This window comes from Diuraphis noxia, unplaced genomic scaffold (assembly GCF_037042655.1).
Source record: "Diuraphis noxia isolate RWA-SAM2 unplaced genomic scaffold, SU_Dnox_SAM2 contig0001, whole genome shotgun sequence".
In the NCBI taxonomy this organism is placed as follows: Eukaryota; Metazoa; Arthropoda; class Insecta; order Hemiptera; family Aphididae; genus Diuraphis; species Diuraphis noxia.
Window position 1 is genome coordinate 34,265,013 of NW_028301711.1, and position 288,358 is coordinate 34,553,370.

The following is a 288,358-nucleotide window of genomic DNA, read 5'->3' on the forward strand; positions in this document are numbered from 1 at the left end:
CCACACCAAATACTCGTATTTATACTAAATTTGTACTGGGAACCTTTTATACAAATGGCATGCGGATTTTCCTCAGACCACAAATGTAAGTTGTGTTGGTTAAAATCCCATTTTTTGTAAATACAGCCTCGTCAGTAGATATCAATAATTGTTTGCGAAAAAATCAATCTTGCAGGATAGTCACGTGGTAATACGGTAAGTAATTAGAGGCTCTGGTTTTAAACAGTTTTTCAAACTGGAAAAATGCGTTGGAAACTTTTCAATTACATTCAAATAATTTAAACCATAAAGAATCTGGTTGAAAATGAATATGAAATTATAAAAATATTATTTAAATTAAGAACATGATATTTTTTTTTAAATTTCGGTAGGTAACTACATTATCACATTATAACTACAGTATATACATTATCTTATAATATTTCTACATTATTACATTAATTATTATAATTCATTATACTTTAGTATACAAGTTAAATAAATATATATATAAAAAATGTCATGTTCATAATTTAAATAATATTTTTATAATTTTTTTTTTATGTATATATTTATTTAACTTGTTTACTGAAGTATAATGAATTATAATTATTAATGTAGAAATATAAGATAATGTACGCAGTTACCTACCGAAATTTTTAAAAAAATGTCATGTTCTTAATTTAAATCATATTTTTATATTTTTATAATTTCATATTTTTATTGCATAATATAAAATTTATACTCTAACCCCCCCGAAATATTTTTCTGGCTACGGCCTTGTCAATCATAATAACTATTTTTAGCTTTGTGTAGGTAAAACAACGTTTAAGATTGGTACCTACCTAGTAAGTAATTACTAATTAGTAAAAACTCATTCCTAATTTCTTATTCACCTTTACTAAGGTTTTTAACCAGTAGCAACCCTCTATAACAAATAAAAATACATTGTGACTTAGTATTATCTATTATTTTCCTATTACTTCTATGAATAGTACTCAAATTTGCAATAAAATAATGATGGGTAACTTATGAAGTCTATAATAATTAGACATAATAATGTAGCTTTCTTATGGTATTTTTTTTTTTTTTTTTTTTTAAATCGGTTAATATTATACTTACAGATATTAGGTTATACCTATCCAGGATAAACAATTTTTCTTCTTTATCAATTAGTTACATAATACTATAATATATACTCTTATACAAACATCAAAAATATTAGTTTTTCGTAAGCTAATTTAGAAAAATGAAAATATTAATAAAAAATAATATTTTGACATTGTCGTAAGATAGGTACTTATATATTATATTTTTTTCAAATGAAATAAATATATAGGTAGTATAGTACAATATTATCACAACCATAAAGTATAGTCATAAACTCAATTATTTATAGACAAAAATATGACTTGAGTACGGTTGAAAAATTATTCTGTTCACTTATCGAATCGCATGTAACATCAAATACTGTCAACTTCATGTCGTAGGTATACCTATACCTCTACAAACCTCAATAATATTACGTATTAGAGATTCATATATCACGTAAGCTGAGCGACATGTCAATACGCCAATCATTTATGTCATAATGATTTGAATGCACGATAATGCGCATGATAATTTTAATGTCCACCACTTGTCGAGTTTCCCCTGACTTTGGCGACAGTTATCACAGATTGCGGTGGCCGTGAGCATGAAACGTCCGTGTCGTACATTTTGCGGACAGAACTTTCGGATGTTGAATTTTCAAGCTGTTGCATAACATCGTGTACACTGTACAGATATTGTACAATACAATAAATATGATAAAATATATTATCATAAATTAAAATAATGCACCTAGATGCATTACATCCATATAGGTATACAGTGTATTCAAAAAGTTTAGAGATGGTAGTTTTTCTTTCTCATTGTATGAAAAGTTTCTGAATTGTTTTGATTTATATATAATAATACAGGCAGGTACTACTAAACAAAATAGAATTGATTTTGTCCAAAAATTGTTATTGCAATAAAATTTGTTTTTCTTGAAATATATTTTTTACTTTTGACCTACTCAAGTACTAATTTCGTCCAATTTTTCAATATAAATCACAGCTAAAGTTGATAATCTAGGCATAATCATTGTCCAAAATATATTATTGAAATTTTAATAGACTAAAGATGTAATTACACAACGAATTTATTTGAATTAATATTCTTTTAAACGTAAAATGTCTCAGATAATGGTCAAATTACCTATTATTACAGAAAATAGCTATAATCAGTAGTTGCGTATAATGTAATGGAAAAATGTCATAGTATTATACGATAACAATTAAATTAATCCTTTATGCAACAAAAATTTTCATTAATTGTGTATCTATATTTTAAAACTGTACTAGGTATACTATATTAGTGTTCGTCAAAAATTAATTAATAATGTCTAAAATTAATTTTAAAATGAGTAATACTAATTATTGTACTAATACCTAACTTTATAATTACCTAACGTTATAAATTAGAATAAAATAATAATATGTTGTACAAATGTAGAATAAAGGTCATTAATGTGTTCTGCTATTGTGTTTTTAGTGATAACCAATAATGTATTATATCGCAGTATCTGCTGGGAAAGAGGTCATGCTAGAGGGAGGCCAGGGTTTCAGAAACTTTTATTTTTAAATAACCTAGTAAAGTGCAAACAACCATTTATTACACTATTATTGTTTGTAAGGAAAAATGGATTGAAAATGTTATTGACATAATAATATTTATTTATTTCTTACGTGTTATTTAGATACGGATACGCCATTTTGTGAATTAGGTAGGTACCTACCTATTATTTTTTAAACACATCTACTGAAACTCAGATACCATTTTAGTTTATTAAACGTTGTTTAAAATACCCACTTTTAAGGAGTACACAGAGGCATGCTCAAGAATTTTCTATGGTGAGTGGAGGGATTGGCCACACATTTTCAAGGAGGGATTTTGATGAGAATTATATCATACAATATGTAACTATATTATGTATCATAGTTTTTTATACGTCGATGTTTTAGGAAAATCCCAACCCCAAGAACCCCGTTCTCAATAATTATGTACACAATTTATTATTACTAAAATATCTACTCTTTAATATAAAATATAATTCGATCTTTGAATGATTATTAAACACAATTAAGTGATAATCAATAACAATATAATGAAAGGGAAATAGCATTAAGTGTATATACCTAGTCAATTGTATAGGATTAACGCACGATGACCTGATTTATTATTTTATACTCTTTTATTTTCCTCATCCACCCTGATAAATATTTAATATTACGCCATTGATTATATACATCTGTCTATTATTTAAAGATGTAATTTTCATTCGCAGATTGTTGAAGTACCTAAATGTTAAAAATAATTTACTTATGTAATTTACTATTCTGTCTTAAGTTCTTTATTGCTATTTTAAACTATTTTTTCTTAAATTTTCCACTATTTTGTGTAATACGAGAATAAAGCTAGCATCAGGTGGTAGAATGGTAATAGTGGCTGGTTGTGAGTGTGCTGCAGAGATCTTATAGATATGTGGAAATGGAATTTAAAACTGATTCGACGAACTGTCATAAATGAATGAAGGAACTTGGTTGTGGTCCTTTAAAAATAGTGTCACAGCTAATGTACATAATAGTACGAGTATGTGTTAATTGATAAAAATTGAATAGGTATAATAACTATAGGTATGAATAGATGTATACATAGAGAAGTATATACTATACATTATCTAGACTCTAGGCTATGTGTATCTAAGTAAGTTTAAGTGTCCGGGGTCGTTGAGATCATGTAGTGGTTTCCTTCTCTATGTATCGGCATGCGTTTGTAAAAAAATATTCTACGAAGTGCTGCTTGTTATTTTATATTCAATATGTATAATATTTAATTATCATGTTGGTACTTTTTAAATCTTCTTACCTTGTTCACGAGTTCTATGTAATACTATGATATTGTTGTAATTACAGAAACTTCTTGATGGGGTCAGATTCGAATCTCGTTAATAATCGATATTTTTATTCAAACTCGATTTTTCAACGTATAATACTATTATGTTATCGATCAATCTCACGTGAGTCAAAAAATGTATGATAGGAAATTATTTCTGGTTGTATACTTATTAGGTACTTACTTATGTTTTATTGATAGGTACTTAAGAAGGTACTCAAATTATTTGTTATCTTTCGATGACTTTGAAATTAGTTGAATACTGATTAAAGTGATTGAATGCAAGAATATACTTGTTACTTAGATGACAATTCGCGGGCTGAGAATGAAAAGGTTCTATGTCAGAATATCAAATTGTTCAGCAGAGCGATTTTTAACTTTGATACCCAATATCTTTTTTGCTGTTCATTTTATGAATAACACTATAATTTTAATAAATAAATTAATACATTTACTGTCAGATACATTGTGATTATTAAGTATTGGACATCCGTACATTTTATAAAAACCAAAAAACTGGGAAAAAAGTGTATAAGAAGAAAAAAGTTCTCTGTACATAACCACAGATTATATAAAACCAGATGGTGCACTTCTTCGATTTACTAATAACACAAACCTACCTCAAATCAGTAGGACCACATAAGAGAAATTAATTAATGTACAACAACTTTTACCATATTTTTTAATTATTGTATCAAATAATATTTAATAAATATTATTATGTGTACTTTGAGCGTCAATGACTCAATGCTAATGGAATTCCAAAAATCATCTAAAATGTTGTGTAGCTTTAATTCAATATATGGATTAGTCTGTTGTAATCTTAGGGCTTATGTTTATCAATCCTACTTGTATTTTTTTAAACTTTTACAGATAATCATGTTAAGCACACAAATACTTCTCCTACATTTTTTGAGAAGTGTTTTTTAAATATTTAAAATACTTTTTTGTCCATATAATTTCTTTATACTAAATTTGTTTTCTCTTTTTCGATATTATTATTTACACTTTAAGAAATAGTGACTCTGTTACACAATTTAAAAATATTTTACCGTGTTACACCACAAAGACAAGAAGGAAATACATTATTTTGCAAATAAAAACAAATTTTGGTCTGTGAGAGGAGTGTTAGCTCATTTATTATAATGTTTTTCACAAATTCAATACTAAAAATATAAATAAATAAAAAAATTATAGGTAGAGAAAATTAAAATCAGATTCCGTAAGAAGCCCGATATTTATTTTTTAAATTTTACGTCCAAATATAATTCGAAAAGCTAACAAAACGGGCATGGTTTAACATGAAATATCATACAAAGTTTTACAGATCAAAAACCGGGCATCTTACAGAACCATATATAAAAAATATTTTCTTTATTATTAAATAAACGTAAAATAAGGGTAATGTATATTAGTAAATTTATATTGAAGCATAATTATTAGAATAACAGTAAATTGTGATGTTTGTTGGTTCTAAAAAGAACCGTTTAATAAAATTAAAGCGAATAGTCTTAAAAAGGACTAATTAAAAGTTCAATGATAAGTCCTGATAAGAACTGTTTTATATAATCTACGTTAAGTCCTGAAAAGAACTATTTAAATTTTAAAGTAATCGACACTAAGTCCTAAAAAGAACTATTTAAAGTAATCGACACTAAGTCCTGAAAAGAACTATTTAAAGTAATCGACACTAAGTCCTGAAAAGAACTATTTAATATATTTGATGTCAATAAAAAAGGACAGCTACTAGAAAACTGTAGTTTGTAGGCAGCTACTTGTAGCTCCAGAACAAGTCCACAGTCCAACACATTGGTGGCAGCTACTTGAAAGTTGTAGCCTGTGGGCAGCTACCTGTACCAGTGTTTTGCTGTAGCCCTTTGTTAGCCTGTCAGAAGTTACTATGTGTCAGAAATTATGTAAAAATATTGAAGTTATGCTGGTTATGACTTATGACTTAATTTATTCAATGAATAATTATAAATGTTGTAAAGTAGCTAGTTTTCTTTTTTTTAATGATTTTTCTGAAAATAAATCCTTATTTAGAAATTTAATTGTTGAAAAAATTCTGAATCTAACAAACAAATTTAGAAGATAATCTTTATCAAAACTTTCACATGGGTGATTATAAATTATGCTAAACAAACTTAATTTTAATTTTTTACCTACTTCAATTTCTGGAGCAAGTATTGGAAAACGATGAATAAAAACAGATTCTAAGTTATGTTTATAGTTATAAAAATCAGTATGAGGCATCATTAAATTACCATAAGTTGAATTTTCTTTATTCGTATATGCTTTAAAATGAAAAAACAAAAATGATTGATCTATGTCTTGTTGAAATTTAGCATAATTTATACAAACATCACAACTATGTTTTTCAATACACTTTTTCATTAAATAGCCACAAACAGTTAATTAATTTTGATCTGGTAAACTTAAATCCCTATAATCTACAGATCCAATGGGAAGTGGCGTTTTAAATTTAAAAGGAGATTTTTCAGGAAACATTATATTTTGAAATTCTTTATTGGAGGGATCTGGAATTTCAGATAATATATCATCAAAATCTTGAATACAGTTTGAATTTTCAGAATGTTGAAAATAATTTAAACAAAATATTTTTTTAAAAGCATAATAAAATTGGACTGGAGTGGGATTCATATTATTACCATTTTGGTTGCGAATTGTGCCAAAAAGGTTTTCAATTCTATCTTGGTTTATTCTATTAGTATAAAGAACATAGTTGTGACTAGGATTTTCGCCTTTTAATATTGTCTACAGTAACTTTAAACCAGCAATGGAAACTAACCAGCCTTTAATAAATTTCATTCGACTAGTTACATCTTGGTTATTTTTATCAAAAACTTTTAAGTTTGTAAAGAATTGTTCCATGAATAATAAATGTGAATTTTGAGATTGAGTATTTTTGAATGGTCTGTTAAAATCCTTTAAATTAGGTCTTTTGTATGAATTAAAAATATCAAATAATTTATCCAAATCTTTAAAAAAATTAATGGTTTGTTTTGAAGAAACTGGTAATTTATTTAATGCTAAATAGGTTTCCATGCCTGCTGAAACAGTTGCACTAAAAGTTTGAGCAGCTAAGAAAACCCTCATCTTTTGAAATGCATTCGGATATAAATGTGGATATGTTAATTTTGGAGCTAAACGTAAATTACAAATACTATCTTCATCATAAAAAGACACAAGATATTTTTTTTCTATTAAATCTTCATTTAATTTAAATTTATGTTGGAAAAACATATTCCTTGTAGCTTTCAGAAGATGAGGTGGATCAAAAATGTAAACTATTTTTTTATTATTAACTTCAAAATATGGTCGAGATGGAGAAACATGAAAATTATTACTAAAACCTACAAAATTTGAACCCATATCTGTTATAAAAGCTTTGATATCTAAAGAAGTACTTTGAATTTTCACTATTGTTGAAATTATAATATCTTGTAAGTCATAACCAGTACATGAACTAGACACTAAAAAATATGCAATTGGTTGCTTCCAATTTACATTTATACCACTAAGCATTAACACAAGTGCATACTTTGCAGGTTCATAAGTTTTACGATTATTAGTTAAATTAAATCCCATTATTTCATCTTTTTTAATTAAATAATATAAGTTAGTTTTTAAAGACATTTCATCTGCACAAAGTATGCATTGTAATGCTTCAGGGGTATAATTTCTAATTTTAAAATTAATAAAATTGAATAAAACATCATTTAGACCTGGTAGAATTTCAAATTTTGAAGTTGTACGTTTAAGTGTGCTGATTGTTGGCAGAGAATGTGTTGATTTAATGAAATTATAAACTTTTGGACCCAAAAAATAAATAGTTAATACAAATTGTTTCATTTCATGTTCATATCTGTAACCCCCTTTTTTTCTTTCTTTCTGCATTAAAAGTGATTTAATAATTAAAATTAAATTTGGAGGTAAAAATTTTTCACAGTGATTTAAAAGAGATTCTACAGAGTCTAAATGATTTAATAGATAGAGCCTGTTCTCTAATTTCTTTATATGGTCCTTGGCTAGCCGTAGCTGTTTCCTCAACTCCAATTTTCTAGGAGTTGAATTTGTAAGCTGCAATGGGGTTTGAGTGGATGAAGTTGAACTGCTGACAGACAAACTTGACGATGAACGATCAGGGCTTGAACAAGCTATACCAATATATTATAAAATTAATTCAAATATTCTTACCGTTCTGAGTCCTTTGGCAACGTAAAATAACTCAGCACATTTGAATGTACCGAATTTTTGTTAGTGCAGTATTTGACACCATATTTTCGGTATGCAATTTTTTTTTAACTCTTCATAGTTTAAATGAAAAACCACACAAAAAATTGGTGCAAAAATAAATTATGAAGATTAAATAAAAACTAAAAAGGTTTAATGAATAAAAAATATCACACTCAGCGTATCGCGTGCGTTCAGCAATGGCCAATGAGCAGAAAAACAATAACAGTAATTGGGTACGAACTACCATACAACGGCTGAACAACGTTAAAAAGCTCAGTGATGCGTAGTTAAGAAGCAATAATTCCTTATAAAGCCTTATTTTCCCTATCCGTGGTGACACTGATTTGAGGTAGGTTTTGATTTTTCGAATTTTTGAGAATTACATGGCCCGAATAGGGAGTGCACCATCTGGTTTTATATAATCTGTGGTTCTATCAAGCTACAGCTATAATCATGATTCTGTAATTTTTCATGATATAGAACCTTTTCATTTTCTATATCTCACTAAGTACTAATTGTAAAAACATCATTTTTGAATCAAAAGATGCACAATTGAAAACTAAACTATTAAATTCAAAAAAACGATTTTTGAAAAAAGTGGACATAGAATCTTTTCATTCTCAGCCCGCGAATTATTTAATGACACATTTAATATAATGGTTCCTTAAAATACGATTATGGAATCAATGTTATTGTACCGATTGTCCCATAAACTACCATAATAGGTATTAGTCATTAGAAATAAGATTTAATCTATATATAAATGTTTTTGAAACTATGACGAAATTAGTTATGGCACCGATTGAACACTAATGCACTTAATAATTATTTTAGCACGATAGTGGTTTTATTATAATAGATGTAGTTTATAAATTATCTATAAATGTTAAAATATAAATTGTTATTTAATTGACTTACCTAAATTAGATAATTAATTATAATGTGTACTACTGTACTACTTATATGTATAATAACTATAAGGTAAGTATTAATTGGTAAAAATATGAATTTTATTGTTCTAGTGTATGCTTACATTCTAAGACTTAATTACATAATATGTACATAGGCGTAATTTAGTGTAAATTCATGGGAGGCGAGGCAGTCGGTGATTAAATTAAAAATTTTAATTTAAGTAGGTTTTATTATAGTTATTAGTTAGTTATAGACAATATTCAAATATTAAAGCAAAAAGTATAAAAATACAAAAATCAAAAACTTACAGGGTATATACTATCAAAAAAAGTGTACATAAAACAGTAATAAATTTAATTTTAACTTATGACAGAGAGAGGGATAAAAAAACAATATTGCCCATCAGTTAAATATCAGAAGAAGTTGTCATACCCACATAGCCCGCAGATTACACCTAAGTATAATTATATTAAATAGATCGAATACAAATAAGATTAGAGTGTAATATAGGGTCTAATAACTTTGGGGGCTGTAACCATATAACCTGGTGTTCGATTGGCCCAATAGATATAAGACCTGTAAGTGCTTGGAAAGTACTTATTTGAATGACAAAAATAAATTGTGATGTTGACACTGGCATGGACAATGTGTCTTGATATTTTACTATAGGATACTACCCAGTTTTTTTCGTTTAACCATCATGTATGATTATGGCAATAGCATTCCTTTATCTACTCTCCTACTATAGGTGAGTATATTTATCGCAGTAGTAAGATACCTAAGCTCATAATTTTACATGTCTTTTGTGCAAACTGATTTTTATTTTAAGAGTACGATACAGTATAGAGTATAGACGTATATTGTATATATATATGGTATAGTATATTATTATAATTAAAGTATATAGCAGTAGTTCTCGACCATAGAGTCGAATAATTTTGAATGGTTCACCAAAAATTAGTTATTCAAGATGTAACTAATATAAGAAATACCAGTAAAAAAAAAAAAACTGCAGATTAGCTAGTAGATTTTTTTAAATTATGCTTATGGAAAAAAATTTTGATGGCAGGAGTGGGTAGATAGCCCCCAATTGAACATTATTTTCAAAAAGGTTATGTGACGAATTGGGTAAAAACATGTTCGGTCACCAACAGATGAATGTTGAGAACCACTGGTATATAATATATATATATTATTATTTAAAACGTGACTGAGGTGTGTATTTAATGATTTTATGGATACCTATGTATAATATTATATAATATAAATATATATATATATATTGCGTCATTCTAAAACCATATGATCTCACACATATTCTTTATATTTTTATTTAAATATTAGAAATGTTTTATACTTCAAATTATTAAGAATAGGAAAGCAATAAATTGCACTAATGCTAAATGAGTATTATGAGTAAAGAGTAAGTTATAAGAATAACATACTAATCAACTGGATAACTATTAAATACAATTTTTAGAAATAAATAAAATAAAATACAATTGTTATAATTTTTTGTCTCCCAGAAATTACACGTAAAGTCGGTATCATAAAACGTAGTAAGTTATCAACTTATAAGAGGTTATAAAGTATAATATACATGTTTAATAATAACCTAATAATATTGAATTAATTTCCATTAACCTACAAAAGCTTTGTCACGGGAATATTTCTGCTGTAAACAACATTATGCATTGTAGTGTTATATTAAAATTATATACCTAACAATATATATAAATTATTGTGGCAAGTGCTTACTTATCTATAAATAGTAATTAGATGTTTGAAACAAGTATTTAATTATATTGTGCACAATGCAATAAAATTGACTACCACTTATAATCAACCGATTGGAAAATACGTGTAAATAAAAAATATATAACGTATATAACCTACTTATAACGTAGATTCCTACAAAAAATTTAATATTTAAGCCGGTACATGTAATTGTCTCTATAAATTGTGTACATAATACAATGTAAAATATTATACAGGGTACTTAATTATACAATATACATACATATAATTTTTATATTTAAAGGTAAATTACCAACTCTGCGAGTGATTATAATAGCAAAGATTTTCTTTAATATTTTCTTAAGTAACCGTTAAAAATGTCTTGCATACCTACCAAATATTATTCGTATATATTAAATACGAACAAAATTAATGTTAAACGAGTATCGGAAAGAAAATAAGGAATAGCAATAATTTTTGACATCAGTAAAACGTGTTACCTACCGCAAATATTTTATGACCTACACTGTACGCATATAATAATATAATATATGTAGGTATATAAAAATCAGATAAGTTGTATATTTATATATGTATAGTATATGCGCATATTATGTACCATATAATATAATATTTACTTCACGTACGCGATAACGCTGTGTGTTATACGCAGAATTCTGTTAAATTTTTATAGTTTATAGGTAAGCATCACTTGCACTTTAAAAAAAATAAAATAAAACCAATGTTTACAGAACAACGATTGTATTTTATATAATATACTCTCTACTAATGAACATTTCTGAATAGCGGAAATCTCCAAATAGGAGATAAAACAGGTTACTGACCCCGGCACCACCAAGTAAAAATTCTGGTGAAAAAATGGTTTCAAAAATTAGTAACCAATTCGTAACCACAAATTTGGAATTTGTAACTTAAGTATATCCGCCTAAAATCCATTTTCTATTTTCGGGTGCCATTGTCAGTTGACTCCAGCACCCGAAACTCGGAAAAAACGTCCTACAGTGTTCAAAATGGTTTCATAAATTAGTAACCAATTCGTAATAATTTGTAACCACAAATTTGGAATTTGTAACTTAAGTTTATTCGTCCAAAGCTAATTTTAATTTCTGCACCACCAAAAATAAAAACATTAATTGTCTATTAAAAGGTGACTATTTTAATTTTTAAAGTAAATACCCAAAATCCATTTTATATTAGGTACATATTATATAATTTGTCATCCTAACTTATACTAACTAATTCAAATAGAAGTATCGCTTTTGGTATCACCATTAAGTTCTGCCACCTATGAAAGTAGTTTTTTTAGAATGCCCCAGATTAAAAATTTCTTATGGTCATTTTTTAAATTTTACAACAAATAACTACTAATATATCAAGATTAAATATTGAAATTGATACAACAAATAGTTTAAAAAGTTAACAAATTTTGAATAAGTATAACTTGCATTCAAGAAAAATCTTGTGAAAATGATTTTATCCATTTATTTTGTTAATTATTATATTGGTTATATTGGACTAATTATAGTGGTTATTGCATTAACAATATTAAAATAAAATACATAAACATGCATTTAAAATTATTGTAATTTTAAGTATAATGTGAAGACTAAGGATTATAGGGTGTGTGGGTGGTGGAGGGAACACCCAAGGCCCAAGAATCTAGAGCTCTTCACATTTTGTATACTCCTAAAAATATTGGTACTATGATAAGTTTTATACGTAAATATTAATGCATAGAAAAACATTTTGTATTGGACATATTTAATATAAAAATCATTATTTTAACTAAACTCATTTAAGTCAATATAATATTATGTCTTTAATTTTTATTTGATACAAAAAAATTAATATTTTTTATAATATAAATTTAGGTTATGTATACCTAAAATTTAAATATGTATAAGTAATAATCATGTAATGTCAAATAGTTAAGGACGTTATGATAAATGTTCTATAAGGAAAACAAAAATGTAATTATTCATAAATTATACTTCTTTTTAATGAATCAATTAAATGTAACAATCAATAAGAATAATTAAAATATATAGCTTGAAAATAATTTAAGTGTAAGTATAATTAATTCAATGTTAACTTCACATCGCTGGCTTACATTTAAAACTTTTTCTTTACAGTCATAACTGCCATCTGTCATTAGACCTATATGCATACGTAGTATAGTGACCAGTTTGTTAAACCTATGGTTTCCTCTTGTTGGTGAACTGAATGCAACAATCCCTCTAACCTTGTATTCTTTTTTGTTAATTACGATTTTTTTTGTAACATTTTCGAGATGCATTTTGAAAGGTGTCACATAATTTTGATTGATTGTATCTAGTGGTGCACTTTCAATATCTTTACTTGTATCAGCGTACAACCCTGCAATCATATATCAATAAGTATATTTTTTATAATTAATTATTATAATATTAAAGGGTATTATAATATTTTACCTGCTGACATGGAGTTAAGTTCAATAATTAAATAATCTCCTAGTGTTATAACTGCATTTTTCTTAGTCTCACAAGATTCACAAATCTCATCTGAATTAATTATATTTTCTATTTCATTTTGTACATCAATTTTTTCACCATACACGTTTATTGATATTACAGTTGATAACAAAACTGTTTTTTTCATATATTTTTCACGAAGTTCATTAGTACAATTTATATGACGTGTTATGGATGGCAATTCTTTAAAAAGTTTATTTGTTATACTGGATGCTGTATCTGTCACATCTATAAGTTGTATACCTTCAACTAAAAGTGTGCTTTTAAAATGTGGATATATTAATTCAACTCTTTTATTATACATTTTTTTCCTGTTGGATTTAACATATCTAATATAAATTCAATTAATTTATTTTTATCAACATTGCGGAATAAAAATGTTTTGAAATCTTTACTATCAGATGTTGAGCATGCCAAAACAGTCATCAAAGAATCAATGGCACAAGTATTACTCAACACAAATTTATTATTGACTCCAGATATTTCTTTAATTTTTATGGTTCAATTTTTAAATAAATTTCCGTTTTTAAGAAAATAAACTGAAGCTGATGATCCTTTTTCATTCAAATTCAATTCATCAAATCCTGGCTGTTTAGAAAGATATGAAGAAACAGATCGTGATATTTTAGATTTTTTGGTTATAATTATGTTTTTCCCCCCATTTTTCTGTTGCATTATTTTCAACAGCAATATCTGCACAAATCAGTCAAAGTCTTTCTTCTCCACATCCTTCTTCTGTGTCGGGGGCTGGAACTGAACAGCCAAATAAATGAACATTTGTTTGACATATTTTGCATTTGTGAAGACCAGTAGGAAAGTCACCATTAATACATGCCAAACATGAGTTAGACTGCTATTAATTTACTGTCCCTTTCACAATTTACAAGATGCCCTATGTTATCTCCATGATCTATTCTTATTTCGTCATCTACACTATTTTCGTGGTCTTCTTCTACTTCGTGATTAACGTATTCTTCAAGTTCTATATCATTCTCGTAATCTTCATTAATTATCATCACATTTCTCTCTATCGTCAATATTTTGTGTTGAACCTTACAAAAGTAGGTGGTCGCCTCTGTAATATTGAATTATTTTTTCTAAAAAAGTATCTATTCTTAATGGTAGTACATCGTTATGGAAGACTCGGTGTTTTTAATTATTAAAGTTACTCTCAATTCGGCTACTAGATGCTGTTTCACTTCCATATCCAAATAATGGCCTCGTTATTCCTGACCAACATGGAAATAATTTCATTGCATTTATTATGTGAGGTACTATTTCTAACTCGTATTGGACGTTATCTTCTATACCTATAATAAACAAAACCAAAATTTAAATAAGATTTTCAGAAACATATGGCAATCATAACATTTACCTTTTATTCCTAATTCTACTTTTAACTGACATTCGTTTGTAATTGACTTGGTCCATTCTTTGAATGATGAATTACTAATAGACATTGATTCAATGTTATCTAATTCATCATAATTTTGAGGTAAAATATTTTCCTCTTGATTTATTTCAATCAGTGGATCTACAAAATCAATGACATTAGCAGTTATGCGATTCTTGAGGTATATTTTTGATTCTGCACATAGTGTTCGCTCGCCGTGTTCATCTAGCCCATCATTTTCACTAAATGCTATCGTAAAAATTGCTTCCAAGATAGTTTTAGCTTCAGTTAAGTTAGTGCATAGTACTAAAAGTCCTATTGTTCGTATATATAACTGTTTAGTTCGTATAAACTTCGTGTTTTTTATACATGGCCATTGTGCTACGAGGTGTATGAAATGGTTAACATCATTCCGTATATAACAAAATGGAATTTCTGTACAGTTTTGTCCTTGTGTAAGTTTCATACAAACATCTAAATACATCTCAAAAGAAGTAAACTGCGTTAAACTTTGAACCAGAGTCGACATTAGAGCTAGAGATTGATCACATATTACCACTTTAGGAGACTGAACACCACACAAAGCCACCGTTGAATCCACACTCTGATAGAAATATTATCATGCTCTTCAGATAACATTCATAAAACAGTCAATGTTTGTTCGTTAACTTTCATTACACCATCGTATAAAAATATTGATCCACTATAATATGTATTATTTTATCGTTTTAATTTTCTAACACAGTCACCAGTTGCATCGAAACACATGGTTGGTGTATCAATCTTAGAATACGATTCTTTATACACTTTAAGTTGAATATGACTCCAAAAATGAACAAAAAACTTATTAATACCAATGTTACGAATAGCAGAACCATATCCTCCATTTTCTTTCATTATACACAAGGCTAACACTGGATCTGCATGTAGCCTTTGAGTTGCGATCGCTCTACTTTCGGCTTTTTGTAAACTATTTAAATTAGGCACTTGTGCTGGAATTAAATCACCTAGAATCTCTAAATTTCTAAAAGAAATTAAAATTAAAATTTTATTAGCATTTGAATTTCAAATATTGACAAAAATTCGTCAATACCATGAATATTTGCAAATTATTTTGTAGTTCAAAATTCATAATATTGTTTGTATTTATATCCAAGGTTATAAAATTCAACACTAAGTTTTCAATAAGTTTTGCTTCAAATAGCTATACAGAAAATTTGAAGCGTCATTATAGGAAAAATGTTTTGAGCGTTTGAGTTTTAAATTTTTATGAAATCGCGTAATGATAACGATATATCCTCAAATCAGGTATACCTATGTATACCTCCAAATCAAGGCTGGCCTCAAACCTTCAAGAACATTTATCGGAGTTACTCGTTCAACACAGTTCTTCACTTTCAGCTACCATCAAGTTCATCACAGAGGCAGAACTTCAAAATAAAATATGAAAATTGTAAATAATATAGTTGTCAATAATGTAAATATGTAATCTCAACCCAATGAAATTAAAATTTTGTAACCCAATGGCCAATGTCACCGAGAGTATATTTCGTTTAATAAAAAAAAAAAAAATGTATTAATAAAGATCACGAAAATTCGCAAATTATTTTAAGCTAGAAATTCATAAAAAATTTTCTTTTTAAATCTAAGATTTGAAAATTTTTAATAATCTATAATATTATGTCTTAGAGTCTAGGACCTAGACAGATAAACCGTTTCCGTTCAGAATCGTTTTTCGTATACAATGATACCTATCATTGCATTCAAATTTCACCTACCCTAGTCAGAGGTCCACCCCACCCCCTAATGTACAGCAGAGCGATACCGATTTCCCCGCTTTTTTTTCTCGATTTTTTTGAAAATTGTTGGAAAATGTTTACTTTTGACCTCTATAATGCACCAAGGATATTCACTTTGCCATCGGAAACCACCCCCAAAGTTTGAAATTGAAGCATTATTTCGACTAGTTATGCTGTACTCAGACACAAAAAAATAAAACACGCATCATTGTAAAATCAATATATTCATCACTTCGTTCAGAATCTAAAAAGCGGGTAGGTGGGTACCACTCTGCTGTATATTAGGTGCCGTGTGGATCACTATTATATATTATAGGAGTGTTAAATTCGAATCCAATGAATTGAACAAAGATGATTTGTCAGCCTAGGATATAATTTCACCTATATGAAGCTGGCACTACAAAGTTAGCACAACTACCTAAAACCATTCCAACAAACTCTACCCGGACTTGTTGGAATTTGTTGGAAACTATAAAAAAAGTTATTATTCGATTTCAAAGTTTGTAGTGCCAACTACATGTCCAGCACTATATATAAATAAACACTTTAAAACTCTTACAACAATACTCATATAACGTTGTTGGACATTGTTGGATTATTGTTGGACAAAGACTAACTAAATTTTCTGAATTAATACGATGTTAAGTAATTTAATTTCTTTTATAACAAAAATGATATAGATACCTACTTATCATGATTTTTTTTTCAATTCATTAGGAACTTTGAATTAAATTTCCAAGTAATTAATTTAACTTAGTCCAAACAATTTTACCGAAATATATATAAAAAAAAAAAAAATGAATATTTCAAATCGTTTGAAGATAAATCGTTATCGTTGTACGATTTCGTAAAAATTTAAAATTTAGACGCTCATAAGTTATGAGTCATGACATTTTTTCCTATAATGATGGTCGAGTTTTCTTTATAGTTTATTGAAAAAAAAATTTAATGACATTTTTGTGTAGAATTTTTGAAGCTTAGATATAAAATATAATTACTAAAAAACTTATGATTTTTTTTTACTACAAAATTACTTTTTACTTTCGCGATTTTGACATATTTCATAAAAATTAGAACTTTGAACGATTAAAAAAAAAAAAATCATATCCAATGATTTTTGTTTTTTTTTTTTACCAGGATAAAAACAATTTAAAAGAAACATCGTATTAAATTTTTCAAGTTTTTTTGGGCATCCAAAATTGTTTTATCGACATCTAAACATTTGGTGAAAAATTCAAGTATTTACACTATTTATAGTGATTTGTTTTTAAGTTACTATAATAACCAAGGATATTCAATTTGTCATCGGAAACCACCTCTGAAGTTTTAAATTGAAGCATTATTTCGACAAGTTACAAGTACACAGACACAAAAATAAACACACATCATTGTAAAATAATATATTTATCACTTCTTCAGAATCTAAAGTATTAATATTAATAAAAATAATTAATTACATTTTCCATTATCAGATTTAACTAACCTTTATAAAATATTTCCCGTTCATCTAAAATGAATGTAACCAGATTTTTAAATAAAATCTCATATATCTATCTGATAAAATAAAACTATATTTATTATTTAATATAAATAACACCTTCTTTAGAAGAATAATTTCAAAAGGAAAGCTATTACACAGCAGAGCTAGTTGCATACAAGGAGTTATTTATTATTTGATACTCACATTATTTTAGTATAAAAAAGTGGATTTATGATTTTAAAAATTCTTAATAAAATAAATATGAGTTGCATAATTGTAGATAAAAATAAAAATATACTTGCACTACAATAATCAAGACATTATATAAATACTCATCTATCTTGCCAACTGGCTACATGTAATCTTTACCTGAAATACAATATTATAATATATAATATACATATTAATATATTATACATATTATATAGGAAATATATAAGTATATAAATATATAAATATATATATATTATACATATAAATATATATATATATATAAATATATAAATATATAAATAAGTAGCTACTATATTTTATGCTATTCAATTAAGACATTATCCATAAATTTTAAAAAACTTGAAAAATAAAATATAAACTTACCTTATACTATAAAATATGTACTTTATTTTCGCAATCCAATAATAAAAATACCTGTTTTGTATAAATATAAGCAAGCTTAAAATATAGGTATTATAACTATGTGTGAGAATGTTTGATATATTGTAAACACTAATATTATAGGTACTTACTATTAATCAATTTATTGAATTCCTCACTAAATAGTTTGCTTTTAAATTTAATAGTTAATTAACTTAAGTGAAAATAATAAAGTATAAATTTAAATTACTTACCTCGACCATCACTTGTAATATATCATTTTTATGCAATAATATTATACTATCTAAAAATTTTGAATCGACATTTGAGATTCTTCCAACCATTTTAATGAATAATATGGTATCAGCAACAAATGTCTTTGAATGATGATATTCGTAATGGTAAGGCACATGTAAAATGTACAATAGTCATGCAAGTGTGTGTGTATCAAAAAAATCAAACATGAACACGGGAAAATCCCAAAAATAAACAATACATTTAGCTCCCCGCGCGTCTCCGCCAAGTATGTCGATTTAATATTTATTTATAGTTATCGCCATGAAAGAAATTATAACAGTTTTTGATAAATAGCAATAATAAAGTAGACAGAATTAAGAGTACGTAACAGTGGTATTTGTTGTCTCCGTCTTACCAGTGCGTAATATAGCAAATTTACGCTCAGCAGAACACTTGTATAATATAATATACAGTACATTAAAAATGCTCATAACTCACTTAAAATTGAATTATCGTAAAAAACCAACGTACAAACACAGATAATGTTCTTACCATTAAGTTTAATAATAGGTCGATTCACTGTAATTTTTAAACTAAAGGAGCTACAAGTGTTCTGCTGAGCGTAAATTTGGTATATTACGCACTGGTAAGACGGAGACAAAAATTCCACTGTTAATTACCTACTCTTAATACAAGTAAAATAAAATTTTGGTACTTTTAGAAAATATTAGAACGTATAAAGGATGTCAGTGCAATGTAAATACCTTGTAATAGTCAATTATGTTTATACGTATCTTAGATTCTTAACGGAGTGATAAATGTAATGATTTTACAATGATGTGTGTTTTTTTTTTTTTGAGTCCGTGTACAGCATAACTAATCGAAATAATGCTTTTATATTTATAGACCACTGAAATTTTCGAATTTTATGAGAATTTTGTTATGAAGTGTGGGTAAAAAAATTTTGGATGACAAAAAATACTTGAAAATTTAATACAAGGTTCCTTATAAGTTGTTAAAAAAATTATGAGCGAAAAAAAATTAAAAATCGTTTGTTACGATTTTTTTTTTATAAGCGTTTATAGTTCAAATTTTTACGAAATCTGTCAAAAACGTGAAAATTTGCAAGTAATTTCGAAGTTGAAAAATCATAAAATTTTTTGTGTCTATAACTAAGGATTAAAAATACAACGCTAATTTTTCAATAAGTTTTCCTTCAAGTAGGTAGCTATAGAGAAAACTCGAAGCATCATCGTTATAGGAAAAATTTTATGTATGAATTTTAAATTTTTACGAAATAGCGTAACGATACGATTTATCCTCAAACCAGGTATATTATACGTATATCTATGATAATATAAGGTATTATGAATTATGATAACTACATGCAATGTTTTTGGAAAAATTGATTAACCATGCCTTATGCAAAATGCGTCCTAATTGAAAAATAAAATATTTGTTTCAAAATAGAATATATGACAATATTTAAATATAATATATCCTAGACTGACAATTAATCATCTCCGTTCAGAATCGTTTTTCGTATACAATGATACCTTTCATTCAAATTTAACCTTCCCTAGTCAGAGGTTTACCCCACCCCCTAATTTACAGCAGAGCGATATCCACTTACCCGCTTTTTTTTTATTTTAATAGTCGAATATTCTGTATCGTTTTTATAATGGGTGATTTTACACTTAGATTTTCTAAAAACCGATTCTCAGTAAATGCGTTTAGCCTATGTTGCGCGTGGGTTTGAGAGAGTAAAAAAATATTGCGCTGACATTCTCTTAAATATTAAAACTATATAGTTAAAAACCTAATTTATTGCAATGTGTGAAGTTAATCTTGGGCGGATATTATACTTGTGGTTACGAATTATTTATTGTGTTTTTATATACTTTATTATAAATCAATAATAAAATAATAAAATTATGTATTTATTTATATGGTACAAATTATTTTAAGTAATGAAAGTATTTACTTTAAAAATTAAAATAGTCACCTTTTAATAGACAATTAATGTTTTTATTTTTGGGGGTGCAGAAGTTAAAATTAGTTTTGGATGAATAAACTTAAGTTACAAATTATTACGAATTGGTTACTAATTTTTTAAACCATTAGTTACCTCTTTTTTATGGTTTTGTTTTAAATCAGGCATTAAAAGGGTGAGATCAGCGGCGTAGCCAGGATTTTTTTTCAGGGGGGGCTGATCAATTTTTTACACAGTGGCGCATTAAATACCTATTAGCACGGCCGAAGCTATAGGAAACTAACAAAATAAAGATGACAATTTAAAATTAGTAAAATACAATTTAAGACTTTTTGAGTGAATATTGTAGACCATTGAAATATTTTTTAAATTTTATTAACATTTCGGGGGGGGGGTGGAGCTGCAGCCCCCTCAGCTCTCCCCCTGGCTTCGCCACTGGGTGAGATTCATGATTACATCACGTAATCAGATAATGTCTCTATAGCTTCCCTTCACATGGTAGTCCACAACACGTGACAGCCGACATAAGTTACCCAATCACTAAAATGCATATCATTATAAAGTCCATAATATCATAGATCCCCAGGCACTTTCTGAATAATTTCATTTCATTCGATGTAACTATAAAAGTGAATAGATTAGTAGTTATAACACTTTTGTAAAATACTACACTGTACTGAATTCATATTATATTTTATAACTTATATAAATTCACATAAATATGATGTCAGAGGCCTGAGTGCAGCGCACTAGTGACTAGCTCCTCATGAAATTTTTGAGGGGATATAATATAATGTTTCATTTCATATCATCCCCTAAAATATTAGTGTTCACACCCTAAATTTTCACAACCCTTGCAATATAATATAAATTAGTCACTTTTATAGTGTATAATATATTACTCGATGTTGCAATCATAAACTGAAACGGGTTTAACTACCTATACAATATACTTATAACTTGTTATAATTGCGATACAGACAATAGAGAATTTAGTAGATGGAGAGGATAATATTTTTATACTATGTTGGTAAAGCGATTTAAAGATTGAATAATTTGTAATTATTAGCAATAAACTAACGGAAAAACTGTGATTTTAAAAAGTGGAGATTTGTAGAAATGTTTTCAATTTCATATGACATAAAAAATATAATGAAAACAGTTCCCATTAAACCGATATATAGTCTTGTGTACAATTTGTATTTCAAAGTGGGGCCAGTCAAATTTTAAAGCAGTCCAGTGAAAGTACCTAAAAATCTTTAAAAGTTAATCATTATATCTATAACTGTTATGATGGAAAATTGCATTATTCAAATCTGATAAAAACAAAACAATTTATTAGTATATTATACTAACACAACTAATGCATTGCTTTAAATGTTCTGTTTATGTATAATATCACATTAATATCAGTTATCATGGAAAAGAAATACTGTTGTTATATATAATATATATAATATATTTTTAGTATGATAATAATTTGAAAAGTTAAATTAACAACATTATATTAATCATGCGGGAATCAATTTGGATGTTGAATAATTTGAATTGGGAATCAACTCGTAGTCTTCCCCCAAAATAACCTTTGATGTTAAACATCGTATAATTATTTTTTCTATAATTCACACAAGTACTTATATACTCACAAATATACTAACAAAGTTCTGGTTTTCGATCCAAAATTGCTCAAATGTATTAATATTTCTTATAATTATTATAAAATACCATTTTAACGATAAGCAACTCAATTAAAAGATTTGTATACAATATATATATGTATACTTTAGAAATTTTAATATTAAGTATTATAAAATATTATAATATCATTAATATTTATTACCTATCTATTACATGCTTAAAACTACGTCTTCTCGTATAATAATATATTTTACAATTTACAAATAAATATAATTTAAGAGTTTTAAGTTTAAAAAGAAATATTTATGGTAAAAATAAAATTTAAAAACCTAGCTATTTAAAGTTAAAATGTTAAAATAATAAATTGAAAATACAAAACGAGTTTGACAAGGGTATAGTAGAAACACGGTAGCACTAATGTAAACCTATACTCTACACGAGAATATGATGTCCTATAAAACCGTCTAATGTAGAATTTCACTGGCGGAAAGCCATTGTTATAATATATAATAATATGTATTTACGTAATAAATATAATACGTACATTTTAGTTATGCCAGTTAAATGTGCATATCGTTGTAATGGAAACTGCAGCTTCTAAATTATTATGTTAATTCATTCGCTTAACTCAATTTACTATACATAATACAACTGCAAGAATTGTCACTATATATACGTCTGTAGGTACCTGCTCTGCAAAGTAGGTAACGAATAAAATTTCGTTAGATAAGTAAAATATGTGAAAAAAAATTAGCACAATCTATTAAAAGTGAAACGTTCGTATATGTACTAAGTCGTTATTTATTCTTTTGAATTTGAATAAAGTCAGTAGATTATGTAGGTAGTAAAAATTGCAATTTAACTAAGGCGTCTAGACTTTAGTCTATATAATATATATTATGTGTACATACTGTACATGCACATTTCACATTAGGGAATATATTATTTATATAAGCGCATAAACACCAGTTGAATTAATCGCAAATGTTTCAATATACTGTTTACACAAGAACGACCGTAAACCCTATTTTAACCACAATTTTTACTTTGGTTCAACATACTAGAATGCAACAAGTAGAATCTATCAAACCATATTATACTATTATGTTACCTACATGATATTTCACACGTACTACATATTATAAAAATTATAAAATACTTAACATGAATTGTTGTCTTTTAAATGATAATCATACGGTTCCCCACCATTATATTGTATTTTAGATACAATTTAACCATATAAGTATAAAGGTAAATTAATTATATTGTATTTAAATTTATCAGTTTATTACATGCATTTATGTAAATGAAAACAAAAAAGTATTAGAATCATGTGTTTTTAACATTGTTTAAGTAACAATAAATACAAATTATTAATTTTTTAGTACCTACAAAAATATATAAATTATGTTTTTAAATATTATAGGTAGTTCAGATTAAAACAATATTATTTATTAAAAGTAGTAATATAACATTTTAATAACGTTACATGCACAAAATAAAAATCACCTTACACTTACGTTATAAATGTATTTTTGAATCAATTTGACGATAGAAAATGTCTTAATTTTATTTCAGAATTAATTCAAAAAAGGAAATAATTATTGTAGGACATATTTCAAGTTGTATAAGTCTGAACTGAACATAATAATATTCTTATATTATTATAGAGTACAAAAATATATTTTGATTTATAATTTCTTAATGTAACCCACCCCACAATTTGTATTATGCCACTGATTAGAGCTAATGGTGTCATTGTCTTATTATTAACTGGTTCATAATATGGACACGAACTATGAGTAGCCAGTTGATATATTTAATAACACACAATAAATAAACTTTCATAATTCATAGGGGAAAAGGCTGGAAATATAATCTGTTATTAAATAATGATATGCCTTGTATGTTTATTGTTCAATCAGAATAGTAAAGAACAATATATAAAACATTATTCAGTATGTCATCGTGATTCAGTCTATGTAAGTTTTATTTGTTTTTCAAAATGACTCGTTATTTTATTTTTTAGATTCTGAGTAAAGCGATAAACATATTGATTTAACAATGACGTATGTATTATTATTTTGTTTTATGTCTGCATACACGATACTCAATAAATAGTAATAAAATGCACTGATCTTTCAACTAGAGGGATGGTATCTGTAAACTAAATTTAGTTTTTACTTCTGAGAATTAAAAATTAAAAACTCCCACAACATTTCTTAATGATCGGGGATGAAAAATCTGGACAAGTTAGTAGCGCTCTACTATACAGTAAGTTAGCGGGTAGATGAGTCACTGTATTGGATGTGTTGAATTAAAATTAAATGATATATAACAGGGGCGTCATTTGGGGTATTGCAGGGTATGCTAATGCATACTTAAAATTTATCAAGATACATTTTGGGCTGACAATAACTTTTCTGCGCCGGACAAAGATTATCCTTTTTTTAGTATGATTGATCTTAATCATCGGCATCTATTATCTATGGTCATAAACTGTAGTAAGTATATAGTAGGTTAGTTATATTATGTTGAGTTTCAAACCTATTTATAGCAACGTAGAACAAATAAATGACTGCGGCTAATCACTATGCCATAATGACATTAACAAAATTAAACCGTTGAATAATACATTATTAATACTTTTATGTAATACTATACTAATATAAAATAATTCGATAATAATATAGTCGTGAGTGTACTTATATTTTAAATCATTAGATTTATAGAGGATAAAATTGACGAGCGTTGTGAAAAATTTTTTTTTGTTATAACTTTAGTCTATATTATATTGGCCAGCTGAAAGATTTATTGGCCTATCTTCTAACATATATTTCAAAAAGTTGAAGTTACGCCCTTGATATATAATTATTGTACGCGAAAAACATTTCTAAGCGTCAGTCTTGATGTGTAGTGAAATTACTATGTACGTTTTACGATATTATTGGGATAAAGTTAATTTATTTTACTATCAGTCATTGAAGGTTTACTGTAAGTTAAATGAATTTTTGCACAAACAATTTCATCTAAAAATGTCATTGTATGCATAAAATATAATCATATAGGTAATTTAAAGTTTCGAGAACCCACGAATAATATTCTGGAGCTATAACAAAATAACTACAATTATAATTCTTCGTTTAAATACTTAATTTCCTTCAAATTTGAAATTAAAAAATCTAAAGACAACTTAGGAAAATTGTATTAAATTTTCTAGGTTTTGCTAGTGTCCAACATTTTTTAATTGAAAATTATTTATGTGTTCATTGTTATTGTTTTCAGTGCCGCCGAAGTCAGTTTTTAGAGGTATTGCAAAGCACACCTGCAAAGCAAGACCCACCCACCTAATACATTAGGTTGAGCGACTGCCCCTCATTTTTTTTTCCACCCATCTATATCTATAATTTTAATAACTAAGACTAAGAGTTATAAGTACATTTAAAGATTGCCAGCAGGGCCGTGTTAAGGGGGATAGTAAAGTATATAAACCAGTAGCATAGTGGGCCGAAGCTCCCCCCTCCCCGGAAATTACTCAATTGTTAGCGTTTAGGTTTATGGTTAATCCTAATTCATAAATTATGAATAACATTATGAATCATAATGTTAGCTATGATGATAAATAAAATAATTTATAACTTTCATAAATTAAAATAATTTTAGCCAGTGTGTTTCGTAGGCTTATTACACCCACCCACCCATAATAGGTATTGCTACTGCCAGGGCTTGGAACCGAAATTAAAAATACCGGTATTTTAACCGGAACCCATTGAAAATATTGGAACCGGAACCTTACCGGAACCCTTTTTCGATTTTCCTAGGAACCTAAACCGGAACCGGAACCGATATTAATCGGAAGAGAATTTTTCGGTTTTTTTCGGTTCTAGTTTTATTTAATTATTTAATATATTTAGGCAGGTAATACAATATATTAAATAATAGTTGATTCTTAAAATTTGGTTGTAATTTATACGGGTACCTAATTATAATTGTACATTTCTATAATCTAACAGTTCCAGGAAATAATAAAATATGAGCATTTACCAAAATAAATATATAAATATTGTTTTTTGCCCGTTGGTTTTTAAAGTATGTAGTTATGATTATTTCCATATATTTTATAACTTATAAATAGTTTTGTATACAATTTCTTGTAATGTAAGTTGATGAATGATGTCTAAAAATATAAAATGATTATTAAAACGATCAAAATACACACCCGTATACATTTTTATCAGATTGTGACAAGGACTAATAATTAATATTATATAATGGTATACATATTAAATATAATTTCTGAAAAGTTTCTTATAATAATAAAATAGGACTGATGGGCGGATAACCAATAATTTTTAATATCGCAATATGCAATGTTCGTTTATTCTTATTATAAGCTATCGATTAAAGTGCACAATTGAATATTTGAATTTTGAACACTATCGAATTACCCTATTTTTAAAATTTGTTTTGGATGTTTTTAAAACAAAATAGTAAACTTACTAAGTCCTTTAAGTTTTAACCCAATAAGCCTACTATAATTTGATTTTATCATTTTCGATAATTATAGGTAAATGCGTAGGCACAATTTCAACTTTTGACTTGGGGGGCTGAATATATTAAAGGCAAGCTGACCATTGCAATATAGCATTTTATAATTGCATGTCATAGGATTTTTTTGGTGGGGGGCTGCGGCCCCCTCCCCCTAGTTTGCGCCTATGGGTATATGAATAAAGTTTATACTTGGTTTTTTTTACTTTTTGAAAAAAAAAAATTAACCTCTAAATACCGGTATTAACCGGTACCAGAACCGAAACCTTAATTCTGTAATTTTAAGGACCGGAACCGAAACCGGTACCAAATTTTTATTTTTTTGAAGAACCGAATTGGAACCGAAACCGAAAAAATCATAAAGGTTCCAAGCCCTGGCTACTGCAATACCTCTGGACATAGGGATAGGCGCCACTGATTGTTTTAGAGTTAGTTTTAATTTATAACCAAAACGTAATAACAGAAACACACTAAAACGCATGATTGTAATATAAATAGGTACATTCTTCACTCCACTCAGAACCTAAAGTAGAGGAAAATAGAAATTTATACGCTAATTCAGTTTTCACCTAAATCGTTGGTTTTGTTTTGCTGTAACTCAAAAAAATTGAAAACGTGTATTACTGCAATTCAAAAAATAAGTAAAACGTTTAATATTCTTAAAAAAATTTAATGATATTTCTAAGTTAATAGAGTCGTGAAAAGCTAAAAGTGATTTAATAGTTAGAAATTTGTAAGATTATTTTTTATATCTAAAATTTGAAAACATACTTCATAGGTTTACCAACTTATAATAAAAAAAAAGGCATCAGCGCCGAGCTTTGGGTAGGGGTAGTAGGCTGCAGCTTTGAGCCACAACATAATATTAGGGGCTTTCATTTATAACTGTAATATAGTCATATACATTTTATTTATACCAATTAACATAACTTAAATACATTAGATTATAGTATAATTTTAAAAATAAACTGTAAATGAGAAAAAAAATTAAATTTATAATTTAGGTTAAGTGGCCTCGCCAAAAACTTAGCAACGGGTACCAAAATTGTACTCGTAATATTGTTCTGCTGGGCATAAAAGTTTAGTAAATTTTAACTTTTTATATTTAATTTTCATTAACTTCATTCTTAAATTTTATAATTTTTATTGATATAAACTATTAATACATAACGAGTTTCTTACGTTAGTTTATAAATAATTAAATAATAAATATAACACAATTATTATTGGCGATGCATTTAATTTTAATTAATTTATATAAAATCACTGGCTATATACATAAATAAAAACAAATAAATAAAAATTACTCAATCTATAATATTGTATGTTTCCATGTAACTTTTAATTTCACTAAATTCAAAAAAAAACTATAACTATTAACTTTAAACTGTTTACAAAGTTTTGTAGTGACTTAGCTCAAATTAATAGAAAATAAACATTAACTTGTCCAGGCTTGCTGAAAAATTGCATTAATTTGTAAATAAAAAAGTTAATGAAAAGTACTCGTATATTATACAATATTATTATTGTGATATTCGTAATAAAAAAACATGCAAGTAGTTTTCTCTTATTCGAGCATTTGTGTAATAATATCAGTGTAATCAGTAATATCTGATAATTTCGTTATATTCAGTAATTTACTTTGACATATCTTATAATGAACTATCTTGAACAGCGATAAATGCCGGTTTTCTGTTTGTCAACGAGTTATCTATTGACGACTATATAGCCTGCATGGTTCACACCTATAGTTACAAATTGGAATTGGTAGTAAGTGTTCATCGTTGAATTCGAGAATTCACTGATCATGTTTGTAATAATTATTATAATAACGAAGAATCAAGATTTCCACCAATAATGTGGTCAGAATTTAATGCATCGACAATGTGAACCACAAATTCCTGTGAATCATCCAATTCTTTTTTTAATTCTATGTTTTACACAGCACACCCAGATAGTTCATAGAAATTTTAAAAAAAACATACAAATTGATACTTATATTAAAATAAGAAGTGTAGAAGTAATGAAAAAAAGAAACTGCATTTACTAAAACCAAAATATATTGCTAACCATATGGATAAAAAAATCCAGAAATAATTAATCGATACGATTTTGTAAAATTAATATCATATTTTTACCAATACAAGAATGATTTTTCAAAAAACATTTTTTTATTTTTATTTATATTCTATAATTATTTAAACATTTTTAATATTCTTCCACTTACACCTAATATGTGGCTTTATTTTTATTGTATAATATGTATTTTTGTACTTGGTTGTTAACACATTTTTAATATTATAACCAACACAAAAGTAATTTATTTTTTATAAAATTCTAATAATTTATATTTTAATGGAAAAAAAACTGTAAAAAACATTTTTAACCACACCTGTAGTCTAAATAGATCACAGCTAGATAGTCCTAAGTCTGTTAAAATAGGAAAGTAAATGTTAGTATAGTGTAAAATTTACCAAAAAATATTCAAGAGCTAGTGTTGTACCTAAAATAATTAAGGACCCAACTAGAGCAGTAACTATAAAAATCCAAGACCAAACTAGTGTAGTACCCATAAAAACCAGGACTCAACTAGTATATTACCTATAAAAATTCGGGACTCAACTAGTGTAATACATAAAATAATTCGGGACCTAACTAAAAAAGCAAATTTAAATTCGGGATCCAACTCGGATGCAGCTGGTGTGTTGGGTCCCAAATTACCTTATCTCGATAATTTGGGTCCCTGAAAAAAAGTACTAGGTTAACTGAATATATGACGTGAAGTAGGCCCGAAAGCTTGATTTGAACGCCTCTTTGGTAGAATTTCTAATTGAGCACCGTAAGGTTTTATCTTGCCTAGTTGGTGGTTGTTGGTTTTACCCCCTAAAAAGTTGCCTGTCCAGAGAAAGATGTCGCCTGTGGCCGGGATTTGAACTAACGGCGGTGCGTGTTAGAACCAACGCAGTAGTCCGTTAGGCCATTCCTTTCATCATATTATTATAATATATTATACTGCGTAATATTATGTTCTAAATAAATACATGGTATAAAATATAATGTTTTCGGTATATCTATACTATTATATAAAATTGTAAAGGTTTTTCTTAGACCACGCTAACCGAGAAAACTACTGAACCGATTTGGCTGAATTTTTTTTTGGCTGAAGCCCGACACTCTGCTGAAAGTTTTAGAACCACTTTTGTCAATAAAAAAAAAGTATAAAGTTCATAAAAAATCAAAAACAGAATCACAGTAGTGGCGCCCTCTTTCGGCCAAAAAATATACTAAATATTTTTAGTTGTTATGATTCTATAGGTTGCAAATCCAAAGAGGATGAGTTGTTCTTATATAAAATGGAAACATATGGTAAACTTATTGTATGACATATAGTTACTATTGGTTACTAATTCATAGAAACCGAATACTATGTTTGTTTTTTTTCATATTACTATTATTATAGATGTGCCATAAATCTTTTTGTTAAATAGTTTGTGCTTAGTTTGATAAAATATACTTATTTTTACTTATCATGCCGAGAGCGTCAAAAGCACGCATTGGAAGAAGAACTGCCAATGCAACTCGAATGCATAACAGAATTCAACAAGATATCACACCAGTACGTTCTCAAACACTTGCACAGGAGCAACGTAGCGCTTTGAGTATGAAATCAGCGTTTAATTATCAATCCAAGATTGATTATTTAAATATTAAAGCGCTTCAAATAGAACCAATGACTATATTATGTCCTAAGTGCCATGCAAAAAAATGGAAAGATGAAACCCATGGACTTTGCTGCGCTGACGGTAAAGTTGTTTTACACCAATTTGAGGATCTTCCAGACTTAATTAAAAGTTTAATTGATAATTCTCACCCTCTATCAAAACATTTCCTTGATAATTCTAGACGGTATAATACTCTGTTTCAAATGACATCGTTTAGAGGAAATGAAATAGCTGAAGGGAACTTCATGCCCACTTTTAAAATTCAGGGTCAAGTGCATCATTTAATAGGTAGTTTATTACCCGAAATTGGAAATAATGCTACATTTTTACAAATATATTTTATGTCAGAGTCGGATCGAATATATTATATATTATATCTTAACCGTTATCTATTTACATGTATAACAATATACTGCTAGCATAATCACAGGAAACGAATTTAGCACACAGTTTGAGACATATGAGAGGTAGGATTTTTATCGGGCTACGAAGTGCACGGGATCAGTTAGTATTGTATAAATAAAAAATTGTATAAGTGGTATTAATTAAAATATATGTGTTTATAATGATATTATGTTCTTGATAAAAACTTAAATGATAAGGATTTTACATACTTAAATCGGAGTATCGTATTAATGTTTTATTTTTTCATATGTTTTTTATACGACATACGTAATGTGTATTCACCCGTATATACGTATATTTCATATTAATCAAAGTTACGCAGTTGAAATCCGTCATAAATCAATCAATCAGTGCGAATGTTTATAATTTGAATATGTATTGCTGAATTTGAAATAAGTAAACTGTTATACACTGATAAATTTCCTTAAGCGAAAAATAAAAATGCAATAATAAAAATGTCTAACATTTTAAACTGAATAGGTACATGATAACTACTTACATATTATTTATTTAATTTTTATTTAAATCATTATAATAATAATATAGGGAAACCCGGGGCAAAACGAGACACTTAGTGTTTAACGAGCTGTAGTGTGTTGAATTTTTCAGAAAAATTCTAAACGTATTTACCATTTATAAGTCAATGTTCCTTATTTTTTAAAATTGGTCACTTTAAAATATTTAAAAATATTGAATTAAAAAGAACAAATTTAAAAATAAAAACCCGAATTCGCCTTATCTTGCTATACCACGGGGTAAAATGAGACAGATAAATGCACTGAATCAAGGGCATTTTTTAAGTATATTTTCTGTGTCCAAATGGACACCCAGTAATGAAATAATTCACCCACTGAGTGTCCTGACATCCTGTATCTAACGATTGTTAGTTAGTAATATTATTAATTATTTATTTCAGATTTAATTTTTTTAAACTTAATTACCGGAAAATAAAAATAGTTTTATTGCAAGGCAACACTGGTCACTTTAGGTGATTATCAGATTTTTCGGAGAACTTCCGTTCCGATTTGAAGTAATTTCATCTGTTCTGTGAAACTATTATCGATCTAATCTGTTTTAATTGCCATTATTTATTATCACATTATAAAGTTTAAAATTTGAATTACGTAGTGTAAAGAGTAAACACGTCGTAATTTTAATACTAATACTAATACATTTTGAAATTTAACGATGGATAAAAGAAAAAAGAATTTACTGTTTTATTTCAACAAATGAAAATGAAAGTAGCAGTAATGAGGTAAATTTTTCTTCTTAACTTGTTATGTTTTATGATCAGTATAAAGTATAGAGTAATTCATATTAAGGTGAATACTTCACAATTTATTTATTGCATAATATACTTACTGTAAAAAAGTAAAATACATTTTGAAGTAGGTAGGTACCAACTGAAATATTTTGACATACCTACCTATCTATTTATTTATTGAAAAAAACAAAATGTAAAACATTATTTACGTTATGCCCAATAATTACCTCAATATATTACCTTAAAAATTGTAATAATTGATGTGTATCTAGGTAATATAAAATAATATATTTTAATTAATATTTATTATATGTTTATATTATATAATTATTTTATAATTTGTTGTTTTTTTTTTTTAATTAATAAATGTTAGCAAATTTTTTTTTTAAGTGGACACCTAGTAAAATATCCTTAAAAATGCCCTGGCACTGATGCATATATAAGGGGCAAAATAGGACATAACCTTACCCGCATGGCATTTATTATTATGCTCTAGATAGACTAATTATGTTCAATCATAACAAAACTATTAAATATTTAATCAATCTAATATATAAAAATCTCGTGTCACAATGTTTGTTACCAAACTCCTCCGAAACGGCTGGACCAATTTTCATGAAATTTGTCGTGTATATTAAGTAGGTCTTAGAGAGTTATGTAAACTATTTTTCACACCCCTATTTTTATTTTAAAGGGTGGCTCATACAGGGATTTTTTTTAACCTACGACATTTTTTTTTTTTTTTATAGTGTTGCCGTTGGTTACCAAACATATTAAATTATTATTATTATTTTTATTTTTATGTTTTATATTTAATCGCTGTTTCATATATTATTTAATAAAAGGTCACACTTACCGATCAGCTGCCGTTGTCGCCGCTGTCGTCTGACGTATTTTCATAGATATAAACATAAATTAATTAATTTAGTTTAATATAAACTTGTATCGATTGTATCGATTTGTGTATTTTGTACAATGCCAGTAAGACGCAAGGGGTCTGATTTGGCCCGTCGAACGACCAAAAGTACAAGCATGCGAGATAGAAGAGCACAAAGAAGAGACGTACAAATCCAACTTAACAATGAAAATGCACGTGTGAACATGGTGCGATTGCGTGAGGCACAAGCTGAACAAAGCTGAACAATAAGACGATTAGAAGCGTGTCAATTCATAGCTATATAGTTGACACACGCAGAGCAAATGACCAACAACGCCAACAAGTACATAAAGCATTTACATCCAATTCATTCCTTCGTCTAGCATTCGAGTATGGGCCCGATATTGAATATTACGCTCATTAGAAAGTAGAGATAGGTGCTATGAACAAGGAATGTCCGCATTGTAATGCGCTGAAGTTCAAAAATGAGCCAGCCGGTATGTGTTGCGCGTCAGGAAAAGTGCAACTACCGGAAATGGAAATTGAAACACCACCTAAACCATTGAACGGTTTACTTATCGGTACGGTTCCAGATTCTAACCTGTTCCTGAAGTCAATTTGAACATTCAATTTATGTTTCTAAATGACATCGTTCGGAGCAACAGAAGTCAGAAATAGTTAAAAATAATGCTGCAAATGGTCAACAATTTAATTCAATATTCAAAATCAAAGGCCAAGTTTATCATAGAGTGGGCTCATTGCTACCAATGCCAAACGAACCACATAGATTTTTACAAATTTACTTTATGGGCGGCGAGGACTCCGAAAGCGCACTTGCCAATCGCGTGGATGCACGTTGTAGTTACAACCTTAATTCACCTTTTGCCAGACGATACGTCGGTGATCTGGACGCTTTATTGAATGAGCACAATGAATTGTTGAAATTATTCAAATCAAACATGCACAAATTACAAAGTGACAATCACGCAATTGTCATCAATTGTCAAAAGACGGATATTGCATAAATATATAATTAATATTTGGTGTTTTGTTATTTTTATGGGCCGTCATCTTTCACAGTGCTCCATTCATCTCTCAGTCATATACCAGTATACGACATTCCCATACACTTACAATAAAAAAAATAAAAAAATAAAAAAACACACATCATTGTAAAATCAATACATTCATCACTTCGTTCAGAATCTAAAATAGTTTAAAATGAATATAATTTATAAAAATATACTTGTTTTATGTTATCAATAAAGAACTTTGTAATTTACTCATTCATGCAGACTATGTTCTATCCCTAATCCCGAGGGTTATTAATTATTATTAGTGACATTATATGAATATTAATTTGACATTCTCAATAGTTTTACTATACGCTATGATCTCCAAAACCACTAATAAACTACAAATAAAAAAAAAAATTATTTTCTCATAGGTACATAATAACTATTAAATAATAACACTATACACGGCCTACTAAAATGCCAAAAAACAAACTAATACGCGGGCAACGCCGTGTCGGGACAGCTAGATTTAATAAAAATACGTAACTAAACTACAGAAATATAATATGAATATATTATATTTTAAAATAGTATTCGTTAAGAATTAATAAATTATCCTTACCTTTAAAAGGTGATTTGAACTTTTAACAATATTACTCAATTTTTTATGAAAATCGATAAGGACTGATATTATGTTGTAATAACGCAAAAATAAAAGAAAAGAAATTAAAATAAATGAAAATGAAATTCTAGAATGAGTAATAATTTGACTAAAATAATTAAGTTAATATAACTATTATATAACTAAGGCTCCTGCCAATAGTTATATATTACTAGATATAAATATTAAAATTGCGCTATTACCTTCCTCCTAATCGTCGGAGGGTTCTCGAGGTCGTGATTCGAGAACGATCAAGTACACCGTAGTAATAAAATGTTAATTATTAAATTATAAAAATTTAATAAATACAATATAATATATGAAATTATATAAATATATGAATATAGATGCGCATGCACCTTACCTTATTCGCAGCTGTCTTTGATATGCAGTTGACGTAATAAAATAAATAAAGGTTTTTTATTAAACACTCAGATTAAAGAAAAACAACACTGTTAAATTTCGATTTTAAAAAAGAAACGGTCCAGCTGTCGCTCGCAATGTCTGGTGTTGAAAAGTTTTTAGGTGCTCCTGCACTCTTGAGGTTGTTTTAGTTTTTGGGTGGTGCTCATGCACTCGAGAGTGGTGCTCATGCACTGTTGAGTGGTGCTCATGCACTGATGGAAGGAGACGACGTGGTCCAGCCAGCCAGGGTTGTAGGTGGCTCCCCCAAAGGCCTCTGCGTTTCCAAAGACTTAGCATTGTCTTTGGCAACAGAGATCCTCATTGGACCATCCCCTGCTCTGGTGGCACACGAAATAGCTCACACGTGTTGTGCCAGATAGTCACAACTACGTATAAGTTCCCATGTGATTAAATAATACAAATCGTTCCTTTCATCAGTGGACAATGGTGTTTTTTTTGTTGGATTTTAACTGTTATCTGCGTGCGACAACTTGACTGTTATTTATTTTATTGAGTATTTAAACAACATACAATCATGATGTGTGAGCATATCATTACAATGTCATATCAAATAGTTATCATAAAATTATTATCTTTATTCCATCTAATGTTTTTCCATAAGATATTCGAAATAGGTTGTTTCAAAAAAAATGATTATAAATAATTGTGGAGGAATAACGATGTCCCATCTTACCTAGTATTATACTCATCTTGCTCTGGGTACCCCATCATTATTATTTTACACATTTTATAAAGATATTCTGTATCATGTAGAAAGAGTTAAAATAAATAAATAATTAATAATAATGGTCAAATATACAATGAATACATAATATCAAATTTGGAAAAAATAGTTTTATAAGAATTTCTAGTAAAACTAGTTTATGAGAATTCGAGATCGTTTATGGTGTTTTTACATAAAAAAACTTAATTCTTTCATTAAATTTGAAAATTGGGGAAAGTTCTAAAATTGGATATTGAGTAACTGTTTAAATATCAAATAGACAAGGATATAAATAGAGTCAAATAATTTAACTTATATATTATCATCTTACCTATTGGTTACGCAGCATTATGTTACTTTCACAAAATATAATAAAAACCTAGTCACATATTTTGTTATATTCACCATAATAATCTATATTGTTGCCCACTTCTCACTATTAAGAGTCCTGGATAAGTACTGATAAATATTGGATTGCAGATTGTTCAAACCAGTTCTTTTATATATATATATCGTAAAATAACAAATTTAAAGCCAATAAAATATAAATAAGTAGAAGAAAGAGTTATAAAAATTGTAGTATTCAAATAATAAAGTAGGTACCTACAGTCGATCATTACTCTTTTAGCTATAAATTGTATTATTTATTTCAAATATAAATAATATGTAATTTTAACGACTCATTATTGAGATAAATAATATTACTGATATAAAAAGCGTATAATATATAATAATACAATATAAATAATACATTATATTATATTATTAAATAGGTATAATATTATATATCTCTGATGATATTTGAATAAGAAGAAAAAAATCTGTTAATGTGTTCCATACAACATGTTAAATTTCCTCCACATTGCTATTATTTTTATTCATATTATGTATGGTTAGTTTTTATTCCATAAATTATTTATCTAACTCTACACTAATTTGTTTTATGAAATTATAAATAAACTTAAAGTAGGCACCTACCTACAAATATACAGAAAATTTCCATTCTTATAGGTGACACATGTGCCTATAACCAATTACCTAGGTACTTATAATAATTTTCTAGCGTAATAATTTCGTTGTTGTGTAAAAACTGAAATACTATTACTCATATTTTGAATGATTTTATACTATATTTTGATAGTATTGTGATCAAGAAGAAAAAAAATACAGATAGATGTATAATCCTGATTATAAACCACATGTTGGTATTGTGTTGAATATAAAAACAACTTAACTCGTGACATAATAACACTATAACAGCCACGAGTATGTATAGATACTAGGTACATAGTCGCACATACTGCATGTATAGGTCACATTATACTCTCGTATATTGGTAAAATGTCAAACTTATCTACTCTTTTTAAACATTGTGTAGCGATGAATGTATTGGTTTTACAGTTATATGTTTTATTTTTTATTTATAGGAATGTAAAAATACTTTAATCTTAAACTTTGAGGTTTGTTAAGGGTAGAAATTTGGATTTAGTTAATAATTTGGGGGACCAAAAGTAAAACAAATCCAAGTGTTTTTCAAAATGATCTAGAAATATAAAAAAAAAAAAAATTAAGGATAAGCCGGTTTTGTAAAAAATATTTTTGAAAAATGGAATATATCTTTTTGTCGTATCTAATAATTCAAATAAGTAAATTATTATTTTAGCATTTTCTGGATATAATTGATTAATCGATTGAATGACGATCAAACATTTTTATTCTCAGCGAAATAGCTTGAAAAATAAAAATAAATTCCTTATAAGTTGAAATTATACCAATTTAAAAATATTGAAAGTTCAAACACGACTCCAAGCGTATACAGTTGAAATTTTTACATAATTTGTTAAAATAACCAAAAGATGAAATTGTTTTTGTAATGAAACTAAAAGTTTGATTCATGTAATTCATTGGTATAACATTTTTTTCTTATAATTTATACTCTGATGAATTTACAATAAAAAGATTTTATCGGGAATTCACTTATAAAGGGTGAGAATCTAACGACATATAACTCATGGTTGATTATCCTAGACTTTATCTTAATGTTTACTCTGACGGCGGTTTCACGGAAATGAGTATTGACGAGTTTGGCTCTGACGGAGGCTCGTAACACAACAGCAAGATATGGCGATGAAGACTCGGCTCAGACGACGGCTTTACTGCGATGCGAAAGGAGACTAGGAGAGACAACTACGTATCAGTGTGTATTCATGTCAACATTGGCTTTTCAACACTGTGGCACGTAGTTGTATAGTCTGCAGAGTATCCGTGTGTAATGTCGTTTTAAGACCGTTTGACTTGTAATAGAACCGCACACAACGGGGTCAAATGGTTTCTGTAGTTCTGTACTGCTGATCCTCGGTGGTATTTATGCTATTATACACATTGCGGATATGTGCATTTTTATGAAGTTGACTTTTTTGGCTAATTTCCATGGTTTGAAGGATAGACGTCGGCTGTTGGTGGTAGTAGATAAATGACGTCTTCGTGATCGTGAATATATAATGGTTTACACACCCAACTTAAGGGTTTTACGGGAAAAATCAATTTACTAGCGGGCGGCGCACGGTCTCAATGTTCGTTCGCACTGCTGCGCCATCTATGTTGCGTCTTGCCATTGGCGTTCGGCCGATGTTGTATGAGATGCATGCACGACGTGTGTGTGTGTGTGTAACCGGTTAATGCAGTAACGGGGCATCTAAATGGGCCACAATTTTCTGTCCCGTAACATTTTTTAGTTAAAATTGTATTTAATTTCTAATTTTAATAGCTAAGACTTGAAAATGTAATGCAAGATTTCTCATAAGTGGTTCTTATATAATAATATTATATTCCCATAGCATCCAATAAATAATGTAATATGTAGAAAATGGGAGGGGAGATTATCATTTGAATACCTCCACAATGTTTGTATTTCCAAAACTCACTACACACCTCAAGTATAATAAAAAAATTGAAAGTATGATCTAGAATTTAAGAATTCTAAAAATCAGATATTGATTATCCAAATTAATAAAAAAAAGTGGGGTGCACATGATTGGTGAATCACCTAATATAAAATATTCAACTTATTTTTCAAAAATTGGTTCATTCTATGGTATTATTGTCAGAAAACTTAATTAGTTATAAGCTCTATGTCTCCGGCACCCCCACTTTGGAATTTCGAAACAAAATATTAACTACAGTTTATTACCTATATTATACTTTTATGATCGACTATATTAAACTAATATTTATTACTTCTGAGTCAAAATCAAATATTATTTGTTAGAAAATGTAGGTATGTATTTGTTTTCAACTTGAAACATTCTATGATTTATGCGGTTTGACGTGGCTCGACATTTACTTAACAACTGAACAAGACATAAAAGTGGTTTAATAATAATGCTATTATAACATTATATGTTAAGATATTATTTGTGATTGTTTCATGTATAGCATGTTTAATTCCACATAATTACCTATATAAATTTAGAAACTATATTTTCCTAAACTGATATTTAATGGAATTGTACAAAGGAAGTACCCATAGCACAAAAAAATGTCAGAAATCATAACACCTGATAGGAATAGCATCAATTAAGACATCGTCCCACAAAAATGGGGGTCGATATTAATTAAGGGGACTAGAAGTAATAATTTTCTGTCATTGTCTGACACACGTAAAGCATGGAAATCAAGACGTATTTTAATTCCAACGAACAGATTAATCTAACGAAGTGGTTAGAATTCAAAAAATAGATTTGAATAATTTGTGGTCAAGTTTTTAAAAGATGCAGGGAATAAAATCAAATATGCAGGAAAATTAAACTCAAGTAGAAATACAAGTCGAAAAATTTTAGTCAGTTTCACAGTTATTATTATTTCTATAAATCAATCAGTAAGAATAAAAACACGTCTAAATTCCTATGCTCCAAGTATATTAGAGAAAGAAAGAAAATCATCGCTTTCAATTTCCTAAATATGATTGGTATATTTTAGAGATAATGTTATACAACACAATATTTTTAGACTGATAATAAATAGGAATCAAAAATATTATATATATATATTACTGAAAAACGATCTGGTGTAATATTGTCTTGATTAATACCCATCCACTAAAATAAGATTTTTTTAAATATCGACCAAGATTTTCACAGTCCTAAATAATATTATTCTAATTTATACTGTTCTTAACTGATAATATAGAACAGATATTCTGGAAAATTATTTTACAATTCTCGTAAGACTTTAAATATAATCAATTCCAATGAATTCTATTCCTGTGTGACTACTCATCATATGACTATAAGGCAGTACCCTTTCTAAATTGTAACATTTATCAGAAATATTGTTTCTCTTTAAATTACCCAAATAATTAATATTCTCCAAAAAAATACTGATTTTAGTTGTTTATTATTTTTATGGTTTATATGTGGCCCTCCCCGTGTTCTTAATATTAGTTTTATCCGTGAAATTGGCCATAATAAATGCGACAAAGTGATCTAAACATTTGGTAGGTACTGGTCAAACATTCGCAATGGGCACTCATGTTGTTAAGTAACTTTAAGTAATTCTTAAATTATTGTAGATATAATTCAGTTTAAGTCATGAGTATTTGATCATCTACTATAGTAACTTTGACGATTATTTATTATTGTTATTAACAGGTCATCAGTACGAAAATACATCGCATTATATGATTATTAATAATTATATTTTTTTAATTTATTCTATACGGCTGAATAATTGTAAATACTTCAATATATGTTGTATAATGTATTTCAGCATTGTTCAAAATGGCAAAGCCAACAAAGCAGAATGCTTTATGCCCAATTCCGGTTTTCTTTTGTATTTATATATCCTTTGATTCTCCAACAAATTTGTTCAATCGTTTTTGATTCATAAAAAGGATGCTTTATCGTATAATAGCCGTTTGATATAATATTTTACCCATATACTTAAGTAGGTACCTACTTTTAGTCGTTAAGATTACAAACTTCTACTATTATAGTTTCATAAATAAATAAATAAACGCATTCAAGGTTTTACTTAAAATGGTTATAAGATCGCAATAAATTAGTGTTTTATTTATTATATTTTTTTTTATCATCACAAACAATTGATTTTCAAACAAAATAATAAATCTGTAACCAACATATTATGTGATTAAGCATTATTGTACAATTTATTGACCATTATCTATCGACAACTTGCACTTAGGTACATTCGAGCAAACAATTTAAACTAAGCATAGCATTATGGTATATTATAAGATAAGGTTACAGATAAATCACGCATGGCGTCATCTCTACTCCATATTTCATGTAATACCTACGACCTATTGACCAACACGGGTGAAAGTTGTAATTTATGGTAGGTGCCTATAAAATGTATGAAATGGCGTACTCACTAGAATTTGTATTTTTCGAGGGATTAGCTCTAATAAAAAGCCGGTTGTGTAGGTATGATTTAATAAACGGCAAACGTACATATACGAAAGTATTATTACAATCGAATAGCATATATAATGCAGGACGAGACAGTATATTATCTGAGTGCAAGAATGACTTAAATTGTAGGTCAAGTTAAATGCTGTACGTGAAATATAAAATACGAACTATGTACCTATTGTACCTATATTTAATGTAAGTGCATGTACGTGCTACAATAATTTTGTTGTTTATCCCCGTACTGATCGCATAAAATATGGTAATAATATCAAGGTAAATAATGTAATTTCCCTCGAAGACTTATATATTTTATTGTGGTGATTTGGTGTATCAATAACACTAGGGACTTTAAGTTATATTGACCGGGATTTCGGTTGGGAAGAGTGTGGAAGCTTAGACAAATATAATTTGTATCCTTCTTGGAATACGCGGTTATTCATGCCATGGCATATTATATTATTTTTAAAAGTATAAATACAATATAGCACGATATTGAAGCAGTATTATTTACTGGTTAACTGACCAGTGACCCGCAGGATTCACGTTACAAAATAAATACAGTTATACAAACCTATAATAATATTCAAGTGGTATATTTAAAAACACACAATTCATCCCTTGTGTGAATTTAAAATTTTTTTTTTCTTAACACAAATCGAGTATACAATGTCGTCAAGTGGATAATTAAGAAACTAAAATAACTAACAATTTTTTTTATATATTTTGTTATATTTAAAAACAAATATAACAACAACTATTTTTAACACACACAATTTAGATTATAATATATATTTATAATAATATACTGCATTATTGATTCGTTTTATCATTATATTAAGATTTTAAATAATACACTTAAATCTATACATTATTGTGTAACAATGTTTTGTATTAAAAATGTAGGTATGTGATTATAATAATAGGTAGATAAACTTTTATGATATATTTTAACTAAATGACTCGTTATTGGAACATGAAAATATTGACTAAAAAAAGCTTAGTTATATTATATTTTAATCAATATAAGTTTTAAGTAATAATAATAATACCTACAAAATTATTATATTGTAATAATGCGAAGTCGAATAATATATGTCACTCAAAATGTCTAAACTAATTTAATATTAATAATAGTTACAAATTTACAATAATAGTATTGTAGGTAGTAATAAAAATCGTAAATCAAGAGGTTGAATGGAATGAAGAACCTTTGTATTATAATATTAATGTATAAGTACACACGAATTATTATTTTTCCAACAAATTGGTTTAAAACCCGTAATTTAATGTGATGTGATGCCAGCTCAGACATATATTTTATACTGCCGGGGGGGAAGGTAGCGAAATTTTAAACTAAGACTTTTTTACATATATATTTTAACATTTAATTTATATTGATTATGGCATAGAATTATATAAGCGTTTTGAAATTATCTTTTCTGTCTATGTACCTGACGCCTGTGTTAGGTACCTGTTTATGAAGTTAAAGTTTAAGATGTGACATAATTTTATCTTGTTTTATTTGTTCGATTTAGATGGTTTATCTATTCAACACTAGTTGTACACCAACAGTTTTACTTATAGGGTATCCTTAGAAATAGATCAACAGTAGTGTTAACAGCAAAAATTATACCGAAACAAATATATATGATTATAATAGTTAAAAACTTGGTCAAATTTTAGTAAATGTTAAAAATGGTATGAATACTTATTACCTAATATATCACTAAAAACTAATAACAAAGAAAAAATATTAAAGCTTAAAAAGCGTAAGTAGTTTTTTTCCATACAATTATTTGATTGAAAAAAAAATATATATAGGTAATAAAAATATAATAACATTGCAAAATATTCAGTTTAAACTTTAAATAATAACTAGGTATAACGAAATAATAATAAACATGACACATGATAAGCTAAATTCACATTGATTTACACTCCCCCTTGAGTTTCACCGGTCATGTTGACTGTTGTAATATAATAATAATATGCATAATATGATGGTATTTAATATCAATCTAAAGGTGGCAATAATATTATAATATTTTGATATTAAACGTAGGTGTGATATTATTTTGTAAGTCGCACGCGCTATTAAAGTACACGGAGTATAAAGTGGTTAGGTCCCACATAATTCAATTATTGTATGTAGGTGAACCAATATCTGGTATTTAAATGTCGTCCAGCGGTATTTAACAACCCAATTTAGAATGATAAAGAAAATAAGAGGGGCATTTTTGGTCGTATATTATAATAATATTACAATGCAGTCACGTCGGTAAATATGCGACGTGATAAAAAAAATCTATTATAATATATATTATAATTGGCAATAAAAGGTTGTACCTTTTTAAATCGTACATTTTGTATGTGTCGGAAATGACCAGAACGTGAACTTCGAAATCGCTGTTTGAATTATCGCACGTTATATGTTCGATTTTTTTTTCGTATGAACATATTTTAATTTAATTTTATACAATATTAGGTACAATACAACACACGTCCGATCGGATAAGTATTTTCGCACACTTATATTATATTTTAAACTACGTTATTATTGTTATTATTATATCATTATTATTATTAAATCTAACTCTATACGACGTGCCGGTAACAGTAGTGTGTATAATACAACAATATAAATGTTGTGAAGGGGGAGGGGTGGTTTAATAATGTATAGGTACAACAATTTTTAAGTTTCTGACCACGTAAGCTAACGATCACCGACGACGACGACGATAATAAATAAAAAATATAAATTAGTGACAATATTATTATTAACATCAACTTTTTTTTTTTACATACTATATTTTGAAAAATCGGACGATTGCGTCTACTTTTTTCACACATTCGCAATCACATAAAAATTATATACCCATCGCGTTTTATTACTACCGCCATGGAGATGATTATTATTATTATTATTGTTGTCGTAAACGATTATGTATCTTTATAAACAGGCCGGTGACGATGTTGTCGCAGAGTGGAGCTAAATAATGATATTATTTTAATGTCCAAGACTAAATACTCGTTTGGGCTAAGCATGGTGTCTGGTCTGTTCTCGGTCGTCGTGTGCTGGCGGGATCACGAGCGCAGGTCGGTTGTGTGCCGCGCGCTCCTGCTGCAGTCTCCCCGCGATATCCAGCGCCCGGCCAGGTTCTGTCCGACGGTGGTGGTGGTGGTTGTTCTGCAAGTTCACCGGTTCCGGTCGCAGTTCCTGGTTGAATATTGGCAACCGACAGTGTCTGGACCACTCGTTCTGAAACAAGATAGCAATATTGTGTTATTTCTACGATAAGGCGGTCTACAGTGCTTATAAATATTGTTATTATTATCATCATAACAATAAGTACTTTATTTAATTTATATTTTTAACAATTATCACCAACTTAATCGGTTGATTTTAATATTTTTGTTTTTAAACTTTTTATAGTTACCTAATTATTATCATTGTGTAGTTAAGTTGATTTTTTTCGTATGATGCGGAACCAGCATAATACAAATTCGTTAAATCTTTTTAGATCTTAGTAGGTATATGTAATAGGTAATATAATATCATAATAACTTAATGTTTGCAGAAAGTCAAATGTATTAGTTAATGTTAGTGTAAATCAAAATACTTAGTACTTAATAAATTAATGTAGTTTGGAAAAATTAACTTTTTTTTGACTGAGATAAGTTAATTGTGTTTTCCATTTTAAGTTTAAACTTGTCGAGTTAATTTTTTTCTTTATTAACTTATATTTTTTTTGTGGGAAGCAGTTAAATGGAAGCATTTAGGTTTCTGTAAGAAAAACAGCTAACCTATATGAAGAATTTTTTATATTGACTAAGTAATTGAATAATTTATTTTGTCAAAAGTTAATTCAAATTAATAAACAACAAAGAGAAAAAATAAATTACTAATAACAATATAATTAATACAATAAAACATTCTTGAAAATATAAGTCAGTGGATAAATTTTGATCAGAAATGGAACCGTTTTTCGTATCCAATGGTTTAAAATGATTTCCATTGTACCTATTTTAAATTTAACAAATTCATCATAGTGACCTACCGACTCAATCACTACTAAATTACAAGGAGCACTCAACATCTATAATTACTCAACAACAGAAAACGACTTGTCCGTTGTTTTTTTTTTTTAAAGAAATTGTTATAATAACCTCCTCCATAATATTATCATACATAGATCCGTACAGCAATAACATTGCAATAACAGACGATATTAATCAACCTCAGTACATGCCACATGGTGATTAATATAGGTACATAATAAATTCATATTCGAAGTGTCGATAAGTAGGTACATATATTTTTTTACAATTGAAGACCTTGGGGAACTTAAATCTACAATTTTTTTTAAAATTCTAAATTTTTTTTTTTGAATTTATGTTTTTTTTGTTTTCTGAATAAAAATAAAAAAAGGACATGACGTCTGGTTATTGCCCCAAGGTCTTCAATTATTTTTAATTTAATATTGGTATATTGAAAATCGTTCATGTAGTCATTATACATTCAAATTATACCAACACATCTATTTTTTGTTCAATTTATTGAGTACTATTTTTATAATTATTTTTCTGTAGAATACAATACGAGTATCGGAGTACCTACGTAGTATCGTGATTATATAGTGATCAATCTAAAGAGACTACAACGACGGGTGAGTCTACATAGATTGATTTGTAGGATTATTAATTGTGATTGTGTATAATAGGTACCTACGTGTTTTTTTTTTAATTCATGTTAGAGCCAAGGGGTTGGACTTATAATAATTATATGCATAATGTACACGCTTTAATATCTATATACTCGTAGAAATGCAGTATGATCACACATATTATATTTTAATAAATAATAGCAAAAAGTCGAGGTAGTCGGGAAATACGATCTAGCATTAATAAATAATAATAATCCGTCTAAAACGTAGCATATTTTGTTAACCTTTTTTTTACCATTTTAATTTTATAAATTGCATTTTGAATAATAAATTCGATTGTAAGTAATTAATTTTACTGGAACTATTCGTGGTGGATGAAATAAAAATAATAACCTTTACAAACAATGCAGTAAAATTAAAACTGATTTAGAATTAAAAATTGCTGTTTAAAATGTACCTACCTACTAAAAATAACTTTAATCTGTAAAAATATATCAATAACATCTTCCATCAGACATTAGGCTTTAGGCATTATCATATTATTATTATACCTATACAATATACACCTACGTTTAAAGAAATTAGCATGTAATGTTATTGTTTCGTTTTTATTAAATTCAGTTATGTTTTCAAACTTGTAGTAATAATATTGTTAATTAATTTATGTATGTATGCTTACGCACATTATGTATCCTACCTATCTATATAGTGTTGAGCAAAAGAAGAAATTGAAATGTCAACGTCGTAATTTACTTTAATTTACATTAAAAAAACATTGTATTGCAATTCATTGCAATATTATATGCATAAATATTACATAATAATATAGAACACTCCTATTTTTTTTTTTAAGTGTTGCTGACATACAAGGTCATCGAACTTATTGATATAATAAAAAATTTTAACATCATAAAGTTGTTAAGCGTAAATTAATTACAATATATACAGTAAATTACAAAGATGAATAAATAAATAATAAAATATGACATCATGATAATTAGTTAATCTAAGTGTATTTTTTTTTTTTTTTTATTGGTGTTGAGAAAGGGCATCATGAGGACGTCCGCGCTTGAGACGCCGGAGGGTAGGCTTATCGTTGAGTTTGAAATATTTTGCACTTTTGGTGTTGTTAAGTTGGCGAAAAAAATTTATTGAGAGATACTGTATGTAGGATTTAACCATCGGGATTCTAAGTCTGTATGAAGTGCTTCGTTTCTGACGAACCACGGCGCGTTGGATATTATGCGTAGAATCTTGGACTGGAAGACTTGAATTTTATTTATGTGAGTATTGGCACAGTTACCCCAGATGGAAGCAGCAATGAGTCGTAGAATTTGCTTATATAGAATCATGGAGCACTTCCAGCTAAAGGCGGTTTGACAGTTGATTAAGGGTAAAGAATTTTGAGTCGTTGGTAGCCTTGTTGGAGTTTCGAAGAAATGTGAGGGTTCCAAGTTAATTTTTTATCTAAGATAACACCTAGATATTTTATAATTGGAGACCAGGATATGTAGTCGCCATTAAGTACTAGAGAGGGAGGGGTATTGGGGCGATGAAGTGTAAATAATACTGCTGTACTTTTTGAGGGGTTTAAGATAATTTTCGATTTTTTTGCCCAGCATTTTATTTTGTTTAAGTGGCACTGTATATTATTAATGGCAATATGTACGTCACTGGAAGTTGAAAAGACAACACTGTCGTCAGCTTAAAGAGAAACTTCTGTGTTAGGTGTAGTGGGAAAGTCCACGAAATATAAATTAAAAAGCAGGGGAGAAATTTTGGGTCCTTGTGGAACACCGGCTGTTATTTTTTTTATTGAGGAACTGGTGTCATTTATGCGAACTGCAAATCAACGGTCAGAGAAGAAGGATTTAATTATATTAAAGATTGCAGGATGGGTATTTAAAGTTTTTAATTTGAACAGTAGGCCATCGTGTCAGACACGATCAAAAGCTTGCGCAATATCTAAAAAAACTGCACCAGTGTGAAGTTTTTCTTCAAAACCATTATTTATATGTTCAGTTAGGCGGAGGAGTTGTTGCGTAGCTGAGTGTTTCGGTTTAAAACCAAATTGATGATGTGGAATGGCTTCAGTTGCATCTAGATGTTTTGTTAACCTGGTGTACCTATATGATTTTATCAAATATTTAGGAGACTGAAGATAGTAGACTTTGGTCCGGTAACTGTTAGGGTTTGGGTTATCTTTTCCCGGTTTTTTTATCATCATAATTGAGGCTGTTTTCCAGTCAGTTGGAAAGTGGCCGATTCTTATTAATGAATTGAATAAAATAGACAGATATGTGGTTGCTTTATTTGGGATTTTTTTTTAATATAGCATTTGTGATGAGATCGTGTCCTGGAGAGATTAGGTTAGGTAATTGTTTGGTAATCTTTTTATTATTTCATTAACTTCGGTAGGAGTGGTGTAGGGAAGTATATTTTGTGGAAGAATATCTGGTTCAGCTAGTTTGTCGTACACCGCGGTTTCTGTTTCGGTATCTACAGCATTGTTCGGTGAGAAAGTATTTTCTAAGATTTTGGCGAAGAGTTCGCATTTTTCAGTATTTGAATTTAGGTAGACGTTATCCGATTTTAACTGAGGTATAACACCAGAGTTTGGTTTGATTAAACGTTTGGTAGCGAGCCATAAGTTTGAATCCGAAGGATGAATTTTTCTGAATTATTCAGTATTAGAAAATAAAAAATAAAAAACGTATTCTAAAAATGTAGAGCAAGTGTCTATGGATTATATTTAAAAGAAATTTTTAAAAAATTTGATTAGAACAAAAGTTATTTCATTTGTCAGAATGTCAGATCTCTTTGGGACACTCTGTATACAGTTATATGAAATTACAAAATATTGCTTAATGTTAATTCTCGTTTTATTGCGAAGTGTAGTGCGTCTAAGCATGTAGAAGACTTGTTTGCTCTAAAGCCAGAAGGTAACAAACAACTCATAGAATTTTTTGACTACACTTTTCCAATTACTTAGATGGCAGACACTTCCCCCCGGGAATGTGGGCTGATCGGTGATCGCACCACAAACTGCTGCGAATCTTTCCACGCAAAATTTAATGCTGAGTTCACGTCTGCTCATCCTAACATTTTCAATTTCATGGAAATTTTGAAACAGATACAGGCTGACACTAAAGTATAAAAACATAGACCAACGTCTTAAAAATACAGTACAAAACTATGAAACTATAAATATCAATACATATTTGAAGGGTATCGATCATAGTTTTAATGTCTAAAAATTTTTATTCTATATTAATTTTATAGTTATATTATATTATTTTATATTATTATGCCTTAACAATATTTGTATTTTATATTATTTTTTTGCAGGACGTTTTTTAGCCAGATATTTTTGGCACAGGTTCTTTTTGAACCGGTTCAATTGTCACCGGATATAGTTTAACGGGCCAAATGACGTGGAACCAACAGAAATATGCTCCTATTCTCCTTTAATAGATATACATATCGAAACGTGAACAACTATTGGAGCTCCCAATAGGTGTACCCAACTCTTATTATTCCGTCCTTCATCACGGTCACTGACCATCGGTCAGCACCCTACAATAATATTAACGTTAATCACCGCTGTCTATATTTCTAGAAACCACGCTGAACATGAGACGGAAACAATAATATTATTATTGTTCCTAAAGCTAAAATTTCAAGTACGTTATTAGGAAAATCCTGAATAAGGTATAATGTATTTTGATATTATAAAATATGTATGTCTTGATACATACAACAGAATGCGTATTTTTAAAACATTTAAGGTATCTAACTAGGTACATATATTTAGGTATCGTGTTTTTCGAATGTATTTGTATACTATTTTTACATGATACGAGCGAGTATAGGCTAATTCTTCAAAGTATGGTACATTATAGTAAATTATTATGCTGTGTACCCCGTATATCCCTATGAGAAAATTGTTAATTATTTATTGTCCATATATAGTTACTGGATGCAAATTCTATATTATGTAACTATAGTTTATTGCGTTGTACCTACCTATAAATAAAACCGGTAATTCTTTGCAGAGTAAACTTTCCTAACCTGTTTTAACATTAATTTAAGTTTCAGTTAATTGTAATTTAATTGTAGTATTAGTGAATAATTTTAAAATATCTTCACGGTTAATATAATATTTAATACTAAGAACCTAAAGAATATAATTCACTGAATCGATATTTATTTATAATACAGGACCGTAAGATGTATAAAAGCATTCTCATATCTGTAAGGATAAGGTTAAATATAATATATCTTTTTAACTTTTCGTTGTAAAATAAATTACTCTAGTTTGTATAACTTTCGAAGATTTATACAGTTTTAATCAGTACATACTTAATAAGTAACACTTATTTCAGGTATGTTATAAGCCCGCTAAAGTGAGCTTATTGTTCGCTCACAAAACAACCTCCACAGTGTTGTGTTTAAGAATTTTTTCATAGAGCGGGTTCAGCTAATTTTTCAAACACATTTCATCTGGGTTCACCACTCTCCCACATCCCCAAACTTCACACTGAAATAGAAACTCGATTTGTTATAATGGATCACAAACAAAAATAAAAAAAAACATATTGATATTAATATTAAATTATTTTATTTATATAAAAGAACATTTTTAATACAAAATCCTATCTTCTGGGACTTAATATGTGACAATTCATTGTTGATTTCATCAACATTTAGATACATGTACTTATGAATGGAAATCATAGATTGCTATTAATTGCTAGTACATTTAGACTCGTCTAAAAAATAATACAATTAAAAATTCAGTTATGCGGGGTCCAGAACCCATAGATCTCCGCACCTCATTAAATACAACACTGACACTCCATAGTTACGACTACAAAAATAAGCAAAAACCTAAAATGAATCAATACGTAATTTTATAATTTATAACATACGTAATCAGCTTCAGCGCTGCAGTATAATATCATTATAGGTACATTATATTATTATATATTATAATATTATTACTACTATACTCGCGCGTGTTTATTTTAATGGAGTTGTCTGTTCCGATACTCTCTCTCTCTCTCTCTCTCTCTCTCTCTCTCACACACATACACACAACACACACTCACAAAATAATGTAATAATATACACTCGTATCGTATAATAATTACTTTTTAATTTATTCAGACGATGACTAAGACTACGGTGACTTCGATGCGACGGCGAAGAACCGACGACCGCACGCGCAATAGACGGCACCATGGGAAATCTGTGGACCACCTCATTTTCACCACTCCGGTCTGGATCGACGGAAAGTCATCATTTAAATAATAATAATATAACACATACGTGAATCAGTTGACGAAGTATATTATATTAAAATGTGTGTGTGTGTTTCCAAGTTGATTGGATGGGTTTTGCACTCGTTTTCTAACACACTTGGACGCGTGTAGGTAATCGAACGATAGCGTATTAAATATTAAATGCACGTCATGTGTGTCTTATTGTGACGGTAAGTAGGTACACAATATAGAATATCAAATATTGTATTGCATTGTACGTATATATTATGTATACATAATACATTTAAAAATACAATAACAGTTTGTAATCATGCGCACCTGGTCTCGGTGGTAGAGTGCGAGAGTTAATGTAATACTATTATTATTATTATTATTATCATTATGTTATACACTGTATTATAGATACCTACGCGATGATAGACATCACAGTTATGATTAAAAGACTCGACTTTTTCTATGTGTATAATATACATCAGCTGTATTCCTAAGTACATAATGTTATGTATGTATAATAGGTACACACACCGATTTCTCTAAATACACTGAAATATATACGTGACCGCGCGCGCGTGTGTGTTCACGTATATTAAATCATCTTATAACAGCAATATATACTCGTAAAATATTATTATATTATAATATCATTATACGTAAGTACGTCTGTCGATTTATTACGCTACATCATATTGTTATCATATTGTTATTATAGTCATAATATAAATTATAATTACATAATATGTATAACATGTTTTTCAATTCCATGTAACACATACACACCACGGTCACCACGACGATATGCTATTTGTAAATTGCTTATGTTTTCGCATATTATAGGTACATCATATGTATACAAGTAGGATGCTTAATCAAGCATGCTCACCCCTTTTTTCTTTAATAATTCAGTTATACCTATAGGTATAAGCTCATATGTATCAACATAACTTACTATGTTAATAAAATAAAAGACAAATAATTCTTGTACTATAATTTATAAGTCTTAAATGGACAATAAGCCGTAATGTAAACAAAATTTGATGAGTTCTTTTCGATTTAATAAATATTAGATCCTATATTAACTACAAAGTACAAACCTCCAACTGTGTTAAATATATTCGTTAAGCTTACATATTATTCTTCTGGACATTTTACATTTAACAGAAGCCACCCTGGCCAAGTTGTATTTGTACTTAGTACTTACTATTTACCAATTTATAATTTTTATTCAGACTATAGGTAGTAGCTTATATTTTTATGTCATGAGCACCTTTTTTATATGGAGATTTCATCAGTTTGAGGAAGGACGTTTTTAAATGTTCCACCATGTAATACGTCATAGTAATAGAATTATTCAAAAAAGTCTAATGTATGTTCTAAGCTTTTTTTACTTTTTTTAAATTTATTTAATCATTTGATGAAAATTTCAATATTTTTTAGTCATAATTATAGTAATATTAGTTAAATTTATGATAATTTTATTATTGGCGTTAGTCATAGAAAATATTGAAATTTTCAACAAATGGTTAAAATCTTCAAGGTTTTAAAAAGTACTCAGATTATACGCTACACTTTTTTGAACAATTATATGTTTATGTATTACACGTGAAACATGTTCAAATGACCACATGAGCTGATTAAGGGGGAGGGGGCTATGGGTGCTCGGGAACCCCCTATCATCTAGCCACCAATAAAATAAATTTATACTATAAATTATATAATTGGTTATTTTTTAAAATAAAAATAAAAATAATATCGGTGCTTTTCGTTATCTCCGTCACATACGACAATAATAACTTACAATTGTTAATTGTTTTCGAAGTATTATATATATTTTTTTTATAATATAATATAATATATTATATTATATATTATACATACTCATTACCCGTATGTAACGACACGCGCAGACGGCAGAAAACACCGATAACAATAATTGTAATAATTATTATTATAAAAAAAAAGTTAGCACTAATAAATCAAATAGAAAATGGTAATATTTAAATAAATAGTAAGGTGTAACAATTTTTTTTTTTTTAGCACCCCCTGTTAAATTTTTCTGGATCCACGCCTGAGCTGATCGAATTTCCATAAAAAAGGTATTCACAACATACAAATACATATACTATATATTGTACTACATAGATCAGTTGAATAATTGTAACACATTAACGTTCTTTTAAAAAAATATTACCAAAGGTCAATTTCTTATAGGTACATATTGTTTTGTTTATAATTTTGAATAAGCCTACTACACATACATGTTTAATATATTTATAGCCTGCTATAAGTACACGAAGGTTTATAGTTTTTAATTTTGCAATACATTTCACTACCTAACTCATTTATAGTTTTTTTGTAGGCATTGAAAAAAAACTAAGTCTTTACTTCGTTTCCAACGGAATATTGTAATTCCTTCGTGCATTGGATATAAATGACTGGATCCATGAAGTGGTTATTTGGACGGTTGCAGAAGGAAACGCGCATTGAACTATATGATAACTGGAATGCTCACCCGCCATAAGACCAATGTAAACATAACCGAGATAGCCTGTTAGAAAAAGACAGCAGATAAGAATGGTGTTGCTATCTCTTTTTATCACACTATCAATACGACACTGTTTACCAATAAATAATAATAATATCGTTCGTTTAACGTTTTGTTCTTTGTTTTAAACTTTTGTGCATGTTCAATACATTTAAATTTGAATTGAGCTTGATTTATTTTATAATTAATAATTATTTTTATTGTATGCTTTTATTTCAACATTACTGCTTATTTATACTCTTATTTTTTTTTAAACTTATTTATCATAATCTAATATTGTAAATTTTTGGTGTATGGTTTTATTTTTATTATGCTTTAATGGTTGTATGAATGCTTTTAAATGTAATAAATCAATTATAATATTTTGCTATGGTTCCTTATACAATTGAATATTTTGCTAGTTTATTTATGTAAAATATTTTTATTAATATATAGTTTTATTGTCATTACAGGAAAAATATCTAGCTGAAGTCAACTCAACATAAGTTACCAAGTTAATAACTTACACATTATATAACTTCAAGGTTATGACTATAGTTAAAGTATCTACAATTTCTTATAGTATCTTTAAATAATTATTTATTTTAGGGAATTTTGGCCAAGATGTATAAAAAAAATCTATTGAAGATTCTAGTTTACCTACTGGATCTTTCCAGTAGTAATCGTAGCTAGATTATACATGTACAATTTTAAATTAAGTTAGGAAATAGTAAGAAAAATAATTGAGGTAAGTTGTAGGTACAGCTTCAGATAAGTAGTGTAAGTAACTTTTCTTTCAATTATGTATAATATTATAAATACTATGTTTTTATTTTAATAAAAATCAGATTTTCGTCATTTTATATGCTTATAGTTATGAATTAAAACCGTCTAACTTTAGATTTAAAACTTAATATTTTATTCCCAACATTTAACATACAATTCCCTAAAACTTCCTTTACATTTGTATGACAAATGGACACTAAGTCCACAAGAAAAGCATGCTTCTTTCAATACTTGTTATAGGTATTATAAATTATAATTATTTATATTCTATCAATGTAATCATAAATATTTTGTGGAAGTTAAAAAATAAAATATAAAGATACCAAATTTTAAGAACCAAACTAAAGTCTAAAAAAATATCGCGGACCGTGGTAAATTAATTTAAGATATTAGCGCAATGTGTAAGACAAAGATAGTAACACCATTAGTATGTCCCATCTCGTTCTAACATTCCGTTTCGGGCAACACTGCTTGGTGAGCATTCCAGGTATCATATAGTTCAATGGAAACGCGTTTTGGTTTATGATGTGAATAGCTCAACTATATTTTCTCGATAAACAGAGTATAATTTGAAACATTTATTTCCGGATCCCAAATAGTCCAAAATCAATTAGAATAATTAATGTAAAATTGATTGTAAAAATGATTGTAAAAATTACAACTTGTACATTACTCGTGTGTGTAATATATAGCAGTTGGATTTGTAAAACTATTTTATTGCAATCAGGGCTGAAAAAAAATGGACTGACTGATATAGCATTGTGCTCATACCAGCCACACGATATTATATTATATAGGTAGGCGTACCCTTTATAAAATAAGTACGTATATACTTACTTAAACAGTACCTACCTATATACGTCTAGAGTACACCGTGTACGATGTTTATACACATATCATATTCGAGTATAATAATATGATGGGATATATTAAATTATAAATTATACATACGATGTGTACGCATAGTAGGTTGCACGTACCGGCGATGGCGATGTCAATTACTTTGTCGACAATGTTCGAGTGCGAAAAAAATGGAAATGTACCGTACACACTTACCACTTATGATAAGACGTATCCGATGTGCGGTGGCATTTAGACACGGTTTTCCGGAGCAGCTATCGGAAGAGACGATAGAAATTGATGTGCGGTGTGTATCGAGTGACGTGATGCAGAACTGCATACGAGACTAATAAGAATCGAGTCGATAGCGCATTTTTATGTATAGATAGATTGGTGGACGTATCAAATTAATTTGTACAATAATGTGGGGTAAAGTGAGATAGATATATTATATATATAAGTACTATAAAAGCATAATATAATCGTGTATAAGGGCGATAGTAAAAAAAAATGATTTAATAGATGAGTAGGTATAGGTTAGGTGCAAAAGTTATGGTTATAAAAATCTTTAAATTATGAACTCAATGACACGAAATAGTACATTCAGTGTAGCATACTAGTTGCCTCCCAAAATACAGTCAATTCTGCTTTATTGGGACACATTGGTTGCATGTTATTTTGTCCCAATAAAGCGGTTGTCCCAATAATCCGAAATGAAAAAAAAAACATATAAATTTATTGAAAAACTGATTTTTTATGTTTTTTTATTACAAGTACAAAAAGAAAAACATAGTACATATTATGTATAACCTAAATATTTATACATATATATACACATATATATATATATTTTTTATTATTTTATCTTATTTAAAAAAATTAAGAATATTACTTTGTTTTTTACATTTTAATGTTTGTTGACGAATGTAGTCCGAACAAGTATCTAAAGCACTTATCGGGCTTTCTTCATTTCCTTGTTGAAGAAAAAATAATCTCAATGTTTCCAAAGATATGCATATGAATTACCTCCCAGCCTTATCGTAAATAAAAAGGTTAATAATATACAATTGTGGAATCCGATGATCGGGAAAATGCGTACGAATCTTTTCATTCTTAATTTAAAAAATATTTTGATTCTCCTCATTCAAACATATATAAATTTATAGAAGTTTTAAAAAATATGCAAACTGATACTACAATAATAATAAGAAGTGGTCTAGAAAAACAACGAGTACCCAGAAAAGTAGTAAGACAAATAAATAATAATGCTATTCATAGAAAATAAAATTAAACAATTAAACAATTAAACAATAATGATATTACAATTAAAGACTATGTTAATATATTAGCCAATAAATATAAATACAGAAAATTATATTATTATTTATTATATTTTTTTTTTTTATAAAATGAATGTATGTGATTGTTTATGACTTATGACTTATAATTTATATGTTTTATGTTTACGATAGAATTATATTTTTTATAGTTCAATTTTAATTTTTTTATAAATAGGTATGTGATTAATTATGACTTATAATTTATATTATTATGACATTATTATATTTTTATATAACCTGGCATATCTTTGTTGTGACAATATCGTTTTAGAAACCATTTACAATAATTAACTGTAGATGAAAAACTAACACAAAATTGCGTCCGGAACGCAATTCGTTCAAAAAGGTTCGTCTAACTGTTTTGGTACGCAATTCGTGTGTACCCATTATATGACAACATTTTGTGACTGTGCACCAATACCGGAACGGTTTTATTATTGTAGAACGATACTACACAACGTTACGAAATTTGCTACATCTTCAATAGATCTAACGAATCACTGTGATATTTTTGTTAAATTAATGATATTTTTCTGTCAATAAAGTAACCATATTTACCAAGATAATTTTAATAAAATTTAATTTGTTAATTGTTATAATATCATCATTCATGACATACGTTCTTATAGAAACTAATTTATTATCGTTATCATCGAACAACACAATAACATAATATATGGGAGAATATTCTAGGGGTGGCCACAAACTTTAATTTTGGGAGCCACAAATTGATGAAGCTTTTTGTAAGAGAGCCACATTGTTAATATACATATGTTTATAAAATTAAGCCACATAATTTTTAATTTTATTACATATAAAGGAATATTTATTTTTTACACTACACAGAGCATTATTGTTTATGTAGCTCGCGATGCGATCCTCGTTGTGGCCATTCCTAGTATATACTATTATATTCTTGTATTGTATGAGCCAATTGGATGTATTGATTTCCAAAACAAATAATTATTATATACTTTAAATATAATATTATGTACCTGATATTAAAAAACCTTGCTCAATATATCGTATACCAGATTATTATTATGATATTGGAGTGACATTAATTAATATTAGTTTACGACAACGTTTGTGTGTATGTTTTTAGTGGTTGTCATCATGTTTTAGGGCAGAATATATTTTACTCTAATCTTCAACGCTGTTCCTAGCTGAAAATCATTTTTATTATTCGAACATTATATTATTGTATGATTTATTACAACGTTTTCTAGTAATTTTTTTTTTAAATTATTATAGTTAAATTTAAGTTTGTTTGAAATTTAAATTTTATGCGTATACGATGTAAAGATTGTGTAATTATATTATTCAAGGTTGTATCAATCCCTTGACCACTATGACTATTCTTAGTTTGGAAAAATTAGCATAAATAAAATTTAAAAAAAATAGTTTCGCTTACCTAACTTAACCTCACGTTTATAAATTAAGTTAAAATTTAACATAATTTAAAATATTTTACATTTTGGTATAATAAAAAAATATATTTTTAATGATCAAATATTGTATTTTAAAACATCAGATACATCCCCCCTTCAAATGATAAAACCATTTGACCACCTCTGGCACTAGGGCACTATTAATAAATAAACACCAGCTATTCTAATAATTGCAATAATTAATATCAAATAAACGAAAATCAAAATATATTAATATAACAATGGTTTTGTAGGTTGATTGTATGGTAAATCCTTTTAAAGTTTGGTAGATAAATAGTTTAATAGGTTCTAACATATCAATAGTGTAAGTTAAATCAAAAATATTGTCATAATAAACTAGTTAGGTACATGCTATGATTATGCAAAAGTTGTTAAACTATTATAATGATTTTATTAATTTTTTATTAAATTTTTATTTTTATTATACAAAATATGTTAATTTAAATTCTACTTTAACAGTATTTATATGGTTTTATTTTATGTGTTCGTGGGTTGTAAAGTTTAGAGCAATAATAATTATTAATTTCATTGAATATTCTATTGCAAGTACGATATAATTTGCTTTTATATTTCTGTACATACTTGTGCGATACTATATATTATGATGTGTATTCTGTATATTAATTATACATTATTTAGAAAAAAAATTATTATATTTTAGTATTGCATTATCGAAATACAGTAGATATATTTTAGAAATTATATTATTATATCAGGTATTAAATTATAAATAATTTGAACTTGGTATTAATATTTTTATTTATACATGGGGAGACAAAAAAGGATGATCTCTCATATATTATATACTTGGTATACTTTTCTAGGTTAAATTATGATTTTTTTTTTTCAAAATGTTTCTATTTTAATTACAACTGAACATCTTTAGGTGATATAGATAATGACTTCCACCGTCCACCACTTTACGTCGGATGAAAATTATAATATGAATTGATATATGACATATTGTTACACCATTTTTGTGATTAAATACGACACACTGTTTTGCGTAAAATCGTTTGGTAATATCTGCACTATGTTACAACTTTATTTATTATTTATTTAATCATGATATAAACTTCGATTTTTGAAATTTTTTAGTAAAAATAAAAATTTGATCAATCCAAGTATTAAAATTAACGAATAACAGCCAGCACATATTTATTTTAAATCCAACTAACCAATTTACATCATGAAGTCGTTCGTGACGATTTTTATTGGTGCAAAAAAGTAATAATGAATGCATCGTTAAATAAACAATTTACCAATATTTTTTTTTTATTCTTGGTACATAATGAAGATTTTTAGTCTTAGAACTTTTTATCATACAGAGAAACATTTATACTACACTGGGATCAGTGTTGAGACTTATCTAGATAAATTTATCTAGATAAGTTATCTAGATAATTATTTAGTCATCTTTTATCTTATCTAGATAAATAGTTGAATTTTATCTAAATAATTATCTAAGATAAAAAAAATCAATCATCTAGATAAATTCATCTCTATACAAAAAAATATATAATACATTATAATACAAAATAAAAATCAAATAAAAAAATCAATCATCTAGACAAATTCATCTCTATACAAAAAAATATATAATACATTATTATACACATTTTTATTTTTATGATAACTATCCAATACTTTAAATTTGAATTGTCGAGTCATCTCAGTAAAAAAAAAAAAAAAATATGTTCATAATAATGTTAGTTATTATACAGGTATTATATTTTATTATTGATATTTTCGTTAGCGGCCCGGACACTAGCTGTGATTAAATATACCTACATTACATTATTACGAATCGTGTAAAATGTGTAGTTTTTTCTTGATTTTTATGCTTAATTTAAAAAACGTTTTTTTTTAGTTATACCTTAGTTATTTATAAATAATAATGTTTACTGTTAACATTAATTTACTCATATAGCCAATGTTTATATAATATTGAAGTACTAAGTAGTATCAAAGGTTTACTCTTAAAATGTTTTGGATTTCAATGTGTTAAAAAAATTAAATTTATCTTTCTTGTTATCTAGATAATAATGTATTCTTCTATCTTTATCTAGATAAATTTAAATTGTGTTATCTTTTATCTTTATCTAGATACATTTTTGTCCTGTTATCTTTATCTTTATCTAGATAAAAAAGTACTTATCTAATTCTAACACTGACTGGGATGTTTGATTTTTGTACGTTTATAATAGTCATCTACGAACTTTTTAAGGGTATTGGATAAAAAAATGTTTTGAATATTATTAAATTTAATCCACACACAATTATAATATATTTTTCAAATTAACAGTCGGCGAATTGCGGAGCATGTAAACATCAATATATTTATACACGACTTCAATAAATCAAAGCTTATAATCCTCCTTCGAACAACATAGTTTTAAAGTAAATATAATATAATCGCAAAAATGATGTTGAGTATCAACATAGAATTTGCAGCAAATTGGAAAGTTGTGTAATATTGGTAGTCATTTTGAATTACCTACCTATCAACTAAACATGTAAGGTTTTAAAATCAAAATACCAATACGTCAATATTACTAAACAAAAATAAAAATATTATAATTAAACTACTAACAAGGTTTATACCGAGTACATAATATATCAAATGAGTAACAATCCCTTTTTTCAACCCTAGCAATAATTATAGTATGTTTGAAATAAATCTGATGAAAAGCGATTAAAAAAAAATAATAAAGCTCTAAATCTACTACTTAAAAACATAACAATCGCTCTATATATATTATATGAAATAGCAATTTTTTTTTCAAATCTCGGCACTTGCAGTATGATGCTATAAAAACACAAGGTTTGGAAAATTTTACCCTGAATACACTTAGTATTACGAGCACAACGTTATATCGTTAAAATAAGATGGAGAGGGAAATATCGCATCAACACCGTATATATATTTTTTTTTTTAATAATCAACCGATACGTACCCGTGTGTTTAATACCTTTCATTAAAATGACAAAAGTTCCAGGCAATGGGCCGGATCGTAAAGCTGCGTTTTATTGCCGTCTGCATAGCTAGGGAATTTAATAACTATATCAGAGTCCGCCGGGCTGTAGCTCATTGCAGGGACCACCACCCTACCATCACACACCCCCACGCAAACTCTCCACCAACCACCGCAACTTGTCGTCCCACTCACCCGCCAGCCTTTAAAACGAATACTACATTGGTATAAATCATACATATATATGTATATATTATATACATAATATTATGGCATATATACCTTCGTCATGCATGTTAACTGTTAACTACTTTACGCAACAACATTTACGACAGAAAATATAACTACAAAAATTTTGTTTTCGATGTGTCTGCCTTTATATATATATATATATACCCTCGGTATACATTATACCAATGTATATAAATAGTGGGGTTGGAAAAATGTAAAGAAAATTATACGGCTCCGGACTTAATATAAAATATATTATACGTATATATATTATATTTATACTATTCCAGAAAAAACGCTATTTTCTAGATTGTATACGACTTGAGTTTAATTAAATAGGTGTTTGTTTTATTCCGGTCTACCTTGTCCGTAATGGATATTTTCTCGTTGTTATTAGGACAATATTTCCAGGACACGAACCGGACGGTTCGTCTGTGTTAATCCCAATAATATTACACCCCTCATTTTTATTTTATAAAATAACACATTTTCAGATTTCGTCGTCCGACGGGAACTAAAAAAAATGAAATACATTCACCCCATATCACTTCAATATAACAGCAGGGTAGGGTTTAATTGGTTGTATACCTGTAGGCAAATTAACTCGATTTTACGTGTAAGCATATACTAATAGAGGTGTAAATATGACATTTATCACGAATTTATTTTTATTTTTAATTAAAATCTTTAAGTTATAATTTTACATTTTTCTTCCTAATCCCAATTATTTTACATCGTGTTATTATTTTTTATTCCTAAATAAATTCATCTCTACTTAACTGATAAACACAAACGCACACAGTAAGTTATTGGTACTATTAACATTATATACTTTTTAAATTGTTCAGTATATTTTCCGTTGAATATACGACTTAATAAGTGGATCATTTTCGTGATAAAAATCATGAAGCAATGAACCAAAAGGTATAACCCTGTAACTAGTGGACTCTGGAATAACTTGTTTTAATAACATAGAATTGAGTTAACAAAACCCTGGCATACCTACATATAATAATACATAAAAACAAAAACAAACGCTTGTTAAGATTCCGAGTAAACAATTTCAATGAGTTACAAGATAACAACTATACTGCAAACAGTGACAACTCCATAAATTAGATATTTTTATAGCATTACATTATACACAAAAAAGTGATAAACAAATTAATATCATTGTTAATTTAAATATGTTTTTTAGTAGTAACAGTACTTATATAACATCGATAAGATTGCTAGTGTTTTTAGTTATTTGCAAATACCGTTAAAAATCAAAATTTTAACTGATTTTTGATATTTTTGATATTTTAGATTAAATAATTACTAATTTTAATTATTTTAGTTAAAGCGAAGGTATACAATGTATATTATTATTATACATTTATATATTTTCGTTTATGAAGTTAGCACCATTAGTGGTTTTCATTTTAATATAATAATAATTATACTGTATATTGATTACTTAATGTGCAGCTCGTATGATCACAAGGAAGCTGTAAAATTGTTTTTAAACTTAAAACGTTGTGTTTTTAGTTTTGATTCATTTTTTTTTTTTGAGTAATATAGAAAAATTAGAGATAATTGGCTTTATATTATTTTTTAATTAATCAATATTTTTATTGATATAAAATATAATGTTTGAAAAAAATATAAAAAATATAAAAATTTTTGATTCCAAATGATTACATGTATTATTATATAATCGTATTATTATATATCGTACTATATGGTTTCACCGTTGCTGCAGTAAATATGCGCATATAGTTTTAAAAGTGCATATATCTGCTCATTGTAGTTCTCGGAAATTAAATTCATTACCTATTACACCACATAACTACCTTTATAGATAACAATTGTTAAATGTACACGAAATATCTTACCTTAGGTGTGTACTATTTTTTAAATTGTCGGGGACAGGTATATCATAATAATATGGGTTTAGGTGTGGAAGTGTGGGACGAACTTCAACTCTTTGACTCTATGGGTGGGTACCTATATATACTGTATAATAATATATATGTTTAGAAATATATTAGCGTAAAGGATGATGCAATAATCACATTTTTAATATTCAAAACAAAGCATGTGCAATCAATACAAATCTGTGGTTGAGCTTGAGGTTACATTAATTATAATACTATAAGTGAAGTGTAGCTACATACTGAAACACATTTCCCGGAGTCGTATCCGAAATATATAGGTATATAATACGAAATATCAAAAGGTTTGTATTATTACCTGTCGACTGCAGATTGTTACATATTAAGTGTATTATTATTGTGATATCTAAGTGTATAGAGGTACCTATGTAGCGTTTATCGTCTACTAACTATAAAGGAACGTTTTGAATTCTATCCCATAAGAAACGTAGTTACAATAAAAAACAAGGAAATTCACTCGTTTTTTATTTCTTCACGGCTGCACTCAAGTATTTTTTTTACAGAAACAATGTACAACATCCACGGACGGAAGAGGATGTCATGGCATACCATTCATCCCCCTGCGAATGCCAATACTAATATTCTACATTGACCAAAATATAAATCACAACTTACAAAGAATTAAGAATCATTTGTCTATTTTGGTCATGTAACCCAACGCAGCGTATAACTAATGGCAATTTGTAATAGTATCATACATTGTATTATCATCTTATCCCTCGTAAAATGCCTCGTGTGACCACTTACTGTTGAAGTTACTCAATTCACTCTAATTAATGTACCAGTGCCATTTTCCGAAGCGCCCACCCAATTTTCCTAGCCCTGATTGGGTGATTTGGTGAATCATCTCTATGCTCACTCTTTTTTTTCAACAATTATGGAATTACTCTAAATCTCCTTATTGTAATTTTTAAATATGCTCAAAGACCATATTTTAAAATTGTTGAAAATAATTAAAATTGCTAGAATTTATAAGATCCTGAGTACTTTGCACTATAAGACCCTCATTCCTTTGTTACTCTTTGTTCTCCCCTCATAAAGTCAAATCAGTTCCACCACTGATGCAGATAGTGTAAATGTGAATCAAATATAAATGAATGAATACGTAAACGATGATAAGAACATTGAGAGTATTCAAGATACTATCTAGACACTATAATCTGAGGGACTATAAAAAAAAAATATAAAACAGTTGCAAAAACTGTAGGGATTTCGACCATCCATAGGAGTATATGTAGATAGAAACGTAATATCACTTAATTATAGTCATGTCGACAATATACGAATATTGTAGAGGGGGGGGGGCAATATTGGCAAATGTTAGATACCTAGTTAATGCACTAAACTAATCTTATCGACGTCACCTGATATTTTATTGGTAGGTAATAGTTATAAACAAAACTGCTGTTTACTTAAGAACAATACAGAATTTAATGGATTTATATAAATAAGTCTGTCTTACGAATTGAAAGAAAGATAATATATGAGACATATCAATAAAAAAAAAAAAAAAAAAAAAGGAAATGCGATAAATGGTTGAAGAGTAGCTTACGTACAATTATGTGTATCGTTCGTGTAATCTTTGAACTGACATTTAAAGAAGTCATAACTCATAATCCATATAAATCTATTGTTTGTTCTTTTTATCAATAATCGCAGAATAATTATTATCACTTTAAGCTTGAGCTGCGTAATATTTACTTAAACACAGTTTTATACAACAAACGTCCAATTTTTTCATCTGAATTTGAAAATAATATTTGTGTCACTGCATTAATTAGTAAGAATAACAATAGTAAAAATAATGATAAAACTGTAATTTTAAAACGAAATACCAAAAAAAACTGTATTTTAAAGATCAAATTGTACAAAATTCGTGAAAATCGAGTAAATTTTGAAATTATTTTGTAACGATGATTTCAGTTAATGTAATTAAAAATATTATTTGTAGGGAATGGAAACTTAGACATATAATATTATTATATATTATACATACAATGGAATTTTTAAATGCAATGTTTTTGAAAAGATTAATTATTTGACAGCATTACTAATAGTAAAATAAATAAATTAAAGAACAATAAAACATGTATTTATACTTTTTATATTATTCTGTCTTCACTTGAACGTTTACTATCATTTTTCGTATGCGATAGCTCATCATTTAGTACGATTTACACACGAAACCTACCGTACTGTCAGAGCGTTCAAATATTCTCCCCTCCACTTTTTTTTCTCGAATTCTATGTATTAAGTATTTACTTCACAGCACAAATAATATAACTATACACCTAAACCATAATACAATAATATATTTGTAAAACTTATTGATACGTACAACTCAATTTAAGACTTTCTAGTATTACATTTATTTATATGTAGCTATTATTTATTTTGTTGTAAGTTTTAATAACCTAATGGTTGATGCTGAACTAATAATAATAATAATAAAATCATATCTGAAAGTCAAAAACGTAAATATTGTTCCAAATTGTGATATTACGACTCACTGTAGGTCAGATTATAATATTAACGAGATCAACTTACCTCGATGAACGGTGGGAAGGTGACACTTGGAGTGGGGAAATGAGGCTGAGCGTGGTGCCACAGCGCAGTGGCGTTGGTCAGTGGCAACGGAAACGGGTAAATGGGTCGCGGGTGCCAGACGGCCGCGTGCGTTGGATGGTTCGGCCCACCACCGCATATCACGTTGGAAACGCTTCCATTTGTGGCCACCCGCCGTCCGCCACCACCGACAGACTCCAACGCGATTACCGTCGGCGTGATCGCCGGTTCACGGTAATCGGTCACGGACAGGCTGCTACCAGACCGGTTGAGGTTCAATGGTGGCTGCACGGGCTGGTGGTGCGACGGCGACAGCGGCGGCTGGTGGTGGTGGTGGTGTTGATGGTGATGTTGTCCGATGAGCGCCGACGTTGGTGGCCGGTTGACGGATTGCCGACCGTGATGCACCTGTTGCTGATGGGCGGTCACGACGACGACTGTCTTCGAATCAGTGGACGATGTTGCGGCGGAAATCGCTTCGCTTTTCTCCGTCATCATTTCCAAATATTTCAACTCCTCGTGTGCTGAAACACACGGCATGACACGGTGAAAACTAAACTACATGTGCGATATTATCTAATATTATATTATTACTCAGCCACACAGGTGGTTATTTCAATTTTATAGGCACCGATAGTATAGTTTGTATTATATATATATATATATGCGACGGTTATAGTGATGAACAACTACTGATGGTTAATGCACTAATTACAATATATCACAAAATGTATAAAATAAATGATGATGCTGTAATATGTCATACTCCTGGTACAGATCCACAGAACAAAACTTATTTTCGAAAATGGACTTCTTATAAACTGAAAAAAACGCACCGCAGATTATGTGGTGCAAATATCACACCTACACTTTTAATAACAGATAGCTTAAGGTTATTGAGTACTATAATTCATATAAGACAGAAAATCCTAAATCTCATAAACAACCAACGTATATTGAATGAACTGATACCATAAAAGGCCACAAATGGGTCGACGTTATGGGTGAACTCTCAAGGTCTCAACTAAATTTGAATAATAAAATGATATAAAAGGCAAATATAAGGCAAAAACTGTATGGTTTTGTACCTATAATATGTAATTTAAAAAAAATCAGCATTATTTAATATTATCTAAGAACTTAACTTATATTTTTATAAACAATACAATTTATATTAGTTTTAATCACGGACTAAGATATACAGGACTGGAAACGAAGGTTGATAACGGGTTCACCTTATTATTATGATTGTTCTTAGGACGAGGGAATTTCAGTTCTAATCAACACTAACGCTCAGCTCTTGGCCAGCGGCCGTTATCCAAATTATTGTTTATAGTATATTTAGTTTACATTGTTTACAATTCAATAATGTTGTGAATTTGTGCTGTTCTTTGAGTGTTATAGACGTAGGGGCCAGCTGGTGTTATCATGATAAAAAAAAATAGATATTTACAATAATTTTTAATAACCGTATATTATAATTTATTAGTGTTTTGTTAGTGACATAATATCATGGAAATAAGGCATACCCTATTATATAGGTAGCATTTATAAAATAACAAATAATATGCGGAACCTATTACAAGGTTTTATAATTATTTTTTTTCGTAACTTTTTTTTAAATTCTTTGTTTTTGAGATAAAGTAAACTGTTTCATTCTCATAGTGATGTGGGAAAATATTTGTCATTATTTCAGTTTTATGATCACTGCAAGGAAATGTCAGTAAATCACCATGTAAATCCATTCTTTTCGAATATTTGGATTTTTCGGTAAAGTAAATAATGAAAATTTTTAACTTTTCATTATGTGAAAGACAACTTATTACGCAACACCTTACCATAATTGTGTGTATTTTAAGATACACTTAGATTAAAATCAAAATTATAGTAAATAGTCATAAATATAAAGTTGTAAAATATCAAACATGGACTGTATCACACAATAATTATAATATGTTAGGACGTTGGGTATAAATGTATACATAATGACGTATAATAAAAATAATATATAATAAATGTTTATGTAATATTTTATGAAGCATAAAATAGGTGGGAAATTAAGGTCCTTAATTAGCATAGCGATTTATTAATTTTTTGTTTTGGATAGCGCCAGTGTTGACAAAAAATCGAAGCTCCCGTTGCCCGTACCCCGCTCATTGTATGCATTAAGGAGGATTCACCTCTCACACCCTCCAGCCTTATCGTTTCCAGTCCTGTATATTATCTTAGTCCGTGGTTTTAATTTAATAATAGAACTTTCCCATAACCGATAACACTGTTCGTTTACAAATAAACTCAAAATAACATCTCTACTAATTTAATTTAATAAATCTCCTTTAATCATTTAAAGCCCCTGAATAATTTAGAAATCAATAATATGTCGTTGTTGGATTTGTAGATAGGTTACATTCTCGTTATGAAAAATCACAAGTAGGCAGTTGCACTGAAAAAATAATTAAAACCAGAACATTCTATTTTTATATTATAATGTAAAGAAAATGTACATTGGTCTATATAAATAAACAACTTGATATTAGCTGTTAATAGTCTATTTAATTATCAATATCAACTTGGACGTAAATGCGCATTGTTTGATACAATATCTCTGCTATTAAACAATTTAATTCAATGTTTCATATTCATCTTAAAAATCAGGAAATAATCATCCTAGTTACGCCATTGTGTGTAGGTAGTATTATACTATTAGTTATCCCATATATTTTACAGATATTTTATACCTGTGGAATTTTACACAAATTGTGTCAAAAAAACAAAAAATAAAGTATTAACTAAGTATTAATTATTATTTATAATAATGTACAAACAATTTTTTTTTTTTAAAGAAACATGAACATAACACTTTTTAAGCATATAAAAATAATATTTAATTTTTATTGTCAATGTTGATACAAGATACATTTTCATACACTGTTCTCATAATATTATAATTAATATAAAACATCTAATTGGATATACATTCGGCCTATGTCATACGATTTAGTTCTAAAGGATAAATTGGTATGAGTACATTGTTATCATATTCGAAAAATAATTGAAATCAGGGATTAGTAAAGACATTGTGTCCAAGAATCAACTTTACATAGATTAAAAACTTAATAAATCAATCTTACCATCACTAAAGAGGTAATATTGTAAAAACGATATGGCCATTTTGAAAAAAACATAATTTTCTGTCTTCGACCCGAAACTCACGTATATATAATTTTATAATATTTATACGACTCATAGGCGTCCAGAGGCATGTCCCCCCTGGATTTTCAGACATTTTTTTATTTGAGAAAATGCGAAGAAAATTGCATTTCAAAATGTCTCCTCAAATTTATTCCCCCTCTCTCCACCACTTGAAAATTTTCTGGCTTCAGGTAAACACTTAAAATATAATCTGCCCAGGCCCAACTGTTTTATATCTAACCTATCCTTACCATATTCGTATTTAATCAAAAACATGTATCAGTAAGTACTAATTTACTTATCATAGCCACAAGAAAGTTTCTATATTATTATAATGATATTTACCAAGAATAATGATGATAAAAGTTCCCGAGTATGAGTATTTTAATGATTATATTGTTTTACCTAGTTAGAATGTTAGATTTTTGTGGGATAAGACAAGAAAGTTAAAATTGTACTTCATTATATTTACTTTATTTGTGACAAAATATAGTATCTGAATAAAACTTTACGGAGAAGTTTAAGTGATGTATAACATTAAAAGTACCTAATTACCATAAAATTGTCCAGGGAAATTATAGACTTGATATTTATTAGAAATATTATAATACCTTGTTACGAGAAGATTTAAAATGCTGATTTTAATTTATATTTCAAGTTTCAAGTGACAGCAGGAAAGTATGAGATTTATTATATCAATATAGGTACATGAAAACTAAAAATAATCTCACGATGCTTTACAATTTAGATGCCGTGGTTGTCGTCATATTTTTAAATGTGTGAGTGTGTGACACAGCCAAACGCAATTCCAAGATAATAGATATTATGATGTTGCTAGTTGAAGACTCCAGCTATATCTGTAACCACCTGAAATAATAATAACTGAATAGTATAAATTGGTAATATTCTACGACTCGTGAGTTTTTTCTACGTATCTATAAATAATAAATTATACAATGTAGTAGTGAAGTATAACATAATAATATTATTCAATTTTTACATAATTTCTTAATTCTAAACGGATTAAAAATCTTCGTGGGATTAATATATTTTCCATACTTTTTGGTATATAAAAAATATTTAATTAAAAACTAGACTAGTGACCATGACGTATCTACGACTAATACAATGTTAAATTCAAATAAATAACAAAACTTTACAAAATTATCTCTAAATATTTGCAATTAAAAATTAAAAATATAGGTAGTTGAATTTACTTAGCTGTATGGTTTACAGATATTATTATATTACCTCGTCATTTAGTAGATCACTGAAATTAGTGTGTAGGTACTATTTGAAATTAACAATACATTATTATATAAAAATAAGAGACTGGTGGACTTGACAATTTTCTACATAAATCAACCTCAAGAAAGGATGATTAAGGATGATAATATTTTGTTGCAGAAACTTTTTTGAATGAATCATAACTAAATTGGTTCCAAACCAATACAATGTTAAACATTTTAATTTATGATGATGTCAGCATAATATTTATTTTCTATCTCAGATCCACGTGCAACATCTATACAGATAAAATACATTAACCTAAGATCGTAATTTATGGTTTTTGAGTAATCTTAGAGTAAAATCACCTATTACGAAAAATTTAATATTAAAATTGAATAAAAAATAATATTTTTAAGGATATGACATATTGGTTTTATATTTTATTATAATTTAATTTTGTATTTGACTTTCAAAATAAAATAGATTCTGTGTAAATACAACCATAAAGAGAAGAAAACAAACAGTGCGTTGATATCCCCTTAATTATAAGATACAGAAAATAAAAAGCAAGCTTAACTATATACTAATACAATATCACGTATTGACATTATAATGTAACATACCTACCTAAATGTTTACTTGTAGGTCCGTCGGTATAATTTATACAGTTTATACAATTTTTTTTTTTTTACCATTTTTATGTAGCATTATTAATATAATAATAATTTTTTTGCACCTACAATAAAATTATTTTGTTTATACTTGTTGTGTTAGTTCCTTATACAAAATATTAATTATATATTTAATTTTTTTAAATTTTTGTATTGAAGAAGTAGACGTGAATAAAAAATATTAAAATTATTTCAATAAAAAATGTAATCACCAAAGTTAAAATCAAAAATCTACTAGACTACATTCTATACCATAAGCTCCAGCTATCATTTTACTGTATTTAATTAATAGTCAACACAACTTCAAGAAACAATGTAAGCATTTAAAATTTGAAATATTTAGATAATTTTATAAATCAACCACAAATAAAATTGCATAGATTATGACAAAATCAAATAGTGACATTACAACATGCGGCGGGCATTTTTAGTTCGTAAAATAGGAGTTCAAAGTTATTAATAGGTTTTCATAAGCTCGGATTGTACCTTTGAAATGCACAATGATCTATACAATGATCTATCGTTGGATTGAAGTGCAATAAGTCACTCGCTATCAGCGCATTTATTATTTCATAAATTATTATAATAAATCAGCTTTTGATTTTGTACATCGTGCTGTTTCATCATATTGATAATCGACCGTACACATCTTATATTTAATAACCGTTTATTATAGGCGCACGCTCGCAGACTCTTTTCATTGTAATACACGATTACCGTAAAAATCATTTATTTAAATTACACGGGTAAGTGAACGTTAAGTTGTACAAAAATCAAAATTAATTATTGGTTGGTAATCGCGTATTGTGTGATAATTATCATACCTACTTATAATATTTATATGTATATATGAAGGCTGACGTGCATAACAAAACCGACTAAACTCGAGTCTACAACACAATAATACGACTCTCTTCTTCATTTCTGCACGCATCTATCTATATGTAATAATAATGACCGATTATCGACCAATGGTGATTCTAGCATAGTTTGTAATTTGGTATCGTGTTATTATTAATATTATTTTTTTAAATTTTTTTTGTAACTAAGCGTAATATCGTAGGTATGCCGTTAACAATAATAATAGTTTTATTATTTTAACGAAACCTTACGCACACGCAAGCGTACATAATAATAATACAAATCAACCGGTCTTACGCGAACGATAAACAGAACAATATAATATCGAACGCACCAAGCTATTGATTTGAAATGTGCAATTATCCGCCGAAAACTTACGCGAAGCGTTATAAGATGTAACATAATAAATATGCGTTAATTTACTAACTAGGTATACGTTTTGGTTATAAAATAGCCAACAGGCTTAGGCATTCAATACATTATTATAATGTATTATTGAATATAAATAATAACATACTGTAGCAGATCGGCCGCCGCGGGGTTAGATTGTTACAATATATAATATGTATATATATATATATATATATATATATATGTATATCGTTAACTATAGCACTATAGCGCCGTTCATTCGTTTAATTGCCACTATAACGGCAAACTTCGAGAACCATATGCGGTATCAAAGAAATATACTTAACACACCCAAAGCGTCTATAATATCAATTATCATGTTTATATTGTATTTGAAACGCAAGTTTAGTGAATTAAATATATATATGTAATACCTATTATCACTTATCATTGTATACATACATATTATTATTATTACACGACGACGAGAGTCTGGCAAGCCTAAGTATTATAAAATAATTTATATAGACACATGTTTTTGAAACCGAATTATTTGTCTACATTACATTATAATAATAATAATGCACTATCTATCATTAAATGTTTTGTGTTTAAGTGAATAAATCCAATGGCTATTATTACTAGGTAGGCACTTTATTTTCCATAATTTGTCCATGGTATATAAAGATATTATAATGATATACGTAGTCACGTTGTTGGCACTCGCACTTAACACACAATACTGATGAATTACAATATAATTATGTACGATTTAGTGTATGCACCAGAAAATAATTTATTGAATTGTTTCGTACAGAGTGCCGACAGAGACGGTAAACGCGCCCACAGCAGCCTGTTTGTCCTCATCAATACAATATTTTTTCAAATAATTCAGTTTTGTTTATTGTCTGGTTTTTGCAAAGTTTTACCATTATTATTACGATGGCCAACATATGCCAATATTTTTTTTCGTCCACTTACACTAGCTGCAAATTACTAGGTATGCATTTCTTGTATTTGTAAGCCTCAGTTTTCTTCACATAAACGTCATAAACGATCGATTCCAATATAAAGTGTAGTCTCTATTTATGCATTACCTATCTAAGTTTAGCGACGTTATCATACAATAATGTTGTTTTTAATTTGAAAACTAATCGAATGTTTTTTCAATGAATACCTATATTATTAATTAAGAACTAAATTCATTCTAGTTTAAGTAGGTACAAATACAACATGAAACAAAAAAAATGGACATAAACTAAGGACTAAGGCTGGCGGCTGCAAATTGTATACGCTCTGAATTTCTTAAAAAAATCTAGATAAACAAAACGCATTTATGCAGAATCATTTTTTCTATGTTTTTAAGTTATCTTAGAGTAAAATCATCTACTACAAAAAAAGATAGAGAATAATATTTTTGAGATAATGACATATTGATATTATATTTCATCATTGTTATTTTATTGTAGGTATATTCGATCATCAAAATAAACAAAAATTATTGTAAATTGAAATTATGTTTAAATTGTTTTGAGACTATATTTAAACAAATCAATATATCATTCCCTCAAAAATATTATTTTCTTTCTTTTTTGTAATAATAAGTGATTTTACTCTAAACTAACTTAAAAACATAGAAAAAAAGCGGGTAAGTCGTGGATGTCGCTCTGCTGTACAGTAGGTTACTGTAATGGATGGGATTAAATTTGAATGCAATGATAGGTATCATTTCCGGTGTACATTTTTTTTGTGATAAAGATTGGAAAACTTGTAAGGAATCTTATATTACATTTTTAAATCTTAGTTTAAAAAAGAAATTTTTTTATGAATTTTTAAATAAATAATAAAAATAATTTGTGAATTTTTGTGATTTTTACGTATTTTGTCAAAATTCAAACTTTGAATGCTTATAAAAAAAATTGTAACTATGCATTTCTTTTATTTTTCAACTGCTATTGTAATAATATGTTAAGAGCCTTGTATTAAATTTTCAAGATTTTCTACCTAAAAAATAAATTTTTATCGATTTTAATTTTAAAAAAAACTAATAATGATTGAAAATTGCATATACCTATGAATAGATTTTTAAAAATTTCATGGTAGATAGAATATAGGTACTTATATAAACATTCAGTGAAAATTTCATGTATCAATGGACATTCGTTTTAAAGTTAAATCAAAAATCAAAATCGATTTTGTCGAAAACTGTACGTAAAATTTCCTGTTTTTCCGTTAATTTTTAGTTTGTTTATCCCGATTACTTAGAAAAATATTAAGAATTTTTTACTTTTGATCCCCCAAAGTATCAACTAGATTCACTTTTTGATTTAACAAGGTACTGAAGTTAGAAGTCGAAGGATTTTTACTGCCCCATAACGTAATGGTCGTAATGACAAACACAAAAAAAAAATTCATGGTTTTGACGAATTTTTGTCAATATTTGAATTCAAATGCTAATTAAAAAAAATTTTGCCTATGTATTCTTATAATTTTTTATTCACTATAAGAATAACTTATAAGGAACTTTGTATTAAATTTTCAAGTATATTGATAGGGCCAAAAAAATTTTATCGACACTTCAAAAAAATGTTTTCAGACAAATTGAAAATTTCAGTCGTCTATAAATATCTCAAAAAAAGTCAAAATATTTTGAAAATTAAATCATGTAAAGAAAATGCCAATATAAATAACTGATAAAATTTTCAAGTATCTACGACTTATACTTTTTGAATAATAACAAATATTTAAAATCGTTTCACTATAAATCGTTATCGTTATGCTATTTCGTAAAAATTCAAACGCACTTAAAATTTTTCCTATAATGATGCTTCGAGTTTTCTCTATAGCTACTTGAAGGAAAACTTATGGAAAACTTAGTGTTGTATTTTTAATCCTTAGTTATAAACGCAAAAAATGTTATGATTTTTCAACTTCAAAATTACTTGCAAATTTTCGCGTTGTCGACAGATTTCGTAAAAATTTGAACTATAAACACTTATAAAAAAAAATTGTGACTTACGATTTTTAATTTTTTTTAGCTACAATAAGAACAACTCATAAAGAACCTTGTATTAAAAGTTTTTTTGGTCGTCCAAATTTTTTTTACCGGCACTTCAAAAAAAAATTCTCAAAAATTGAAAATTTCAGTGGTCTATAAATAACTCAAAAAAAATTTGTGAAAATTTCAAGTATTTACATTTTACAGTGATTAGTTTTTGAATTACAACCATATAAAAAAATCGATTTTGTCGAAAACTGATTTTGCGTGAAAATTCCCGTTTTTCTGTCATTTTTTTTTGTTTTTCTCGATTTTTTTGAAAATTGTTGGAAAATGTTTTTTTTACCTGTATAATGCGCCAAGGATCTTCAATTTTACATCGGAAACCACCCCCAAAGTTTGAAATCGAAGCATTATTTCGACTAGTCAGGGCCGGCTCTAGTGATTGTTTATACGTAGGCAAAACTTAATTTTGCCGCCCCTGTATACTAATCGTGTTTCTTCCAAATAAATAGGAGACAAGTTTTTGTTTTTTTTTTTTAATTAGAACTAAAGTAAACCTTTTATAGTGTAAGATATACTACATAATAGTAGGTAGATTTATTAGATAAAAATATATACATTTAAAATATTTACAGTAAAATGTTTATTAATTTAACCTTAACATAAAAAATTTAATTTTCTTGCTTTTAAAGATGCAAAATCTTTGACAAGATCGTCAATGTCCAAGTCGTCAGCGATTTCATGTTCAATTGAAATTGTTGCTAGTCCTACCAAACGGTCTTGTGAAATTGTTGAACGCAAATAGTTTTTAATAATTTTTAATTTAGAAAAGCTTCTTTCTGCTGAAGCTGCAGTTACTGGTATAGTTAGCAAAATTCTCAATGCCACGTATACATTAGGAAATATTTCTACTAATTTATTTTTGCATATATATTGTAAAATCGCCTGTGGGTAACTCTCTTCCTTTTTTAAAGCTTAATAGCTTACACTGGAGTGAATGGGGAATGAGCGATAGCTATTCCTCAGTAATACGTTTAAATTATTTGCTTACAATATATTATTAAAAGGTTTCGGTTTGTACGTGTTAAAAGATAAAAGTTTATCACTGCATGTCTGTATCTGTCGCCAAACAATTCAACTGTACTAAAAATAGTCAAATAGGCATATGTAACACTAACTAACACTGCGTCACAATAATAATTGTCGTACATAATGAATGATATTTCATAATATGTGCGAAAGAACGATAATACAATGTTAAAAATAAATCTTAAAATAATAATATACATTTTAGTTTTTTTATACATATTTTAAATTGTTTTAATATTGATGTCAAAAAATGCCGCCTTTTAAAAAATAATGTTTTTAATGCCGCCGTAGGCTTGTGCCTACGTCGCCTACGCCTTAAGCCGCCCCTGCGACTAGTTATGCTGTACACAGACACAAAAAAAAAACACACACATCATTGTAAAATCAATACATTCATCACTTCGTTCAGAATCTAAAAAATTATTCTGCTTAAATGCGTTTTGCTATGTTAGTGTGGGCCAGAGAGAAAAACAAAAAATGCACAGACATCCTCTTAACACTAAACTAACATAATGTACTTTGCTATAAATAATAATGATAAATTAATTTTATCATAATAAGTACTGTAATTTATTATAAATAATAGGTAATTAACGGTGCAGTCATATACAACACAGCCAAAAACAAAATCCTTAACATACTGAACCCCATACACAATCAAGGTATCAGATTAGCCACTGGTGCCTTCCATACAAGCTCAACAGCAAGTATTATGTGCAATGCTGGAGAACTTCCTCTTGAATTTAGAGGATCAAAGATACACTAAAATTTGAAACTAAATTATCCAATAACAAAACTAAAGCCCCAATCAGGAGACTCCAGAATGCACGGAACAGTCCAAATACACCTCACACTACCGATGATATGTATAAAACTTTTATCAGACCTATTGAAGTTTAAACCACTCACGTTTAGCAAAATTATCTTTCCATCATCTCCCCCGTGGATGTGGAATTTCAAACCCAATACTCAACAACTTGAACTCAAAAAAAAAAAATTACCCCAACCTCAATTATTAGAAATAACTTTTCAGAAATTATTAAATAAAAATACTCTCACCACACAAAAATTTTTACAGATGCCTCAAAATCCTCCCATGGAATTCGATTCGCCTTCGTAGAAAATAAAAAAAAACTATATGTTCAAACCTCCAACTGAAACCAGCATTTTCTCTGCTGAAAGCCAAGCCATCCATAAAGCAATTCAACACGCAACGACTTTAGTTTCCAAAGAAATACTCATTATCAGCGATTCTCTTAGTGCACTTCTCGCTCTCGAAAACCCCTACCCCAAAAATGAAATTATACAAGCCTTTCAAGAAAAATTAACACACTCAAAAAATAAAAATTGATCTCGTATGGATTCCCTCACACTGGTATAACCGGCAACGAACTTGCTGATAAAGCAGCCTTTAAAGCAATAACATCTCCCAGCTCAATAATAATAAACAAAATAACATTCCAAGACGCACTTAAAAAAATCGACAACCTAACAAAAAACCATTGGCACGACTCGTGGGAGGCGACTCCAAGTACAAATAAACTTAAAGAAACCAAGCCATCGATTAACCCATGAAAAACTCCCTCACCTTCATCCAGGCACGAAGAAATAGTCATCACAAGGTCTCGGATTGGACACTCCCGTCTAACGCACTTATACCTTATTACCAAAGAAGACTGTCAGACCTGTGAACTATGCGACAAACAATAATTGACAATAAAACATATTAAACATATTACTCTTGAATGCCCCAAGTTCAACACCTCCAGAAAAATACTCGGAAATCCATCATCAATGAATCAACTGGGAGAAAAGAACTGAAAAAATATTTATACATTTTTCACAAATATAAGTCTATCAAAATTAATGTAATTAAAAAAAAAAAATAATTGTACATAACATATTTTACATCCCTCTTCATAGAAATGTCTCCCCATAAAATTATTAGCTTATAATTACTTTTAGGCTAATGACCTGTGATGTTGAAGCCTTTTATTCCAAAAAAAATCGGTAATAAGTAAAAATTTATCACCTACTTATATAATAATAATATGAGTTATATAAAAATCTTGTCCTGTTGAGCTTGTGCATAATGCATATTTATAATAAATTATAACGCTTGTAAATAACAATTCTTAAAAATATATATAAAACTTACTTAGGATGTCAACTTTGTTGTGCAAAAGACTAATGGCTTCATATAAATTTACAACTACAATATCGTATAGTTGTTGTGTGTTCTTCATAAAAAATCAGTCAACCAGATAACTTTCTATCAAGATGAGGAGCAGATAACACTAATGTATCAGACGTTGCTTTATTTTACATTTAAACTAAACAATTATCTACACAAGACTCGGACACTGTATAATATAGTGGCTGGACCATCACTATTCACTCATCAACGCTCTGATTAAACCGGTGGATCTAGAGACTTGAAATTTTATACAGAAGTTCCTTAAGCAATTTGGGGACGCACTAAGAAAAGATTTTTCAAAATTCTACCTCTAAGGAAGTAAAATGGAGGTTTTTGTTCTGAGTGATTCATCGTCGTCTAGCCGTAACCACTGAAGCTATAAGTATGTAATTATGTCAGTAAGTTCATTTTATAATGTCAAAACCCCTTAAAAGAGGATTTTTTCAAAATATGACCCCTACAGAAGTTGAAAGGGTTATATAATATAAAGAAGAAAAATTGTTTGATTGATCGGTTTAAGCTCTAGAACTATTTTACTGATTTTAAAATTGTTTACCATCAGAAAGCTATACAATCCAATGAATCTATCTATAGGCTATATATAATATTTCGATAAGTTGCCTTTAATTTTTTCATCGCAAATTTGAGAATTTTTTATAGAAATAATAATAATATTAAATTTATATTTGTGTATTATATGGCTGCTATTAGTCATACAATTTAGTATGGAAGAATAAGAAATATTAGAAATTTGTTATTAGGAACCAATTTTAAAAATTGTTTCACCTTTAAAAAGCTGACAATTCGATAAAATATTATGATTGAATATACTTTTACTCCAGTATTTTTTATGACAATGTTAAAAATCTTTTATGGAGATTAACATAGGTAAAATCCACGGGAATTTACCACGGAAAGTTTTGATTATTACTAGCCGTGTATTAACGATGAAATAACCAAAAATTTTGAATCATATAAAGTGCGTATTTTTAACGGGCAACGAAATACACGGAGATCAGATGGTTTTATATAAAAATAAAAATAATCTTTTAAATACATATGAACTGAAGGATAAGAGGACCGAATATGTATATTGTATATCAATCGTTTATTCGACCCCAATCTACGCAAATATATCTGTTGTGTTAGTTAATATATTAATATATATAAATATTATTTAAATATATAAATTAAATTAAATTTATTAATATCAATATTAAACATAAGTAAATCGTGGTTATTTGGTCTATAGTGTAAAGAAATTAAGGAGGGCACGGGGATTAGCTATTCATCGTATATTTCAACATAATTTATAGTAATCATTATCAAATTAGGTAGTTTTAGTTTTTTTAATTTTTAATTTATTTATTTCATACAAGATCAGATCGTTGTGATCTTGAAAAACATTGTCAAAATTATTTTAATATCATATATTTATATAAGAATGGACAATAAAACGAGCAAATAAAATCGTTCATGTTTCTCTAAACAATGAACAAAATTTCATATAATTCCTTCATATGAAAAAAAAAACTATGTTTCCGTTAAGTTCTTGAAATTAGAACAAGTTCCTTTGAACGCGTTCTTTCCAGGTGATTATAATAGAAATATTTGAATTTATAATATTTCATTTATATTTATAATATCACGTTAGGTACTACAAAAATAAAGTAATTAGATTAATTACGTTGAATTGATTTTTTTTTTTCAAAGAACACCTTATGTTAAAAATTAATGAAAGAAATATGTACATTTTAGATTCTGAGTGGAGCGATGAATGTATTGATTTTACCATAATGTGTGTGTGTTTTTTTTTTGTGTGTGTCTGTCATCACGTTATGGGGCAGTAAAAGTGCTTCGATTTTTGAATTCAGTACCTCGTTCGATCAGAAAGTGAATTTAGTTGGTACTTTGGGGGATAAAAATTCTTAATACTTTTCTAAATAATCAAGAAAAACAAACTAAAAATTAAGTGAAAAACGGGAAAGTTTACGTACACTAATTTTTCGACAAAATCGATTTTGGTTTTTGATGTAATTTTTAAAAAAATTACCTTAGAGATACATGATATTTTCACCAAATGTTTATATAAGTATATACTATCCACCACGCAATTTTCAAAATTTTCGACTTAAGTTTAACTATTCATATGCATTTGAAATTTTCGATCATAATTAGTTTTTTTTAAATTAATATCGATAAAAATGTATTTGTTAGGCAGAAAAGCTTGAAAATTTAATACAAGGCTCTTAACATATTGTTACAATAGTAGTTGCAAAATAAAAGGAATATATAGTCAAAATTTTTTTTTTAAGCAATCAAAGTTTGAGTTTTGACAACATATTATGTAAAAATCACGAAAATACAGAAATTATTTTAAGCTAGAAATTCATAAAAAATTTTCTTTTTATATCTAAGATTTGAAAATTTAATACCAGGCTCATAATATATTTTTACAATAAAAATTGAAAAATAAAAGAAATGCGTAGTCACAATTTTTTTTTACAAGCATTCAAAGTTTGAATTTTGACAACATATGTAAAAATCACGAAAATTCGCAAATTATTTCAAACTAGAAATTCATAAAAATTTTTCTTTTTAAATCTAAGATTTGAAAATTTTTAATAATCTATAATAATCCTAGACAGATAAACCGTCTTCGCTCAGAATCGTTTTTTGTATACAATGATATAATATCATTGGATTCAAATTTAATTCCATCCATTACAGTAACCCACTTGTAACCTACTGTACAGCAGAGCAACATACATGACTTACCCGCTTTTTTAAATTGTATTTCAGCAATTTTGTTAATGGATAATAGATATATAATGATGGTACCACTATTTTAGAATTGAAAATTATATAGACTTGATTAATAAAGCACAATGTTTTTTATAATATATTTGCATTATGGAATGCTATAACATATTATTGAAGCCATTTTGAAAATTTGAAGACTTTTAAAATATCCTGCTATGAACATTTTATAGTCAGTATAATATAATGTACTGTATTTTGCTTAAGGCTCTGTTAAACAGAACGCGTTATAACGCGCGTAAAAGCGGTAAATGGCTCGTCGGCGTGGTGCTTTCACGCGCGTGAATAACGCCGCGTTGTAACAAATTACAAAATCACGCGACGTGAAGATAACGCTTTCTGTTTGACAGAGCCTTTAGAATCCTTTTTTAACGCCTTTATGATTTGTCGTCACTCTTTTAAACATATTATTCTATGTCACTACTTCTGTACAACACTAACCAGTCTTCTGCGTGAGTAGAAAACTCTTGGGAGGAGTATTTATTTATACTTTTTATATGTCTATATATTATTTAATAGTTTTGAGGGGGGGGAGTCAAAGATAAACAATTCCAAGTAGTTTTTAAAACCATAGGAGTAAAAAGCAGTAATTTTTACACAAAGCCAGTATTCGAAAAATTGGGTAACAGTCCAATAAGCGACCTATCCACTGATTTACATTCCACAACACAAGTGTCATCAATAAGACAATAACTGTATTGTAATGAAAAGTATTTATTTTTTTAATTAAAATAAATTCACAATCATTTTTTATGAGCTCTGGAGTAAATTTTTAGACGAAATTTATCAACATCAAAAATATAATAAATTATTTTGTGTTAGAAATTCATAAAAACGTATTTAAGATATTAAAATTGAATGCACTATTCATCATAAATTTTCCTACGCTCAAAATACAAAAATAAAAATTTACAAGAAAGTTAAATAATTTTTTTTATGAATTTTTGAAGTCAACAATTTTACTTAAGAGGACGCTACACCCGCATGTGTTGTCTCCGTCTTACAAGTACGTAACATTGCAAAAACTGTTTCGCGCGGGAAAGAACCGAGAAGGCTACAGTCATAACTAAAAAACGAAATTCTCACCACAGATAAAAGGGAATTTCGACTGTGCAACGTTGTTTTTATTTTTTTGATATTAGAACTGAAAAAAAAGTTATTCGATTTTGAAAAATGCAAAAATTATGCATTTTGAAACAATAAGAACTTTTTTTCTATTTGTGATATCGAAAAATTGAAAACAACGTTGCACAGTAAATGTTCTCCTTATTATGTAGTGAAAATTTCGTTTCTTAGTTATAGCTGTAGCCTTCTCGGTTCTTTCCCGCGCGAAACAGTTTTTGCAATGTTACGCACTTGTAAGACGGAGACAATACATGCGGGTGTAGCGTCCTCTTAAGAGGACGCCATACATTTATAGTACAGTAATTAATCATTTAAGAGGACGCCACACCCGCATGTGTTGTCTCCGTCTTACAAACGTATAACATAGCAAAATCTGTTTAGCGCGGGACAACTTTACTCCCTTAGTACTTATAGATGAATTACCAAAATTCCACCACGCATAGGTAAGAACTTTATCTGTGTCATAGCGTCGTTATTTTTTTGATAACGTAAATATAATTAAAGTTATAAGCTTAAGAAAATACATTTATTTTTTATTTTTTCATTAAATTACTTAAAATTATTGGTTTGTGCTATCAAAAAAATAACGACGCTATGACACAGATAAATTTCTTACCTATGCGTTATGAAATTTTGAAAATTCGATTATAAATATTGAGGGAAATAAGTTGTCCCGCGCTAAACAGATTTTGCTATGTTATACGTTTTTAAGATGGAGACAACACATACGGGTGTGGCGTCCTCTTAATATTCACCTGATTCCTAATATTTTTTCTTTGAAAGTCACTTCTTTTTTTTTTTGTTTAATGTAATACAAGGTTTTTCATACGTTGTGATAATTGCAGTTGAAAAATATGAATGATACATAGGTACTTAAGTATTTTTTATATTAGTGATTTAAGGTCAAATTTCAACAAAATTCATCAAAATCTAGAAAATTTAAAATTTTTTAAACTTATTATAATATTCATAACTATATTTTTAATTATTTATATTTATTAGTTTTTAATCACTTATTTTGTATAAGATAAAATAATAATTTATAATACCGCGGTTTCTCAAAAGTAAATCATGCAAACTATCAAAAAATCTAAAATTGATATAATTATATTTTATATTTGTTAAGTTCAAATTTATACAATATACTAATGAATAAGAATTTAAAAATATATATTTGTAAACCTCAAAATGTTAAGTAAAAAGAGAGAACAATTTTATGAGAAATTTTAAAAGTTGCAAATGTGTTAGCAGCAAGCACTACATAAACCTACATATTCTGAACGGCAAGACTATATAGCCATCCAAAAATCCGTAGTTTCAACATGGTCGGTTAAAAAGGAAAGATATGATATATAGTGGTCTGACAACGTTAAGTGTTAATTCAAAAAATAGAATAGTTTACACATGTTCTCCATGGTATTGATGCCCGGAAACTAACATTCGACAAACTCAAAATTCCAAGTTGGAAATTGTGAAATATAATTGATGTAATACAAACTATAATTGATTCAAAATTATTCTCTCTGATAAAATACTTTAAAGTTGAATAGAAGGCTTTACAGAATTTGTTGATAGTGGATATTCAAAGAAAGTTGAGCGTAAATCCACAGTAAGTATTTATGAGCGTCTGAAGTTTATATTCGTCGAAATTACGAAAAATTATTCTGAGTTGGATATTCATACAAATAATTTCTATTACATCAAAGATTTTAAAATTAAATAAAAGATTTCTCATAAATTATTCTACCATAAACAAAAAAGTTTACCGAAAGGCTAATTAATTTTTAACAGCGAGTGGCTGAAATTTAAATTTTTTGACAAGAATATTCTGCTGAAAATAAACGTGGTATTTGTCGTATGATTTTGGACTGTACAGAAATATATACAGCAATACCAAGTAAAATGGAACTAGTAGCACTTGTGATAATGGAGCACAATCCACATCGAAGCTAATTAAAATAATTTTGTACCACAACAAATCCAAAAGCTACCAAACTCTCATTGGTGGCATAAAGAAATATCCGCATTGATGTACGATGCTTCAATTGATTATGTAAACGATTTTTATATATCTACTGGCAATTTAATTAAGGTACGTAAATATTGATATTAAAATGGCCAAATGAAGCATCAAGCCTTTGCTATGCAAGATGGTAAGTTTTTTTTTGACAAAATCGATGGAAAATTTCCTCTGTGACACTCATTCATCAAACTTTTTTTTCGGTATTATATGGAGATAATGAATGTATAATGTGTTTCAAATTAAGTAATTTATAGTACCGTGGAATTATTATGCCTACATTTTAAATTCAGGTCAGCTGTATCATGGAATTGGTTCACTGATAACAACTTTTCAGACGAGTAACCAACAATCTTATTTTTCACAAATATTTTTATTTGAAAATTTAGAACTAGAACGGTGGCTATCATTATCTCCTCACGCCAATGAAGAAATTTAATAATATGATTATAAGGGTTTTTATAATATATAATATTGAATCAATGCCATCAAATTCTATAGATTTCAGTGTGAGTACTGACTGTTAGTAGTAATTGAGTACCATCAGTACGTTATTTTAATGCACCAGAATCAAATCAAATTGCCTTCTAACAATTAAATAAAAGAGACTTTGCAATAAAAACAATAGACAATAGGTACCCTAAATTTCGTCAGTGATACATAATTATTGTGCATATAACACTATTAGTGCTACAAATTGATGCATTGTCGAGGAGATGAAAATTCTGTAAATATTTCCCGAATTTAACCTGCTACGAAGAATCATATTCCTCAAAAACTATTTCCAAAATGAATGTTCTCTCATAAGGTTGAATTAATAAGTAGAAATAATTAAAATAACATTCTACTGGATTCTAATTTGTTATTGATAGATATTTACAAGGTATTGAAGCAAAAACTGAAACTCAGTGTCTTCATTTTATGAGAGAATATTAAATCAAATTGAGAGCTAATAATTACATTGATCATCGATATTATATGCAATAAATAATAATACATATTAGCATATCATCATGTATAGAACATTATGGCAATTCGTAAACGTTTAGAAAATAACAAAAAAAATCCATTTGATCTGTAGATTTGAAACCTCGGGATCGAAAATTACTAAATTGGCCTCGACATGTTAGTTTGATTTTTAACTTCTAGAGAACCTAACAAACTCTGAAAATGATGTATGAAATACTATTAAATTCTTATCAAATATTTGATAAAATATTATTGCATGATAAATTCACTGCATAATGTGCTAGCGTCAACTTTGCGGATGTGGTTTTCTTCGATTCATTAGTGATAAGATCAGACTCATATTAAATCTATTTCGACTAAAAAAAAAAAGATCACATTGTTATCGATAACATTTCTAATAAAATAATAAAGACTTTCATATTATATATTTTTATTCGGCATCATTTTCACAAACTTTCTATGGTTAGGGAACCACAATTCTATACGTATACATTATAGATACTCACTTTTTAATAGGGTGGATATTAAATTTCTAAAATGAGGGCCCCACAGGTTTTCCAATTTTCCCCCATATCATAATCATAGTTTTCTATTCCCGTCACATTTATATATTAGAGTACGTGTATGATGAAAATTTTCTAGTAAACATAAACAGATAATATGACAACGATTGAATTTTAATTACGAGTATTCTTATTCACAGGAAAGAAAATGTAGAATATGAACGGATAGTATTAGAAAAGTCAAAAGATGTACAATCGAAATGGTTTTCAAGAACGTAACACTATAACACCGGTAATGATTTTCAATAAATTACCATTAGAAATATCTAAAACTAACTTAAGAACTATACATTTTCAAATAATTACATATTTTATGCGTTAGTGAGCTGTAAAAGTAACTAAAAAAAATAACCAATACGTCATCTCTGTGAAATTCAATTAATGCCTTTAATTCAAGTATTTAAATATATTCATTTTTTATAAATGTAAGAAGGTGATTCTTTTTAAGTCGAACACTGATTTTTTGTTGAAAACTAATGAACTTTTAAAATTTTTGAAAACATTGTTATTAGATAGATATTATATTTATCATTACATGATAATATTTTTTACTGATTTTTAAGTTTTATTTTTTATGGTGATATCATAAATTTTAAATTTTATATTATAATTTATATATTTTGAAGCAGAATATATTTTTATTTTTTTGAGAATTTTATATGAAGTTACTTACATACAAATTTAATTTATTGAACGAGTAGTTAATAAATTATGGTACATTTTAAAGTTTAGGTAAGTGGATTGAAGTAGCACAAAACTTCAAAAACGTTTTCCATTACTCAGCTAATTTAAATACTATAATTAACAAATAGTTCAAAATTTGATTTTTATAATTATTATATTTATATTCCTTGGAAAAGATTCTGTTGGAGAATGAAATTAAAATACATATAAACTAAAATAATATTGTCATTCAAAAATGTAATAATAGGTATATTTAAAATAATAATAATGATATTAATAGTTGAAATTTTGTTGTTTTAAGAAATTGTTTATTTATAAAAACTTCAATAATAATTTTTTTTTAAATAACTCCTTTAAACTTTTTAGTGAAATGAGAGTTTAATATTTAAACAATCATCCGGCTTATTAATATATACGATATGTCTATTTGATTGAGAACTAAATATACTTGATCCGTGATGCCCAGATTAGTGATGATATTCCAAATGAAATAAAATTGATAGATATACAGGGTGATTATTTTAAGTGGGTACACTAATTATCTCGAAAAGTATTTACTTTTTCAAAATATTTTTTTACATGGTTTCAAGTTGTTAAAAAACCAACGTTTTTATTAAAAAATTATATTTTTAAATATTTTTTATCCTTATCATTTTTTTAAGTTTTTACTTTTTTGAATGACAACATAGAGTTTTAATTTCATATTCCAAAGCAGAATATTTTTCTAAGTATTTTGATTCATAAAAATCGAATTTAGGGCTAGTAGTTTTTAAGTTATACCTAAGTATTTAAAGTTTAGATTGGCAGAGTGGAGTGGTACGGGGTTACCCCGCAAAATGTTTGTCCTCTACTCCGCTTGTCAACACTTTAAATACATATAACTCATAATCTACTCGTCCTAAATTCGATTTTTATGAATCAAAATACTTAGAAAAATATTCTGCTTTGGAATATGAAATTAAAACTCTATGTTATCATTCAAAAAAGTAAAAAACTTAAAAAATGATAAGGATAAAAAATATTTAAAAATATAATTTTTTAATAAAAACGTTGGTTTTTTAACAACTTGAAACCATATAAAAAATATTTTGAAAAAAGTAAATACTTTTCGAGATAATTAGTGTACCCACTTAAAAGAATCACTCTGTATATAATAATTTTATATTATATAAAAATATTATAAAAAAGAAATTTTTTTTTTTACTTTTGCGACAAGAGTTCTCTTAAACAAGAATTGGCTATGCTTAAAAGTGTAACTTTTTAATTCGTATCAGTAGGTAACATAATTGTGATAGGTAGGTAGTAACTATTAATTATTAGTAAATCTAGTGTACAAAATTGTATATTTATTTACTGATTAATTATTTATTGTTTGAATATTGAATATATTCACAAGATTTTTGTTCATTAATAGTTCTTAGTGTTATCAGTTTATAAATAACTACTTTTACTCGCCTTTATTTGCTAATACAGTAATACATTTCATGGACAATTTTCAAACAATTATATTTCATAACTATCACTGGAAGAGACAATATGTTTTTGAATAATTATATATCGAGCCTTATTAGGTAAAAGGGCGTAAGCGACAATTTTGGCGAAAATGAGATATTGGTATCAAAATTTTTCTAAAATTCAGACGCATCGATCTGTAAAATGGCTAAGCGACAATATAAACTTAAGCATGTCATTTTGCCATTTAAAGATTGGACGAAAGCGACATGTCGTTTAGGCAATAACTTAAAAATTGATCGTAAGTCACATTAGTTTCGAAAAAAATACGTAAGCGACTTTGTTGCATGAGGTAAGCGACAAAATAATAATTATTATTTAATCAGGCGTACGCGACAATTTAATTGGCGCTTAGAAATTCGTTCGTAACATCATGTTGGTTACGATTGTTTTCATAATATTATATTGTTTATCTATTATCTAATTATCTTCAATATTATTATTAATAATTACTTATAGAATTTATTTAAAACGGTGAAAAATCATTTGATGAGCTTATATTGTGTTACAACATTATTTAATTTACTTTTTACCCTGCTTTTTACCTACTTCTTATATTTTTACAACTGTAATTCGTATAATAAAAATGTTGTCACGATTCACATCAGGAACATCACGTTCTCGAATACGAAAAATGTTGTTTGCTGCGAACAATTTGAATACAATACCATTAAGTAAGATTTTGGAATAATCTTTAATTTAATTTTTGATTTCTAGTCATATTATTATGATTAAACTATTTGTCAAATACTTTTAGCTGATGATAGCATTTGTATTACTCATGATAATTCAAATGTACAGAATTTGAGTACACAAGACAATAATGAATGTACCTAATCAAAATTTGGATCACTCAAGATACTTTGGTATGTTCAACATGTTAACACAAAGTTAACTAACTATTCGCATTGATTTGTTTTATTATAATATATTATTATGATTTTATTGTTCTTAATAATATATTTATAAAGTAAATAACATTATATTATTACAGTTAGTACCTATTTTAAATGTTTCATTTACTATTTATTTTATACTGCACTTAATGCTAAAATGTCCATTACCAAATCCAATTATGTTAGTCTACTTTTATATTGTTAGTTATACACTCATTATTTTTTAATGTTTCCTATAATATCATGTTTTGCTTTTATTAATTAGATGAAAATGTACATATTATTGCTGCAGAGAATGATGCTGTCAATGATATTAACAGGAATATTAATAATAATATGTATCATCCTCTGGATAGAACAATACTTACTATAAGTGATCTTGAAAGCATGGATTTTCGCTACTTAGACTCATTTAGTGATACTGTTGAAATTCAGAATGATGGTGTTTCCAATGAAGGTAATAATTTATTTCACACTGCATTGATGGTGCCAGTATCAGGCACTGGCATTAATACTCATGAAATTGATCAGACTGAGTTAGACTATAATAGTATAATTAACAACTCAAATCTTCAAATGAATAATATGACTGTGAATGAAGCTTCTATAATATCTGAATCTCATGATGCCCCGTATGAACCAGATTAAATAGAATTGAATGAAAGTTTTAGTGATGACAATGTAGTTGGAAGAAGTGGCCGTAAAAAACCTAAAAAAAGGTACTACTAGAAAAGTTTTAAAAAACTACTTAATAAATGGAACAGGAAAAAGTGTAAAACCCAACCCATGTGCAAAACTGTGTCAAAATAAATGTTCAAAAAAATTTGATGAATCACAAAGAGAGGATATTTTTAAATTTTTTTGGGAATTAGATCATGAAGAAGAGATTATTTACTGTCATGTATGAAACAAGTACAAATAAAAAGAAAAAGGTCAATTGGTGAAAGTAGAAGATCAGTGACAAATGAATATTTTTTAAAACATAATTCTATTGAAGTTCAAGTATGCCAGCAGTTTCTTCTTAAGACATTAGATGTCCCTCAAAAACTTTTAAGATATACCCATTTGAATAAGTCACCTGTGAACACTGCTAAAAAAGATAGACGTGGTTATAATACTCCTCGAAATAAAACAAGTCCTGAACAGTAACAAATAGTGGATAAATTTATCAGGTGTTTACCAGCTGTTTCATCACACTATTGTCGCAATAAGTCAAACAAAAAATACCTACCAACTGAGTTTAGAAATATTGCAAATTTATACTTAATTTATAAAGATTATTGTACAAACAAAAATGAATTTCCTATTTCATCTTTAGTTTTTCGTCGTTTTTTTAAAACTAAATACTCTATTGGCTTCCATTTACCAAAGAAAGACAAATGTAAGATTTGAGAAAAAAAAAATGAAAATGTAAATAACAACGAAGAAGAGATTCAAAAATATAATTGTCATATCAATTTAAAAGAAAAGGCTACAGCTATGTTTTAGAGTGATCAGAAGAAAACTGAGTCAGACAAGAACTTTTTGTGCATCAGTTTTGATTTGGAAAAAGTTTTAAATACGCCTTATGGCAATAATATGAATTTTTATTACAGCCGTAAGTACTCTCAATATAATTTAACAGTGTATGAATCTGTTACAAAAAGAGTAGCATGTTATCTTTGAGGAGAAGTAGATGCTAACAGAGGTTGCAATGAAATAGCCACTTGTATGCATGATTACTTAATGGATATAGACAAAAAAAATCCATTAAAACTATTGCACTCTATTGTGATTCCTGCTGCGGTCAAAATAAGAACCATGTCATTATTGGAATGCTGAATCAATTCATTAATAAAGCAAAATAATATATTATTTCGTAATTTTATAATTTCGTATCGTTTTATTTAATCATTAGCATAAATATATTCATAACTTCAGAGATAGATATAGAGTGTGGACAAAAGATATGAGTTTTGGCGAGGAGAAAATATTGACATTATTAGATACAATATTAAACTTTATGTCTTTATCCTATTGGCTATTATTATAGGTTCTCGAAAAATATATTCAATCATTAAAAAAATGGTATAATAGATTTTTCATTTATTTTTTGCAAAGATTTTATTTTTAGATTCTGAGTGGAGCGAGAAATGTATTGATTTACAATGATGTTTATTTCTTTTTCTTTTTTATTCTGTAAACACTTTTTCTCCATCTAAACTTGCTCAAAAGTATCAAGTGTAGCATCTTTTCTGAAAGGTAATGTCCTTGAGCTGGTACTTTAAACATGTCATTTTTCGATTTTCGAAACGGCACTCGAAATAAAAGCGGTTAAAGGAGAAAAAACGTACGATTTCACAATTTCACGATTTTATAATATTAAATAATTACGGACGACATTTTCTACCAGTAATATTGCTTCAAATAAAAAATGACAAGATATCTTTTTTGTTGTATTTTGAATTTTGTTCCTTACAGTTTAAAGTTTGGAAAATTTTAGCCATTTTTGAGCTATTCAAAGACATTTTAATTTTGGGAGTTTTTTGTTGTAAATCAAAAATTTGAGCGACTTTTTTCCTTATACATCTAAGATTTGAAAATTTTTAATAATCTATACATCCTAGACAGATAAACCGCCTCCGCTCAGAATTGTTTTTCGTATACAATGATATAATATCATTGGATTCAAATTTAATTCCATCCGTTACAGTAACCCACTTGTAACCTATTGTATAGCAGAGCGACATCCACGACTTACCCGCTTTTTTTTTGATACCTTGATTTATTTACTAATTATATCGGATAATTTTAAACTGTTGGCTCGCTCACGCCTTTTAGCTGTACATTATTTCAAAGAGCGATTGATCCACAAAAGACCACTCAAATCCATTGATTTACTAATAAATAAATAAATATACATGAATAATTATAATTTACAAACACGTCACACCGCGTGATTTTAGCTGTATAATATTATTTCCGCAAATTGTACGAAGTTGTTAATGTAATGTACCTACGGATACGAGGGGAAAAGTAAAATCATGTATATTTTTAAAACCATTTTCATATGACTATGTTCATTAGCAATTCGTTCTGTCGATGGTTTTAAACAATAATCGACAAAATTACGTTAAATATTAATTTATTCGTTTTAAATTATTTCTACCTATAGCATTTAACAAAAAAACAACTTCAATACAAATATATGAATTTATTAAAGACTGAGGAAGTTTATATTATATTCTAAGATAAATGTTGGTTTCTCGTTATAATTTTAAACAGAACTAGATACTGGTTTGACAATAATCTGCAATTAATTAAAAACCATGTTCTAAAATATATTTAACTAGGTAGGCATCACAACAAAATTATATTATATTACATATTTAACGATTCGCTCGCTTATAACACAAAATTATGTATTGGTTCAAAATTAGATACTTAAATATACCAATATACATAAAATGCATTATAGAAATATTCTACTTAAGAATATTATGTTAAAAGTAAATATAATGTTGTCACTGAAAGAAGTAAAAATTAACATAATAAGTTTATAGCTAAAAGTTGATAATAGTATAAGAAATATGAAGTATGTTTAATGAGCAAAATATAATATTTATTTATGAAGCCAACAATAAACTCAAGGTGACGTCACGCATATACATACATTAAATCGTATGCAATACAATATGCACAAAAACACAACGCGGTGCAAATTCCTGAGCATACTTCTTATTTCTTATACCATGAAAGAAATTAGTAAAAATGAAAATAAGTCTATTTTAATAATATAATCAGTGCATAGAACACAATATATAAGTTTGGCAAGTTAGGTACTCAATAAATGCATCCTTACCTAACAGTGTGCTAATTACGATTAATATCATACAGTAAATTATTCTTGTTTTTACACTACAGCATATATCATGCGAAATAAAGATAAGTTAATTTATTGTTATATTATTGGTCCAATTATAAGTACTTACGTATTTGATGGTGACCTATGATTACAACATGCAGCTATTATAGGTAGGTAGTTGTATAAGAGGTCGCTTCATCGCTGGCTTCATATATTTTGATTTAGGTGAACATTCATTACTGATCTACAAATAATTATTACATTGTCCATAAAATTATTGTGTTAATCCTTATTCACTAAATTACTATATAATGGTTCAAATATTTCTCTACAGCTAAAGCTTATCAGAGATCGCTTATTTTTTGATAAACGTTAAATTTAGATTTTATGATTAAATTGATAGCGAATATAATAAGCATATATATGTTTTAGATTCAAAGTCTTCAAATATAATATTTTACTTACACTCTTCAAATAGAAACATAATAAAATATAATATTTATAAATATTTTGCTTTCGAATGATATCTTTTGTTGATATTAAATGTAATAGTTTGAAATCAGTGCTAAATAAAAAAAAAATTACTGATTTCAAAATCATTTGATATTTTTCAAATATACAATGCTATAGATATTAATAGGCGTCTACCCACCTGGCATCTACCTACATAAAGTAACCTATATATTATATAAATAATCATATTTTAGACTAGCTATTTTATAAAAAAATAATAATTGAGAATCATTGTATATTGATGAAACATTAATAACATATTATATCATAATAGTGCCAATACGCAAATCTGATAAGCGTATCGATTTTTATGCAATACATATTTTATTTGTGTTTAATATTTTGCAAAATTATTAAAAATCTATTTTGAAGGATTTTTCTTCATTTTATAGATACCTAATGAGATAGAAAAACTTCCTTAATTTATTAAATATTTTTAAATCTCATTACACATTATTATTGCTTATGTTGTTATTTCAGGCATTTTATTTTTATTTTTTTCATTCAAAATTTTATGCTTAACATTATTTTTAAATTGTACTTTATGTCACGTACAAAAGACCTAACAAACTTATGGTTTTATTATACCTTGTTTTTTTTTTTTTTACTACTTTATTAATATTTTTTATTTATGTTTTACCACATGGCAATTTTATTATAGGCATATTTCAAAATTGGAAAGTTGATATTTAATTCGAATATAACGTTATGTGGTACTGATTTTTCATTACATCATATTGATTTTGGGAAAATATTGAACAAACAATGCAATAAAATATTATTTTGCTATGGCTAATAATTATTATGTGATCCGTTTGCGAATTCAAATTATATGCTGCGATAAAATTTATATTTATATTAAAGGAAATATTTATTTAAAAAAAAACCATACCTACATGAGCAGTTTAAGTTGAAAAATATATTAAATAGTTTTCTTAAAGTAGAAAGTGGAAAAGCATACAACCGGCTTATACAGCCACTAAAAAGTTTATTTAATATTTTTGACTAAATATTTACAATATTTAAACATACATTAGTCCAAAATTTATCATTTTGATTAACTATGACGGTTATGGTTCTTTAATTGGTTTGTATGATTTGTATGTATGGTTCGTAAAACGTACAATACATTCATCATAGTAGTGATAGTTATTAAAATTATCGAATAAATTATCGTTTAATTGACTTAAAAATTTAAAATTAAATTTTTTTTTCACCACGAGGTTTTAAATGTTGAGTTCATTTTATATGAAGTCATCTATTTCTATCCATTCCTAGCAATCTTCTTTAATCATAATCATACCTAAGTCACTTAACATTCAAATTCAAATTTTCCTACTATTAAATTACCTATTATATTCCTTATTAGTTATTAATTATTATATTCAATATTCAATACGTTCACTCATTGAGTATTTTTTGCGAGGAATTCAATTTACTTTGAAAACATCCTACATAAACACAATGTCAAAAATATTAAAGAATAAAATGGTATATACTATATAGTAAACCGATGTACGATTAAAGCCATTTATAAACAGGTTAATTGCTTAAATATCCACTTCACACAAAACGCTTTAAAAAACGTGTAATATTTAATATTGATATTTATAATAAATGCAGTCCGTAGTTATTTATAAAAAAAATCTTTTATTATTTAAAGTTTGTTTTCTAGCAAAATTAATTTATAGCGTACCGTTTTGAATAAAATAATATACAACAACTCACACACACACACACGCACGGAACAGCTACTCGTTTTGGCGTTGACTATAATAAGCAGTGCGTAATTACGTTTCTATTACGAACTGACTTATACACACACACACAAGAAACGTACATTAAGATATAGGAGCACACACACATACATACACGTGTTTATAATATTATATTAAATTATATAGAAGCATTTACGAGTGTGTAGAGACTTCCCCCATCCAGCGAGTTTAAATATCGTATGTCTACAGAACCTATCGTTAAAAAATGTTGGTAGGTACCTACACATTTTACGATGCACATAATATATGACGACAACAAATGGGTATGTGAATATAATATCGTAATATGTGCAACTCACGTCGCAATCAGTCGGCAAAAAGATCGGCAGCTTTCGACAGGCAAGACGTATATATTTTCCACAATGTATTGGTATAATAATATTACATACGTACTACATACGTTGAAAACGATATGATTGAAAACGATATTTATCTGGGAAACGGAAAAATTTGAAACTCTAATATTATAGTGTTTGATAGCATCGCAGCGCTAATAAATCAGCGACAACTTACTGATGAGTGTAATTAATTTTTGGCACCACACCAACTGCCATTTAATAATCACGGACTAGTAAAGGGTTGTTGTTTTAGACGATTCTCAGAGAGATGTTACAAAGAATAATATTATATACCATACCAGTTTCGATCTCTCAAATAGCATACAGAGGTAGGTACCTACAAATGGGAACCACCACCCTAAGCATATTAATTTCAAAACATTATATAATATACAGAGTGTCCCGTGAGGATAAGCCCATTACTCATTAGCAGTAGAGGAGGCCTGAGAGTTCGGATGGAAACCAGTTTTTGTCATTTTATCCATAAACTAACAAAATTATTAAAAATTGTGAGATTAATGAAAATAATTGTTTAAAGATCAACATTTTCAACAAAATAAACTCTATATATAGGTATCTTTATTTTTTCAAAAATTAAAAAATTAAGAATATTTTTTTAACTTTTTTACCGAAAAAATACATGTAGGTCTTATCTATGTGAGTCTAATAAAAAAAAAATATGATATATTTATTATTTCAGCAGGTATCGCAATGAGTAAATCCTCGCGGAACATTCTGCATATAACCTGGGGATTATCACTTAATAGCAGTTTAAAATGCATTTAAACTTTTATGAAAGCTATTTCAAATTTTCAAGTTTCTCTGAAAGGCTTTGTGTTTTGTCGACCAACGACATATCAGTGACATCACATTTTATGCTTTTATTTAAGACGAATGTATCTATTATAATGATTTTATGTAGGTAGACGCGAAATAATAAATGTCCATCATATCTGCACAAACGTGACGAGGATAGTGGAAATCTTTAAATGGGTAATTATGTTATATTAAAATATAATATTTTGCACTCAGAACTGTTCACGAGTACCCTGAACTGCAGAAATTCGATATAAATGTTTGATAGTATTTGTCATACTTGAAATAATATTAGATGCCTATCAGTTATCAGAGACGGCTTGAGTCTACAAAACTCCAGGAGCAAGCTTCATGAATTAAATACCATAACACCCATATTTTACTTAGGACATAATATATTTATTATACCAAGATTACCAGGTTTATCACATATTATGACCCTCCACCATAAAAAAATTACTCCAAGTTAAGTCAATATCTCCCTATATAATAAATAATAATATTTAGATTAAGTTACATATTAGTTAAGCACACAAACCTGCATAGAAGATACACACTCACCAATTTTCGAGTTAAGAGCAGACGCTCCTAGTATTCATAAAACGATAAAATACGATGACCCTGGTGCTTATAATGTTTAGATTATCATTTTCTGGCTAAGCATATTATTCTTATTTACAAAAATGTCTATGCATATAGATAATTAATATCAAAATAAGTGAAATAAATTATTAAATTTATTAGGATAAAATATTATATTTTTATAATGATTAAGAGATATATTAGGCTCAATTATGAAAGTAATTTATAAATCATCGTTAATTTTTAATTATCTATATTACCTATATTATAAATATGAGGGGTGTTATGTACCCGTCTTATATAGACTATATTACAGAATACTAATCAAATATTTATGGTAATCGTATAATGTTTATAATATATACCCTAATAATTTATATTCTTTCATTAAAAATAATTAAATTTTATTTAAGTATTTACCTGCGAGAAGTTTATGAACCACTACTTGATTCAATACAGTAAGCAACTAGCGTGAAAATTTTTGTGAAGCAACTCGTACGAGTTGTATATAATAATGGACTACCTGATCATCGGATTCAACTAGTGTATATTAAACTTTATATTTACGATAAGTCTGGTAGGAAATTCGTATATTTTGGGAGGCAACTAGTATTTGAATCTATTGATAAACGTACATTGTACATATATGTATGGAGATACTATAGTTAGGTATTTCGTACATATGTATATGTTAATAAAAAGTCCGAAAATATCGCTCATTAACCTAAACATCTCATCATAATGGTCCCGGTTCGTAAATTAAATGTTTAACTGTATTTTTAATCAACTGTTATTATATAGTTCATATAGTAGTTTTTTGATTTACTCGTAATGAAAATAATAAAAATAAAAATTACTTAATTTTTTTTAACACTTGAAAATCAATTAATATACATTATAAATTTAAAATTCAAATAACGAATTCCTATTAACCGTTTAGGTGACTGATGGGTGAATTTTAAATTTTAGATAAAATAGGTAGGTAGAGCTATATACGATTATTGCTGTTGCCTGCGAATTGGCAGTTTGGTAATGAAGGTAATGCAGGGAAGAGAACACGAAGTACAGGCTCTGCATATACCTTAGTAATATGAATAAAAATCATTATAGACACTAAAATCACACTAAAAATATATTAAAAGTCTTTAACTTGGGTGAAATGCATAGACACTCGATTAGATCCATCATTTGAGAAATAGAATCGCGTAGATACTCAATTATAGGTAATACTGTCTAATTACTAGTCATATTAGGTATGTATGCTGATATACAGCGGCCTCGAATTTGCGTATGCTGATGTTATAAATACCTATATTATATTGTATATAATATTATTGTCGTTGTGTTGTGTGCAACCTTCCTACCTAATGTATGTGTTATTTATTTATATCAATGCCACCATCATAACATTTCATACAAGGCTGTTGTGCATGCCGAGTGCATGTCCCTCAAGTTATATAAAACAATAAATTCAGATCGTTTGTGAAATGCATATTAAAAATGAACTTTGTCTTTAATTTTATTTGTGTGCTATGCATGCAACTCGTGTGTACCCACCACACGTTGTTACATATATTATTACGAAAGTAAAAATAAAGAACTCACACAAGGCGTAATATATAGGTACCCAATGTAATTATTGTATCGTCTAGATTCGTTCACCGTGATACAAGTCGTCGCAACAGTGCATCTAGTTTTAGTAGTAGTTCCTCTTATTATTGTTATATATCATAGGTACCTACCACGTGTCTATATATAATATTATACTATTTACAAACATCGAGTTACGTTTGAAAAAAATGATAATACTACACATCGTGAAATGATTATGAGTGGTGTTCGGTTCACTATAATATTGTGTTCATACTTCATGGGACGTTTTTAAGTGCTCGTAAAAATAATTTATGAGTGAAGTTGATGTTCAACATAATTTTATTTAATATCGTATAATAAAATATACGAAATGAATGCCTTATCCTTGTACCAAAACGACGTTAAATCTTAGTATACGCAATTTTAAAACGATATAAAAATTAGTGTAGGTATATTCATCATTAGCTTATCATAAATACGTCGGGTAGATATTAAAAATAGATGATCTTTAGAAATATTGATAATTTCTGTTCGTTGTTCGTTTCTATTAAATTTCTAACGTTCGTATGAATTAATTATAATCGAAAGATGTTTCAGATATTTTAAGCACGGTTTTACTTAATTATTAGCATTTTAAATCTTATGATTTGCAAGAAAATGCATATCATTTAATAAAAATAAATAATTGATCAAAATTAAAATTATTTTTAAGTTAGTTAAATTTGTGTAGCTACAAGCTTCTATGCGTACATTTTACAAATCAGAAATGGCTAAACATTCTTTTTTAATGTCCACTGTGTAATAACGACATATAGAAAGCAAAATATGTTTGTATTTACATATTTTAAACTTTAACGCTTATTATATTAAATCGGGAGGAATATTTCTAAAACATTTCATTATGAATGTATTGTCAGTAATTTGGAAAAAAATAAATATTTGGAGGTACTTAAAACTGAACGGTAATATCAAAATGCATTAAAATGAAGCAACGAATGTGAATATTAACAACTGTAATAAATCCAGTTACATTTTATCTCGAAATAGTATATACAATATTCATATCAAGGACGTTAAAAAGAAATCCAAAACATTATCTATGAGCATTTTTTTTATAGATGCCTTATAGTAAAAGTTGACAATAGAACACTATTACTTCAGAGTGGAACGATTTACACAACAATATACGACAACAATATAATATAATAATATAATGATGCGACATTACTTGAGGGACGAAAAATGTTAATAAATAATAATAGTTTTAACCCGCAGTGTTCAGACGTCCATATTTTTATATTATTTTTGAAACTGTACTGTATAGTAGTCTCTATAATAGAATATAGTTTTGCGAGGTTTTTATAATATACGTGTTAGAAACAGTGGCTAAGTGTCAACAATGTTTAAACGTGCCGTCACTTACAAAGCCGCTCATTGGAGATAAATACATCAAATGTTCAAATAAACATAATAAATTGTTTTTAACTCTGTGCCACGTCAGAATAAAGGGAATATCGTAGGAGTTGCCATAAAATATGATTTTCAACTCTTCGATTTTGAATGCGGGAGATAGAAATCTGTCCGTTTAGAAAGAGCTTTTTTTTAATATTCTGACACCTTTAACGCGTACGTTAAGGTGTGTTCTTTATACAATTTCAAAGCCAATAATAATTAGAACTTGGGGTTATAATATATTATTAACTTTAACGTGCATTAATAATGATTTCAAATATTGTGATTAAAATAAGTGAAGTGTTGGAGTATACATTTTTTGAGTATTTTTCTACTTTCTGTATTTGTATACAAAAAACAAAAAATCAAATGATTGAGTTTTACATGAAATGTTGGTGCATCGGTATTATCACCAAGGGCAATTAATTTTAAATGTTTAAACGGTTTTAAAAATAATATCCTATACTTCAAGATACAAATTATTAATTAGGTACAACATCGTACATCTATACAAAAGATTAGAGATATGTTAATAGTAAGGAACTAACTTGTATATAATTGTTTTGGTGATAATGTTGTGATTCTAAAATTTCTGTAATTAACTTAAAATAAATTGAATCACAAATTAGTAAAAACTTCGTACAGAAAAATTACGATGATAAACACTTTGAAATTTGAAATGATGACATATTTTCTAAGAAGCCTGTTATTTTTTGATACCAGAGTTGTTCGTGAGGACGATTAATCTACCTGCTAAGAATAAAAATAAAGTTTAAGTCCTGATCAAGTGCTATCCAGTAGTCGATTAGAGTATATTTTTATGTTAAATCGAGTAATGAAAATTTAAAATTTAAAATAATGTTACGCCAGAATTAAAAATTAGAACTATTTTTTCAAAACAGAATTATACGAATATCTCATAATTTATTTGTTTTAATTAAACTGAACTTTGAAATTCATTATAGTTGTGGTTTTTTTTAATACACACACATAAATATATATATAAATATATACCTATATTTTTATTATTTGCCTGTAATCTATAGCTATTGTATTTACAAATACACATTATTTATATTATAATATATTTATCAAATTTTTTATGATATAAATCATACAAAAGTATTAATAATCAAACTGTTCTACTATATAATTATACTACAGTTTCAGATTATTGAATTTTTCTTTATGCATATATATATATATATATATATATATATATATATAAACCTTTAAATTATTTAATTTGAATCTCATATTATTCGCAAGTCACAAAACATACTTATATATAAATGTAATATATTCATAACGTATATTTAAAATGTATATAAAATAATAAACCGAACACTTACCTTTTCCAAATATTTTCTTTTGGTCTGAACTGGTTGACGTCAGATGATTAAAAACGATTAAAGTACGGATACTTTAAATTAAAATAAGTGAAAATGTCATGAATGAACCATAAATATTTTTAAAAGATAATATCTTGCCTATGCTGTAATATTGAAAGATGCTTTTGAACCGAATTTTGTATTCTGTTATCGTTGTTAAAATATTTTTAAAATTAATTTAACCATATAAAAAATACATATGAACTATTACAATATATGTTATAATAAATACATAGGTAGGTACATGTGTAAGATACGTAATGTTTAATAAAAAAAAATCCCTATAGTTAACGTTTTAAGTTAAAAAATAAAAAAAAAAATAAATAATTATGATAATAATGTTCTAAACACTCGAATGAACATAATATATTAAGCACTGTTTAATATATTATTACTTTTGTTGTTGATGTTGTTGTTGTTATACCAGGGACCGTGAAAATTAAATATCATCATCATCTATACAGCATAATATTCAGTAATACGCATATCTTAGTTGGATATGGACTGCTGCCAGTGGCACATACTTAATCGGAACGCGCATATATATATTATTTATTAAGCACTGCAGAAACGCACACACACTCGCGACACGCACACGAACACGAGATTATACGGTCACACGCGGCGTGCACGTTATTTCAGCGCAGCCTCGGTACCGTGCACATTTGTGTCGGGCGTGTATTTGACAATCGGACCGTTTGCACAGCCTCTGGCTGGATATCCGGTGGGTTGACCGGTGTTGTAGTACTGCATAGTCTTTATGCGTCAACGACAATGACATAAAAAAAAAAATCGAGCGAGTAACACAACAATAGTGATGGTAGTAATAGTAGTGTATAACATAGTAACGACGATGATTAAAAAAAAGCATCCCTTTTGCGTCATTGTCCGGTGTGTTTACCGCGGGCAGAGTCCAAGGAAACACACACACTGTCAAGCTCTGCAATTAACACCCAAACCTTTAACAACAAACCGAATCCTTTTCTAATAATCTTCCATTGAATCAAAACCAAAATAAATACAATTGTACAATGCCGTAAGTACGGTACTTAAAACAGAGAGGATGAATTAATGAACATTTAGAGACTGCGTGTATGATACGAGAATCGAGACCCAATCGACACCGAGCCGACTCGACCGTAATACACGCGTTAATTTAATCAGAAAATATATTTACGTTTGGCCGTATAGAGGCCATAATTTAAGTTAAGCGTTTAAAAAAATAGTTGTAAAGGCCTGTTACTACTTTTTAAGTTACTCTTAAAACGTCTCGTCACACGACGATCGTTTTGTTTCAAAAAAAAAAAAAAAAAAACGTGTATTCTATGATGTAATTGTTGATTGTATTATTGCAATAACAATATAACAACCAATAAATATTTTTAAAAAAATGTTTGATATCGGCGCGACTCTAATAAGTAATTTATGGTGAATAATAATTAGTGTATCTTAAAAAGAGTAAGTCACGCTCAAAATGAGAGTTCTGCATACCAATTTAATTTGATTCAATAGTTTACTACGTACACCTAGAAAAAATAAATCAGTCAATAACATTGTAACGTTATTCACGTGCGCTTCAATGGTACATTGAACAAGATCAAATGCGATTACACTTGCTGTACCTACACGACAATGGGTTTCCTACATTGTAAATTTGTAACAGGTAGGTATAAACTGACTGCAAGGATTTATACATACGAATATGCGAATCGAATGACTCCGAATACAATATTACTGTCCTGCGCTTTAAATTAATGGAACGATTAATTGTTTTAGTCACGCCAACTGGTTTATTTTATCATCATCATTTTTTTTTTCTTTTTACCATCAAGTAGCACTTGTTTAATAAGGTACCTACGTAAAACCAGTTGTTTCTTGGTTGGAGAAGAAACCAGATTAATATCCAAAACATAGATCTTTTTAATCTCATAACATAATACTATGTTTGATTTGTTAATTGAAATAACTATTTGATCTTGATCACAATTTGCAATATACGTGCAAAGTTTTAAAAACGAAAATTACCGATAAATCATATCATAATATGTGTACAAGTACAACACACGTATTTTAACTACCAGAGATTCGATCGTTCGATTTATCGACAGAGAAATAATATTGTAATATTATAATAATTCATTCAACGAACTTAAAAGATTGTTTATCAATAGTTACAACTTAAAATTAAACATTATATTTGAATTTTTTTCAGTCAGTAGTCTGTTGGATAGTCCGTTAACAATATGTTCGATCGCAACAGACACATCGACAAATCGATACTTTTTACTTTTATAACATAATACATACATATGACATATATATATATATATATATATAAATAATTTATATAACTCGACGCTGTAGTAATTAAGCCGAACGAGCAATATATAAGTAAAGGTATTTGAAATGTTTTTCGCAGCGGGAATGCAGTTGAATCGGCAAGACCGACGCGACGTCGGTGAAATGATAATATAATCATCAGAATAGATAACAATATTAATATTAGTATTGTGGAATAACAGTAATTTCAAATCTGTACGAGGCACAGTAACCTGACCTATCCAATGCATATTTACGTACACCGGCGTGATAGGTGCCTATTACTATAAATATAATATAATGTATACATATCGTATATTATATGGTGTTATATCATTATATTTAATATGCGCCGCTAGCATACGAGTGCGTATAAAATCTATTTACCTACCCGACGAACACCGAACATCCTTGCGGTAAATACCTGTGGTCAGTAAATGGTACATAATGTTTACATAAAACATAGACACCTACTCTAATAGAACCACAATGTACAACGATTTTGTATCTCCAGAATGTACATACGCAACACAATAATTATTATCGTACGTGCACAGTAGTGTATATAATAATTATATACATATATATTTAAAATAATTGCACTAGCGTTGCGTTACTTGCATTCATTATATTATTGTATGTTATTTATCACATATTTATTTCACATTATATATTATTGTTACACGTCACCGACCTTATACAGATATTTTATAAATTATTATAACCACATTATACCCACCTACCTTCGACCTAACTATTTCCATTTAAAACTAGACACATAATATTATAATATTTTAGTTTTCACCCAATTTCCCGTACCTAATCACATCAAATATAAAAAAAAGGAAATATTATGATGATGGTTTTTGGCTAAACACGTGAAACCTGTTACTTGGCAAAAGGCAAGTTGTTGTAATATTATAATATAATGCATTCATAAAATATTAAAACAGCCTATACAGTGTATTCAACTATACAGAAATATATATATATCTACAGGGGGAAATGTCCAATTTTTGAATCATATAACCTAAATTAATTTAAAATTAAATATTTTTTTTATTAATTTGAATGAGGAGATCTGAGATGTAATTTTTAAAATTTAAATGGCAACCTTTATTTTTGAAATATGATTCATGTACAGTTTAATTTTTAATGAATTTTGAAATAATTCCATTTCTCTCACTCTTATTATAAAACTCTTGCTATTTCTCTTAATCCGTAAGTCACAACCTCGTCTCCCAGTCTTCGGGCTAAATTTTCCGTCTATTTATTTAAATCTATGGTTATAAATGTATAATTAAGTTTAAATGTATTATGCATATCTAATTACTTACTTCATTATTTCAATCAAGTTGATATTTTAAGTATCTAATTTTAAATTAACTTTTTCATCACAATTCAATGTGTAGGTATTCTTCGTTTCTCTAATTTTAATTTAGCTCATTGGTTCAAATTAAAGCTGTTATTCCATATGATACATTTTGTTTTATCAATTTAAAACTAAAGTTTATTGAAATGTATGGTAACTAATTTGGATAAAGCAAATGTTTAATTTCTTTTAAAGTCATCGTACCTAAGACTGCAAATGTGACATCCTTTTTTTCAATTACTTATATTCTTCATATTGATATTGTAACGTTTAATGATGCATATTTATGAAAAGTAGTATACAGTTCAGCACATTTCAGTATCTAAAGATTTGAATTTGCGAATGTATTAGCATTATTTTACAGTAATTCCTGACTCAAGAGTAATAATTTCGTAGAATTTAACAATTTACTTAACACATATTTGCATGTATGGTTTTTTATTTTGTTTTGGTTTGTGTTAATGAAATAGGAGACATATAGAAACGCACCGGAGCAGTAGAGTTTTTCTTCTAGAGCATATCAGATATTGTCTACCAGTATGTGGACTTGATGTATGGTGGAGTGGTTGTTGCGAAAGCCAAATTGTGAGTTTGGTAAGAATTTTGTAGCACCAAAAATAGGTAAGATTCGTTTAAGTAGCAGCTTTCCATATCTTGGAAAGTATTTTCAGAAGACGAGTTGGTCTATACAAAGTTGGACACTCGTTACTTGAAACGAATTATTTACTTGGAAAGAATTGTCTAAGATCAACCAAAAAAAATAGGTATGCAGTTTGCATTGATATCCGGGTCCTGGTTATGACTGACTTACATGTGGCTTATGCTGTATAAATAGTTATATGAATGTAGAATTTTGGTATCAAAATTTTATATAAATAATTAAAAGGTGAATCACAAGCGCAGTGAGCATCTTTGTAGTACATAGTTTGTTGAAGTTTCTACACAGTAGCCTCTTGCAACTTTAAATTAATTTTTAAAACAGAATACCGAAAATTTCGTACATATTGATAATATCGAAAACACGAAAATACCCAAATATTGAACATACATATTATATCAAACATCTATACCGAAATCAATAATATATATACACTATAATATCATATGTCGTCGTGTATATTATAAGACTCGTATATCATCGATATCTAATCTATATAGGTAGGATATGTGTTGATGGCTAATTGGCAATATCGACAATAATAAGTGTTTTAAATTGGTACATTTACCGGATATGCGAAATGGATATGGTACCTACACAATCGTGTCAGCTTGTGCAGTTTGTTTAAACTTCAGTCTGTTCACGATATTCACCGTCGTTGTGTCTACGTTCCGAAATGTCCAGTGAAATTCTTAGAAAGAAATGTGTAGGTAGAACATTTTTTCATTTCTTTCCACAAAAAACTAGCTGACGACGTAGAGCGTTGGAAATATACAACAAGTGGTTGTAAGGCTTATTTTAAGCAAAACACTATTAGTGAAAGGTACGATGAAGGTATATACAATCCGAAACTCAAATTAAAGCTCAAAGTAATATAAATACACCAAATCTGACAAAAAAACAGAAGCTCATTGAAAACAATATTCAAGAATTTTCATCAAAAAAAATAATAAGCATTATACATTATACAAAAAAAAATTGTGCGTCGAAAATTTACCTATTTTATAAATTTTTTTACAATTTTTCTCAATTTTTTAAAACTTTTTTAACATTTAATTCACTGAATATAATTTTTATAATTTATTAGAATATAACCTAAAAAAAAAATATTTATCAATGGGAGCCGTTTAGGAATTGACCTGATCGTAAAACCTTTTTCGACGGGAGCCATTTGAGAAGGCTACAACTAGTTTGCGCACATTTAACTTTTTAACAACTCGTTTTGCGCAAAAATACACAACACGATTGCGCACATATATTTTGGCTACCTGTGACAAAAATCCCTATTTTCAGAACTCGTTTGCTCATACATTTTCCTTCTCACTTTGAGAACTTAGAACTGTTTGTTTCAAACTTTTAAACAGGCGTGTTTAAAAATGTATGTGTGTGTGTGTGTATGATGCATGTTACATAAATCGTTATGACATCATTAGTCAATATAAAAATATAAATAATACTAAACATAAATACAAAACTATATTATTTTAAATTAAATTTGTATGATGGAATTTATTTCCAATATTTTTATTTAAGTTAAACGCTCGATAGTTTACAAAATCCAAAATGATATAATTTACACCATCAGTTATAACTTATAATAAGATAATATTGCTATAAAATATTTGATAATTTGTACTGCAGTCCGTGGCGATATATACATGTGTCATGTGTGTGAATGTGTTGTAGTTTTGCGCAAACGAGTGATATATTTTCAGGTAAACGACTGAGTTCATCGTGCGCAAGCGAGTAGTCGATTTTCAGATAAAAAATTTTTAATGTGCGCAAACGAGTTGCAGCATTTAAGAATTGACCTTTTTGAACAACGGTAGCCGAATGGGCTATGCTCAAAAATATTTTTGGGTACCTAAATCAGTCAAAAAATACAGGTACCTATTACGGAAAATATTTGTACTTAACCTGTTTGTGTAAATTTTAAGTAATTGTATACAATATAATTTAATTTATACAACAATTTGGTATAATTAACTGTTGCCTATTTATCTACAACTGTAGATTTTATAATATTATAAATATTACAAACAATAAAATATAAATTTCTTGAGTATAAAAAACCGTTCCAATAATAGCACTGATTATAAATAGTTCAATATGCAATATAAATAATATTATAGGTAGGTATATTATCTAATGAGTTTTTTTTTTTTTATCAATACAATTATGTGATTTGGTCTACGTAATATAAAATTAAACTAAGATATCAAACACACGTTTTATTACTACAATAAATTGATAGTTAGATAGCGTTCAGATTATAAAAGTTGTACAAAAATGCAATAATGCATTTGCGTAAAACAGAAGCATAAAAATAAAATAAATACACAAAATTCAAATATAAATAGCTTCTTTACTTTAATTATTGACTAATAATTATTAATAATACATCAAAATCCATTAAAAAATAAATCTTATATGATTCATATTTCAAAAATATAGGATGCCGTTTGAATTTTAAAAGTTACCCCTAAAACCTCCCATTTTTAGTTAATAAAAAAAGTATTTAATATCAAATTAGTTTAGTTTATATGATTTAAAGAGGTTTTTACATAGGTTATTTTTTCCTAATTTAAGTATCTATATCATGCTGACATTTTCTGTCACATAAATTTATAACACCTTGTATATAATATACATATTTAACTATTTATTAAGTTATAATATATATAATATGTGTTATAATATGATGCGTATACGCAAATATCGTTGCATCAATCATTATAAGTACATATCGAAATATTATAATAATGTTATTATCTCGTCGTCACGTATACACGAATAACACAGTATAGCGCGACGTGACAATAATAATATTATTATTATAATGCCTGATTTGCACATTGTGGTAATCGCGCACGCGTATATTATAGGTACCTATGATACGGTCGTGTTTACTTTGTTACATTAATTTACTTGTAGTCAGATGGTCAGGCAGGCATATTATATATACCTGCCTACGCCTTTATAATATATATATACATATAAAATATATATACACCTAATATGCATGCGTACACGTCATGATTATACCTGTTGTACCTAGATATACTACATTATAATACATGGCTATAATGTGTTCTATTATATTGTGTTATTGAGCATGTTCGGTGCGTCGAAACAATGGTGGTCGGATATTTTACGAGTATTTATGTGTTGGAGTTGATTTCGCCTCCCCACCAGGTGTCATTACTGCATTCAGTGCACTGCAGGTCACGCCTATCACTTCGCATAAATATATACATATCCACCACGGGTGCACTGAAGAAATGGGTGTGCGCACACGGTGTGGATATATGTACGGCCGGCCTGCCGACCGACCAGCGGCGGCGGTGGTAGAATTAACGGTTTTTTTTTAATTTTTACGTAGTAAAAATAATACGACTTTTTCCTTCTCACCTTACTCCTTCTCACCCACCCCATACCGCCAATAACCCTTCTCCCTTTATCGGACGGTCACTTACCTCGCTTAATTAACATGGTCGCTTTGTCCACGTCGTACGTGTTATGTTTCAAAACGAATAGACGGAATGCATTTAAGTTTTGAAAATCTTTGGTGCGGCCAACCAACTCCTTCAGTATGGTCTTGACGTGCTCGATTTGATCAGTCATTATCCCGGGTCTGGAATCTGAGAAATAAAATGAATTTATTATATATTAGATACTCGACATTTTTTTTTTCATGATAGTATAATATTATTATTAAAATATTACAATAAAATAATAGAAACTAGTTATATTGTTACATTTAGGTTATTGCGCATATTTAAAACAAGGTTTAGTAAAATGGCACGCTGTAATATTTTATAGTATATGATATTATGTTATATAATTATAATACATATTATGACATAAGTGATACGTGTTTTTCATCGAATATTGAACATTATCAAATTAAAATTTGTTTATATTGGTAGATATAGGAACAACAAAAATGTGTTACCCTTCAAAATATAACAATATAAGTTTAAACTTTTAAAGTTATGACCATCAATTGCGTATATAGGAAGATATATGAAATAATAAATACTGCCGTTTTCAACTTGTGTCGCAGTCTCTCACACTACAGTAAGTCGAAGTTCACAACACGAATTGAAAAGTAAGGGCAAGTGACATAAAAATTTAAATAATAAAATAAAGTGGCCTAACCATGATTAATATTAAATTATCGACTTCAAAACCGAGAAAACGGGAAAACTCTTCATTTCGATAAAGATATATAGGTACCAGACTTTCTGATTATTTGCAAAGGGTAATTTTGGGAACGATTCTTTTGAAATAACTTTTATACCGGTATAATGAATTACAGTAAATATTTAATTGTATAAATGTAGGTGTGTAATGGATGAATTTAACCAATAAATTGATTAAAAATTAATATTACTATTAAATATCACAATAATATAATAGGCAATATAAATCAATATATCTATACCTATAATTGCATATGACATTATATTATAGGTGTTATACATATATCAACAATAGATGATATAAATTAATATAAACTAAACAGTTTAAAAATATAAATATAATTCCTAATAATCTTCTTCTTTAACAACTTAGCCATAAATTTACTATCAAAAACATTGTTAAGTAACGCGAAATAACGAGTTATGTGATTTCTTTAAAAAATGTTCCGAATAGGTAACGAAAATATAATGTAAATTCTATGTGAGAAGTTATTTCTATAATATAAATCGTCATACGCGATACCAGGAAATTTCATTAGGACAGGCAAAACAATAAAATAAATGAAAAAAATTTTAATTACAAGATAAGTTTTTTTTATTTAAATATTAAATCGTATGTCAGTATTAGATCAGGCAAGGGCTCACTGACCCGTAGTTTAGCCTATATAAATCATTATTGTTTTGAGTACCAATATTTTTTTATTTTTTTTTTTATTTAGATTTTATACAATCTGTACATAAAAAATGTACAATAAGCATAAATCATGTTATTTTTCTAAAATTATATATATATGTATTAGCTTGAGTATATTGAGGGAAGAATCAACCAGCGAAGGCACTTCGGAATATCAATAATAATTTTAATTAATCGGAAAAATAATATAAATATAAAAATTATTAATATTTATCATGGACATAATATATTTTTGATATCACTATCATGCCTATACTTACATTGGCTTTCGAAATACACGGAAGTAATAACAAACTTTTCGTATTGAAAAATAAAGTTAAGTATATTAATGAGTAAATTAATTTCATTATTTTTTTTCAAAAGCAATTTTCCCAAACCATATTGTGTAAGTATACAATGGCACGGTGCGCGTAAAATAATCTTTAAGGTGTAGGTAAATAGATACTGAAGGCTGCAGAGTATTTCACTACTACTAAACAGGTAACATAAACATTGATATAATAATATTGTATACATTTTTTTTATCATAGGGACATAGGCCAGTGGCGTAACTATATGGGGTAGCGAGAGGTAGCGGTCATGACCGCTAATTATAATAGGATCGCAAGAGTATCATTTTTCTACCTCAAAAATATTTATATAAATCAATAATATATAATAATATAATTAGTAATATATTATAGTCGGTGTTTTAAATTTCATTAAAAAAAAAAAAAAAAAAAATGATACGCACGCTGAATAAATGGCGGATGAGGTTCGATATTTTCAATTTTTAATCATACACGATAATATTATGGACGATATTGTGACGTACATTTTACTTTACGCATATTCAAACGGAATTATTAATATTTCACCGATGTCGAGCAGTAATAAAAATAACTGGATTTGGATGATCATAAGCTTGCGCGATATGACACAACTAGTTAAAATAATATTATATTCCTGACCCGTCGTCTGGTAGTGCAATATTATATAGTACTTTATATTATTATTATATAAATTAACATTGATGGATAAGGGGGCTGAAGAACCCCCCCCCCCACACACACGCGCGCATATCAGATACGTGCATATTATATACCTTCTGTTTAAACCTATATGACCGTATAATAAACACATAGACTATAACATAGATTTGCAGTATAGTTCCCGGGATGTGTGTGTAAGTGTGCGTGCGTGTCTGTGTGGTGCAGTTGCAGTTATGTCTTATATTACATAGGTATATAAATTACACTATACATATCATTACATATAGTAGCATAAATGATACATATATAATAGTATACGTATTGTTATAGAGGTTCTTGCGCAATTAGTGGATAGGGTTATACGTACATTATATACATACTATACAGATACCGTTTTTATGCCCGTCACGGACGTCACGGTTATAACAAAAATTAAACGATAAAAAATATATTTTTTTAGCGGAGAATAATTTTCTTTTACAATTTAATTGCCAGTCTATTATAATATTATGTAGTTTTGAATAGACTGTTTTTTTTTTTTTTTTTTAATATTCATACAAAATAACAATATTTATTATATAGGTACAGTAAAGTCTCGGTAATCTAACCATGTGTTAATCCAACATGTCCAGTAATCTGACTACCTGTTATAATGACCAAATAGCTAATAAAATCGTAATTCGACTGACGATCCTGATAAATCGATAAAATATTTTATTTAAGAAAATTGCAAGACAAGGCGCAGATAGATTAAAGAAAAAACAAATATAAAAAATTATTGTTTTACTACAATTTATAGTAATTTCATAGAATTCAATTATTTGTTAAAACTCAAAAGTAACATAATATCTATAATTTAAACATGTAGGCAATTTAATAAATGTTTTATTACAAGTTCTGATAATCCACAACATATTATCTGTTCAAAGTCGGATTATCAAGACTATACACTACAATACCTATATTATAATTATAACATTGAACAATACAACGTGTTGTCCATACCGCTGCAGTAGTGTATCCTGATTTTTTTTATTTGGAGAAAGAAAAGGGTATAACCCCCTTCAACCCCCTGGATACGCTACTGGTCCGTATACGACCGTGATATAATATATGTAAAGAATAATCATCCTTTCCTTGTAGTTTTTCGATTTTTTTCTTTGATATCTATTTTATCAGAGCCCCGTGTTAGACTATGTGTGTTAAAATCGCCTACCATAATAAAAGGTTCGGGTAGTTGTTAAATAATAAATTCAATGTTGACTGTGTCAAATTATTTTTTGTTATTGTGGAGATGTATTGCATTATTATAATTTATAAGTTTTTCTTGCAGGCCAATTTATATAGCCAAGATTTCTACATCAATGTGCATATTAAAAGATATTCTTAGAATAAATCATAAATTCTTTGCTAAAATTATTTTAAATTTTAACCACAGTTATTATTCTTATTAGATATATTTTCTATTTTTACAAAACCATCTAGCTATAGAATTAAAATGTATAATCTCATCTTTAGTTCTGTTCTTATTCCGTTATTTTTTGAAGTTTAATTTCGTATGTGGTTTATCTGCGTTGTATGTTCGTTGTGTAGTCATATTATTAGTATTGATTATATCCATGCGAGAATTCTGGTTCGCAGAGATATCGCTTACCTATACGTATGTGCTATGTATTTATTTGGCACAAGAGGAGATTGTCTCGTATTTTAATTTTCCCCGGGGCGTCAACATAGCTTAACGCCGCACCGTAGCTGACTAGCGATTTTTTCTGGTAAATTACACTCATTGTGAATTACCTAATTTAAATGATACTATTAAATAGGTGACATTTTTAAACTTTTTCCAAATTGTAGATTATTCCTATCGAATATTACACGAACAATTGAAAAGGTTAATCTTAGACGAAGCTGATGTTAATTACTTATGAACGTAAATATGGTCACGACCATGAAAAAAATATTTTACCACGTACTGTAGGGCGTAAAGATTAATAATTATAGTGATTATATAATATTAAATTGTAACATTATTAATTTAATAATTGTTAAATTATACAAACACTAGTTTGTTTGTCAAAAAAACGATGAGATGTTGACATATTTTTTGTTAAGTAAATGTCGGATATGATAAGTATACGTGAATAGTTTTGCTTATTATTTTTTATAGACTTTTCAAAATATACCTACTTATTGCTTAAAAGTATTAAATATATTACATATATTGTTTAAAACTTTAAAATTACGCTTCTTTCTATGATAGTAGAGAAATATTCTGTGCACCAACCAAGTCTCCAAAAAAAATCGTGTATCTATATTTAAGAAGTTTAATAGTTTGAAAGTTTGAATTATTATTCACTAGGTACATATTATTTTTTCCAGAGATATAAATTCACTTATCTCATGATTCGTTTATAGTAACACTCTTACACATACAATATACTATAATTTGTATAAACCATTCCCTTCAGAAGGACATATATATTTTAGACTTATACATAAGAAGTCTAAATTGTTTGTAATCTATTTGTACATTTTAACCTACGCTAGTGAGTTGTAGTGACCCACTTGATAGTTTATAATTATATATGGACCATTAATATTGATATAGTCGGTGTATATTTTTATACAGACATAATACACCTGTGGATAATTTAAATCCTTCTACATTATGATGCCATTCGAATGTCAACCTGTATGTATATATACACTACAATACTACACATTATACATATATATATATATATATATATATAAATATAACACCATTATTGCGTATAAAATAACCTCATTATTTAATGTATATATATTTATAAGGTATAATATTGGAATGAGCTCAAGTTGAGTATTCCTACATGTATAACGACCAGCGTGATATATCAAATTTGTTAAAACGAGTGAAAACATTTCAACGACGTCTTGGGGACAACTCGTTAATTCGAATCTCAGTTATATACTCATATACCGACACGCGACGACGACGTCGACATTGCAGAAAATATGTATTGTATTATTATTATGTAGACATAAAAATCAGCAACCCTTCTCCCATAAGGGAAATCCGTCAGCCAACGCCCAACACACAGACAGTTGTATAATATGCTTTATTACCCCTTTTCCCACACGTCAGACCTTTGTCAAAGCCGGAGTAGTGGTGTGTTAGAGGGTGGGGTGAAGAAAGATACAGAAAGATACATAGAGAGAGAGAGAGAGAGAGAGAGAGAGAGAGAGAGAGAGAGAGTGATAGAGAGAGAGAGAGATTGGTACAACTGTGCGGAAAGGGAGGAGAAGCGTGTGCGAGTATATATTATAGAGTGTAAAGTTTTAACGAATTCGTGCATTTAAAACCGTAGGGGAAAACTTGATGGAAAAAGCACCGCCGATAGTAGCTTTCGATATAAAGGAGATGCATTTTAACGTCTGGTAGTTTGTACACGGGTAAAGAACGATAATTTATACCTATTGCACTTCCGTCATCGTTGCTGTATCTGCAATCGCCAGAGGCCAAAAAGCGCGTACGCCATCAACCCATCACCCCGGTCGTCCTGTCCAACGAGTCATACTTCTGTATAGGACGGCAGTTGGGTACTCGAACTGTACAAATGTATATACATATATAATGTATTTATATACGTGGGTGGATAGGGGTGGGTGGTGGTGGTGCTTTTCCCGTTTTTATAGCCTCTCGGAAGGGAGTGCGCGTATATATACCCTTATTCCCGTACATATAAACCGAGTGTAATAATCCTATATATGTATATAGTATATATATAAATATAGGTAGTAGTGAATAGGCAACCTAGGAAGACGCGCATCCGCAGCCCGTGGTTTCTCTCTCGCTCTTTATTATTTACGCGCACTCAAACAAACAAAATATACAAACACACACACATTTATATAGGCTGAGTATGCGTATAGGTTACCAAGCCGACCGGTTTAAATTCTACGCGATAAAATCGCGGACGTCTTCGACAATATAAATTTTATTACGCAAGTTCCCCGCCGCCGCCGACGATGACGACGACGACCACCACCGTCGTAGTTGCATCGTATACGAGTGTGTGTGTGTGTGTGAGTTTATATGTATATAGTTACGCTAGCGAGTGCAACGGTGCAAAATGTGCATCGGGAGGTAGGGGTGGCTCAGTAGTGGTGTACGGCGCGCAGTAGCTGTGTGCGTGCATGTGGCGGACGTATATATAGTGGCGCAGGAGGAGACGGCGTCGGCGAGTTGCAGGAGACGCTTTTGCCGGTGTGTGCGTGCGTGCACGGACGTCGTATTATATACTATGCTCGCCCCCCCCCAAATTTTTTACGACCGGGGCATTAAAAACGTACCTCCTAACCCCGTGCCGTCCCCGCAGACGTCTCACGTCTCACGTCTATCATCGTCTCTCGTCTCATATACTCTCATGTCACCGTCGTCACCGTCGTCGTTGTCGTCGTCACCAAAGCTTTTATTGCTCGGGACGACGGTCCTGCACACCGCCACTGCAGCTGCACTTTTATATTGTGTATATAATATATACTTACATATTATCATATAAACGATAAACGCCGCGTGTATAATTATATACCTGGCATCATTATAATATCCGCACGAACTCGTAGCGACGCTCCTAAAATATTTAGAAAATATTTTTTTATTATTAGTTTGTTTTTTTTTTAAATTGTTTTTCCGAGAAGTCCTACACGCGATCGTGCAGAATATACAGCATAACTAGGTATACCCAACAATAATAATAATATGGTTGAAGGAATAGTAAACTATAAACCCGCCACAGTATATCATATTAATTTATTCATTATTTTTGTTGTAATGTTTCGTGTTTTCTGACCGATCGCCCTCTCCCCAATACTTGGTTAATGTGTGTAAGTTCGCGTGTGGCATGGCGACAGAAAACATGTCAGGACATCGAAATTGGACAGTGGTTTAGGTCCATCGGCTATGGGTTAAAAAATATCGTTTGTTATTTTTACATATCAGATGAGATCATCGCTTTATACACGTTGTCATAACACGCACGTCACGATTTAATAAGTTGAAACCCTCTGAAAAGATGATCGTAGAGTAATTTGATTAGATTAGCGATTGATTCTCTCTCCTATAAGCTATACAGTTACTGTAGTGTACTTGTTCAAATCCATTTCCTAATTCAACAATGTTTGTGCTTATATTAAATCAAGATAGGTATTTTGTATTATAATTTTACATTTCATTATAAAAATATTTATTCTTGCGGAAACCACACAATATCGCGAGTTTGATAACGATATTTTACTTTTAAGACTTTAAATATATTAACATAATATTATGTAACACATATTTTATAACCATATAAATCCACGACAAAATATTAATTACACAAACACATTTACAATACATATTTACTAAAATATTTACAATATACTTATACCTATATTTAGACTATATACTATATAGTGTACAGCACGCAAATAGTTTTTCTTTTACCATAGTTTAATATTTTTAATACGGTTTTTAAGGATTAATACATTTTACACCATACTTACCAACACTTATATTTACATATAGGATAAGTTAGTCTACCTGCTGATTTGACACAGCGAACAAACGACAATAGTGCCAGAATTAATTATTAGTGGATTCTTAAATTTAGGCATTAAATATTAAAATTACATCGAAATGATTGGATGTTCAAATCTGAGTATGTTAGACGAATAGTTAATTTTCATCAGATTCATTGTAATTAGAGATGTGGATTTTACTGGAAAAATTGTTTTCGATTAATTTATGTAGAATTTGATAAGTTAGTGAATTTCTCAAGTCTCGTCTCCTGAGCATACTCTTCACAGAGAAAATACCTAATTGTATTGACAAAATGACAAACACAATAACACTAAGATCTAATACAAATACAATGCTTTTAGAAGTGCATTTTTTTCTTAATATTTAAATGTAATAATTATTAATAACAATGTTTATATTATGTGCTTCTATGTATCGATTGCACTGCATGCAGTGTATTAGTAATATACCTTAGTCTTTAAATATTAATATTATCCAATAATATTATAGTAAACAATTTAAAGGTATAACACTATAATAAAAACATTAAAAATGATGGGTCACTCGATTTTATGAATGGTAAAAAAAAATTTACCGAGTGAAAAAATGCCTCGGTAAAATTTACAAAAATTTACGTGAATTTATTCTCTTATTGAAATATTCTAACGAAATAACTAAATAAACAATAACAAGAGTGTTTTGTTTAATCTGGAAGGTTGTAGTTTATAATATCATATACCTACCTGCTAGTGAAGTTGCTCTGATGTAAGCGAAACGCCTAATTTATGTTAGCATATATCGTTTAAAGACATTCATATTACATTAAATACCTATAAAATTATTATTTATTAGTAAGATCACCGTTACAAGTAAATTTATCTGTGTTTTGAATTAAAAAGTATTAACGTTTGTTATTTATTACAATTTTTGCAAAAAATATATTTTTATTTCAATTTTAATATAATATTTATTATCCATGTACATGGGTATACGCGTCATAAAAGTGTATTTAAAACACACATTTTAAGTAATACGACTCCTAACAAATACAGAAAAATACATAGGACGTCACATAATATGGCAACCAGGTCAGAAGCAAAGCATATATACTATTCACCGTGTTGTCCATATAAGTATCTAGGGTTCTGAATTAGAATTATTTCAAAATTGAAAATCTTATTCTTTTTGAACTGAATTCAATGAAATTATGAAAATTAATATTTTTTCTTCTTTTAAACGTATTCGGTTATACATCATGATTAGTAACTACTATTTATTGATTACAATCAGAAAATATTGATAATTACTGACTCATCAACTAAAGTTTACGAATTTCTATGTAAATGATGGTTATATAAATTAGGTATAAAATTAATGATACCTACTATCCTATCGGTTAATATACTACTTATTAATTATTTTCAAAAATATTCAATACCATAAACCAACTTTTAAAATAATTATGTTTTGCAGTGTATTTATGATTCAAAACCTTTATATATGAATATATTATGATTAATATTTATTTTTATTTTTCACATAAGTAATGAAATATTTCAAGAAAATAAATATTATAAAATTTCAAACCTACATAAAAGCATTAAATTTATTGATGATGATGACTGGATATTATATTTATTACAAGTGACTTGAATCATTTTAAAATTTAAATTCAAATACTTAAGTGAGCAATAATTGTTTATTACAATACTTGGAATGCAATGTGGTCGTATCCAGTTTTCATATAAACATGTCAGAAAATTCAAGATATTATATAGGTATTTTTTTATCACTAATTTGAGGGAGGGGAAATTTAAGAATTTATAATTTATGCTAACAAGAAAATTGACAGGAGGGAGTGTACAGATAATTTTAAAAAAAAAACGATCGTTCAAATCAACCGAGTAGAGAAAAATGAATTCCTGGTGATTTTTTTTTTTGTGCCACGGGTTGTATTATACTATCTTGGAACAAAACTGCGCTTGTATGGAGTATAATACAATTAAACAATACGATGTTTGTATTATTCTAAAATCTCCAAACATAGGTCCTCAATTATTGAAATTTTATGCTCTACATTGCCACTAATATATTATTAATATATATATATATATATATTTTTTTATCGCTATATATTTATGTTACTATACATCATAATATTAATTAGGTATGTATATGTTAGAATAATGTAATATACTAATATCATGTCTTGCGGTTAAATTTGCATTTAATATAATATTTTAGGCCACTTAAAATTAAAACTTGATTTTATGTAAAATCACAAATAGGTAGTACCTAGGCACCTAAATAATATTGCTATATATATCACACTATAACTTTGTATAGCATAGTAATAATTATTGTTGTCTGCCGTATTGTGTTCAAAAACGAAAAACGTCCGCTAATTATATATTCAGTTAAATTGATTTATAATTGAATTATCCTTTAATTATGCATAACAGTTTAGGATTCTGACCTCAAAAAACGAGCAGTTTTACAAGTTTTAGGTTTTATAACACATGATGCCAGTTTTCGTTTATAACTGTTTTTAGTCCTATACTTTTTAGGACAGTGAAAACATGAACTAATCATTTACTACTATTAATTGAGTATTAAACACTACAATATTGAATTCAAATATTTTTTATGGTTTTTAAAAATTAGAAAACATCAAAAACTCACCCTCAGTTATAATAAACAATTGTTAGGTAGTTCCATTCTCTGATCGTACATAATCAGATTATAAATTAATTTAATAATGGTTGGTAAATAGCTATATTATTATACACTGTCATCTTGCGTCTATGTTAGCGAAGCAAGACGAGTATGAGACATACGATTTTCGAACCGTGACCATTGTTAAATTTATAGTATAATTATAAAACAACATAAAATTAACTTAATTTTATTAAATTCTATTTTTGGAAACTCTGTAAATAGTAATTAGTATACTAAGTAATTAATAAGTGATTATAATAGTAGTAGGTAAGACGCGGAAATTCAATTTTATCGAGTTTATGTGTTCTTATGCGGAAATTATGAGATTACGAATTTCCGAATTAGATAAATAAGGAAGTAATATAGTGACATAATGATCATTTTATTTTGACGATTTGTTCGTAATTCTATCAATAAATGTTTGTTATTGTACAAAATAATATTTTTAAACATGGTAAGTTTTTATATGTTACTATATAGGTAATAACTCGTATCTATGTAGGTTGTTGACGTAATTTTTATTTAAAGATCGTGACAATTATTTTGAACAAGTCATGTGGAATAATTGAATTTTTCATTAATTATCAACTATAATTTTTCGCAATAATAATGATGCGAAAAAACGAGAATGTATAGGTAAACTTATTATAGTATTAGTAGGTATATATTTATTTATATACATGGTGATTCACCAAGCATGCTTACCCCCATTTGTTCCTCTAATAATAAATTTATTCAAATTCAAATTTTTGGAATTCTCAAATATACTCTAAGTCCATATTTTCAAATTCTCGAGATTTTTTGTACTACAATTTAAGGAAGTGTCTTGTGGTGATACAATCCTCTGTTTTTCTAATGAGAACACCCCATTTTTACTGTAAATTATTTAGTGTATAATTTATTTTTTTATTTTGATGTACCTAATTAAAAATTCGAATGAGTAGCTTCTTAATTATTAAATCGTTTGTACTAAAAATAATAGTTCTTAAAAAACGTTTTACAAAACTATAAAATATACGTACTATTGGAACTATAGTATTTATGATATTTAGGTTGTTATTACAAGGTGTTATGTTGATAGATTAATATTAATGACTAATATTTTCAGATCCTCCATAGACCACAATATATCTTATAAACTTAAATTATGGATCTTATATCCTTCGAACACAAAGTTAAATAACTCAAAAACTATTCATTAAAATTTTGATTTCAATACATCAAAATTCTAAAAAAAATTATCCACTAAATAATTTACAGTATAAATTAAGGTTCTGATTTGAAAAACAAAAATTTGTATCATCACAGAACACTCCTTTAGTGGTAAAAAAATCTTATGAATAACTCTGTGTATATATAAAATTATGTAGTTTATTAATTATGTAATTATTAGTTGGAACTATATTATATGACACCTTATTTACAATAGAATAATAGAAATCATAATTTATTCGGCATATTGTTTTCGAAATCATATATGTTTATTTTGAATACCTATCAGTCAACGATAAAATTTTGGCGTAATTTAACTGTATCGATATTGAAGCGATCTCGTGACGTGCAGAAAAATTGCATTAAATTATTTATTCGAAAGTTTTTATTTAAATTAATTTATGAAATATAGAGTGAAAAATATTAATGTAATTAAATAAGATATTCTATTTTGTATTATGTTTTGGTGATGACACAATAAGAATTAATTCTGAATGGTATTAGAACAAAATATTACGGTTAGGATAACCTCCGATAATATTTGTATAATATTTATATATATTTTTTTTTTTTTATTGGGGGTTGAGACTTCAACAACAAGGACCATTAGCCTGTGGAACTGTCGGGGAGGAACTGTTGGTTTTGGTACTCGTGGATGTTTTTGGCAGAATTTTGAATAGGCACCCGTAGGTTTCTACCATGTCCGGTAGACTTCGAAGGTGATGACTGATGATTGGTGAATTTAAAAACGACATATTATGTCGATAATAGTTAGATATACATCTATGGAAAGTTGATAAAAAATATTTACGGCGGCACGCGGCAATCTACACGTAGGTTATTGTCATCTAAAAATACGTATTTGAACAATACTAATTCTATAGCTATTTATGGTCGATAAACGCAACTTGTTATGTTAGGAAATAGGAAGGTCACTGTCAAATTGTGTAATCAATTTTTATGCAACATTAAATTACATTTAATCTAAATCTATTACGTTTTAGTTATTGTACTTTTTTTTTTGTACAATAAGAGGTACAAATAAATATACAAATAAATCTACAAATGAGTAAGACACCTGATATGTGGCTTTATGTTCATTAATATATTTTTTTCTACAGAAGATCCTCAGTAACGTTAAATACAGAACAGCATAAAACACATCATATAATCGATTATAATGCGTACTTATACAACAAACAATACTATAATATAGGTAAATGTTATTAATAATTAAAAAGTTCCAGAAGGGTTGAAGAGGGCTTACGGTAATTGTAATTGAATACAGCAGTAATCGAATTAGAAAGTCAGTTTTTCTGTTTCCATCAATTTAACTTTAAAAGTAATTTTTATATGCCAGAAAAAATACCGCTTTGTTTCCAATAACTTAATTATTCCATAACCATTTCCATCGTTATATTCAGTTGATGGTTAATTAGAAACATCCCAAACAGACATAACAATTATCAAACAAAATTAAAATAATTTCAAAGAATAAAAAACACGGTAGAAATGTTGGTAATTATAATAATATGTTATTGTGCAAAAATTAACACGTGCTGGTTACTTGAACAATACATTTTTGGTATAAAAAAAATATTTAGGTATATATATATATATTAATATTGACGATTATTGGTCATTATACTATGTTCAATAATATAATATTATTAATAAATATACTTAAAAATGCATTTAAATTGTATCAAAAATATAGTACTTTAAAATTGTTTTGTTGAACTATTGATATTTTAACAAAAATAAAATTAATTATTTAGTTAGTAAATAGAGTTTCAAGTATAAATCTAGGATAATATTAACAAAAATTTTATAAACATACTAAAAAAAAGTATATTTATTATAAATTATAATACATAATTGATTCGTGAAAAAAAAAATAATAAATACACGTATCTGAACTTACGGATTCAGTTCTCATTTGTATGATTGTATGTACAGATAAATATTTTAGGTAGGTATTTTGAATGAATTAGCTATAGAATATTTTAAGCTTATTAAATGATTAAAAATAATATTCACTATTAATAATTCATTTAATTATTTGAATACCTACTTATGTAGTTATATAACTCATAATATTGATGAACAAAATATTTTTCGTCCATATATATGTTACATACAATGTCCGGAATTGTACATTTCGCAATTTGTACATTGATTTTTGTACACATCGCGAATTGTACAATGTTGCAGTACAAAGTAACTAGATTGTACAAGTTTCATTATACAATTCGCGATGTGTACAATAATCACTGTACAAATTGCGAAATGTATCTTCATTGTTCAAATCACAAGATTACTACTAGTTTTAAAGTCTTAATTATTATTAACAAATAAATAGAAATACTGGATATTTTAATATAAAGTTATATAAATTACAATATAATAAGTGGTATGTTTTAAAAGTATTTTCTTAACAAATATTACATATTAGTACCTATATCATGTAAACATTTTTTTTTAAATTAATATTATTTTCAACTTCATTCATTTTGCCCGATTGTATAAGACTATAATCACACTAATATATGTTGAAATATTGCAGCAGTTCCGATTACAATGCACTAGTCCGTATTAAAATCTGTTTAAATTATATTTCTGAACGACTCTACGACAGTACTTATCGTAAAGTCGTTTAGATAAACTTTATCATTTTTATTGCATTATACTTTTACTAATATGTTAGATTCTACATAACGTGGGAAAACAACTCATATGACTATACGAGATGAAATTATACATCTTATTATAGATTCACGTATTTTATTTCATATCACAATGTGTACTGTGTACACTGTACAGTAATATGTAGTTTTATTCAATTTATAATATTGTTATAATATGTTTTTAAATTTTGTGATTTGTTCGATGATTGTAGTATACTAATACGTAAATACCAGGTGCATCTAATTATATATGATATACTAATATGTAATATTTGTTAAGAAAATACTTTTAAAACATACCTACCACTTATTATATTGTAATTTATATAACTTTATATTAAAATATCCAGTATTTCTATTTATTTGTTAATAATAATTAAGACTTTAAAACTAGTAGTAATCTTGTGATTTGAACAATGAAGATACATTTCGCAATTTGTACAGTGATTATTGTACACATCGCGAATTGTATAATGAAACTTGTACAATCTAGTTACTTTGTACTGCAACATTGTACAATTCGCGATGTGTACAAAAATCAATGTACAAATTGCGAAATGTACAATTCCGGACATTGTATGAAACATATACATATATAAACACATACTTTAAAAAATAGTTTAATGTGATTACGTACACATGATAGTATTATTTCAATGTGTTTCATCCCTTAAAATTGATTTTAAGTATAATTTTTATTTTCATTATCATTTAACTTAAAAATGTTGAAAAGTATCATTTTCATTTTACCTGTGGGTTTATAACAGAACGATTAAAAGATACTGCGAAGTCCTACTGTTTTAACATCCGTATTATACGAGGAATCTTGTATTAAATTTAAAATTAAATTTTTTTATACATTTTTAACTTAAAGATTTTTGTAAATAGTTGTGTGTGGATTTACGCTAAAATTGTTTTAGATATCGACTTACAACAACTTTATAAGGAGCCTTTTATTTTTCATATATGCGTATTAAGTAGCTCAATATAAATCAAAATATTTCGAAAATATTGTAGTGTATAGAAAATGCTAATAAAAATATTCAGTGAAAGTTTATGTATTTACGCCTTTACGGTAATTTGTTTTAAAGTTACACCCAAAACCAAAATCGATTTTTTTTAAAACGATTTTGCATACAATAATTCTTGTTTTGCTCGCAACTTTTAATAACTACTGAGAATCTTAAATTTTGACTTTCCGAATGCAACAACTATATAGATTCACTTTCCCACCTGAAAAGATACTGAAGTTAAAAATCGAAGATTTACTTCGACTACTTATCGTGTACACAGACACAAATATACAAATAAAAAATCAATACATTTCTCAGCTCAGAATCTAAAAGTATTTTCGTTCGAAATGAAAAAATATGTGAACAATAAAAATACATAATTTTATGGCCACTCAATATTGTACTAAAATAGTTATGAGTTATGGCCTTATGGTAATGGCGTTTATATAATTTCCGTTATCTGCGTAAACAAATGTATAAAGCTAAATAGAAAATAAAGATTTAGACATAAAATGAACCACACCATCAGCACAAAATTCAAAACTTTTTGGAATTTTATTTTTAATTCATAAATATTGCGATAAAAACATTCATAAAGCTATAATATACTGTATAGACACAGTTGATAATTAATGAAATCATATTTGTAGGTATAGTAGAGATAATGTAAAAGTTTACAGGGTTAATGGTTAAAATCACATGTACCTAGTTGTTTTTCAAACAATTAGTGAACTATTTTTAATAAACATAAATCAATTATAATATATACAGTGTAAAATATTATCATTTAACACTTTTAGATGTGTTATTTACAGGTCTAATACTGCTGTAAGTATTCATGTAATTTCATTAAAAATATATTCGTTAGGATGTTGACAATTTAATAAGATAAAATTATGCGTGTACCTACTTAAAAGTGCTGAATATCTTTAGGGTTCAACATTTTTACCAATATTCATTCATTAGACGCATATTATACAGGTTTTTTGGCATTGATAGATATGAACAGTTAAGCTATTTATTATGCAGAAAATTACCATACTCGTGGCACAAAAAATTAACTATTGTACATTGTATTTATTTTGAACATACGCCGAAACCGGTTAATAATAGAAATAATATGCAATATAGAATAGAAATAGCATGTATAACATTTAATTTTATTCTAAAATTAATAGTTAGAGAAATCACGACTTTGAAGAGTGTTTGAAAAAATTTAAAATTCGAAAAAAATGGATCCTGCATATAAATATTATAAATATACGGATTTTAAGGTAAAAAAAATATAAACATAAAATATTGAATTATTTCTGCAGAATAACTAATAAATAGCAATTTTATGATATTTAATTTATTTAAATTAATTTATATTATTGTAGTTTAATGTATAAACAAGATTAGTAACAAGACTAAAATTCAGGAGAATAAATTAATAACTGTTAGATTACAACTATTATTATTATTAAGGTGGATAAATTTAATTTAATTAAAAATGTCCAAACTAATATATTCTTTTCATCGTAATCATTCTTAATTCGTTTATTAAGTAACTGTTTTTAGTTAACCATAATGAATAGGTTTATTTTAGATTGTCATTTTTTCAAAATTTTTTGGCAGTGTTTAAAATAGGTACTTGTACTTACATTTCAAAGGTAATTGCATATCCTATTTTTCAAATTTAATGGGGACAAATCATATCGTTATAGTAGTTGGTATATGAAGATCCTCATGGTTTTAATCTAAAATTTTGATTCATGAAAATGATTCAAAATTATGTCTAAAAAAAATTAAATAGAGATATTACTATTTTTCGCTTGAATCTTAAATTCAAAAAAAATAAAATGTTTGCGGTTTTTAAATATCATACAGTCATATTATATAATGGGCAATGATAGATAGTCTTATATTAATCCTTCACAAATGGCGTTTAAAATCAATCAACTGTCTGTGCATTACAAATTTTAAAAGCGACAAAGCACAACAAGTTTTTTTTGTGTTACCTATCTACTTATGTAGGTATGTCGAATAGAGCCGCTTAATATTATTGATATTAAGCGCCAATATTAGTTATAATATAGCACTGTACTGCACCTGTGACCAATAATCATCTTCACATATTTATCAAATTCGGCTGGTAGGTACCTACCTACTAACATTATGGACAAACTAAATATTATGTAAAAGCTGTGCGTAACGTATATTGTGTATTTATGTGCTGTTTTGTATATTGTTTTACATTACACTTCACATAACCATATACCGACAATATTATTGACTTCAAATCTAGAATTGAAAATATTACCAGTCTCTTTGATACCGTGGTCCACCACTATGAAACGTGACACTTGGACATTTATTCCATCGCCATAATGATTAATTTTACCATTGAAAAATAATAAATCACTGTGTATATAAGTTCAAACATTTCTAAAAAGATCATCGGATCGTTGTTGAAATTGATGTTGAGCGCAAAATGTACACACTACTACGTCAAGTATAATTATATTTGTAAAACCCTCACTTAACTGTTTGAAATATATTTAAGTACGGAAAAAAGAATTTATATGATAGTAAACCCCACTACTCCCACAGCCCTAAATACATAAGTAAAACGTCGTGGTGTGTACAGCACTACAGCCACAAATTTTAAAATAAATTTTTATTTAATGTCCTCCTCCCTGGATAATTGACTAAGATTTTATGGGGCTACTCGGTAGCTGTCGATCAATTGAAAATTGATTTACATTATATCATGATATTATATACATATTATAACAGCTAGTATGATGCACGTTATTATAAAGCGTTCGTCTCAACACTTGAGCGTGGTTTACCTGCCAACCAACCCACCACAGTCACGTTTTGCTTACATAATTCTCGTTTCACAATTATTCGATGGTAGTATAATAATATTATAATGTTATGTACCAACCTATACAAATATATATGTTGCGGTCCTCTTGAAACCTGAGCTATTAAATATAATACAACCGTGGTGTCGTTATAATATTATATATATTATGTGTATTTATATTTATATTTAAATACGCTTATTGCTTTTCAAAAATTGTTTCTTAAATAAAAAAGACCCCTATAAAAAAAAAGCTTTAGGGGTTCCCTATCCGGTCTCAAAAACGATTGTATCACTTTGTTCGCGCGATCGAATTCGTTATTAAATTGATTTTGTATACCTACAGCCGAATCGCAAATAAATAAATCATTTTTACTCAATAAAAAAATTATTTCTGCTATATAGGTAAAGTAGGGACTACTCTTGTATCTAGTAAAAATTTGAACTTTGTAGATTATTAACTAAACCAACATTTTGATTTTTTTTCAATCACTAATTTAAGAGGACAAAATATTATGAGAAACCTCGAATTAGTTTATCAAGCAATAATTTGTCCAAAACATAAAATATTTCTCAATATAAATAGAATAAAAATTAAATAAAGTCAACAGATTGAAATGTTTATGAATTGCCTAGAATCATTAATATTTTTTTTTTTTTTTCATTGAGAATAAAGACTTCAACAGTTGTGGTTTAAGCCTATGATTAAACCTAAAATTATTCTTCCTGTTTTCTCTAAGTATTTTTCAAGTTAAAAAATAGTGGAATACCTACCTACTGCTATAAAAATGTCTGGAATTTCCTTCTTTTAACATCAATACTGAAATACCTATCAATTTGAAGAAATTGGATTTCTAAAAGTACAATTATTATTTATCATTTTAATTATGTAAAACAAAAATCTTAGAGATTTAAAAAAATGGAACTTTCATAACATTTAAGCTTTTATTAAGGTCTTAAAATTTTTCATTTGTTAGGTTTTTTTTTTGAAGTGTCAATACAATTGTTTACACTAAGTCAAAAAATTTGAAATTAAAAACTAAATCCCATATAAGTTGTTTTTTTAACTATTTAAAAACATATTAAATATATATATGCACAAATTTTCCAACGAGAAATAAGTGTAATTATAGTATATAGAACAATATTATAGAATATTATTAATTATTACTAACAACAATAGATATACATATAATTTAACACTTATCGTTTTTCATCATAAATAATAATTTATCACTGAATTCAAATTTAACACATCATCCATTATAGCAATCTACTCTATGACGAGGTACACTGAAAAAATTGTGAACTGAAACTTTACTGTATATTAGATATACAGTAAAGTTTCAGTTCACAATTTTTTTTTTTATTGATAGGTACTGGAAATTTGAATCGCGGAAAAAATGGCCACGGAAAAAACCCCAAAAAAACCCAAACTAAAAAATACACCCCGGCAAAAAAGCTCAAAAAAATATATTATACATAATATATTTACATTTATTTATAGATACATATTTTAAATAAGATACATAGTACCTATTTAATTAATTTTTTTTTTAACTTTTTAACTTCAGTTAAATTTTGTATTGTTTTAACTTAGCTTTTTATAATTAAATATCATTATTGTACAGTTAAGTTAATTTACAAGTAAATCACGTGATTTGGGTAGTTAAAGTTAACACCAGCGTGTAGCTGAATTAACTTTATAGTTCAACCTAAATAAGTTATATTTAAAATAGCTATAATGTCAAAATCATTTTGTATTAAATATTGATTCTAATAATTGTATTAATAAATGAGTTAAATTAATCCAATTAAATGATTATTTATTAACCCTTAATAAGTGTTTTGTTGTTAATTCAACACTAGATTTGTACGTGTGATAGTTAACAAACAATCTATATTATTATGTTACCACAAGTCCAGAAACGTGAATATTTTGTATTTTTAATATTTTATTCTTATGTTCTGTTAAAAATGCATTATTCTATCATAGAAATAAAAATATTATATGATTGTAAATCCATTGTATAATCAACAATCAACCATATTTTATAAAATATTACAATTTACAATGATTACACTTTTATTTTCTTGGGCTTTTTTTCCGTGGCCATTTTTTCCGCCTATACCTGGAAATTTATAAGATGTACTAATATTTGATCTCGGTAACCAATATTATATTATAAACTTGTGATTTTTTTTCAATATGTTTATGATTACATTAAGATGTTATAAACTGATAAAAGATTATTTATTATTTCAAGCCGCGTTTTATTACTACTGGTCCTATAAGACAAATTAATAAAATAAAAATCTCACATGTAAATTGATTTGTTAAATAATATTATATTATTATTATGCCTGATTAGTGTTCACACCGTTCACAGTTTTATTACTCCTAAAAAAACATTAGTAGTCAGATCTCAGATACATAATATATTTTCAAAATAATACATGTGTATTTGTAGTAGGTATATATATAGATCTGAGTACGTTTATAGCATAATTTAATATAGTGGAAATAAGATTTTTAATGATGTATACTATAATAATTTATAACTTAAATAAAGGTAATGATAACAAATTTATTATTACTATCTGTGATTGGATTCCCATTTATAATAATGTATTATGTGGTTAATTATATATTATTCGAATGTTTTCAGATCGCAATTAAACATATGTTTCTATTACCTAAATATTTTGTAACTATGATGGTTATCACTTTTTTTATTAAGTACTAGTATGCGAATATTATGTTTAATTTGACCTCTAAATAGGTAACCTAGAAGCAAATTGAAACACGTTACAAACGGCACGTTACAAGTTGCAACACTGACCACTTAAATTATGATTTTTTTCATCTTTGTTACAAGTTATAATGTTATATATTAATATTATCGTTTTTATTTCCACTCCGATAAATACAAATAGTCTTGAAAATGTTATGTTAATAACACGTAAGCATAAAAATGCATAATATGTTCAAAGATGCTGATTCCACGATAACAACAATGTTGCAGTAAAGTGTTTGTATCAATAAATAACAACAATTTATCCGTTCAAAATAGGTTCATACAATCTGAAATAAATTGTACATTAATCGCGACAGATATAATTTATTATAGAAATTCAAAAGTAGCATGACTTCAGTCGTTGTTTCTAAATATAATATTGTGAACTCATTACTCATTAGGTGTAATTTAATATATTACACATAAATCCAGGGACTTTGGCATTATTGTAAATCAATATGATTTTCAATGTTAATTTAATAATAATGTATTACTATTATTCCTAATAAAGACGAATTTAAAACGTAAATATGTACTAGTTATCTACTTATACAATACTTTGAAACTAAAATATAGTAAAAGCATGTTTACATTCTGAATGAGTTTATTATTTTATATATTTAGGTGTACTTGGTAGTATTCTATAAACACTGTTTATAATGGTGAGAATCCACCAAAAATTAGACGTACCTATAGTGTTACCAAATGTTTTGAAATCAAATGTTGATAAACTATTTCATAATTCGTAAAAGTCATAAATAAAATTCAATCTACATAACATTATTAGACAATTTGTAATATAATTTATATTAGATTAAATTATATTAAATATAATAATTGTGTAAATTTTAACGCTCACGCAAAATATCATGTAGTAGAATTTATACATTTTATAATATTATGCAGAATAGTTCTTTAGTAAAAACTTATTATCTTGAAAAATATGAATGTTTTGTAAATATTTTTTTAACATAGTTTTAAATCACTAAAAACAAAAATTGTCTATACAAACATAATTATTATATAATGTTTACCTATCTACTCAAAAGTGTTGTTTTGTAATGACTTTAAATTGAGTAAAAAAAAGTTCAAAAAACGTTAGTACTTTTCGACAAGACGGGTAGGTACTTATAGACACATTGTAAATTTACTCCATCAAACAATTGTTTATTATAAAGTGGTAGGCAAGCACTAGGTGATATATTATAGTATATTGACTAAATATAGGTACTATATAGTCTGTAATCTATAATCCATATCATATCTAAGGCAAATCGAAACTTGATATCTATTTTGTAATAATTTTTGTAGATAGGTACCTTGTACCTATATCATTATTAACGGGTTGTATAGACCTATTTGATTTATTTTTAAATATTAATATATTATGTAAATTTGTTATGTTAATATGTGAATTTGTTTATTTGCAGTAGGCCATTAAGAACTTTGGGATTATTATCAAATGGAAAAAAATCTCATTTTTCCCAAATCCAAATTTAAAATAACTATACAAAATATATGTAGTTATTGGCTTCAACAAGAATTATTTATGAAAAATGTTGCATTTAATCACCAAACTTAAGCTATAAAAGTTAAAGATTTTATAAATTTATTGCTAAAAATGGCTATAACACGATTGAGTATAAAATACATTTTTTACAACACGATTGATCAAATTTGTCGGTGTATCAAAATTCAAAGGATCTAGAAGTACTAAAGAAAATCTACACGATTGAGCGTAATAAACTCTGAAATGATCTTATTTTCAATTTCGAATAAACGTTATGCAAAAAAAAAAATATTTAAATAATTATAATAATTCAACTTCACGTCATGTTAAAATTTTTAAAGTTTCCGATTTATTATTATTTATTATATTATATGGTAAATAGATATTTTACTTAATGTTTTTTAAATATTAATTTTTTATATTATGTCACATATAGATATAAATATACATAGATATTTTGTATTACAATACTTGTATCACATATTAATCGGTGAAATTGTCGATAAATTTGGTCACGGCTTTCTGCTAACGGCTCGTTTAAGTTTGGTATCATAATAATTATCAGTGTAACAATACATGAAAATAATAAATTACGAAATTTCGACGATGTGAATGTGATTACGCGTTGCTTATAATATCCTTTGCTCAATCGTGCTTTTCCGTTAAAATATGTAAATTTACGTGGTTTGTATTTTATGCGTAAATAACATTATATAAATACGTATTGGTTAGTACTTAGTAGAGATCTGTGTACGAGTGGGCTATAAGAAAAATATTTCTGGTTAGATATGGTTGGATTGTCGTTCCTACTGGGTTTTGGACCAGGTCAGTAAAAAATAAAACGTAGATTTACTGTAAGTTGTACAATTTATTACATTTCAAAGAAAATTATTTGTAGTGTATTAGTGTGTATACAGCACACAATTTTGATTATCAAAACTACTGTTTTCTCCAAGGAAACAATAATCATCGACGGGGGTGGAGTGTCCGAACGGACTAAAGCGTCGGTCGCGACGCACGCCGTCGCCGGTTCGAATCCCGGTCACGGGTGGCATCGCTCTTTGGGCATTTCGCGGTGTCTGGAGAGAGAGGCCGCCGCCTCCCAACCGGGCATGGCAGAAACCTACGGGTTCCCATTCAAAATTCTGCCAAAAATCCACGTGTTAAAACCTACTGTACCTTCCCCTACAGTTCCCCAGGCTAATGACCTCAGTTGCCGAAGCCTTAACCCTAAAAAAAAATAATAATAATAATAATAATCATCGACGACAATCGATAATTCGAGACGGTTGGTACTATTAATATAGACTACACACTTTACATTATAACATAGACTATACGTAAAACAATGTTATTGATTTATCTAACGTATTTTATAATTTTATTATTTTAAAATGGTTCATTGTCGATTTTCGTTAGGTACTGTTGTTTATTATAGTTTTTAATTGGAGATTTATAAGTTACTTACGCCACTTACTATATACCCAAGAGACACTCAACGTGTTAATTATGTTGCTTGGTCAGTAAAAATCTAATACATATTAGGCCGGACTGAATTCATGATGAAAAAAATTAAGAACTGGTCGGGTTGGACTTCAGAAAAAATTGCAGACCGGGAAACTTAAATTTCGAGCCAATAAAAACTACCTGCAGTGCTGATTTCGATTAAATCTGTTCGTTTCAATAACATAAAATATTATAATTACATTCATTGATTATATTTTTTATATTTATATTTTGTTTAGTGTTTATTTTGTTTATCTTTTTTTCTGGTTTTCGGTGATAATATACAAATAATTATATTATGACTATAGTTAAAAAAGTTATCCAATGTCTAGACGTTCATAATTGAGTATTGAGTTCTTATGTTATGTTTTAGATTTTTTAAGATTGATCATATTGATAATAATAGTTAGGTACCTACATATATGGCACGTATCAGTAATAACATAAACGTTTTGTACAAAAATTAGACGTATTAAAGCCTCATTTTGTATCGAGAAACAACGTTATGAGTGCATATGGTTTAAATAAATTATATTGTATAATATTAAACATATATTTTTCCGAAAAACAATTTTGAGGAAAACTCGACTTAATCAATAGTAGGTGTAATGGTTACAGTTCAAATGAAAAAACTTCTTCTGTGCATAACAATCATGTTTTAAAAGTTTAACTGTTTAAGATACTGTTACACCCAACTTTTTACTCGGTGTCTTTTCATATATTCTCGTTAATGACAAACCTTGTGAAATTTAACATTTGTATTTAGATAACATTATATATATATATATATATATATGAGATGATATTACATTTTTAAACAGCATTGTAGAATTTATTTAAAATATATATATATAATTAATGCTTTAGAGTTTAATAAGTGAATAATATTTTGAACTCCCGTAATATATAGAAGTGATGAAAAAGAGCCGTCAGTTAAGTAACCACTTTTCTGTAGAGTATAGAGTCGAGTTACCTATCAACACTTCGTCATTGAGTATAGGTTATAATAATGACTAATGGTTAAGTGTGGTAAATTCAAATTTATTAAATCATCATTATAATGAAAAACAATTCCGATCAAAGGCGGTCTAATTTTTTGGTTACCAAAAAAATAATATTTTAATAACTATAATATAAGCATTTTTGTTCTATAAAAAGTGTATTCAGATACAAAAATAAATAAAACAACACACATCATTGTAAAATCAATATATTTATCGCTCCGTTCAAAATCTAAAATCAATGTGGTTATGGTTATAGTAAAAACTAATGGCATTTTTTTTTTTTTGTACAGAGCATAAGATAATTAAATTACTCATTGCTATGTTCTTATTGTACTAGTAATTAATAGGTTATTTTTATTAATTAGTAACAATAATAGTCCATATTATAAAATTTATATTTAAGTTTAATATTTTAATTTAATATTTCATATATATTTATTTTGTATATATTATATTATATATACGTACAATACATACTAATTAAGATTTTTCTATTCAAAATTATAATATATTTAATTTTTCATTTACCAGAAATAATCGAACCTTGAATTTTAAAGAAGAAGAAAATTATCATAGTAGTGTAATTATTAAATCAAATTTTTTGATAAAATCTTAAACTATTAATGCGTAGTTAAGCTGAAATAAATTTACATGTGTAAGTACCAATTTATTACTTTAAAGGTTAAATAGTTAGAATGAAAATAATGATATTGTACAAAACCTTGTACACATATTTATATATACATTATCCATTTTATGACTAATAAATAAAGAATAACAATCATTTTTTTCATAAAAGATATACCATTAAAAAAAATAATTATAGGTATGGCAATAGATTTTAAAAGAAACTTTTTCTGTTCCCATGGCATTTTTATCTCGGTTACAAAATGAAGTTAAATATGCTGTGCTGCCACATGACGTATAATAGGTAATGTAGTACCTATTGATGAATTTACAAATCACAATTCTTAATAGATACGGCAGTTAATCAATTGAGAATTCATCAACGATTCATTATATTATTAGTTATTAATACATCTTAAAAAAAAATAATAATAATAATCAATCGTTTTAGTATTACAAAATATGAACACTGCATATATTATGGTTTACCTCACTGCCACAATTTTGTTAGGTTATGAGGTCTCGTTAAATATATAGTTATTCGTTTCATGTGTATAGAATAGGTATTATTCAGTTTTATAGCCACCACAGCTATGCAGCCACGCAGTGATATAATATGAAGTAGGTATATAATATTTTATTTGATGATTCATATTATATTTTATGGGTTTGTATCCTTTTAATAGTGCACATCTATAAATCTTAAAAGATTCTCTATACGTCTTAATTGTTTTTTATTTTTTTTTTTTGGCCTAACCTACGCGGGTAGTCATGGTTAACAAAACATTATGTGATGTTTCACAAAACTATAAAAATTCATTCTAAAATTATGCACTCAGAAATGCTGTTAGCTATTTATTAAAATGTTATGTTCACACTGTAATTGTAGTATTATTAGGTTAGGTATTATATAGGTTACCTAACCTATATAATATGCGTCTATTACTAGTAAAATATGTGTACAACGCGGAACAGACAAAAAACAAATTATTTGATGTTTAAATGTTTTGATGGCCCTCGTTAGTCTTAACTAAAATATATGTTCGCTAAATAAAATGTGTGTATCATGTGTTTTATAGGTATTTGACATATAAAATATACATTGTATTTTAGATTGTAATCGGAGAAGTAAGAATGAATTGGTTATACGACGATGTCACTGTTATTAGACAGTACGAACAGACAATTTGCTACCATCTGGGTATAACATTGTGGGTGGTAATCAATATATTTTGATATTTTTAGTATTTTGGGAAGTCAAAAACAAGAAGCTCTTAATAATGTTCTCAGTAGTTGGGAAAAGTTATCAAAACAAGAGTGTATAATAGTAACGTTTAAACATCAGTTTTTAATAATAATTTTTTATTTGTTTATAATTTAGAAAAAAAATACTGTAACTAAATAATATTTGAAATTTCTTAAAATATTCTATTAATTATACACACCTCTATTTTACTGTATTAGTATGGACATTAAAAATTGTTGTTTCTTGGTAAAAAAAAAAAAAAAACCTTGGAAATTTAATGTTAAGCTCTTCGTAAATTGATCATATTGATCAATTTGAAGATATTTAATATATAAAGTCACAATTTTTTAAAAGCGAATGAATTTTCAATTTTGACTGATTGTTATTAATTATATTTATACGAGCAAATACGTTGCAGTGTTTTTGAAATCATAAAATCAATGGACTTTATATTTTAATGATCCATTTGCTCTATAAATGATTTGATCAAAAAATTATTATACTGTATCAAAAATGTATACAAACCTAATGAGAATATTTTTACATGAAAATAAATTTGCAAATAATAGCAAATTTACATAAAATAAAGTAACATTTCACAGTTTTATTATTAAATACAGAGAAGTTGGGTTTTAATTAAAAATATATCAGTAAAAAATATAAAGCTAATTACAATTTCAATATATCTAATTTGAGAAATTGAACACCCGACAAGGCACACACTACAATAGGTACTTACCTATCATAGGTATTTTTATTTTATGGAATTATTATTAATTTTAAGCAATTATTTTTTCGTATCATACATCAGGTATTGTAATAATTTAAAAATATCATTGTTACGGATTGTATAACAATCCAGTATTTAATATTATAATAATATGTAACCTCAACATTAAGTATATAATAATAAGAATAAGCAGAAATAATTATAACGAACTTATAAAGAAATTCTGTCTTGAAACCTGTCATTATATTAGTGCTATTTAAAGCCGTCTACAAAACATACGTCCGCTGCAGTTGGTATTTAAAAAAAATAATAATAGTAATAATGTTCGCCGACAAACTAAAAATCACCCATGAATTTTATTATTCCGTCGACTTAAAAAGGGCATCACATTTTAAGGGTGCAGGTTTCGGTTTAATAGCCGAAGAACACGTTTTCGCAAATTTTATTGCTTATTCAACTATAGGAGGGTCGTTGATGGCCCAACGTTACCTATACAGAATAATATATAATATTATATATATTAGACATAGGTAGTGGTGATATACATTCGGTTAGTTTCTGGTAAACACAGCAGTACTATATAATAATAATATATTATAATACATACTCGCGTTCATTCAACACACATTTTAGCGAGAAAGAAAATAAATCGTTTTTCTTTGGTCTGTAAGAGCAGGGGATATAAGGTGTGAGTGAGTTTGTGTGTGTGTGCACATATATACATGTGTATATAATTACACGGTGTAACCATATTGAACACGATACATAAAAAAAAGTAGTAAAAACCGAATTCTACCACCGACAATGTGATTTATCATCCGAACAGTCGTTATTTTTCTGTTCACCGACAATACTACAACTACTACTATCACTTCTACTACTGCTATTACTATACAGCTGTTATTATTTGTTCGATCCCGACAAAAATTTGCACATTTTTATAGGATCTCGAGAAGGTACATCCTGATTAGTTTTCCATTTGGTAGTTTAATAGCTCTAAATGTAAATTATTACACACAAGTCATATAATATACGTGAACCTACCTATATATAGTAGGTATTATATACATATATGCACATCAAAGTGTCAAGTCAACTTTATAGACATCATGCGAGAAGTCATAAAACTACCGATCTCTTTTGTCCATACAGAGTTGCCACGCTATGGTGGATTTATTGCGTAATATTGAAAAGAATAAAAATTGTTGGGGACTAGGGTATAATACGGGCAACAATAATAGCCGAGTAAATAATATAACCAAAAATATTATGTGGGCATACATTATTATTATTCGAATGGCTTAAAAACTGTTGCGCGATCTACGAGTTGAATAGAAAACGATTTTTCGAGTAGAAACTGTTTGATATATAACATACGTCATACATGTTTATTGTTTAGGGATAATAAAAGTCGCCAATATATGACGAAATCATAATAATATAACACAATATTAGTATGTGCATGTTGTACATTTTGTATAATATATTAACATTATTTATTTTTTATTATTTATTCATACTCCGCTAAAGTAGAACTCTTGGTATACCTTACCTATACTTATAGTATGCACCACTTACTATACGTACCTATATATTTTATGTGTACCTACTACCTACTGCCTGCCTATTACCAAAGTATCGAAGTAAATAGTTTGAAGTTCCCATGTGTTAAATATAATTATAATATAATATTTTTATAAATATGTATACATCATCCATGTATAACCGGGATTAACCTACCCCCCCCCCCCTTCAAACGTCGAAGAAATTACTTCATTGAGCTGAAAATGCGAAATTTACCCATAGCAAATAATATACTCGGTAGTCGGTACCTATATACAGGTGGTGTGTGCGTGCGATTGATATGAATAATATTGACTTATAGACTACATTAATTATATATAACGTTTGGCCATGATTAACTCGTGGATATCGAACCTTATACATTTTCATTGACAAAACCACGCTCCACGCTCGATATTTTGAGCTATATAGGTTACGAATTCATTTTTGTTTGTTTTTTAAATAATATTATTCAAACGATTCGAGCGATATAGGAAATCTTCTAGGTAGATACATTTATGGTAACGCCAGAGATAGGCCACGATACATAATACATTATTAACTACTATAACTGTATAGATACCTTGATCCAGATTCATATTATGTTATATTAACGAGATTGGTGGAAAGGCATAAGAGTTTCTGACACAGACAAATAAATTCGTTGCTTATTAAATTGTGGATCAAACCATATTATTATATTATAATACCTATAAGATTGGGACGAAATCCAACGGAAGTTTTCAACGATTTTTTTTTTAACCTCTAATTTATAAAAAAAAATTTGGAAATCAAATTGATTTTTCAACGAGATAAAATGTTTACTAGACGAATTTAATTCTAACCCTACACTACTATACTCTATTCAAGATGATACTGATTAGTTATTACTGATCCGCTGACAGTTATCTTAAGTGAGATTAGCAAATACTACGATTAATATATTTTGCTTATACCTGTTCATAACAAACATTTAAAATAACTGATATTATAAAGTCATGAACTTACGAGCTATATGCTATACGTACCTTAACGTCAAAACCAAATAAGTAATAACAATTGTTTCAATATGCCTGATTGTTTTTCCTATTTATCTATAGTGATTTTTTTTTTTTTTAAATATATAAAGAACAACATATCGACCACTCTTAAATAGGTATCGGGCAGTAGATTTGTGAAAAAGTATTATAACTAGGTTGGCAGTTAAATAATTACAAAACACAATTTTCAAATTTTATAGAATTTGAAAAATTGGCACCAGCCCCTTAACTCGTAGCAAATAAAATAGATCTGATGTCAAGTACATCTGCTTGCGCCCGCAATTACGTGGTAATAATATAAATATAATATCATCGGGTTTAACTCAACGGGCCTTTGTAAACAATTGAAACCATAAATAATACATAGTGGATAGGCCCTGTGTATGCTAGTTACATAGCGTGCAGCGTTCCCGAATAAAGAAGAGAGACAGCAATATAAAAATCGTATCTTCATCCTACTCAGCAAAATAATTATCTTTTCTTCCATGGTTTGTGTGTTTTTCCATGCATATTATAGAGAACACTGATAACCGATATTCTATATCACTTGCATTTTGAAATTTGAATTGTGCGTTTAACGTTGACTTAAATGTGAATTGTTATACGTTTTCTTTTGTTACTTAAAGTGTTCATTATTGATGTTTAACTTTCGTTAATAATCAGTCCATCATTTTAATAGTATTTTAGTTCTACTAAATATATTATAATGGTGTACTGATTATTAACGTATCATATAAAAATGTGGATGCTCCAAGCATTTCATTTCATTTGTAAGTATTTTAACTATTTTAGCTGTATTTATATGATATTCTCATTTATTTATTGATTTTTCTTTGTTGCTCATACTATTTAAATTTGTTTTTCACAGTTTTCCGAAAACTGAAGAAAAGAGACTTTTATGGTCAAATTTTCTTGGACTGCACGTCAAACTATTGAAAAATAATAGTAAAATAAGTTCATTGCATTTTAAAAACGCTGACTATCTTATGAGTACTACTCGTAAAGTTTTAATGTCAAATGATCTACCAACATTAGTATATTATGTTGAAATGTAATGATTTTCTGGGTGTGACTAAAATTTGTCTTGATTGTCTATAATAACACTTGATGTTTATTTCAATGAATATTGTAGTTTGAATACAATCTGCTTCACCTAATAGCCATCCTTGTACATCTTCGACTGTTGAAACGGTGACTAGCTATTACGGATTTGGGTGTTGGCGTATTTGATTTGTGTGTATTTTCAGTTAACTTATTATTTTAAATAAATAATGTATTATCTTGAACGTTTAATATTGTACTATTTATTTTACTATATCCATAATATTAGATTATATTATTGTCTGTACGTCACTTGCCAAGTTGACACATTTGGGTCAATAATATTAAATAATAATGGTGTTATAGTAAATACTGCTGTGCATATTATATTATTATTATTATTACTATTATTATTATTAAGTCCCTACTTGTGTATAGTTGCGTACCAATTTCATAAAGGCGGGTAATCTGCAACCCTGCGGATAAGACGCGATTTGACCATAAATTATTTACATACCTACAGGTAAATTGCATTCGAAATTTATTTTTGTTTCTAAATAAGGTTGGGCATCAACGATTTATTATTAATTTAAGTTTAGTTAAGTAGATTTTAATTTACGAGTTAACACATCATACACAATTTTCATTATATCTACAAAAAATATAATAAATCTAAGTGAAAAGTAAAATTAAAATAAAAACCAATTTAAAACTATAAGCATTTATACTTCTATACTTGGAAGACATTTATGGCTGATACTCATAATATTTCACAGCAATGCATTGAAAAATATTTCTGTTTTTGCTAATTTTATTTAAACAAAAAACAGTTATTTGTTTCATAGTATATAATCATATCATAATTTTGTTTCGATTTGGTAGAACGGCATATATGCTATCATTACAGTTATATGGAATTTATGTTTGGGACCCAATTAGCCAATTGGTATGGTTGAATGATAATTTTTATCAATACATATTAATAGAGAACACATGTAGACACCTAACTATATTTAAAGCCTAAACCCTTTTAATAGAAATTTCAGCCATCTAGGACACGCTTTACGATTATAGTTCAATCGTGTATAAATAGTTAGGGGTTGTGTGGTTAACATTTTAATCTTAATTTTTAGGACCACTATGTTATAATAATATATAATGGACCCATCACTCACGACGCTAGACATCGTGATTATATAGTACAAACACAATACAATATTATATATATATATATATGTTTATAGGCTATAATCCAACTTATCCATAATTTATTTTCTTGTTTGACAGTTCGACACGTAAGATTATTAATCTGTTGCTGTTATAACACATATTTAGTAATTTACTAGTTAACGAATGCAAAGTAGACGAAGTTTGTTTGTGAACTGTGGATTTTCAATCTATGATATATTTTAACAAGAAATTAAACGAAACACGCAACTCGATTTATCAGGAATAAAATGCTTCACTGAACATTTTACTACGATGATCAACGAATATCCTATAGGTACAACACATCATATGAGATTTGTTATTATTATCGCGACAGAGCTGAAACTATAATGCACTATTAAAACAGTAAGATTAACATAAATCGGGCTAAAATATGAATTTAATATTAAAAAAAAAAAAAAAAAATAAGTAAATAATAAATAGCTATTTGGAAATAGATTTTTGAATTTTTATTCAATTCAATATTTTCTTAAAATCACAGGAAAATCTAATTTAACAAAAAAAAAAAAAAATGATATAAATAAAATATACAAAAAAAAAAATGTAGGTAGGTATTGTAAAAGTTTTAAAATTTAATTCATAGTTTTTGTTAAGAACTCTTTGCCATACGTTAAGCAAAATATAAATTTTTCTATCAAATTCACAGCTCTTACTTTCCGATACAAAAAAGATTTATAACGGATTGATTTGTTTTCAACAGTATGTTATAATCACTACCTAATCAAGTAAATTAGGGCCTTACGTATTACTGTCATGATAGTTACAATAAGTTATAAATTATAGCTCCAGTATACAATTTTTTTTAAAACATTATAACGAGTACCTGTATTTCGAATATTCTATTATAAAATATATAAAAAAAATATTAAATTTACTTGAGCATAACCTATAAGATAACCCATTGGTTCTTAAGTCTTAACATATTATAATATATTACTGTTGTATCATATGTAACAACATTTTTGTTTTTAAAATTAATTATTTTTCGTTCAGTTATTATGTACATTTATATTTATAATATATACGGTGAACTGTCTACTTGTCTACTTGTCCATATAATATTACAAATTACTAATATCAAACATATTATGTATATATTAAAGACAATATAATATCATTATACTATATTTACATCTGCAGTAATGTTCGCCAATTTGACAGTGAAAATAATACACACGTATTGTTTAAGTAGGTACTAAGTCACTTAGATAAGTATTCTCTCTAAACGTGTTATTATTTATGAAAGGTGAAAATAGGTAATATGAAATTTCAAGAGCAAACATATAATGGCCATGAGTTCGCAGCACTTTTCTGTGACATAACGTGCTCAGAGAGTCAAAAGGTTGGTTTTAACGTTTTAAGGCTCGTTACTCGTCATTAAGGTGGAAATGTCACGGGACTTTATTGAAGTGGATATAATATTAGAATATAATGTACTGAAACGATGTGCATTTATTTTACGGTTTGTATTAAATACGTATAACGTTTTATTGTAAGTGTATCTCATACATACACAACAGCTAGATATAATATATTATTATCATCGCCAAGTCGTTTACACTTTTAGTTCATATGACATGTATAGGTAGGTTGCAAACGAAAAATTCATGTTCGAAAGACAAAAAACGGATCGCCAAAACTTTCTCGCTCGAACCAACGCTATCCGGTTAAACGTAGATAGAGAAATAGTAATACGTATTTCGTTTTCTTGGTGGTGGTGGTAGAAGCAGTTGTCCATAAAGAAAAATACATTTTAAGTATGGTTGAGATTAAGTGAAGTTCCAAGTTCAAATTTAATTTTCTTTTTTTTTAAATTAATTACTAGAAAAATTGAAATAGAGAAAATAATAGTTTACGTCTGGTACAGTAGTATCTAAGATAAAAACAATTCATAATATAATATGAGTAACTAACAGAAAAAAAGCCCATCTAATAATAGATTCTAAGCTAACAGATAAATTATTAATTATTTAGATCAAATTTTGGTGAGTTTATTCTTTAAGAGATCACGACAACTATTTATTTTTAGAAGTCGAATCGAATTATCTGATATACGCAGTGCTAATTAAAGTCTCAAATTGGTGATTTTATTTTTGAGAGATTTTAAATGATTGTATTTGGATGAGACAATATTTCCTATAAAATGTTAACTAATCTCTATTGAAATCCCGAAATTATGCATTCAATACATTGACAGTGAATCGCGGAAAAAATGGCCACAGAAAAAAAACCCAAACTAAAAAATACACCCCGGAAAAAAAACCCAAAAAAATATATATTATACATAATATATTAACATTTATTTATAGATACATATTTTAAATAAGATACATAGTACCTATTTAATAAATTTTTTTTAAACTTTTTAACTTCAGTTAAATTTTGTATTGTTTTAACTTAGCTTTTTATAATTAATTATCATTATTGTACAGTTAAGTTAATTTACAAGTAAATCACGTGATTTGGGTAGTTAAAGTTAACACCAGCGTGTAGCTGAATTAACTTTATAGTTCAACCTAAATAAGTTATATTTAAAATAGCTATAATGTCAAAATCATTTTGTATTAAATATTGATTCTAATAATTGTATTAATAAATGAGTTAAATTAATCCAATTAAATGATTATTTATTAACCCTTAATAAGTGTTTTGTTGTTAATTCAACACTAGATTTGTACGTGTGATAGTTAACAATACAATCTATATTATTATGTTACCACAAGTCCAGAAACGTGAATATTTTGTATTTTTAATATTTTATTCTTATGTTCTGTTAAAAATGCATTATTCTATCATAGAAATAAAAATATTATATGATTGTAAATCCATTGTATAATCAACAATCAACCATATTTTATAAAATATTACAATTTACAATGATTGCACTTTTATTTTCTTGGGCATTTTTTCCGTGGGTTTTTTTCCGGTGAATATTTTTCAGTTTGGGTTTTTTTCCTTGGGTTTTTTTTCCGTGGCCATTTTTTCCGCCTACCATTGACAGTCTACATTGTAGTATCCACCCGAAGGCTACAATATAATAATATAACACTGCAGTAAATAATATCTATTTCCGGTTATTATTATCATTATTTTTGTAAGTTTTATAATTCGTAAAAACGAAATATATTTTGTATCAATTAGGAAAAAGAATTCATTTTACCGTGGCTATCAAAACGTATCACCGATCGTAGTGTCTGCAGTGTTGTACATATCATTTCAACTCGTTAAATTAGAAAATAGCTTAAAAAAATATATTTCGTTGTGCATAACTTAATTGAAAAAGAGTATTTCATTCACACAACTTCGATTATAATAATATTTCATATTGATATTATTAATATTGATAATAACGGGGTTATTATAATATTATATTATCCGTACACGATAAAATGTAGAGGCGAGCAAAATATATTTAGGGCACACCTACATACATATATATATATATAATATTATATGACGTATTCGGTATACTTGCTATTATACCTGCAGCAGCGTCCTGCAGCGGTCTTCTTTACCATTTTTATGACAGCCGACGATGGTGGTCGTAAAGTGTAACAACGATTTATTCGTGCGGCGTGGAAAACGTAGTTGTTAATAATAGGGTGGAGAGGAGGGGCACTAAGAAAAAAACACGCACACGTACAATATGCATAATATAATGTTATTATCCACACACACACATATTATAATACATAAACATTAATTATACCGTTTATGACGGAGTTGACATTGAATGGACCAAACCGAACGTCGGCCAACAAAGTGTAAGATATGGGTGCCTATATTGCAGCCAGGACGAAGAGTTGAATATAATAATAATAATATGTAGGTACCAACAGCTATAATGTCACCGACTGCATAACCTCTGGCCCTTATTATAAACCCTGCGTGTTTGAGAAAAATCGAACGAGCGTACCTATATCGTAAAAACCTGAATGTTTACTGTTCTGTTTTTGTCGGTTATTTATTTCTCCTGAACGAATTCCCAACGATCAATAGGCGCACATAACAACAATAATATTATAAAATAATAATACTATATCATTAATGTGCGCACTGTGCAGTAGGTACGCGACTGTTTAGGGTTGTAGGGACATCAACGCCCCACAAAGAAGTGTTCAAGATTAAAAATTCACTAAGCTAATAAAACAAAATGCAAAAGCGCAATTCAATAAATTGACTGTTATAATTATTTCTAATATTGTATAATTACTTAAAATACTTTGTTACTTATAATAACTCGGACCTTATTAGTGCAGTACCTAAAAACCCCGGACCCTAGAAGTGTAATGCATGTGATTAGACCCTATAGTACTTGGGACCCAAGTTAGATGTGGTAATTTACGATTCTGCATTACATAATTAGGCATATACCTTTTCATTCACACGATTCCGCACAAAACCAATTTGTGACGTAGCCGATTGTATTTAAAAAATTATTTTAGACATAAATTTTATAAATATTTTTGTTTAGATTCAAAGTGAATCTAGTATGAGAGAAGCATATTATATGGATTCTAATGATGAACTCGGTAAGTGGTTGTAGCAATTTTTCGCTTTACCTATCCTTACATGTCATTGAAGTTTCAAAAGCATTTACTGAACTTTTAATATTTGCCCCAACGATGCTGTAGGATATTTGGTTTATCACAAGTTGGTCCTCGAAATCAAGGGAAAAAATGGTAATAAACTACTTTTTTTAAACTATTTTATTTATTCATTTTATTACGTAATTTTTTTAATTATTTATTTAAAGTAATTAGACTATTTTTGTATTATATTAGTTTTACTTCAACTAAAGAGTAATACAATTAATATTATATAAAAACGATTAATACCTATTTTATAATACGATATTAAATATTTATACATTTAATATTTTTGCATAACAATCGAACTACCATGTTATTCACGTTTATTGAAAATTAGTCAAAATACATTTTTCTAAATACATTTTTAATTATTTGTTTTATTTAGTATTATAATTTTTTTTCCTTTGACTGGCAACGTCGCAACAATTTTTATGCGGAATCGGGTTTTTTTTCTTTAAATAATTCATGGTAAATAAAAAAATCTTTTGTATTGCGAAAATGTGCGGAATCGTGTGCTACCCCTTAGATGCACCACCTGTGAAAGCCCCTATGATAATAAAAACTGCAGTTTATGTTAAATTAATTAATAATAGTTAATAAAATGATGTATCTATACCTACATTATAATCGCGCCATTGAAACGAACGTTAATAATACCTAATAATATAACGTCGTCGTAATCGTTTCACGACGACCTATTTCAAAATAATATATAATATAATATGGCGGGTACGTATACCGTATAGGTACCTATATATAACCAGCAGGTATATAATATTATAACATTATATTATACGCTCTGTTCATGCGTATTGTTTAGTTGCGGATTTTATTCAGTCCAACCGGTCTCATATTATTTTATGTGTATAATGGATACGTTTCCGTTACCTGGTAAACCCGATGACGAATAATCCAAATCTCCAATCTCCATATATACGTATCAGTAAATGATAAATCATATTAAATTATTAAAACACTTTGTTTTATTCAAAGACCATCAGTGTCTATCACACAATTCAATTTCGTGTGCTTTTATTGACGTAATGTATAATATAGGTACCTATGGAAATTTATATTCCACGGCACGATGTACGTGGCTCGTCTTATAATATTATGTTAATACTTTGTTCGAAACGATATTGCTATTTCAAATTATTGTGATCGTATGATAATTTTTAAATATAAAATATATCATATCAATCGCGTGTGGGTAAATAACCCGCGGATATCTTTATTCTGTTTTTATTTTTTTAAAGCGATTATCATATTAAGTATCTAGTTAATAAGCGTATGCCGTTATATATAAAAATGATTCACACTACACTTATTAAAATATAAGTAAATACAATATTAAATTGTTTAATTAAAACACAGTGTCTACACGCCTTTTACGCACATTTTTTATACCTACCTACCAACCAATATAATAATTCCCGCCAAATGTTCGTTGTACTAAATTTTTTTAAATCTCCATTTTTTCTTTCATAATTGTTTTTTTTTGTGTTTTATTTAAAAAATAGACTAACCCGCGAAGCGTTCCGCTAATCATAATTATTGTTTGCTCACAATAATGCACATTTTTATGTTCAAGATTTGATAAATGCATACTGTGTAATGTTATTTATCTAATAAAGTGTATGCAACGTGCATGAAATAGGATGTGTTGGGTATTTCATAATAGTAAAGTATATACTGCACAACATTTTTAGTACTTAACATATATTGTACATAATAAATATTTAATAATTATGCATTATTTTGTTCGGTAACATTGTTAATCACTTGAAGAGATCTTACATAATATTACAATACTCGGCATATTTATAGACGGTAAGTTTTAAAAACTATTTGTTACTTAGTTTTTTTACATTTCTGTACAATCACTTTATTTCTCACTATAGAGGAGTAATTCGTTTTCTTTGTAATACCTATATAAAAATTTCTCAGATACGTTTTCAACCCAACACAACACATATGAACCCAATTGAGTAAATATCAATCATCTATATTATATTAAAATCAAATATTACATTTTTATAATTTTGCGCCAACTCGATATGTACCTACGGTAAATTAAAAAGTAGCCTTTGAATTCTTACTAAAATCTTTTTCATTGACTGATTTTTCTTTTATGTTGGTATTAATAATTATATTGAATTTTATACCTTTTTACACATTTTTACTTCATTTAAAACTGTAAAGGTACCAATTTCTAGTATAAAACTCTAGCGAATAATAACTATATTTTTTAAATTACGTTTTAACTTTAAATTTAATAATTATAAAAACAGTTAGTTCAGTAATAGGTGATTATTTAATTACTTATAGTATATAATATTCCTAGGTAGTTTACAACTGGAGTTTGTTTTTGTCTTTCGTCCCCTTTTATATAATAATTATAATATCAAATAATATCATGTTTGTTGATTATGTATATACCTACCTCAACACAGGTATAGACGTCTCAAATTTTAGGCTATTTTAACTTCATGTTAGGTGCGTACTTAAGTTATACAACTAAAATTGTTATTGCGGCCTGTTGCATATACGACCAAGACAACTATCGTGTTAGATTTCGAGTTTGTAATTTATAAGACTTGCGCACATTAAACCATATGACGTAGCACGTAGGTACACCGACGTGTATCGGAAAAGCATGGACTCAAATTTCGTATAGATATGAATAGAGGATTGGTCGTGTTGTTTTTATTTATTCTAAATTTTTTCCCCCCTTACCAATTATATAGGTGAACGAAAACATCACCACATGCCCGCTAATCTCAATCGCGTTCTCAAAGCTGCCGATCATTGTCTTTATTCAAATGGATTATAATAATTATGATAACAATAATAATAATGAGCAAAAAATGATCTCAGTGAACAAAGTGAGTTAATCGAAGCGAGACGAATGCGCAATATACCAATTATCCGTATATGGTATCCTGTACATATTGTATGGGTAGGTATAGGTATTAGCTATTGGTAGGTATTACCAGAAAGATATTACTTTATCTACCTGTATGAAATATGGAAATATATGGATGGATAATCGACTATAATATTAGATCAGTGATCGATTTATAAAAATTACATGCATATCTAAAAAATGTATATTATAGAAACATGACATAACCCCATTTACATTTAATTAAAAATATTATATTAAAAACTTCAATTCTTCAAATTGATAATACAATATATATATATACAATAATAATAAAATATATTATTAAAAACCAAAAATAAAAATAATTTACAAATGACTGTAATCAAATCATTAAAATTTAAATTTCCTTACAATATTTGCTGATGAACATTATTGGCTTGCTGAAAAAAAATCTTTCTGTTTGCTATATTATACGTATACATTTATTAATAAGGTATTATAATATATACACCATGAACGATGATAATATTATTACTATTACGATTCTTCCACCACTGCCAATATAGTGTTAACTGTCAAAACGGCGGGACAGCGGAGGATGGTAAATAGTGTGTGTTTATTCACAGAATGTTCAGAATATTCATGAACCGCCAATTAAGGCTTGTTTTTGAAAAATGTAAATGGATGAACGACAAATTTGACCGTAAAATAGTATCCAATATAACATTAAATAAATGTATAATATATATATTTATTTGATCTTTCCTCTGTGTATGTGTGTGTATACCTAACCTACATATTGTATATATATATATATATATATATATATATGTATAATGCGTTATTTCTCACACCCACTGTGCCACCACCGTCCAACGAAATTTAAATCCGTTTAAATACGTTTATTGATGCGGGTACGTATATAATATTATGTCAAATGGTTGAAAAACTCAGTTTTACGAGACAATATCGTATAAACCAAGCGCGTAAACATAATAATGTTGTAATATATTATGATAAAGTGATAAAAATAAAAAAATAAAAAATAAAAACATTATTATTGACAATATCGAAACGACAACTATTTTTTCTTCTTCTTTTCAAACCGGCTTCTAAATACACTAGACTTAGGTACTAAAATATAATCGATTCCGAACGTATATAATATATAATACATAGTAGGTAGGTACTATATAATATTATAATGTATCTATTTATACCATAATAATATGGTTAATATGATTTTGGTAAAAATGTAAATGAAAAATCGTTCGACAACGATTATACTCATAATCCAATAGGCACATGAGTCCTGCCCTTAGCTTTGATCTCTCGATGTCGAAATATTCACGCAAGATTTCGCGAAATTGCTCAATTTGTCTAAAAAATACAAAAAAAATATCTGCTACGACAATGAATATAGTATACCATGTATAATATACCATCGTGGCTGGTGTTATTATGATTGTAAGTGATTTTTACGAAGGTCGGTGGCGGTTCTCGGCCTTAAAATAATAAGAATAAATATATTAGGGTGCACTGACCTAATGTTTATCAAACGAGTTTTGCCGATAAAGCGGTTTGAAAAAAAACCACACGAGAACGCAAGTATTAGAATAATATTATATATTTGTTATCCCACCAGGAATTCATAAGTCACAAAAATCGTTTTAAAAAATCATGTTAGTAAATACTTATAAAAAAACTCAGAATTTAAGTAAGTTCCGGTAGTCCGTACACTTAATCACATAATTTATGTCTTGAGTGTTAAATAAAAAAAAAATACAAAAAACATGTTGAAATAAATATATTTAAACATTATCATAGACAGTGTTTATGTATTTTTTAATGTATCTATAAATTAAAATATTTTTAACATAGGTAAAGCCTCGGGTAAAGTCAAATAGAATCTATATGGCTTTACCTATCTATATTATAGATAACTCCTACCTGCAAATCGAAAATGTTTGATTAATTTAGAATTTTAATAGTGTCATTTGAGATAAAAATATGAATTAATGAAATCTGAATGATTTTTATTCCACAATTTTGCTAAAATTTCTTATTTTAATTCTTTATAATAATATCCGCAGATTAAATGAATTTAGCTTTATTTTTATATTCGAGTTAATCTGATCTTAAGATTTTTGACACATGCATTATTTATACGCATTACCTATGCATATTAGCTTTTTTGTGATAATTATCAGTCGTCACCATACATCATTAATAATACAGGTATTACATTGCTATAAACACAATAATTATTAACATTAGTCCTAAGCTATGTATAAGTTAGCCTTGGTTGTGGAATTAATTATAATTAAAATCATAATAATATGCAAGCTTGTGTTGAATCTGCATTCTGCACGATGATCGCATAGACCATTTGCGGTGGAAAAAATTAACTTAAAAAATCGTATTTAATGTATTAAATTAAATGTATAACACAATGACCACGAGTAGGTCAAGGACGTTAAAAAGAATCGGTATAAAAATATTTAATCGACCACTGCAATGTTAATGTACAGAAATCGCATTAAAAATATCAAACATGACTTATTATTGAATGTGTAATCTAAGGCAAATGCAAAACATCATATTTAATTATAATTTCATTTCTTTTCAAGGTAAATTGCATTATTGTCTACACCATAATATTAAGTTACGAAATAGAAGTTTTCAGTGATTTTAGTGATTTTAGTTAAATCAATAGGTAAATATTAACATAAGAATATATCTGAAAACTCTATTTTTATTTCTAAAAACTCACATACCTAATTCCAAATTATCAACTGAATGGATAAGTTATGCTTTTCAAAACATTGAATCACATTTTTTTCGTATTAGTACAGATTTAATATTGATACAAATTTTTATATTATTTAATTATTATATTATAAATTGATTTATTGAGAGTTACATTTTTATTACGATAGCAGTATAATTCTTATTATAAAAAGTAAACTCTGAAATTAAATTAAAATTATATTTTAAATCTAAATTTGAAAAAAATAGTGTTAATAGAATTCTCTGTTAAATGAATTACAAATAGATATTTGAAGTAAAATTGAATTAGAACACTTTAACTTCATTTTTATAGAATATCTTAGCCTTTGATCTTAAATTATTTTACCTATTATTATATCAAATAAATAAAGAAGCGAATTGTATCATTATTTTTTATGTTGTACATTAAGTAGGTATGTTCTACATATTTGACACCTTTATCGAACGTCTATTTGTTAATTTTAGCCATTAATAGTGTCGTAATTCAAATTTTACATAATTTGTAATTGTATTCTCTCCTCCCCTTTACGCATTTTGTTTGATAATTCTGTATAAATAGAGTTAAAGTAAACGACATAAAGTTTAATTTGCGATTTATTCTTGCTGTCTTATTTTTATGTTCCTAGAAAATCAATCAAGTATAAAATGTAGACACGAATCCTATTGATACAGAAACGATAAACTACTTCCGTATTGCCTTTGAAAAATAAACAATTTATAAACGTATACTCCCTCCTTATTATTCATATTCCAAGTATTCCGTATAATCTATAAACACAAATTTATTAAATTTATATTGCATAAAAATTATATGCTAGGTACCATGGTTACTATAATGGATCGTTCTAATTCAAAAATTAAACATAAAATCAATGTATAGGTAGTATAATACATATTTAAATCTTAGATTCTGATATTTAGATTATTGGTTTTACGATACTGGATAATTTAGAATAATTTTAAGTTATTTATACCGCAAACCTACGCCATTCAATAGTATGTAGGCATTTACTTATAATTTAATAATAATACTTATACTATACATAATATACATTTAAAATTAAAAAATTATATAACTAATAATATTATATAATACGCGATTGTACTTTAAAAATAACTATAGTAATAAGTATATAAATATACAGTAGGTATACAAAATACTTAGAAACAGAGTTTGTCACACCTTATACACTCATGAATCGTTTTTTCGGATATAGGTAAATGTAGGTACAATAATTTATGTGTACAATAATTGGAATTTAACACATCCATAGCCGATTTCTATAACAATCAACTGAATAAAGGTGGTACACCCTCAATGCAGCGGAGAAGCGAGTTCACACGTTTTTTTTTTTTTTTTTTGTTTTGTAATAGAGTTGTCCCCCTGTGGGATAGACTCTCTTTGGTCATCACTCATCACCTTCGACGCAAATACTATTCATAGTTTTCTGAATCCAGTATAGGTACACTCGAGTGTAGATCACAGATCTCTGCACCGAATAGGCAGATATTATATAGGCTAATCTCACCTCAATTAAATGGCCAGTTAAAAGTATTGTATACGAGACTGAGCACATGTGCTTATAATGACGACAACGACGATGACGAAAACAATATAATTATTATTTATAATATGGTTGACACAGGCACACCACCGGCACCAAAGATAACCGCACAATACTATTATATTGTTTGCCGTCTGTCGATTCAGAGCCACGTCTGACCTAGACAACTACGACGACGTACTTATTATAATATCATCAAAATATTATATACGATCGAGCCAAACTCAATACCTAATGAACATAATATTATATTTATATGATAAATCATCAAAAGTGATTTTTAATTAGTTTTATTACCGAACACAGTCATTTTACCTACCTATGCGAATGAACTTATAAATGTATTTCATGACAAAATTTAAGTACTCGTACAACAATCAAATATTTATAAAAAGAAAAACGCATTATAGCACTGAGTAAAATAACTCTTTGCTCATATCTAGTATATTGAAGAACGACTTTCTGTATATTTCATAATTATTTTGGAAATGCATGTTTTATGTATTTACTATGATGTATAACCTATTAGTAATACCTATTGACTATTAGTAAGTATTAATTAGGTACCTACTTAATTCGCAAATTTTTATTCACTGATCGATCCGAGAAAGAAATTGAATTTGATGTATATGAGTATATGACATCTATAGTTATTTTTATTGTCTACTTTTTTTTCGAAAATAGTTATGCCGGACGTAAATAATATATTCGTTGACATTTCAGTAGGTAACATATAATCTGCACAAGCTGTTGCCGCTTAATATCTTCCGAGACGACAAACAACTCACCTAGTATTTTTATAGAACATAATATGATGGTATGCAGATGTATTAAAAAAATTATTAATATTTTGGAACAGACACTATTGAGTGACTTGTATAACATAATATTGTCGATAGAAGAAAAATTCAATTAAACGCAATAAACGTAATACATTATAACGATCATCGGGAGTTGGACTTTGGTTTTATGTTATGACAATTTAATATGATATAAACTAAAACTTATGAATTTAAACTATTGTTGTTAAAAATAATTCAAGAAATTGATTAATATGAGTAATCACATAGTGGGGTTGTATTAAAAAAGTTCATCACGCACTCCATTCTCGGTCAAACTCCATATAAGTACACACTACTAAACTAATTCTATAACGGCATAACAGAGACAGGTATACGATCTGTGTATAAAAATTCCAATCACATACAAGAAAGTGGCCAGATATAAAGGACTGTAATGTTGCAGTGGATTTCGCAGAGGATCCCATACACTGAGCGTCTGAGCCGACCGGTTTTCACCCAAATTACGATTTTTACCTAAACTCGATAAAGAGCAATTGGCCGTGCATATCTTTGTCGAACATTTAATACAACGTCAATGAATTGAGCCGTTTCTAATGTTTTCCAAAACCAAATTATACTTCTAGTTCTTAAAAACAAAAAAATTTTTTCTATCTTACTTACTAAAAAGGGGCTAGGTAAATTAAGTCCGAGATAAGTTTGGTACATTTTGAAAGCGGTAAATTGAGTCCCGGGGAAAAATAGGTAGTAGGTAAGTTGAGTCCCGGAAAAAATAAAGCAGTAGGCAATTTGAGTCCCAGGGAAAAACGATTTATATGCATTTAAAATTTAAAAATTTGCACTATAAAATTTTTATTTGTGATTTGTGGACATTCATTGACAGCATGTATATGATTTTAAAAATAGCAACATGCACTTTTGTTGGATAAAAAATAATTATATAATTAATAAAAATGCAATAAAAATGCATGTTGCTATATTCAAAATCATATACATGCAGTCAATGAATGTCTAAAAATCACAAATAAAAATTTTATAGTGCATATTTTTAAATTTTAAATGCATATAAATCGTTTTTCCCTGGGACTCAATTTACCGAGTTAGGGTCATTTGGGACTCAATTTACCAACCAACCAACCCCGACTAAAAATGCTACCATTTTGATTTTAAAGTAAAATGTATTCAAATTAATTGTAAATCGATTATACTCCACTATAACTTATTGTCTGTTGTATCAGAACGACTATGATATGTAATTTTATCTCGAATTACTCGAATTATTCGTAATTGGTTTATATTTAATTTTTAATTCTATATCGCAAGATCCGTAACGTTTAATATAATATGCAAGACAATAATTGTTAATATCCTATTAAAATTATTTATTGGTTTATATTATATTGAACAATAAATTAACTGAATAGTTATTGAATCAATATTTGTATTATTAAATTTGTTAATGATATTTAATGTTAATTGAATCACCTTTGTATCTTTCATTTGGAAGAAACTCATAAATGAAATAGCATTGAGTCTGTTATTGAATAAAGTATGAGCTATTCGCATGTTAAACTCATGCATAGAATTAATTGTGTTAAAATTCACAGTTTTTTCAATTAATTATAATATCCATTCTTCAGATTTTGACGATATTGTAGACATATTATATGGTGTCACAGTTTATCGAATCCTAAAACAGATACCACGACATAAAAATAATATACTACTTTTTGGTTGAGCTGTTGAAATTAAGTGCTAACGTGTTTTTACAATAAATGGTCTTAAATCATTATAAAATCATCGCACACGTTTATAGAAAAGTTAGTTCCATAATATTTTTGATTAATCAAACTAATTTCATTATTGATAGGTATTCTCGATTGTATTCTTCTAATTCATGAAGACTAATCAATAGTATGATATTTAGGTACTAGAACACACTGCGTCACTAGCTCACTATAGTCACTACATTATATTATTATGAATAGGTATAGTTATATAATGTGTTCATATATTTGAAAATTAATTTTATGTTTGTGAATAAAAGAGAGATATTTTGGGGTTACTCTCACACACATTTTTAGATGAAAATTAATATATTTTTTTTTAATGATATGTGGTTTTGTTTTCAAGTGGTATTTGCACAAAAAACCCGGAAACGTGTTCTGTGTGATGTGTTCTGCAATATTATATTTCATACGCTTAGTATATTATCATACGATGGTCGATGAACACATAATGTCGCATGCGATTATTCAACCGAATCGGTCTATAGTCGCAAACCATGGCTGATCATATTATTCATATTATAATAGTAATATGTGAGGCATTGCGGTTTAAGACCGATTTTGAAAACGGCTCACGTCCATTGGTAGTCCGCATATTAAATAACATAATAATGTATAAAAACATTATGTACGGTCGATCGACAATGTCTTCAGCTGACGGACGGCTGGCCTCCAGTATATACACCGTGGACAATATATTATTATTGTTTTCGCGTTCACCTGGACGTGATAAACCGTAGACAGACTATGCTGGTTTTAAAATATCTGAATGCTCGCCGAATTGAGATTCCTGTGCAGCCCTACATACTTTGGGATGCTCGGACGAGATGATAAAAATACTAAAATACTAAACATGCGCCGCCGTCACCGCGTCGCGGGATCGTCGAGTAGTCACCGCAATAAAAGTGCCGCCAATGGTCGGCATTACAAATCATTTTAATGCTTATTATTATTCTTTCTACCTCCACCAATTTTTTCTACGTCGTATGCAAATGGTCATCATCAGCTCAGCTCTCTCGCTCTATCTCTTTCTTTCCACCTGTTCTGGGATTTTTTTCGGTTGGCGCTAATTTACGCAATAACATGACTTCGAAAACGGTCGATACAATTACGATGCGTACTTACATCGATACAAAGATTATTATGTTGGACATAGGCTATTTACTGTATGCATATAGACATGTAATATATGATAATATGATGATTTCTCAAATATTATTACGGCAATATAAATAGTAGGTAACTCAAAAATTCTACCGAGGTGTATACCTAGGAAATTATAGCTCGTCTAAAAAATAAATTATTGTATTAGTGTATGTATAGGTACGTTGTAGTAACGATGATAATATAAAAACTTAATATTATGCAGTGAAGTATATTATTATATAGTTAAGACTAGCAAAGCAATGGAAGTCTTACCGTCTACCCAAGTACGTATTCAAGATTTGAAAAACACAGAGATGTGTTTGAGTGTTATATTTCAATATAACATGGGGGAAGGGGCTTTATACACTCTCTATAGTTATAAATCCTCATATTGTTAATATTTTATCAAATAAGAAATAGTACTACATGACAGCATATATTTTAAAAATCTGAAGCTTAATATAGGTAGGTGTCTACATATATTTTTATTTTTTTTTTTTGCACAAATATATGGCCGATATTTCCCAATAATACATCTCCCTTGGTATGCCCCTTCGCCTATCTGTACTCGTGAATCGAAAATTATAAAAATTATGTTAATGTACACTATGAAAATAATTGAAATGAGACGTTATTCAATTTGATCAACTGTAAAAAAAAAAATACTAGATAAATACACTGATCTTTCGTTTCTCTACATAACACTTACTGCGAAGAACTGGAATTCAAAGTCACCTGAAGAGTCACGTTTCAACGTTTCAAAATGCTAGGTAGTCGGACAAAGAAAAAAAGATTGTAATATGAATAAAAAATACGATTGTGAAAAAATATGTGTTATATTATAATACAACTACGCGTTATTATAATAATTTGAATTTATTATTTACGAATACAAACAGACATACAGTGGTCAGTGATATTACAACTGCACTGTAACGATAAACCTACTAAAAAAAAAACCCTCATAATAATAATGTCACGTAAATATTAAACAAATTATATAGTTTTATATATATATATTTTTTGTCATAAAATTTATTTCAATTTTTACAATCTGTATAAAATATTTTTACAATAAGCACAATGGAGGGATGCATAAGAGAAAGCTTGGTTGGCTTAATTGAAGAAATTATTCAATAATATAGTACTCCATGCCGTGGGTATAGTAGTGGTTAGTCGACTATTATTATAGTTGACTTGTAAGACACGGTACCAAGTTATATATTTAACACGTTGAAAATAAAATTGTATACACATAATTTTCGAGTTTCTTCGTCGCGTTTAAACTACATAGTTTACCGGTGAATATTTTATAAATTACCAAACATTCTCAGCCTGTTTATGCAAACTTAAATAAATGTGTAATGTTTGATAAAAAAATTAAGAAAAAAAATATCAATAAAATAATACATCTGCATTGTTGGAACAAAACTGTATAAATTTGTAAGCAAAATAAATATCATTGTCGTGGGTAAAAATATTTACTCTGTATAGGAATATTATAGTTTAATATTTATAATAATATATCATATGTTTCAATTGAAAGACTTGAACAATAACATCTTATTATTTGATCAACCAGTCTCTGTTTGTTTGGGGATCTATATACAGGCTCTCATTGATAATAATAAAAAAATGTTCAGAATAATTCCAATATTTTCCGCAACGTAATCTACAATATTTGTGACTATGTAGCAGATTAGAACAACAGTTATTATATATATATATATATATTTATCATTATGTTACATTTAAATATCAAGTAACCTAACACATAATTAAAACTTCAGTGAGGGTACGGTTGGTTTGAAACATGTGTATACGAGACAAAGATTTGTTACTAAAAACCTAGGAGGTCACCCATCCAAGAGCTAGAGACGCCAGCCTAAGTTTAACTTCAGAACACGTTAGTGACTGTGACTAACTACTATGCTCCACCACAGGCAATGGCGTAATTAAGATGTGACGTGGGGATTGATCCCCCCAAAACTTTTATTTTACTGCTAACATTTTATATTTGGTGAGGTAGGTTACTGCATGAGGCTTACAGATTTTGCTAAAAACATATAATTCCTTCCTCCCAAACCGAATTCCTAATTACGCCACTGACTTATGCCACTGGTCCCACATAAAATATATAAAACTGTAATTAGAATGTTCTGATGCCATAAAATAATTAATGATATCATCACTAATAATAAAGTAAATTAATTATACAAAACAAATATCAGCAAAAAAAAATAGGTAATAACATTAAGTAGATAAAAACTAATTTTATTTATTCAGCGATATAACATAGGTACTTTTCAAATGCATCTTTGTGCATGTCAATATGAATATCCCTATATTACTAAATAGAATAATTTTACATACTTATCTGATATATTATGATTTAATGTAATACCTGCATCAAGTACGATTGTTATAAAATAATAAATCTTATAATATTTTAATATTTTAACTAAGCATATTAAAACAAATTAAACTAAACACTATGATTATTTACTTGATTGCAAAATGATTGATGGTAGTTATTTACTATATTATCATATATTTAGTATTTTTCATTTTGAGTCAATTCAAAACCAATAAATTTCAGTTAATTGTATATGTAATCAAATAACGGTTTTCATAAAGCAATTATTTTATTTTAAACAACATAATATTTTATTTAAAATTATCGATTTCTGATGAGTGATGAGACATGCATTTTTTTTATTCATTGAACCGTGGAAGTAATATTATAAACTCGAGTTTCAATAAATTTTTTATAGTATCACGATGTTAGAAATATAAGAAAATTTAAGAAGGCAGATTATTGATTACTTTTAAAACAGTTAAAATATGTACCTCTCCATTGTTGTTTATTCAGATAAATCGATTAAGCTCAAAATAATTGTAAAAATTGATTATCCAATTATGCTTCAAAATGTTTTTGCAGTCCTTAGCCGTAATACAACGTTGCATATGATTATATGCATACTATGATTGGCAAAATAATTCTTCATCCCATAAAGGTTTAAATTTATAAATACAGACAGTAACTTTGGGAAACAAAGTACATATTCAATTAAAACTGTTCATTTATCAGATCGTTCGTATGCATTAGTTAAAATATACTGTTAGTACTAAGTACTAACTACATTGTTAATTATTAAAACGTTGAATATACTAATGTCTTAATATATTATTACATTATTGTAGTAAAATATAAATCTGTTATAGGTTTTATAAATGTTTAAACAAAAAACACAAACAAACACTGCATTGAGTAATAACTCAGACGACTTGAACACGTTTTTATCAATGACAGACCTTGATCTGTTGTCTTATGGTCAGAATTTTATGAGTACGTGTGTTAAGCCTTCAGTATAATACTTAAACCGATGATGTACACAATATATATCACCTTTGACATGACGATTTGCATAAGTCTCTCATAAATGCAGATATAACAATTGTATGCGATAAGTAAATGCACTGAATTGTGTCAAGTGGTTTTTACATTGAAATTACAATGACATTTTATCTACATAACAACTGGGACATACAAATTGTATCAGAATACAAACAAATACACGATATATTTTTCTGTATTGCGATACTGTAACGATCGGTTGAAGTTTTTTTTTTTGTAATTAGCAATAATATATTATGTTAACGGAAAAGCTAAAACGCCTTTTGTGAATCGTCATTTTTAAGATTTTAATATTATATTTGTTGTTTAGAATAATATTTTATATCAAGTAGGTACTCGAGGTGTGCAATTAAAAACTTAGATAATATACCATGATGTTTTCTGAACAAAGATTGTACGAAAAATTATAAAAATACAGAACATTTTTATAATCTGCAGGGTATGATAGGTACCTATAACGTTTAGTGTTCAATAATAATACAGGGTGATTCTTTTAAGTGGGTACACTAATTATCTCGAAAAGTATTTATTATTTTCAAAATAATTTTTTACATGATTTCAAGTTGTTAAAAAACCAACGTTTTTATTAAAAAATTATATTTTTAAATATTTTTTATCCTTATCATTTTTAAATTTTTTACTTTTTTTAATGACAACAGAGTTTTAATTTCATATTCCAAAGCAGAATATTTTTCTAAGTATTTTGATTCATAAAAATCGAATCTAGGACGAGTAGTTTTTGAGTTATAAGTATTTAAAGTTTAGATTGGCAGAGTGGAGTGGTACGGGGTTACCCTGCAAAATGTTTGTCCACTACTCCGCTTGTCTAAACTTTAAATACATATAACTCATAAACTACTCGTCCTAAATTCGATTATTATGAATCAAAATACTTAGAAAAATATTCTGCTTTGGAATATGAAATTAAAACTCTATGTTGTCATTCAAAAAAGTAAAAAACTTAAAAAATGATAAGAATAAAAAATATTTAAAAATATAATTTTTTAATAAAAACGTTGGTTTTTTAACAACTTGAAACCATGTAAAAAAATATTTTGAAAAAAGTAAATACTTTTCGAGATAATTAGTGTACCCACTTAAAAGAATCACTCTGTATATTAGATTATAGTAAATACCTATTCAAAACTTGCTATGAGTATTATTAATAATGATTATTATTAAAAACCAACTAGAACTAGGTTTTATATTATATAATTTAATAATGATGCTATGATGCTAACAACTATGTTGTTTTAGATTTTAGCAAGCAAATTGTGATTTATAGATTTCCCAATTCTACGTTGATGCGTTTTTTTTCTATTTCAACTTCTCAAAACTGAAATAACTCAACAAACAGTATCAACTGAATTTAAAATTACTTTTTTTCATTATTTTTTAGTCATATATTACAATAATTATAATTTATTTTAGTTTCTGATAAAACCGTTTTAAAACCAACAAACAAAGAAACAAATGCTAGTTATAAAAAAAAATGTAATAAACCCTTGAGCAACTCTCTTAATTATTTTTCAAATGCAATTGTCTGTCGTTGTATTTGAGATTAAAACTACCGCAGTCAAAATGTGTCCATGGACCTGAATACACTTAAACTATTTCTTTTCGATCTAATTTTAAGTTTGATTTAAACGAAACTGGAAAGGGCATGTCATACCTAACTTATAAGTTAACGACAGTATTTTTCATAATAAAACATATTGTTATAGAATGCGACGATTCATAGTTATATTATAATATTGCTTTTGATTTAAATTTTAAAAACTTAATAAGTAATAATTATTTATCCGTAACATAACAAACAATATAAGAACATACTATTTTAATATTCATTAATGAAACACAATTTTATTTTTGTTTTTTCATTTATTTTTAAATAATATAATCCTTTGATAGTATTTAACCATGATTATTTCAGATTATCTAATGCCTGCCATATTATAACTAATAATAATAATTCTAGATACATGTCTACTAATAACTAATACAAAATATTATGTTATAAATGGTTGTAAAAGTTTTCAAACTTGTTATGTAAATTATGTAATACCTAATCAATAATATTGTAGTATTCCATGCTTAAAATAAATATCTACATACTATAGGTAACCATTTATTTTATAATAATTTTATTGGCTCGTATAATAATATTAACTAGAATGCTATAGAATGAACAACTTTGAGTAAATATAGAATGAACAACTTTGAGTAAAAATAAATTATCTATTATTAAAACATTTTTTTTTTTTTAGAGATATATTTGGATATAATATTTGCAGATACTAATGAACGTATATTATGCTTTTCGAAAACAAAGCCTATAATCTGATTCTAACAGACTGTAAAGTTCTCTATAGTTATAAGTAGGTAGGTACTCTATAGTTGGATTGTAACTATTACAATATGTACAGCGCAAAAATGCTTCAATTCTTATACCTTTAAACTTTAATTTATTTAGTTATAGTTGCGTTTCTTTTTAAACAATCAATTTTTTATGAGAACACAATTTTGAGGTTATCTGTAGAGACAAGTTAGGCTGTTAGACATGATCAAATAATCTATTTGTGCCATCAAAGATGAATACCAACTATTTTTAAATTATATTCAATGATATAACGAAGTGATAATTTTTGGTAGTGTGGTGATTATGGCACCCATAATAGTATTCTGTCGAGTGTCGGATAATAGCGGGATACAAATGAATATAGTTATTATTAGCAAAATATGCAACTGACTTCAAACCATATACAAATATACTCGTAAATCTTTTTAATCAAAATGGTTTTAGAGAAATCGATGTATTTAAAACGGTTTACTGTGGGTGTAGGACGTAGGTGGACCAAAAAAACTAATAATATTAACTATAAGCCACCGAATACCGAAAACATATTATTCTATATATTTTTTTTGTAATTGAGTTATTTTTACCAACCAGTTAAAATTGGCTCAATATTTTAGAAATAATAATTACTTTTTTTACTCGACTGGTCGGTGTACACTAAAAATCGTTTCGTAAACATCGACATATCATATTATGCAAGGTAATTAGAGATCTTTATTGAGAGGGCGGAACCGAGTACGACCGTTTTATGACTTGGAATGGAATGGAAAATACATTTAGCATATTATATAGGAAAACAATATTATGGCGAGGTTAGAGGGGTAAAAGTAGATACAATTTATAGGGGAGGGGCTCCCCTTAACTCGTGTTTGTTGTGATTTTAATAGTCGACTTTATGACCGCGGAACCATTATATTGTTATTATTAATATTATTATAGGTGTATGCATGGAAATCGAAAAAAGCAATTTTAGTAGGCAAAATTGGTCTATAAAATTGTAACGTGATATTTTCGTTAACACAACACGCTATGTACGGCAACATGCGTTGTACAAAATCAAGATTTTATTTTTAAAAATGATTGCTAAAATAAAATAATGGACTATATATTATGTATATATATAAATACGATTTAGTTTAATTTGTTCGGGGTTCCAGACAAATAATACGTATCAACCTATCATATTATGATTTTATAATACAACGAAAATTGGAAAACGCACTTGTAACGAATAACATTTAATTGGTACCAACTCTAAACAATTCCGGTGTTTTATGTTCTAAAATAATAAATTACAAACCCAATTATTTAAAAAAAATATATATAACACTTTAGACTCTGAGGGTGGGGGGAGGAAGGGTGATTAATGTATTGGTTGTATAAACAATGATGTGTGTTTGTTTAAAAAAAAATGCATGTGTCTTTTGACACTATTTATATTAGAACAAAATACGTCGATCCTCGACATAAAAAAGATTTAATCAAATTGAATAGTATTTTTCAAAAAACTGTTATCATAGAAAAGCTGATATACATATACAAACACATGTACATTTTATACTATACATTTTAACCAAACTTTTTTTTGTTATTTTTTTGGTAATAAAAAACAAAAAACAAGATGATCAGCGTTTGAATTTCAAACTTCTATAGATTTTCAGATTATTGTGAAGTCAAAAATGATTAAAATTTCAATATTAAAATCTTGGTCTAAAAATATACTATAAAGTTCCACATAATTATACTATCCTTTTATTATCATCCGAAAATCTAAAAACACGTATTTTTTGTAGAAATTTAAATTTTAAATTTTAACTACAATGGAATTTAAATAAATCGTAACAATATTGTAGTTATTATATTGTGTTGTAATTCAATAAATTAAATTCTTCAGGATTTACAACCTTTTCATGGCGAATATAGATAGGCATAATAGGAGGGCTCCTATTAGGAGGTATTAGCACCCCCAATTTTAAAATTAGCACCTTCAAATATTGTTTATGTTTATGTATCAAAAACTTCTTCTTACAAAAAAAAAAAAAAAACTAAAATTAGAAAATATATAGCTTAAGCTACCTTAGTTTTCTAAATTTCTTATTGAAATTGTGCATATGAATTGATACTATACCAATTAAAATTTTAAAAATATTATTTAAATTGCGTCTAAGTTATTTTTACTACAAACTAACAAACTTACACTAACCCCAGTCTTCGATGCATCGGTAATAACTTATAAGTTAATCATTCATCTATAGTGGAGATCTAGACTAAATAATATTATAACAACATACCTATTATGTGACTTGATTTTGGTAAAAATTATAGCAAACTAGGTACTGTATTACTAAGTTCAATATAAGATTTATGATTATGTAATAAAAAAAAATATATAGATATATAGTTCAATATCCTTGGTATAAATGTAGGCTTACGCACCATCTCCGCTTAGGTCGTTTTTTTTACATTGATAGTTGAATTTAAATTTAAGTCGTAAATTACGTCATATATATATATATATGTATAGTGACATAATCAACAAAAAGATACACTTAACGACTTAACACGTATAGTTTACAGTTGAGCAAATTCCACGGATTATTTTTTCATGCACATAATATAAAATATGTTGGTATGTATTTAAAAGTGCATAATATTATTCAGTTCAATTTTTAAATAAAATTCTCTATCGATCACTCGCTGACAATACTAATCTTCAAAATAAGAAAAAACGTATAAAAATTATGTGTTAGGTACCTATATAGGTTATTAACTATTGGAGTTATTGCACATGCCACATAGTATTATAAGAATCAAGAGTGCTTTATCATTCCTAAGACAATAAAAACCAAGCATTTACACTTGGTAATGTGGTATAATCTATGCATATACCTGACTGTATTATGTAGGTAACAAGGTAACTGTTTTTTAATTTAGAAGAACGACACTGATTGCAACATAATATATTTGTTCCTTAATCCCTCAAGTGGAAGATTATTATTCAAAGAGGATTTTGTAAGGACATAATAAGAAATAAAAATAAAATAAAATTAGAATTGAACTAATACATTTTATAAAATTTACATTTTTGTCAACGTTTATGGATGGGGTTGGTGGATAAAAGATAAATGGACGTGTATTTTTATAGAAATATTTTTGCTAATGTCTTCAAATATTTTACCACACCACTAAGTTAGGTAAATACCATAGTCTACATTTTCAAAAAAAATATGTACTTTTACAGTATGGTAAGACATTTGATTAAATTGAATGCATTTTTTGAAAATGTGAATGATCTACTAACCTTCAGGTATAACTTCTAGTACAAATGACAAGACAAGCATTATTCACGCAGTGGTAAAGAAATTGTGAATTTAAAAACCGTATGCAATGTTAGTGGTTTGATCTCATTCGTTATGCAATTTTACCGGTGTTTTGTAATGTACATTGTACAATATATCACTTGAAAAACTCCAGACACAAATGGTAAAGGCTAAAACTCTCCCTGCCATCCTACGGACTACGGCTTTATTCTACGCTACTGATACAAATACAATTTTCTGATTAAATGTATTTAGTTTTTTTTTACATACAAAGATTATATATTGTTAAACGAAAATGATCATATTTAACGAACATTTTATTTCGGTTTAATTGAAAATTTTAAAATCATACTTCATATTTATAGAAAAGACTATTCATCGATTTTGTGCCAACAAACTTTGTTTTTGCCAATTCAGAAAATGTTTTTATTGCATAAGAAATCATATTATAACACACAGTGATGCTAAAATATAATATCACTCTTTAACCAACAAAAAACTAGGTACTCATACAAATTTGAAAATTTCTTCAAATTCTTGCGAATTAAATAAGCTAAATGTCTAAATTTTTATTTTTGATAATTTTATTATATAGTTGCCTTATTTTTTTTTTTTCTAAAAAACATAGTATATATTTACAAACAGTACTTACGTCTGCAAGACATATTATGCTCATAATTTCTAGTGCTATATAATCTAAGAGATTACATCGGTTACCGAAAATAACTTGGCCGAAAAGTCGTAAAATTCTTCAAACACCTATGTTTAAAATTTGTGTGCCAAGTTATTTTCGTGTTTCTAAAGCGAAACTGGAATTAAATAAATAATTGCATAGGATTATATTCATAAATAAAACAGAATACAATATTAAAATTAAAAAAAAAACAGATAATTTGTTCAAATGAAGTCTTTAAATCGTTTTATTAGAATTTTATTCACGCGGTAATAAAAAATATTCGAAATTCTGCGAACACAATATTAATCATACAAAAACAAATAAGCACGACCTACATCAACATAATATGATTTTACTGATGAATAATATAAGCCAAATTATACATATTAATTATAATTCCACAACTCTTGTACACGCTAGCATAACTATTTCCGTTGCGTATACATTATTAAATATACAGTGTGTCAGTAATTTGTCTATTTACACCATAGTGTTATATTATTATCATTATAGTTATTGTACATATTGTATAAACATGTAGATGGAAAGGTTCGGTCAAATATTTTGCCAACACGGCTGTTAGGAAGAAAACAAATTATTATAAATAGCAATTTCGTTTTGTATATAATGATATTATATTATGGAATGCACGCCTGCGGTATGTTACATGCCGAGTACCCGCATCAACTATTTAACGAATGAGCCACGCGTGGTTGTTACCTAGGTATATTATAATACCACTGACTGTTTACTGAGTGATTATTATTTTAACAGTAAACGCTCGCTATCGAGTCGAAAATATGTATCAACTTTTTTCAAAAGGTTCGTCTCAGAAAACGCACGCGTGCATGCAAATGCATTAGTAACATTTATTTTTTATGTTTTTGGTATTGCCCTTGTGTATTATTTTTCACCTCTGCATCTATACCCAGCTATACTTATATGTCTTATGATGACATCTCTTTCAACTTTAAATGGTTAAACGCAGACTGCAATCTATACGTACTTATTTTAATTTTCAAATCTTGCGATCACTTGAAGCAGAATAATAAAAATGTCTAAAATGTATGAGAATGTGACTTAAAAACAGTACTAATAACATCGCTCACACACACACACACGTCTCTCTCTCTCTCTCTATCTCTCTCTTTCTCTATCTTTAACAACTTGTATTTCATACGCAGGGCTTTATCTACACTCACATGAAATATTATTATATTATGACGTTTTGTACTGTCTACGTTTGTTATTGTGTTATATCTACATCGAACGACAAATGTTTTCTCCGCATTATCTGTCACGTGCTTAGTTTACGTCAACGCAGCTGCAGTAATCGCTTACACTGTTGAAGTGACCGAGTTTTGATGTAAATTATCAACTGGTTATCTATAGGCAACTGTAATATTGTAATTAGGCGTAGGTCATGGTATACTTATAAGTTGAGGTAATGTATTCGAATCACGGTTTGGCGGTTTAATTAAAATCAAACTGTACAATAATTTTATTTAACTAGATACCAAAGAATTTACTATAAATTAAAATCAAAATAATAATTTAGATTAGAACATGGAACACCCATAATACGTTAACTGTTTTTACTTATATCAAAACGTCGAGCTCACAAAAACACTATGTATTTTATTCTTTATACTACCAAACGGCAGACACCGATTTTGTCGAAATTTTTTTTTTATTGAACCTACATAATTTATACATCGAAAACAATAATTAGGATTTTGTGATCGGTATTGTAATTATATAAGTTAAACATATATAAAACAAAAATATGTTTCTTCAAATATATTGCAACAAAAATTATAAAATTATACGAGTATTATATTATATTTATATTGTTCAAAATTTGAAACGCAACAGTTTGTTTGTATTTTTATTGAAAAGGTTAACCTGTATAATATAATAGAAATAATATCACCATAATACAGAATAATTTAAAGTTTATTTATTGCTAATAATAATAATAATAATAATATTGAACTTTTAATAAATACAGTAAAAATCAGAATTTAGAGAAAAAACAGTTAGTTATTTTAATTGATTGTTTGATTTTGTAACATTCTGAATGAATATTAAATATTTAAAATTAATGCAGTTTGTGGTTTAAATTATTTTTCAATTAATTCAAGATAAGTCAATTGAATTTATGGTGTTCTACAAAATGTGTGTATATGGAAATTCATTAAAATTATGTTACTCAAATGTAACAATAACTTTTATAGTTGCGTAACGCATAAGAACTTAACCTATAATCTATTAACGTATTATTATATTACTTTAAACACTTTAATTGGGCTTTACATTTTAAAAAAGTATTTGAGCTATACAATTTGGCCGAATAATATTTGAAAAGTATTTATAATAGATTATTTAGGGAAAAGGCATTTTAGTAGTCGTTTTCAATTATAATCATTCATTGATTACAGAATTTCATATTGATAACTATATAGGTACCCAAGCAAAAGGGCGATTAGCATAGCTGCGTAATATTGAAATGTTAGAATTGCAACGCCTGATTTATCTTAAATGTTCCAAAAACAATATAAAAGTGTATCTATAATATAATATATAGGTACTATCATACAAATTGACGAACGTTTGCTCCATTTAACGGATCATCTTTTATCTATATATACCTGCTATATTTATCATATAATATATGCACGTTTGTGAAATATGTCTATACCGCGGTACACATACCTAATAATAATATTATAACGGAGTAATATAGTATCATTGCGTATTATTTGCGCGGTGCCCTCTTTTGGATAAGACATTTAATTTGCAATAAGACCCTGTTACACACACACATATATATTATATATATATATATATGGGTAAATGCAACGTATATATGTACACACACATAAAATAACACAGTACAACCTGCCTATACATTGTAACCCGGTAACTTCAGCGATATCGTGTATCGGGTATCGTATATGTCATCACTGCAGTAACACGATCGGTATAATATTATAATATAATCATTAATCAGGTATAACGGACTGTAATTATTGCGCGCAATATTTAAATTATATAGGTACACATTATAATATATAGCATATAGGTATACACACACACACGCATAATTTTAGGTATTATTTTAATATAACCATCAATGGCTCTACATCGAAATGAAAATAAAAATTTCCGAGAAAAGTCTTAACAGTTTTAAACATCATGTATGTATCTCTTGGAGTATAGTTAACCTCTTGTACCTCCTGCAGTTTACAAACTATACCGCGTACATAATATTATACCTACATATATATGTATGTCAAATATAGTGTGTGTCTAACCAGTAGCAAATGTTCAATTGTGTGGATTTGTCTCGTTGCAGCAGGATGGAACACATCACGCTTCACCCAAAACACATCATAATATTAAGCTTAAGATGCTAAGTACACCGGCGGATTAAAAATTAATACTAAGTATAAAGGCATTGAATTAATAATTTCTAATTACCTATACCCAGATTAAAACAGTACTTATATGATTCATGAACGAGTCGAATACTGTATGTGAATTGTGAATTGTTGGTGATTTTTGTGCATCTAGTAAGTAGAACACTCTAATATTCTTAGTTAATTTTATTATATTAAATGTGTGTAACGGTATCAGCTAAAAAAATGTAAGATGAATAGGTGATATATTGTTACGTCGTGGTAAGGGGTGATGTAGACTATAATATCTAAAGATAGTTCCTTTTATTATCGTTGGAATTATAATCAACTATTGATTTATTGTTTTTATTTTTTATTTATTTTTTTTATTAAAGTGCTTTGAACGCAACATATATTTCAACTGATGTGTACGTACCATATCTTCATAGTATGCGTATAATATGATCGTGTTTAAGAAAACTAGAAAAACACATAATCATTCGTCGTTATGATATCGTATCATATTATTAAATTATTGAAGTATTTTCAAGCATTCTAAATTATTTTTAGCTGCAAAATATAATAATATGGTGTTAAATTGAATTGTTTTTTTGACTAACCTACACCTAACATAACCTGATGTAATCTTTAAATGATTTTACATAATTGCAATCTGGGTTCGTGTTATAAAAAAAATAAATATTTATTCTGATTTTAACGTTGTTAACATCATACTATTCATACTTTTAATGTATAATTTAAGTACCTAATGGCTAAAGTTAATGGATTTATGTACTATAATGTATAAATTATTATTAACATTTTTGTACTGTTAGTATTTATTATTTTTAGAATAATCCACGTTTTAATAGTTTTAACCCATTTTGGCATTTTAGTATACAAATTAATTTTAACTTCATTTTATGATAGTTTACTACATTCTACAGTGTGATGTATAGGTATGTTCTTCATTTTTCACCCACATATTAGTTATTATGCTTAATACGAAATATAAAAGTCTTAAGAAGAAAAGTAATAATAATACTCATTATATTATTTATTACAGAATACTATGATGAAAACTAATATTTTCAAAAATAAGATTGCAACGTTTTGTTTAGACTATGTCCACATAATAGTATGACGGAGCGCAGGGTCAGCCAAAAAGCTATAAATATATTTATTTGTACGTGGTACCCACATACTGGAATGAAATACTTCCCTATATGGTTTTGTTTTCCCTTTATATTGATACAGTTTAAGTTGAACCTATATATCGTTTTATTTTACAGCTACATAGTTGTGGTTGGCGTTTGAAAATATTGTGACGATTTGCCTGTATAATGTAATATGTTAATGGTCTAGTTTGAGTGATTTAAATAATAGGTACCTAAATAGGTGCCATTCGAAACCAAACATACATGCTTTATGTTGCATATATATTATAGTACAATTCGTGATATATTAAATATTTTTAAAACAGGTGCACCTACAATTGTATAGACAAATGTAAATCAAGGTAATGTAATCGTATTATTACAATGAAAAAAATTTTCATACGAGCGAATAACAACAGTTAAATGATAAAACCCATTAAGTCAAGCTGATTTGTTATATTATTTTATAAACGGGACGTTCGTAATAATAACAAATTTTATGAAAAAAAAGTAGTACAATATATATAATGAGACATATGTTTAGGTATATGTGTATCATCATATCAAACATATCCTTTTACTGTTGGATACCTCTAAAAATTAATTAAATTTTATGATTTCGCTTTTTCATTCTAATATGACGTGCTGTTATGTATATAGTATTATTAATTTAATTTTATCTCTCTTTATTCACTGCTATAAGTTTCTCAAAAAAAAAAAAAAAATGCAAATTCATATAAATACTTATGGGAATATTTCAAAGCTGTAAATGAAAGGAATATCTAAAACCACTTTAAAAAGGATAGACAACATTTTTTCATTCATAATTTCATCATTAAAAATCTTACGATCCACAACTTTCTTATAAAAATAAAGAATTTGAATTCAAATAGGTACATAAGTCAATGAATAATTAATTTTAATCATCGAATCAGGCGAACTATAATAACTAATAAAAGTGGTCATGATATATTAAATACATAATTATTATTACGTTCCAAAAACAATTCCAAGCACAATTTTTATTTTACGTACAGCCTGTGCACATTGGGAGTTCAGTCATTTGCAATATTCATAATTGTAAATGGTTTCGTATGCATTTGGTCATAAATAATATATTATGTATATTATGTAAAAATAATATTTTGTAGTAATTTTTCTTAAAATAATTATAAGTTATAAAAAATAATATGTATGAAATTAATTATTAGTTATAAAATATAATATGTGTAAAAATAATTATTAGTTATAAAAAATAATATACGTGAAATAATTACAAGTTATGAACTATCCCTGATTTATATTCATAAAATATATTCTATTAAATGTTTTACATATTGTATTTGTAAATATAGGCAACATAGGGCATTGGGCTTAAAGCGAAATAATTAATTACATATTTGTGCATGTAGTTACCAAATCTAAATGTTAATTATATTTTTGTTTGGAGGTTGGTGGCTGTAATGAAATAGATAATATTATTTGTTATGGATTGAGGGTGATTCCTTAGTATTTCTGCTAGTGATTCGGGAATGTTGTGGAAGATTGTGAATATTGTGGTAGTTCAACATTTGGTGAGGATGTGGCTGCTGATGGCGACTTGGGCACTGCGTGATGATGCATGTGGATGTGATGATTGGAGGTTCTTCCTTGGCTATCAGGAAACTGTGAGAAATTTGAGTGTGGCCGATTCTGAGTTTAGTTTTTATGACCTCACAATTTCTAAGGATTTTCCAATTGTTGTTATTATGTTTAATACGATTTAATTTTGTGTAGTAAAATGTCCACTTCTGGTGCTATATATATTGTATTTATAATACATTTTGCCTTATTAACCAAAATATCAATTTCAGATGACCATTTGATGTACATTCTACATTATACGTATAGCAGTTCTTATTTATTTTTGATTTTTCACTTTTTCAGAGACAAAAATAATTACAGATTAATCTTATAACACCAATAGTTGGAGTTTAGTTCTTAAGATATTCATAAGTGTATGTATAAGTATAAGCCTTAATGTTATAATTTAATAAAAATAATTGACTAAAATCTAATAACTATTACAGGCAACTTTTTATTGTGGTATTGTGGATACAAAAAATTAAATTATGGTAATAATATTAGGTATGTTAATTATGCGTACAGTCTATATTTTATAGTAGGTACAATGTTTTCCCTGTATCCTTTACCAACGTAATATGTGAAATATCGTATGAAGTCGAAAAAAAATGGTGTTTGATAAAGTAGCAATAATTAATAGTGTCACCGGTGTAATGATTATTGTGAGTTAAAACAAAAATAACATACATCATTTTCACAAAAAATATAATATACATAATAATATAATATACCTACCTAGTTAATATCATTGAATAATTAACGAAAAAAGGCTCATTTCAATACGTTATAATAGGTTTGTTGTACGTCAACTCATTTTTTTGGTCTCTAAGTTGTAAATACTGAAACGTAACCAATATCTTATTACTAATATCATTATAATTGTTATATATTGTCCAAATGTAAAACAATAAAATTTAACTAAATCAAAAATAAGTTCATATGACTTACGTCAGTAGAACTTTATTTAATAATAATAATAATAATAAACTAAATAAAAAGTAGGTATTTTTGTATAATGTTTATATTGCATAATATTTATTTATTTTAGATTCTGAGGGGAGCGATGAATGTATTGATTTTACCATGATGTGTGTTTTTTTTTTTTGTGTCTGTGTTTGTGTCACGAAAATTCACAAATTATTTTATGCTAGAAATTCATAAAAAATTTTCCTTTTAAATCTAGGAATTTTAAATTTTAAATAAGGCTCCTAACATATTTTTACAATAGCAGGTGAAATATAAAATCCAAAATAAAAAACAAACACCAATTACCCTGGTTGCCACAGAACGTATTTCTATTGGAAGACTCTGAAAACTCCCACAATGACAAATAATTAGGCGCACGTAAAAGAAAAAATATTTATAATAATATTTATACTGCCATTACTCACTAAAATCAATACTGTTTACTAACATCGCACGTAACAAAAAGTCACAATATATTATAATGTAAACATCTATTGTACTTGGAATGTAAAACAAAATATATTTAAAAAAAATACCGGTTAGCATGATTAGCCAGAGAAATCAGGTCATTAAAAGATAAATATTTACGTAATATATTATATATTGATATATAATATATATGTAAAAATTTTTCACCAATATATATATACCTATATAAAGACATTATATAGATGATTATTAAAATTTCGATATTTGTACGTTAAGATTTTTGTTTTTTAAATTAAACCTATATAGGTAGTAACTGGTATCTATACTAATATAAATACATTAGTTTCAAGTTATAAATTTAATTTTAATAACACTATTATCACATTCTTAGGTACAACTTCTAACGTGTTTTTAGTGTGTTGGCAGAGCAATATAAATTAAATTCATTACTTTATTAGCAATATTATAATATTATCTAGCTATTCCCTAACATACACTTTTAAACTGCTGTATAGCGCCTGTATTAGGCCTTAATGTCGAATTGTTGATCATATTATTCTAAAATTTCGTTTTAATAATTTTATTTTGAAATACCTACACTGTCACAAGACTAGGATATGACACTTCTAGGTTATCGGTGCCATAAAAGAAAAAAAAAGGCAGGTATTCCAAAAATGTGAATAAGAATAAAATATATAACTATGATAAGTATATTGCTTAATTTATATAACAACCTGCCTTATAATTATATGCAGATATGTATTGCTACTTGCTATAACTACGCATTGTAATTTATTATGTATACTCGTATAATATAGAAATAAACTATGATTTTATGAAAGGAGAATAAAATAAAATAATATAATTTTTGCATTCTTCATTAAATTATAAAACTGCATGCTTAATAATTTATGTAATTCAACTATTTTTCAGTGAATACTTGTATTGTCTATTGATAATAGTAGCGTAATAATTTATTGACTGTGCTTCGTGGAGTTGGTATTTGTCTAATCTCTAACTTAATACCTAACTTACTAGTAACTATAGTAAATATCATATTATTAGGTTAGGTATAATGTATAAAACCTACCTATAAAAATTATTTCTATGTTATAAGAACTTTAAGTCTTTCTGGTCATAATATCATAATTACTTAGATAGTTAAATCAGAATATTAGATAAAACGTAATCAAAATGTTTGCAATAGAACGTGACTTCATGAAAAGTGTTTTATGCATTATTCAGAATAATACCTAATGCTGATTTATTTTAAATAAAACTATTAGAGTACTTAATGTAGTTCAAAATATAATTTAAAATAAGTACCTAGGTACATTATCTTACTTGAATATGTATTTCATTAATTGTGAATCAATAAATTATGGTAAATACTCGTGACAAACCTGTAAAAAAAAAAAAAAAAAACAATGATTAATATTATAAAAACATAATAATTTTTCTCTAATAAAATGTTGAATCATCAAATTTCATTTTAATATTTACAACCCAAATATATGATTTCTGTAGATTTGTAGCGATATAAAGGCAAATACACAAATTACGGAACTAGCCGCTTACTATAGTATATATAGTATATACGAGTACATAGAGATACCTACTAGGTAGTTATAAAATGTAAATATCCAGCTGATGAACTCATTTATTTAATTATTAATCAACTGGTGTACAAATACGGAGCATTTTTTATTGTTGTTTTTTTATACTTATAATATAATGTATTGCCGTACATTGAATGTCTCCTTTTAAAATTAAAATAATTATAAATTTGAACATTATTCAGGGTTAAAAGTATGATGGGATGAGTATATTATATGCTTACACAATCGCTGTTCATAATCGCATGATTTACATTACACATCATACTATGATTTATGAAACGCTTAAGTCTATATGGAGACTTAAGTCTCTGTCTGGATTTTTTTCCCGCTTTAAGATTTAAATATACTTCAGGTATTATGTTTTATCGTATGCGTAATAAAGATATATATGGACATACCTATGGATTGCATTTAAGATTATTATCCCAACAATACGTTCGAAAATATGTGAAAACAATATTATATATTCTGTTTTTTCACAATCCGCGAGTTGTATAGACAGACAAGGATAAGCAGTAAGCTACCACTTGCTGATCTCTGTAAGTCACATGTCTGCTACTGCGTCTTGTTGCAATATTACAGCTGTGGTAGTGCAATAAATGAAATTAGGTGAACGGCCGTACAATATTACATTGTCTACAGGTACGAACAATACTTTGTTCGGTGAAAAAATTACAATTTCAAATAAAAAGCAAATAATAGATATACAATACAAAAATAAAATGTATGTCTATCTAGAATATATTACACATTATGTTTATAGGTATTATAGGTGTTATCTGCGTATGCGTGAAAGTCTTTGTGCGGTATAACGTATTGGCTGCATACGAATTGCGTCCCGCGGCAAAAATTCTTTCCGAATTGCGTCCCGGGTGTTTTTTGAGGTCATACTAATTGCGTCCCAGGTTTTTTTGGTGGTCATACTAATTGCGTCCCGAATTAAATAAAACAATATTTCCCTTCCCATTTTTATGCAGACTTAGGACTGTCTGTAGTAATAGTTACTACTACATGTAGGTTAAAAATATTGTTTTTGCTTAATATATATAATACAACACCACCGTTCTAAATTATTTTTTAAGTACTTGTGGAAGCGAAATCTGTACACAACAATCACAAATAAATCCCTTTGTTTTTCGCTAAACATAGTTTTAATTTCACTCGCCATAGTTATTAAAAGTTAAAACTTGGTTTAAAAAAAGTGAAACGTGTGAATAAGTGAACCGTTTACTGCACTGCACTGCGACAATAATTGTGTTAGTCTACAGTACTTACGTAACTCACTATAAAATTATCAAAGTTTTAACATAGTCGTTTTTATTAAATCTATGATAAATTGACAATAACCAATAATTTCGATTTTTAAGATATTACAGGTAATAGGGACGCAATTCAGACGTGCTCAAGAAAAACCCGTGACGCAATTAGTACCTTTTTATACGAGACACAATTCGTAAGCAGCGAATGTATTATTACTGGGCACCTACGTTAAAATATTGTGTTCTCGATCAAAAAATAAAATACGAGTAATGGACAAAAATTGTTCTCTTCATTTGGAACTATATTCTAATGCATTGATTTTTTTCATAATGTTCAAACACATAAATTGACTCAATTTAATATTACATTACAAATTACAATGATATCTACACCTTATATGTAATTACTGACAAAGCCTGTATATAAGTAGTTGTATAGTCGCTATGATATAATGATAAATCAATATACTTTAGTACAAAAATTATATGTAGGTAGTCGTAGTGTACTAGTGTATGATAATGATTTTAATTTTATTGAAACACATTATATAATATATTGTACACGACTTAATGTAAAATATGTAATATTGTATTTATTTATTAGCGGAAATAATATTATAGCGTCTTAATTTCACTTGATTGTTTTAAATAATAGGTATATACAAATCAGTCATAAAGACGAAATATGACGCACTACTTAAGTGTTGAATCCATGAAATCACCTTCTTAATTTTTCAAACTTTTATAAAATATATTCAGTGTATTGTATAAAACTCTCATATTATATTGTTTTCTCACAATTATAATATTATTCCATAGTATCAATTATAATTATATTTTATATAGATATCGTATACATACAAATTTATATTTATATTTTCGCATTTCCTACTATCTTTAGAAAAGTAAAGTTATAGGTCCATGATATAGTGTAGATTATTATTGTTACATTGTACCTACTTTGTTATTAATTATAAGCCACGCGCTCAACGAGTAGCGACGCACAATTGATTCGTGCCTAAGGTCAAGACTGCGTTGATCCAAAAGTAGGATCGTTCCGGTTCTCGTGCGAACCGGATAAAAGCAGATCTAATTAAATTATAATAATTTGAGTAATATTTATATAACTATATGCCATGGCGAAACTTCAAAAATTAATTATTTAAGTTGTCTGAATGTTTCTCGTGTATGTAGAATACAACGTGCAACGGTTAAATATTATTATAGTTCTCTGTGTAAAACGTCAACTACAGTCAAAATCATAATAAACGTATTGTGACATGTTTCGCTGCATCGTGCTAGGTAATGGTAATATTGAAAATGGTTTCACTCAAAATAATCTTGTTTTAGTACTTAATTTTTTTTAGGCCATTAGCATTTTCTATTTTCTATTTAGTACCTACCTACCAACATATGATTATTATAATTTTCGAATATATTCGATCTGTGTTTTATGTACTACCTATAGTATATTCAATAAATATGAGTTAAAAAAAAACCCCGGACAGGAATACAGGATACAGAAACTGGGTCGGTCACTTGTGATAAACTTCGTACATCATCTCTCAAAGTAATATAGTGCCGCGGTGTTCGAAAAAAACATCTCGTATGAGTCGTATGGAGCATGTGAATGTTGTTATACCTTCGATAAGTGATTGTTATTTGTTCGCAGGGGATACAAATTACATACAATAATGAATATCCAGTTATTACGTATTTATAAACAATAATAATATTATAGGTATACCTATAGGAATCATTATTTTGAGTGGAGTTAACCCTTAAACGCTTTAAATTAATATTTTTATTTTATTTTTTCATTCTGTGAACGTTATGATGTTAATATATTATAAAATAATATACACATTACATTTATAGAAAGCTTACGGGAATGACTCAAACTCCACTAGAAGAGCAGGACACTATAAGTGTGAACTCTATGCTTAAATTTTCCCGTAACAAAATATATGCAAATTTAATTTCAGGTAAGTTGGCACTATTATTTTCCGGTGTTCATATTAGGAGTGTGATTTGCCCCATTTTTTCCTTTACTTTAATATACATTTATAAAAATTCTGATTTTTCACATTTTAAGCATACCTATTGGCTATTTAAATAATATTAAGAACCAAACTTTCAAGTATTTAGATTTGTATACCATTTTTAAGAACTATCCTGAATGAGTAGACGATAGAAACTTATTTTTAAAATGATAACCATCTTTATTTCAACGACACATTTAAATTTATGACTTTTGGAAAATAGAATTGACAATGATTATACTAATTTAAAGATTTATTATTGGCTACCTATTACGGTTATTAAATTATAATTTGAATATATTAATTATTAATTGAAAATATTATGGTAAGCATGTGTGGTTATAATCATTCTGTTTATATTAAAAGACTTGAAAGAGAGGGATATTTCACTACAGCAGTAAAATGGTTTTTGAACATCTCAACTATTAGAATATTATTATTATTAGAACTATTAGAAGTGTTTAATTTTCAACAATACACATTGTATTTTGTAACTTTTTAAACTGATACATAATATTAAGTTATATAACGGAATATCAAAACATAATATAATTACCTGTGTTACAAATTTAAAATCACACAATTCTTTTCCTTCTGTGGATTTAATAGTATTTAGGTACGTGTAAAAATATCAAAAAAAAATATAAATTGAACAAAGGCATCATGGCATAACGTATGAGTACCCATAGCTATGGGAATTTAAATCGTGTCATAGGTGATAAAAATTCAAATACTCTAGAATACTCAGAATTCTATACGTATAAATAGGTATACTTTACTATACATATAAGTAATAGGTACGTACGTGTTCGTGAATACGTGTTTCTATGAAATTATCGCAATGCTTATTAACATTTAGCCATTTAGGGTGATATTAATTTTGATTTTTTTTCGTCCTTCACACGCACGAGAATTAACACCTTATAATAATAATATAATATCAAAATCCAAAACATATATTCAACAATATAATACTTAATTAATAATATTATGTTTATAATACCACGACAGTGGTATCATATGCGATGATCGCAAATACTATTTATCCAATGCATATTATCCATGTCCATTTTTAATAGCTTTTATTATTATTGTTATAGAGATAATAGCAATTATAGTATTTTATAAGTAATGATTATAATATGTGATCGACGATCACTTATTTATAATTTCGTCCTCTAAGACGATAAACGTTAATACAGTAAACATATAATCTTATACAACTAATAAATTTTAGGAATTTTTTCTTAAAAACTTTAAAATTTATTCGAGTAATGGATTAAAAAACTAGGGCCTATAGATGGTATTCGTACTCACTATATTATTATCCATTATGTAAATATTCAAACGATTTTGTAAATAATAAAATGTTCTATGTATTGAAAAAATTCACATTTTGAAATAAATATATGGCTTTGGAGTACCACCGACAATCATCTTTAAAACGTATAATTCCCATTATAATTTGTTGAGATGGAATGAGAAAACAACTTACTGTTGCACGTGAAGAGAATCTTCGCATAAAAAATCATTAAGTTTTGACTTGTAGCCTGTAGGTAAGTGTTTATATTTGTACAGTACTCCGACTTCACTACCTACGAACAAATTATACAATATAATATGCTCTATATTGTATATTATATTTAATATTCCGTGTATCAGAAACGAACCTGCAACAATTCGGAGTCATTTTGTTGATATCCAACAAACCTATACTCTTTGTTATCTCAAAATCAATCACTAAAGGTTACCGGTAACTATACCACGAACTAGTGTATGCATCGCGGCAGTCAATGGTGTATTTTTCTGTAGAATAGCATCCGTGGATAACTTTTATTTCGTCTTCATTTACCCACCCACACGAATCGATTATATTTAAATCGTATAATATACGCTTTTACCGGAATTATTCCAAGTATAAGTACCTTACCTGCACCTTAAAAACGCACACATGTGCGTGTGCCCACATTTGTATTAAATAATATTATATACACTACAGCAGTTGTACGCAAATACTGTCTACAGAATTCGTGATAAAAGTTAAACGGTCTTATAGTTGGCACTATGCCTGAAAAAAAAAAATATATATGTCATTTGTATTCTATAGGCACAACTATAGACTTTTCGTGGACACCAATTAATAATCTAGGAAGTGTGAGTATAATATACAATACGAAAAATATAATGAATTTTTACAAATATGTGTGTATATTATTAATTGCTCTATTATAGGTAGATATGTAAAGGTAAATATTTTTAGACAATTATTACCGTTTATATTATATCGGATCAATAATATCACATCCATATGTCAATGTAGTAAAACTATAATAAACGACACTGTGATTTAGCGTGACTATATAACTGAAATTTGCTTTATAGCCTTATTATATGAAAATCTTTCATCTGTTAATCAGTAGATAGTTACGCATACCAATATAAATATATGTATTTATAAAATCAGATCATATAAGACGTAGAGAAAACCAATTATAAGGAACTAAAAGTGGTGGCTGTAATTGATAAAGACAAGTGTAAAGCCAACAAAATCATTTAACCAATCTAAGGATTTTGAAAAAAAAAAAATTATAAAATATAAAAATTAAAAGACTTAAGTATATTTTATAGTGAATATTACTTTATACTTTTCAAGGATATTCCATGCTATAAACATATAACTACTCGAAATATATTTTTGTCAATATCAAGAAAGGAAAATATTAAGTAACTATAATAAATTAAGACTGCAGACTAATAAAAGCCTGCGGTGACGATTGAAGTTTAATAATTTCCAAACGTTTCCTAAACGCTTTAGGACCCACTGTCTTATACATATATTATATTATACTCCCCCTGAGATCTTGTGTTCTGAAATTGTTTGCGGACAACATGATTATCCAGGAACGAAAATTCCACTATAGAATTATCTATACAAAAAATCCTATTGTCTTTAAATGAATTCATCACATGGTTTAAAAAAAGGAAACTGAATATCAACCCGATCAAAAGCGCTAAAAAAAATATACAGTGCAAGCTCATTATGTAGAAGCTAAGCTATAGGAATGATAAAGATGACTTAGTTCAGTTTTAAGTATTGCTCTGTATAAAATGCTTACATGGAATATTCATGTAAACAACGAAACTTATGCTAGGCTATACTATAATGATAATTCCTCAACTCTTGGTAAACTATACAAATCAACAATAAACTTAATTTTGATAACTGAACTAAAACACAACTCAAATAATTTTTTCATATTATGAAACTCGAACATCCGAATCCCATACTATACAAACTAGGAACGAATATACGAGTATAAATAGACGTCTATGACCCCCCAACTACGACAAGAAGTACTCCTATCAGATGTCACTGTACTTCTTACAACGATGAGTAATAATTTCGTACAAATTGTACCTACATTTAATTATACATAAATATTAATCCAACTTTTATAGTCACTAACTAGAACACAACTTTTCAAAACTTTTAATGTAATATATTATATTATCATCAAACGTATAACAAACCAACAACATGAAATATTGTAATGTGTGGACACGTTTTAAATAAAATTTAAAAATCTAGGTTTAGGTAATTATGTATAATATTTAATATAATTCATTTTAAGACTTTCCAATAGTGGTTTTGGACTATACCATATCAATACTTAACTGCCCACACAGATTCCTATTTAAATAAATTGCTGCTCATTGAATTTATATAAGTTGATCAAATGATGTTATTTAGGTATGCTTAGGTAATATTTCAAATCTGGAAAATATTTTAAAGCAGAAAATCATCGTTAGCTTTTTGAACTTGATTAGAAATTAGAATATATGGTGAATCGGAAATATATACCTAATTAATTTAACTTTTTTATCTATATTACTTAAGTACTTCCGTTTCAATAATAAAATTCAATAAGCTATTAATTATTATAGTTGTTAGTTTTTTACTTACCTATTGATATTTTATTTGGTGACGGTTATTACTATTTAATATACCTATATTTTCTAACACCAACTACCTATATACAATATAAATATAATACTTATGCAGTTACTTTAATACGTATATAATATTAAATATGGAATATACTTTGAAAATTAAAGTGAAATTAAATGATCTAAAAAGCATTAGATAAATAATAGGTATGAATATGTATAATATAATACGTAGGTATATAACATTCGAAGTAAGTATAGGTATAACTTATCAGCAGATTGTATAATTCCCAGACCCCCGGGAATGCCTGATGCCCACCCATTCCGACTCACTATTTTTGTATTTTTACCAAATAGTTACCAATTTATTTCATAGTACATATACAATAAAATATAAAAAAAAAAATTACGATTTTTAATATTTAATCCTATATTCTCCTAGTCACATTTTCAAGCTCTTCCACATATGAGACTTTTTGTCGTCCGCGACCTTGATGGATGTCACGTAGGTACAGTAGGTACACCGTACACATATAACACACTATACCTATATAATGTATAAAATATCGTGTGGGTACACTATTGGTGGAATACCTAATACATTAAAGATATATAAATATTATATACAGGATGTATGTATTTGACAGGAACACTTGATAAATGAAATAACTTTTGCTTGAATTAATATTTTTTTTTTAATAATTTAGATACAATTACATTACACGAATACCATACAGTTATTTGTATACCATATGTGGTATAACATTATTTACATTTAATTTTTTAATTTTTCAATAAATAGGTACTGAAAATTAAAAATTAAAATATAATATAAATTGTTTTTGAAAAATTTAAAATAAGAGATTTGTAAATCGGGGGTTTTTTTAAAAAAAAAAGGTTGATTCTAAAAACATTATTTATGTAAATCATATATTTAATGTTTTTAAATTTTTTGAAATAACATTATTTTCGTTAAATAAAGTTGATCCAGCCGTAAAAAACATTTTAAGTAAAAGTAGTAGCTATAAACGTTTTTAGAATATTTTATAATTTTTAAAAAGCTAAAAAGGTACTAGTTAAAATCTAAATATTTGTTTAAAAAGTTATTTTTTCAAATTAATGAGTTACTTCAAAAACATTTGAAATTTAAAAAAACAAAATTAATCCACTTAAATTAGATCAATGTTTTTATAGTTAAAATTTTTTTCATAGAAAATTTACGGATTGTTTGATTTTAAATATTCTAAAAAATTCAAATTTTAATTTTTTTTTTTTTCAGAACATACCTACTTGTTGAAAAATAAAAAATAAACCTAGGCTAATAACCTAAGCTGTTGAAGCCTTTTCATTAATTAAAAAAATAAAAATAAAAATAAAAAAATAAACCTTTATATTAAACACGTAGCGCACGAGTCAGTAAATAATATAATATATATATATATATATATATATATATATATTAACAAGAACAAATCATTTTTCAGGTCTTCCTGTTACATCCTATAATTGCTTCTCTAAAGCATTAGGTCCGCTTCACGTGATTGCGTCATATTGTACTACAACCGCGCACGCTTACTGTCTATAATCGGGCTCAGTATTTATTTTAATAATATTATAATAATGTGTGTACGAGAGAATGTGAATATGACTATATAATAATATGTGAGGAAATAATATTAAAGTAATAAGTGGACAGTGGACGGTTGAAAAGTTTAACGAGGATTCATTGCTTTTAAAATATAACAGGAAAATTATTATACACACCATATACCGAACTCGACGATTGTGCACAGTCGAAAGTTTTATTTTCAATATTTTAAACTATTTAGAAATGAGAGTTAAAGATAATGTTTTCGAATCGAAATATTATTACAATATTATATTTTTGTATATTATTTATTATTTAAACCCGCTAATTTAATAATATGTGATCAATATTATGTAAAAGGTAAATTTATTTATTCGTTTAGTGAAAATATTTAAAATTCTGTATTGGAAATTCGCAATGTAAATTTAATTTATTTACCTACGTTATAAGTAATAAATGTAGTCTTCTTATAAATATTTTGTGCATATACTTGCCAGTATAGCCGGCTTATCCGTGATTGCAAAATGGTGACGACTCGTATCACGTTGGAATATTATTAATAGGTATTTAATAATTAGTAATATATATTAATGAAAATAAATATAGTCAGTCATCATTTTTAATATATTCTCCACTTATAACAATTGGTGAGAATTTCAAGTTTCTTGCAGCATTGATGCTTGTATTTTAATAAAAATAGCCGTATATGGCAGACATCATATCGTAATAAATAAAGGAAATAAAAAAATAATACACCTATATATCTGGTCCTAAAATGGTAAACCGATGAAATGATCACACTTCTATATATTTCCAACCAAAAAATTATCTCAGTTTAAAAACACCCACACATTCTCGCGTATAATTTAATTAAATAATATTTTTCAAACGGCAAAAAGCTACATCTTTAAATAATATCACGTAACGTAACTATGTAATAATTTTAGTAGTATTTACTCTGAAACTTTGTATATTCTTCGACCATCAGTAAAATAAAAATGTTCTTACAATATATACGATATTTTAATGTTAAAGATTTTATAATAATATGTATATGGATTTTTTTTGTATATTTTTATTCGATATTTTAGAATGTTGATGTTTTTTTTTAATGAATCCGACCAAAACGAGGAGGGGTCATGTCTCAATCTAACACATTTTATAATCTAAACGAGTTTTTATTAATTTTAATTATTATTTAATTTTATGACACAAAGATGACATCTTCAAGTGATGAAACGATAAAAAAAAACTAATGATACATTATACACGGTACATTGGTAAACAAAAATGATTTAAGTCAATTTCTCTTGAGTTTTATCACGCAGTCGTGTGTAATATCAGCGCACGAGTTTATCGTCTTGAAGAACACTGCACGAAAGCACTTGGATAATATCTCATAAATTCATTCCTTACTGCTTGTATATATCTACAGGTTGAGGGTGTTCTGCGAGGATTTACTCATTGCGATATCTACGAAATAATGGTGATATCGAAATTCTGTTTTGTAATAAAGCTCACAGGAATAAGAACTACAATAGTTTCATATTTTAATGTTTTGGTAAAAAAATTAAAAATATATTTTTATATTTAATTATTTCCAAAAAAATTGAAGATAGATATTGTAGAGTTTATTTTTTTGAAAATATTGACGTTTCAAAATTTTATTTTCATTAATTTTCTAATTTTTAATATTTTTTTTTAGTTTCGAGAAAAATTGCTAATTATTTAACACCATAATGTTATCACACATGTGACCCGCCACGCCGCAAACATTCCCTTACGGCCGGCCGAATACCTTCCATATTAATTCTAATGGCTGATAGTTATAAATTTATAATCATATTTTATTTCTTTAAAACTAGAAAAAAATATCAAAAAACAGGAAATTAATGAAAATAAAATTTTGAAACATCAATATTTTCAGAAAAATAAACACTACAAAATGGCTATCTTTAATTTTTTTGGAAATAATCAAATAAATAAAAAATTTTTTAAATTTTTTACAAAAACATTAAAATAAATTTAAAAATGAAATAATTGTAGTTCTTATCTCTGTGAATCTTATTATAAAACCAGAATTTTGATATCTCTCTTATTTCGTGAGATATCGCAATGGGTAAATCCTAGCGGGACACCCTGTATATGGCCATATTGGTACTACACACCGTACACCGACGATTTAGTTTAATTATAATATTATAAATAATCGACGTGTGCGCGCGTCCATTCCGCGGAGCGATTCGAACGTTGCCATAATATTAATACCTATACCTATAGTGTGTGTTGTGTGTTGACCTATAATGACGTGGTGGCAATAATGATATATATTATTGGTGTGTACCTATATGTATATAATATAAACAGTATATACATTATATTTGTGTGTATATATATATAAATAAAGGTATGTATATGGTGCGTTTAAATATATTATATACCTATGCATTGTAATAAGTGTGCATATTTATGATTATAATATGCAAGGCTGGGCAAGTTAATGATTTTTTTTAACTCAGTTAATTTAAGTTAATATGCACCAATAACAAAAAGTTAAAAGTTAAAAGTTAATTTAATTATAGATTAACTCAGTTAAGTTACAAGTTAATACCAATTTTTTTTTATATGAAACGAGAGTACTTAATTTTTTTCCAAACCAAAACTAAATTACAGATTAGTGTTTATACTTTATACAGTATTTCCGTATAGTATATTGTATTTTTAAGAACAGTATAGTTACCTATATAATAAGTAGTAATAATAAATTAATAAATTGATATAATAATTAATTTAATGACATAAAAGATAAAACCTTTTTATTATATAGATTAAAAATATATATGGTGTTACTTTAGAAATTAGAATACAGAATGATCCAAAAAATATAACATTTTTAACTAAAAACAATTCATGAATAACATTTTTTTTGACATGACAACATAATCAAAATAAACTAATAATGAAATGTAAAAAAATTACAAACAAAATAAATTAACTTAACTTGTTTCTTAAAATGATAAATTAATTCATTAATTCGCGTTAATTAAAACAGAAATTTAATAAGTTAATAGTTAAGTTAATGAAAATCCAAAAGTAACTAGTTAAGTTAAAAAGTTAAAGTAAAATTAACTTTTTAACTTAACTTTAACTTTTTAAATCGTTAATGCCTAGCCTTGATAATATGTGATATAATTACATTATTACTATCGTTAGCTGCGTCGACGACGACTATAACTCGTGACGAGAGACAGACGGCGGCGGCGGCGTAACCGTTACAGGAGAATTAGAGCGCTTTCAGACGAGACACTTTGTGGCTGGCTACAAAAATCTTGCCATCATACATAAAAAGTAGACATTGATTCACACGAGACACTACGCCACATACACTGGTGTTCGATTCACTACGCAAAAATGTAGGTACACAATTTTTTTCCAGACACCTATTCATGGTGCGAGCTCTTGGTTTTAAAATACTTAAATACTAAAATACGTATACATTTTTAATTAGTTAATTTTTTTTAAATGGACCTAGATACAGCAATCATGCTTTATGCCTTAATAATTAAAAAACGAAACAAAAAAATTAAAATACAAAGACTATTGTGGGCACATATCCAATCGTCAGTCAAAGAAATGAAAAAATACATTTTCAAGATTTATTTCCTGATATCTTACAGTACCACTGAACTCTATAGAGTTCAGTGTACAGTACCCTTCAAAGTTTTTTAATTACTTTCGTATGTCGAGGAATTCATTTTTTGAATTGCACGATTAAATGAAATGTAATATACGAAAAGAGGATACAAATATACACAAGTCGAGAAACTGCGGAAGAACGATTAGTGTCTCGTCCGAAAGCGCTCTAAATATAAAAACACTAACCTAACCCAACCGAAACGAAATGCGCAACGTTCGACGTCGGACGCGCATGTACCGCCCCGCGCGAAACCACCGCCGGCACCGTCAAGAGGTCGGCCGCCGACGACTATGTATTATTATTATTACTGCCGTCGTCGTGCCGGTGGTTTTTATTTTTACGCTCAACCAAACTTTTGGCCCGCACAATAGCATTATACGTAGGTACCTACTTGCATGCGACTATGAATGTTTCTGATGTTTATTTCTCTTTTGCTTTCGCAACGCACCGACATAAATGCTCAAGGTCACCCATACGAGTTGACTAACATCTCTGCGTTGTCGTTATTATTGACTTTGTTGTAGTTGACGTCGTCCGTATATTTACGCTGCCTAGTAGAGAATCCACGAATGTCAGACGAAAAGAAGATTATATTTCTCATACAATATCGATAATACGTAGGTACCACCTAGTCTGCAGAGTGTGCGTTTATTTTCTCGAAATTCCCGAATAATTAATTATAATAAATAAGTAATAACCTTTTGCCGTTCGTACCCTAGAACTGATATAATGCATTCCTAATGTTCATACATACGTTATTTCCAACGAGAACGAGAAGAATTAAAGATATTTGTATTTTAAATCTCAGTTCCCGTCCATTCATTATAAAATAATAAGTATAACTGTCTTAGATACTGCCTATCTAAAAATCGCGTCTGTGAGGATTAAAATAGTAGCATTTGCGTCTACGTGAATGAAATAAATATGCGAATCGATGTTTTATCAGAACAAAAATACGTATTGAAACAAGCAACTAGTTTACAATCGCATAACCAACCCAACCAAATTTATAAGATATCAGACCTTTAAATTTCATACAAAAATTGTCTTCTAGTATTAAAATATTAATTCAGAAATTTTTTTGGAAACTTATTTTTTCAACTGCAGTTAAAAATAACAATAATTGTTTTAATTTTCCAAATAATGTTATGAGTTCCCATAACGACTCTAAGCGGTCAGGTTTTTTTTTTTTAATTATTGAAGTATTTAACCAGCTGAAAAAACTTTTTTAATCATCCACATCTTAATGTGGTTTTCAGGCACAAACAAATAGTCAGAATATCAGTAGGTATTCTTATTGCGATTTAAGTTCACGTGAAATTGATTCAGCCAACTACAATATAGTAGTAGTTAATTATGTTACAATAAACATATTTTATATTATTTATAATTTTATTAAATTATTATTGCTGCTTGATAACATCAAAAGTAATAACTATAATATAGATATACAATATTATTAATATAGATTTCACGTACACATTTTAAATATAATATTGGTGAGCAAAAAATTCTAATAACATTTTTAAGGTTAGCAATATAGCTTGAAAATGTAATACATCATGTCACAAAAAATTGTTTTTTCAGCGAATTAAATATTTATAATAGTACCTACATAGTCCGATTTTTAGCATTTGTTGAAGCTCAAATTTTTACGTAAGCGAATGTTTAAATTTAAACAATGAATAACGATCTTAGTTATTTTATTTATAAATATTATCCGTGGAGATTTGAAGTGCTTAGGTACTTATATTATTATATTTTAACGCAATAACGTATTTTTTTTAAGATTAATTTTAAGAGGACGCCACACCCGCATGTGTTGTCACCGTATTACACACATGTGGACATGGGAAATTTTTTTGTTCACTAGTTTCAAAAGTGGACTGTTAGTTTTGATATTAGAGTGAATTGACCTATTATCAAATTTTTAGAAAGAACTATATCTGTGTTCGTATGTTTATTTTTTTACGGTAATTCTATTTTTAAGTGAATTATGAGTAAGTAAAATATTATACATATTATGCGATGACTTACCATCGAATTAGTTATAAAATGATAAATATATAAAAAAAATATAATTTGTCCAGTGACCAAAATGGTCACCCATGCACTTACACAATTATTTTCGGTTTTTTTTAATAATTTTCTGTTGGACATTCTGCAATTTATGGCTATTATAATTTATAAAATAAATTGTAATTATTTATCATTTTTGATCAATTCGTGCTACTGGTTTTTAGTCTACGGATATTATTTAACTTTCGCTATCGTAGAATTTTATTTTTTTATTGTTAATGCGTGACTTTTCTACGTTTATTTTGCCTTCTTCTATAGGACTCCAATACCTAAGAATATTACGCAGCTAGTTTTGCATTATTTTGCGTTACCTAAGTATGAAATTGTTCACAGTATTGATTTTAGCTTTTCACTTATCGAACATTTGATAATATTTTTACTATTTTCGCTGAAAAAAATTTGTAAGTGTAAATTATAAATACATGGTTTTAGAACATAGGTATATAATATAATACTTAAATGATTAATTAAAATAAATTAAGCAGGGAACTACGAAAATTCTATGATATTCTCACAACGCGTTCTCTATGACTCTATCAATTATACTATTATACAATGTTTATTAGGTATTAATACCTAAAAACCGTGGGGCAGCTTAGGCTTCATATTAAAATCAATGTACCTACCATTGGACGTGTTGGAATCAATGATAAAACAAAAAAAAAAGACAGATTGGAAAGTATATAAGTATGCATTAATGAAGAGAAAATTGATAATTTTTTTGGATGTTATATTAATTATTTAATAATTTAAATTTATAGAAAAAATTTAATTTTTATCGATAAAATATACAACAAATTGGGTACAATTTAATGAATTTTAAAAACCGTGTGTATAATATGGATGCCTCGTATAGTTTTGTATTTAATACACCTTGTAATATTTTAATATTTTACTAAAAAATTATGTATTTAATGGTATCTACTGCTGCTTTTAAATATATCGGATGAATGCATAATCCAACTTTACAGATGATCTAAAAGAAAATTAAGTTATCATACGAAGAAAAATAAACTAATATTCCTACAATTAATTTAATATTCATCGCGTGTTAGATGGCATAATTAATTAATATAATTTAAGTTTAAATGTACATAAAAAGTAATATTATTTAGATGAAACAATATTGTGCTTCATAAAATGAAATCTTAGTTTAATTATATTCATTTATTATACTAAAAATAAAATAAAGTATACTTAAATTATAAATCCGTTTAAATTGATTACTCGTCGTCGACATGATCAATTTGCTTAAGATAAACACTTATTTAACTTTTTGTTTGTGATGAGTTGAATTGCTAGTTGAAAAACGCATCGCATTGCAGGCAGTAATAAACGAAAATTTAAACTACAATATATACCAGTAGAATAATTTAATCCCGATTTTTTGTTTCTAAGTTTTGCGCTAAATAAATGAATTATTTTTAATGTTTTAGACATTTTTAATTTTTTAATGTTTAATTAGTAATAAATTTAACTCTTTATGTACATATATTACAACTTGAGAATATTATTTTTAAATTCAGTACTATAAGTTCTGGTGATTGGAGCATATTATATGATATAAGGAACTATACTATGAAATATTTATTAGCTTAATCAATCCATATCTTAACATAAAAAATATGTCAAGATTATAATTTAAATGACTAATTTAAGAATACCTATAATTTCTTTTAGTTTTGAATCTATAGTTACTCATTACAAAAATGAATTGAAAAATTCTTACTAGTTTCTCTAAACCTAAATATATAATATTTTATAAATCTTTTATTGCAATATTAATGTATAATAAACTATATACATAATAATTAATAAGTAAAAAAAACTATAGAAGTAGGTAATTAAATTCATTTACCAACGGAAAAAAAAAAAAAAGGTAATTAAATTCACCTAAATCGATACATAAACAATATGTCAGCAAATATTATAAATACTTACCTATAATCATATAAGTTTCTAGGCTTAAGCAAAATACACTTATATACGTAAGCAAAATAATAGTAGGTACTATGCCCATAAGTGTCCCACAAATATTTGTTATTCTTAACTTTTATAGATACGTTATTATTAAGCGCGTTTTCGCGGAGGTACCAAGAGTAACAGTTTACTAAAACCCGTTTTGGTGCTATCACTAAACGACTATTTCAAGTTGTCTAGTGTTTCTGGTACCTTTGATAATGCAATAATACATTCGATCATTTGATAAAACCACGATATAAGATAGTACTATATAGATACAATCTTAAATCGTGGATAAAACACTAAACAGACAAAATAATTATTAAATAGCTACCATTTTGCAAATATATTATATTATATTAATATATTAAATATATTTTTATTTGGAATATCATTTCATTTTATACCAGTGAACTTTTTACTTTTAGACCAAAACGCGTTTTGGCGATGAACAAATTTGATATATGCCATATGCCATATCAGTAAACAATCGGCAAAGTCGAGCAAACTGCTCTCGGTATCTCCGCGAAAACGCGCTTATTGTTCCTCCTAATTATATTAATCTTCGGCCGAAAAAGGGAACAGTAAAAATAAAGATAAACTGACTGGTCCATAAAACATACTAGTTTTCTGCAACCTACTAGCTTTTTTTTCTGGGTAAAAATTATAAGTGGTCCAAAATATATTTATATCTAAACTGCAATAAATTCACTCAAATAAATGGTTTTAATTAATTTTTTTCAATGCCTTAGTATTTGATTGAGTTTATGTTTAGTAGTAATATTTTGATTTAATGCCATTCATTTTTATCATTATATCATTTTTCTATTATTTATTTTCATTGATCAATTTTTCAAAAAATATATTTTCCAATTAAACCTTCTTTTTCCCTTATTTTTTTTTAAATGTGACAGTTTTAATTTTTAAGTATCCACTACTATTCTCCAAATTTTTGTTTAAATTTGTCTTAAAAAATATATTATCACCAGGGTGCATGACTATATATGAAACTTACTACATTTACTATAAGCACTGTTGTCTGCTTGAAATGTTTATATAACCAAAAATATAATGTTAAGAATAAAACTCAAAATAAATTTAACATATTACATAAATACTTGAAAGTTATAGATTGTAGAATATTAGACTAACGAATAATAAACTTATATTCTGAACTAACAACAACGATTTAGGATATACCTATAGTATAATATATTGATAGTATTATGCATCACGTACACTATATTATTAAGCTATTATTTAGCTATATGTATTGTATGAAGTACAGCTCCAATATAATATATATATTATCTATTGATACTAATTTTTAACCTATAGCACTCATCAGCTAGAATAACTATAATATCACAACTAGTATGGGTAAGCAAAGATTTAAAACCGGTAGGTACTATCGTTAGTACAGAGGAGTTTATAAACTTTAATTTACTCACGTAAAAGGAATATAACTTCGTACAGAATCACCTAAACTATTTTTGTTTTTTTCTTTTGTTTTTAATTAGCGCGCTATAAATATTGTGTCGAAAAACTTTTTTTGAAAGTTTTGAATAGCGCACTCTTTTGTTAAATTTTCGAATCTTAAAAACAATCATTTTTCTTATGCATACCTATTACATAAACAACAAATCAAAAAATCTATTTCAATAAAGTAGGAACTATTTATTATTATCTATCTTGTTGTACTATGATTTATAAAAAGCAAGACTATAAGATATCCAGTGAGAGTTGTAGGACTTTATAGATAAAATTACCGTAGCCAGGGGTAGATATATATATAACAGGATCTTAAATATATTTAAATAACTAAGATTCCGTTTCAGTTATCATTAAGTTTTATTATAGATTAAACACTTACAAATAATAATACTCACAAGCTATATAAATTATATTCTATCCAACTATTTGACTGTATCGTAGTTATACGGAGTTCGATATTTATTGAGTGTTGAGGTCTAAGGTACACAGTGAACTAACTTACTTCATACGTCATGGTGTGTATTGACCATAAGCCTTAAAATTATGAGTGTGTGTTAATATTATTGTATTGGTCAGCAGTTAATCGTACATAATGTTAAGTGTGTAGACGTGTAGTACATATATATATACTCAGGTATCATGTAACATATTATAATTGTTACAAAACTAACATGAAAAATCATTTCTAATTTTACTATGGTATAAACACTTTTATTTTTACTATAAAATATTTCATGTAGTGTGATCATCAAATTTTGATTTAAGACTCTTTTCAATTTGACTTCATGTACTAACAAACTTACGTAATTAATTTACTTTATAGAATGTACTATTGTGTATTAGGTATCTACAGTATAAAACCATAATCATTACTTATACATGACGTTATGTGATATGAGTCATGAAATGCAATTCACGAAATTAATATATTTAATTAAATTTATTAATACCTTCTATGAATTATAATAGTGTAACCTGCCTAACAATAGCTTAATTTCCAATAAAATATTCCTAACACTTTAACAGTCTATGGACATTTATCGTGACTGTGAAATCGAAATTATTTACTATGCGTCATAATAACAATTAATGTTTGAAAATGTTAGTGTTAAGTTTCGATTGTATGGTGAGGATCTCGCATAATTGCAACATATTTTTCATATTTTTATGTATTTTCCAACCTATTTAATGGTATATTTCAGGAATGTATACAATCATTTTGTTCGTTGTTAATATTCACTTGCTCGTAAAACATGTGCAGTGTATCGTAAAAATGATTAAAAAAAAATCAATTTCGTTTTTTTCTTTTACAATTTTATTACCACCAGTCAAACCTAAATGAGGTTCACTTCTTATTACCAACAGAGGTTAATAGTTTATAACAAGTTACTATTTCAGACAAACTATAATAGTAGTAAATAGTAATATGCTCATAATTTCAGTCCATGCATTTTATAGTTTTTGAATGAATTTTATATTTTTTAAATTTATTTTCATGGCGAAACCAATAATACTATAGTGGCTGGTACCTATAATAATATATAAAATAAACGTATTTAAAATTTGAGCAGACAATAATTTTTTAACAAAGTTGCTTTTACTTTTTATCATAATTTAGAATTCAATACATCGATGCATAGATGCTAGAAATATTCACCAAATATTATATTGAGATTTTGTAAAACAATAATATTTTCAATACATGCCAATTTTGGCTATTAATTATTTTCAACTTTTTATTTCGATTTATGTAAAAATGTTTATCTTTTGGTTAAAAAGTTTGAATTTGAATTCAAGGTGTGTCATAGATGGTATGTTATGTTTTATCAATAAGTGTTGAAAATTAAAATGCTAATTGCGAAACTTGTCGAAATAAGGAAAATTTTTTGCAAAATATTTTAGAATTGAACATTCATAAGATTTTAAATATTAATACCTAAGGATTAAACATTTTGTATAATTAATTGATAAAGTTTGGTTATTTTATTTTTTAAATAATAGATAGCTAAGATAATTTTATCTAAAACTACATAATGCATTTTTTATAAATAGCTACATAATAGTAAAATCAAATCAAATAAAAATATATATTAGTTGTTAGTACAATTTCATTTTTATTTTTACAACGATTTAATATGTAAATATTAATATAATCTCTTTCTTAAAATAAAAAGTTTGATTAATAAATATTTGAGGAATTTGTTGATTTTTTTTATGAACGAATACTCAATAAGCTATATGGTTTCTTTAAATTACAGAAGAATCAATTATTTCCAATGATGGCTAGAGAAAATTAAACAAAGAAATCAATAGAGTTAATAAAATGTTTAAAGAAAGTATAAATAAAAAAAACTGTTTTATTATTCATGATTTTATAATACTGAAACAATAACATTATGAATTAGCAATAAAATAAAGAAAAATAGTTTTCATTATTTACTATAAAAAAAAATTATTATTATTTATTTAAAAATATTTTTAATCGCATTGAAAAAACGATTGGGGTTATCAGTTATCATGTTAATCTGACACTAAATTTAGTAGTTTTCTGTAAAAAAAAAAAATAAAAATAATGGATTTTAAACTTTTATTTTCGCTAACAGAAAAATGTTAATATATTGTAAAAGTTTTAACTTAGTAAATGTAATTTATATATTATGTTATTTGTACTGTTTTTAATTTAGTTAAAAAATAAAATTATTTTATACTTATAAATGTTTTATTATGTGTACCTATATTTATTATATATAATGATATAATATTATGTTATGCATTACCTATACATAAACAATATAATATGATATTGTTACCTGCGAAAATGTGATGACTTAAAAATAATAATTATTCAATTTATATTTAGGCTGCAGTACCTAACAAAGTTGTACCTAACCAAAGTGCTCCCTACCAAAGTTAAAATTTTATTGAAAATGTATTATAATTTTTATTCACAATCCATGTATATCTACCTAATCCATATAATTTATAGTAGATACTTTTTGTTATATAAGTCTATAAACTAAAACATTGTTTACGAATAATTACTGGAGTATCAATTATCAAAGAAATTACCAATTTAAAATTTCCAACCGTTAAAAACATTAATGCAATCGACATTTAGTATTCATTTTTAAAACTTTAAAAGTAAAATAATTTTTTTTTTAATTTACTCACAAAATGTGGTTTGTCTAAAGGCCTCAGAGTTCAATGCCCACGGGATTAATTCGTGGTCGGAATGAGTGGTGTTGGAGTTGAACGGATAACCAACATCAAACTCACTGTCCCTATTAACTTTCTCATCTACCCTTTTCCATATATTTCAATAATGGTACTTATAAGTTTTTTTGTTATTGGAAAAATTATTCATTTTTATTAGCATCCCGCGTGATTTCGAATTTTGGTTGATATTATTATGAATATACTTCATATTTTATAATACACTTTTTTAAAAATAAGGATCCATTACAAATTAATCATAAATTCATAAAACTATTACACACATAATAATATTAATAGAAATCTACATTAACACATGAGTCGATCAAATAATTTTTTGCTTTACACGTATACAGGTATATATGTATATAATTTAATTGTTTACTCAAATTGGTCCCATATATATAGATATAGGCTATAGGTAAGTACTCTTATATCGTTACTAGTCTTTGGAATCGACGAATCGACCACCACATGGCACATGTGCCGAAAATTTACAAAAACTATACGCCATTGTATATTATTTTTAACTCCCTCCTGCCAAAGTGCTTACAGCCTGCATATGACCGAATGACTACAGACTTGATTTTCATGAAGATTTATATATTGTCATATTAAGAGAATTCAATATTTTATATATCCACGTAGAATGCTATAAAATGATATAACGTGGGAATGGAAAACTAATTGCAAAAGTGTATACGACCGAAAAGATTTACGCTTCCTTGTCCTCGAAACTTGGAATCGATTTATGTATATTACAACGTACACCTATATTATACATACCTACATATTATTATATTATATCCCCGATCTGGAATAAAATTGTTTTAAATAATAAAAATTACTACTTTCAAACCCAGTTTACGACTCATCTGACAAGGCTACATGATTTAGTTTATGGTTGGCTCAAAGAGCACTTGACAGTTGCATTAACTTGCTCTAAGAGCGCGTGTGTGTCGTAAATATTCGAAATATTATTATACACATCGTATCACACTTGCACCTCGTTCTTGTAGACTAGTCAAGTCTCTAATGATATTTGATTTTTATATATACACATTTACACCCTTATAACTAATTATAATATAAGATACATAACTTATACATATAAAATATAATATGTATCGAAACAGAGTATAATATACTAGAACATAAGTGAAAATAGTGGGGGTGGCTAAGGTGAGAAGACCTCAAATATCCCATTATCTCCCCCCCCCCCAAAAAAAAAACACAACAGAAATGACTATTTAATTGTATAATATGGAATCGAAGACAACCGCTCACACTGTTGTTAATAATATTAACCCCCCTCCTGAAATTGTAATAAATTTCCACTTATGAAAATATATAATAGGAATAGACTTAATTATACTTATAGATGAAACGCCTGATGACAATACGCCGTTAGGTAGGGGTAGCATTTATCTACGATAGAAATTTAAGTAAAAAATAATAATAGATTTTACAAATATTAAATACCAGTACGGAAAAAATATAATATTTTAAATTACATTAGTGGAATATCTGAAACCCAACTAAAAGGGGTGGATTGATTGAATTGTTTTAATAAAATTCTTGATACAGAGTGCTTCTCCTCGATGCACCATTACAACAATCAGCTTCATGTATTTTTATAACTAAACAGTTTTTAAATAGCAATTAATTATATGTATTTATTATATAGTACATAACTACATAACTAATTTATATTTTGATAGAAAATTAAAAGAATAAAACTTTAAACTTAATAAATTATTAAAAACAAAACAGTACAATTGTCAAAGAACAGCAATTTATTTTTTCTTGGTGGGTTGATTATCTAATATGTAGTGGTTTGTGTAAAATAAATGTAACGCTTTGTCAAAGTGAAAAATACTTAAACAATTAATGCTCTAATCCAAATTTCTTTCATACAATTATACAAATACCTTAGAATATAATTGCGCTTGTACAACATTGAGGTGCATGTCAAGTTTCATGCTTTATGAATGAGTTACATTAGATGACTGCAGTGTATACATCTACATGCCAAATTGAATTAAATGAAAAGCCATTAGTATTAACTTATTGTAAGAAAAGTTTAAAAAATGTCCAAAAAAACTACCTTCTAACCGAATTAGTTTTCGAATTAAAATAGTACCATATATATATTGTATACCCAACGTAGATATATATTAAACTAATACCATAAGTATAGATGCGAAATTAGAGATAAAAAATATATAAAATTATACTTTTACGTAAATAATCGTGATCGTTGGTGCTGCTCTAATCAGTATAAATACCTCTATATTCGTTTTATAAATTATTACTTTTATAAAGTAGTTATCGGTAAGATATCAATTTTAACTTTTAACTCAGTCTATCATTTTTTAACTATTTGTGAAATTTGCTGATTTAATCATTCACTTAAAAAAAAAGTATATGACTGATTATTACTTATATTTTACGATTTTAATCAGTTGTATACAGCTTAAAAAGTATTAGAAATATGAAATTAAGTAAATATTATAGCTCTAATTTATCAGAAAATCAGAACAGATTTTTTAAAATCCTTAAATATCACTAACAAGGGGTAATAACTACTGATACATCTCAAAAAATTGTATGCAACAAAAATTTTAGTAGCATTCAATCGTTATTTTAGTATGTACTGTGTTTTTGACATTTTCTTTAGTACATCTTGTTAAAAATAGGAACTAAATCCTTTACCATTTATGTCTTGAAGAAGTTGAAGAAATGAACTCTTCCTTTCCTCATCGTTTCTTTTATAAACAGAAAGTAAAATGAAATAAGAAACATCAGTACATTTTTATATTATAATAATTGCTTTAATTTTAAAATTTTAAACATAACACATTGTTATTTAGTAATCGTTATAAGTAAAACTTATATATACAGTACGTCTGTACATAAATTGTATAATAATTTAACTATGCATTTTACTATAATAGACATTCATTAATATGTATACAGTATTACAGTGTATTTAAATAAAGGTTTTATTGGCTTTAACATAATTAAGGTTTCAAACATGTTATCAGTTGATGAACATTTTTTAAAGACATAATATTCCACTAGTACTAAACGTATGCAAACAAATAATAAACAATTAGTTTAGCAAATATAATAGGTGAATATTTAATTAATTAATTTTATAAGTTTTCGATGGTATGTGCATAAACGATGTAGATTACTGAGGTAAAAATCTAGGTCATATGATAAAAAATGGCTAACACATTATAATCGTTCATCGCATATATGATAATTTATTACTCTTTAAATGGTTCGTGCTATTGACATTGTACATAGTATTATAAGAGCAAGTACTCAAATCATATAAAATTTTCAAAACAAAAATATTATTTTATTTTATCTTATTTTTATATTATTGGTACTCCGTAATTTAATAATAGGTATTTCAACAATAAGTCCCACCAATATTTATTAAATGAAAACGATCACATTTACAAATCTTTTTAGTTATTTAAATGTAACATTTTATTTTTATATACCTATAATAACTCAGTTTGAATACTCTGCCTATTGGGTCTAAATTGCAGTGATATCGAACATATAATTTCCATCAAAAGTCACACAGGTATATACGTTGAGGACAGAGACAATTCGAAGCTTCCGAAATCTCTCACTGCCATCACTCAACCGGGGCTCCAACTCTGTCTCCGCCTTAATCAAATTCATCGTCACCGTCGATCTGCTTAACAAGATATACCTAACTCTCATCCCTAACATATCATAAAGTATTTAAGTAACTTTTATAGTGGCATATTTTGTGAATTGATATACTTTCAGGATGTCTATATTATGTGTAGTTCAATCTTGTCATATCACCCAATGGCCACTGTTGTGGCGGTCTTTTTAATAAACAACTTGGTTACATAATAAAAAAAAAAAATAAGAGTTGTTCATTTATTGTAACCATTAAATAACAGAATATTTACCAGCAACTAAAAAAAAAACGTGTTTTTTCCTTACAATTATTATTATTATTATAATTATTTATTTGCGAATTTATCATTGATAAGTAAAATATATAAGCTAGCTTATGATAACAGTTACATAGATACTAATAGTTGTAAAAAATATTTAATCTCAACGCACATAATTTCATCGTTTTGTAAATTAAGTAGCTATACTCTTTATAATCCTATAACAAATTAGATAGACAGTTATGTACCTACTGCTTATTATTAATATCAATAATTAATTGATAATGTCATTGTATCGTACATAGTAGGTACTTACTATACATACAAACATATTACTGTACGATTGTATTTTGTTAATTTAAATTGAAATCATATGTAGGTGTGCAGTACAACTGAAATTTAAATCAAACATATTAACTGCATATACCTACCAACAAGAGTAATAACTTCATTATAGTCCACAAGTTCAATAATATAATTTCATAATTACGCGATAATGTGATAAATATATAGATAAGTATTAATATCTACCATCGTAACCTGTCTATATTGAAATACATTGTCTTCATTCTAAAATAATATTCAATAAATCATTTAAATCTATATAGACTAGGTACATTGCTAATATTTCATCATTATTTTTGCAATAAATATAAAGGTTGAGCTGACCTAAACTGGTGGAATAGGAAAAGTATTGATCTTAAACTATTTTCATCTTACCATACAATATAGAGACTATAATTGAACAGAATTTCATTAAAAATATTAGAAAAAAAAATGTTTAATCTAATAAAAACATAACATAACATAACATAACATTTTATTTGTTCAACTTACTGCATTGTATGAATAACGAAATGTAAAACATAATGTCATAATGATACATGGAACACTAAAATATGTAATTATTATAGTATATATTATATTATTATAAGTATATTTGCATGAAGTAAGAATCAAAATTTATGAAACAATGTTATTGGATAATCTAAAAACAGTTAAAATACCTCTACAATCTGATTATTATTTATGTATAAGTCGTTTTACCATTTTGGTCATGATATACTGGTAAGTTTTGAATATAAGTAGAAACCATGAAAGCAATTTATGGTGTTACGGAGAATGGATGTATATTTGTATATCTTTAACCTTAAAAATATAATATTCATAATTTATAAAATTTTTAATTAAAAATAAAATTCATGGATAACCTACTTTGGAACATATTTTATTTTAATATTTGTATACTTTAAGCATCAGATGCTCTTTATGTGTATTAAGACAGACTAAACAAAATTTACCCGTATAAATATAAGACATTTAAGGGTTTATATAATAATCATAAATTATTGATGAATTTTGAAGGATATGCTTATATTTGTTCATTATTTAATAATTAATGGACCATATTATTAAGTAATGTTTTATAGACAGTTAGGGTTATTGTTAAAATTAACTTAGGTTCAATATAGTTTGGTCATAAATAAACTAAAAAAAATGTGTTTTATGCTCATTTAATAACTATACATTTCAGATTCCAAGTTGATAAGTACTTACTATAGTAATAAATACTTATAAATTATAAGTTTTTCTACGATGTTTTTAGGGAATCACTTTTTCATGTCGTAAAATTGATCTTAAAAGTTTCATATTCCCTCTAAATTAATTGTGAACAATTATAATGTAAATAAATAATTCCAAGAAATATAGCAAATGAAGACAATTTAATAACAATAACACTTAATATTCTACAAGCCAATTGCTATATATTAATACAGGAAAAGTATAGTAAGTATAATAATGTTCTATAAACCAATTCAACTATGATAAATTGATAACATATAAGCGCCATAATAATCTAATCTCTAGATATTATTATTTTCTAAGCTCAGGTTTAAAAAATTAAATCTGTAATTTTTTTTTTTAAGTAATTTAATTTTTTTACATGACATTTAAACATGGATGAGAATTTTTTAATTTTCTAATTTTTTAAATTGCCCAACGTAATACCTATATTATATGAATAAAGGCTGTTTAAAAATTGTGAATCCTATAAATAACACGAATTGTCCATAGCTTTTAATACTATACGATTGTTGATTTTTCTTGAAAGTCTTTCGTCACTTGTTGGTATCTTTATGTCAACAGAAACTATTGCAAATATAATATGTATTTTAACTATGAACTAGATATCCAATGTTTTAAGGTTTTAAATGAAACCTTTGAAACATTTGCTACAGTAAAAACCAAATAATTGATTTTAATTAAAAATAAAACATTTTTAAAATCAATAGTCAATAGATGAACTGAGAATATAAATGAACATTAGTGGATAATTACACCCAGTCAACATCGAAAAAATCTTCCAATATCTTAAATCGACTAAATTATATAATCTAATATAATACTTTTAAATCGTAACAAACTATTGTTAATATATTATAAGCATCCAAAGTCGATGACCTTATTTGTAGTCGTGGCTTCATAATTAAAAAAAAAAAATACATGTTATGTGTTTATTTTCAAGATTAACGTTTATAAAATTAATTTCATTTAATAACTTTAAAATTTTGTTATATAAGATTTTAAAATACCTCAACATAATTTAGAGGTATTACAATTAAATATACTCGAATATTTATCTATATTTAATGTTAATTATTCTTAACTGAAAATCGTTTTGTTGAAATTACCTTAGGATACATTCAACGAGATATTGATAATAATGCAAATTTAAAACACAATTATTTGTACAACTTTTCATTGTAATAATGTAAGTATTAATATGTATATTTGTCACTAAAACCAAGGTTCTTAACTGAATGATTATAAAATCATAATACGAGTACATAAATTTATGTTTATATACAAATTTTAGCTAAACCCGTGCACTTCGTAGCTCTTTAAAAATTCTACCTCTTATATGTCTCAAACTGTGTGTTAAATTCATTTACTGTGATTATGCTAACAGTTTATTTTTATAAATATAGATAGATAACGGTTAAAATATACTAAGTAATAATCATACAGCGATATTCAATGCAGTATATCATTTATAATTTGTTAGTTTTATCGAAAAAGTCTGTCAATTCAAATATTTAATTGAATGATATTTGGGTCAATCACTTTTAAATTTAGCCTATCTTCTGCACATAGGTCCAATATATGTCTGTACCAAATGTCGTCGCAATCGGTCTAGCAATTAGAATGAGAATGCATATATATATATAACAAATATACAGAAATCCATTTATATATATATATATATATATATATATATTATCTGACCCGAGAAATGGTTTTTCCATATCAATTATTTCTAATGAATATATCGGTAGTCGAATAAAAAATAACTAAATTATTATAATTGTATGTTGTTGTGTTTTACTGGTATATGACTAAAAAAGGAATGGAGCACTTGGAACAATAAAAAAACTTCAAATATTCATTTTTTTGAATTCATAGTTCTTTAATATCTTAACTAATAAATTTCAAATCATATAGCAACTATTAATAAACAAAAATTTCTATCGTAATTCTAGCACACCCCGTGCACTTTGCCCTTAAAATATGACAACCCTTTATAAAATTGTGAGACCTTCTAAAATACACAGACAATTCGATGAAAATTGGTCAGGCCGTTACGGATGAGTTCAATAACCAACACTGTGATACGATATATTTATATATTACATTCAATATTTCAATATTAAATAAACGTAAAGGCACACATCATTAGAAATTCCGACATAATATGATATAGGTATAGCTAGATATATCTCGTTCAAAATCTAAAATACTTATTTTCAAAATATTGATGATCAGAATAGCCTACCCTCTTCATAATAAATTTATATATTTTCTAATGGGTGTCTATACAATAACATAAAATCGTTTGTATAGTTTTTACATCACAAGTGAGTGATGTAAGATGTAAAACGAGTAACCAACAAGTGTGCGGGCATACACTCAACGTAACTAAAAATCATTTATGAGATATTTTTATTTTTATTTATTCTTTGAGAAAATAATAGGTTGAGATAATATAATAGTTAACCATCATTGTTTTAAGCAAGCACCTTTTATTGACATGCTACTTACCTACCCTTGAACAAAAAAATGCATACCTAAAGCATTTAAAATATTTACGAAAATAATTCTTTTATACACGATATTAAAAATTACCTAAATTAATATACAAAAGTACAACTAAAAATAAATTAAAATCCATTTAATTTGACTAATTTCTGAACTCTAGCATTCGGTTGTTGACCGTGTAATTTTGGCACGTAGCCTTTACTATTATATTGTACATACTCTGCTCTGAGGTTTTATTTTTGGTTTATTCTATAATTTTATGATTGTTGTCTTACGGTTCTTTTGTTTAAATTACATGGAACATTTTAGAATTGAGATAGGGTCAATATTTTTATTAAACTCAATCAAAATGATCTCTTTATAACTATATTTAATTATTTATAACGAAAATAAATATTCGTGATCAATCATTAATGATTAACAGCTCTGCACAGCTTCCTACAGCTAATATATTCTATCATAGACCGCAGACAACAGGTGAATTTGTTGTGGTTAATAACCATATACTCTACAATACTACGCAGTAAGTTTGTACGTATCTATATAATATAGATAAACATGATATCCATTGTCTCCATTTAGTTTTTCAATATTCATATTATTAATTTTAATTTCAAATGTATCTAAAATATATTCTAAGCTCGGTCATGAAAAATGTCTACAATGTAATTTAGAAACTTTTATAAAATTAAGTGTCACCGGAGTATAAATCAATAGGCGTCTGTTATAATTTTTAAATAATACTTAGACCAGGATTTTCGGTCATTCTTACTAAGAATACTAAGGAGCAAGAATCCACAGTTTTTTTAAATTATTTGTGCACCAATTAAATAAAAAGTAGTACCTACTCATGTAGTCATGTGGGTAGAAATTTCGAATACCTAAATAATTAATTTATGTATTAAAAAAAAGGTTATACTTACCATCGTAGCAATAAGAAAAAAACTACTTTTAAAAGTTTTTATTTTAAAAATTAATTTGTAATATCAATCAATTTGATTTTGATCGCACTGCAATTATAACTTTTACATACTACATAATACTTATATATTTTATAAAAATCCCACAATATTACTGTACATATTTACTACAGAGCCGCATCACTAAGATGAATGGTTACATGTTTTATCCTGGTAAAAATTGTTAAGTTTTTCGGAAAATAATTTTTAAATATTTAGTCAATAATAATAATAATAATATCTAGACACAAATATGAAAAAACATAATATATTTTTGTTCATAGATAAGCATTAGGTATATATACAAAAATATAAATGTATGATTTTGATTCTTTAATTAAATAAGAAAATTATCGTATATATTTAAATCTAAATATGCAGTATGTTAAAAACATAATATATCGATTAGTCCTGTACCGATATCAATATATTAGTATAATATCATTAAATATATTGTCAACTGATCTCATAGCGTAATTTTCATTAACTTCCAACAGTTAATGAACTTGCTAAAAGCTACTATAAAAAATGCCATTCCAAATTAATTAATCATTCTAACCCCTTTATCAAAAACATGTCTTCTCTCACATTACCTCTTAATATTCCTCGAAGGTTAAAAAGAAATAAAGACCTTCTAATCTAATAAAAAAAAAAAAAAAAAAATTAAAAAAAAAATAATAAAATAAATTTCAAAGCCGGAACTTAAATTTTCTGAGGTTCTGTCACTGGACAGTCTCCTCTTCATGTGTGACATGTCTTCTTTAAATCACTCATCATTGTTACTTATTGTTTTGTGTGTAAACAGATTGTAATATATTTTTAATAAAAAAAAAAAAAAATGTCATTAAGTATTAAAGCGTGAAATTGCAATTTGAAAGAGACAGAAAAAGCTGTAGGTATATAATAATATAATTATTGTATAATAATGAAATATAGGTAATGAAAAAAAAATAGAAATACAGAACGTGATATTAATTATTTGCTATTGGATATAGTGAGCACTGCCAGAATCATTTACCTAGCTAATGCTATATTATTATTTGAAAGTTATTAAATTGTATAAAAAAAATATCACTATGGAAAAACGATGAGTCTAAGAACATGTGGGTGTGGTGTATTCTAAAGATGTTTTAGAAATAGCCACAATATAATTGAATTAACCTTGTGTCAAAGTGTCAAGTCTTAATAAACCAAACTACTAATTCTATAAATAATTTCTAAAAATAATATTATTGTCATAAAATCATAAAAATTAACTATAGTTAAAATTTTAAATGTTCGTAAAAAAAACATTGTTAATTAAGATTACAATGATATTTCAATTATAGTTGGAACACAATAAAGAAGATAACCTTAACCTTGTTTATAATTTCCAAGTATTTATAAAACCACAATTATGAAACGTTTCATCAATCGAAAGAAGAATAAATGAAATATGAAAATTAAAATCATATCGTGCATGAAATGTGTAGGTACATGTATTATAAGTTCAAACTTTTACCGTTTGCTATCGAATGATATTTATGATTTCTTATTTTAAATAAAAATCGTATATTACCTATGAATACTTACATTCACAGGACTTTTGGAAAAATAAGTTTTATTTCAAAAACCTTAAAGTTCAAATTATTTAATAATTAACAAAAACTGTCTATTTATCATCTATGAACAATTTAGATATTATTTTCTAAATTATATTATGCTCAAAATAGATTTTGTCAAAAAAAAAAAAAACTAGTATTTATACAAATCTAAAATAAGATTTCTAAAGTACATTTAGTTTAGTTAAAATATCTAGGTATATATTATATATAAATTTAGATCTTCGTGTAAGATACAATTTTTAAATAACTTTTGTTTCACTCAAAATATTAAATTTATACATATAAAAAAAAATACAGCTACCATTAGCTTAGAAACTAGATATAATTAAATGTATTTCCGTTAATATTATTAATGAATAATTAATGAAGAGAACTTTTTGAGACAAAAAACAATGTGATTTTTTTATTTCGTCATTACGGAAGTCTATATGTATATGTTGTTTATTCAAAAAGGGATGTCGTTTTCTTTTTACTTCCGTGCCTTAAATTTGATGTTAAACCAATTAGTTATTTATTTCAATTATTTCATTGAATTTCGAGATTATAGAAATTATTTTATATAATTTAGCACATGTCTTATAATAAACTCGATTAATGAGGATAGTAGTAAAATTTGAAACAAAAATAGATTAAGCTATTATAGTAGATTTTTAGACTAGTAAATATCGTAAGACTGATTGTAAAAAAAAGTTACATCATTATTTTTTTTTTTTTTTTTGCAAGATACTTTTATAATTTTGACCGTGGAACAGAATCAATGCAGCATACTGTACCACGTGTGAGTATAAATAGCCAACACATGTATATATGCCTCTCTCTCTATCACTCTCATTATTTCCTCTTCTGTTTCTAACTTTGCCGGCGCCCCGATAACGATCTCTGCAAATAATCACATATAAAATTTTACAACAGTCTACAGTATAAGTTGGTCTTCCAGCTTCCACTTATTTACGAACAGCATTCACCACGCAAATTATATTTGCTGACAATATGAGTTACAAAATACTATGAATATTAAATAAATATTAATATTAATGCATTTTTAATAATCATTTAATCTCAAAAAATAAAATGAATCAAATTTCACTCAATTATTTTAATACTGTGCAAAGAATTAAAAAAATAAATTGGATTAAGAATATTGAATTTTGCTGTTGTCGTTTGTTTTATTTTCGCACAACAATCATAACCTATTGTTTAAACAAAAAATACATTCTTTATAGAGTTTAGATATTGAAATTTTGTAGTTCTGATAGTTTCATAGACGCTTTATTAAATCACATAATATTCATTCAAATGTAAACCATTATTATACTATACCATACAATATAAAATACATAATTTTACCATAATATTATACCATTTGCAATTAATAAAGAGCCTAGCTGGGAAACTTCAAAAATAGTTTTAGAATACAAAGATAGTAAGCCTTATCGAAAAAAAAAAATTTGCACGTAGGTATATCCACTCTAATATACATCAGTTGAAGTCGAGTTTATTTATCGTCATTGTAATGAATTTATTAAATTTGGATTCAATTGTAAATCGTCGAATACCAAAAACGAATCTTTGCAGATCGTCTGTCAGCCGTTATATTGATGTATATTATATTTATATTGCTACTGAGTTATTTATTTTACTATTAATTATACAGTAGTTTGAATTAATTTTTATCGAAAACATCGAATTTATTATAATACCTATTATTATATTAATGTATGTTTATACTATATATATAATATATATATCATTTCTATTAACTTTTGAGTAAATCTACCGATTTACCGTAAAACGGTGTGAATATAACCTTGTGATATATAAGCTGGCAATAGCTTAAAATTAATTTAAATATTTTTAAAATGCCATTGTGTGTTTTTCTAAAATTACAAACATGTGAGTTGACCTCTAACCTATTTAATATTATTTATTTACGTAAATGGTTCAAATACTCAGTGCAGTCCCAGTCCTAGTATGATTTTTCTTTAAATTTTTGTATTACAATAAAATAACTAAAGACTGAATGTCTAAAAAAAATGTTGTTTTTATTTTTAGGTTTCAGTAAGAACTGCTTATACATTTTTATATATGATACGTTCTTAAACCATAAGTAAATTATTTGTTGACAGATACGAATGATAAATTATTTTTAAATTTTATTATATAGCTAGTATTATAATTTATTGCGCAAATATATCAAAATAAGTTTAGAAACTAGGAGTTGCGGACACTCGCTCGACAGAGGAATGCTATATTCCATAATTTGCAAAATCACTTTTTTTCATTTTAAACATCATCAAGGTTTTTGACCAAACATAAATACTTTTATCATCAATTAAAAAAAATAGCTAATATATGCATATTTTTTTAAATGCTTATGTGGCACATAAAACAAGTTAATTTTTGTTATAATTTCTTTAATAAAATAATAAATTAGGTCATAGTAAAATATTACAAGCCTTTAAATTAAGATTCTTTTAGTTATAATAAAACAACTATAATAGATATAGATACATAATTCACGCGTGAACATCCAATTTTATTAACATTTACATTTCAGTCGTTCATACTAAAAAAATGTAGAATAGCGCTCAACTAATAAGAAACCTCAGACTATATTAAATTTTAAAACTTTTATAATTATAAATATAAAAAAAAATTATGAATTTTATATTATACAATAAAATTATATAATTTTGGAGATTTTCATGAATTTAGTAAGCATTTAAACTTCAGAACGTTAAAGAAAAAAATATTGTGAGCATATTATATTTTCAATATTTTTAATAGTTATGTGAATAACTTTTGAGAAACCTTGTATTCAATTTTCAAGTTGATTTATCTAAAAATTAAAATTGTATCATACACAAATCGAACAAAATTAAAAACATAAAACATTTATTAACTTGGCAAAAAACCACTAAATTATTTTGAAAATTATTTCATACCATAATATATGGTGATAAAATAATTGCTAGTATATGAGTATTTGAATATTTAGTTATAAATTCAAGTCTCTACCAATATTAATTTTTATTAACATAAAAAAGATTTCAATTTTGCCGTAAACTTGTTTTGAGTATACATTTCAGTTTATTTGTTTATAAATAGATATCGTACATATAGTATACCTATATATTTTTTCCTATTTTCATTAATGCTAAAAGAAAATGCAAACTAAATGCCATCATGTACACGTCATCGTCATATTCATATTATTATTATATTATAATATATAGCTAGTATATTTATAGAATTAAATAATGTTATAATCGTTAACTAAATAAAAATTATAGAAACCGATATTCTATAATCTAAGTGTTGCACAACTATAATAATATATTACCTATATATTACTTTTATGAACTCTTAACAGTAAAATAAAATTAGTGACAGAAAATAGAAAACCATTAGATATTGTCTTTAAATTTTTAATGTTTCATAATCAGATTTTAATTTAAATATTTTTTGCCAATATAACTATATCATCATTATTGGTACAATATATTGGTGATGTTATAGACATTGTGCAATGTGACGGGTAAAATTTATTGCGGTTAGAATACATATCATTATCAACGATATTTATTAAAATTCCATATTGTAATATTATATTATGCATAATTGCCCCAAATGTTTACTGTGTATTAGAAAATAATGATTCACGACTACTACGTCGAAAATTATACAATTAACATAATTTATAATAAGCATTTGGACGATTATAAAATGTAATTAACTATTTACATATTTCAAATATGAAATATATATAAAAAAAATCACATGAAATTAAATGATGATGAATTTTAATAGAATGATATTCTTTTTCTCAATTCACCCAAGTGAAATATTAGTAGACAATTTTTGACTATCAGAAAAATATTTAATGGAAATTCTGAGTTATAGGTTTTATTAAATTTTAAATTTTCATAAAATATTAAAATACATTTGAATGCATTATACATAATATACGTTATACCTATAGATATGGCTACAAGACAAAATGTTATTTTATTTAAGATTTATTTTCGTACTTTGATATTCTGCAGTTTTATTTTTAATTATTATTTTAAAATTCTAAAATGTCCTCTTATATGAGTTTAAGATCTTCGTTAGTTATTACTTGGAAACTTATGATAAAAGTGATTCAAAACACTTATATACATCTTATGAGCAATCTGTACTTATATCACATAGGTACTTTTATTTTATAACCACCAGTTAAACTTCACAACAGCTCATTTCTCCTAAAATTTAACTATTATTACAAGTGAAGAGTATTCCTTTTGTACTAGGGAACGGTCGAGAGATACCGAGTTTGAAGCGGCGAAGGTGCTTGACAACGTCGCCACCTTTTTCACTCGGTCACACAGTTCCCCTATTTAACGTGTATACATATTTGGGTATTATTACAATAAATTTTTGTCTTTTTTTAAGTCGTTAATTTTCGTTGAGTGGGTGACAAAAATTATTTGGTCAATCACGACCACGGAAACAGCCTTCGCGTATATCGTAACAATAAATAGTCAACTCATTTCCCGCGATTATTATACGATTTATAATTCAAATTCATATTATCATAATATTATTATTGCAGATTAGTTAACTTATCTATGAACCGTAGAAAATAATGGTAACGTTTATGTAAAAATATTTTTACTAAGGGTAGGAAAAAAGTTACACTTTGGTGAGGACATTCTATGAATAACAAATACATAATTTTATAAATTCATATCCGAATAACAGGTACATGCACGGCACACTCGAGCAATATATTATTATGATAGTTATTAATATTATTATCATATTATGAATCAGAACACGCGTACCTAATTTAAGTTATTTTCGAAACGAGTAACGACCACCATTAAGTGGTTGGCCCAACACTATATTTTTAAATTATGTATTGTACGCATAACTGTTGCTTACCTGCGTCGATGTCTTTTTTATTTACGCCGTCGTCCACGACCATACTGTCGCCGTCGCCGACAACGCCGTCACATCCGTCCCCGATGTCTATGGAAGAGCTGTCGTGGTCTTCGTAATCGGACGTCCGCGATGACATCGTACCCTTAGGGGTGGACGACCGACCGACCTGCGAGGATTCGCTCATGTTCTGTCTGTTGCAGGACTGTGGCGTGGTGGCTTCCGACTGGTACGGTATTGGCCGCTCGTCCAGGAAGTTGGCCGGGTTCAGCTGGAGCTCCTGTTCGCGCTGCTCGTCTTCCTGCCGGGCCCGTCGCTTGGCCGTCTGCTCGGCGCAGTTCTTGCGCGTTGCCGCCGTCTTCATGCACTTGGGGCACGGGCAGTCCCGGTACTTGCAGTATCGCTTGTGCTTCTTCCACACCTTGCGCAACCCGTGATTCTTGCAGTTGGTGCACAACCGCTGCTTATCCTTGACCGATTGCTGCGCCACAGCCGCCGCCGTGGAAGTCACCTGCACCTGCGCGTGCTGCTGCTGATGTTGATGGTGATGTCTGCTGGCCGGCATTTCCGGGTACGGGGCTGATATTAAACGCGGGCGCGGTCCTATATCGTTTCTGTCGGTCGCGGTGTTTCCGCCGGCGTCAGCGCGGTCGCTCGTGGCACGAGTGCGCTTAAGGCCGGATGCAGCCGTGGCGTTCATGCGCGACACAACTGCTGCACCGTCACCATCATAGTCGCGTGTGCCGCCGTCGCCCGGACCGTTGGCGAAAACACGGTCACGCACGGAACGCACTCGTGCACGCACCACCGTCCCGATATTTGTGCACAAACGTGTTTCGCCGGCAGCCAGCCACGTGATTTCCCGTGCGGCCGGTCCCCACTTGCGGCCCGGCGTACCGCGCGCGCTTTGAACGACGCTCAGTACGTCCGGCGCCGGCTGTACGCGAGCAACGCGGCTTCCTCGCTCTCTCCTTTCCGGGACCACCACGTACACGGTGCCGAGCGCAACGGCAATAGTACTGATGATAATAAATTAATGACAATCACTCGGACGTCGCAACAACAACAATAATGATGATAATTGCAAAATAATATTACAAAAATATTATGACGTATACCTCGCCGACTGCAGTGACAGTGTATTATCGGTACGCGTGTGGCGGTAAAAGTTGCGGTCGGTGGCGGTTCAAATTTAAAAATTGCATTTATAATATGCTACGTACGCACATGAATTATGTTGTAGATACTACACATATACGATAAACTTTCATATACATATACATATATATTAGTATATCACGCGTATTGTGTAATTATATACATAATAATATCATATAATATTCATCTACAATGGTGTGCGCGAGATTTAAATCGAACGAGTAAGAACAAAATGAAAAAGTAGTAAAAACAATTTTTTTTTCGTTTATATTATGAATATAAGCAATGATGATTGTATCATATTAATAGAAGAGAGCGGCGTGTCCGCATCGTCTCGCGAGCAGCGGCGGTGTCCGGTGAGACTAGAACGGGTAACTTAATGCAACTGCAGTGGCCATGCACACGGACGGTGCAACAGGCTGGCATTGGTCTACACTAGCGCCGTAACACGTCACGGGCGGATTCTAAGCACATAACGGCGGCGGTCATGTGTGTGCGTATATGTGAGTCAGTGTGTGTGTGTAATATATAATATATATATATATATATATATATTGTACTAGCCGCGTCAGCCAATGCTGTTTCAAACGAATTATATTATATTACTATTATAATTATTAATAATTTAAATCTTAGATATTAAGACGCATTTACATATTTGTGTGTGTATGTGTGCACTTATGTATTGTTATTACATTGGATCGTCTTAAGTATAGTGTATGTTATTTGGTTTGCATGCATGAATATTCTGTGAACTATGCTGCAAATATCTATTATTATGGATACCTATGGATACTAAATAATTGACATGAAATAATACAATGAAAAAATTTCTGTGATTGATTTAATTGTTTTTTTATTATTAAGAAGTATTGCCTACTAATATTCAAATGAACAAGTCAAAAAATAATAAATTCTGTGATTTTCATTATTTAACGAAAAACTATGTACCTACTTTTTTTATCGGAATACATACGCAAACATAGAACTTCGCCTACTGACAAGTACAATATAATGTAACATTTAACTAAATTTATAAATGTTTATGGTTATCTTGAAGCTTTTTTAATATGTTATTCATAAATTCATAACCATTAATTTTTTATAAACGCACAAAGTTTTTTTATAAGAAAAAATTGATAAATCATAATCTCTCAATTAAATTTATGATCTAAATTTACGCAATATTATTGTGAGCATAAAATATAAATTGGCTATTTCACGTCCATACATAATATATATATATATATATTATAAACCAGTTTCAAATAGCCGATATTATTGATTTCTAAAGAATTTCATCTGCAGTTGTTTACAAATATAAAGCCAAATTATGCAGATTAGATATCGAAAATTTAATATGATTAGATAGGATATGATAGGAGTGCGCATATATATTATATTATAATATACATTAATACATTATACCTACTATTATACATATTATTATATATTTTGACATTATATTCATAGGTGCCGTTATTATTCTGTGATTCATAGTTCATACAGTATTTAAACAATAAAACATATTATACTTGGTCACTTATTCTAATTACTGAAAATATCGATACAGTTAATAATTTATACAAATAAATAATATATATTCAATAAAACCCATTAAAAAATTTTTAGTTTATGAAAAACATATGTTATTAAGACTTCAGTATAATCATTTCCGAGCCCTAATCAAAAGTAAATAGTAAAATTTTTAAAATGCTAAAATGAAAAAAAAACAAAGTAGATAACCACTGTAGAAACTAGAAAATGACACGAATAACATATAATATTCCATATAATTGTCGAGCTATTATAGTTTTATACTAAGAGCTAATAAAAAAAAAAAAAACATGTAATATTACATTTATATTATGTGTGAATTTGAATTCACAATGGTCAAATTATTACATACGAAAAACAACTCTGGGCGAAGATGGGCCGGCGGCTTAGGCCCGCAGGTAGCAGGAGAGAGTATAGACCTGGGCCTACCACGATTATCGAAAACTTGTGGGCCTCTGGTAAGTTTTCTATAATACCTATAATGTATTGTAAAAAAACAAGCAATTCACGGACAAAATTTAACAAATTTAATGGATTTATGTTTTGAAAGTGCTTAGATATGATAAATATCAATGAAATAATTGAATGTTTGCTTCCAAAAAATCAAGAAAAAATTATTTGTAAAAATTACTGTTTTTATTTAAAAAATATTTAAAAAGTAACTAAATATAATTTTTTATCTCTGAAATATATTCATTTGTTGGTTAGTCACTAGTATTTAGATTATGACTATGAATTCTCAAAATCATTTGGCTCAGAACCCAAAATTATCTTAATCCGGGCCTATATCACTAAGTAATATGCTAATTATTAGAAAAAAATCAGCATATTTTATACTATAATAACATCATTCCTTTTTTATTACTTGGTACCGTCAAAATTATAATTTTGGTTAACAATTTTTGTTTTGTAAACAGAATAGGACAAAAAAAAAACTGCGTATATCAAAATTCAAAGAAAGTCTCCTTTTTGTTGGAACATTTTTCTTTCTTTACTTGAGAAACCTGAGACATTTGACACCCAATAATTGGACAATTGACACCGAATATAAAATGTATAAATACTGAATAATCAGCATAATATAATCTTATATAGTATGATAAAATTCAAAAGTTTATTCTAATAAAATTAAAAGATTTTGTAAGTATTAATTAATATAAATATAATTATATATAAATAAAATATATCATATTTAATGTTTGATTACATATGATACGTTTTATTTAAAAACCTAATAATTTCAGTATTTGTTTTTTATTGAGAAGTTCTACATATATGTTTGAGTCTTTCTTCATTTGATTTAATTTTATAATATATTTGAATAGGTACCAGTGTTTAGTTTTAAAATCTCCATTAAGGTTGTGAAGTTCATCATCTACAAAGCTTCAATAAATGTATAGATGTTTAAATTTAATTAAATATTGGAACTTATTATTCCAACCTTCTGATATATTATTAGTCCTGCTATATTATCCTAATTTTGTTGCATTGTGCACGTTCCACATATTTGGAGCAAACATAGATGGGCTCCTTTCATTGGCACCGAGCTCTAAAAAAGTACTATTGTTAAATTTATTTTCAGAAGGTACCATCCACCAAAAATATTCGAACCTAGGTTATTATTACTTTATGATACTATCTACACTATATGAGCAGCCTTAAGGGGACGCTACACCCACATGTGTTGTCTCCGTCTTACAAGTGCGTAACATAACAAATTTTACACTCAGCAGATCACGTTTAACTCCATTAGTTTAAAATTTAGAGTGAGTTGACCTCTTATAAAAATTGTGTGTGTTTTGCTTGGTGTCAATTATCCGTGTTATAAATATATCGGATGCAACAAGTCCGATATCGAAAAAACAGTCGGGTGTCAATTGTCCGAATACCGTTACCCACATATAATTACTATCGCGATCGCGATAAAAATCATAAAGAGATGGAGACATCAATTCGACAATGGAATATAAAATTACTATAACAAAATAAATAATGCATGACATTTTTTTCTAAATATAAGTAGTGAACCATCAGATTGAAAACTCGGTTGACAGGCGCCTTTCATACATTGCAGGGGCAGCCCATGCACCCTATATATGCTGACACCGTAGACACGCCTATGTGTTACGCAAAAGCAAGAATACCGGTTAAACCTAGAGTTTACCAAAGAATTCTAGGTTTCACCGATTACTGTTGGGAAATGTTTAAATTTCGGGCATTTACCAACTGATTTTGGTAAATTCTGGAAAACACAAATTTATTTGGTCAAACTAATTAAGTTTGTACTTTTAAAAACTAGATTTGAAAATTATGGTAACCATAGTTTAAGTCGATCGCTGTAAAATGTAATTTGCTGCATACTTTCAATTTTTGCAGTAATAAGTAAAATAATATACTAAAACCGCAGTAATATGTACTTAATAATAATATAAATTTGTTGTGATAGTAAATAAGTAGCAATAATATAAATATGTGTATTTAATAATATATTATAGTAATTAATGTAGCATCTAATATATTTCAACAATAACAAATATTGATAAGAGATTTCGGACTTTTACTAACACTGATTATTTATCCTAAGATTTACCAAGTTTAATTTGTAAAAGCCGAAGCCACAAAAATAATTTGACCAAATAATATTGTGTTTCCTTGGTTTTACAGAAATCAATTAGTAAATGTCCGAATTTCGGAATCCATAAAGATGTATCTTTTTTAATCTAAGATTTAATAATTCAATACAAGATCCTTCATAAGTTTTTAACTTTTATTAAGTAAAAAATGTCTACTAGAAAATCAAATTAAATTTTTATGAGCGTTTGAATTCAAATTTTTACAACATTGGATATTCCTCGATTTCTCTTGTACCGTCGTACCGATATTCTTATTTTGTTGTTATTCGAAAACAAATAACTATAATAACTTGAAATGTACAACATGTGTTTATTTTATCAAATCCTATACTCGATAAAATTTTAAAAATGTTTCAACTGTTATAAAGTTATTTATAGGCATTTGAGATTTAAAATTTTTTAATATTTTTTGTATTTTACTATATATGTCAATAAAAATGTATTCATTAGGTAAAAAAAGCTTCGAAACTTAATACAAGGTTCCCTGTAGTTGATATAATAGCAGTTTGAAAATATTAAAATACATTGGAGTGTTTTTTTATAACTAATTCAAATTCAAATTTTGACAAAATTTATAAATTATTTAATTAAATAATTAAAATATATTAGACTAACAAACCGTCTCCACTCAAAATCGTTTTTCGTATACAATGATACTATATTATTATTAAATTCAAATTGAATGCCATCCATTGTCCATTACAATAATCTACTTCTAACCTACTGTACAGCAGAGCGACATCCACTAACCTGTTTTTATTTTTTTATTCCTGTTATTTGTAGCATTTGCAGCTGCTGCTTGCACCATTAGCTATATAAAATTCGTGAACCACTTATTTACATTTTCAGAATAGCATAAAATAAAAAAAGCGGGTAACGAGGTAAGTGGGTGTCGCTATACAGCCTACTGTATACAGTATAGTTTACAAGCGCAGGGTTACTGTATAATGGACGATGGTTCTAAATTTGAATTCAATAATATCATATAATTGTATACGAAAAGCGATTCTGAGCGGAAACGGTTTGTCAGTCTAGGATATTTTATAGTTATATACTATATAAATAATATTGCTATTATTTCAAAAAAATGTAGGTACCTATAAAATAAATTCCAAATTAATCAAATCAGATTTATTATGTACCCGGTTCACTCTGTCATTCATAGTAGGTATATATACAATTTATTATATAGAATTAATATAAATGATTATCGACATTAACTATTAATATTAGAATATAAAGTATACTCTAAAATTGTGTATGTACCCAGAAATAATATTTTTAAATTACAACAATATAACTATATAATATTTAATATGTAATTTCATACATATTTGAACTTAAAGTAACTTTAAAAAAAATGTGTTTGTATAGTTTTTAAATTATTTTTTGCAGCAAAACTAACTACTTACGTGAAAACTTGTTTAAAATTTTTAATCTTTATAGCTATACAATTAAAACGTGTTATACATTTTTAACAAATAATGAATTTGTAAATTTTCAATTTAATAAATTTGTCAACATTTTAACTTCAAATACTTATTTAAAAACTGGAGCATATGTATTTTTCCCCCGTACTTTTTGAAAACTACCGAGAATTTCAAAATTGACTTTCTTAATGCGCCAACTAGACTCACTTTCCAACCAGAAAAGCTACTGAAGTTGAAAATCGAAACACTATTTCGAGAATTTTGATAACTTCTCGTGTACACAGACACAAAACAAAATTAAAAAATTAAAAAACAAAATGAACTCACATCATTGGAAAATCAGTATATTCATCTCTTCGCTTAGAATCTAAGATAATCAACATGATATTAATAAGCCATGTGCTTGAAAATCGTAATCAATAATATAAATCGTTATTATAGGTACTTAAAAATTAAAAATAGCAATAGATGTACATCACTATTTTACGTCAAGTTTAGTTAAGGTTAACGAGAACCTAACTTCATCTACTTAGTATATTATTTCGTGTTTACCATATGCATAAAAAAATAGGATAGGTGCACAGAAAAAGTGAAAATGGTGTGCATGAGCAAAATTCAAAAGTTGAAAAATGCAAGTCAATAGTGATAGGAATTTATATGATCCAATAGTTTCACATCCCGAAAATATTATACTTAAAAATTTGTATAGGGTACTACGTATAATTATAATGCTTAGATAACTTAGTTATAGAGAGTGTACATTGTTTTTGTAGACACGGTATAGTATATGCAAACATTTTACATTAATAACTGAGAGACGATGGAGCAACATGGGTACTGAATACAGCGACCCCTAGCTGATGGAAGAAATATCACAGGATCACTACACGCAGATTAATAATGATTTATAGAACGTCTAATGTTGTTTTTATTTAATTACATATTATAATAGGTAGCTGCATCTGGCTGTTGTCTTGATAATGACAGAACAGACTTTTTGTAGACTCCGACGATTAAAAACATATTTACTTTCAACAAAGAGCAAAGAGCCATAAAAGATATTCCTTATTTTACACTTATTATTATTATTTTAAACTCAACTATTCTGTATAAAATTGCATAAGAAGAAATTTCAAAATAATTTGAGTTTCATACAGCAAAATTAAAATGTATTTTTGAAAAATTGACCTACTATGTATTATGATTTACAAGTACACTAGGTAATCAATATTCAATAATCATTATTTATTATATATAATTTATGCATTTTATTATTATAATCTAGTGAAATTGTGATTATTTTATATAATATTTTCAAAATATATAATATTAATATTATAAAATATTAAAACAGTGTACATTACTTTTTAAAGAACATTATATGATAATACAATTTAAAATAACATTTGTTTTCCCGTATAAAATATCGATCTTACAATAAAATATGTTATTAAAAACACAAAATATATTATTTTCAACGTGTTTTTGGTTTGTTAAAAAAAACATGTGAATTATGATTTAGTCTCCGATCTCTTGACCCCTTCTTAAAACCGATGTTTCACGAATAAGTAAAATATAAAATAATTATTTTTTATGATCTATTCATCGGTCAAGAGTTTATTGCCTCGACCCTTTAAAAATCTATCAACAATTTATAATATTTTTTATACTTTAAATATAATAACATGTCATATATATATAAGTAAATATAAATAAGAAAATTATAAAATTATTGTATGATACATAAGTACTCTGTTAAAGAGATTTCTTCTGATTTCAATCTGAAAAAAATAAAAACTAATTACGTAAATAATAACCATTATACATGTAAAAATTAATTATTTTATAATATTTACCTATCCTTTGAATTTTTTAATCTTTCTTCAAGCTTTCGAAATTTCATTTTAGTTAGTGGTTTTGAATTACCGTTTTTCTGGGCTTGTAGATCAAGTTCAAAACTTTGTTGTTGATTTTTTATTTCTATTATCAACACAAATATGTTCGGCTTTGGTCGACTTATACTCCGGTTTAAAGCTGCATGCCAAGCTTCTAGGTGGTTATAGTTGTCCTTGTCCTATCGGTGTTGAAATGATTATGATACCAAATTTTCCGGTCAAACATACACGTATCACTATTCAAATATGTATCCACAAAATAATACATAAGTTTTACAACGCCTGAAAAAAAGTAAATATTATATTTACTATTCAAATTATAATTAAATCGTTTTCAGTTACTTTCATTAACTGGTGCTTCAACATGAATAATTGACCAACACTCATCTATTTCATCGATAGGCACCAGAGCTAAGGCACATATTCTTCGAACAGTTTTTTTCACTTCATCAATTCATTATTAACAACTAGACTGTCGGCGAAAAGGGAATATTTTAAAAATATTTTAAAACTGGTATATTTATCGGCAAACTGAGTTTGTCGGCGAATTGGTATTCGGGAAAGTGGGTATGAACCATATTATTTAATTCGTATTACCTATAACTACTAATACTTCCGTCTTCCAAAGTTATCATATTATTTTCTTTTAATGGCATCGACTGTGGTTATTAGCTGACGTCACGTGTCTTGAGATTAATTACTTACTTATATTATATTTGAACTTACATTGTATTATTGCGTGGGTAGTGTTATTAAATTATACGATTAAGTTGATAAAATTCATTAGTTTTCTGGAAGTTTCAGGGGTGTGTGAAATTATATCGTACCTATAGGGTATCCAGAAGTTGTTGATTGATGCGTATTCAATTGAAATCGCAGCACTCGAGTTAATTTGTAACTATTTTCCATACGTGTTTTGAAATTTACAAATCCCTACTTTCTTTGAAATCAAGGGACGTATTAAAGCAGTACACATTACGAAATTTGTGAGGTTCTTATCATAACAATGGAGTTTTTTGCACCTAATGTGCAAAGCGATTGAACAAAATTGGCAAGATTCAACTGTGATTTGTACCAAAATGTATGCTATAATTCCATCATTACTTATGTAATTATTCCGCTACTACACGCATTTTAAATATTGATACATTCAGGGTTATAAGGTTGATAACAATTTGCTACTAATCAGTTTTGTAGTTTTGAGGGGAGGAAATGAATCTCTAGAGCTTTTAGATTCTGTGCACGGAGTGATGAATGAATTATTCCAATTTATAACTTATATGATTTTCAACTTTGAGGGTGATTTATGATAGAAAATAGAATTGGTTTGTAATTTTAACTACTGAAAATTCAAAAGTTTTCAAAATCACTACGAAAAAAAAACAAATTAAGGAAAATATAGAATTTTTACTAAAAACAATTTTTTTTTATGAAACCCAAAAACTAATAACCGGAAACCTACGTATATTTATACTTCGTATATTTTCAATTTTCAATTAATGTTTTTTTTTTTTATTATTTATAAATATTTAAAAATATCTGAACACTAAAAATTAATTATCAAATGATATTTTTTGTATTTTTTTAAACACCTATAATAATAGTACTTCATTTTATTAAATTTTTCTAAAATTAGCTTAATAATAGTTTTAACATAATATTATAATATTATGAAGGACGTAGATATACCTACTTATTTATTCGATATTATCATAAATTGTCTATGTGGGTACATTAAATGTATAATGAAACAAAATAATATGATAGTTACAAAACTTTAAGTCTATAACTTTAGATTGCATGTTGAGCCAGAAAACTACAAGCTTTGCGCTTTTACCAACTACTTTTCAATATGATAATGATCCTAGATTATACTAATCATTATTTTTAATAGTAGCAGAAGAATGTTACTTAGTAGTTAGTACCTATTACTTGGAATACGAAAATAAAGTAGTTAAAGAATCCTCGGATCATCGACATGACACTCATGATCAGACCATGAATGAAGTTATTAATACCAAATTTATTACACCTAGTTGAAACGTATTTTTTTTTAAATAACTAATAGGCATGTAATCATACTTTGGAGGGGGTATATTGAGGACTTAATCCACTTATACAACGGAGTCATATATTTAAGAACCGAACGGACTAAGGCGTTATAGAGAGCCAGTTGGTAATTAGAGGATCTGAAATTAACTATGTTTCTCCTCATAGATGTCAATATATGAAAAGCTTTTCCAGTAATAATATCAATAGGTATATGAGGACCAAAATTAAGCAAAGATACAAACACAATGCCCAAACCCTGGACTTGATTAACGTGATTAACAGATAGTCCGCTTAAAAATTGTAGTCAAATAGTATTACTGGCCTAGAACGATGAAAGGTTATTTATAACTTTAAAACTTTACATTCAACAATATTTAGTGATAAAGTAAAAGTATTACACCAGGTGGCAAATTTATCAAGGGTGTGTTGAAGAGTGAGGCAATCAGTGTATGAATAAATCAAATGAAAAATCTTATAACTATCAGCGAATAGGAGAAGACGACAATGGAGAAGAGTTAAGCACACGGTATTAATAAAAAATGTTAAAAAATAAGGTAGGTTGCTAGGTACCTTTCAGAACTCCGGAAGACGCTCGGAAAAGATCAAATGACTTGCTAAAGTGACTTACAAATTTAATTAGTGCCGCACATTAAAATAGAAATTGATTATGATTACAGGATATAGCATAAGCAATAAATTTAAAATAATTTAAATTTATGACAATTTGTAATAAAATTATGATAAAAATTAATTTTGAATGAAGAATATAAATATTAAAAATATAAACCAAGTGTGGACTTAAAAATATAAGATTATGAAATGAATAAAGACAAAAATTTAGATACGTTACCTACCTTGGCATATTTAATTTCGATATCACACGTATCAACCATGCGTCCATGCGGTATTATTAGTTATATTAGTTATATTGGTACAACCTTAATTCTCATGTGAACAAAATTGAATTGTTTGTACGTCGATTAAGATCAGTTTACCTCATATTATTTATAATTAATCCTTTTCATATCAACTTTATTCTAAAATAATAGTTATTTCAAGTATCTTAGGCTTATGAATAATTAATTTTCTGATGTATTTATTGCTCCCCTTAGTCCCCTTAACTATTTCTTTAGTCAAACCAGTTTCAATAAACTATGCTACTTTTCAGTTTCAACTATAAATTCTAAAATTTAAAAAAGAAATAAAACAATATTATAACTAAATAAAATATGTTTTTTTGAACATTAATAGTTAAAAACAAATATTTATGATTCTTAAAATGTTATAAATACACAATTTATAAATTAATTGAATAAATGATTTTAAGAAAAAAAGTATACTCTCATAAAATAAATTTACTTTCTAAAACATGATTATTGTTAGACGTGATTTGATATGTTTTAAATAACGAGTTTTAAACTCTACACTTTCCCACACTTAAGATACCATATAGTCTTATTCATCGGTCTTTACTCTTTAGTCCTTACACTACTTACTAGAAATTCAAACACTGTAAACTCGACTGTGTATAAGACGTAATTTAGTAGGTGTTTTTTAAAATTAAATTAAATCTTATCATCTACTTATTCAATATTATAATATTATGTTTTAAACTTGTAATAGGTACTAAAGTATGTAGGTAAGAATAACGAAAATTAAACTACACGAGGCACTAGCAGACTATTTTTTACAGTTAAATGCAAGATATAATAAACATTAAATCTTTAAGCATCTGTGATGTATAACTCTTGGGTGGTTAAACGTTTTATGATATAATTGCCACCAGTTAGAAGATTAAATGTAAGTATGCGTACAATTAAACGCCATCGCTATAAAATGATACTGCCGTTCGAATGTAAAGTTTATTACGATTAACATTTTAATATGGAATCTGATTAATAACACTTGCGATATTGCAAGCAGTTACTGAGTAGGTAAACCCTCGACTATATACCTCCATATGCGAAAGCTATAAACTTATCTCTGTTAAAATATCAGTTAAAAATGATTAAAGCCTTAAATCTTATTGGTTGTAAACAAACGTACACATAGTCTTGTCAAGACGTATACACTTTTTGTGTGTCAAACATTTTTATTTTATTTATAATTATACTCTATATTGCTATGCTGGTAATGGTTTTAAAATTGAACGTGCGCATAAATTATATAAATAAAGTTGGTAGGTACCTATATTAATATATACTTTATATTACACAAACTCGTTAATTTCATATTGTAAGTACAGTAAAAGTTGTCCATAATATATTACTTATATACATTTTTTTACACACCAATATAAAAAATAATACTTTTACGCTGTATTTGTAGTACGAAATCGTTAGGTGTCATTTACTCTCAAATATATATTATATAGGTATATACTTATATATTTGGTATTAAATATACCAATCTATCTATAGGTACTTTTATAATTTTTTTTATTTTAAAATGACTTTTGACGATTAAAATATCGAATTTAAATAAATGTAAAAGATTAAAATGTTAGTTTGGAAAAATGGAAAATATAAATTATGTATAAATCAAAAATTAAATTATATACCGGATAAAAATTGATGGTACGAGGAATATTATATTTTTTCTGGCTAAAAAATGTATTTTTAATGATGAAAAGAGTTTTGGAGGATTTAAAAAGATAATAGCTGTGCGCGTTGTGTTAATGATCTGGTACAGTGGAAGATTAAATAAGAAATGTCACAGATCACGGGATTGTTGTGGTATGCGAGATATGTAGGGGGAGTAATTCAATGGGATTTAAAGGAATGAAACGGAAATAGGGTTGGCAAAATCGGTGAATGGAGAAGGAAGTTATGCATTTCCTAGCGAGTTTCAGGTTATGAAACCACAGTTGGAGTGGGTTAGTTGGGGGAGTAGGTAGCTAATAGCTATACAGCGTGATGAAACGAATATAGGGAACGTTTCCCAATGATTTAGGTATATATAATTGCGTTTTATAAATCCCGAGGTCAGTGCTGAAATCAGGCAACGGTACATAATTGTAGGCATATTATTTTTTATAACAAAATATTATACTGGTGTGTTTAAATGTGTACTATTATAATCACATGATATAGTAGGGGGGAGTGTATCAATTTGTTATTATAAAAGCCTTTCGTGCTTATGTGTTTTAAATCTGACATTGAGTCAATCGTGTATATACCTATAATACGAGTATATTATATATTATATTATTTGTGTATATTATATACATATAATATTTTTTTTTTACTTTTAAAACATATTTTTACTGATGACCTGCAATCAAGTTGATGTTTTACTACTTACTACACACCAACAAGTATTCGTTTTTAAGTTTTATGATTTAGTATAGGTACTCATTTATATCAACTACATTTTATAAACTGGCATGAAATGTACCTACGTAGGTATCTGGTTTAATTTCTGTCTTATCAAACATCTTTGTGATTTACAGAAATAAAGAATTTTATACTGCTGTAAACAACTAATTTTAACATATAACTTTTTCAATAATTAAATAATGATAAAAGTATTAAAAGTTTTATGATAATAATATCACTATTGTAATTCAAATGTATACTGCACATGGAAATTTAAAGTAATACCTAAACAGTATGCATTCTGAATATTTCTGATAATATTATTGCTATATTTAACTGATTATAATTTATAAGTAAAATTATGCCATATCCACGACTTTCCGTGACGAAATACTATAGACTTACTCTATCTTAATCTCCATTAAAGATTTTGAATTCAGTAATAAAAAATACAGGACTAAAATTATATTAAAATATTCAATCAAAATATTTTATCACATTTTTAGCTTTATAAAGGTGAAACAATTTTTTTAGTTGGTACCTAATAACAAATTACTAATTTCTTATTCATTCATACTAAATTGTATAGCCAATATTAACATTAGTAAAACATGATAGCCTTTCTCAAAGGATCGGATTTATACAACAAAATTTAAACGTATTGATAAAAAAAAAAAAAATTGTAACATTAACTTAAATAGTAACCATATGTAGTTAGCATCATATAAACATTGTAATACCCTTAACATTGTATCTTAACAAAAACTAATAACCTTTGTTGTTGATGTTTTTTTAGTTCAATAAAAAAAAAAAAAAAATAACATTAGAAACCCTAAAATAAAATAAAATATATTTATATTTATTGTTAATATTATGTCTATTAGCTCAATTTCGCAATAAAAATATTAAGGGCCACTTATCATGATAAAATATAGCCTAGCTATATATAAGTTGAAAATCGTATTAGTTATAAATTGGAATAATGCATTCATCACTCCGTGCACAGAATCTAAAAGCTCTAGAGATCCATTTCCTCCCCTCAAAACTACAAAACTGATTAGTACATTTGCACACTAGGTACAAAAAACTCCATTGTTTTTAAATTTCATAACGTGCATTGCTTTAATACGTCTCTTGATTTCAAAGAAAGTAGGGATTAGTAAATGTATATGTTTATAATATCGACAAACAAATAATATTGAGTATTATTGACTTTAATATCATTATTAATTATTAATTGATTATTTATTTTTAAATAAATAAATAATAAATAATTTTATGTTGTGCATAAATTATTATTCACAGTATACACACATAGTCAAAATCAACTCAAACCAGTGGCGTAGACAAGGGGGGGACGCGGGGGTCAGATCCCCCCATTAGCTTTATTTTTTGTTTTTGCTTACATTATGTAGTATGCACTATATAATGTAATATTTTTTCATATTGTGAATTGTGATCTATCGAGCTATTGAATTTTGACAGTTTTTTCAATATACTGATTACTGAATACTATTATAATTTTATTTTTGTTTATTTATAGCAAATTAGCAAAGTAAACAGTAATATTTATTTGGTCAAAATGGTCGATGACGATTGACGACTACGATTATGCTTTATAATAGCTTATCTTATTATTTATAGAGACAACAATATACAGTATATTATATATATATATTATTGTCTATAAAGTTATGTTTACACATATTGAATTTTTCAATATTATAAATATTTAAAATTTATTTTTTATTAATTTTATTAGACTTTAAATAATCATACTAAACATGAATACCATAACCATTAAACTAGGTACCTTAGAAAAAAATTTTGAGAGAGTGGGGGATTTTCCAATTTTCACCTCCCATTTAGTTGTCGTTTTTTTTTTTTTGATCCCCCCCCCCCTTTCAGAAATCATGTCTACGCCACTGACTCAAACATATATTATGTAGATAGGATGTAACTTATAACTGTAAAATTGTGTTTGAAATTAACTGGTATAAATATACAACTATCACTAGCTCAATCAATTATTCATTTCGATTTTGAAAAAGTTCATGCATATGAAAATTATAGAAAATACATACGTAGGAATTGTATACATTATTTTATGTTGTATATAGTATAATATACTATATAATATACACATATCATTTGGTGCGCAATCGTGTTTAATTATTAGTCGGGTAAGAAAAGGAAAAAGTGCGCAATCGTGTTGCAGCGCTTTTCTGACAATACCTATTTTCTGGTGTCATATAGGAAAGTCACAAGTTCTACATCTTACTGTTGCAAGTAGGCACGTGCTGATTTCTTAATTCATGATCGTATATTATTGATTCTTTATTTCTGTCTATGACAATAGCTTCATTGCGGATGTTTGATTTCTACGTATGACAGTCATGGTCATTATTTGTTAAAATTTAAAATTTAATTTGATTTGTTATAATTATGTGTGAGCATATCATTTTATTTTATATAACATAGATTATAGAGACTGGGAGACGAGATTACATTACCACTAGATCTAAGGTTCAACGACTTGATATGTGCACAAAATAATTTTTGTTTAGTGTTACACGATATATAGGTAATCAATCAATAATTGTTTTTCAAAATTTTAGATAAACAATCTAAGAAAAATAAAATAAAATTTCTAACAGTTTTTTACTACGACCGTTGTAAAAAACAAATTACATACCTACTAATATTATGATAGTAGGTATAGAATTTAATTTAACACGAACAAATAGATAGGTACATATTTTAGTTGAAAAATCATTGTGTGTGTGTGTGTTTTATATAACTTGTTAATAATATTGGATGATTACTGGTTGTTGATATTGCTAGTTAATAATAAAATGTATTTTATGTAAAATATCTATATTTTTTTAATGAACAATATTAATATTCATAAGCCATCACAGATTATAATTACTCAACAAGAAATAAAATAAATTAACATTAAACATAAAACGATTACCAAAATTAACATCTGTGAATACAGAGTATGTAAAATGAAGGTCATATTGCATCTAAGATCCAGTCCTTAAGTTTCATCAGGTGTATTATCAGGTAGCCGATTTGATTTAACGACTTGTCACAAAATCGTAAAGGTATACTTAAGGTTTCTTTCAAGTGTACGTCTTCTGGTGTTTAGTCAAACTATCATTTTGACTGAATGTTATCGTTTATCTTCTGTGTGCCTCCGCTTTCGATCCGTCAGTTGGCTATTTTTTTTTAAAACGACTGTCAGTTGTCACATATTATATCGCACAGGAAAGGTTTCTCTCCTGTGTGCATCTATCGGTGTGTAATCAGATGACCACTTTGTTTGAATGACTTGTCACATATAACGCACAGGAAAGGTTTCTCTCCAGTGTGTGTCCTAAAGTGTTTTGTCAAGCTGCCATTCACGCTGAACGATTTGTTACATATCCCACACGTGTACGGTTTCTTCCCTCTGTTGCTTTGTGCATCCGCTGATGCTCCGTCAAACTATATCTTACACTGAACGATTTGTCACACAGGAAAGGTTTATATCCCGTGTGTGTCCTCGTGTGTTTTGTCAAGCTATCATTTTCACTGAATGACTTGTCACATATGTCACACAAGAAAGGTTTCTTTCCTGTATGCGTTGTTATGAACGTCACCGCGTATACCTGTGATGTTCTGTTATATTTTATATTGTGTCTCTGATTGTATCCGAAGAAGGCAATTTGTTGAAACCGTTCTCTGTGTAGCGGGTGATAATCAAATGTTGTTTAATAGTTTATTAACAAAAATAATACACGTTTTAAAGTTGAATGAGAATATTATACTTTATTAGTTTAAAAAAAATGTAATCTATACTACAAGCATACTATTTACCTCGAATGAGTCGAGTTCAAGGCTAAATTGCCGACAGGACCGATGGTACTATAGTCTTGTCGCGCATAAGTAAAATATCTAAGATAAGACGCCTACATACAGGCGTTACTATATTCTGTAAAACAAGCGTCTCTATAGTCTCTATAGTAGTGGGCATATAACAGCGTCCACTGGTGTACTGTCAGTTGGGTTTTTCTGTTAAACGACTTGTCGACTTATTGCACACGCCACATGGGTATTCTTTTTTTCCCACGTGTGTTTTCTGACTAGGTACCGTTAAGATTGTCAATTTAAATGTAATTACCGAATATTAGCAATGTCAACTTTTTCGCTAGTTTACTAATAAAATGTAAATAAACTTCAGTATTATTGATTTGTATAATATATAGAACCACGAATTAAGATAATATGGATGCCCAACGATGAGTTATGTAAAATTGAAAGCTAATCTGACTCTACCTTATCATCAGTGGCGTAATTTGGCCATGTTTATGGGGGGGGGGATAAAATATTTTAACATTTTACCTATACGGCTATACCCCCCTCCGATAAAAAAAAATAAAAAGTATTTATTATAAGCACCTTTCAGAATTCAGAGTAATAATATATTTATGTACACATGAGACATGGAATAAATTCCGATTAAGTGTACAAATCGATAAGTTATTTTTAGTTCAATAGGACTACGGAAAAATATTAGGATAGGATAAGATAGGACAGATATGACAATATTCTTTCAATCGTCGTCGATCCATGATAAAATAATATTTTACTGTTCGGTGGTTTTTTTTGTACCACTACACAATGCATAAACAAACTCAAAACTTACACAAAACATATTCATATTGCAATAGTGATACTTATAAACTTGCGTGGCTGCATTTAAAACGAACTAGGTATGAAGTATTTATGTACAACTAGCATAAAGGATTTGTTTGTTTTGTATTATTTCTATAAAGTATAAAATATAGGCTATTTATAATAATATTAATTCGCCGAGGTATTTGATTTCAATATATACATTATTTATATACAAAAAAAAAAAATAATAATATTATTAGATAATGAAGTACATAGGTATGTAGTTAATCAATCTTAAAAAATAGGTCATGGGGGGATACGACACCCAAATCCCCCCCCCCCCCCCCAGTAATTACGCCACTGCTTATCATGTCCAGGCAAATAAGCACTATTCCTGTTCCTGGTGAATTTATTCGAAATGATAAACATTATTTAGATATATCATGCTATATATCAGCGTTTCTTAAACTGTGTTACACGGAACCCCAGGGTTCCGTGTAGATTATTTCAGGGTTCCACGAAGCTTGAATTATTTTTTAAAAATGTTCAAGAAAATTACTTATATATTAAATAATAATGTATAAGTCATATGGAATAATCTATCAGCTAACTCTATATTTAATAATCTATACTTCTACTTAATATTATAATTCATTTGCAAATAATCCTAAAAAAAGGTAAAAAGGTAAAAAAAGTAGAGGTTCCACGATAAAAGTGGACATCAAAAAGACAAAAAGGGTTCCACGGATAAAAAAGTTTAAGAAACTCTGCTATATAGTACTAGCACAGAGCAATTAATGAAAGTAGCTGTTCGCTGCTGCCCGCCATATTTTAAATTTCCACCTACTTTTATTCAACTTCCATATAACCCTTCCATATACCTAACCGTATATTTTGTGAACTAGAAAAGTTCCAAATAACTGTTTGAAATTGAACAATAATATAGGTACAACGAAACGTTAGTTTCTAATATTTTTAAGAATCTATTTATATTATCTGATTTAATTTTCTTTGATACCACTAAAAGTCATAATATTTTTTTTATACCTACATGTATGGTTTGTATTTAATCTTGGAATAACACTTATAAATATAGTTTTGGCCTTATTGTTGCAGTTTAAAGTTGTTTGAGTTTTTAAAATATTTTTAAGTTTGTAGGTGTGTGATGGGTATTTGAACAACGGATACGTTTGTAAGCGAAACACATTTTTAGTGTACAACTATATACGTATAGATAAGAATTGTCTAGGTAAGTAAATCCACCGTTAACCATTGTCCCATCTTGTGAAAGTTGTAACACTAATACTTTTTCTTATTTCTGTTTAATGCAATGTATCCTATTATTGTAATTACAGTAATTATACTCATGATGTATTAGATATACGATTTCTTGAAACAAGGCTTAATGATAAAATTGTACTAAATTTATTATAACAAAATTCATCATTTTTGATACGTTTTATGAACATTTCTATTTAAGTCCACAAGATAAATTTTACAAATCAATTTTAACAAACATATTAATATTATGTGACTGATCTTTTGTTTGAAAATAATAATAATGGATCGTTTTAAAATTAATTTTTTGCGTATTTATATTGAATTTCAAGTGAAAATTGAATCGTTTTTTTGATGCTAGATTATACTTATGTCTTATACCTTTTTTTGAATATAGACAATTTACTTCAATTATACAATCGGATTCTATCAACCTATGGAGCAGCTGAAACATCATATTGAAAAAACCCACATGACCTTATACGAGTATACTTCTATACAATTTTTTTTTTCATGTTTTCTTATTGCTTGAGGTTCATATATATTTATTTTGTCCATGTTGTACACATTAGGGTTGTTTTTTGTCAGTCGTCGTCGTTTACATACTGCACCAAAATTAGATACCGTTAATCTGATATTAATAGCTCCAAGTCATTGATTATTTTCACATTTACCAAATACAGTGGCGTATTTTTTTATGTTTTTTGGGGGGTGCCCAGATAATATAATAGGTATTTACTTATTTGTTAATTGGTTGCAATATTTCTCTGTTTTACATCTACTACCACTACATTCATAATAACATAGGTTATAACCTACGTAACCTACTCATAAAATATTGTAATGAAACATTTTTTATTTATTTAATTAAAAGTAGTAATTTTAATGTTATTTAATTAATTCATACATGGATAAAATACCTACTGTAAACATAATTTTAATTTAAAAATAAAATTCAAAAATTTAAAATGTATTTTTACATTATTGTAATCCCCAGACTACAATATTATTCACAGTCCATACATAAAAATGATTGATGAGATATTTTTTAATCGCAAAGTAGTGTGACAACCATAGTATTAGTAATTAATTACAGATATATACTTATTACTAATAGTATAGTTAGACATACTTATATCGAATCTAGAACAAAATATCCAAGGAGAAAATATCCAACGGTCAAAATATCCATGGACAAAATATCCAAATTTATCCGTTTTTACGTAAATTAATAGATTACACCTTACTTTCTAATAAAATTAACTCAAATATCAAAGTATTAATTATTTAATTATAAAAATATACCTAATACATAATAATTATATAAATATAATTAATATATTATATGTATATAATTTTTAAATTTTTAGAAAATAGTGCAGGTAGTCATTTTTTTAGCAAATTATTCCTGTATTCTTAAAAACAAATTGTTTTACATTTTATTTTATATTATTTGACTAATGTTTGTGGAGTATATTTTGTGATATTATTATAATATAGGTACTAACGTAATTTATATATATTTAGGGGTTAATTTTATTAGAAAGTAAAATGTAATATACTAATTTACGTAAAATTTGGATATTTTGTTACGTCCCGACTGAACGTCGATTCATACATCAACGTAGAGATGAAATACTGATGTATACAATGTAATAATGTCTTTATTTTCACAATTTATTAAAACTTGATACAAAAATACATGCAGTTTATATGTTATAAAGGTGTTGGTGAGCGGTGTTACGACCTTACTCTGAAATATTGTTTTAAATGACAATGAGTGGTTTTACGACCTGCCTCTAAGCGTCTTAAATGTCCCTAACCGCCTAGTTAAAATTTAAGAACCGTTTGGCTCACATTTTAGAAACCTTCTGGTTCACATTTTAAAAACCGTCTGACGAGCTCTTGTCGTGGTTTCCCTTATGTATCCGTAGGAGTAGATGATGGTAGTGTGTGGTGGTGAAATCTGGCACAAGGCAGAGTTTGAGTCTTCTGGCGTAATTGGTTATTCTGGTCGATTCACATCCTTTCTTAGTAACAGAGACTTTTTCCGAGAAGAGACGTGTGACAATGCCTTTATAGTTTAATTATATAATCTGGTGTTCACTACGCTTTTTACAATGACCTGAGCATGTTATTTTATATTAATTGCCTACTTAGTTATATCACCACTCATAGTAGAAACACTAGAAACGTACACTATGTTTTGAATATTGATAGGGTACTTACGTAACAATTTTGACGGTTGGATATTTTGTCCTTGGATATTTTGGTTTGGATATTTTGACCGATTACCACTTATATCATAAAAATAAAATAATAAATATTTGGTAGGTACCTAAACAGGGTTTCCCGTGACCCATTAGCCATAGATGTATTAAATATCATGTGATTGATGGAAATAAAATGTTGAAAGGTCAAATTTTTCCTGATCGGTTCTATATAATAATTATTTTATTATATACAGTCAATCAATCTTGAAAATTATTTTGACTGAGTATAAATCAAAATACTTTGCCTGCAATCAATTTGTAACTGGTTCTAAATGAGATGAGTATTTGGATACCTAACTACCTATGCTATATTTTAAATGTGCACACAATGCGATGCACGTCATGTCGTCGTCATGTATCATGTGCAAATAGGTACGGATCGTGTTGATCATACTTGATATTTCTTATTCCTTAAACGATGACGGGAACTTAATTCATAACCTTTAAAATAAATTATAAAATTATAATATTATTGTTTTCTATTGGAGTATAGGAGTATTGGTCTGGCGGAGCAGTAGTACGGCGACGGAGAGAATGTGACCGCGCCACCTTCGCCGCCGCCGTAGTCGTGTTTAGTAGTACTACAGCCGTCACTGCATTTCGGTTGGCAACCGTGCGCCTGGCCAATATTGATATCATTCATCTTTGCAAATTAAATTTTTTTCTCTCACTCGCCACTACCTGTACGGGAATGATAATAGTGCGAAAAGGCTTTGATAGCCAATGCCCGTGAGGAGAGCGATCCTATCCAGTCTGCTAAAATCTTCTGCAGGGCTCCGCGACAGACCTATTCCGACGACGACGACTACGGGCCCGGCACCGGACCGTCAAACGCACCGCCCCGAGGCCGCAGCCACCTGGACGAACCACCCGCGCGGACACACAACCCAACCACGGAATTCGCAATAACCGCCGCCGCCACCCCCGCCGCCGCCGATCAGCGTTCGCGTATTTTGCCCGGTACCAAATCGATAACACACTTCAACAAATTGGATCTGATTCCAATGTGCTCGCCATTCACGTCGACACGGTCTCGTTGCCGTGCCACCAACATCATCAACCATTGATTTCAGGTGAGTTTCGTCCGAAAACAACCCCTTTCGCCTTGCCATGTATTAGTGACGCGGCGGTGACGATGACCGTTGTCGTTTTTGCTGTCGTTGCCATCGGTCATCGCCGATGGTGTTCCTTTTTTTCCAATAGTTATTTCACGGTCAAACGTTTTTCCAGTACATATCGTCAGGTAGGCAATAGGTGCCTAGTATCTCAAGTTGTCACACATACACACACACATACACACACGCGCGCGCGCACACACACACACACACACACATGCACACACCTACGCAACACACACTCGCGCGCGATGAACAGCCATTATCACTTCTTGATATTGATTATTGACTCGGGAGAAACTTGTATGAACGAAAAGTGTAGTTAAGTATGTACCTATTAGGTATTTTTCCACATTAATCACTGTTGTGTACATGATTGATATTTTACATAATTTCATGTGTGGCTGCATTTAGTTACCACAACTTAAAACACCTGAACATCAAAATATAAGTCATTTAGTATCTATTTGTAAGTTTAAATTAATTGTTAAAAAGTTCAAGATTCCACTTATCATAGAATGTTAAATATAAGATAATATGTTCTTTAAAAAAATAATAATCCATTCACTTGAATATTTTTTTTTCAAGATGGTGTAATCTGATGAGGTACCTATTTTGAATTTTAAACATCTTAACTATTATTTTGCAATGTAACTGCCAATTTTATTTTTCCACTAGTCCACTACACCTCATTTTGAATAATAATACTGTAGGTATACAGATTATTACCTACCCGATTGTCTATATTACACACATACATATATAATAATTATTATTATATTATCTTACCTTATTGAAAGGTTTTACATTCAATTTATAAATTTTGTGTACCAATATAAAAAATAAATTTTTATTACACAAAAACAAGTATCTTCTTACACAAACTTACTTCTAACATAAAGAAATCAACATATTTTAGATTTATTTTGAGTAAGGTAGCTTATATAGGTAGGTACTCACAACTTAGTTATTGGTATAACATAATGTTAAAAATCATTGATTTATTGATTGGCTTAATCAATAACGATTTCACCGTGATAGTTAGTTCCTACTTGAATCTCTAAGAATATTTTTTTTTTTAAAGAATCAGTCAATATGAGAATAAACCGAGGAATAAACATTTAATGTAGGTTATGTTTCAATTTTTGTCAAGATTTATTAACATTTAAATCTTGTAAATAATAGATTCGTTTTAATTTTAAAAAAAAAATAGAGTAGTGTTATGGTTTTAAGTAAGTTTTTTTTCTTTCATTCTTATACCTATTTTATATTCAAAGTGTTTATCTATAAACTTTACTTTTCAACATTTAATTGTTTCAGAGTTTGAAACACTTATATAAAACACTATTTTATATTTTTAATATGGCAGGTAGGTAGTTATTTTTCAATTTGCTAAAATTTTAATAGATTTTAGAATAAAATATCTTTTTATAGTAATGAAACCCTAGTTATTTATTAATTTGTAGTAGCAAGTACCTATAAGTATTACTTCCAATGTGAATTCTGAATAATTGAGTAAATACTAACTATACAAACCATTCATTCAATACTGAAACCCCTCCTTCCACCATAATATAGGTACTTTGATAGATATTATTCATAATACATTTTGGCATTATTATCATTATCATAAATAAATAGATTTAAGTACCACCAATAATTGGTCTTCATGCTTATTGTTAATATAAACATGGAATGCATTTATACCTTGATTTATATGTTATGAATATCAAATTTGTTTACTTTTAACAGTTTTGTTATTGTCTAAGATATTGTAATTTACTATTTAGTAGTCTAAATTGTAATACACATTATCAACATTAGTTATAATATGTGTATATATAATTTTAGGTCTGGTACACATACATTTTGAGCCTTATACATTATACATTATTATATTAGGCAATATTTAAGTATTTTAAAATAAACTAATATCTTATATTCCTATCCTGTCAAACCAATTTCTAATTATAGGTGAAAAAAATGTTAGTATTTAATCTTAGTATGTATCAACACTAGTTACCTACTACCTGCTATTTGTTTGAAGTAATACCTATTGGCCAGTGTTGGACTAAATAATTCTATAACTAACAGATGATTAAAGTTTATACAGATTTTGTCTGTTATTAAACATTTATAAATTTCACTATACATAAATTCATCAACTTAATCAATACTTAAGGATAACATGGTGATTTTAATTTAATATTGATATTTACAATTTGTCTTAGATAAGAATTGAAATCACGAATAATAATCTAATTTCTAATCATTGTCAGTGGTGTAATTAGGAATTTGGTTTGGGAGAGATTATATGTTTTAAGCAAGATCTACAAGCCTTATACAGTAATCTACCCCTCCAAATATAAAATTTTAGTAAAATAAAAGTTTTTTTTTGGTGGGGGAGGGTCTATCTTCCTCATTCCCCTCCTTAATGATTACATTAATGATTACCCCCGCCCATGATCATTGTGTATTTATTTTTATATAAATATTAAATATTATAGTTTTTGTAATAGAAAAATTGAAAAAGTATATTTAATAGAACCAATGCATAAATTTGAATTTTTAGTTTAATCTAGAAAATTCCTTATAAATTTATATTATCGATTAATCAAATATTTTTTTTTGCTAAGCCTGCTATTTGTCTATTTTATACAAATAAGTAATAATATAATGAAAGTAGTTAGTATATAATGTATATTTTTAAAACATTTAAGAATTTTCACTGTGGTTGCTCATTTATAAACTTAGTTGGCATTTAAATGTAACTAGGTATACCATTTCTAATATTGTTATTTTATTATAAGAAATAATTGTTATTGGTTATTTATTAAAATTGGTGTATGTGAAATGTAGAAGAAAGTTTAAAAATAAGTTAATTTTTTGTATCCTTTAATATTATTTTAAGAACAAATGTTTTTGTCAAAATATTTTTGTATAGTTTACCTATATACAGTAAAACCTGTCTTATGAAGAATTGCTCAAAAATGATAAAAATTTCCGTTTTAGGCAGGTTTCCATATAACTGAATAAAAAGGAAAATTCTGTACTATAGAATTATAATATTCCGCAAGATGTGACATTATCTGGCCAATAATATAAATTGTAAAAATTAATAAATATTGTAGGCATTTTGATTTTTAGTAAATAATCACGTATAATAAGTATCAATTAGATATTTCAAAATAATGATAGATTGAAATTTGAAGAAAATATTCAGTAGGTATTAATAAAATAATTATGTAATGAAGTAATAAAATTATAAATTCCCAAATTTGTGTAAAGTTTTTTTTTAACAATGCTTTTTTCAATTTTTTCAATCTTGCAATTGACTGGTAAACTACAACTTCATTAATAATAACAAACACTGATGATATAGATTCAAGATAAAATATAGTTATTTATTGATAAATATTAATTGCTCCTTAATAATAGTTTAACAGTAAAATAAATTTGGTTATCAAAAATATTTTTATTAATTTTATGATATGTTTTTTCGTTTGTTAAAGGGATTTACGAGACCAAAAAGTAGCTTTCTGTTTTATGTTAGATAAGTTCCGTTTTATCAAAGGTTTAATATTTTATTAAATTGTAGAAATCTACTGGAACCATAATGAATTTCCGTACCGAATAGGATTCTGTCTTATCAAGGGTCCGGATGAGACAAGTTTTACTGTAGGTAGCTTAAAAATTATAATTATTTTTAATAACTATGCATAATTTTTGTTATTAAAAACATTTTGAAGATGTTTAGGAGTAATAAATTGTTGTTATTTGTTACTGCAGTATTTTCAAATTATTTATCTGTTTCTAAATATATTATCCAATATATAGATTTCAGTGGCTGATTTACAGATTGAAGAGTCGAGGACTCAGATTTTCAAAGTCCATGTAGATTATATGACACTGAAATTTAAATATACAAATAATGGTATTGTGTTTTATAATAAGATAAATATTTGATAAATTGAATGAATCAAAACGAGGCTATTCACTAGTTATCAAGGTATTCTCAAGGGCATTCGCCTATGCATTCGCTTAAATCAGGGCCTGTTAAGTGTATATTTTAATTACAAAATACTTTTATACTTCCAAATTTTTGCATAGATCTCTCAATTTAATATTCAAGTAAAATTATTATTTAATAAATGTTCTCATTCCGGTTAATGCTTTTATAAATTTAAATTTTTATAGTACCTTTATTTTTTAATTATATCATGATTTACTTTTATTTAGGTATTTAGTTGAAATAAGTAATTTTCCTAGTTCTAACCATGAAAATATATGATTTAAATCTAGTATTATTTGTTAAAATATTTTATAACTTAAATATTATTTAAAATTAAAAATGTATGTAACCTACCTACTTTTGCTGACTATAAAACCATTAAAAATATTTTCAGTAAATTAGCAACAATATTATATTATGTTATCAGTAATAATTATTATAACTGACATGTTTATAAATATGCATTTAGATCTAGCCAAGTAATAAAACTCCAGATCTTCATTAAACCTAACTAAAAATGAGCTATTTTAGGTATCTATTATTTATTAGATACTAGTCTAAATAATTTTTATCAAAGGTTGTTATTTTTTTATTTAAGTAATTCATCCTTTTCAATAAGCAATTGATTATACTGCTTAATTGTAATATAAGGTACATAATTTTCATAATATATTTTTGTGAGTTACCTAATTGTTTTTACATAAAATTAACCTTATAAATTATTATTATTTTTTCTTTAGTCGCTTAGAAAATCTTAAATCAAAATGTTCTTTCCAATCACCAATCTATGCCACATTGACAAAGCGCCAAAATAAGTCTGAAGTCTCGGAAATGGCAAAGAAAAATGATACATCACGTTGGATCAATGTTTCAGTGGTGGGACTTTCGGGCACAGAGAAAGAAAAAGGAGCTGTGGGAATTGGTAAATCATGCCTGTGTAACAGATTCATGAGATTTTTTGCTGATGACTTTAATGTTGATCATATTTCTGTTTTAAGCCAGGTAAAATATTATCAATATTTATAAAATAGTGAATAAATGAATAAAGCACTTAACATATAATTTTTTTTATGTTTAGTCTGATTTTAGTGGACGCGTAGTTAATAATGATCATTTCTTATACTGGGGAGATGTTACAAAAACATCTGAAGAAGGTGTTGATTTCACTTTTCAAGTCATAGAACAAACTGAATTTATAGACGATTCGTCATTTCAACCATTCAAAGGTAAATTGATATTTTGTTTTATATGTATGTATGTACTATCGGTCTATCTGTTATAATACTAGAATTGTAGAATTGTTTGTTCATAAAAATTATAAACCTTCCTTATTTATACATTTTAAAGCTTGTCTATTCAGTGTTACAACTCTTCTTGGAGTTGGGATTCTACTATATCAATGCTCCCAGATTTTTAATATTTTATTTCGTTGTTTTTGAAGTATCTATAGATTGTTTTTATTGATTGTATTTCAACACCAGTTATTAGATCAATGCAATTTTTCAAATGATTAACATTCTTTGTATAAATCTGTGTTCATTTAAAGTTGAATATGCACTTTGTAAAATGTTAATGAACAAATCGACAAATAACACTTAACATTTGTGGTAGCAAATTGAAAAAAGTTATTAAAAATAGTGAAAGTGAGATTCAGAAGCAGACATTTAGAGAACCGTATACTTTTAATCTACTAAAATAAAAAGGGAGCCCCAAACATTTCACTCAATAAGCAAAAAAAAAAAAATCTTTATATACTAAATTTGTGCGATACTGTACAACTTGTTTGGTATTGAGTATTTAAAAAAATATTTAGACTAACTATAGTCAACTGCTAAAATTTATGTAGACATGGTAGTAGCTGTTGAAAAACTAAACAATAAAGATCCTAGCATAATTGTACAAATTAGTGAATCCTTGTTCTGAGATAAAAGGAATTATAAATCGTGAAAGATTATGTTTAGGAGACCATAAGCTAGATGAAGATGAAGATGGTTTAAGTGATGACAATATAGTAAGTGATCAAAATTAAGGACAAAGAATTATTAACCATAGATTTTTGGTTTATGTTGCATGGTGGCATTTTAGAAAGACGTTTTTCTTGAAGTAGAAAAGCGAAATCGGGCATTTATACCAATTATGTTAAATTAAATTGTACAAGTAACAACTATATATTCGAATTAAGTAATAAATTACATGTTTTTTTAAAACCTTGTATAAGATTCTTCATTTTTAATTTCTATTATTAGCTCAGGAGAAAAATATTCATATAAATATAGATAATTGAAAAAGAAGCCTAGAATAATAATACAAATAACCACAAGTAATTGATTCAACTCACTAACAAAGACAAATTTTTTTCTTGTTGTAAAAATTATACTATTAATTAAAGAATGACAAAGTAAAAACAAGCATAATGAAATTTGGTAGATACCTATATTTTTATAGATAGGGAAACATGCAGTATGTGTAGCATATTGGTTTTTTTTTAAGAGGATGTCAGCGCACTATTTGTTTTCTCTTTCTGGCTCACTCGTAACATAGACAAAACGCATATACGGAGAATCATTTTTTCTATGTCTTGAAGTAATTTTAAAGTAAAACCTCCCATTACAAAAAAAAAAGAGAATAATATTTTTGAGGGAATGACATATTGATTTGTCTAAATATTGTCTCTAAATAATCTAAACATTATTTAAATGTACAGTATTTTTTTGTTTATTTTGAAAGTCGAATACAAAGTGAAATATAAATAAAATATAAAATCGATATGTCATTCCCTCAAAAATATTATTCTTTATTTTTTTTGTAATGGAAGGTTTTACTCTAAAATTACTTAAGGACATAGAAAAAATGATTCTGCGTATATGCGTTTTGTCTATGTTACGTGTGGATCAGAGAAAGAAAACAAATAGTGCGCTGGCATCCTCTTAATGTTGAAAGATTATTTTTGCTGCCTTAAATGAAGTAAATTAAAAGAAAGTAAAAAGAAAATTATAATAATACACACAATTGATAAACTATATAAATGTTATTGATTACCTATTTTTAAGGAGGCAAAATGGATCCATATGTCAAACGCTGTGCAGCCACTAAAATCACATCAGCAGAAAAATTAATGTATATATGTAAAAACCAATTAGGTATGTTATTAATTATAAATATTTAAAAAACAAATATGTATCATACTTTAAATATAATTAGAATTAATCAACCTAATTCTTTCAATTCATTTCAGGCATTGAAAAGGAGTATGAGCAAAAGGTGTTACCTGATGGTAAATTTAACGTTGATGGTTTTCTTTGTGTGTTTGATGTCAGTGTAGTACCTAGTCGTAGTATAGAAAAACAATTAGAAGCTGTGACTAATATTTTATTTAATGTAATTAAAACAAAAAAACCCGTGGTATTAGTAACTACAAAAAATGATGAATTTAATGAAGCATATGTACGAGAAGTTGAAAAACTTGTATCTCGTAAAGAATTTAAGGGAGCTATACCAATTGTTGAAACATCGGCACATCAGAATATTAATGTTGATACAGCTTTCATTGCATTAGCTCATCTAATTGATAGATTTAAAGGCCGTACAAAAATAGTTCCTTATTTGGAATCTGTTCGTATGCGAAAAGAAGTCTTAGAAAGTACTACTGATGCATACCAGACATTGATACAATCACAAGTAAATATAAACACTTTTATTATTTAACAATAATTTTGTACAAAAGATTGTATCTCATTCCTGAATTATCTGATTATTATTATGTATTATATTAATCTATTTAATTTGTCACTTAATTGTATTCTAAACGTGATAACTTGAAATATAACATTTAAATTTTTTACTTTATTCATAAGTATATGATTTTTAATTTTAGGTCACCGATTACCGTGCATTATGGAGTCAAACATCAAAAAAGCTTTCAAAATGCGATGAGTATATTAAGTACAGAGACATATTTGGATCAGATAAAGCACAAAGACTTTTTAGGAGACATGTTAAAATGTTAAAAGATGAACAAGTATCTAAAAGAGTACAAAACTACATGGAAATGTTGCCCGATATATTACAAGAATTAGTACCTGAAATTTCTACTTTGAAAGATGGGTAGGTACTTATATTTATTATTAACATGGGTGGCCAACTTGAGTAATGGTAGTATTCTGCAAACAATCCTCCTCTGCTGTCGGTCCTAACAGGAAAAAAAAGCTCAAGTGTCAAATCTTATTTATGAAAAAAAAAGTGTATTAATATTAATTATTATGGATATTATATAAATTTTGTTTATAATATACATATTCAATGAATATTATAGTATGGGTTTAGGTCTATTAATTTACAATTTTATTCTTAAAAAATATTGTACATTGTAATTAAATATTGAGTTCATAACTTTCACATTAAGGTATTTGTTTCTTGTCAATATTTTTATGAGCTTCTTAAGAATCTGATTGAAATAATGTAAAAACACAGTTCAACATAAAATATTACACTAATGATTTCACTTTCTTATTGTCTGTTAGTTGCTTTTAATATTTTTATAATGTAATCTTTGATAATAATTAAAATTTGTTTTGGTTCTAAATATCATTGTGTAGCTAGCAAACATAATATATTAGTTACCTTCAGCCTATTTCTGTAAACAACAAATAACTAAAAGAACAAATATTTTATTTTTAAATTATTAACCAATTATTTATTAACATAATTTTCTTTGCCTTAGTGATTGGCCTACCGTTCAAAAACACATCAAAGATCATCCAGATTTTAATCATTATTTTTATAAATGTCCTGATGATATTCCATGGACAGAATGTGAATTAGAGTTGCAAGAAGAAGGTAGTGAAAGGGATGAAAAAAGAATTCCTTGTGATGTCTTAGAAACTGGAGAAGCTGAATCAGTATTTAAAAATCATGCTAATAATTTACAACAGGAACAAAATCGGAAGGAGTATGTATTGCAATTTATAAAATAAATGATAAAGTTTAGTTATAGATCGGATTTAATTGATATGGCAATTTTTTTCCCGGTTAAGATAAACCCAATCTGATCAAATGTATAGTACATATATACTTTATGTAAATGTATTTTATCTATTTAATTTTATAATGCATTTTTTTTGCAATTTTTACAATTTTTGTTTTTAGACGAACAAAGTACATAACTTGGCTAAATTTACTGTATAAAAACACTAATATGATATACCAATTTGTTGTTATGAGCAGATAATTTTTAGTTGTACCATAAAACCATTATTAAAACTTTATTACTATTCATTATTGACCAATATAATATATACATAATTTATATATTTCAAGTAAAAATGATATTAATTTTTATTAATTTTGAGATAAAACCTACCTTATTGAATTGTTTTAAATATCCACTAATAACTAGTGAAGACATTGAACATAGTTTTTCTTTATACCTATATATTTTAAGTATTTGAAGATTAATTTTGATGAACATAATTTGGAAATGCATTTTATTAGCTATTTTAATTCAAAAAAGTTGCATTTATCTTTTTTTTCTTTAAATTAAGAATCGAGAATTCAAAATATTTTTTTTATTTACCTTTACATTATTATAGTGCAATTTAAAATGTAATTTTAATATATTTTTAGATGCAGTTATACAACTTTAAAATGTAATTAAATCCAATCTGTAGTGATAATTTTTAATTTATGAAATTTATACCAGGTGATTCTTTTATCATTGATTAGTATAGCCATATTCAATTAAATTTGTTATAATATCTATAATTTTTATTTTATTCTTTTAATAAATGGTTATTGTGTTTATTTATTTTTAATTAGATGGAAAAAACAATTTAAGCAACTGTTACAAGATGCTGGTTATGTAACTCCTGGTAAACCAATGTCTGAAGTTAGAGTGCTTTTTATGGGCCGTGAATGTTTTGAAGCATTATCACACGATGATTGCCAATATATTTATGATAAACACCAAAAAAGTATAATTGAAAAAGCTAAACACAATTTTCAGGTACACGACTAATTTTGAAATTACTTGAGAAAACAATTAAATAACTTATATTCACTTGTATTTAACATAGGAGTTATTACTCGAACATGCAGATCTATTTTACCATTTCAAAAGTATAGCACCGACAGGAACCATTACTCAAGATGATATAAAAGAAATAACTGATGATTTAAAAGAAGATTCTAGGTAAATCTGTTAAAAATTGTGTATTCTGTAATATTTAATTAATATATTAAAAATAATAATTTTTTTTTTAAGGTATAAAGCTTTAGACAGGCTGGACCAAGATAGAAAATTAATGCTTTTCCAACATTTGGGTTTTGTGCATTGTCCTATTAGAGAACACTGTCCAGCCTTTCCTAATTGTATGGACGCATTAATTGAAAAGCTTTTAAGTGATAGAGTTCAAAAGTAAAACTCTATATTATTTTAATGAATTTACCTGTCAATTTGTTTGATTTTTAAACAATTAATAAATATTTTTTTTTTAGACCTACGTCTGGAAATAATAAACAATGGATGATAAAGTCTGACAATAATTTACATTTAGTAATATTAGGATCTAACGGTTTGGCAGATGAATTTTCTGCTAAGTTAAAAGTAACTATATCACAATGAATCATAGTTTTTATATCAATTTAATTAATGTTCTAATCAATGATAAATATAAATTTTCAGGCACAATGTGATAATAAAGAATATGAATTAGATAACCAAATATATAAACTGAAATATCGAGTCATTAATGGCGATGTAAATCTGTCACAAAACTCATTCCAAACACCTGATTTTAAACCTAATGGTAAATAGTATTAGTAATTATAATTTTGAGAATTTGTGATTTATATTAACATTTCAATAAAGGTTGTGTTTGTGTTTATTCAAATTCTGAATCATTTGAGTATATACGAGATAGTCTCGAAAAAACATTACTGTCTAATTTAGAGAAGGATGATAAACTGCCATTTGAAGGATTGCCTATAATTTTATTATACATAAGTGAATCTGGAATTGGGCAAAAAGATTTAACATTGCAAAAAGAAGGCCAAAGCTTAGCTGACAGGTAAATTTTGTTTTACAAATTTTATCATCTTTGTTTATTTTATGATTAAATTGTTGTTGCGTGCTTATACTTTTTACTCTCCACGGTTTACTACAGATCTTAAAATTTAAAATATAAATGCAGTTTTAAAAATATTTCACATCCAAAAAGATTAGAGAAACGTGAATTTTCAATTCAAAAAAATCTTAAAAGTTATCAGGAAATCAACCAATTATTGTTTTTTTTTTTGTTACAAATACTCAATAATTAATTAAAACGTTAATTGATGTGGTTAAAATAAATTTTGAAATTTTTAGTTAGGAAAATGACAGTATAAATATTTTTTTTTCTATGTTTTTAGTTTGCAATGTCCATTTATTGACATGCCTGTAGAAGATGGAGATACATCAATGTTTGATGCAGATTTGATTTCTAATGCGATGAAGTTGCTTGTTGAAAGTATAACTCACCGAGTTGGATTTTTAAATGAGTATCAATCAATTATGGACCCATCTGATCCAGATATACGGTAAATTTTAAATCAATATATGTATATAAATATATATAAATACTAATGGTTTTGTTATTTTGTCTTTAAACCTAGCATTATTATGTGTATGTTTTGTGATGATCCATACTCTGTTGAAAGTATATTAGCACCACTACTAAGTCATCAATGTTGTTATTTGAGTGGAGATAGAAGTATTATTTTAGAAACATTTCTTGGATCCTCAAAGCGTAAAGTAGAAGTGATTATGTCCTCCTACCATGGTGCAAATGCCTTCCGTGAAGAATTAGTACATGGATTTATTTTATCTTATTATGCCAAACGAAAAGCTTCATTAGCTACACTAAAGTAATTTTAAATAATAATAAATTTTAAACTTATGTTTAATTTTTATTATTACTATCCGTTTTTCTTTAGTGGGTTTTCTTGCAGTTCATTCTCCACCAATACTCCAAATTTACCAATCCAAATAATGGCTGTTACTGAACCAGTTGGAACTAATTCATTTCATAACGATATTAGTCAACAGTTACTTAATGATGGTAGTTCAATTGCTGACCGATTAAAAGCACAATTCGTTACAATAGTTAATTCATTGATGCATAAAAGTAAATAATCTTGATCAAACAAACAAACATATCAACAAACATATCATAAATACTTCAATTTTTATCAATTTTTTTTTTGTAGGTTCATTCTATACTCCTTTTTTCAAAGATGTTTGGGAAAAGAAATCAGAAATTGAACAAGCTTTTCACATGGAAGAGCCAACAATTTATAGAAAAATAAATCCTTTATCTAAAATAGAATATTCTAAAATGAATCTTTCTTCACATGACGGGTAATAATTTATTTTACCTTATTATATTATATATTTAACTCACAACATTTTAGAAGTAGTAATAATGTATATGGAAGACTGCCTTGTGGAATAACTCAGGATGATGACAGTTATTCATTAACACATTCGCGTGAAAATCTTATGAGTCCAAGTGATGATAGTGATACATTTTCACCAGTAGACAACATGCTTCATGCCACAAATAATAATTTAGATAAACAAGGTAATATTATGATTTATAATTAGCATTATACTTAGTTAACTTATGTAGTTTTTATTTTTTAATTATAAAATGCATTTAAATGCTGTATCAAATTATATGAAAAATATGATCATAATAAAATATAAAAATATTATCATTCACTATAAGAATTTTAGTAAAATATATTTATATTCTTACGTCAGTTCTAGCTTAAATATTTACTATACTATATGAACAGCATCTACCACTTTAGAAGACGTCACACCCGCATATGTTGTCTCGGTCTTACACGCGTACCACATATCAAATTGTACGCTCAGCAGAACCCGTGTAGCTCCATTAGTTTAAAAATTGGAGTGAATTTACCTTTGTAAAATCTAAAGGTAAGATTGTTATCTAGACAACCTCATAGGCTTTTTATTATATTTTTATTTTAAAGTGAGTTATGAGCATTTTAACATTGTAAATTGTTTGTACATCTTGAAATAGTCATAACTCGCTTTAAAATTAAAATATATGAGGTTGTCTAGATAATAATCTTACCTATAGATTTTATAAGAGGTAAATTCACTCTAATTTTTAAACTAACGGAGCTACACGTGTTCTGCTGAGCGTACAATTTGCTATATAGTACGCGTGTAAGACGGAGAAAACATATGCAGGTGCGATATCCTCTTAATCAAATAATTAGAGAGTGAGACAGAAAACAAATATTTTTTCATCTATATACATTTTTTTTCATTGATAATGATTAATTTAATATCTTGTTTTAAATGTTGTTTTTTATTGTATTACTCTACTTTAAATACATTATCAAACATTATACCAGTGATGTTTGTGATAGGAAGTAGTAAATATTTGAATGGATTTAATTAAAACATTTTATTGTTCAATATTATTGTTAAGAAGGCATATCACCCCTCATGTGTTGTGTCTGTCTTACAAATGTACAACATGGTAAATTGTACGTTCTCAATAATAAATTTGATTCTGTGATTTCTAAAATTTGAGTGAAATTACCTATCATAAAATTAAAAGTGAAAATATTATTTAGGGCATCTTATAGGCTTTTTATGACGTTTCATTTTTTTAGCGAGTTATGAGTATTTTAAAATTGTAAATTGTGCATATCAAAATATTCACTACTTTTTTTCAAATTAAAATATAGTAAAAAGTCTATAAGATAATATTCTTAGAGAAGTAATTTCACTCTTATTTCAGAAATTATGGAGTATAATGTATTAATGTAAATTTAAAATTTGTTATGTTGTATGTTTGTTAGAATGATATAACTCATGTGGATATGGCATATTTTTAAGTCATTCTATTTAGAATTAAAAAGAATATAGCTGCCAATAGTATTTAGTTTTTAAAATACTTATTTTTATATCATGGTAAAAACTTAAAATTCTAGATTTAAAGCGAGCGTACTCTTTATTTAGATTATATATTCAAAGCAGGTACATTGTTAATTGGGTACAAATTAATTTTATATAGTTTCACTATAACTGAGGTGCAGAAGTAAAATAAGCATCAGTGTTTAATTTTTGCTCTTAAGTATTTTGCAATAATAAAATTAATATGCTTTTTACTAAACAATAAACAAAATCTATTAAAAATAGACATTAATTTAGTTAATCTACAAAAAATTAAGTACAACAGCAGATATTAAACTGAATTGAATATTGTTCATTATTAATACCCAATAATAGGGTTCTAATGAAATTCATTCAACTATATGTATTTAAAGTTCTATTTACATGAGGTATTTGATTTTCTATAAATTACAAAATTCAACACCTTTTTAAGAATTAATATTGCTTGAAGTTAAAACGCTGATTTTTTAAAATGATGATTTAAGTTTCAATTTAAGATTGTTTTGAAATACTTATGGAGTGAATGAACTAAAATATTTTAATAAATTGGTTTATGTATTTTTAGTGTTAGTAGAAATGTTATAAATTTATATCCACCACTCAACCAATTACCATGATTAAATTCAATATAATATGAACACAGGGTTTTTTAATACTGATAGTCTATACATTTACGCTTAGGTGGTGGTATTACAGGCTTTCAGGTGTTTCCTCGACCTACAACACCACCTGAACCCGCACCACCAGACCACGCTGGACTTGGTATCAACAACAATTCACAGATGATTGCTTCAAACTCCAGTCTTGATGAAATCACATGTAACACAAATAAAATTCTTCAAAATTTTCAATGTGGTTTCCCAATTATAATTAACAAATCATTATTTAGAAATGAAACGATTGCTCATCCACATTTTAACTTCTTAAAATTTAATTAATCAGCTTTTTATAATTTTTCTCATAAAATGTACATGTTGCATGTTATGTAGTCATAAATTTAGTTTTCGTTAAATTTATATTTATGTTTTTATTATCTTTTTTGATAGCATGCTTTTGACCCTGCATCATGTTAAAATTCATATGTACATACAAACTGTAATTACAATAGAACTAGAAACCGAAATGTTTTAACAATTTAGAACAAGAAAAAAAAAATTATCGCTATGAAAAAGATATACATATATTGTATGTATTTAGTATACAAGCTTTAATTTCATACATCACTGCATTTAACTTATTTTTTTTTTTTAATATTTGAATTATTATATACAATCGTCATACCATATAAACAACCCTAATATATCATTAATTAATGTTTATTTGTTTGTACTAAAATAATACTAAACATGGTTAATTGGTTTCTTAATTATATCTATTGAATTTTACGTACATGGTTTTATGTTTTAATTAGCATTAATGAATGTAGAATTAGTTTGACCCTTGTTCACCCTTTTTAGATTCATTATTTTCATCCTTGATCCAAAAATATTATTCTTATGACTAACACATTTTGTCATTTGTACATTATATTAGACTAATAAGTATGCTTGGTAAATTATAAAACATTATTTTATATTAAAACTATAACTTTAAATAATTCTCCTGAATTATAATTTTAAGCAAATAACCAAATTCTTGTTTGTTTTTTTAAATGCAGCAGATGTTAGTGGATCAAGAGAGTCATTAGCAACACATGACTCAGGTAGTGTTGTGTAGTACAAGATACTAAAAAAAAATAAAATACATTTTATAGAATAAGACATAGTTCTTTTACTTTTTTAATTTATTTTAACAGATTTTATTGTTTTTTTTTTTATATATATTTACAGGATGGGTTGACGATTCTGTATTTATGCAATGTGCTCCAAATAACGAAAGTCTATGGATAAATAATTATTCTAAACATGCTTTTACTACGGGACGTCATATGTCCAAGTCTCGGATTAAAAATAGCAACCATACTATGAAGGTAAAATAAATTGACTAATCGAGTATTATATCTTTGATTTTATATGTATAATTCAAAAAAATAATTGTTAAGAAGTTCATGGTTTGGAAAAATCTTTCTCCTTGAGTCTGCCTATTTCAAAAGTTTAAGAACATAATGGTCTATATTATTAAAAATTCACTATAGTTAACAATCGTACCATAATATTCTATGTATAATAATTATTTTACAGCAACCTGGTAAATTAAATATGAAGGATTATACACTAGTCACAGATGCCATCTCTCGAATGAATCTCATAAGTGGTAAAGAGCAATACAATCGATCATATAATAGTGGCGGTTCATCTTATAATTGTGGTGCACCGTTAGCAACACCGGAAAATGTAGATTTAGGTTCTGAATATGCTCAGGTTAGTATTATAACAAAATTATTTTAAAATATAAATTCTTATGGTGATTTACTATTTTACAGGTGAAAGATGCAATGCCCGGGCATTATCCATTTGATGGAGATTATTCATATACATTAGTTCAAGATAACCTTGCTGCATCAAGTAAACATAAGTTAAGGCACCGTAGAGAAAAAGGAAGGCCAAGTATGTTGTTTATTTTCATTAATTAATTTTCATTATTCAACTTAAACATTGATTTATTTTTATAGATTATTCAGATTCTGATAGTGATTGGAGTTCAATAGAAAGACGTGAACCATTGTATAATTCATCTAATGACACATTTTCAAAATTGTCTCGTAGATCAGCTACACAAAAACGTTCTAAGAAAAAGCGAACTGCCATTCCTGTTGCTACACCTAAAGTTCCATCATTTAATGTATCTTCCAATGGGTGTAGTATGAATTTTAACTCTCTGTCAGGACAGCTAGGTACTTTTTACTCGGAAGATGCTAACAGTGAAATTAAAAATAGTATGTATTTTAAATATTTTTTATATAAATGTTAATCATTTTAATTTTATTACATTTTGTTTATTAGCTAATAATATACCAACACCCCACCACCAGCCAAATTCGGACTCATCAACTGATAATTCTGATGATAAACCTAATGTTTGGGTTCATCCCTCAGTTAGATTAATGGAAAAAAGGTCTTTACGATACAAACGTAAGCAAATGGTTGCTCCACAACCTCCAGTTATACCATCTGGTGCTCTTAGTAATAAAGATTGTCATAATTTAACTGAAAGTGAAACGATGTATTCTACTAGACGTGAGTAATACAGTTATTTTAAAATCATTATTGTGATTACATATCTTGTTATACACATTTTAATAACTTTTTTTTATAGCTTCTCACATGCATGACTTAAGTTACAATTTTGACGAAGAATCTAGTTTGGACGTATCTTCACCAAGATGCATGAACTCTCCATCAGTTAGTATTTTTATTTATGTACACTTTTCAGATAACTTATAGTTACTAACTTATTGTGTTTGATTTAACTAATTTTTTTAAATATTATACAGGTAGAAAATTAATATGGAATGAATACTACATCCCAATTAAATCAATTTTATTTTAATCAAATTTAATTTATTACAGATTTTTAAATTTTAGAACTATAATTATTTAAAGCTAATACGTTTGAATTCTTAACATTTAAAACCGTTTAAATATATATTTTATAATCACAATTTTCATTGTTTAGAATTAAAAAAACTAAATGGATTTTCATAAATATATTATATCATGTGTATTAAATAAAAAATAATAATATCGCACTATATGAATTAAACACATGCATAACATTATATGGTTTATTATGGAATCCATATTCTAAATAAATGTTATATGATTTTCAGGCAATTGGCAATTTAAAAGCAAAAGAAGATGATAAGTCTATCAGAAGAAAAGAAAAACAAAGAGCTAAAGAAGAAATCAAGTTGGAAAAAAGAAGATTAAAAGAAGAAAAATTAAGAAAAGTTGCAGAAGAGAGAGAAAAGAAAAAGAAAAGCAAAGTTAAAACTAGTGGTTCACCAATGACACATCAACCAACATTAGAAAATTTTGTTCAGTCTGAAAACAATGTCATTCCATTATTGTTAGAAAAATGTGTCAAATTTATTGAAGCTGAAGGATTAGATTCTGAAGGTCTTTATAGGGTACCAGGAAATCGATCTCATGTTGAACTTCTATTTCAAAGATTTGAAGATGGTTAGTATAGTTAACTTAAAAATGTATACTATTTTGCAATAAAGTTTTTACTGCTACTCAAATTACAAATTATTTCTATTTATCTTAAGAAGTGTACTGTTTGCAGCGTTAAATAGTTGAATTGTAAACTGTCTGTATGACAGCTATGCTTACTTGATTACGCTTCAGAGAAATTGTACCTTTACAATAATCTTTAAAGATCTAAATAACATTAAAATGCCTTAAAATGTTAAAAAATTTAAAATACCATGAAAACTATATTGTTTTTATTTTTAGATAACGACATAAATGTTACAAATCTTGACATACCTGTTAATGCTGTCGCGACTGCACTTAAAGATTTTTTCTCAAAAAAATTACCACCTTTGTTTACTGAAGACTTAATGGATGAGTTGGAAGATTTATCAGGTAAGCGTTTTCATATTATATATAATGTTGCTGTAAAAGTACGAATATTCAAACAAAATAACAATAGTTCACGAAACATCCCTTTGATTTTTGTTCATGTAGCAACTTAAAACCCATTTTTCCATTTCATGATTTTGAAAGTACTACTGTGACATGAATTTCATTGATACTTGTTATTTTATCGTAATTGGGAATGAACTGAGAAATGAAATCCACCTTATTGTCCATAAGGATTAAATAAGCTTTGGCCTCTAAATCCTCACTTGTATTGATTTTTTTTAATCAAGACTATCATATATATTAATTTATTTCTTTACTTTAAATCAATTAAAATTAATCATAGATTCTTAAGAATGCAACTTGAAATGAGAGGACTATTTTCCTGTAGACCTTCTAGGTTTTTGTCACTTGATCTAGTTCACTTTTATGTATTAAAATATATGCAACACTTAAAATTAAGTTTTAGTTACTATGCTTAAAACATTACCTAGATTTTTTTGTTTCAGTTAAAGCTGATAGAAGTTGCCGTTTGATGGCACTTCGGAATCTTCTGAAAAAATTACCAAACGTCAACTTTGAAATCCTGAAATTTATATTTCGTCATTTTGTAAGGTAATGATAATGACTGTTTTAACTGTTTTGGCTTGAATATTTTTTAATTATTTTTTCTTGCTATCAGAGTGGCTGAAAATTGTAAAGCTAACAGCATGGATTCAAAAAATATAGCTATATGTTGGTGGCCAACTCTACTACCTATTGAGTTTAATGATATGGGACGGTTTGAACAATTACGGCCACACTTAGAAGACACTGTGCAAACAATGATTGACCAGTATCCATTTTTATTTTGTGGCAAAGATGCATTTGTCATGGTATGAAATGCACATGAACATAACTGGTAATGGACTAGAAAACATCAAGTATTTTAATATTTATAATAATAAATAAAACATTTTTGCCCATGAATAATATGTAATTCACAACTAAAATAATCCTAGCCAAAGATAAAAGTTATTTGTGTTGTTTTTATATCTAGATTAATCTATTATTAAGAAATTATACGTGTTTGCTAAAATTGAATAATAATTTTTAAAAATAAAACTGCATTATAATATATTGTAGCAAAACATCTTTGAATTGGCCTAGTTTGACAACTATTACATAGGCCGATTAAATACATTTACATATATAAAAAAATTTTTAAAACAATAATGAACTTTGGTTGACTAATTTTTTTTTTCAATAATACAATTTACTAGATAAGTTTATAGTGTGTTAAGTTAGTGTGAATTTGAATGTTTTTATACAACCAATTTGTCTATGGTGCTTTTAAAATTAGCTATATTTAGTTGCTAAAGACGAATAGTTCATTCTCCTTAAATATAATTACTTTATTTTAAATTTATTTAATTGTTAGTCAATAATTATGAATGTAATAAATTTATCCAATTTTTTTGTACTTTACTTATACCAGTGATTTAGCCAATGTTTATTATTTTGTTTATTAATTTTAATTACGATAAACTATGATATTTCTAATAATAATTAGTTAAATACTCAGTTACAATCCCAATACTTGTTGTTTAATGCAGAAGTTAATATTAAGTTGTATTTATTTTATTAACTTAACATAAAATCATCTGTATGACTTTATAATTTTCTTCCTTTCCTTTTTTTTTAGCTTAAGCCCTCTAGTCACTTCTCTAATATGTCAGTCAATTTTTTTTGATAGTTTTTTTTTTAATGATATATAATATGTAATTTTCCTAAATATCTATGATTCAAATTGGAATATTTTTGTACTATACCACACTTCATATTAGATTTAACTGTTATTCTCCACTATTAAATAGTGTAGCCTATTTGTTTTTCTCTATTGCTGATAACTTTATTTAAATGTCACATGTTGTATAAAAATGCATATGTATAATTGATACATATTATCTTAGACTAGGTTTAGTCCTCCTTTTAGATTATTTATTTTTATCTAAGTTTGTCTTTGATTATAAATAATATATTAGTTTTTTATTTTATATGCCTCCCTTTAGTATTTGTTTTATGAAATTTCATTAAGTTATGTTTTACTTTATTTTACCTAGTCTTCATTGGAAATATTTCTACATTATATATATTCTTTTAATTTTTTAAATTTCTTATATAACTGTCTTTTAGATTAAGTGTAAATGTTATGAATTATTGAACAAATATTGCACTTCTGCATATTTTCCCAATATTAAATTAAATTATTGCCTACTATTAAACAAAATTTTCATTAACTATTTCTTCCAATACAAATGTTTATCTTAAAAAAAAAAAAAATTATATAAATTCCTTTTAATTTGTATTAAATATATTTTTAAGTTTCATTTTTATAACAACCTTAAAGCAGAAAATATGTTACCTTATTTACAGTTTTTATACATTGACTAAATTAATCAGTAATCAATAAATTAAATATTATTTGCAATATTGTAATTATATTTTATATATTTTTTTGTGAATTTCATTTGTATACATAAATAGTTTTTAAAAACAACAAATACGCACATTTATATTAATGGCTACATGGTAAGATGATAAATTCATACAATAATTAATGTTCAACTACTGTTCTAAAAATGAATATATTGATTAATTATGTTAATACAATATTACTGATATTAATTGTTTCATTTTTTTTTTTTTATTATTCTCCCTTTCAGCTGTTGATTTATTTTTATTATGTATTTTTAAGTACCATGAATAACTTGTAAAACTTATCCCCATGCCCTAAAACTTATTATAAGAAAATAATATTATGTCCAATTTATACATTTTTAATGTGACTTTTTTTTATAATAACTGTATATATTATTAAGAATATTAATTAACGATAATTTATTATAACTATATTGTTGATGCATTATTCTAGTATTGTTGCTTGCATCAGTTCAGGATTAATTGTATACAACATCTATTTTATGCTGCTTGCCATCACAGTATAAACTCCTCGTATGCATTACATACATTAAACTATTATGATGAAAGGAATATTGATTAATTTACTGATCTGGTGTAAGTTTTAAGGAGTTGTATTATTTATAGAACATGGACTATATTTCTAGTCATAAAGAATTATATTTCGTTAATATAATATAAGTATCTCAGAATGATTTAGTTGTTGTTTATTCCTGTTGTTTATTCTTATTTTTATTTTTAAGCTTATGAATATTGAATTTCATCAAAATAATAATAACTAAACTATTTCTGTTATGAGAATATTTTAGTAAAAAAAATAAAAATGCACCTATTATTATCATTTATCACACTCTTTCCCTATCTCCTCTTTTTTATACAGCTCATTCACACCGCAAATTATGACCCATCTTTCACCATTTATTAAGTGCTAGGCACTTAAACTGGGATGTATTATAAATTTGTTCTTTTACCTTGGCAAAGTTTGAGTTAATGCATAATGTTTTAATATATAAATATAATATAACTTTTTTTATAAACGTTACGGTGTGTGCATTATGCTCTGAACTCATATATTTATATTTGAGTAGTATTTCCATGTGTATTTACCTTTATACTGGTGACTGGTCAAAATATCTCTAACTAGCTGTACTGACAATGCTTTGATATTGTTAGAGTTTATTTATTAATTTTTTTTTACTTCTTAAATTTTTTAATTTTCAAATTTTTACCTAAGAGTTTCATTATACAGTATACACTCATTATATACTATTACTATTTTATAAAAACAATAACTAATATTCAGTCTTTGAAATTTACATTATCAGTTTGAACTATCAATACATATTATAAAATTTAAAAATTAGTACATATAAATAAATATTATATATTATAACCAAAATGCACTATTTAAATCTATACTGATATTCGTGCCATAATTATTATTGTGTTAAGATCAGGGGTCGGCAACCTGTGGCTCCCGAGCCACATATCACTCTTTCTATCTTAAATTGAGGCTCTCCAGTTCCTCACGCAAAAATTAATATTTTATGTTCAAAAACAATATTATATAATATAAAAAAATTCACATAATTTTATATTATATTATTTTTGTTGCTTTTGAAAATATGAAATAATACATAAACAATAACTTGATACTTAAAACAATAGCCTAAGAGCCAGACTTAACAAAACTTTTAAAAGACATGCAAAGTCAATGCACCCATTGATGTAACCTTTTATGTATCATAATCTTTATGTATCGCTCTTGATATAACCCGTTAATTAATAATATTTAAATTGTATTATTATGGCTAGGGCCCAGAATTATATTTTTTTTAAATAGCCAAAATAAGATGCTAATATAGGTATTCTCTTAAAAAGTTGAAAATATTCTTCCAATATTCTTTAAAAATCATAATAAAATATGCTTTTTTATTAATATATTCTCAATGTGCAACAAAATTAAGCAAATATTAAAAACCTGATATAAATATCCACTGTGAAATTAAAGTTTTTAATTTAGTTGATGGTGTTTTCGGCATTATTAACAAGTAAAAACAAGCGAGAAGCGACTAATAAAATTAAACTACTATGTATAGAGTATTTCAATAAGGACACTCGATGTTTCATTGTGCAAAAAAAAAGTTGGGTGTGAGATATCTAATCAATTTTTATTTTTATTTAATGAACATTATAAGGCAATTATATATGTAAATGTAATAAAATATCGTTGAAATGTCAGCCACATCCTCACACAATTATGTAAAACAATGGATATTCTGCGTGAACGATTTGAGGGCATAGTGATATCACATGATGGCGACATAAACTGGCTTCCAAGATTGTGCGATTCAGTGGCGTAGCTGAAGCTCAGTCAAGGGGGGGGGGGTGATTTCAAAACTCAAATTTCACAAGAGACAAGAGTTACCTTCGTCACTAATAACTAGGGCTGGGATTTCGATGCACTATGTATTGTATTTCAAAACTTACTGTCCAATGCTCGTCTTGTCACAAATTTGTTTTATGTACATTTGAATGAGAATAAGAAAGTTTATTTTGCATTTTTTAGTTTTTAGGTAATTTTCTTAATTTTTTAGTGCATTTTAGAGTTTTTGCAGCATTTTTTGAGTTTTTGGAAACCAAATGTATGAATTTGAAATTTTATTTTAAGATTTTTACAGCAACATGGTTTTTAAATAAATATAACAGATTATAAGTAGGTACTCCTAATTCGTATTATATTATCGGACTAGGTTTGAGTAACCTCTACCCGCATTTCCTGTTAAATAATCTTAAATCGGTAAAATCGACGCCCGATGATATTATATCGTTCGACGTTCAGTACGAGTTTTGCCGTCGTTAACACCGTTTTATTACTCTAGTTAATTTTTTTCGATAATTTAATATAAAAATGCCATAAGTAAAATGTTCGACAGCGAGTCGATTGCGTTAAAACTTTTTATTCTAATTTATACTAAAATTATTAAAAATAAAAAAAATTGTAGATTTATTGCCCTTTTTTTAGGTCATTTTTCGGGGTTTTGGGCGCATTAAAATCCCAGCCCTACTAATAACTAATAATTCATATTTATTTTTATACTCACAATTTTTTTTTTTTGATTACAGCAATATAATAAAAAAATTACTAATAAATATTGTTTTAGTATATGTTTTTATACAATATTCCTATCTTAAAATATATTACAATTTTCAAAGCAATATATTTCTATTTTTTTTCGCTGGCAAATCTATCTATAATTACTTGGACGTCCACTTCAATATCGCGATGTATATTTAATAAAGCCAAGTCTGTCAACCTTTTCTCACCCATCTTGGATCTTAACCAAGTCTTAGATAACAATGCAATGAACAGATGATTATATTGTGGCGACGTAAACAACGCACCACGAGTCGTCCAGGTTGTTTACAATATTGTCAGTGAATAATGGGAAATCCCATGTTCTAGAATATACGATAATTATCTCGTGAGGGTAATTTCAAAAAAGTTCTAGAACATCGACGCATATATATACCGACGGGTCAGACGCTCAGTCAGTCAGTCCGAGAGTACCCTCCGCAGCACACTGTGAATTACACACCGCCACATTCTCCGCGAGATATTCCGCGTTTTCTCCGTCATTGTAACATATATTGATATCTGTTTTTCACATTTATATTCACACATATTTATGTAATATAGTGTTTATTTTTAATTAAATTAAATTGTGAGTGATTTTTATTGCCTAAAACCCACAAATTAGTGACCTCGACGTGATGGCGGAGACAGACGCAACGGTTGCTTGAGTGGCAGTCAAGATACCGGACTTCATTTCGTTAGATCCCGAACTTTGGTTTGCTATGGTAGAAGGAAGTTTCGCCAGCGCGGGAGTCACAGTTGACAGTACAAAATTCGGGTATGTAGTTGGAGCATTACCGCCAAAATATGCAGTTGAAGTCAAGGACATAATTATGACGCCGCCCTCGGACAGTAAGTACGCTAAAATTAAACAGGAATTAATGAGACGTCTTAGTGCCTCCCAAGAGGAAAAAACACGCCAACTTTTGGAACGCGTTGAGATTGGAGACCGTAAACCGTCACAATTTTTACGCCACCTCCAAAGCCTAGCTGACTCTTCCGTTCCGGAAACATTATTGAAGACACTCTGGATGGGTCGCTTACCGAAAAGTATACAAGTAGCGTTAGCAATAGTTAAAGACAGCAAGCTTGAAGATCTCGCTGTCCATGCAGACAACATCGCTGATGCATCGGGTCCTTTTCTACCTCAAATAGCAGAGACTTCAAGAAGTGATACTTTTAAAGCCATGTTGAATCTTAAGATCTCTCAACTTAGCTTAAGTATTAATCAAGAAATCGCGACCTTGAGAAGTGAAGTAGCGGCGATAAATACTCGTCCCTCGCGTAATCCGAACTCAAAACAAAGTACTTACCGTTCGAGATCTCGATCTCGAAGCCGTACTTTTCATGGCGTAGATGGATTATGCTGGTATCATTGGCGTTATGGATCACAATCGCGAAAATGCAAGAACCTTGTACCTATAAATCGGGAAACGGGACGGGACATCACTGATGAAGGCCAGTGAGCCTGGTCCGTTTCCACGCCGTCTCTTCATCACAGATCGAACTTCTCAAAAACAATTTCTCATCGACACGGGCGCTGACTTATGTGTTTATCCACGTAGTGCTGTTCCAGGCTATCGAATAAAAACCGATTACATCCTATCAGCGGTCAATGGTACGCCTATTAACACCTACTGCACTATCACGCTCCGTCTAAACTTCGGACTTCGTCGAGATTTCACTTGGAGATTTGTGATTGCGGAAGTATCCAAGCCCATTATTGGTGTTGACTTCTTAAGTCATTACAATCTTTTGGTAGATGTGCGTAATCAATGTCTTTTAGACGGACTTACACAACTCACTGCTTGGGGTCACGCTGCTAAATGCTCCATACCATCTATTAAGGTTGTCGTGGGAGAAACTGAATACGACGGCTTACTACGTGAATTTCCTGAGATCACCCGACCGTTTGGAGCGACTAAAGATATTAAGCACAGCACTAAACACTTTATTCAGACGACACCAGGACCACCAGTATCTTGTAAACCACGACGCTTAGCGCCTGATAAGCTCAAAGCAGCAAAAAAAGAGTTTGAAGTTATAGGTAATCCAATTAGGCATTATTCGACCGTCTCATGGACCCTGGTCATCACCATTACATCTAGTATCAAAGAACACAACGGATGCCTGGCGTCCTTGTGGGGATTACCGTGCTCTAAATGCTCGGACTATTCTAGATCGGTACCCGGTTCGTCATATTCAGGACTTTGCGCATTTTCTCCATGGTAAAACAATTTTTTCAACAATCGACTTAGTCCGAGCTTATAATCAAATTCCTGTAGCTGAAGAAGATATCCCTAAAACCGCAATCGTGACACCATTTGGACTTTACGAATTTCTCTTTATGTCTTTTGGGCTTCGAAATGCAGCACAATCGTTTCAACGATTTATTAACGAAGTACTTCGTGGACTTGATTTCTATTTCTGTTACATTGACGACATTCTGGTGGCATCAGTTTCTGAGGAAGAACACATTAAACATTTATAAATCATTTTTGAACGGCTACGCGAATACTCTGGTTCTCAATCCAAAAAAATGCGTTTTTGGACAATCAGAAGTAAAGTATTTGGGTTACATGATTTCTAAGGAAGGAACACGTCCTCTACCTGATAGAGTCTCTGATATATTGAGCTTCAAGAGGCCATCGTCAGCTAAGGGTCTTCGACAGTTCTTAGGTATGTTAAACTTCTATCGTCGTTTAATACCTAGAGCTTCAGATGTACAATCACCACTAAGTGATCTCTTAGTACCTAATCTAAAAGGTAAAGCACCTATTAACTGGTCACCAGAGGCTATTACGGCGTTTGAAAAATGCAAGGAGGAACTCGCCACAGCTACGCTTCTCGCACATCCATACGACAATGCTCGACTGGCTATTGTAAGCGTAGTTCAAACACCGCGGTTGGCGCAACTCTTCAACAGTTCATCAATGAGGAATGGCAACCTCTCGCCTTCTTTTCTAAGAAGCTCATAGTGGCCGAGACAAAATACGGAACTTACGATCGAGAACTTCTTGCAATCTATCTTGCTGTTAAACATTTTCAGCATATGGTGGGGGGACTCGAGTTTGTTATATATACCGATCACAAACCCATCACTTTTGCATTTCAACAGAAACCAGATAAATGCACACCACGACAATTCAGACATTTGGACTTTATTTCACAATTCACCACGGATATTAGGTATGTACCAGCTGGTAAGCAGAATATCGTGGATGATACCCTATCTCGTATTGACGCATTGTCAGACACATTAGATTACACTGCTCTGGCAATATCACAACAGGGAGACGACGAATTGAAAAAATATGAACAAGAAAACTCTGGACTACAACTCAAGCAAGTTCAATTGCCAGGTACGAATGTTTTAGTGTTCTGTGACACATCAACTTCAATCGCCAGACCTTTTGTCACAAAGCCTTTTCGACGTACAGTTTTCAATTGCCTACATCGTCTTGCACACCCAGGCGTTAAAGCCACGGCGAAGCTTGTTAAACAGAGATTTGTGTGGCCAGCAATTGACGCAGATTGCAAACATTGGGCACGGGCATGTGTCGAATGTCAACGAGCCAAAATCACGCGTCATGTCACAGCACCTCTTGGTTCATTTTCGCTACCGTCTCAAAGATTTGAGCATGTTCATTTAGGCTTAATAATTATGCCTTATTCCAAAGGACTTCGCTACTGCCTCACGTGTATCGATATATTTACCCGGTGGCCTGAGGTAATTCCATTGGAAGATCAAGAAGCGGAAATTGTTGCACGAGCTTTCTACATGCATTGGATATGCAAGATTTGGTATTCCTCTTCGTATCACAACAGACCAAGGAAGACAATTTGAGTCATGCCTTTTCAAACAACTTAATCACTTGACTGGTACGAACCATCTTAGAACTACGGCCTATCATCCCTCAGAAAATAGCATGGTGGAATGAAGCCATCAGCAGCTTAAAGCCGCTATTAAGTGTAATCAGAATAACCGATGGACAGAAACTCTTCCGACAGTCTTATTGGGAACCCGAGCAGCTTGGCGTGACGATCTTAAATCCACATCGGCAGAATTAGTTTATGGAGAGCCACTTAGACTTCCTGGTGAATTCCTCACGTCAGATAATAATGCCACCAAGTTCGATGATGCAGCCGAGTTTATCAAAGACCTTCGAAATCATATTCAGCAGATCCGACCAGTCAATGGTACGCGACATGGCGAGAAGAAAAACTTTGTTTTCAAGGATCTCGCAACTACAGAGTACGTATTCATTCGACATGATGGACCCAAAACTGGAATACAAATGCCCTATGATGGTCCCTATAGAGTCATAAGCAGAAATAAAAAGACTTTTGTCATCGATATGAAGAAGAAGGAAATTAGAGTAACTATTGATAGACTTAAACCAGCCTACATCATAGTAGACGACGATTCTAAGGAGGATATTTCGAGAAAGGTCCAGACACCTACACCCATTACCATTTCAAAGGAGGATCAAAGGACACGTTCCGGAAGAAGAGTTCATTTTCCAGACCGTCTCCAAGTAGGATCTGTTTGACTCCGTCACTGGTAAGGGAGTGATGTGGCGACGTAAACAACGCACCACGAGTCGTCCAAGCTGTTTACAATATTGTCAGTGAATAATGGGAAATCCCATGTTCTAGAATATACGATAATTATCTCGTGAGGGTAATTTCAAAAAAGTTCTAGAACAATCGACGCATATATATACCGACGGGTCAGACGCTCAGTCAGTCAGTCCGAGAGTACCCTCCGCAGCACACCGTGAATTACACACCGCCGCATTCTCCGCGAGATATTCCGCGTTTTCTCCGTCATTGTAACATATATTGATATTTGTTTTTCACATTTATATTCACACATATTTATGTAATATAGTGTTTATTTTTAATTAAATTAAATTGTGAGTGATTTTTATTTCCTAAACCCCACAATATTATTATTATAATTAGGCCATGATAAGACGTTGATGAAATAAAATCCAATAAATACTTTAGCCTATTACTCTGAGAGCCTAATAGCCGTAATGTAATAACCACCTCTGAAAAATCCAAGGGGGGGGGGGTGATCCACCCATCCCCCCTCAGGACAGGTCTACGCCACTGGTGCGATTTAACGCCTTTAGACTTTTTTCTGGGCTATCTTAAATCACAACTCTATGCAAATCAACCAAAAACTATTGATGCTCTCTAAGTTAACATAACCAATGCCATCTAGCAAAGTCAACTGGATTTATGCTAAAAGGTGATAGAAAATTGGACCTCCTGAATATATGCCACCAAGCAAAGCCGTAGTGGATATTTAAACAATGTTATATTCCATACTTAATTGCCATATAACGTTCACTAAAATAAAATAAAAATTGAGTGGATATCTCACACACAACTAGTCGTTTTTACAATGAAACATCGATGATCATCCTTATAGAAATACCCTGTACTTATGTCAATACTACACGACACGCGACACTGCACTGTTGTAAACGGTACCGTACCTGTACCTGTAATGCTTGGAGCTAGCTATTTTTGAGTAGTAATTCCATTTTTTGTCGGCCATTGTTATGTTAACTTAAAAAAAAAATAATACTTATTACATAAATCTCATTTACTAAAACAATAAAAAAATTAATTTTATATTATGTTTTATAAATTAAATCTATTCTTCTGCCTTTGAGTAATGCAAATTTGTCAATTATTTTTTTATTTAATACTCTCAGAGATCTATACTAAACTGTAGTACAAATTACAAGACACTAGACACTAGACAGATAAGAACCGATATCTTTAGTTTGTGATAAAAGTATAATAGGTAGGTTTACACTATTACACTAAACAACATTACGACAACCTACCAGTTCCTGTTTCTATTAGTGAAAGTTACGTCGCTTCGACAAATGACTAATGGATAATGTTGACAAACTGACGTGATTTTTGATAACAGTGACGAAGTATGAGAGTATGACGTACTATCATAATAATATTATACACAATAAAATACATTTTTTTGTCATTATAATAATGTATAATAACATTAATAACAAAAATATTTTGTATTTTAAAATGTATAATATATTATTAAGTATTTTAATATTCTTGAATTCGATTAGAAATAACAATAATTATAGAATATGTCCCTCCTTTTTCTTTACAATACTAAGGTGAGGCTGAGTCTCACTTGCCTCCCTTGACAAGCCGCCACTGTGACTCCCCCCCTCGCCCCTAAAAAAATTGACTTTTTTCTGTATTACTGGCACTATAAAAAAGGTCTTGGCAAATATTAAGTTAGCATAGTCTAGAAGTGATCAAATATTGTTCAACAAGTTACCAAACATATTTTTGGATATATTTTATAGATTATTATAATATGTTTTTTATAGTTGTGCTGATAACTTTATGAGTGTAAAATTCTCCCAATAATACAAACTAACCAATTTCACCTTTATTACTAAATTTTCGTTTTATTTTTCCCGTCTCATAATCCATATACCTATACTTGGTCATGAAAAATCCTCTACACTCCGGGCCTACGAGACTTCAGATCTTGGTTGATGACCAGATCCAAAAAACCAGTAAGTATAAGAAGCCCATAAGACCATAACACCTTAACACTCTTTTATGCAGTGGTCGACTTGGAAATAAAGTAGTAGAGGTACTCTAGCTACTTTTAAAATGTAGCGGCTCTAGCATTTTAATAAAACTTACAACATGGTAGTGGGGGGACGCCCCACGCCACCCTTTATGGTCGCTTAAGAAGCATAATAAATTATTAAGAAACACATAACTATGAATCATAACATATAAATCATAATTTATTAGGTGTAACCGTGTAACTTAAGGTTCACTTCATATTAGAATTAGATATCAAATATTTATACAATAAAATTACAATTCACATTTTCAATTACAATTTTGTATTTAATTTTAATTTATAGGTAAGTTTAAAGTCTACATTACAATCCGTCCCATGCGTTCCCCTCTAAAAAAAAAGTAGGGATACGCTAGCGTATCCAAAAAATTAGTCGAGGTACTCAGTCCCCCTGTGCCCCCCCCCCCCCCCCCAAAGTCAACCATTGCTTTTATGTATATAACTATATTGGAATACCGGAAAGCTTTTTGGTGCCATAGATAATATATAAATGGATAGGACATTAGGTGGTTTGGTATGTTCTCAAAGTGAATATATGTTACCACGATGGTTATGTCCGGTTAACACTTGTGTTATCCTCAATAGCCTACATTGATAAGTGATTAGGTCACAATTTAAAAAATAAAAATAAATTCATTTTTTATTAGTAAAATTATATTATAGACTATAGTTATTACTTATTATATTATCATTTATTAATTTGTCAATTTGTTATTACTGGTTTTTAAAAAGAATTAATTAATTAATTAATTAGTTTAGTAAATGTTGACCTAATTTTTAATTGTTCGTTTTTTTTTTGATTTCGCAAAGTATTATCTATGTTTATACTCTGTGTTGATAACATAGTTTTATCATAAATCACATTATACCGTGTGTATTAGGTATAGGGATATCCTATCCATATGTTTATATGTTATCTATGGTCCTATCCATGTATATATTAACTATGGTTGGTGCAGGTTCATTTATAAACCTCATTTTGTACGGATGGAAACAGCTAGGTTTGTTATAAATACATTGGTACATGCGTAAACGGAATTATTATTTCTTTGTCTTTATTCTACGATGATTTTAAGGAATATTTACGATTAGTACATTGAGCAAATGAAATAAATTAGCAATATGATGTACAAAGGTAGCTATTGTTAGGAAGGGGACTATCCAGTGATTGATCATAAACTCATCATGGTATTGAAATAAAACTCTTGTACCTAGATTCATAGTGTTAAAAAGATTATACGGATTTTATGTAAGCAATTCTAAAAATAAAAAAATAGTGTATACCATCACCCTTCGCAGCCATGTTTTCATCATCATCGTCGGTGGTAGGTATGTGATCTTTTTTCTGATAAATCGCCTCCTGACCTTACTGCTCGTAGCGTAGAATTTTAAAAATACAATTTTTTTCTATAGTACTTATAATACTATGTATTTATGCTAGTGTACCGTAGAACATAGGTGATTACTAATTCATGAACTCCATACGACTAATGTCGGGTAGACGACCGTCTACCGTGTATAATAATAACAAGGTATAAATATTCAATCGTCAAACGATGGCAAAATACCCATCGCTCAAACGGTATATGTAATACGATATGATATGTATACGTATATATATATATATATATATATATATATATATATATATACTTCATGGTTTCCAGTATAATTTTATCTGATTATGCGTTTGACTCAGTGGCGTGACGAAAGACTATAATTGAGGCACGTGCCTCAGTTTGAAGGGTGGTCCTCAAAGATCATATTCTGATGTGTTAAAAAAAGCATTATTATTTAAATGAATAAATATATTTTATCTTAAAAAAATAGTTAATATTTTTGTGATGGGTGGGGTGGGTGGTGAATCTGACAATATAACTGTGCCTCATAACTTAATGAAGTTCGCCACACCACTGCTTTGACTTATCACTTCATTCGAACTCCCTTGTGTGCCTCTTACTGATATCATAATGCCTTTCCGATCAAGACATCAGCAGTGTAGGCTACATCAGCGTTTCCCAACCTTTTTGCAATGGTGACCCATAAATTTAATCTTTATTAGGTACGCGACACCCTCCCCCCTATAACTTTTTTAGTAGTATACCTTTAATGCTAAAAATGTTAGAAAAAAAATTATATGGATGTGGCACATTTCGAAAAAATAGAAAGTTTTATCCTAAAGATATTTTACAGTCTGACAAATCAATAAAAAAAGGCGATTTCGATTTTGTTCAAAGTGGTGATATTACAGTTACAAAATGGAAGGACAGAGGTAAAAATCCTGTAATTGTAGTGAGCAACATGCATGATGGATCTGAAAAAATTAATGTATTGCGTACAAATTCTATTGGTAGTCGTGATTCAGTGCCTTGCACAGCATCAATATCTGATTACAATATGTATATGGGTGGGGTGGACAAGTTTGATCAGTTGATGGCTGCATACAATATAAGTTGGAAGTCAAGGCGTTGGTGGTTGAAAATATTTTATTATTTGTTAGATTGTTGTATAGTAAATAGTTTTATATGTTATAAAGAGGATTCAAAAAGAAATAAAAAATATATGTCATAACTCAAGTTTAGGTTGAAATTAGCAACTGAATTAAGTGGTAATTTTTGTGTCAGAAAGAGAAAAAGTTATACTCGTTCTGTTGAGCTTGGAGTTAAAAAAACAACAAATAATAGCACATTCCAAGATGTAGGTAAACATGTTCCAATTCAAGGCAAATATCGGAGATGTGGTTTTTGTAGTACAAAAGAAAAAGAAAAAAGATCAAACTTAATTTGCAAAGCATGTGATAAAGCTTTATGCAAAAGTTGTTTTGGGCCTTATCATGATTTACAATAAACAAATACTTGATAAATATATTTTATTTTTTAGCTTATTTTTAGTCAAAAGTCTGACTTATTATTTTAATGTGATAATATATAAATTATGTTACTATATTTATACAAAAGACTAAAATGTATAGTGACTATTTATTATTACTATTATTTGTTGTTTGTTTTTATATTTATTTTACTTGTATGGTAAAACATATAAATATTTTGGTTTTTAGTCATAAGTTTGACTTATTATTTTTTAAATGTGATTAATATATTTATACAAAATACTGACAAGTATACTAATTATTATTGATTGTTTTTTTGTTTGTTTTTATATATATATTGTTGATATAAGTACAACATATTATGTTGAAAATGTATTCAAGTACCTATTTTATTTTATATTTATTTTAAGTATTAACCTTATAAGACTGAAAAGTATAGAGTCAGTCATTTATAAATGTGTGATAATTTAAATTTTATATTATCTTTAAATATTGTTAATAAAAAAACCATTTTATATGCATATTTAACTATTATTTTATTGTATTCCTTTTAAGTAGTCAAGTGGTAAAATAATTTACCAGTAACCAAATAGTGTTAATACAAGTCTTAGATGATCAATGATAAACTATTTTACCACCCTATAACTTTCAAACTTTAAGTATAAAAAATGTTTTTTTTTTCAAATTCATTAAAATATACATGTATGTGAGTCTGGAAAACAAATTTTGGGTCAAACAAAGCAAAAGCACCTTATGCCCTATAAAGGGTTAATTTATGTTACATATATCATATTTTATGCATTGCTTTCTCTTAGTTTTCGTCGATAGGTCACAGGCACGCCTCAGTTCATATCTCTAATATTTATGTCAGGCGCGTGAGGTTGCGTTGTCCCCCACCCCTTACTCACAATAATAATTGCAGCTGAGAGGAGTGAAATAAATATGTATCAATCATATTATTATATTTATCCCACGCGTGGACACCAATTTTTGATACGAATAGATAAGTATAGTGATTAATATTAGTATGTTTGAATGTATAATATTATATTTTTAAATAAAAAGAGTTTGAGAGAGAGAGAGAGAGAGAGAGAGAGAGAGAGAGAGAGACAATGACAGAGACAGAGACAGAGACAGTGACAGAGTGAGAGATCAACACAACAGTATTACACAGGAGTCGATTTGAAAATAATTCGCACGTACCTATATTATCAGCGTGTATCTCTAAGTGGTACATTATTTTATAGGCGGCAGCTAGCGACCGTCAGAATAATATTTTCTCACGATGAATAATATTTTACCACACGGAGAAACGCCATAATAATATTAATATTATATAGTGATAGTTTTCTTGTGAAATATTCTTATGATATTAGTAATATATTACACGAATAAACAACATAAAATATGTATAATTCAGTTATCATCGTGAATTTATTTTATTTATTTCTACATTTACTGCATATCGTTTCTCTAATAGTTCCTAAATCCTGTAGAAAAAACCTTAAGAAAAAACAATTTCAAACAACGGACGAAAATGATGAGGAATCTAGGACCCCCCCCCCCCCCCGTGCCTTTCCACCCACGAAACAACGTACGTCCACCCACAAATAGGACAATCCCCCCACACAAAATAAAAATAATATTGAATTAATTTATAAATATAATTCAATAATACGTCATTACTATCATGATATGCCAATACAAAATTCACTATTATAAATATTAAAAATATAGAATTAAATAATAAAAATAAAAATAGATAGATAATAATTTTTATTCTGCAGGTAAGATAGCCCACGGAAATTAAAAAATTTAAAATATCATTATTTGCGAAAAATGTTCACATAATTTACGAACTATACTAAGAGACTTAAAAACAATATATTGTTAATAGTTTAGATAATTTGAGTTTGTTTTATCAATCATTATTCATTACCCATTTAATTGGGTAATAAAAGTTATAAGTTATAACTCCATAACGTGAATGACAATATTTGATAGATGTCGATTTGATGATTGTATATTTCGGGTAAAACCAAATAACCAATTAACTGGTTAGACTCTAACCCAGGGGTCTCCAAACTATGGCCCTCGAACAAGTTTTAAACGGCCCACAGCACCTATAAGGCGGTGAATAAAAATATATAGATATCTAAATATATGTGTAATTTAAAAAGAAGAAGAAATTTGTCCAGAAATAATTGATACTTTTAAAAATATTAGCCTTTCTTCTAACACAGTTACCCGTAGAATTGACGATATTATGATATTACGATATATATCTGTATTTGCTACGACTTATTTGTGCGAACAAACTTTTTCTAAAATGAAATACATCAAATCGAAATATAGATCGACCATGACTGACAAACACTTGGAGTCAATTTTGAAAATTGGGACTAGCAACATACAACCTCAATTCGATCGAATATTAACAGAAAAACATCAATTTCATACTTCTCATTAAAAAAAAAAAATTATTAAAATTACAATGTATATATTATTATCATTTAAATTTATACCAATTATATTTAAGTATATTGTAGACAATATTTTATAAAAAGATTTAAAGTTAACTTATATTTGTATACCTATATTTTCATAAAATTAAAAATTATGTGTGTTAATAAATTTTTGGCCCGCTAAGAGCATTTGATATTTTTTGTGGCCCTTCAATAAAAAAAGTTTGGAGACCCCTGCTCTAACCTATTACTATGTGTAAAAATATATATATATATATATTCGGGAGGGAAATGCCACAGTCTGGAGGGGTAAACGTCTAGTACCGATAAAATTGTTGGGGAGGAAAATACTCGGGGAGGGGGAAGTCCAAATACTAATGATGAAGTCATAAAGATGATGATTAAAACATATAAATCAAATAAATAATAATCTAGAGCCATAGTATTGTTTTTGTTTGTTTTAATATGTTTTTATGAAAAAAAAAAATATATATATATTTATATATATTAATATATAAATAAAATGCTTATAAGCTTTATAATAGCTATTACTAAATGTATAATAACAATATAAAATGGAAGAGTGGAAAGCTGTGGAAGGCTTTGCTCGTTTACATTATTTTAGGGGCCACTGGCTACTCGAGTACAGAAAAGGGAAACATTTTGAAACAGTGATGGAAATGATGGAATTACTTTCCTGATGGGAGATTGGTGGATATAATATAAGGCAATTGTAGCATGTAAGAGTGTATAATGTCTCCTAATTGGATACACCAATATATATATATATATATATATATATATATATATATATATATAGGCATAAGAGTTGAAGTGTAGCATTATTTGACTTTTAAACGTAGGTAATAAGAAATTAACTATCGTTGGAATTAGATACACTACACATATTATTACGGTATATAATTTAAAAAGCTTAGCCAAGTTTGGTGCATATATTATGTTTTTGCTTCTATAGTCCGTTCAGAGTTTTCGCTGCTTTTACTATTGATTTCATCTATTTCTATCTGCACACTCTTTTAATTTTGATCCTAATACACATTTTTCAAGATCTGTTTTGATTATGTCTATTCACCTCTGCTTTGGTAACCCCTAGGTCTTTTTCCGTTCATGTTACCTATTATTTCATATTTTATAATACCAATGGATCTATAGGCATGGCCACCCTATTCCAACCGTTTACTTCTTATGAGTGACTTGATATTATTGGCTTTGACTATATTTGGTATCCTTTTTTGTTTGTTGTTGTTCTTCTTCTTTTGTATTACCCGTTTTCTATGATAGGGCCATATAGATACGTATCAACATTTTTCTTCATCGCCCTCTGTAACCAACCACGTTTTGCATCTATAGGATATAAATTGTCGTAGTTAGCTTGAGTAGAGGGTTGATTTTGATTTTATAGATACTAACTTTCTCAGTGCAAATTAATCTTTGTTACCAGATGTAATTTTTTTATAATTCTACACGTCGTAATATCACTATATTTTAAATCACACATAATATAAGAATATAACTAATATATAATATTATACGAGGTGGATATATTGGATCCATGTCAATAGATAGTAATATATTATATACACACCACGAATTAAAATATTTTAATTCGTGATACATATTACACATTTTGATTTGTACGTATCATCTCAGAATAGTTACTTATTACTCATTATCTTACTTCTTTGTGTTTACTATGTGTTCATAGGGAAGTTAAAGTAAACATTGACCAAATAATTGATAGATTTGGAAAAAGCGACAACGTAAAAAGACGTTTAGAATTTATTATTTAACATACAACATTTATAAATTAAATTACCTATGTCCTATACCTACCTACTATTATGACAACATTTATAAATTATAAATAAAGTATCTATAAAAAAAATGTAGGGACCCCCCCCCCCCCAGATTTCTACTCTGGATCCGTGCCTGATTTACGGGCAGATTAAAAGTTCGATTTAATCTAAAATTATGTCTCACACAATATATTTAGAGCTTTCCTGTGTTATTTTACAAATCTTTACTATTTAAGTGCTTCCTGTTTTCTGCAGTGCCCCCAACATTTTCTAATTTCATTAAAATAATGACGGCATAATATTTCTCAAGCATTCAAAGGTATTTTGTTTATACCCAAACCATAAGATCGTATGCGATAAATAAATTATTAACGAAATTATTACGCAACCTTGATTTTTCAGTAAGGCTAAATTATTTGTATTGATTGTCATACACACGTACACATGCATATACACACACACAAACATAAATGCATTTAAAACGATATACATCACATAGGTATCTACATTAATTGTAATTTGTATAGCTCAATTCTTGATATATTTACAAATGCGATGAACTTATGTAATTATTTAGTTGCATCGTAATAACTTACAATTAAAAGATGCAATAAAAAAGAATATTGTGTAGCTTACCTGTCATATATAAATATTTATATTTACTCAAATCTATTATTATTATTATCTAATATGTAAATGTATCTAATCTATGTAGTCTTTACAAATTAAGTATATTCATGTTTAACGGTTCAAAATCACAAATGAAATCTATACATTATTATATGTAGTACTAATAATATTGTAAATTATTGCCACACAACTAATTAGTGACGCTTTTTATCAAAGCTCTTAATGTTTTATTATTAGTGAATAAATATAATATATTTTTAAGTCTACTGCATGTAGATCAATTTAATAATATACGGTATGTTGGACGTATGATCAATTGCAAGTCGATACTTCGCGGTTGTAAAGACGAACCAGTTGAGATAAATTTGTCACAATAATTTTACTATATTTTGATCGAATCGAATTATTAATATGTTTAATTTATGTTTTACTCGCATTAAAGAATATATAGGTATAGCCATATAGACACTTTCTTCTACCGTATATCAATACCTATATAGGTATTATTGATTTATATATTGTGTATATAGTTCAATATTTGTATCGATATATATTTTTATCAACTGATAATAAGCAACAATACAAGTGTAATTATTATTATACTAATCGCATTCTCTATTTTCTTGACACTGTAAGTTAAATTAAAAATATTATCTAGTTAATTATGTATCAGATACGTATGTGAACTTACTAAATAAATTATTTTTTATATTGAGAAGAACTGATTTCATGTTAGGCCGTAAGGAACCTCTCAAAAAAATATTTTCTGGCCAGATATTATTGCAATGTATAGTTTTAGTTGTAAATCACACTTCAATGTTTAAGAAATTAGTGGATAATATTTATTTGATAACATTACGATGCAATGATTATAACTATCTATTAACTATTATAACAATACAGGGGAATCTCGATAACTCGAACCTCTATGGGTCTAATTTTCGATAACTCGAAAGAATATCTGGGCCCTTTCATGTACAGAATATTTTTTCTATAACTCAATATTATTTATGCTTCCAACCGATTCGATTTCATTGAGGTTCCATTGTATATAAAATATACAACATTCGTTGTGCATATAATAAAGAGCTGTGTGTAAATACTACACATTATTATTATACTATAATATATATTATTATATTGGACATAATACATAAATAATAATTTATAAACATAATATATTTTATAGATGTCTTTATAAAATTATCATCACCGCCTGCAACTGCCGGAGAAACTCCAAATACAAGTCACTATATATTACAATAAGCGTATATTATTATCACTATACCTACCTATACGTTTTCTCCAATTATAGCTTAACCCATATAATACTCTTATAAATATATATAAACGAAGGAGTTAAGAGTATGCAGTTTATTATAATATTAATTAATAAATAAAAAATAATAATTAAATACGTTTTCTCCTCCCATATGCGGGTCTTCTCGTTTTATAGCACTTGTAAAATTGCATTTATCATCATTATTATATAGGTACCTATTGCAAAGTACGTTAATTCATAAGCATTATTCTTATATTATAGCCTTCTAACGCATCCTCCAACATTCCTTTTTTTATTCATTATACGAGTATACATTATAAACCATACGAGGTTTTGTGATGATTGTATATTATATACAGGGTGAGCCTTTTAATCAGACGACGCCCACATTTCTAAGGTTTTTTTTTTTGAAATTAAATATTGGTATAAAATATAAATTTTGTATTATTATAAGTATAATTTTTCCAAAATGTCAATACATAAAATAATGGGTGCTGCGATATTTTATATTACGATTAATAGATTAGGTATATATAGGTCAAACAAATTAAAAATTAAGCTGAACACGATGAATGATTTTTCATACTTAAACGTAGTAGATTACTAATAAATATAATATCGGGATTTGTGGTCCTATATTTGTTTATGTAGGCAGATAAATGGAATATGTTATGTACGGAGACTAACACGACGTTCTCTAACTCACCATGTATATCGTATTATCTATAGACTGCTATATTTTTTTAATATATTCCGTACACGTAATATATAAATTAGGTACTTGTACTAATGTAATAATAACGCACTTCGTAATGGATAATTACACTTGTGAAGTAAATCTAATGTTAATATTTATCTACATAATATTAATATTATTAAATTATATTCGTGTTTTGTATTTTAAACGTTGCGGTGGAGTCGTTTAGCGTATTTGAATTTTAAGTTTTTATTTTATTTTGTGGACGTGTGAAGGAATAATATACATCATAATATATATATACATATATATGTAATTCATTTAAATCGTTTTCCAGCTGCTTCTTCCGAAATTGCAAATACGTAAACGTCGTAAACAAACATATTTTTACCGTCACCGTCGACGAGTCGGGTAGATTATACGCGCATAACTTTAATTAAATTATACTTTGCTTGCATGCAGAAACTATCAGTGGTGCACTCTGAATAGGTATCAATTCTAGCTATTAATATTTGAAATTTGTTTGATGGTGGCTTGAACTATTTAATGATTTAGTTCGTTACCTATATTATTATATCAGTTGTTGATTTGTATAATATACAGAATATATAAACTTTTGTGCAATATAACATGGTTGAAATGCAATTGTATATACTATTAGTGAGATAACTTTGAAACTTTTAACTTACGAATTCCGGGAATAACCTGAAAATTACTTACAAATTAAGAGAAACAACTTACAATTTATTCAGATTTTTTTGTAAGTGGACATGTTCATGAAAGGCGGTGTCCTGACACCGACTCATGTATATGACCCTAAATATATGTATAAATTTAGGTATTTCTAAATGGCAGAAATATGATTGTGAAGGGTGTGCTTGAGGTTGTTTAACACCCTCGCTGGTCGTTAATTATTTACTTTCACTTCCTAGGGAAAATTATTTCATCAATATCACATGTAAACTTTTGGATTTTGTATTTTACACAAACAATTTGTTTCATACAATCTAAATTTTAATCTTGTATAAATTATCATTATTTAGTATTATTAATTGATCTGATTTGTATTTTATTGTATTTAAATTTAAATAATTTATATCATGATTTTAATGAATTAATTGATTATGTTCTACTGCCTTTTTAAATAATATTATAATTATAATACATTTAATAACTTATTTTTCCAATAGTAATATGGTAAATTTAAGGATTTAGTTTTTTTTTACTAAAATCACTGCTTATACAGTTAGGTATACCATTTTATTATATTATCATATTAAAATAATTATTATTGTTAAAATATTAACTCAGTCAATACCAACTTCCTGTAAAAGTGTGTGAATAGGTCCTTCAGGTCCTTGGCATAAATATAGTAGCTTAGATTAATATAATAATAAGTAAATATTTTGCAAAGTTAAGCTAATTATATACGGCACCAGTACTTTTTTCCTTGAGGGTAAAAGAAAGGGCATATATATTTATGGGCATGTACATTTTTACTTCTATCAATAAAAATAAACAAACTCAATTAATTATATACTTATCAGTAGATCCTGTATTTATATACATTTACGTATTTATTTTGGTTGATTGTGCTAAGTGAACTTAAAATTTGTTTCATACCATAGCGATTTAAAAAATTAAAATTTTTTAGTGCATATTTTGATAGTTTCGATTAATATAAAAATAAATTAATAGAGACTTATAATTGGCTGCATCCGAGTTGGGCCTCAAATTTAAAATTGCTACCCTAGTTGGGTCACAAATTATTTTAGGTACTACACTAGTTGGGTCCCGGATTTTTGTAGATACTATACTAGTTGGGTCCCGGATTCTTATAGGTACTACACTAGTTCGGTCCTGAATTATTTTAGCTACAACATTATTTTTGAATATTTTTTGGGAAGTACTACACTATACTGACATTTTCCTTCCCATTTTAACAAAATTAGGACTATCTATAATCTATTTAGACCACAGGTATGGTTAAAAATGTTTTTGACAGTTTTTTTTGTTTTGTTTCTTTTCCATTAAAATATAAGTTATTAGAATTTTATAAAAAAAAAAATCACTTTTGTGTTGGTAAAAATATTAAAAATTTTAAAAACCAAGTATAAAAATACATATTATATAATATAAATATAGCCATATAGGTATAAGTGAAAAAATATTAAAAATGTTAAGATAATTATACAATATAAATACAAATAAAATAATATTTTTTGAAAAATCACATGTGTGTTGGTAAAAATGTATACCACAATAATTTTACAAAATCAAATCGATTGATTATTCCTGCAATTTTTTTATTATAATATAATTCTTATAATATACATTATTACAATATAATTATTATATTATATATTTTAATATTTAAAAAAAACTGTAAAAAACATTTTTAACAATAACTGTGGTCTAAATAGATCATAGACAGCCTATTAAAATGGGAATGAAAATGTAAGTATAGTGTAGTACCTACTTATCAAAAAATATTTAGGAACTAGTGGAATACCCAAAATGATTCAGGACCCAACTAGTATAATACCTATAAAAATCCGGGTTACTATACTAACCAGTATACTAACTAGTATAGTAACTTTAAAAATCTGGGACCCAACTAGTATAGTACCTGCGATTACTAGACCCTAGTACTCGGGACCCATCTCGAATGCGCCGTTATAATTGTAGGTAGGTATTGACGGTTTTCCCAAAGACTGAATAATCTTAGACTTTATAATATTATAAGTCTTAGATCAATAATAATCAGTGAAATAAAATAGGTAGATATACTAAGATAAGAAAATGTCAATTAGGATATATTAAAATTAATAAACATATAAACATATTCACCATTGAGATCGTTTCAGAAAAAAATTTAAAAAAGTATTTATAGCAGGATTCCATAATTTTAAATATATTGTTTTAATTAAATGTTCAAAAAATATATTTTTATGCATATATTTCAACGTTTTAGTGCATATATTTATGTAGGTACGTTTTAGAATTTTTAGCGTATATTTGTTTGGTTTTTAATTCATATAAATTCGTGCTCTACTGATCAGTAAACACTGTATTACGACTGCATATGATATACAATTAATATACCTTTTGTAATTAATGACCTTTGATGTCGATGTTATTTTTAGAGATCAATAAAAAAAATATATATACACATTTTATATAGTATTTTAAATATTAAAATAGGTAGAGTAATATAATATTTTATTTTTATTTTTTTAACATTTTTAATATTTATGAAGCTTTTAAAAATAAAAATTTAATTTAATGTAAAATTTAAGTTATTTTTAAACGAGTATTATTCAGCTATGATGAGCAACAGAACATTTTTCTACAACTATTTCCTATCTAAGCTTTTGGAAAGGTTATTTTAACGGAAAAAACTGCTAGGTATATCTGATAATTCTAGTGTTGATAATTTTATTTCTTGAATAAGCTTCAATTTGTATGTAAATGGTTTAGAAAAAATTCGGAGAAATTATGATAATTGATAGGTATAATATAAAAATAAAAAAAATCATAAAAACCTATTTTATAAATTTCCAATCACTGTATGAAATGAAGCATAATGTTAGTTTTAATTTTTTATATTTTATATCTTTTTTAAAAGTTTGGATGTTAACTAAGTTCAGATTCCAAACTCTCAATTTAAACTTCATAGGTCTTTGTAAAAGATAATCATTTTTGCAACTATAAAAAGATTTATTTTGAGGATTTAAAGAATTAATACCAGATATAATATCATCTTCGGTGGGTGGGGTTAGATAAGAACGATAATTTGTCCAGGGGAAGAGAGATACTACCCTCGCTTCCATTTAGTATCGTCTTTATATGTAAACAAAATATTAACTGATAATTTAAATTATCTACGGTTATTATTTATAAAAGGAGGGGAGTTGATCTGAAACCCTAGATCTTATTAGATAATTATTTTATACGGATATAATTATTAAATGACGCGTTTTGTTAAAGTAGAAAGTATAGTACACAAAATGTCTAGACATAATATAGCGTTTCTAAATTTCAATAATTCATTTGTTATAAATGCTTGTTATTGAAAGAAAACTGTATAGTTTAGGTTTTGAATTTGTAGTAAACAATCAAGAGGGCTAACTTAAGAACTTTGAAAGTTCGTGGGGGTTCAAGTGAAACTACCAAATTTCAAAATAGTCGGTATTTTCAAATACTTTCACGCTTGCATGACACCTGTTTTGAGTCCTTTAAAGTTATAAGAACTTAGATGGGATGCACAAAGTAAATCCTAGTAAAACGTTTAGTCTTAGTCCTTTTCATGCTGGGAAATTCATTAAATAGAAAATTTTGCGATTAAAATGCAGAAGTTGGCTGGTACTGGTCGGTGGTACCAACTTTCTTAGACGTCGTCGAATATTAAGATTTTATATTTCAATAATTATTTATAATTTATAATATTATTAATCGACTTACGTAGCTACTCAAGCACAAAACTCAGTTCTTTTCAGGCTTCTTTGAAGTTATTAATTTTTTTTTTACTCAGCTTAGATAGGTACCTATTATTATATTTTCCAAAAGTGAGTTTTGTATAGGTAGGTATACTAAATATATTGAAAAAAATACTCGGAAAGCAAAGTAATTTCATAAAAATTTTATTCGAGTAATGAGTAAAATGACATTATGATGAATGTACCCCACATTATTATAGTAGGTTATGTAATATTATTATAACATATTAATACATAACGTTGATATTGCATGTCTTATATAGGGTAATATGGACCAGCAAGTAATACATTTTCTATAAAAAAAAATATAGGTGTTATATATAGGTATATAAAAAAATAATAAATTATAAATAAAACATTATGTTTAAAATTTTTAAAAAAATCAATATTTTACTATAGTAAATTAATTTAAAACGTGCGTAATTATGTTTTAAAATATTATTTTTAGAAATTTTCTGACACGAGTATATTTCTAAAATTATTTATTATTCATAGATTTTCACAATTTTTGTAATTCGTTAAACTAGAATCTTTTTTTTTTGTTTGTCAGATCATTCTATTGCGCCCTGTATATAAGCGAATCTAAATGCTAAATGATACATTAGATATATTAGAAGCACGTCTTAAGACCTTAAGTTCGTCAAAACGATATGAAATTGTTGCTTATTCACCTAAATTAAAACAGCCAGCTAGATTCTAGTCATATTTTCTTATACCTATAGTAATATTGGTAAAACTGAAAAACGTACCTACCTACATAGCACACAATTTATCGATGAAGATGGTTAAAATACCTAATAATGAACAAATTCCTTTTTTTTTACTAAATATTTTAAGTCGCTAGTTTAGTAAGTAAATTCTTGCGGTTTAGTACTAAACTTTGTTATTCGTTATTAGTCTATTGCTAATCGTCTGGAAAAGAAAATCGTGAGACATGTCTTATAAGATCATGGTGAAATTACTACTAATTGTGAGATCTCTCAGTATCATATTATTAGTTATTACTGAAGTGTACCACTTTGATATAATGCTTCATGAGACCTGTCAGAGTCATTATTATTAACGAGTTAGAAGCAGCAAAAAAAAAAAACCTTTTAGAATGTTCAAGGTGGTCTTTAGTCTAATGGAATCATCTCAAAAACGTACCTATATAATAAAATATAGTAGGTATAGAGGTACTTCTCAAAATAAGCCTCTCACTTAGTCAAACTCACACGATATCATATAGATACGGTTGGCTAATTTTTTCAATATTATTCAATTTTTAATCCATTGCCATAATAAATATAACGTCGTTGATGTTAAAAGATGGGTATATTAAATTAATCGTGCACGTTCTAGCTATGTACATCAAAAACATGCCTGAGCTGAAAATAGTCTTTGGTGGCCTTCGAGATTTGACGATTTAATGAAGAATCACTAATTTTTACGTCCACCTGTCACGACCGGGAGGGTCGTTCTTTGGCTCTCCATACCTCCCACGCAACTGCAGATAATAATAATAATAATAATAATAATATACGTACCTAACTATATTCATCGAATATAATCCAATTCGAGTGTAGTAGGTACACGTAAGGTAAAAATTAATAATAATGGCAAACTGATATCATTCATATTTTTGTTGATCAGCGGCCATTATTGTAATTCATATTCGAAAGATGGTGACTATAATAGCTATCGCTGAATAAAATCGTATACCATTATATTCTCAAATATATTATACATTATAATATTCATAGAGCATATATACAGTGGTATAGACAGGAATTTTCAATATATAATATATAATATTCATTTCATTGTTTATAGTATAAAATAAATCGTAGGACGGTGCCCCATGCACTAATATTACATGTTACTAGTATAACATTGTATTTGTGATAAATTAAAAATATATTAAAAGGCAAAATGTTACATTTATTGCTGTATTCGTTTATAATTCTATTTATATCAGTATTATAAATAAGTAATTAGGTGTATAAAATATAACACAAAGCTAAACCAAATTTTTAACGAAATATACTCAAGTAATGAACTAATCATAGATAAGACACTACACTACTACAATAGTTTTGAAATAATAAATATATTATAAAAACAAGCATAGGTACCTACAAGATCTTCCTAATCTTATGTGAAAAAATTGTGTGGTCACTTAAGAACTACTAGGTATGTTTAAACTCACCATTTTTTTAATACAATATTTGGAAGATTTTGTATACATTTTAAACATTTTATTATTTTAAACAGTGTATTATGAGTAATCTATATTACCTATGTAGGTAAATAAGTATCTGTGAGCATTCCTAAATTACCAGATTAAAAATGGACAGAGAGAAGGATAGTGTTGTCAGCTTAAAACTAATAAATGGTTATTTGTGCTTTTATAGTATGAAATTATTACATTCTAAGATAAAATAATAAAAAAATGACTATCTTAGTATATTCGTGTGAAAAATTTGTATACCGTGACTGTGTTTTACGAGTAGACTATAATCTATTTCTAGAATATTTTTATTGTTTTCTATGGATTTATAAATGTAAACATTTTAACAAGATACTTCATATTGATTTATGCCAAATAGTGATAAAACTGAGTCCATAACAGTATGAAATAACCAGTAATGGATAAGTTCTTAAAATTAATTTACTATCTTGATTTTTATTTAATACTAGTTAATCCCCATGCACTTCGTTGCCCATTAAAAATATTAACTCTGTATGATTCAAAATTTGTGTTTAATTCCTCGTTTAATACCCGGTTATAGTCATGTTCAAAACTTATGTCCATGAACTTGGCATTACTCAGGTCGTAGAATTCAATTAAACCTATCCAATAAATTTGTTGGACATTGTTGGAAAATTTTAAACTTTGCAGGACAGTAAAAAAAAGTTATGTTCAATTTTCAAAAATTGCCGCCAAGTTCTCATCAACGGCCAACACTAAATAAACACAACAAATCCATTCTAAACTGTTGTTGACGGTCTGTTGGAAGGGTCCCACGATTTGTTGGATCGCCATTTATTTTATACAAATTTTTGAAAAAAGTACCTACCCCTGACTTCACAACAATATCCAACCTTTTCCAAAAATCCCAAAAACTTTCCTAAACTACCTAAACTGTTGTCAATGGTTTGTTGAAGTTGTTGGAAAGGTCCCACGATTTGTTGGATCACCATTTGCTTTATACGAAGTTTTTTAATCAATTTGAAAAGTGCTTGTTAGCACATCGAACTTTGTTTCAAATATGATGTCACGAATAAAATACGAGTATTTATATGATATATACATATAGCGTTAAAATAAAATACCTGAAAACTACAACAAGACATGTCCAATTAAGAATTTTATTCAGTAGACATTTAAAATGGTATTAAAAATTAATTTTATTTCAATGTCAAGTACAAAATAAAAATATGAAAATAAACAATGATATAAACATTATAAAAATTAGGTATTAGTATTTTTTGTTAAAATTATGTATGTATAATTTTAGTGTAGTTAGTATGAATTTTTTTAAATACAATTTGGATTATCTTAAAACCAATCAAAAAAATTACATAACTACATATATGAAAAATGCTGATAATAGGAAAATTGGACATTGATAAGAAGTCAAGGGTAGGTACTTTTTTCAAAAATTCGTATAAAATAAATGTCGATTTAACAAACAGTGGGACCTTTCCAAAAATATCCAACAACATTTTTGGATAGGTTTAATTGAATTCTGTTACCTGAGTAACACCAAGTTCATGGAGGTTTAAAACTTCCCGTGGAAAATTCCGGCGGATTAACAAATTTACAAAAACTCGAAAACGCGAAATGAATAATGCGAAAACAATAATAAATAATCCACCTAAATTTGAAACCAATAGAAACCTTACAATATACAAAATTTTTGGTGGAGAGATGGCGACACTTTTATATTTTTTTAATATGGTCAACCTTTTATTCCCGCATTTTTATTGGATTAAATCTATGCCTAAATCTTGATCCACAATATACTCTTTCATTTAAAAAAATAATCAAGAAAATCCAACAAGTAGTTCCAGAGTTTACTCTATACAAAGATTTTCATTTCACATTTATATAGTTAGAAAGAATGAAGTATGGTAATTGGGATAAAAAAATCTTAATTTTGAAAACTTTATAGTTTATAGTAAATAAGAACATAATAAAAATTTACCTCAATAATAATAAGCCTGTGAATTATTAGTTCATCTTTGTTAAATAAATTAAATTGTTGAAAAAAAATGTATGCCTAATATTGCCTAATATTGTTTATAAGCTTTAAAAAGCTTTCATATAAAATGTTCCACTTTATAAAATATCTACTTATCTAAGTTTATTCACTTTGAAAATATTTTATATATAGCACCATTGTAATGCAAAATAAATAAATATTGATATTTATGAATATCTTGTAGATAATTATTGCAGTTTCCTTCAAATTCAATGAAAACGAATCTAATAGAGTTTTAGATTGTAAATGAATTAGGTATTTTTTTTTCAAATTATGATTTATTGAATTGTAAAAAAAGTTTTCTGAACAACTTCAAAACCATTTCAGTCTCAGATTATAAAATACGTCTTGTACAGAAAAAAAAATTATATACATAATCTAAATAGAGGATAAAAAAATAAGAAAAACTTGAATAATTTTCCCTATTTTGTTTCATAAGCTTTCAAAAAAAAAACGTGATTTTAGTTATGACACTTAATGGTGTATATTTAATATTGATCGAATACAGCTTTGTATGTATAACATATTATATAACCTCTCATATATAAATAGATTGGATTGTTACACAAAAGCCATATCTAATTACCATCCAGGTACAATATTAATACGAAATATTTAAATATGAACCTTATTGAACTTGAGCAGACATAAGCTCGGTCCCAATCCTGAAAAAAAAATTCAACATAATTAATTTTACGAAACAAACGAAATTGTTCATTCAAATATAAAAATAAAATATGTATCCATCCCATAAATAAAATTATAAACGAATACATCAATAATTGTAATATTTTGCCTTTTTATATTTTTTAAATTTATCATAAATGCAATTTTATTAGCTAACCAATTAATCATTCAAGCACAGTCGAACAGAAACTTAATATATTTGTGTACAGTTTACAAATTGTCTAATCTATATCATGAGACACATCCGTAACAGAATATTCTTGAATAATATACATATTAAGTACCTATTTTTGTATATAGAAGAGAAATGTATATAATTTATTTGTTTGAAGTTTAGAAATACGGTTTAAAATGCATACACACTATAGAAAAATTACTTCTCGGTATCATCAGGGTAACATAATTTCTTGAAACTTATTAGCATATTCTTTTATTTCCATACACTTAAAGAAATTAGACGTGTCATATAAATATATAATGTTGAGTGCTTACCATAAATATTGATGTTGACTTAGTTGTAACACTGGCGTCGTGTCTTGTTAGTCGATCATTAAACATGTCATAATATAAAAACACTAAGCCGTTTCCTAGAAAAAACATTATAATTTTGCTAAAATAAAATCAAAAAGTCAAATAAAATTGTATACCGTTTAAAATAAGAGGTTTCACTTGAAAACTATGTATAGTAAGGTTAAAGCGTCGTGGAAGATTTTTCCCGAATGGATTATTAAGTGAAATCTTTTGAAGGGTTGCATAATTTATTTAGTCCAATAAGATTGAGAACGTTCGAGATATTCAAATATTTCTGATATCACATAAATTTTGTTACATTGTCCCTTGACCCTGAGCTAATACAGTTAGTAATTATTGATTGCTTTTTATTAAAACAAGTATGTAGTTACAATTTTATGATTTTGAAACTATAAGTTCTCAATCATTCAGAATTGAAGTAATTTAAAATTATTTTTTCATCAATAACTATAATTGTTTAAAAATGTCATTTTAAAATTTAAGAAATTAAAAATTAAAGTTTTTTATATATATATATATATATATATATATTATTACTGTAAATTATAATATTACATGAAGTATAATTCCATACCAAAAAATTGCATTGAATATTTACAATACATCATGAACTAGGATCCCCAACCTTACTATTGATTACCATATTATTAGATGTGCATATAATCTAATATAATATTATGCAAATAGGTTATAACTTATAACTTATAATTATAACGTGTGGCGTGCGGCTTAGGCATGTTTGCATTTTGAAAAATGTTCAGGTGTATAAGTACCTATTTTTATTTTTTTCTCTCGATGGTCTTGAAATGTATTTAAGTCCATCCGAGAAAGAATTGAAGGCATGGTCGGTATGAGAGCAGTCCGATGTATATATATATATCTATTAATATATCAAAGTCGTGGCGAATCATTCTAATGCCCAGTTGACGGCACGTGATTCGCAGTACGGTGATAGGTACCTATATGTACTTACACGTTG

General features: G+C 27.6%; 3 protein-coding genes and 2 pseudogenes across 13 annotated transcripts; 4 read left to right on the forward strand and 1 right to left on the reverse strand.

The window, feature by feature from the left end:
• The first annotated feature begins 33,442 nt into the window (after positions 1-33,442).
• Positions 33,443-34,369, forward strand: LOC149060594 (uncharacterized; annotated as a pseudogene).
• Positions 34,370-43,342: 8,973 nt separating this feature from the next.
• On the reverse strand, positions 43,343-215,080 carry LOC107173196 (uncharacterized). 2 transcript variants are annotated; one of them, XM_089215718.1, is made up of 5 exons: positions 213,560-215,080; positions 109,491-109,655; positions 101,627-103,191; positions 93,330-93,446; positions 69,048-70,236 (listed from the first exon to the last, which is right to left on the reverse strand). In XM_089215718.1, the coding sequence occupies exons 1-3, from the start codon at positions 214,254-214,256 to the stop codon at positions 103,115-103,117; spliced, it is 939 nt and encodes a 312-aa protein (XP_089071844.1). In that variant the 5' UTR covers positions 214,257-215,080; the 3' UTR covers positions 69,048-70,236; positions 93,330-93,446; positions 101,627-103,114. The 2 variants fall into 2 exon arrangements, with proteins under 2 accessions (XP_089071845.1, XP_089071844.1); XM_089215719.1 differs by lacking the exons at positions 109,491-109,655; positions 213,560-215,080 and adding an exon at positions 43,343-44,841 and having other exon boundaries at positions 66,160-70,236; positions 101,627-103,090.
• Positions 215,081-236,488: 21,408 nt separating this feature from the next.
• RhoGAPp190 (Rho GTPase-activating protein 190) lies at positions 236,489-258,592 on the forward strand. 10 transcript variants are annotated; one of them, XM_015523628.2, is made up of 30 exons: positions 236,489-236,887; positions 241,682-241,943; positions 242,020-242,167; positions 243,992-244,081; positions 244,177-244,619; positions 244,816-245,045; positions 245,662-245,889; positions 246,756-246,942; positions 247,013-247,128; positions 247,201-247,353; positions 247,434-247,542; positions 247,621-247,744; positions 247,807-248,005; positions 248,346-248,513; positions 248,589-248,840; positions 248,910-249,100; positions 249,183-249,333; positions 249,387-249,556; positions 251,593-251,730; positions 252,569-252,613; positions 252,741-252,880; positions 253,092-253,271; positions 253,334-253,457; positions 253,523-253,786; positions 253,854-254,087; positions 254,167-254,252; positions 254,681-255,032; positions 255,309-255,440; positions 255,932-256,052; positions 256,120-258,592. In XM_015523628.2, the coding sequence occupies exons 2-30, from the start codon at positions 241,773-241,775 to the stop codon at positions 256,316-256,318; spliced, it is 5,145 nt and encodes a 1,714-aa protein (XP_015379114.2). In that variant the 5' UTR covers positions 236,489-236,887; positions 241,682-241,772; the 3' UTR covers positions 256,319-258,592. The 10 variants fall into 10 exon arrangements, with proteins under 10 accessions (XP_015379114.2, XP_089076118.1, XP_089076071.1 ...); XM_089219992.1 differs by lacking the exon at positions 236,489-236,887 and adding an exon at positions 237,271-237,398; XM_089219945.1 differs by lacking the exon at positions 236,489-236,887 and adding an exon at positions 237,516-237,535.
• Positions 258,593-261,671: 3,079 nt separating this feature from the next.
• On the forward strand, positions 261,672-262,486 carry LOC149060595 (uncharacterized; annotated as a pseudogene).
• Positions 262,486-263,265, forward strand: LOC149060596 (uncharacterized). The gene has a single exon (XM_089229755.1). It carries the CDS (start codon positions 262,486-262,488, stop codon positions 263,263-263,265), a length of 780 nt encoding a protein of 259 aa, XP_089085881.1.
• Positions 263,266-288,358: the final 25,093 nt, after the last annotated feature.

Coding starts and splice junctions, on each gene's coding strand:
- LOC107173196 (XM_089215718.1), bottom strand. CDS start 214,256: ATGAACGCCACGGCTGCATCCGGCCTTAAGCGCACTCGTGCCACGAGC. Junction 109,656..213,559: donor TAAAAAAGACATCGACGCAG/GTAAGCAACAGT, acceptor TTTATTTCTCAG/ATTCCAGACCCGGGATAATG. Junction 103,192..109,490: donor GACCATGTTAATTAAGCGAG/GTAAGTGACCGT, acceptor TATTTTTTCTAG/GTGTACGTAGTAAACTATTG.
- RhoGAPp190 (XM_089219945.1), top strand. Junction 248,514..248,588: donor CCATCTGATCCAGATATACG/GTAAATTTTAAA, acceptor CTTTAAACCTAG/CATTATTATGTGTATGTTTT. Junction 248,841..248,909: donor GCTTCATTAGCTACACTAAA/GTAATTTTAAAT, acceptor GTTTTTCTTTAG/TGGGTTTTCTTGCAGTTCAT.
- LOC149060596 (XM_089229755.1), top strand. CDS start 262,486: ATGAAGGCCAGTGAGCCTGGTCCGTTTCCACGCCGTCTCTTCATCACA.